This window comes from Drosophila novamexicana, unplaced genomic scaffold, assembly GCF_003285875.2.
Source record: "Drosophila novamexicana strain 15010-1031.04,08,12 unplaced genomic scaffold, DnovRS2.1 tig00000008-arrow-pilon, whole genome shotgun sequence".
Lineage (NCBI taxonomy): Eukaryota > Metazoa > Arthropoda > Insecta > Diptera > Drosophilidae > Drosophila > Drosophila novamexicana.
The window spans coordinates 626,893-873,283 of record NW_020824765.1 but is presented as its reverse complement, the minus strand read 5'-3'; the positions used below and the strand labels follow the sequence as shown (position 1 = coordinate 873,283).

The 246,391-nt window shown below is 40.3% G+C and overlaps 22 protein-coding genes across 28 annotated transcripts; 10 read left to right on the top strand and 12 right to left on the bottom strand.

The window, feature by feature from the left end:
- Nucleotides 1-6,028: 6,028 nt before the first annotated feature.
- Nucleotides 6,029-79,422, top strand: LOC115769593 (exostosin-1). The gene is made up of 10 exons (XM_030714519.1): nucleotides 6,029-7,482; nucleotides 36,511-36,663; nucleotides 52,401-52,475; nucleotides 52,596-52,722; nucleotides 54,373-54,492; nucleotides 76,920-77,023; nucleotides 77,138-77,288; nucleotides 77,584-77,913; nucleotides 77,983-78,299; nucleotides 78,823-79,422. The coding sequence occupies exons 1-10, from the start codon at nucleotides 6,695-6,697 to the stop codon at nucleotides 78,929-78,931; spliced, it is 2,274 nt and encodes a 757-aa protein (XP_030570379.1). The 5' UTR covers nucleotides 6,029-6,694; the 3' UTR covers nucleotides 78,932-79,422.
- LOC115762037 (pinin) lies at nucleotides 27,237-28,613 on the bottom strand. The gene is made up of 2 exons (XM_030704107.1): nucleotides 27,835-28,613; nucleotides 27,237-27,777 (listed from the first exon to the last, which is right to left on the bottom strand). The coding sequence occupies exons 1-2, from the start codon at nucleotides 28,611-28,613 to the stop codon at nucleotides 27,237-27,239; spliced, it is 1,320 nt and encodes a 439-aa protein (XP_030559967.1).
- On the bottom strand, nucleotides 62,844-67,669 carry LOC115769678 (lamin-C). 2 transcript variants are annotated; one of them, XM_030714633.1, is made up of 4 exons: nucleotides 67,110-67,669; nucleotides 64,277-64,871; nucleotides 63,491-64,213; nucleotides 62,844-63,338 (listed from the first exon to the last, which is right to left on the bottom strand). In XM_030714633.1, exons 1-4 carry the CDS (start codon nucleotides 67,511-67,513, stop codon nucleotides 63,192-63,194), a joined length of 1,869 nt encoding a protein of 622 aa, XP_030570493.1. In that variant the 5' UTR covers nucleotides 67,514-67,669; the 3' UTR covers nucleotides 62,844-63,191. The 2 variants fall into 2 exon arrangements, with proteins under 2 accessions (XP_030570493.1, XP_030570570.1); XM_030714710.1 differs by having other exon boundaries at nucleotides 63,218-63,338; nucleotides 63,408-64,213.
- Nucleotides 79,423-82,862: 3,440 nt separating the features above from the next.
- LOC115760209 (carboxylesterase 1C) lies at nucleotides 82,863-103,257 on the top strand. 2 transcript variants are annotated; one of them, XM_030701459.1, is made up of 4 exons: nucleotides 82,863-83,146; nucleotides 100,377-100,598; nucleotides 100,659-100,751; nucleotides 101,368-103,257. In XM_030701459.1, exons 2-4 carry the CDS (start codon nucleotides 100,488-100,490, stop codon nucleotides 103,240-103,242), a joined length of 2,079 nt encoding a protein of 692 aa, XP_030557319.1. In that variant the 5' UTR covers nucleotides 82,863-83,146; nucleotides 100,377-100,487; the 3' UTR covers nucleotides 103,243-103,257. The 2 variants fall into 2 exon arrangements, with proteins under 2 accessions (XP_030557319.1, XP_030557309.1); XM_030701449.1 differs by lacking the exon at nucleotides 82,863-83,146 and adding an exon at nucleotides 85,140-85,289.
- On the bottom strand, nucleotides 85,283-95,942 carry LOC115762436. The gene is made up of 2 exons (XM_030704637.1): nucleotides 94,917-95,942; nucleotides 85,283-86,469 (listed from the first exon to the last, which is right to left on the bottom strand). The coding sequence occupies exons 1-2, from the start codon at nucleotides 95,940-95,942 to the stop codon at nucleotides 85,450-85,452; spliced, it is 2,046 nt and encodes a 681-aa protein (XP_030560497.1). The 3' UTR covers nucleotides 85,283-85,449.
- Nucleotides 103,258-103,849: 592 nt separating the features above from the next.
- On the top strand, nucleotides 103,850-109,411 carry LOC115764167 (DNA-directed RNA polymerase I subunit RPA1). The gene is made up of 10 exons (XM_030707055.1): nucleotides 103,850-104,244; nucleotides 104,299-104,665; nucleotides 104,728-106,093; nucleotides 106,154-106,647; nucleotides 106,705-106,990; nucleotides 107,056-107,983; nucleotides 108,043-108,247; nucleotides 108,304-108,430; nucleotides 108,492-108,591; nucleotides 108,652-109,411. Exons 1-10 carry the CDS (start codon nucleotides 103,902-103,904, stop codon nucleotides 109,377-109,379), a joined length of 4,944 nt encoding a protein of 1,647 aa, XP_030562915.1. The 5' UTR covers nucleotides 103,850-103,901; the 3' UTR covers nucleotides 109,380-109,411.
- A 102-nt stretch (nucleotides 109,412-109,513) lies between these two features.
- On the top strand, nucleotides 109,514-110,209 carry LOC115764227 (biogenesis of lysosome-related organelles complex 1 subunit 1). Its single transcript, XM_030707145.1, has 2 exons — nucleotides 109,514-109,693; nucleotides 109,751-110,209. The coding sequence occupies exons 1-2, from the start codon at nucleotides 109,560-109,562 to the stop codon at nucleotides 110,061-110,063; spliced, it is 447 nt and encodes a 148-aa protein (XP_030563005.1). The 5' UTR covers nucleotides 109,514-109,559; the 3' UTR covers nucleotides 110,064-110,209.
- Nucleotides 110,210-110,289: 80 nt separating this feature from the next.
- LOC115764187 (transformer-2 sex-determining protein) lies at nucleotides 110,290-112,652 on the bottom strand. Of its 3 annotated transcripts, none has more exons than XM_030707077.1 (8): nucleotides 112,566-112,652; nucleotides 112,412-112,488; nucleotides 112,287-112,349; nucleotides 111,739-111,895; nucleotides 111,545-111,673; nucleotides 110,982-111,157; nucleotides 110,732-110,925; nucleotides 110,290-110,671 (listed from the first exon to the last, which is right to left on the bottom strand). In XM_030707077.1, the coding sequence occupies exons 1-8, from the start codon at nucleotides 112,566-112,568 to the stop codon at nucleotides 110,646-110,648; spliced, it is 825 nt and encodes a 274-aa protein (XP_030562937.1). In that variant the 5' UTR covers nucleotides 112,569-112,652; the 3' UTR covers nucleotides 110,290-110,645. The 3 variants fall into 3 exon arrangements, with proteins under 3 accessions (XP_030562937.1, XP_030562945.1, XP_030562954.1); XM_030707085.1 differs by having other exon boundaries at nucleotides 111,545-111,661; XM_030707094.1 differs by lacking the exons at nucleotides 112,287-112,349; nucleotides 112,412-112,488; nucleotides 112,566-112,652 and adding an exon at nucleotides 112,118-112,205.
- A 2,136-nt stretch (nucleotides 112,653-114,788) lies between these two features.
- On the bottom strand, nucleotides 114,789-115,662 carry LOC115764219. The gene is made up of 2 exons (XM_030707134.1): nucleotides 115,477-115,662; nucleotides 114,789-115,417 (listed from the first exon to the last, which is right to left on the bottom strand). Exons 1-2 carry the CDS (start codon nucleotides 115,487-115,489, stop codon nucleotides 114,948-114,950), a joined length of 483 nt encoding a protein of 160 aa, XP_030562994.1. The 5' UTR covers nucleotides 115,490-115,662; the 3' UTR covers nucleotides 114,789-114,947.
- Nucleotides 115,663-115,956: 294 nt separating this feature from the next.
- Nucleotides 115,957-116,516, top strand: LOC115764213 (39S ribosomal protein L41, mitochondrial). Its single transcript, XM_030707121.1, has one exon. The coding sequence runs from the start codon at nucleotides 116,001-116,003 to the stop codon at nucleotides 116,499-116,501; it is 501 nt and encodes a 166-aa protein (XP_030562981.1). The 5' UTR covers nucleotides 115,957-116,000; the 3' UTR covers nucleotides 116,502-116,516.
- A 23-nt stretch (nucleotides 116,517-116,539) lies between these two features.
- Nucleotides 116,540-117,349, bottom strand: LOC115764212 (splicing regulatory glutamine/lysine-rich protein 1). Its single transcript, XM_030707106.1, has 2 exons — nucleotides 116,697-117,349; nucleotides 116,540-116,632 (listed from the first exon to the last, which is right to left on the bottom strand). Exons 1-2 carry the CDS (start codon nucleotides 117,312-117,314, stop codon nucleotides 116,552-116,554), a joined length of 699 nt encoding a protein of 232 aa, XP_030562966.1. The 5' UTR covers nucleotides 117,315-117,349; the 3' UTR covers nucleotides 116,540-116,551.
- A 623-nt stretch (nucleotides 117,350-117,972) lies between these two features.
- LOC115764176 (lipase 3) lies at nucleotides 117,973-119,296 on the top strand. Its single transcript, XM_030707066.1, has 2 exons — nucleotides 117,973-118,091; nucleotides 118,165-119,296. The coding sequence occupies exons 1-2, from the start codon at nucleotides 117,984-117,986 to the stop codon at nucleotides 119,266-119,268; spliced, it is 1,212 nt and encodes a 403-aa protein (XP_030562926.1). The 5' UTR covers nucleotides 117,973-117,983; the 3' UTR covers nucleotides 119,269-119,296.
- A 748-nt stretch (nucleotides 119,297-120,044) lies between these two features.
- On the top strand, nucleotides 120,045-125,174 carry LOC115764528. The gene is made up of 8 exons (XM_030707630.1): nucleotides 120,045-121,067; nucleotides 121,207-121,511; nucleotides 121,572-121,730; nucleotides 121,798-122,163; nucleotides 122,228-122,318; nucleotides 122,965-123,797; nucleotides 123,857-124,224; nucleotides 124,288-125,174. The coding sequence occupies exons 1-8, from the start codon at nucleotides 120,155-120,157 to the stop codon at nucleotides 125,156-125,158; spliced, it is 3,906 nt and encodes a 1,301-aa protein (XP_030563490.1). The 5' UTR covers nucleotides 120,045-120,154; the 3' UTR covers nucleotides 125,159-125,174.
- Nucleotides 125,168-128,582, bottom strand: LOC115764534 (nischarin). The gene is made up of 5 exons (XM_030707645.1): nucleotides 128,259-128,582; nucleotides 128,078-128,194; nucleotides 127,780-128,013; nucleotides 125,945-126,794; nucleotides 125,168-125,885 (listed from the first exon to the last, which is right to left on the bottom strand). The coding sequence occupies exons 1-5, from the start codon at nucleotides 128,352-128,354 to the stop codon at nucleotides 125,740-125,742; spliced, it is 1,443 nt and encodes a 480-aa protein (XP_030563505.1). The 5' UTR covers nucleotides 128,355-128,582; the 3' UTR covers nucleotides 125,168-125,739.
- On the bottom strand, nucleotides 126,728-127,699 carry LOC115764548 (ankyrin repeat and LEM domain-containing protein 1). The gene is made up of 2 exons (XM_030707670.1): nucleotides 126,877-127,699; nucleotides 126,728-126,794 (listed from the first exon to the last, which is right to left on the bottom strand). Exon 1 carries the CDS (start codon nucleotides 127,639-127,641, stop codon nucleotides 126,889-126,891), a length of 753 nt encoding a protein of 250 aa, XP_030563530.1. The 5' UTR covers nucleotides 127,642-127,699; the 3' UTR covers nucleotides 126,728-126,794; nucleotides 126,877-126,888.
- Nucleotides 128,583-128,706: 124 nt separating the features above from the next.
- On the top strand, nucleotides 128,707-131,978 carry LOC115764541 (Golgi pH regulator). The gene is made up of 7 exons (XM_030707657.1): nucleotides 128,707-128,999; nucleotides 129,062-129,332; nucleotides 129,393-129,618; nucleotides 129,684-129,868; nucleotides 129,927-130,108; nucleotides 130,167-130,352; nucleotides 130,411-131,978. The coding sequence occupies exons 1-7, from the start codon at nucleotides 128,958-128,960 to the stop codon at nucleotides 130,684-130,686; spliced, it is 1,368 nt and encodes a 455-aa protein (XP_030563517.1). The 5' UTR covers nucleotides 128,707-128,957; the 3' UTR covers nucleotides 130,687-131,978.
- A 4,555-nt stretch (nucleotides 131,979-136,533) lies between these two features.
- LOC115760363 lies at nucleotides 136,534-137,303 on the bottom strand. The gene has a single exon (XM_030701655.1). The coding sequence runs from the start codon at nucleotides 137,207-137,209 to the stop codon at nucleotides 136,583-136,585; it is 627 nt and encodes a 208-aa protein (XP_030557515.1). The 5' UTR covers nucleotides 137,210-137,303; the 3' UTR covers nucleotides 136,534-136,582.
- A 2,269-nt stretch (nucleotides 137,304-139,572) lies between these two features.
- LOC115760368 lies at nucleotides 139,573-140,219 on the top strand. Its single transcript, XM_030701665.1, has 2 exons — nucleotides 139,573-139,675; nucleotides 139,743-140,219. Exons 1-2 carry the CDS (start codon nucleotides 139,588-139,590, stop codon nucleotides 140,144-140,146), a joined length of 492 nt encoding a protein of 163 aa, XP_030557525.1. The 5' UTR covers nucleotides 139,573-139,587; the 3' UTR covers nucleotides 140,147-140,219.
- Nucleotides 140,220-144,625: 4,406 nt separating this feature from the next.
- Nucleotides 144,626-190,242, bottom strand: LOC115764079. Of its 3 annotated transcripts, none has more exons than XM_030706932.1 (3): nucleotides 189,663-190,197; nucleotides 156,300-156,497; nucleotides 144,626-145,982 (listed from the first exon to the last, which is right to left on the bottom strand). In XM_030706932.1, exons 1-3 carry the CDS (start codon nucleotides 189,955-189,957, stop codon nucleotides 145,756-145,758), a joined length of 720 nt encoding a protein of 239 aa, XP_030562792.1. In that variant the 5' UTR covers nucleotides 189,958-190,197; the 3' UTR covers nucleotides 144,626-145,755. The 3 variants fall into 3 exon arrangements, with proteins under 3 accessions (XP_030562792.1, XP_030562807.1, XP_030562800.1); XM_030706947.1 differs by lacking the exon at nucleotides 189,663-190,197 and adding an exon at nucleotides 177,589-177,712; XM_030706940.1 differs by lacking the exons at nucleotides 144,626-145,982; nucleotides 156,300-156,497 and adding an exon at nucleotides 178,845-179,005 and having other exon boundaries at nucleotides 189,663-190,242.
- A 7,874-nt stretch (nucleotides 190,243-198,116) lies between these two features.
- On the bottom strand, nucleotides 198,117-200,026 carry LOC115758812 (U6 small nuclear RNA (adenine-(43)-N(6))-methyltransferase). Its single transcript, XM_030699593.1, has 4 exons — nucleotides 199,872-200,026; nucleotides 199,606-199,816; nucleotides 199,134-199,551; nucleotides 198,117-199,077 (listed from the first exon to the last, which is right to left on the bottom strand). Exons 1-4 carry the CDS (start codon nucleotides 199,986-199,988, stop codon nucleotides 198,879-198,881), a joined length of 945 nt encoding a protein of 314 aa, XP_030555453.1. The 5' UTR covers nucleotides 199,989-200,026; the 3' UTR covers nucleotides 198,117-198,878.
- A 143-nt stretch (nucleotides 200,027-200,169) lies between these two features.
- LOC115759093 (DNA-directed RNA polymerases I, II, and III subunit RPABC4) lies at nucleotides 200,170-201,370 on the top strand. Its single transcript, XM_030699930.1, has 3 exons — nucleotides 200,170-200,298; nucleotides 200,432-200,524; nucleotides 200,604-201,370. The coding sequence occupies exons 1-3, from the start codon at nucleotides 200,241-200,243 to the stop codon at nucleotides 200,624-200,626; spliced, it is 174 nt and encodes a 57-aa protein (XP_030555790.1). The 5' UTR covers nucleotides 200,170-200,240; the 3' UTR covers nucleotides 200,627-201,370.
- Nucleotides 201,371-202,151: 781 nt separating this feature from the next.
- LOC115762853 (protein charlatan) lies at nucleotides 202,152-225,419 on the bottom strand. The gene is made up of 7 exons (XM_030705232.1): nucleotides 225,199-225,419; nucleotides 209,574-209,887; nucleotides 208,287-208,810; nucleotides 207,209-208,216; nucleotides 206,155-206,352; nucleotides 205,646-205,975; nucleotides 202,152-204,882 (listed from the first exon to the last, which is right to left on the bottom strand). The coding sequence occupies exons 2-7, from the start codon at nucleotides 209,790-209,792 to the stop codon at nucleotides 203,016-203,018; spliced, it is 4,146 nt and encodes a 1,381-aa protein (XP_030561092.1). The 5' UTR covers nucleotides 209,793-209,887; nucleotides 225,199-225,419; the 3' UTR covers nucleotides 202,152-203,015.
- Between the last annotated feature and the right edge of the window lie 20,972 nt (nucleotides 225,420-246,391).

The window sequence follows — 246,391 nt, the reverse complement described above, 5'->3', positions numbered from 1 at the left end:
GCGTTCGTATCTGGCAATATGCCAGCGTCACCTATACCCCGCACACATCCACCCCTTCATCCATTTCCACCCATAACAAACATTTGCTGTAGCAACAGAGGAAAAATTTCGCCTGGAGGCTAAAAACTTCTCCCTGTCGCGAATGTTGCCTTAGCCAGATTCTGTGTGTGTGTGCGAGTGCGAGTGTGCGTGTATATGGAAAGAATATTAAATTTTATTTGCGTAGCATTCGAGAGCTGCGTCTTTGTTGCTGCTGCATAAGCAAAAAAAAAAAGGGCGAACTTAAAGCGAGTATCCAAAATCATAAAACCAATGGCAAATTGCAAATTGAATATCCTGTTGATTTTCCACAGGACTTCCAGTTGCGGTTGATATTGTTCTAGTTGCATGCTGAAGGCCACACACAGATTACTTTGTGTCGTAGTAGAAAATTATGCTAAAATCATTCAGCTTAAAGATAACAACTGCTCAAACAGGAAATGTCGAATTGCAATCGGGGGCGTGGCTGCTGCAAAAAAGAAAATATATAAAAACAAGTAAGAACGCTGTAGTCGAGTGTACTCGGCCTAAGAATCCCCTGTACCTCTCAGCCAGCATAATATGTTGATTTTTAGCAGCATTATATTAGCCCAATAAGAATTCTGGAATGTTTAGGCAGTTACTAGATGTTATACTAATACTAATTACTTAACCTTTAGAAATTTAATGTTGAATAACTTCTTTGCTTATTCATGATATTGTCCATATATTATATTAATATGGCATTTATTTTATTATTTAAGGTCTCTAGCATTTGTAGTTTCCGACATGGACGCGTTCAAGCAAATCGACTCTGCTCGACGTCCTGATAAAGCATATATATACCTTATGGGGTTGGTTATGCCTGCTTCTGCCTGTTAGTAACATTTTCACAAAACCATTACACCCCTTTATACATTTTCAATAGGTACAGGGTATGAAAACCTTGACGAAATTTGTCTTGAAACCATATTGCACACAGGATAACATATTTTCCGGCTGGGCAAACAGTAGCAAAAGTCGGGCTTCAAAGATTATGCGTAAAATTTAAGCGCAAACTGAATTTTGTGTTATTTTATATTCGTTTTTTGTTTTATTGGAGTTGTTTTATGTTTCTTATTATGCGTTTGGTTTGGCGCACAAATTGAATTCCGCGCACTCACGCACACATGCACACATTAAACACATGCTTGGAATCTGAGTATTTGTTGGCCGTGCCACGTGCCTTATGCGAACTTTTAGGAGTCAGCTTAGTATGGATATCCTGTATACAAAAAAGCAGGCTCACGCATAGTATGGCAAAACATGTGTATCAGATAAAAGGCATTCGAACTGCAAAATCTTCAACAGATTTTTATTTTTATCCTTGGTCAACATAAAGAAAACTTATAGAAACAATTTCAAATGAAATACAGGGTATTCTTTGCTCTTATATACTCTCTTTTTTCGTTTGTTTGCTGTTGCGTGCTTCAAGTGTCTGTTTTCTTGTCGCTTTGATGTTTGCAAATCGAATTTGGCTCAGTGTAAGAATCAGGAGCAAGGCTTCCGCTCAGCCTCCTGCAGCCGCATGCAAAGTTTTCGCCCCATCAAGTATACGCAGCGTTGATTGGATTTCACGCTGTCCACTGACCGCCTGCATATAATAATCATTTGTATTTAAAGCAGCAGCAGCAGCAGAAGCTGTCACGCGCCAGCCCCGGACCCATTCCTCCTTCCATTCCCCTATCCCCCAGCGCCTCTCGAGGCAAAGTTTTGTGTGACACTCTATGCTTGGCGTTATCCTTGGCACGTCTGCGCGGCGCCTGTCATGCAAGGCAAACCTGACAAGCTGTGGCAGCTGACAGTAGATGTGTGCACGGTTATGGGTAAATGCATATAAGAAGAGATTGTGCATGACGTTCTTTTAACACCTTGGCTGCAACACCCCGCTCCTATTGCCACCATCAGCCACCAGTTCCCCCCATTGCAGCCATAATCGTTCACATCCAGGTCATAAAAGACAAAATCAGAACATAGCACAACAGTTCCATGTTCCCCAAAGAGAGTGTTGTGTATGGCGTGACCATGTGGCCCGCATAAAACCACAGGAGTGGCCGAAGGATTTGTGGGTTGGTGGCGGCGGCGGCGGCATGTGGGTAAAACACAAAAGGCTATCGAGTAACCGCGAAATGGATGAGGAAATCGTCAATACCTCATTTGGTGGATGCAATTTGAAATATAAACTTAATTTGCCAAACTATAATATATAATTTTTAACTCTTGATTTCTGCTCTATGGCTAGATCAGGACTTTTCTTTCGCTGCGTCAATGTGAATTTATCTTTATTTTGATTCCGAGGGGAATTTAATTGCAGCCAAAAGCAGGGTATAATTCATCTCTTACCTTTGCGTAATGGATGCCCGAGAGGTCGCAGGAGACCTGCCGGCGTGTACCATATACCTCCGCCCCTCTCTTTCCCCACGCGGAGCAGAGCATTTTTCTAAGTGCAAAACAAGGAATAAGTTGAATACTCCAATCTGCCAGAGCATTCCGGCGTTCTTCTGCTTCTCTACTTCTTCGGGTATCCACGAGTGTGCCATGAAATAAAGTCGTCCAACCAACTAAAAGTGACGTCATAAATTTTGTAGCTATTTAACGAAGGGAAAAGGGGAAGTGGGCGGAGTAGTAAGTGCACAAGGAGCTAACTCAGAGTTCTGGGCTGCTCCTTTGCCGCAATCCGTTGTCTAGCAACTAATGAATTTATGTTGTTGTTGCCACTGCTGCTGCTGCCACCGATGCTGCCACCGATGCTGCCACTGATGCTGCAAACTTTAAGCAACAGCCATGATTGTTATGTGGTCTGTTTGAGCGCCCTGCGCCGTTGAGTAATGGGGCGGGGTGGACAGCTTAGAGCACGCTGCTCTCACGCTGCGCATTATGCTGCGTCCTTATGCCAAAGAGCAGCCACAAAGTTGCCGAAAACAGATTTACGTGGGCGTGGCCCGGAATAAATCGAATTCCTTCATTAGCATGCAGCGCTACAGCGCACAATTCATCAAAGTTTTGCCCATAGTACGCGAATTCGCAGCAACAGCAGCAGCAGCCGCACCAGCTGCAAAACACCTAAAAGTATGCTGTGATTATATAAAAAAGTCCAGCGTGTGCATGATTGATTAACTTTCGTGGGCGTTTTCCTGTAATTTAGCATGAAACGAACAAATGCACAAGAACTAAACTCAGCAACTAACTTGAATTAAGAATCCAAACGACGAGATGTTACCTCGTCCACCAGACAGTCCATAAAATTAAGACTTGATTTGTGAGGTCATCTTAAAACATGTATCTATATATTTTAAAAATTATATATTTTTTTTCTTTTTTGACCAGGTTTGTTTTAAGATTTTAAATAACTTTTATACTTTATGTTTCAAGCTCAACAATTTGAGATCGGCTTACCTAAAGTAAGCTAGAGTTAAAAGTGGAATTTACATAAAATTTTCTAACAACCAAGAACAGCTTATAAAAAACTAACCATAAACTATTATCCCAACCCTTCCTACCATTCATATGCCGGATTTTAGTTAACAGGATTTGAGCAGAAGAGATTATATTTTCTACTCAAAAGCTAGGTGCACAGCTTTGTTATACCCTGTCTGTTAAGTCTTTTTTGTTATACACACAGGGTATTAAAAAATGCAAAAGGGAAACGCAAGCAGCAGCAGGCGACGTGGACGATGACGACCAGGAAGTCTGACACTTAATTAGAACTGCCGGAAACGGAAACGAACTGCATGACCATGGCGCAGGAGGCGGCTTGTCGCATGCAACTCCTGCTGGAGATGGAAAAAATGGCCGAACTAAATGAGAAATGAAAATAAAATTTAATTCGGCTTATTTTGTTTTTAGACATGACAGAGAATTCTTTTTATTGACAACGGATTTTGTTTTTGTTCAATTTATAATATAAATAAATGATTGTGAAAGAAATTAAAATTTTGCTTTGAGAAAAGCTAAAATTAATTGGACTAACTTCTATTTCTTTTTATACAATTTTAAACTAGAAATATTTATGAAAGAAAGATAAAATATAAAAAAGCTAACTGAAATAACAAAAAATTTAGTGATGTGACATACACAAAAATGGAGCCTCGACATAGTCATATTTCTTCCAGAAATTATAATTGGTCTGAGGCTATATATATATTGACCCAAATAAAATTTACTAAATGGAAATTATGATTAATATTCTAAATGACATATTCTAATGTGTTTTTGTAAATAAATGTATCTCTGAGAAATTGTAATTTTTCGAAAAAATTAATTCAAAAGGAATAAATTACGGCATGAATTTTTAATGTTTTAAATGTAATTGTGAAATAATATTCAAAACCATCAAACTAAGATATTAAGTCAAGGCAAGCTTAGAGTATTATGAATGATATTTATAACCGACGGACAAGGCACATCTCTAGAAGCAGCTGTTGCTGTTCCACTCTCACACACTGACACACACACGTACACGCACACGCACACACACTGACACGTAGCTGCTCTCTAACAACAACAAATGCAAGTGCAGCATGCAGGCTGTGACGACAAAATTAAATTCTACACACAAAAGTTGAGTGCGGCTGCTGGGAACTGCAATTTGTTTTGAGTTGGCAGCCGTCTAGTCTGAGTTCTTTATATGATGAGAGGATGCTTCAAGTGCTCGTGCTGCAGAATCTATTTTTTATTAGCCCTTCGCTGATTTCATTTGCATGGAAGTCAACCCGAACAGGGCAACTTATAAAGCCATAAAGACAGAGGGAGACGGAGAGCGAGAGCGGCAGAGGCAGCAGCAGAAGCCGTGACGGAACAGCTGCCTGGCATATTTTGTTAAGGTGGGGTTGTTGCTTTGTGGGGCCACATCATAATTGCGGGCGGTGGTAGGATGCGGGGGCGCATGGACATGGGCGGCATTCCTGTGCATAATTGAAATTCCAGCCTAAACGCGTTTGTAACGGGAAATTGCGCGGTCCAAAAGGGCGACCGGAGCTCGAGCCGGAGACGGATGCGGATGCGCCAGGCAATGTCCAAAAATTTTTGGGTTTTTTGGTGGTCTCTGCAGCGGGCAGCGTGTTTGTATTTGCTTATGTACATAATTACTTTCGTGCGTTCAACACACATAAAATAATGTTGAGCAAATAAACAAAAATGCTCTCCAGAGTGTAATTAAACATATGTATGTATGTTTGTATGTATGTATGTATGTATGCATGTTTGTGTATGCATGCGCATGGATGTGTATTCAGTTTAAATCATGCATTTGTTAATGCAATCAATTTGACCAAACAATTAATATTGTGCAGATGCATTTATGTACTTGTATAATTACATTTGACAAATATCCGCCGCTCGAGGGAAAACATTTTGCGCCTTCCATTGCCTACATGCCCACATGCACATGCACACACACAGTCAGCCAAATGCACATGCATGCTACAAACACTAAACACCGTGAATTGTTGAATCAGACAAACAGCTGATCATATGTCTGCATGGCGTTGCCACCTAATTGCGCGCACAATGTTGCGTGCGTTGTGCGCATGTCTTCGCCTTCCAGGAGCTAAAATAATGGATTTCCAAGCAAGGCTCGTTGGCCAAAGACACTAACATGTCAATGGCAGTACACGCCGAGCCTTCAAAACGCATCCAAGTGGAGCGCGCATAAGACAGTGCGGCAAAAATTGTTATATTCTTTGGCCGTGCAATACGCGCAGCGCTGAGCGCTATAGAGCGTGTTGAAAACTTAGCTAAAATGCGAGAATAGTGCACCAAAAATATTGGCATTAAGCAGCTAATAAAACAGCATTTGCGTATTTCAATAATATTCTTAATGGTTGAATATATTTTGTTTAAAAGTTAACGTCTGGCCTGGCTCTGGCAGCGCTTGGCAACTCTGTCAATGTTTTGACAGTTGGTTAACGCTCTCACACACGCTCTCTCAGTCAGTGGCTCTCCGCTGCTGAAAATGATTCGTGTTGCGTTGTGTCGCGTTCGCATTGTTTATAAAACAAATTAATTATATTTATTATTAGTTTAAGTGGTAAAGTGGTTGAAATTGTGCAATGCAGCTGCACGCGCCGCGCAAATGCGTAAGAGCATGAGATATGCTAGCTGCCAAGTCGTCGTCGTGGTCGTCGCTGCCGCTGTCGACGCCGAACTCGTCGCGCCAGCTAATGAAAAATATACGTAGAGAAAAATGCTTAAATATATTATAAAAAATTGAATCAAAATAACCAAAAAGTGGCGTCAAACGTTTAATATATGTATATGTGTGCTCAGTTCAGGCAAGTGAAATGTGTATGGAAAAGTTGCGCGCAAAGACGTCGCAGCCAACAGCAACAACAACAACAACAACAGCAACAACAACAATACCAGAGAAAGAGAGAAAGAGAGAGAGAGACGCGAGAGAGGGGCTGCTGCGGCGACCGTAACAAACCCAACAATAACAAATAAAAAGAAGCAGAGCAAAATGCGTTTAGACTAAGGAAGAGATAATATAGAAGCATCACTTGCTTAAACGCCTGCACCCCTCCCACCCGTAAGCAATCGACTTACCAAATTAACTTCTAGTGGATCCAGCACCAAAACATCACAAAACCCAGCAGCAAACGCAGCACCCAGTCGGCACCCCAGCTGGACTCTTGTTATCATGCAGGCTAAAAAGCGTTACATACTGGTCTTTGTCTCGTGCGCATTTCTGGCATATTGCTATTTTGGCGGCTACAGGCTGAAAGGGGCGCCGCATCGACCACGGCGCGCCCAGCACGAATCGGCCAAGGATGGGGGCGTTCAACCGTACGCACAACTGCCTAGCTTTATGGGCTATGAGCAGCGCCAGCCGCTGTCCAATGAGTCGACGGCCGTTGCTGTCGCTGCCAAAAGGAAGCCGCCAGCGGCTGTTTGTCGCATGGAGACGTGCTTCGATTTTACCAAATGCTACGATCAGTTTCTGGTCTACGTTTACCCGCCGGAGCCGCTGAACTCGCTGGGCGCCGCACCGCCCAGCTCGGCCAACTATCAGAAGATACTCACTGCCATACAGGAGTCGCGGTATCATACCAGCGATCCCGCCGCCGCCTGCCTCTTTGTGCTGGGCATCGATACGCTGGACCGCGACTCGCTCTCTGAGGATTATGTGCGCAATGTGCCATCGCGTCTGGCGCGCCTGCCGCATTGGAATAATGGACGCAATCACATCATCTTCAATCTGTATTCGGGCACCTGGCCGGATTATGCCGAGCACTCGCTTGGCTTTGATGCCGGCGAAGCCATTCTGGCCAAGGCCAGCATGAGTGTTCTTCAAATGCGTCACGGCTTCGACGTTAGCATTCCGCTCTTCCACAAACAGTTTCCCTTGCGCGCCGGCGCCACCGGCTCTGTGCAGTCCAACAATTTTCCCGCCAACAAAAAGTATTTGCTGGCATTTAAGGGCAAGCGGTAAGCCAAACGAGAACAATTTAATCTACATTTAAGTGTTTAAGCCTCATTCCAAGTGCTTAGTATTTGTATGATGAAACAATCGTACATTCGAAAAATTTGAAATATGGCATATTTTGAGGATAGTGGAATGAGGCTATTATTCTCAAGTTAAAATAGTTTTCAACTACAGAAAACCTTATTCAATTCTGTCATCATCAGACATTACCATCGACTCCAGGCTGACACATTGTCAGTCCTTGTAAGCTTAAACTCGTTGCGAACTTTAACGCCCCAAGCGACGAAAAATAGCAAGGCGACCAAAACCGTCTTTTTGTTGCATGTAATACATATTTCAGAGTCGACTTGACTGCACTACTACATAAATTATAGACTTGGGTATATCAAAAACTTTGTATACCCTAACCCATTTAACATGACAATAAAGGGTATGATGGTTTTGTGTAAATGTATGTTCAAAATAGAGGTTATTATCTCCGACCTCATGAATTGTGTAAATTCTTATTCAGCACCAAAAGTCGAGTTGATCTGGCTTTAAAATGCATTTATATTTATGCTAGAAAGTATATCCCTTAACTTATTTAATAGGCTAAAAAGGTTTAAAGCTTCGATGCATTTTCTGGGTCTTATAGCTTAGGGTATTCCCTACTCGGGCATTCTTGTTTTATTCAGGCATTTATGACCGACGCTATGTTTCTACATGAATAAGTTAAATAACAACCATATCAATCAGTAATGTCACGCTTGTCTGCAAATACATTTTATCCTCAACAATAGGAAGATACTTTTCTTCCATGTTTTAATGTTTAAATGCATTTGTAATATATGAGTACTTCCTTTAGTTAAACTAGTTACTATGCGATTGTCATATTGATAGATGAGTTTGTTTTTAAAACAACTAACAAGAATCTACTCAGACTCGGACTCCTTAAAATGTTGTTTTTCATTCAAAATAACAAATCAGTTCCTCGAAGTAGTTACTCACTTTGTAGTAGTCCTTCTAAAGTAATGTGACTTTGCTATGCACTTGCAGTTTGTGCGTTTATCGAGGAGTGTGTGTTTTTTTTCGGATACAATTTTGGACCAAGCACTGACCCTAAAAACTTCATTTCATTCCATTTTGTTTGTTGATTTTTTTTGTCCTCGTTAGGCTCAGTCAGGCGGCAAATTGCAGGTTGCAGCGATCGATTGCAATGCCAGAGAACTGGTCATTCCCAACTTTTGGTGCCATCCAAATTGAAAAATTGTCTAGCAACGCGTCCCATTCATCATGTCCCGTGGCTCGTCCTCGTGTTCGCCTTTCTCCTTGTTGCCAGCCCAGCTTTTGTTGCGCTTTTGTTTGTCTTCGCTTTATTGTTGTTTACTCGCTTGTAGCGCCCACTTTTGCCACAGGCGCTTCTTTTGACATGTAACTCGATTCAATAACAGTGCCTCAGGCAGCAAGACCAATGGACTGGGCGCCGGGCGGCAGGACAAGGGGAGCCGAGTACACTGCGAAAAAAAAAACTAAGAAATCATTATTTAACTCGTGGCTGAAAATCGTTTCGAGAAACCTTAATGCTTTTTTTCTTAGTTAGCTCTTTTTCACTTAAAGTAAGCTTGACTTGAAATATAAATGAAAAATAGTTTGCTTGAAAACTCACGAAAAAGTAAATTAAAATTCTTACATAATTCAGATTTATTGTGTCTAAATTAAGACAAAAATATTTGTCTCTAATTGCCATACAGTTTTTCAAATTGAATCCCATTTGACTCTTACTTAAAATTCATGAACAGCGTTGCAAGAATTAAGTAATCCAAACTTAATTTATGCTTTCCATTTTTTTTCCCGTGTATGACCTCTGGCTTATTGTTTGTCGCTGCTGTTGCCGTCATGTGGGAGTCACCACCTGCGCCTGACGACGTTGAAACTGGTCAGCCGTGGACCCCGTGTCCTAGGTCCTTCCGCATACATGAGCTCATTGCGCTGTAATTTAAAAATTGATTTTTGCTGTGCAGGACAACTTTCTGGCAAAGTTTATAATATGTTTTGCTGGCAACTGGAGACTCCCCATGCTTAAAGGACGTTATTAATTGAAGTGGCGCAACGCACACAATTAACACAGCGAGTGGTAGCAATTAATACATTTATGTACATAAGGACAATGGAAATACGTCGTCAACGTACTTTCTGCTTTTTCTGATAATTCAGAACGTTTAAAATGAAGCTATCATCATGCAGAAATGTGTGTGCGCGTATGCTGTGTGTGTATGTGTGTGTGCCTGGCTGGCACTTAAGTTAACTGCGGCTTGTGGGTGGCAGCCACTGGGACGACACGGGCGACATTTGCCATAAGATTAACACAAGCAGCCAACAACAACAAGCACAACAACCATGGCAAACAGCAGCTGGAACACGTTGGAGGGCACACCAAAGTGATGTTAAAGTTGTTAATAACACTCGCACACATCGTACAGATACACACACATACACTCACGGAATCGTGAATGACTCCTGCGCGCGCGTTGGAGCTGGACACATGGACAATTAAAAGCGAAAGCAACATTACATGCGGAGCCACTTTACAATTTTGTTAACCTAATGACAAACCCAACAAAGCTACACGGCCAAGAGTTACACTATATATATATATATGTAGATTACGAGCACTCGCCAGGTTTTCAGTTTGTCTCAGTTTTCCGTCCTTTTTCCAACGGTGCGCGTTGATTTTCTCAATTATCATAGCTCGTTTTGCCATGCAGAGCCTTTATAATTATGGCCCACAATGTGTGGCATGTGCTGCGCTCTCAGTCTGCTGCAACTACGGAAGCTGTGTATCCAGCTTTAAACACACTCCGCATAAGAGACATAAAGTCCCCAACACACACATACACACACACACATATATATATTTACGTAAACGACGGGTGGGGGTGGCCTTTGCGACTTTGCTTTTCTACGCAACGATGAAAAGTTTTTCTTTTCGCATTTAATTGCTCGCCATTGCTGCTACTCACAAATATCTCTATCTCTCTCTCCCTTCTCCAGTCTCCTTTTCTCGCAGCCGCTTGCTCTCTCTCTCTCTCTCTTTTCTATCTTCAAGTGAAATTTGTGTGGCAGCTTGCTGTGAGCTAATCTGCGGTTGGGAAGCTGCATTTGCCACTTGGCAGCTTTGCATGGGCGTACCCTCAATATGATGATCCCACAAGCTTACTTCCCTGATAATCAAGCTGGAAATGACTCGCTATCAGCTAACTGCTCGTGTTTAGACATTTCATTAGCGAAAGTAGCTGCTTATTCAGCTGACTCACATACAACAGTTTATTGATAACATGTTGCTGGTGTAATAAAAGTTTTAATAGCTCAAACAAGTCGTGTTTTTTTTTGCTCTTGCAATTGGTATGAGTTGTCGAAATGTGAATAGTTTTGTATGGTTATTATAGAATTTCTCTTTCTCTCTCATTTTATAGCATACATATTTGCCTTATCGAGTTCCATAAGAACATCGTACAGCTATCGAAAATTGCACTACTCACCGAATTCAAGAATTATGCACAAGTTCGATTATGTTTTTAACCAGACTAGTATTTCTTATGTGCAGGGTTCGCTTAGTCGTAGGAGAAAACTTTTTGCATTTCACAGTTCTTATAAACAAACTCAAATGATATGATACGTTATCTTCGTAGAACTACTTTTCAATTTGACTGTTATCGATATACTATTGCCAGACAGTTCATGAGTTTGTTATTAAATTTAGTCACTTTAAGTTGAACAGAAGGCTTACAAATTCTCTCTGATTTTGTAACCTACTCGTCTTACACACTTATTTACTTACTTACTTCATTTACCCACGACACCATTGCCTTAAATCTTCAACTCTTCATCATTAGCTTTTGTTACACATTGATGGCATTGACATATGTTCCCTGTTATTTTATGACATGGCGAGTGACTTACAGTAAATGGAAATCAATTTAGCAACATTTTGTATTTTATTCCCCAGACATTTGAATTCACTTTTATCCCCGACATACGGTGAGAGAGTAAACTAAACTTTCACACCTTAAGCCAAACTGTGTGGCACGACTTGAAAGTGAATGCTTGCCACAGTTGCCCCAATGCTTCCTGTCACGTTCCTGGATTCTTATTAACTTTTTATATCTGAGTTCATGATGTGTGAATTTCATATGCTCGATAAATACAAACATATTACAGCAGCTATTTCCACCCTTCGCCAACCTTTTGTCGCAGTCTCTGTCGTATACACAAACCCCAACACTAAATAAAGGAAAATAAAAAAATAAAAGCAGCGACAACTTGCAACCAAGCTTTTGAATTGGTTCAGTTATTTTGCAGTTGTTTTTTGCAATTAGTTATTTGATTGCCGGATTTTTTTTGCCTTCTTGCAATCAGGGATGACTTTTTAGTTGCGCTTCTTTCCAATATTTCTGAAAAGCTATTGCTGAATTGTTCACATTCAATAGTTCATTATTCATTGAGCATTTTGCAGGCAACAAAAACAAAAAGATTAGAAACAATCGATAATTGCGACTGTGAAATTCCCAGAATTGGATATAGAAGTATTCTCATTTAAGCCTTAGACCATAATAGTTCAATAAACTATTAAAAATTCTAATTTAAGATTATTTATTTATCCTCTCTAATTTACCCTAGACTGTAAACGTTATTGCGGGGTATGTTTTTCGTAAAAGCATACCCCTTTACAATTTTCCTCTGCATTATTACGGCTGCTTTCAGTAAAATTCTTGCTGCTCATTAAAAGCAACTTCGCTGGAATAGAAATTCATTACCTTTTATTCACAACAAAGCAAGTCGCTGACGAACGGGCAAAGGGCGGGAATTTCGAATTCGTTGAGCGATTTGATTGACTGGAGGCAGCCAAAAAATGTTTGCCAGCGGTCGCAGAATTTCTACAATATACTTGAACATTTGCTGGCTGCGAGCTGAATATTGCTTTTGGGCTTTCTGGCATTTCGCATGCAGCTCATGTCGATGGCTCCTATCAGAGAGGGTGCTGGTTAAATGGACCGTTGGGTGGTTGGGTTTGTACGGGGGCCTTCAATGCCAATTGCATTTTGTAGAGCACATTCTTGCGCTCAAATTGCTCAAATCAATTCGATGCGGTTGCATTTCGTTGTAGTTTCTAAAATCAGCTTTGGATGCCGACACCACCCCTCATTGGCCATTTCACATTCCGGCTATTGACTTAATTTATTTTTAGCAAATCCGTTGTAAGGGGGCGTGCCGGTTGCCAAATATTTGCCAGTATCTTTTACTTTTCGAGCGTGAAATAGAAGCAATAAAAATGTGCAGTAGAAAATATAATTTCGTTCTGAAAATCTATTAAAATGGTTTATGAGAAATGCGCTTAAATCTGAAATTGCTCAAAATAAAATAAACTTTTATGTTTACAACAGTTGGAAATGAAACAAAAATGAACCGGTTTGCAAAACCAAACTAGTTCTTTACAACTTCAGCACTACAAAAATAACTTTTAACTTAACTTTTAGCATTTAACAAAGAAAATAAAAGTATATTCCTAATAGGCCAACTCAAGCTATAAATATGTCTCCCCGCTCCTGGCAATTATTGGCCGTAATTTCATTTGCTGCCTTGAACTGTCATCAATCGCTTTTCGGTCTAATAAACTTTTAGATATTCCTTATCCATTTATTGCCGAAATGCTTTTAAAGTTAATTTGCCGCTGTCTGTGAAACACATAGAACATAAAAGATTATTTATTTATGCTCTTTAAGTTGGTAAAGCAAACGGGACGCATTCCCACTCCCCGGCTATGCCGAAAGTTGTCACTTAAGGCGGCAAATCTGCATAAGAATACACAGAGCTTGAAGAAAAATGTGAGTTAATGTCATTCAGACAATGGCCCCGACGACAGCAGCTGAAATTTGAGACAATTTAGCAAGAGTTTTAAATTGCTGGCGGCTGTCCAGTTCGCTGGCTGCTTCAATGTCCATCAAATGGGACGTTGTATCGTTAGATAAACCCACATTCTAGACAGAATGAAATGCTGGGCGCGTAATGAGTTTTTTTTTGTTTGCTCCGATTTTGGCGAGGGGTGCGATAGATCGCAATATTTCACACGCTTCGAAGAGAAAGGGAGCAAGAGAGAGAAAGGCCTTGCACTGAAACGCTTTAAACTGTGGCTCAGTTTCTAGTGGTTTCTGGTGGTTGCAGGCATCGGCACGTGCCGCCAATAAGGAAATAAATCGCATAAACTGTTTGAGCCGCTTACACGTCATAAGTAAAAGTGCCAACTCGGCAGTTGTTGTGCTTGTTGTGCTTGTGCCTCCTATTGGGGCGGGTTGGCAGCTTGCCCCGAGTTGCTCGGGGCAGATAAGGTTACGACCAGCTACTTCTCTGGTTATTGGCATCCAAACACTCAATGTGTAGCCCACAATCAATTTCAGGCATTGGCATATCTTAAAGCGTAAAACGCCTTGTCTTTGCCAATAAAAGTATCGGGTTGTATGTGTTGTTGTGCCCCAGCAGAGATGGCCACAGGACTCACATATAATCCATGGAAATTGCTTTAAGGGCAGCATTTTCTGTTCGCATTAAGAAAATGCTCGAAATATGTGAAATTTGAAACTTTTTTATTGCCTCAAAAATTGTTTCATGCTCCATTAAGTGCTTAAAAATTATATGCCTACATTCAAATGTTATGATATGTGTGCCTTTTTTACAGACAGATAGATGGAATCACTATTTTATTTAGCAGCCATTAGTGTTTATTATGGCTCAGTTAGGTTTCCCAAGTGTATCAAAATCCAACTGTTATATTATATACCTTCCCTAGCATAGATCAGAGCAAATAAATTTGAATTATATACGCACACACACTAGTTAGTTATTATAACTTGCCTTTACACAAGCTAGTCCATATTAAGTAGTGTGTTGCCTTAGTTACAAATGTCCTTTACAATATCTATTTGCCATAAAAGTAGCATACATTTCTACGAACTCCTCATGCAGCCATTTATTTTATTAGCAAGTTATCGAAGCTAATTAACATTCCTTTATATAACAGAATTTCGCCAGCCAAAAAGTTTATCCACCTAGTTTTGGGCCCTCAACTAGTTTTGGTTCTTAGAATGCAACAACAAACGAATTATAATTCAATTGCGTTTAATTGAGTGGTGCGGCTAGTCCAGAGAAACCACCACAACCACTAGGCCACAACCATCTAGAAATAATTCGCATTTCATTATGTGATTATGTTTCCACATAATGCTTGGCCGCAGATTGGACCAACTCCAGCTGGGGGAGGCGAAAGGAAGCGATGTAATAAAATAAAATAAATTTAATTGTAATTTAATTTTATATTGCGGGCGGGCGGGCAGCTGGGGAGGGATCTGTCCATTTTGCCGCACATATTTGGCCTAAATACGAGGCGATTCTTCAAGTGCCATACCAAGCCACCCAAAATCCCACAGAGATTCCAGCTGCTGCTTGTATTTGTTTATGTAATGCCAGAGTAAAAATATTTTTTTAATTATGCCTATATATATTTATATATATGTGTGTATGGGAGTTGCTTGTGTGTTGGCTTTTTCACTTGGCTGCCAACTGCTGCTCCTGTGTCCCCGTCCGCGCACTTTCATTTTTCAGCTGCTTTCATCTGCTGTTGCGGTCTGTGTCCGTGCTAAATGCGCATATGGCGCGAAATGAATTTTGCACGGAAAAAGAACAACAATTTACACACAAATACACACACACACACACATACACAGCTGAAGTAATAATATGTCATGTGTGCACTTTTGAACCTGCCCGCCAACCCACTCGCATTTGTACCTTCAGCTGCTGTTATGCATTAATTTTTGTTTTTATACTCTGAATTCGACAAGGTATATGTGCGAATCATGGCAGCTTAGGCAACAGTTAAGCAAAACACGATATATAAATATTTTACATTTGTCGGATGTCTTAAAGGTACATTTTATTTATTTTGAAAAGACCTCAAACTAATCTACCCTTACAGAAAATGTCTATGCCTAGATTAGGCAATATAAGCAGTATTTTCCAAATGTTATACTCTTTCACACACAACGTAAAGCCGTAACACAAAAATATTGCCTACTTTTTGGGGCGCTTGTTTTAAATTTATGCGCCTGAAAGTCCATGAACATAAACTATAGATGCTCTTGGCGTGTTAATATAATTATGATAAAATGCGTCACCGCAACGAGTTGAGTGGCCAAAAGCCAAAATGAAAGCTAACATTTCCTCTCGTTGTGTTGCCTGTCCCCTGCGCGCTGCCCGCTTCGGCGTTTGTTGCGCCTCTTGTTGGCCAATTTGTTGCCAGAAACACGCAGCAACACTTGAGTACACGCGTAGAAAACAATAAATTTATAAACGCTTTGCCTCCGAGTTGCCAACAATAATGGCGCAAAATATTGCCACTGGACAGCGAAGGGGGCGCATGGCCCGGCGGGGGAGCCTGACAAATGCGCGTGTCAGAAAGGTGGAGCGGGGGCGACTGTGTGTGCGTGAGTAAGGGGTTTAGGTGTGTACGTGCGCAGCAGCGCAGTTTGTAAAGTATTTCGTTGCGACTTTTGCGTATGGGTTAAAATGCCTCATAATACCCTTTTAGTAGGGTGTCTTAGCTGCGACACGAGTTCATAATGCCTAAGAACTATATGCTATAATAACAATGTTATTGTTTTTTAATGTATCAGCCTTTAATTAACATTAGATATTAATTATAATTTTTTTTAAAGTGATGTAATATTGATATCGATTGTTTGGATAAACGATATACTATCGACACACCATACTATCGGGGAATATTTAATTAGTAAAAATCATTGGCTGTAAAAATCTTAATTAAATAGCGTATAGATATTTAAAATAGTTCCTTAATTAAATAAGCTTAAGCTTGGTAGTATCAAGAGTTTCTAAAAGTACATTTCTAGTAAAATCTAAACTATCGATGGTTGCAAAAAAATCGATATACACAATCTATCGACAGTTTTAAAGAGTAGTTAAGTAAAAAAAGGAAAAAAAACAGGAAACGACAGAATTATTGTCAGTTTAACTTGCATTTAATAACTAAAAACAATTATTAAATATTTATATTATTATCTTGGCTCTGATAAAAATTGTTATGGTAAATCAGAGTCTAAATCAATGGGCGGCACTGTCATATTTATGCAAGTAATGCTTAGGAAAACTATCATAAAGAGAGTATGCCGGTGACAACATATCAACAAAGCTGCCCGGACTTCATTTTCAAAAATAATACAGTGCAAAGTGAGTTACAAAATGGTTTCGCAGGATGTGTGCAAAGGAACCGCGTCATGTGTGTGTGTGTGTGTGTGTGTGTGTGTGTGTGAGGGTGCGATTGCCGTTGCCAAACAATGAAACTTTACTCGCTGATCTCGTTTTTTATTTAAGGGTGTGTGTACACGTGCTGTTATTGTTGTTATTGTATTTTCATTGTTTGTTATTTACTTTGACACTTTGGCATTGTCACATTTTTAGTTTAGCCGGCGTTATTTATGGGCTAAAACGTCTCGTGCCGCCGCACGTTTCAAATAAATTGATTAAATTTCATGACAATTCATCATGCCACAAAAGGCAGCAGCAGGAACAGCAACAACAACAACAACAACAACAACAACAACAACAACAACAACAACAACAACGGCAACAACCACAATAACCACAATTTGTGAGCTGCTTCAAGTGGTTTTTAAGCAACAACTTTGCTCATAAAACATGGCACAACTTTGCCACTATCCTTGTCTAACTCAACACTCCTCTACGCTAGGCCATCTGCCTCTCTTTCGCTCTATCCACATCTCTAACTGAGCTCTTGTGGCACTTGCGACAACTGCTGTGGCATTTGGCAAGTTTTATTCCTGTTTGGGCTCCTTGATATGATTATTATTATGCATACAAAACTCATAAAAGCCGCACACCGCTCACAAGACAAAAAACCGCAGCTGATTTTTGTGCGCCAATTAACAGCACCCACTTTAAGAAAAACAAGAACAACATTAGATCTGACATAATGAATATTTGAGAAGCGCTTTTTAATTGAATTTTCTCTTTGTGTGCTTCAATCTCATTAACATTTCTTTTTGTGTGCTAAGGATGAAATGGAAGCAACAACAACAGCTACAAATGCAAAAAAAAAATAAATAAATCAAAATAAAAAACGTATGCCAAAGGATTCCGTAATCAAATTAAAAACCAACTCAAGGCACATTTTTTTTAAGCACATAAATAATTACATAAATAAGTACTTTTATGTTATGCAAATACGGAGCAGACATGCGAAAGCCGATTTAATTAAATTTTCCCTCTATTTGCTTTTGTTGGACTGCGCGCTTAGCAAATGAACTGTAAGAAGCGAATAAAAAGGCAACAAGCAAAAGGCATAAAAAATTTGAAATTATATATCTCTGTCAATATGGCAGAGAAGCAACCTAAAAAACCATAAAAAAGCTTTGGCTTTTTCTCTTATTTACTTTATTGTTGTTCGAATTTCAAACTTTTGCGGCGTTGCAAGCAGCGTATTTACTGATCAGAAGGGCAGAAAGATTAAAGAGGGTGAGCGTTAAAAAGGCATTACTGCTATTTTTCTGCAGCGTATTTATATAAAGACCACAAATAGCCCCAACTCAAATAAGAATATAGTCAAATTTGACTTTGTTAAATATTTATGCAAAAATCCAGAGAGATTTCAGTTGGAAATTTTAAAAAGCAAAGAAAGGGCACTGAAAGAAAAAAGTTTAATTTTGGCAGGCCGTAGATTAAATATCAGTGCTAACGTATTATTATTATTGTTTTGCGGATATATGAAGAAAATTGTAAAGCTTGCCATTGCTGAGTTTGATGAATATATCTTTAAAACGCAAACTTTTCCCATACAGAAACTCATCTTTCGACAGACTTATTCAATATAGTAATTTATGTTGATCAGATTTATCCCACATGTGTAGAATTTGTCAATGCCAATTTGGGTTAAGATATCTTAAAAAACTAAATGTTTTTTATACAACAGCTTAGCTCTTAAACGTCTCCATGCCAGCTTTATGATATTTCTGTCTGATGCTGATAAGTTAGAGATTATACTGCATAAACACAGACAGAAAGAAACAACCGAGGAGTCTGGCAAAAGTATAAATAATTAATATAAAACTTCTGAACAATAAATTGTTAAAATAGTATTCAAAAGTTATTTCTTACATTAACATATAGAGTAAAACTTATTGCCAGCGCCATTCATATAAACTTTGAAGCAAACTTAGTTGTGCAAATAATTGTTTTTAATGTTAACGCAATGGCAAATAGTTTCGCATCAAATAAATGCGTCGGTTTGTTTTAAGGAATTCAAAAATGAAATAAAATTCTGTTCTCGCGCTGCAATTCGAGACTCTAGCGGAAAAATCTATAGCACATTTTAAATACAAGAGTTTGCAGTCTTTGCCTTTACTTTAGTTTACATTTTGCGCTGCTTTTACTTTTTGCATTACCTACTGAAAGTTGGTGTCTTTTTTTTCACTTTGTGGCACCTGGTAAACATTTATAATGCATTTTTGCTTTTATTATGTTAAGTCCTTTATTTCATACGCGTCCCTGTCATTTTATAAACAAAGCAATAATGAAAAACAACAGCACGAATTTTTCTATTGTATGTTCTACATAGCAGAAATAATCTATCGTTGCCTGAGTTAAATAAATTTTCCTAAAAATCTATTTGTAGCGATATAATATAATATAATATATAAAAACACCGCTCCATTGATTAATCCGAGTCAACGCATTAACGATACTCCGCGCCATCTGTTAATTGTCAAATATTTACAAATAAACTTGTAAACATCAAAACTGTCAAGTCTACTGAGATTTAGCGCCGGTTCTTAAAGGTAACATTTCCGTGTTTCGGCCAATAGCACAAGCCAAGCAATTACTTGACACGAAACTTCTTACTGCTCTCGATACTCATATTAATTTTCCTTTATATATGCCCCGGGAAATACATTAAAAATGTATATTGCAAAATATTTAGTAAACGTATATTGCCTTCTGTTAATTGTTGTTGAATTTGAACCTGCGCTTTTGCGCGTATAAGTCCAACGCTCAGTCACCAAAGCCTGACAGGCTTAAGCACGTTTGCTCTTAGCGATTTTCATACAAACTTTGACCCAATTGCAAGTCTAATTTTCCGCACTTTCGACCCAAAAGAAGGTTTCAATAAAAATTTCAGCTTCATAGCTTTTAAGGTTTGGGCTTCGCGTTCGTTCAGTCAGGAGAAACTCAACGTATATAAATAGATTTGATTTCATTTGTTGTCATCTCTGCTTTATAGGGGGTCGAATCTTTTGGCGTCTGATGCAAGGAATTTGTGCTTTTTTTGCAAAGGACTTTTCATGCGGATAATTAAACAGAATACCAACGCCAAAAGGGGCGAACTTCTGGTGTAAAGAGAAACACGCTCAATCACAATTCTTTTCATAATATTCTTTCCATTTTGTTTAATATACCCAAAGCAGTCAATATTCGGTTGAGCGTGAATGAAAAGAACAAGTTGAGCTCGCGCTTAGTTAGTTAAAAAAAAAAAAACGAGCAGAAACATTGATGTTTGGCATTTGAGGTTTTTTTTTTTATTTTTTTTAAAGCAAAAACGACTTTAACAACATTTTGGCAGAGGCACATCCGCTTGGCCAGGATATGGACTGGCTGCAATCGACAGAATGTGCTTCAATGGTTTTCTAATGGACTCCATCCGCTATTTAATGCATCCCACACACATGCACATACACACTCACGCACACACACACACATGTGGAATAAACTGAAGTACGCAGCATCGTGGCAGGGCAATGTTCGTGCAGCGGCAATTTAAGTCCGAAAAAGGCGCACACATTGGCAGCTTGTAAAGATTAATGATCAGCACAGCCGTTGGCCCAGACCAGTGCAACATGATGCGATAATATGCGATTTTCTGGCCGGGCGTATCTATAAAAATCGCTTGGCTGCTGCTGCTATTGACAGAGCAATTGCTGCAGGACGAGTCGACCAGGTCGTCCTTGTCGAGCAGCTCAAGTGCTCGTGTGTATTTGCTGCTGCTGCTTCTGCTGCTGCCATTGCTGTTGCAGCAGCGACCTAAACATTTGAAATGCATGAAGTTATTCAATAAAATAAAAATTGAATAGCTTCTTGCAAAAAATTCTTTCTATTTGAGTTTGCGACCATGGTTGGCCAAAAGGAAGATGCTGCAGGCGAAACGCTTTTATAAACCACTTACTGTACGTACATATAAGAAATCCGACTCATTTTCACACATGGCGCAAACTTAATCAAACAGCGAAAAACAGCTAACAAAATGGGATTTAATGGGTTAAGCAAAACGTGCGCAAATGAAATTAAGAATCATATTTTTTGGTGAAAAAAACCTTGTTAATAAATCCATAATATCTGTCGATTTGTATAAATTTTAATTGAGGCACCATATAGGTATATAATGCATATTCATTGTGTGAAGTATTTATTTTGAGATATTCTGGTTTTTACTTCAAATTGATATTGATTATCTACAAGGTGGCCACACTTAGTTATATCCATAATGTTGAATAATAATATAGGCTGTTTTTGGCATGATTTACTTCAGTTTAACTTCGTTATATAGCACACTTATTATCTCAATCCATCCAATCCTTCGACTGCGGTATCTGGTCTGCCAACTAGTTTTAGTGTTTAGTAAAGACCGCCTCTCTCTCTCTCCCTCTGTTCCTCTCCCCGCTTTTAAGCGCTACTCGCCAAACTCAAATTCAATTTAGAAGCGTTAAGCATTATATTCATTAAAATGATGTTGCCCGACTCTCCTGTACAAGTGCATCAAAGTCAACAGCAGCCGCAGCTGCAACCGCCGAGGCTGCGACAGCGGCCCAGTGCCGCAATCCACTGATGATGCAGTGCAGCTGAGCTGTTGGTGTAGCTGTTGCTGATTCTGGTGCAGCTGCTGCGTTTAGCATTTTCAAAATCCGCTCAGTGCTGCAAATTGCGCTGCGTTTTGCCAACTTTTATGCTTACACACTCACTGACACACACACACACTCACATACACTCACACGATGCGCAGACATGGCGCAGCCCAAGTGCAAACTACAAACTGTGAGTACTCCATGCATATGCTGCAGTAATTGCCGCCGTGCCGCTGATTACACTTCAACAGCCGCCACACAGAGACGCAGATGAACGACCAACAACTTGTGCCGTGTTCAAAGCAACAAACACCTACACAGTCGCAGACACACACACACACACACACACACACAGACACACATTTACATCCTTAGCTTTGGTTTCAGACATGGATTCCGTTTTGGCATCAGATCTGGCTATGGCTTTGGCACTGGCTTATGCGGCCGCTCTCGGCACTCGGGCAATAGGACCGCTGGGCTTTTAACTGTTCTAGATTCAGCAACACCCGCGAATACGTGCACACACAGAAATATACACACATACCTATACCTATGCTTGTGATACACAGCCAGCCGACAAATGTTGCGATACACGATATAAATGAAGATTATATATTGAAGAGTATGAATATAGCTGTGTGCATTTAAGAAATATGTTCCATGTAGTCATTCATCACATTGAAAAATTTTTACTTTTATCAAAGAAGCGACCATGTGCATGCCCTTAATCATACTTTTGACTACATTAAGTTTATACAGAAACAGAGAAATTTTTAATATTGAGTTGAATGAAATTCCTTGCATAAACAAAAGATCTTTCCATACAAATTCCACTGAGCTTGAGTAAACATATATTTTGGGCAACAAACTCAAATTGAGTCAAGTATTTAAAGATCAGGCCAATTGCAACTGACATAAATTAAATAAACAGGAGCAAAATTATGAATTAACTGCGAATATTTTAAATCACAATAACATAGCATTTATTTGGATTTATCAAATTGTTTAGAGCTCATCAACTGTTACTTTGTATTTTGCATTGTTTAGCACAAGCATTGATCGTTAAATATAGCCTTTTATTATATAAATATTTAATTTTTGTCGCCTGTGCCGCTTGGCATATGCATTCCATAAATTTCTATGAGTTTCTCTTCAGTTCGAGTGCTTCGGCTGGCTCTTTCTCCATAAAGCATTGCCCCCGTCTATCCTTAGCTCTCTTCCTTGCCTCCTGTGGCTGATGCTGTATTTGAATATTTAATTTTTTAGCATGCAGCGCACATTTCGCACTTCTAAACTGACGCTAAACGCTGCCGTTGCCTGCCTGCATATCCGCCTTCTCTACCCCATGCTCCAAGGTGTAGCACAGGATTGCCGTAACTTTGTGTGTAGGTGTGTGTGTGTGTGTGTGTATGTGTATGTGTGTGTGTATGTGTGTATGTGTGTGTGTTTTATAAAACAAACAAAATGTTTTCTAAGCTAAATGGGCAGCTGCATCCCCTTTCAGCTTACTCGTTGATTGCGGGTTCAATGCGCGCCACAAGCTCTTAACAGCATAGAAAACTCCAAATTGGCTTTTCCGATGTGTCATCTTTGCTATTTGGTTTTTTTATTTCGCTTGTCGCGTCGCGAGTCCTAATTAATATCATTTTTGGCACAACGTGGGTTGACATGTCACGCCTCTGGCCCTGCCTCCGCCCAACTGCGAGCAGACGCAATTTTTTAACTATCCTTTGGCAGGCTGCCGTTTGTAATTAAATGAATTTCACTTTCGTAAAATTCACATTGACAGCGGCATGCAAAAGACGTCCGGCATTTATCACGCAACAATTACCTGCCTTTAAATATTTAATTGAGTCGCCATTGAGCAGCTTACCTTAGACCCAAATATTCCCGCCTTACACAACATAGCCATTCGCTTAGCGACGTCAACATTCCGTGTTGTGCATTTAAATTGCATTTTTATACTCTAGCCGGGCGGCTCCATCAGCTTAGTCAGTAGTAGAACAAGCACTTAACTTTGGGAAAAGCCTTTCCATTAGCTTTTAATAAAATAGATCCCGAGTAACAAATTGCTTACTATTAAAATACTTTTCTTGATCATAACTACCCAGAGTTTGCTTTCAGCTGTAAGAAAATAACTTTATTAAAAAGACTGCACAATCTTTTATTTTTTAACTTAATTTAATAAGTTGATAGCTTATTTTAATATGCAATATGTTTTAAGCTATGTCTAGGGCACTTTCGATGATTCGCGCTTAACTTTCTTGTATTTGTTTTTCATGTTCTCAAACGCACTTTAAAGAAATTTTTTATGCGAAATTCCATTATCCCTTTGACATTTTGCAGTCGAGTTAGCGACCCAGTTTGTTATACAGTGTAAATATCTCCAAACTTTTTTTTTGTGCAAAATAAACTGAAAGAGCGCAAAAGAAGAAGAAACTAGTTGAAAAAATTGCTGGAAAAGTACGCGCCAAACTGCATGACATTATTGCCAGTCAGTTGCTGTTGTTGTTGTTGTTATTGTTGCTGTCCAACGCGAGGTACTTGCAATGTCACCCACTTACACACACACAACCACACACACACACATAGACTGTCTCTCCCACACACACACACACACACACACTTCCGCTGTGGCTGCATTGTTCATTTAAATTCTAATTTGTATTTGCCGCACTCGACAATGAGAGTCGAGGACAGGAGAACCTGGGGATATGGTGAACACGCTTCCTGCCAGTGGGCATTTGGACAGGTACTATGTAGGGTTGCTTTAGCTCTAGCCCCAGATCAAGCCACGTGCCCAATAATGTCCTTGAAAGTTTTAGGGCGTGTCCCTGCGATTTGTTATTGCTGCCATAGTTAGGTGCTGCAATCCTAATCGCGTTTTTGGTGACGCTTCGCATAGCCAAGTGCTTGCTACAGTCAATTCGTGCTTTTAATGACTCCAGTTAAAGAGGAGAAGTTCTCGACGTGCAAATGGGGCCATTGAACAAAGTTAGGGCAAGGCCGCAGGACCTAAGTAGATTCCCATTACGACATTACTAAAGAAACAATTAGAAATCATTTGTAGGAATCAATCAATTTTGCAGATTTGGCGGTGAATACCCTGTAACAGATGGGTTATGTATAACAAAAAAATGTATAAAGAACGATTTTAGTTTATGGAAGTGCATTATTTGACTTAGGAAAAACTTTCAAACTTTGCTTGCCTCTGCTCTTCGTCCTAATTTAGGACAGTCGGAGATGCTTCCATCCGGCTGTTATTGCATTGCAAAAATTTAAGTTCGTTAAATTTAAATTAGCTTAAAATAACTGCAAACTTAATATGGCTTATAATTTAAAATATGTATGTGTATGCCAAAAGGTTGACGCGAGCTTTTCCTTTATTTCGTTTGACATCGGGAAATTTGTCGCTTTTAATTAAAATGTTTAAGAAAAAGTGGATGAATTTATTGCAAATGTAAAAGCAAACAAATTAATGTTTGGAAATATGTGCAATCACTGTCTCTGCAGAGTCAGACCCACTTGATGCTTTTTCTGCCTTGCGCAATTTTAATGTTTTTTTGGTTTACGCATAAACAGAGAACCTGTTATTTATAACCTGAAAAGAAAAATAAGAATATTGGTTCAATACGTGCTATGCGTATAATTTTATTCATGAAAAATGCATTCTTGCTGCCCCTCAATGAGCGCGTCCTTGAACAGCTGTCCCGCGATCAATCTATATTTCTCGGTTAATATGTTTTCCTTTTATCGATTGGCTATATAAGCGTCGCATTTTTAGTTCTCATTAGTTCGAACTGCGGAAAGATTTTCGACTACACATAAGATGAAATTCCCTTTGGTCCTCGCCTGTCTGTTGGTCTACGTGGGCCACGCCCAATCCCACAGACATTCTATACAGCTTCGATAACCACAATTCGTGATGTATATAAATATTACGTATATTATTATATAAATATTACTTTCTTAACCGAAACTTAAAAACGATTAACCGATGCTTTAAAAAAAAAAACAATATTTTGAAATATACTATGTGCACTATTGAATCCTTAATACTGGTTTCATTATGATCTATTAACATTCACTGATGATTTGTCTCTCATTTTTAATGATTAAATCTTATTTAATAACTTTTCTGCCTTGCCTGAAAAAAAGTAGGTTTGGACTTGTTTTTAAGTGCATCGAAAATATGCCATCCTTTAGCAACTTAATTTGTTCTCGCTGAATTTTTTCATTTATTTGCTGACTATACTTGCATTTTCTATTGCCACTCTGTTGTCCAGTTTGGCTTTTAATTCAGTTGTTGTCGCCGTTGCTTTGGGTACTTAATTAAAAACCGCATTTGTTGCATTTCTTTCTTGCCATTTTTTGTTTACGAACGGAGGAAGCGCCCTTGTGGCTGTCTCTGCGAATGTTAAAGCTTACAATGTCTTATGGCTGTCTTTTGTTCTGGTTTGTCACTGGAATTTATAGCAGGTTTAACCCACTTTTGTTGCTGTTGATACCCTGCAACAATTGAAAACGGCTAGAACAGGGTATATTGGCTTGGTACAAGTGCATGTAACGTGCAGAAATAGGCGTTGCCAAACCCATCGCTCGAGACTTCGTTTTCAGAGCTGGGACTATAAATTTGGTATGTACCTCATATGGTACAGTAATAATAATAGTAAAGCACGCCCTCGCTCAGCGAGGTAAGAGCGATGCGTTAATAAAGAAAAACTAATACGTTTATAGTTGGAACAACAATTCAATTTTATTCATTTCTTTCTTTTAAAAATAGGTAGTTTTGCTAGGCACTTTGCTACAACTTATATTTTTTGCAGAGAAATTTCGCGAAGTATCGCGGGCTGGTTGAGTGAAGGCGTATTATAATAATAATATGTAGGAAAACTCACAAAAGAGACAGGCGACTGTGATTGTGATAATGTGCCCATTGTATGTGCGCAAGACTTGCTCGATTTTCCGAATGAAATGGAGCAGTCTGAAGAAGCTTTGATCTGAGCTGGAGAGGCCAGATGCTTCCTCCTATGTCAAGATATAGCTGGTTGTTCACAAATACTTTTCATAGTTGTTTTGCTTGCCTGCAGGTAGAGCCTACATTGGGCGTCAGGCGCATTTGGTAGAGATATTTCAGAGTGCTTTTTTTCTCTCTCTAGTTCTATAGGTTATCGAGGAATCGATAAGCTACTAGTCTCTTTGGTGTCCCTCGCTAGATCACCCGAGGATTTCTCGTGTAGTAAAATAGAAGAATATCAAGAATATCGAATTTTTAAATTCACTCCACACCACATAAAGTACATGTGATTTTGTTAATACAGTTGTTGAAGAAGAAAATTGGAATGATTGTAGTCGCAGCTCTGCGTCCGTGCAGGGTGTCTCTTGGCTGGGCTCTCCCGACGAGTGCACTTTAACACTTTTTTTTTGCGTAGTTTTTTTTGGGTCAGCTTGAAGGCAGTTCAAAGTTTTAAATTGGTTGTCAAATGCAATGAGCAAATGTGATAAGTGCCAACGACTTGAGAAACACATTTTGCAATAATTAAAATGCATTCGCCATAACGAAGACAATGATGAAGTAGCATTGCGTGCAGGCAGTGCAATGACTTAGAGCTCCCCCTTCAGTAAATGGAATTGCAAATGGAAATATTTCTTCGAAAATGAATAAAGTATGTATGGAAAGTGTTCAACTCTTGCTTTTACTTAGGCTTTTAAAACTATGTTAACAACTAGGCAATTAAAACGCTTAACTGACGCTTTGGCTATGCTTTGGTTACTGCTCAGATTCGTGCCGGCCTGGGCTACACCTCCTCGCTAAGATTATCGCTAAACTTGATGGATCCGCGCTGCCGCACATTTGCCCGCTGCCGTTTGTACTCCGTGCGGGGCAGCTTCATCGGCTGATCGAAGGCAACAGCGCTGGGTCCAATGGGACTGGTCAGATAGCTGCCGCTGTGCTGCACCTCCGCTGGCCATTTGCCTCCTTGCATCGCTTCCACCAGGGCCGCCTCCATTTCTGCGTCGCGCTCCTCCTGCTTGGTTTGACGCTGTTGCTCCTGGAGGCGTGCGCGTAGGCTGCTCATTGCAAAGCTGACATTGGAGTGTTGGCTGTTCTCTGTGAAGATCTGCTCCTTGTGCTGCTTGGGTCTGGATTTGTTGTGGGCTTTTGCACTGGCTGCGGCTTCCCGTTCGCGATACTTTTTGAGATAGGCGGGCGGATAGTTGGGCGCCTCAGTTGTCGTTGTGGTACTGCTTGGGCTGCTGCCGCTGCTGCTGCTCATTCCATGACTGCGAGGACGCTGTGCTTGACTGCTGCTGCTGCCGCTGCTGCTGCTGCCGCTGCTGCTGCTGCTGCTACTGCTGCTGATGTAATGGCTGCTGGGATGGCTGTGGTAGAGCTTGGAGGGCACGAAGCCGCCTTCCATGGGCGCCAAGGATTGCACCTCGCCGCTTGCCTCGCCCGTGTGCTCAGTCACTTCATATTGATGTCCTGTCTGTTTAGACAGCTCATTTTCATCTTCGACTTGTTCGAAATCATCCTCCTCCTCCTCCAGCTCAGGACGATGACCCACCAGCTTCTCTGGTTTGGGCAGCAGCTCGGGAATGCCGTGAATATTGTGATTGTCGTGACTGGAAGTAATATGCGTGTGCAGCTGCGTTAGGGCCTGGGGACGCAGCGTGACATACGAGGTTGGCTGCTCATTGGACTTGTAGACGGGCTTCCAGCTCTGGTATTCCATAATCTTGCCAGAGACAATCTCATTGCTGCTGGGTCGGGCTCTGGGATTGAAATATTTATCCATGAGCGCCTCATCGCTGCTTGTGGGCGCTTTGCCCTCCACAATTAGCTCCTGCTCTTTCTCCAGCTGACGCATTCGATTCTCGTACTGCAGCTTACTGGGCTCTGTCGCGACAGGCTTTGGCAGTGGCCTTATCAGCTTCACTACCTTCTTCTGTGAGCCGCGCATCTTGATTATCTTGACGGGCTTGTTTGTGTGCGGATCTCTGATGATGTACTTAACGCGCGTCGTTTCTGTGGGCATAAAGTCGATCATGCTCTTGCCATAGTTCGCTGTGCTGTGCACATAATCACCGAACATGGACCTCATCGCCCGACCCCCACCGAACATTCGACCTATAAGTCCACCCATTAGCGAGTTGTCCATTTGCTGCCACATAAAACGGCGCTGAATTCTATAAATATATGAGAGAATTTGCTCTTAGCTTTCGATGCGAACTCAATAAGTTTGTTTGTATTAGTTCAACTCAGCAATCAAAAGTTTGATTAAGTAATCATTCAGATTAACTCTTAGTTAATCACTAATCATTTAATTTGATCACTTGAAAGACGATTATTCAAATATTTATATCGTTTTCTTAATATGATATGTTAATAATGATATATTAAGAGTAGGCACAAATAAAAGTAAATCGAGCACTAAACAAATGATATTCAGCTGGAACAGACACTTCTCTGTCGATATACGGAATGTCATTAGCTGGCATCGATTCAAATTGTTAACTGAATCCGTTTTTCACTTACCTGTGATCCTCCGCCTGTTGCTCGCCACTCGCTAGCTGCAGCAGGAGCAACAAACTTGCCACAATAAGCGGCCAAAAGCAGCTGCCAGAGATCTGTGTAGCAGAGCCGTGTTTATGTGGCATTTGCATTGAATTGATTTCTGGCTTTCTTACGTAATGCTTCCTCATGTTGGCTAGTGTGATATGTTGTTATATGCTGTGCTCAGGTATTCCCAGATGGAGCTGTCCGCAGCCTTTGGCTTGTAACTAGCCGTCGGTTGCTTGTCGATTGCCACTTTTGACTGCCGGCGCCTGCGCGCCAAGCACATGATTTTATACACTTCGCACGTTCGGAGCTGGGAATGTGGCTGAGCAGCTGAGCAGCACAGCAGCTGGCTGCAGTTGCTCCAATTACTGAGCGCAGTTGCGGCATTTCGCTTGCGCTTGCGCTTGGCATTGGCATTTCACTTTCGGCTGAACAATGGTTACTCTTTTCCCCCCCTCTGAAAATTGCCGCCCCTTATACATATTTATGTGGCCGCCTTTCGTCGAACAATTAGTTCCATTAGTTTCTGGCTGGTTTTGTGGCTATGGATAGTTTTTTTCTTGTACATAGTTTTTTTTGTGTTATTGCCTTTTCCTTCCTCTAGTTTGTTGTTTCCGTATATATTTTAGTTTCTTGCTGGCTGATTTTTGCAGCCCGCCCTGGCGTGCACGTCTTAAATATTGTTAAAATTTTTATTAAATTTTGTTAAATCATTGCGCCGTGCATTCAGCACAGAAGCCATCGCCGCAACGTTTTCAATACCGATTCGTGCTCAATTATGAGTTAATATTTATTAATGAGAGGCTTTTTATTTTATATACATATCTTTTATTTTTGGTTGCATTTTATTAATTAACGGCTCATCGGCAATTGTTTCATAAAATTGATGGGCAGCGCCATCTGGCGAGCCAAACGTGCACTGGCCATCCAGGGAATGAGCTGTCTGGTCCAGGGGCTTTGTACAAATGACTTTATGGCGTGCGTTTGTAGATAGCAATCAGTTGATGATAATGACGATGATGATGATGACGTTCGTAATGATCATGATGCCAATGACGATTGCGATGATTATGTGCTCAAGCTTTTTGTTTGCACATTGTGCATCCTCTTGACAACTGTTTGAATTGCAAATGCGATAGGTGGCGCCACTTAACAATTGCGTTAGAATGGCTCGTTAAGAACGTGTGTCATTGACATCTGGACACCATAATGGGGGCTTACTGTGTCATGAGTATTAATATGATATGGACTCCAAATAGAGCTTTGATTAAAACTGAATTGGCTTACCATTAAGTAGGATTTACACATCGAAATCAATTTGGTTTATTTAAACATCATTCATTGTTTTAATCTGTAAGTATTTACTATTTGCTGAGACTTGCTTTATTGTTTGCATTTTTTATACGTAACAATACAGTCTGATTTTTATGATTACAATTGGAAGATGCTTGTGACTGGCATTTGCGACTTTTAAATTAAGGGTCCCGTGCTAGCAATAAAACAATAACATTAATTCATACCACTAGGCATAACACATCTTGGCCCTAATTAAAAATGTTAATGTATTCGTACTCCGTTAGACGTAATGAGCGTTGTGGAATTTCAGCAATAGGTAAATAACATTTGAAATGTATTTATATATAAATATTGTAATTTTAATTTCAAGGCGATCGACAGAAATCTTAATAATCTTATGAATGGTAAGCAGTGCTAAGTTCTTAACTAATCGACTCAAAACTTATCTTGATAAACCCATGTACAATTTCATTAATATAACATATCCGGAAAACCCGGCCACATGCTTTCAAGGATCATATAATGATTCAAGGTAGTAAATTTGAATTTTCTATAGACAAGTTATAGCTTGATTCAGAGTATATGATTTAGCCACCATTTTGTCCGATTAATATTTTAAAATACATACATATGCATAGATGCATGTATGGAGATATTTAGCAAGGATTTCGTAGGAAACTTTCCTTGAAGCACCGATTAAACAGCGTTTAAGTAGAGCACAATGAAAACTCATTTGCACGCAAATGCACTTAAATCCAAGAGAACTCGTGTTTGTGTGTGCGTATTTGCCGAGAGCATCGAACAACAAGTATCGCAATTGTGTGAGGATACAAATATTGCGCATACGCCGTGTGGTTGCAGTCAATTCCGCTGTGTTGTCAATATAATGTATTTAAAATGCCATTTGTGTAAATGGATTATGTAATCGATGCATTTGCCATTGGATTTGCTCTTATGTGCGGCGTGCCTGTGTGCGTGTGTGTGTGCGCATGTGTGTGTATATACCAAATGCATATTTGTATTATTGCTGCCAAGCATGGCTTGTTGATAACGATACGCAACTGTTGTTGCTTCAACATTGGCATTCAGCTCGGCACTGAGAGCCGTCGCGCTCGATATGTATATAAGTAAAAGCAAATTGATGCCTTAAGCCAAATATAAACACAATAAAACCAAACAAGCCGCAACAACAATGAGCTACAGCACACAGTCAGAGGGCGCCAAGTTACAAGTTGCTTGCAGAAAAGCACTCCCCCAGTGATGGACCCTGCAGGGAGCCAAGCCAGAGGTAGAGACAGACTCTCAGAGTGAGTCCGATGCCGATGCGAGGGCACAGGCACAGTACTCAGGCCCAGGCTCAGGCGCAGGCATTCAAGTCAGGCAGTTAGTCAAGCGTAAGGCGGCAGTCGGCTGTTGGCTGTTGGCTGCTGGCTGGAAGCAGGCGGCCAACTGCAAATTGTATGAACTGAAATTTGCCTCTAAGCCGGGAGCCAAGTAGACGTCGACCCAAAGCAGCAACAATAGGGACAACAACTCTTGCAGAGCAGCAGCAGCCGCAACGGAGCGCTGCAAATTGTATCTAAAACGTTGATAACATCGCATTTCTGGCTTACATTCTGCCCCACTAGCTCTATTGCCAATCACAGCACACAAAGGCACACAGGCTAAGCATTAGATACAATAACATTGACAACATTGGCAGCCAACATGCGCCCAGATTGATGCGACCGGATCCATTAGGGACTGCGAATGGGCATATGATATGGGCTCTGAGAGGCAGTGCATCAACTGTTGACCATTCGACTATCGCAACAGACACGATAACTGCATTTTAGGTTTCTGTTTAACCCTGCACCCTCTCACAGCACGAGGGCTGTTAAATAGTTTTGTCCAGTGCCGCTTAGTTGAAATATAAATCAATATGTTTCCCATTTCAGGGGACAATTTGTACTTGTTAAACGAGATTTTATGAGATTCAAAAAAATTTCGCTTTAGTTGATTATTTATGAAGTTAAGTCAACAGTTTCTATAATAAAATAAAATCATAGGAATATGAGATTCACAAGTTATTAAAAGTCAGTAAAAAGATTTTCACAAATGAAAATTCTGACAGGATATCAATGTGATGTGTACTTCTCTGTTAAATACTCTTGCAGAGGATATTGTAATTTGATTTCAGAACGCATGCAAAAAGACGGTAAAATATTGTTATTAATGATCAAATGCTGCTTGCATAAGAAACTTTAATGAATGCCATTCAAGATATAAGAATATAACTTCTCGTTTGTGCCATATATTTGCATGTGTATTCAATCAATGGCATCCCGAAAGTTACTGCTTTTCCTTGTCTTTGTTTGTATTAAATATTTTGTATACCCTGTATTCATTTCAAATTGTGTCAAATGCGCATATTGCAGTCGTGAAGTTGTGTGCCTTACAAGCAGGGGGCGACATCCTTGAACCCATAAAGTATTGAAAATATCCAAATTTCATATATATACATTATATATCCTTGTTCAACCTTGAACAGTTGGAATGCATATTACGGCTGTTCTGAGCTTGGGTGCAGAGTATCTTTTAGTTCAGCCACCGTCAAGAAGAGCAATTTTACCTGGATTTATTTGCACAGCTTACGGACCATTTTGTTGCTTCTGTTGCTTTTGTTATGCTGCACTTAAAATATATTTACTTATGTATATATTGTAAGGTAAAAGGACTACCTGTTTTACAGCGTATCTGCGAAACTGATGCTAGTGTTTTTGCTGTTGTTGTTGTCCTTACTGATTTAAAGCCTGAAGCGCTGCTGTAGCTGTTGCATTGTGCGACCGTTGACGACACAATTTTTGCTTTATACTCTACACACACACACACAAACGCACTCACGTACACAGAGATATAAAGACAAAGATATTGCGCATACGCCGCGTTGCAGCTTTATGTCCATGTCTGTCATGTTGGCGCCATCACAAAAGCTTTGAAGTTGCATAGATAAGCTGCCCGGAGTTGTTGTATCGTTGTTGCCACGCTGTTGCCGCTGCAGTTGCCGCATAACTTGGGGCTAATGGCCGCCCACTGGACAATGCGCGCCGCGTAAAGGCATTGCAAGTAGCGGCCCATAAACTTGTGTCATAAGAATCCAAGACGCCAAGATGCTGTGAAGCAGCAGCAACATCTATGTGGCATGTGCTGGCTCCCTGACAGGGTTGCATTACATGCTTGAAAGCAAAATAATAATAATAAATAAAATCTATTTGCCAGTGTCAATGTAATAAAAAAAAGAATTTTCTTCATTTAGTTGCAGACGAATGATAAATTCATTCAGTACTTTAATTTTTAATACTATTTTATTATGAAAGTTTGTGCCATGTTAACTTTCAAAAAATGTTTGCTTTTTACTTTTTAAAAAACTGCTCAAAAAAGAATCTTAGACCTCTTGCCAAAATACTCTTACTATCAAAATATCGTAACACTATCGGGGCAGTCAGAAAGTTCACCAAACTTTGTTTAACAGTTGCGTCCGTATTATTAGACTTGGTATTGACCAGGTTCTATTGAGAACCTGTGGAAATGAGTCGTTACCTTTACTTATTTGTATCGTTAGTTAAACATAAATATAATATTAGCTGCGACATCAAGATATTGCTTCAATCAAAATGCAATTTCGAGGCTTGAACTGTTTTGTGGCCCATTTGCCCTATCTCTAGTTTCAGTTCGTGTTATCCCTGCACTATACTATACTACGCTCTTATTATAGTTTAAACGGTTTTATTATTTAAAGGAAAAATAGTAAATGGAATGCTAAATTAAACGCTTCCTCTGGGTTTTAAAAGTAGAATTAAAATGTCTGACAGCTCTGGTGCGAAGGATGCTCAATTCGCAAACGGATACCCTAAAACTATGTTTTACTAGGGGCACACACACACGCACATATACATATATCTATATAGATACAAGCGCACTCACGCACACATTTAAGCGCATTTAATGCGCGCATAAATTATTCAGAGTGGCGCTGAAAAAGCGCCGCACAGTCATCCCGGCAAGGCTCCTCGCTGGGCAATACTCAATTATTTTAGATTATGTTTGGTCAGCGAGTGTAGCTGAGTACGCTTGTGGATAGGAGCCAAATGTTGGTTCAATGTACGCCTGGTTATTGCACTTTATACGCTCGCTGAACAATGGCGAGGACAGTTCTGGCTTTTAGTTTTTTATTTCAATTGTTGGGGCGAACGACGGTGGTTCAATCAATGTTTAATTGACCCATTTAGTGGGGAGTTGGGGCATAAATAACATTCAAGCAGGCCATGCTCGTTTCTTGTCGCTGCTAAAAGCATTTGTTATTTATCCACATTGTGTCCGGATGAAGTCCTTGTAATGTCAGCCTATGCGTTTAATTTATATTAATGTTGTCATCGTCAGGGCCCCGCCCCTATTCCCATGCCCTGTTGCGACTGCAGCTGTGCTCCCTTCTCATCTGCGCTGTTTGCTGGTGTGGCCCAAATTAATTTACACTGCGCGAAATCCCAGATGCCCTATAAATTGTTATGCCATTTAATTGGGGCTTACAGAGCCAACCAGCAGCCCATTGAGAATGATTATGATGAGCTGTTGAGCCTCTGTTTTACGAGCATTCAATCAGTTTGTTTATGCAAATGAACTGACAGTATAAATTGACATTGTGATTGTGTTATTGCAACCGCTTTTATTTATTTTTATCTACCGTAAAGCATTGACAATTATGCGTACTCTGTTTCAATTCAATTCCTAATCTCACTTATTAATTTTTAATTAATACAAATCTCTGTGACACATTTACAAGCTATTAAACGCAGGCTTAGTGGCCACAGTATCCAAGCATTAGAGGTTAGCTTTTTATCTGCTCGCCCATTGAAAATTTGTTCTCCTCTATTTTATTCATAGCGCATTACAATTCATTTCAACTTACTACACATCTCTGTCACAAAATACATTATTTATTGCAGCTAAAATATACTAAAGTTGGTTGCATGTTATATTTCGCATTCAAAACAATTTTAAGGCTTGCTGCAACTGGAATTTATTACATTTAATGCTCCATTCGATTATTACTACTTCATTATTCCAGATAACTACAAATCTCGTGTGATACATTTTGCTAGAAATCAAAAGTTTTGCTGAAGCCGCACTAACCGAAAATGCTTGGCTTTTGTTTAGCATTCGCCTGACTTTAAGCAAACATGTTCATTCGAAGCCCATAGCTAACCACAGAACTGTGCTATAATAATGCCAAACGAAGGAGTTCGCCTCGAGAATGGAATGCCAGCCGCATGCTCTTCTACCTTCGGGTATTTCTATAAGTAAAGCACATTTGTATCATTTCAAATCCATAGCTAACCTCAATGACACGCTGATTAAATCAAATAACTGATGGCTTTGGCTCACTAAAAGCCCCAAAAGGAAGCAGTCAGCAAACTAAACTGAACTCTATCTCTGTGTTACTGCTACTGCCGCTGCTGCTACTACTGCTACTACTGCTGCGCTACTGTTGCTACTGGTCAGCAGTCAGAGCCGGAAATCAGCGTTGCCCAATCTGTGGCCTGTTCGTTGCTGCTGTGGCGCGTACTTCATTGTCTATGAAATTTGCTCAACTGCAAGCCAAGCAGAAGGAAATTGCTCACACGTACACACACATACATGCGAATATATGTATTTGTATACGTGTGTGCTAGTATTTCTAAGGCGACTGACGTTGCCTTAGCATTTTTTCTGCTCGACTGCTGCTGCTGCGACTGTTGTTGTTCTTGTTGTTGTTTAGTTTCTCGAGCAGCTGCCATTTTGTTTTGGCCCATACACACGACTACGTTAGATGTGCATGTATATGTATGTTTGTATGTGAAAGTGTGTGCGTTTGTCCATTGTTGTAAGCATCTTTTGTTTCAATTGCTTTGCTTGCGGCCCAGCGCAGATTTGAGCTCGACTCTCGTCCCCGTCGCCAGTTTTGCTGTTGCTGCTCCCTGTGGACCCTCTTCTGGGCCCTCCCCATTTGAAGCTGCTTTATTGCAATTGATTTTGACACCGCTTTTTATGTGTTCCGCAATCTGCCAGCTTAATATGACCTAAGCATCGTGTACATGTGCCGCATCGATAACTTTAAGAAATACTTTTATTTATATATATTTTCTCTTTCTCTGTCAAGCTGTTAAATTTCTTCTTGAACTTTTATCCCATTGCAGCTACGTTCATGGCATTGGCTCCGAAACGCGCAACTCGCTCTTCCATTTGCATAATGGACGTGATATGGTTATGGTGACCACATGCCGGCACGGCAAGAGCTGGCGCGAGCTGCAGGATAATCGCTGCGACGAGGATAACCGCGAGTATGATAGGTAAGTGGGGTCAACATTTAATGGCCATCAAAATAATTAGCTTTAAAACGATGATGACGTCGGGAGAAAAACCAAAAATTGTTTCTAGCTGTCATTAAGTCCAAATGTCATTTGTTTATCCGTTTCGTGCTAATAGCAACTGCCACGCCTGCCCAAGCCCATCGACCGCCATTAACCACATTTGGAGTCTCTTTCTCTGTCCTTCTGCTGTGTCATGTGATTAATGTTCTAAAATCCAACTTGACAAGCTCATTTAAATGGCACGACACTTCAGTCGAGACATTTGGAGAGCCAACGATTGCCTTTTAGCATCTGTCCACTTTCTTTAACTTTTGGCGCTGCGCAAACTGAGAAATTTTCAATCGCTGTGTTCGCCCTTAGGGGATTCGAAAAATAATAATAGAATAAATAATGACAAACTTAAAGTGTACAAATAGAACGATTGAAGTTCAAATTTAAACTCAATCTAATCTAGAGTTGCGCTTATCAAATAAACAAGCTGTATTCGAAATTTCATCAAGTTAAATGGGTCTTGATATATGGTTCAGTGTTTAAAACAGCTGAAATGACGCGAAACGGAACGTTTTTCAGCATTGCCACTTGACTCCGCCGTTATAAATCAAATCGATTCGTGATACCGATGTAAAATATACATTGTGTGTTTCCAACCATCCGTAGCTTATTACATTTATTTCGCGTTTTCACTACGTTACACTTCACTTTCATCGCTTTAACTGAATTGCATTGTAATTCCTACTGGTTAAAGCAATTGCAAAAAAAAGATATGGGCGCGCATGTATCGAAAAACCTGGTACACAAAATAGGCGAAAGAGGCAGTTAGTGTACTTCGAATGTGTATATATAACATCGAGAAAATAAAGGTATTTTCGGCACGCAGAAGATTAAATACCCTTGTAGATATTGCCTTTACGGATGTGTGAGCATAGTGCTCGTAAATATTGAGTTTAATGTTAATATCCAGGAAAACAGAACATTTTAACAAACAAGAATATACTGGAGAGGATTATGCATTAATATTTTATGCATTGAAATAATTGCCGAATTAGGTCAAGAGATCTTGATAAACAATAACAATCGCACAATAACATAACTTTCGACCGATCGTTCCTTTATGAAATGGAAGTCCGATCCAACTGATTTCGACATATATACTGCGTGCAACATAATGACGGACTTATGTAAAGTTTCAAGAACTTAGGGGCTAGTTCACATACAAACAGACAGACGGGCATATTGAATCATCTGTTAATGCTGATCTAGAATATAGATAGGCTCGGCTGTGTCTCCATCTTTGCGTTACACATATTACAAAACAATACCCTTTTATTTTATACCCAAATTAAATTTAGAGCAATATATTCTTGATCGGCGTCTATTGCTTTTAATTTTTTAAAGTATAAAGTTTTTTGGTTAGTTCTTGTTAAGTTACAAATACAAATTTGTCTAGGAGAAGGTTACGAGATCCTTCGTATATTTACGATAATACATAAATAAATATCCACCCCTACTGCAAAATAGAGAATCCAGAGTTCTTCTTTTACTTGTTCTCTTGATGAATATATACTTGGCCATTGCAAACTCTCGCAGATCAAGTAAAAATATGATGCCAATGTGTGTTCAGGTATATATATTTACATAAATAGTATTTTAGTCCTGCACTTTCGACTTGATTTTCATCAGTTTATTGCTTATGCTCGAAGTTCAGAAAATGTCAACGAAACATTTACCTTATACCTTTAATTGAATGTAATTTTTCATTCATTTTTCAGCATTGCTCTTGCAGCTTACTGAAGTGCCACCTATTACATTTCGTGCCCCTTGCCCCCAGCTGTCTGATGCTCGTAATTTGACATGACTTATGCGACAGATCAGCTTTGGCGTCAAGCGTCAGCGATTTATGCAGCCCATCCTTACTTTCATTTGGCCCCATTCCGCCTGCTCCCATGGTTCGGCTCACTCGAGTCGAGGCACACACTCTGAACTCAACTGAGGGGGGGCGTGGCTGCCGCTACGCCAACCCGTCCGTCAACTGTTCTACATAATCAAGCAAATTGCTTTCCTACTCACATCATTTTTTATCTGTTCGCCCCCTGTCTGGGGCCGTGTCTGAAACTTCGTTAATGCACCTGTCAAATATGGCGCATATTTATAAATGTCGAGAAAATTGCATAATACCTTAGCTGCCTGCAAAGATTTTTCGCATATTTTACGATGCTCCCGACTCTGATGCTGAGCTGCTGTTGCTTCTGATTTTTGATGACTTTGCACATTAATATGCAAAACTATGCATAGTTAGCTCTCCACCCTTCTAAAAACTTTGATGTTATGGATGAGCCGAAAAAGTAAAGCCCCTTATTGTAACAATGACATAAAAGTGCATAATGTTCTTGGCCAACGGTTCAATCGACAGGATCAGGCAACGGCAAAAAATTGCCAAGGTGCGAATGATTGACCAGCAGCGCATTTGGGTATTATGATATGATTTATTCCTTTACCATGCAGGAATCATGATTATATTATAGTATAAAAGGATTCGTTGTTTGCCAAAAAAGGGCATGAAGTCAAAATTATAATAAATTTACTGATTTCTTTATTAATTTTCATTTCATATTTATTTGAATTACCAGCAAATATTGATGTTACAGCGACAGCAAAACGGGCAGATAGCATTCATCAGAAAATGATAAATAAAATAAGTTAAATATGCATTTCAGTTCATTTCCATTAAAAATATATTGCCAAGCTCGGCAGAATAATATTGACACAAAAAATATGGCATTTATTTAGAATATTTTATTGACAAAAGTTTCAATTAAAAATTGAACTGTAAAATTTCTTTACTTCTTCTAAAACGTTTATTTCCTAGCTTATTAAAAATTTAAACAGAAAACTACAAAAACTCTTAAAAATAAAATCAAATTTAAGTGCATTTAAACTTCGTTAAAGCTTTTAACAATTTTCAAGTTTCGGTTTTCTATATTATCGTAAAATCCATTAAAAAGTTTTGTCGCTGCCAACGTGGAAAAAAAACCATAATAAAAAAATAAACGAAAAACTTTGACGACTGCATTCACAAACCTTGAGCTGCTTTTAATGAAATTTTCAATTTTCTTTTTATGTCGCGTCGCAGTATTGGCCTTTGTTGCTATAATGAGCCTAAGGCGTCAATGGTAAACGCTGCTCGGGTTGCCGGGCAACATATGCAACACATAAGGCCAGCAAAAGTCAGGCAACCGCAAAACAAACTGCAACAATCCCATGCATTTACCTGAGGCAGCAGCGGCACAAAAGTGTGGCATGCTTTTAGGAGCCCTTGCCACCGCTGTGTTTGGTATCTGCTGTTGGGCTTGGGCTTGGGATTGGATTGCTGTTTTGATTAGTTTGCCTGAATGCTGTTATTACTGCTGCTGATGGCGAGAACAACGTATCAGCGACAGCAGCAGCAACAGAGGTGGAAGTAATGTTATTTTGTGATTTTGTGGCAACTAATATGTGATAGGCGTGTGCCATTTGAAACGGGGCATGGCTGACATCAGGCACGGCTCAGCCGTGCACATCCAGATGCGAGTTTTGGCGAGTGTCTCAGCTTGCTATCTTGGTTGGCCGTTAAAGGAAATATGAAAAATAATGAGACACTACGAAATGTCCTTGACAAAAGTTGAGTTCTACTCATGCTCTTTTGCCTCATTTTATTTTTGCACACAATTTGACAACAGGCGCGGTGCAGCAGGGCGCGATGCGATGCGATGCGACGTAGAAACGTTTCCGCAGCCATTACGTATACGACATGTTGCCACTGCCACAGTTGCATGTCAAGCAGAAGGCAACGACTGTGCTGGCAACGTGTTGCAGCACGTAAGACGTGTAAGTGTAAGTGTGTTGTGTGTGTGTGTGTGTGTGTGTGTGTGTATGTATATACCCTGCCAGAGCCGCTAAACACAGAGCTTGCGACAAGGTCATACACAGAAAGTTTTCCATTTTTTGTGCGAGTCTTTAATTTGGACCAACAATTTGCCAAGTTTTTAATTTGCAGATTTTAAGACGGCTTTCAACTTTCTTTTACGCTGCAGGTTCTTATACCTTGTACCCATTGTTGTCTATTAGTAAACACGGCGAAGCCACATTTTAGTTTAATTTGAAAAAAAAAATTAAATCTCCCATATGATATTTTCCGTAAATTCGTTACTCTGACAAAGCTTGTGGCAGATAATTTTGACATGAAAAATGCACTTAATATGAAGATTTTTCCAGCAACAAATTTAATGCTTATAAATATAAATCATTAAAATATCTGTACGGCTAAAACCATTAATCAAGCCAATAAATAACTTAACGCCTTAGGCTTAGAGACTCTAACTATGCCTGGGACTATTCCCAGGTTTATACCTAGATGCAAATTGTTCAGAGGTGACTTCATTCCGTGCTTACCCTCGCAGCACTGTTTATTTGAATTTTATTTCAAAGCATTCTACACTAACATATTTTATATTTTTAATTTAAAAATTCCTAAAAAAAAGTCACATAAATTATTATTTGCTGTTTGACAGCGGGCAAGTTTATTATTTGATTTATGCCAAACGTTAAAATTGCTAAAAGCCCAAAGCACTTGATATTAATTTAATTTAATTTAAATATGGGCATTTTACATAATTACAACTGCCAGCCCGGGCTGCGTCTCTGGTATTTTATGCATTTTTCATAATGCAATTTCCAGAGTAATAAATTTTTGTACGCAACACTATCATCATTATCAACAGAGAGCAGACCTGCGGCCAGGCCTGGCAAAGTTTGGCTCCAGTTGCCTTTGCATCTGCGCCTTAACTTCCAGCCGCACCATACTCCTTCCCCCACCAACATTTTACACGTTAATCTTAGATTTCCACATAAATCACTTTAAAGGCGACACACTTGCGCCGGCCAGGCAGCCCAGGCAGTAGCCCAGGTAGAGCCAAGCTGCTGGCCCACTGCAATTTCTTTGAGTGGCAATTCCATCTTTTTTTTACAGTCTCCGTTTTGCCGCTGCTTTCGCTCTGAACTTTGTGTACCGAGCTACCTTTGGGTGTCGCGTAGTTGTGTTTGTATCCAGCCATAAAATGTTACTGGCCATGATGTTCAAGTGTCCAGTTTTGACAATGGAGCGACTTAACGTTGAAGGCATTTCGTGGAATTCGTTAAGTCTTAACTAAATTTAGAAATAACAATGTTAAATATAGTTGTAAAAGAAAAAACAAAATGTTTTGTGTTAGAAATAATTCATGAACTAAATTGTTATGGCTTGTGCGATTGCATACCCTATACCCTTTAAAGATGAGCGGAAAAAAGGGTATAATAAGATGTTGAAATTTATTTAAATGCCACTTTAATATATATTTTTAAAACGCGTCATTTATTTAATACATAAACCTTTTAAAAAGATATTTATTGATTGTATAATCTTCTTAGGCTTATAAAGGGCTTAACAGAAGAAAAACAATAAGAAATCATATACTTATTGTTCTTGGCAAATTGAATATTTTAGATATTTGAATGTATATTATAGATTAAAAATGGCTTTTCTAATACTTAAAACATTTCCATAAATGCCATTGTGTATACCTAATATACAAATATATCTGAATATATGAATATATACTGGGTGTGTCCAGGTCTAAGATTTTTTTGGAATGTATTTTGCTTATTTAAGCTTTGCGGACAGTGCTCATACGCACTGTGGGCTGAATTTTAATGGCCTGACTTCGTCTTCAGTTTTAGTTTCAGATGGCAGTTGCTCCAAAAAACGTCTTAGTGCGGTCTGCTGTATTCATTATGAACCATTATCACTAGCTGGCGCCAAGAGAGGGCGGTGGGGGGCCACGGAGTTGGGCAGAGAAAGAGCTGCCTCTATGCGCTTTGCACTTGTAACAAATGCGCCATATTCAATGGCAGCGCTTGTCCTGCTGCTGATTCTGCTGCTCCTTGCACAAACAATGGCATTGGCAACTTTTACAGCTGCTTTTTGCTGCGGCACCCTCTAAGAGACTATGTTCTCAGCGTCATTGTGTTTGCGTTTTTGTCTGGTCTGTTTGTTTTTACCAAGCATCCAAGCAACCAGGCAGCCGAGCACCCAATGTGCGACAAAACTGTCTTTATTTCAAATGGTGTTTAAAAAAAAAAAAACGCAATTTTCATTGAAATTCATCGCAATTTCCTTGCGCTCGATTGTCCTTCTCGCAGCTTCTTGCCACTCACTTAATTTTCATCGCTTAAAGCGAGCCCAACTTTTGACTGTCGGCTCTCGAGTTTCACTGAACTCAAGTTTAGTATTGAGTTTTGTTTAGGGTTTTGCTTGACATGTTTTTGGGTTTTTAATTAAATTCGCATTCGTTGCTGGCAGCTGGGCTGCTGCATTTGACAGGCAATCGGCCTAAGGCTGGAGCAGCAACTACGAAGCTCGCGTTGCAATTAACAAATTGCTAGGCAAACGCAGGCGTATACGCAATATGTCCCGCCCGACAAGCAATTTGTGTGTCAGGAAGCACAAAGCCAAGCGATGACAAAGCAATGTGCTATACACGTTTACCCCTAGTAGTTGCACGCAGGCACATTGAACCAAAAACAAAAAAAAACCCATCATAGTTGTTTGCGTAAGTGGTGCCAATGTTTGACAAATGCTTGACACAAATACATTTGAACGGTTCTTTAATAAGTTTACTTAGAAATGCTCATAATAATTATTTTTTTTTTGAATAATAAAAACATCAACTTTATTTGACAGGCCGTGACACATTTATTCAATTGTATTATCTATGATATTCGATATTAACTAATTATGTTTTTTTGTAATTTTGGTTTGTATACCCTGTACCCGGTACCCAAAATTAGTGAAACGAGGTTTAATACAATACAATGTGTCGACCTCGAAAACTGCAAAAAGTAGAGACTTGAAATTTTAAATATATCTTTATTTTTCTATACTATACGCAACACGAATTTATCAATTATTTTCAAACTTGACTTTTTAGATCAACTCAAAAACAACAAATCTCGTATAGAATAAACAGAATATTTTAACTTTTTTTCAATCCATTATTATAAAAATATCTTCTTAAATCTAGAGTTTTATCAGTGGTAATTGAAGCTCAACATTTGTGTCAGCGAAAGTTGCAATTCCTTCTACAAGCTTATCTAAAAACTCCATATTAGAATATGTATGGAAACCAATAAGCTTAGATAAATTTTGTAATATTTGTTATATGAAATATCTATGAATAATATATCTAACAACTTGCGGGTCATAATACTGCGTACATTAAAACCATGAGAAATATTTATTACATAGTAAAACGATTTATATTGAAATTATAATACCATACATTCTTAATATCTGTGTAGTGCAACTGGTAGTCTATAATATTAAGTATTTTGCTTTGCTTGTTTGGTTTTTCGCTTCTCTTTTGTTTTTTTTTTTTTTTTGACAGTAAGAATCTAACGGCGCAGCTGTCAAAGAGCAAGGGTCTTGCCCTCTTTGCAGTCCTAAAATCAGAACGTCAGATTACCCGGCAGTTAGTCAGTCACCGGGTGCAGGTCGTGTTGTCAGTCAATGAGCTTGGGTTCGCTTTAGCCAAGCAAAAAACAAACATAAGAGAACGAAATAGCAGAAAATTATCAAACCTGGCGCTGACTAGAGCCACCTTTGACAGCTGGGAACCACTCAAATTATGTGCCCGCTGTGCAGCTGTCAGAACAAACTGGACTAACAACTCGGAGAGCTGCTGTTGCTGCTTCTTCGTCTGCTCCCTGCCACTCGTTATGTTAATTTTGTTGGCCTTGACAGGAGCCAAGTAAAGCAATTGACATGAAGTGACTAAGCTCCCAAGTCGAGAAATACCTGTATGTATTATGCGATGTGTGTGAGTATTTTGTGCGCAGCGTGTGTTCGGGGCCTGCCTTCAAAATATGACTCGATATGCTATGCAGTGTTGGCAAATTAATTAGATGTGCGTGTGAGCCAGTGTGCATATATATGATAGCGTCCGGGCCAGTGTTGGGCAACAGGTGCGCTGCTTTGATTTTGCTCCAACCAAGAGAGTAGAATTATAGATTTTTATAGAACTCTCTCTATATATATATACGAGTGATAAAATATATTTAATTTCAACATACGAAAACACAACAAGGTTCTAGTCGAGAGCTCTCGACTAGGGGATACCCTGAACCCTCTTCTTCCAACATCAAATGCATCTATCTATTTTAGAAGCTATGTGTCAAGTTTGGCGACTCTAGTTTTTATTATTTACCAAAATTGCCCAAAAAACAGGATATCGATATCGATTTTTATCGATTGCTTGGAAACGGAGTAAGTTATTGATTATCGGAAACAAACTCGATCTGCGCGGGAACTAGGAGCATCTACATCTAATTTCAAGTTTCTAGCTCTTATAGGTTCTGAGATCCTTGCGTTCATACATACCGACGGACGGACGGGCAAACAGACGGGCATGGCTAGATCGACTCAACTATTTATGATGATCAAATATATATATTCTTTATGGGGTCGGACTTGCTTCCTTCTGCCTGTTACATACATTTGGCTTTCGCACAAATACAATATACCCTTATACCCATTTTTAATGGGTTCAGGGTATAAAAAGCCAAACTTCGTGAAAATCGGATGAGATTTGGCCGAGATATTGGGGTGGTAATTTTTGACCCATGTCTATATACGAATCTTGGGGTAAGATATGGACATGAATTTCGACTAAAAAATCGGTGTCGAGATTTGAATGCCAGATTAATCTAGAGGGAAAACTATGAAGAAAAAGCCAAACTTCGTGAAAATCAAATGAGATTTGGCCAAGATATGGGGTGGTCATTTTTGACCCATGTCTACATACGAATCTTGGGGTAAGATTTGGACATGAATTTCGACTAAAAAATCGGTGTCGAGATTTGAATGCCAGATTAATCTAGAGGGAAAACCATGAAGAAAAATCCAAACTTCGTGGAAATCTGATGAGATTTGACCGAGTTATGGGGGTGGTCATTTTTGACCCATGTCTATATACGAATCTTGGGGTAAGATTTGGACATGAATTTCGACTAAAAAATCGGTGTCGAGATTTGAATGCCAGATTAATCTAGAGGGAAAACCATGAAGGAAAATCCAAACTTCGTGAAAATCGGATGAGATTTGGCCGAGATATGGGGGTGGTAATTTTTGACCCATGTCTACATACGAATCTTGGGGTAAGATTTGGACGTGAATTTCGACTAAAAAATCGGTGTCGAGATTTGAATGCCAGATTAATCTAGAGGGAAAACCATGAAGAAAAATCCAAACTTCGTGGAAATCTGATGAGATTTGACCGAGTTATGGGGGTTGGTAATTTTTGACCCATGTCTATATACGAATCTTGGGGTTTGATTTGGACTTGAATTTCGACCAAAAAATCGGTGTTCAGATTTGAATGCCAGATTAATCTAGAGGGAAAACTATGAAGAAAAAGCCAAACTTCGTGAAAATCAAATGAGATTTGGCCAAGATATGGGGTGGTCATTTTTGACCCATGTCTACATACGAATCTTGGGGTAAGATTTGGACATGAATTTCGACTAAAAAATCGGTGTCGAGATTTGAATGCCAGATTAATCTAGAGGGAAAACCATGAAGAAAAATCCAAACTTCGTGGAAATCTGATGAGATTTGACCGAGTTATGGGGGTGGTCATTTTTGACCCATGTCTATATACGAATCTTGGGGTAAGATTTGGACATGAATTTCGACTAAAAAATCGGTGTCGAGATTTGAATGCCAGATTAATCTAGAGGGAAAACCATGAAGAAAAATCCAAACTTCGTGGAAATCTGATGAGATTTGACCGAGTTATGGGGGTTGGTAATTTTTGACCCATGTCTATATACGAATCTTGGGGTTTGATTTGGACTTGAATTTCGACCAAAAAATCGGTGTTCAGATTTGAATGCCAGATTAATCTAGAGGGAAAACTATGAAGAAAAAGCCAAACTTCGTGAAAATCAAATGAGATTTGGCCAAGATATGGGGTGGTCATTTTTGACCCATGTCTACATACGAATCTTGGGGTAAGATTTGGACATGAATTTCGACTAAAAAATCGGTGTCGAGATTTGAATGCCAGATTAATCTAGAGGGAAAACCATGAAGAAAAATCCAAACTTCGTGGAAATCTGATGAGATTTGACCGAGTTATGGGGGTGGTCATTTTTGACCCATGTCTATATACGAATCTTGGGGTAAGATTTGGACATGAATTTCGACTAAAAAATCGGTGTCGAGATTTGAATGCCAGATTAATCTAGAGGGAAAACCATGAAGGAAAATCCAAACTTCGTGAAAATCGGATGAGATTTGGCCGAGATATGGGGGTGGTAATTTTTGACCCATGTCTACATACGAATCTTGGGGTAAGATTTGGACATAAATTTCGACTAAAAAATCGGTGTTCAGATTTGAATGCCAGATTAATCTAGAGGGAAAACCATGAAGAAAAAGCCAAACTTCGTGGAAATCTGATGAGATTTGACCGAGTTATGGGGGTGGTCATTTTTGACCCATGTCTATATACGAATTTGGGGTAAGATTTGGCCATGAATTTCGACTAAAAAATCGGTGTTCATATTTGAATGCCAGATTAATCTAGAGGGAAAACCATGAAGAAAAATCCAAACTTCGTGGAAATCTGATGAGATTTGACCGAGTTATGGGGGTGGTCATTTTTGACCCATGTCTATATACGAATCTTGGGGTAAGATTTGGACATGAATTTCGACTAAAAAATCGGTGTCGAGATTTGAATGCCAGATTAATCTAGAGGGAAAACCATGAAGAAAAATCCAAACTTCGTGGAAATCTGATGAGATTTGACCGAGTTATGGGGGTGGTAATTTTTGACCCATGTCTATATACGAATCGTGGGTTAAGATTTGGACATGAATTTCGACCAAAAAATCGGTGTCGAGATTTGAATGCCAGATTAATCTAGAGGGAAAACCATGAAGAAAAATCCAAACTTCGTGGAAATCTGATGAGATTTGACCGAGTTATGGGGGTTGGTAATTTTTGACCCATGTCTATATACGAATCTTGGGGTTTGATTTGGACTTGAATTTCGACCAAAAAATCGGTGTTCAGATTTGAATGCCAGATTAATCTAGAGGGAAAACTATGAAGAAAAAGCCAAACTTCGTGAAAATCAAATGAGATTTGGCCGAGATATTGGGGTGGTCATTTTTGATCCATTTCTATATACGAATCTTGGGGTAAGATTTGGACATGAATTTCGACTAAAAAATCGGTGTCGAGATTTGAATGTCAGATTAATCTAGAGGGAAAACCATGAAGAAAAATCCAAACTTCGTGGAAATCTGATGAGATTTGACCGAGTTATGGGGGTGGTAATTTTTGACCCATGTCTATATACGAATCGTGGGTTAAGATTTGGACATGAATTTCGACCAAAAAATCGGTGTCGAGATTTGAATGCCAGATTAATCTAGAGGGAAAACCATGAAGAAAAATCCAAACTTCGTGGAAATCTGATGAGATTTGACCGAGTTATGGGGGTGGTAATTTTTGACCCATGTCTATATACGAATCGTGGGTTAAGATTTGGACATGAATTTCGACCAAAAAATCGGTGTCGAGATTTGAATGCCAGATTAATCTAGAGGGAAAACCATGAAGAAAAATCCAAACTTCGTGGAAATCTGATGAGATTTGGCCGAGATATTGGGGTGGTCATTTTTGATCCATTTCTATATACGAATCTTGGGGTAAGATTTGGACATGAATTTCGACTAAAAAATCGGTGTCGAGATTTGAATGTCAGATTAATCTAGAGGGAAAACCATGAAGAAATCCAAACTTCGTGGAAATTTGATGAGATTTGACCGAGTTATGGGGGTGGTCATTGCTGGGTATAAGAAAAATGTACTCAAGCGTACGCTCTTGCTCATCATCATCAACTGCATCTTAAAGAACTGAAGCGAATTTAGTTTCGAACACAATTCTTTATGGACACCATGGCGCCTCGATGGCTAATGAAGTGGCCGCCACGTTGGGGCCGACCAAACGGGCAGCGAACTTTACCCCACAACAGCAAAGCGTGTAAATAGCAAAAGTTTTGCTCGTATGGTGTCCGACATGGAGAGAATTGAACTAAACTATTCACTCAACTTGGCAAAGCTAAAAATCATTTAATTAAAGTTCAGCACGGCGAGCAACAACAAAAACAGCACCGTCAACAACAACAGGAGCAAGAGAGGGTGATCTTTTCGGAAAAGTCCGACTATAAGATACCCTAAATACAATGCCAGGCTAGCTGCTGTTAGAGGCTTTTAAGTATGGTTATATTCGATGCTTATAGTCCGATAGGTATAGAAGTGTCACTGCTTAACTATGGGTTACGTGTGTGTGTATATACTAAATCACGAGACCTGTAAAATGAATTGGTGTCAAAATTGATGGCATTGTGGAAAGGTATTCAGAAGTGCATTATTTTTAATCTTTTTATCTATACGAGAACCTTCCGCCCAGGTTTGATGAATCTCTGTAAAAACACTTTTATTGATAGTATAGTAATGGAAGGAGATACCGATTAAAAAAAATACACCCGTCTTTCGAAGGGTGTAGGAGAATATATATTTCAGATTAAACGCCCCTTGCTTTTGTTGTTTCTGTTATCAGACCTACGGACATGACATAAAGATAAGAACATATTGCCTTATATGCATTTGAAAAAAATCATTATCCCTTTTTTCTCATGTTCAAAGGGTTAAGGGTGTACAAATATCAGATTTCAACAACACAACATGATGCTGTGTAAGCGGCTCCTAATTGCTTTAACAAGTAGCTAACAAGTGCACAGCTAAACGGGATAAGCAGGATATGGGGGTGCAGAGGGGTGGTTAGCGGGCGCAGTGACCTGTGCTACCCGCTAAATGCAATATAGACAAAGGCGGGCAGCTATGTATCACTCACTAATTAGCGAGGCAGGCCAGGGCGTGGCCAATAGCAACACACAGCCCACCCAAACTTGCTGAATGCCAAGTGTTTGAATAATTTAATTTATTGGCATAAAGGAAATTTGAACGCAGCGCGTGCATTCTGTTTTAAATATTTTGTAATTTAACAAAGCCAACGCAGCCAGATGAAATATGTTGTTCAAAAAATAAAGCTCAAGAAAATGCTAGAGGAATTATTTATATAGGAGCTTTATACTCTAACAGTTGGCAAGTTAATGAAGCTAAGCATTAAGTATGCTTCACAAATATTTCCAAAGCAGAATTCTTATTTAATTTGCGCATTAAAATACTAGAAACGAAACCTGAAAGGAATCTTAGTATTTTCAAAAATGGCTTGGTACTTATAAATTTAATATACAAAATAAATTATCCTATATAATTTCCTATAGTTAATTTGAAGAACTGCCTATAAATAACTTCCAAGTTTAGATAATGAGTTCACTGAGGTTTATACAAAAAGCTTTTCAACCAAAATATTTTCCTCTTGCGACGCGTCCTTATAAATTCTTCGTTTTGCAGCTCGCGTAAGTTTTGTATTTCTTAATAAATGCGTAGACAAGGGCATTTTATCTTCGCTATTCCCTGGTTGGCTTTTCACTCCTGTTGCTGTAGCCAATGTCTGTTGCTTACAAATGACTTTTGGCCACTGAACGGCTAGCGGCTGGTGGCTGCCTGCCTATGCATTGGACTATGTAATTTTTCAGTGGAAAAACACAGCCAACATGCAATTTATGTTGTTTACTTAAGATTATTCATAAACCGAGCCCGGTTCGCAGACCTTGTCTCATGCCGCCAAGCACGAACCCTGCTGATTGCCACCCCGCCGTGCCCCTCATGCTGGCCGTTGTCAATGCAATACGAATGCGCTGCGCCTGCAGTTTTCTAAATAAATTTTCTGCTGAATTTGCTTTAAAATGGCAGCAACAGCAGGAGCAATGGCAAAGCTCAAATTGCTGACCAGTTCCGACTCCTTTGAAACGTTGGCCAGTGGACCACAGTGGGCGTGGCAACATGCCTCACTACATGTAATTTTACGCGCAACTTAACTTGTTAACAGGCAATGGAGCGAGGGGATGAGGGAGCGCGTGCGCACCCACATACATACCTGCCGCACTGGGTACAAATGTTTAAGCTACATGGCGTATGCGTAATATGCAGCTTTACTGCTTTGATTTGGAATTAAAGCTTAAATCAGCAGCAAGCACCAATTGTGGCATTGTGCACTTGAATTTGATTATTGTGTGTGTGTTCGTCTGTGTGCGAGTGTGTGGGTGTGTGTGTATCTGTATGTCTGTGATACGAGCATGACTTATACGAGCAAATGTTAAGCATACGCCCCGTCGTTCATCGGGTTGAGAGATTGCTGTTTGCTGCTGGCTATTAAGATGGAATTACATCATTAGCATAATATAAAAGTGAACAATCAGTGTGAGGGGAGCTTATTCAAATGATAAATAAATACAAGTGCAGTGAAAGGGGACTCAAAATGCGCTTAATATGTATTTATATTGTTGAACTAAATCACTTCGTATGTCAGATATTATTGCTCTTTATTGATGTTCGTCCGTGCGGTCAGGTTGGGCTAACAACGACAAACAATGAGCCGTGATATATCAATGGCTAAAGCTTCCTTAATGTGCTTTTAATTGGATTTTAATATTGCATTTACATTAAACAGCGTAATTGGCAACTACAAAGCAAATATATGTACATGTATTTATGCAAATTAATTCTAGAAATTCACAAGTAGCTTAAGCATAAAGTAGTAAAGACTTAAAAGATGAAGTTCTTTGTTAAAATCAAATTAATTGATGTACGCATATATTATATGCACACTTGATAAACACACAAATAAATACTTTTTAATTAAGTTAAAGGTCTGAAAGTTTTGATTTCAATTAAAATTGGACTCGTATGATTTGTTAAATTTTATTAAGGAAACATAAGAGATGTTCTTGTTGTAAGTAGTTGACAATGAGCATTAGTTTTTGTGTTATGCAATTTTACATTCCTCAGTTTTTATAAATTAATACTTAATCTGGAATCTAAGCATATGTCATTTAATGTGTCATCCTTAGATTAATATATGCCCTGCTATCAATTCGCAGAAATATGATTGATGTAATAGTTATTCATAAGTTAATCAGCGGCAAAATCGACTTCTCTGATTTATGTGTTCTAACTAGAATAATTCATACCTAGTAAATACCTTCGAATCTTAAATGTTGCTCAACTAATATATGACAAAAAGTATGCTGTAAAAAGTAAGTGTTGCTTAGCTTATACAGCTCACAAAAATCTTATCAAAGTGTAGTCCCTCTTTCAAAAATGTAATTAAAAATAATACTATACGGAATTAGTTCCATTTAATAAGGAGACTTTCCAGACTAAAGCTCTTCTGTCCATTTGTAAGATGTGCTCTTAAAAGTGCGCTGCAAACTCACTTGACTATTTAAATGGTTGAAGCACTTGCCAACTGGACCCCAGCCACAAGGCCCCGACTGTCAATTCGCATCACAAGCAACCAACAACGACGAGCCCATTGTTCAATTAATTGCTGCACAATGCCATTATATAACGCCATGTCTCTTGCTAATATACATCGCCCCCTGGCCGTTTGTCGCCCTTTCAGTCCATTTCTTACTGACCCTTTTCTCGTCCTTTTTTCACTTCAGATACGACTACGAGACGCTGCTCCAGAATTCAACGTTTTGTTTGGTGCCGCGCGGACGTCGCTTGGGCTCCTTCAGGTAAAAAACAATTTTCATTTTACAGCTCATGCCCATTTCATTTTCCCCCATACAAACATACATACATATATATATATCTTGTGCTTTTTTATCCTGATTGTTTTTCATTAATTTTTGTAGATTTCTCGAAGCATTGCAGGCGGGTTGCATTCCGGTGCTTTTGTCCAACGCCTGGGTATTGCCATTTGAATCGAAAATCGATTGGAAACAGGCCGCCATTTGGGCCGACGAACGGCTCCTGCTGCAGGTGAGTTGTCCAAAAGCGTTAAATATATATAGATATATGTGTATATACCTTACTTTTGTATAGATTGGCACATAAGTTTTTTGTGTGCTGTCATAAAATATGAAAACGCGTTGCGAGTTTTTCAAATGTGACCTGTTTTGTCTGTCTGACAGTTTTGTTATTTTTCCGACTAACCTACATCCGCAATGGGGATCCTGTGCGCTGTCCTGCCCAGTTCTGTCCCTGTTCTGTGTTATCTGCTTCTGCCAGCGGTACCCTATGGTGAACTGCTGTCAGCTGAACATCGTCATTTATTGACGATTTAATGTCCATGAAAGCTGCACAAAAACTGTTGCATAATAATATTTTTCATCAGGTTCTGCTAGGAAAACTACCGCAGGTTCTTCTCTGGAAATATTGATATTCACGTATTGTTGTTTTTTCTCATATATTTTACAAACGAAACTAGCGGATTTTAGTGGAATAGAGTAAACATCTTCGAAGAGCTATCTTACTAACATTGTGGACTTTACTAAATTTTCAGTAGTCCCTTGCTTATTATTTCAAATTCATTTTATTTTCATATGCCTAAAGTATAGTAAAGCTAGTAGAATTAGATAGAATCAGATTCAGATTCAGAATAGGGTTTCGTATATTCTTGCTATCGGTTTCTGTTGATTTGAGAGAGGATGCTTCATTTATAAGCCTTGGAAACTTTTTTTACTCACTCAAAATGTACAAACTTACAATTTATATAAAACAGAAACATGTCTATTAGAGTGCATAACAATTATAGAAAAGTTACAAAATTGTCAAAAGGAGCAATGGGAGCAATATTGGTGCTTGTGACAATTCGATCCTGGGCATTGGTCACAAAAATTGCCTGCCATTTGCAAGTGATGGACGAGAAATGAATCGTTTGCGCGCAGCATATCCTGCTGGTGCGCCATGTCCTTGCCAGATAGATGCTCACCTGGCTTCAAAAACATAAAACACTTTATGTCCGCCCGTCTGTCCACCTGGCTGCCTTTCTGCCTGTCTCTGTGTGTTTTTGTATCCTGTCCTCGCTCTTTGGCATTTGTTTGCACGCACTGTCCTTCTGCTGCAATTTCTATTGCTCCAGCTTCATCTAGTGCTCCTGCTGCTGTTCCTCGCTCCTGTTCGTCTTGATTCGCGACAAAGTCTTGTCGCATTGTTTGCCAATTGCATTGTCTCCCCAACCCGCTCCTTGCCACGCAGCGTCGACCGTCCTTCGACTTCATCGTTGGCATGTTTGCTTTTGTAGTTTATTGGCAGGAAATGCAATTAATTAAGTTAACTTGAGCAGGAAACTTGAGCACTAGAAGCACTCGTGCTGAACTCTTTAAATTGTTTCAATTTGCTGCTGCTGCTGCCGCATTTATTGAATTCTACTTGTGTGTGCGCTGCCTTTCATAATTATGATGTATATCCTGTGGGCCAATTCCCTAACTAATTACCAGCACACTGCCAGCCACACGGCTGCTGCATCAGCTGGCAGCCACGTTGTTTTTGGGCCGTTGTAATTAATGCATTGTGCCTGGGTTTTGCTGCTGCTGCTGCTGCAGCAGTCGTTAAGCTGATATTCCACATACGCACAGTTGGCAGGCAAATGTATTACATCCATCTCTTTCTCCATCTCTTTCATTGCAGGTGCCCGACATCGTTCGCTCCATTTCAGCGGAACGCATCTTTGCTCTGCGCCAACAGACTCAGGTCCTGTGGGAGCGCTACTTTGGCTCCATAGAGAAAATCGTCTTCACAACATTCGAGGTGAGTTTCCAGACTTTCTTTTATTTTTGCATCTTGTGTACTGCTTATTCCATAAGCTGACACGCCCACACACGCACAGCCTAGACTTTCTCCACACTTTACGCCAAGAAATAAGACATCAGCAAGAGGACAACAAAAAAAAAAAAGCAGAAAACAGAAAAACCATCTCCAAACTCTTTTACAAAAAATATCCTGTGCACATGTTGGATTGTTCGAAAGTGTACTCTGTGCAATACTTAAGTAGGTAGCCCAAGTTTGTCGCGAATATTGCGTAACTTTTTGCAAACGTCAGCTGCACAATTCTATAAATATGTGGAGTTTTCGTAGCTAAATGACAGCACCATTGTCCTTTTCAAGCATGTCGAAGAGCACACGTTTCTTGTGAATAAAATTTGCCGCTCATAAGGTTTATGGCTCGAACCAACTCATAGCGGCTTGCAATCAGCCATGAACTGAGGTCTTGGCTTAAGCCTAGCTTTGTCGTATATTTATAAATTAAAGTAATGAAATAATTGAATTTTATATTAATTATTCCCCATTTTTTTTGAAAATGTGCAAGTCTTATTTTCTTATTTCCACATACAAGATGATCGATAATTTACTTTAGTAAACTCTTTAGTATAAATACTTATGTTAGGCAGGTCAACTTGGGATCAATGTTATTTTCTTGTGTACAAATGTAATTATCAACAAAAAACGAGGTCTAATCACGAAAAATAAGCTGATTATCTGCGAGTTCTATCATAAGGAGAATTTGATATAGGCTTTCGAAGCATTAATCAGATGCAAATTGCAAAATTATATTAAATACAGCTAGCTAATTGTTCGATATTGGTTAGATACGGCTGTTTCTTGGTTGACTTAACCAGCAATGAAATTACGTCTATGCTCTCCGCCTCTTGTGGCCCTAATGTAAACAGTATGTCGATAATTAGCAGACACCTGCTAGAGTTCAAAGCACTTAACAGCATGTTAATTTAACAACATGTCAACTCGTTTTTCGCTATCTCATTCTCCAGTCAACGAACTTATGGTATATCTGCGTCTTCCCATTGACAAGATGACAGGCCGGAGTTCAAAGTAGCCAAATTCATGTTTAGCCAGCAATATTCTTTTTTTTTTTGTCCACAAACATTTTGCTGTTCCTATCAAATCTGGGAATGGCGACCTGACATTAACTTTCAACAAAATGGATTTTGAAAACTTTTTAAGTTACCTGTCAATAATGACATGCAACGCATGCAAGCAATTGGTTTTAACTATACGTGTTTTGCGTTTCCATTTAAAAAATTATAGTAAATATGAACCCTAAGGATTTCAGTGTATATGGAGAATCGAAATTTTTAAAACAAATTTCAATTCGTTTTCTGATATTTATATTACGGAGCTCCTTTAAAATTGAAATAGAATTTGTATAGCTGACTTTGCACAAAACTGCAGGCGACAACTTTAGTCGCATGTTTATCGTTGCGTGTGTTTTGGTCTATCTGCGCCGGGGCAAAGCAAATGTATCTGTTAGCTATTTTCTAAGTAGCATCAGTTGTCGGCTATTGAATTTGAATGTGGCACGTTAGGCAAAGCGATGGCTACACCCGATGCGCGACGTCGACAAAGGAGGAATTTAGAGGGCTTTGGGTGGATACAACGGCGCTGCAGGCAACAGAAAAACCAAACAGACGATGACGGTGACGATCAGACTGAGGATACAGACGACGACGACAACGATGAAGCGTTTGTGTATAAATAATACATACGCATTGTACACACATACCACACACACACACACACAAGTTGTTTATATACAATGAAATGGCAAGCAGCAAACGCGACATGCGACGACGTTGATGATGAAGCCGAGAAGCAAACGAAACCCAGCCAAACCGCCGACACTGGAGACCACTTTTCAACACTCAAATTGACACACACACACACACACACACACGCACACTCAACATTTACAGCCAATGCATGTGTATAGAGCATTCAATTCTGTGTAATCATCATGCCCGGAACACAGAAACTGAAACTCTAGCTACAGAGAGATGAAGAGAAGAGGGGGGGGGGGGGGGGGGGGGGCAGAGAGGAGAGCGGGACGATGTTGGGCAATGTACGTAGGTCGCGATGTGGCGAATCTTTTTGCGTTGACAGACACATTAACAGACGACGACATGGTTGGATGTGGTTGTTGGTTGCCAACGTTACCCAAAACTTCTGCTGCTCGCTCGTAAACCGCACCGGAGTGAGAGATTGAATGATGCAAGTGTGCGTTTTGTAGCTTCTGTGGTTTTGACTGCTACATTCCTTCTATTCTCCCCCCTCTCTATCTCTCTCTCTCTCTGTCTTTGTCTAGCAATAATCAATTTACAGTTACACGTGTGTGCATGTGTTAACCAAATGAAAAGCAAATATTTGCCATGCAACGTGACCATCTTGTAGTTGGGTAGCCGCAACAACGATTGGATAATCCCCAAAAACTGGCCAAAACACGCACCACATGCGACAGAGCGTTTTGTTAATATCCCAGCCCCATAAGAGCAGCTGCTTCTGATCCTGCTGCCAGGTCAGGTCAGGTCTCTAATTGGCCGCTGACAGCACGCACTTGCAGGTGGCCTGAACTCTGATTTATGGCCAGCTAATTTTCACTCCATTATTTTTATTGCTTGGCCTTTTATCAACTCTGCGTTAATTGGCTTCTGCTGAAGTACTTTGATTGGGGCTTAAATTGCAATCAGTGCTTCAAATATGGCTAAAATTTGACAAGAAAGCCAAAGAATTTAATCGTATTGTCGTTTTCGCTTTGACTTGACCTATTTAAATAGGTAAACAATATATTTTCTACTAAGTTTTCCTACAAATATTTGCCAACAAAAGCATACATCTCCACAGCTGTATGAAACAAAAACAAGAAAGCCAGCCAAACAAATATTTATACCTTGCAAAGGTCGCCAACATTATCATTTAAACAATAAATAAACTAAAATGATTTTGCGGGTTTTTACGGTTGCCAGTTTAAAAGAAAGGCAAAAATAATACATTTACTGAAGCCTTTATTTATAAAATATTTTATTTCAAACAATAAAAGTATTTAAAGGATTAAGAACGCACAGAATTTAAGTTTTTGATGAACTTAACTCAAAGCAGGCTTAAATAAATCGACATTTGGCTAGAATTTACAAATTATTGTAATACTCGTTCACAGACCAGTAACAGCTTATAGCAGGCTACCAAATTTATTTAGATATATCTTAGCTGAATCTTTAAATGAGCTGATGAGTGTCTAGCATCCAAATTTGCCCATTTTTTACTCCCTTAACTGTGGAAGATACATTTGTTTTCGATTTGCCAAAAATCTGATCTAAGACAACAGCTCACACATAGAAAAGAAAGCGCAAATTAACCTTTTATAGTTTGCTAGACAATATGAAAAACTTTCAGGTATTCTTCGCATTTGCCAAGTTAACACTTATATACTAAAAATATTTGGTCCGTGGGATGAACTTACCAAATTGGCTGATATGCGTATTGTTTACAATTTTATTTAACAGATTTGCTTGCATTTAATCGACATCTACGTCCTTGTGTTTCGTATTTCGAAGTACTACATTTGTTTGTACATTTTCTTAATTGTACTCAATTGATGTTTTGCTTGGCTTTTTTGAGAAACTTTTTTACAGTATTAATAAGTTTATCTCTCAATTGAAATGGAAGTCACTTATAGAATTTTATTTTAAGCTAATTTCTATACAACATATTCATTTTTTAACTAAAGTGAAATATTCCTCAGTCTCAGCCGGAATTGCATTACATAAATTTAATAAGCTTTTTATGCATTGTATTTTCTCTCTCTGCTCTAAGTTTGGTGTGGATATTATCTCATACAATGCAACTGCAGCACCTACAGCTAATGCAACTCGCCTGGAAGCATGCAACACTTTTTGTTTGCGCTGCTGTGGCAGCTACTGCAACAGACCCTTTACCCTTGCACCTTTGATTTATGCATCGCGATTAAAAAATGAATTGTGGCATTTTCGACAAGCGAAATGGCCACGCCCCGCCCATCATTTTGTTGTTGCATGTGGGTTGTGTGTCTGCGTGGCACGTGCGGCACGTAATGCTCAGCCCTCTTTTGCATATGGCAAAAATGCAGCCTGTGTCAGCTTATGGTCAGGTTCGCTTACACCCACGTTGCCTTTGTGACTTTAATATGAAAAAAGTTTTGTGCATATTTGTTGAAAAATAGTTGACGTGTGCTGCCTGCTGCCTGCTGTCTGCTCTTTGCTGTCTGATGCCTGTGGCTTGGCAGCCTGCCCGGAGTAAACTACAGGCGAGAGTCACGTCGGAGCCGAGCATCGCACATCGAACCCCTCGGCGGCGTCACCCAAATGAACATAAACTCAATTCATGCATAGGGCCGGGCTGTACGGGCTAAAATTATAGTCGGATGCCTGGCAATTTGTTTTATTAATAAAACGCATATCAAAGTGCAAAATCCACTCCGCAACTTTGCGCCCCTCGAGGCGTGTCCTTTTTGACGCGCTGCTCGCAACTCTCATCTCGCATCGTTTTCCTGCCCGCCGCATTTGACAGGCAAATCACGTCGACAGGCAGCAGACAGGCGGCCCCGCCTAATAACCTTTTAGTCTAATAGCTTAACCCAAAACACACACTGTCTGGGGGATTAGAATAGAGAGTGTGACCGGCTTTGGATTCCACGCAAAATCCTTCACGCTCAAGACTCATTCATGCAACAAATTGATTTAGGCATAAACGAGCTGTGAGCCCAAATATATGTGAGTGGCAAATAATTTTTGCCGCCTGAATTTGATATTTTTGTTATTTAGCCCTTTCCCAATCGGAATTCGAATTCATATCCAAATCCAAGAGTTCAACTCTTTTGTGGGCGTTGAACCGCAGCTGGCGGCCTCTTTGGTGTCTGTTTGGGACTGGGGCCATCTCTTTCTCTCTCCCTATCGCTCTCTCTCTCGCTCTTATTTGAGTCAACAAACTAACAACAGCAAGTGCAAAAACAACAAGAGCTGATGCTGTTGGCTATGCAAACAACAACAACAATAAACGGAATGGAAATATGGTCAGAAAGGGTCGCAGAACGTTTGGGTCGCTTTAAGTGGGTGCCCAACATCTGGACGAAAAACAAATTAAGCAGTTATTTGGGGTTTTAGCCGCACACACAGGCACAAATTTATGGGGCTGCACACCCTTTGCCCGGTTAGCCTTGTCATTTCGTTTTTGGAAATGAAGGCGTCCTTCAATAAAGGCCCACTGATAATAGCGAATTAGTTAGCGTATTTTATATGAGTTTTCTTTAAGGCATAAAACTAGCGATAATTAAGTTATTTTCTTAATTGTTTTTCAAATAGGATTTAAGTAAGCTTACGGCTAAGCTTACTCGAGACTTTAACAAAGCTTTTGAGCAAGTAGAGTTAATAACTAAACAGATTGAAAACCATTTCATGACACCAAGTATCGATATCAAAAGGCCATTTTCGATAGTATTTTAGCATGTCCTGGAAATAAATTATTGGCATTTACATAGATAATTTGACTAAAAAGATTTTAATAAATTTTATTTTCAATTATTTTATGCGAAGAGAAAAATAGTTGCACTAATAATCGACGAAACTATCGATAATATCGATTGACAAGTTGACCATTGAAATAATCGAGTCGAACCATATTCGATAGTCTTGCTGACATTACAACCATATAAAAATAATATGGAAAGCTGGTCAGTTATTGTTATAATTTACTTTAATTAAGTATTTATTATATTCAATTCAATTATGGCGTAATAACCTAAACGTAAACCTAAACAAAATGTAAATACATTTCTATTCAATTATTTTATACGAGGAGTTAAATATCCTTACTAATACTTAACTTACGAAACTATGGATAGATTCATCTATAACGTAAGAAACTAAACCAACTCAGTAGCTATTATGAAAGCATATTATAGTTCAGTTTATTTGCATAGTTATTTCAGCTATGCTTTTACTCCGTTCAATTCGATTTATAGTTAACATAACTTATCGAAAAGTGCGACAAATGTGTTAGATGGTTAAGAAACCGCAACGAAAGTTTTGTGGAAAAGCCTGGAAAATGGGGTTCGTTCGTTTGGTTCCGTGCTGATCTGTAGATTTGCATAATTTTATTGTGTGTTGAACTGTGGTCGTAGCAAAAGCTGAATACGCAATAACCTTACATACACACAGTCACACCGTACAAAGGCACCCGCACACACTCACACACACACACATATACACATTTATAGAACCCACAATGTTGCCCAGTTGTAGCCACCACAAAGAGGTCACTCAAAGTCCACTTACCAACTTAGTTAGCCTGGCGCCCGCTCTTCGTGCCCAAAATCTTTGCCTAAGCCTAAAAGTCGCTATTGGGTTGGAGTGTGTGCCAGTGTGTTAGTGTGTGTGTGTGCTTGCGGCTGTTTGTGTCGGTGCTGTAGTGTGTGGATGTGACCGATAAGCGTGTGGTGTGCACTTAAGTTGCACAGTCACCAGGCCAGTGGGACGCTGCCAAATGTTAAAGTTCGAAACTGGCCAGAAAACCACAATAAGCCAAAGATTACTCCCCACTTCAAGCATCTCCAGATACGAGCGCTTGACTGGAACCGTTCTTGTTGTTTTTGTTGTTGTTGTTATTGCTTTGGCTATTTGCTTTAGAGTAGTTGCTGCTATTTTGTTTTTGGCCAACGCCCAGTGCATGGTCCAGCTGCGGGTTCAGTTAGCTAGCACAAAAATATGTTGCATACTTGTAGGCGGCTGTCGAAAAAGTTCATGCACGGGGTGTTGTATATCGCCTCTGCCCAACATGCTCAACTTTTGTGTGTCACCGAGATTTGCATTTCAAAGCATCGTGTACGCTGTCACGCCCACCTGCAAGAGTATATATATATATATATATATATATATATATATATATGTATTCGGCAGCACCTGCACAGTGGCAACAACTTATTAGTTTGACTAATCCTATTATGCGCATGCAAACGTGCGACAAGCTAGAACTTTTCCTGCAACTACTTTGAAGTTGAACGCCTCAGTGGCTGTCACTATCCACCTACTTTTATTCTAGCCCCCCACCTGCTTCTCCGTTTGTTTGTCCACCTGTCTGTCCATAGTTTCTATTGAATCGTGCGCTCACTCAAGCGCCACTAAGTTGTCTTAGTAGTTGCCGCTGCTGCTGCTACACTGAAAAAAAGGTGTGAGACGCATGACGCGCTAGCCCCAAGTTCGGGCTGAAACTAATATAGTTAATGCGCTTAAATAATACAATTAAATTGCGCCAAAATAATGCAACAGCACATAAGCACGTAAATATCTTTTGAAAAATGACATTATAATAAATTTATGACCCATTTGATAAATAATTAAGAGAAATAATTGAGAGAAACGATATTTATTTATGCTTTAATGTAAATATAATTTTATTTTTGTGTGTGCTTTTGAATCAATTAAATTATTTTTAATTTGATTATGCAATGAATTTACAAAGCAATCATTTTTTTTTGATTTGTTATATCAAACTAAATTAATACAATTACCATTAATAGAAGGCAAACTTAAAATTTTAATAATGATTGATATTGAGCAAAGGCATTTGGTACAGTTTTTTGTGAAATTTATTTGCTGAAAAACAAAATTAAACGAGAATATATTATAGAACATATTATCAGACGTCGCTAGTGTCTGAATACATATATGTATATATATTTAGACAGTCAAAAATATATTATTTAAATTTAAAAAAAGAGAAGAAAAAACTGGCAAAATATCAAAATAAATTTGCTATTCAATTTGAGAGTTGGGAATAGTTAGTATAATTTTCCTGAAAACTAAATTCAAATATAATTTTAATCAATGTCACCGCACATATATTCCATATAGATTTCGCTATTGGCCCTTTATATTAATAGCTTCTCGTAGTATACGAGCAATAATATTTATTTTAAGCTTCTTGACCCAATTCCTTGAACGCATTTCGCACGGTGCAATCGCCTTGGCCGGAATCTCTCCCTGCTGCTCCCCTTGCTGCTTGCTGTAGTTAATTTCACCTGCTTACTGTCCATTTTTTGCCTGCGACGACTGGTGGAGTGGGATAAATGCCGCGACAGGAGCCGAGCTGAAGAAGTTTCTGCAAATCTTGGCAAGCGCGCGTTAAGCTGATTTTCTGGGGCGCTGGCTAAGTTTGCTGGCAAACTTGGCAATTCCTTTGGCCAAATGCAGGCTGAGCCATTAATTGAATTCTGGACATGTCCCGGCGTAAGGCGTATTTATTTTAAGTGAGTTTGGCTTACATATTTTTTTCTTACACTTTTTAACGTGTGCGTTGTTTATTTTTACCAAATGCATGTTTGCCATTTATAAATTACAAAAAACGTTTTGAACATCTCTTAAGCATATTAAACATATATAGAGCCAGCCAATACAATATTGTGGTTGTTGTACATTAAATAACTTGCAGTTTTAAGTTTGATATGCATCAAAAATCAGTTTTGATGTGTGAATGTTGCACGTGTTCCAGTTCTCTCCAGATGCTGCTCCATCTTCTTATCCTCCATCTTTTTGTGAGTCTCTATGAGTGGGTGAATCTTCTATGCTGTGTGTGTGTGTGTGTGTGTATTTGTGTGTGTTTGTTGAGTTGAGTTGTGTGGTTTCTGTTTAGAAGAGCAGCGAGAAGAGGCTTCTTACGCCAGTGGAGCCAGCTCCGGAACCGAGGGTAAAACCGGTGCTGGGCGTGCCGCTGCTGCGATGCCGCGAGACGTGGCTGGAAACGTTAGCACGGACACGGTCGTAGCTGGCAACATCCTGTAAGGAAGGGGTAGAGACAATATAGATTAATCAGTTTGGCGGCATTATTCGGTTGTTATTGCGTACTGGTCAAGCACAAACTCGAGATGCTTGCAGTGGCGGCAGATGTCACAAGTGCCGCATGTGTTGTATATCGACAAGACTCTCACCTCTTTGTCGGCATTGGCCAGCACCGAGCGCATTGAATTGGCCACCGGCCACTTCTTCTTCATGACCAAATTGTTTGGCGGATCATGGGCAGCGCCCGCATCCACCGACCAAATGGTCACACTTGCGCCACCCAACACCTTTGAGCCGCGCGAGAATTTAAAGGCGAGCTCCTCATCGCCCGCAATGCGTGTCAATTGCCAGCCGGTCAAGTTGATCTCCTCGGTGCCCTTGTTGTGCAGCTTAATGAAGCGACCCTCTGTGTCTGCCTCAATAATTTCCAGATCGCCCTTGGCGGCCGCATTCACCGAGTACTCGGACAGGGTGCGGTCCTCGCTCTCATCGATAACCGTGCGGCGGCGTTTCACGGCACTCGAGCCGGATATGCCCGGTGTAGCGGAACGGCGCCCGCTGGGCGTAACACGGCCTGAACGAGAGCCACCGCTGGCACTCAAATGGGTGCCATTGCTGGAGATGCCAGAATCGGTGCCGGGACGGCCGGGTGAGGTAATGTTTAGGCGACGCTCCTCGCCGCACAGCAACTTGTCGTAGGCTGCCAACTCCAGATCCAGCGACACCTTGATATCCATCAGATCCTGGTACTCCTGCAGCTGCTGCGCCATCTCATCGCGCATACGCTGCAGATCTGCCTCCAGTGAGGCAATGTACTGATTATGACGTTGACGCTCCGTGTCCAAGAGATTTTCCAGCTCACGTATGCGTGCCTAGTAATTGAAAGAACGAAGAATTAATTACGAATCCTAGATTATCGAGTGCCTGGCACTTACATTTAATCCGGCATTGGTGTTCTCCAGCTCCTGCAGTTTGCTGTGGAGGCCATCGATCTTGGTACGCATAAGACGCACCTCCTCGGTGGCGTGCATCGAGCCTTGAGCGGCACGGGCGGCGGCTGCCTTCAGATTCTGTATCTCATTGTCGTAGAGCAGCTCGATCTCCTCACGATTTACGCGCATCTGTGCCTCATACTGATCGCGCAGCTCCTGCAGCGATTGCTGCAGCTTCGCCTCATATTGGCGCGCCAGGCGTCCATCGATCTCGCTGATTTCGATCTGGCGACGCGAACGCGTCTCGGTCAGCTCCTGTGAGTGCACCTGATCCTTGAAGGCCAGCTCCTCGCGCAGACTCTGGTTCTGGTTCTCCAGATCGACGCGTGCCAAAGTCTCGGCCTCCAGCTGCTTGCGCAGATCATCCAGTTGCCGGCGCAGACGCTCATTCTCCGCCGCCAAATCCTTAGCCTGATCCTCGGCCTTCTTGCGATCGGCCAAGGCCTGATTGTATTTGCCATTCACTTCGGTGTAACGAGATTCATAGAGGCGTGCATTGTTCTCGGCCACGGTAGCCTCTTTAGTTTTCTTGTCGAGTCTGTGAATGAAATGTGGACGTGTGGGATGTTGTAAGGCGTTACTAATTCACCAAGTGCTTATCACTAGACATGTGCACACCAGCTAATGACGTCATAAACAGTCAACACGCGGCTGTACAACTGATTCACACTCGATCACTCCCTCTCTCTTTCCCTGTCTGTCTCTCTTTTGGAATATCTCATGCATATCGAGCTTTGCTCTCCAGCTCTCTTTTCTGTCTAATTTATTATTCATCGCTTGCGTTTCTTTTGGTGGCTGCCTTGAAATCTTCAGATGCCATTAGCATAAAGTAGCCAAGCTATTTTCTACCCAGCATATCTACATGCTCTACCGCCCTCTCTGTTGCTCACACTCTCCCTCTCTCTATCTCTCTTACGCACGCACCTAATTTATGTGCATAGCTACTTCAAACGTTTTATTTTAAATGTGGCTAAAAACAAACTTGTTTATTTGCCTAACAAAAATTCCGCAATCTTTTCAAAAAATGTCGTCAACGACTCTCGTGGCCTGCACGTTTTTTTCCCAGCTAAATTTGGAAACTATTTAAATATAAAGAAGAATAAAACCGAATTCTTATAATTAAGCATTTGCAATCAGAATCTCAATTAAATCAAAAAATAATTATTTGCATATAATTATCATGCTGCTTGACCATAAAAGTTGCCGGCAGCTTCTAAGGCAACTTTTTCTATAGTTTATAAGCCCCCCTCCTCGTTTTCATAATGCTAATTACCTCAAGCCTATTGTAACTTGTATATTTTTGGCGCTTTTTTATTGCGTTCCATTACAAAATAAACAAAGTAAACAAACAATTTTTGTAGCTAATCAAGACGGAATCCTCAAGGTTGTTTCAGTTCTAAGGCATGCGTGTCAGTCCGCAACTGCCCACACGCTATGCCCCTCGGGTATTTCGGGCATTTCTTGCGATCCCATGACAGGGAAACATAAATAAAAATGCTACCAAGCGACCTAATTTGTTATAGTGAATATTGTTTGTTGTAATGTGAAGGCAAGTGTGGGTTAATTGTTGAAAGAACTTTTTGTATTGGCCTAGTAAAAAAAAACCTAAGGAAATTGCGCCCGAAAGAAACATATCATTATCAGTGCTTTTCTATAATTAGTGGAAAGGTTGCTGGCCTTTAATGAGCCAAAATATTCTATGAAACTCAGTTATGAAATATATGCGTATTGAAATGACTCACAAATGTAACTCGAATCTGAAAACCGTTAGACATTTACCCCGATCACATTATCAAACATCATCAAACTCCAAATAATAATAATATAAAATAGTAAATAATAAAATCATATCAACTTGTGGTCAATTGAGCCCGGGCTTGCCCGAGGCACGACTGTACAAACAAATACACCCCCATACTTTAGTTAATACCCTAAGCACAATGAATGCCCCAAAATAAATATTGCCTTTGATGATAACGGGAACGCAATATTCGAATACGCAATATTCCGAATTTGTTGACATCATAGGGAAGTGGGAGGGTGGGCAGCCACAGCCACAGCCATAGCCATAGCCACAGCGACAGCTCCTAACTCCAAAACTGGTATTACATGTTGAGCTCCTCGCTGCCTATTGGCGGCATTACAAGTGAATACATAAAAACAAAAAAGCAACAACAAATCGTTATGCGTTATTTTTGGTTTGGAATGACATCATATATATGTACACTCGTATGTATACAAAAAATGTACCCGAATCTACATATATTCGCTTTTGTTTTCATTGCAACCTTGGAAGGGTTTAGGCATTACGTATACGAACTTCGCATGGCGCTCAGCTCTAAGAGTTTAGCGACATTTGCTTTGACTATTAGCGTAAAGCGCGTATGCGAGAATTGTATTAGATTTGAAAAATGTGCTCCCATGTTTGATTTTTCTTTTTTTGTGTCTTTGTTGTTGCTTTTGATGTTTTTTCGGTTTCGCTTTGGAGATTTCTCGAAACGCAAATGCAAAAAATAAACAAAAACACGCCAAGCAGCCGCATGAGAGACTGAGACTGAGCGTCTGTGAGTGTGAGTGTGCGTTCGCGAGAGAGCGACCCTGCCATGTGCGCTGCCAACTGCGGCATGACATCAGCAAACCAATACAAACAAACTTGCAGGCCTCTCTCACTCTCGCACATATACATGACATCACTGCGAGAGCTGATTAGTGAGCTTTGAGTTTGTTTTTCTGTTTCTGTTTCTGTTGTTGTTGTCGTTGTCGTTGTCAATTTTACCTTTGCTTCAAATCATCATTTTCCTCCCACAAACGCTTAATATCGATCTCGAGCTTGGCCTTCTCCTTGGCCGTCTCATCGAGCAGCTTGCGTGCTGCGGCCAACTCCTTCTCGTAGACCGCTTTCAGGTTGGAGGTCTCGCGATTGACGGTATCCTGTGCCAGGTGCAACTCCTGTGTGAGGCGTCCGTTCTCGTTTTCCAGATGGCGCATGCGATCGATGTAGCAGGCGAGACGGTCATTCAGATGCTGCAACTCCTCCTTCTCCTGCAGGCGTGTGGTACGCGTGGGGCTGGTGGGGCTTGTGGCACCACCCAAGCGCCCCGAGGTCGAGGCTCCGCCAACTGGCGTCGACGTGGAGGCGCGCGAGACGCGTGTGTTTACTGTAACGCGGCGTGCGGACATTTTTGCTTATTTAATTAGCTTCTTTTTCGAAATATTTTCCAAAAAATGAATTGAGGAACGCTTTAAGTACGCAACTATTTTTGCTTATGCTTAAAATTCGGTTATGTCTAGTTGTTGTATTTTGTATTTTCTAGTTTGCTGCCTAGGCACGTCCGACTGCTTTGACTGTTGAAAAATTACTGTAAGTTGCGGCGTGTTTAGCGCTCGCACGAAAGCGCCACACGTCATCATCATCGACGAAATTAGTAGTCGCCGTCGGCGTCTCTGTCGGCGTCCATAAAATAACAAAAACAACACCATGCAAGTTTGAGAACCAGCGCTTGGCTCTCTCACGCTCACACTTGCACCGAGTGGTTATTCCGCTCACATGTCCAAATGGCGGCCAGCGCTCACTGTCTCACTGCTTGCCTGCTGTCTGCTGCCTGCTGCCTGGTTAGCGGTTGTTGTTGCTGCTTTCTTTTTCGTTGTTTGTTTGAATTGCTCAGAACGGCGTTGTATTTGTTGTGCAGCTGCTTGTTATTGTTATTTGAGAGCGAGAGCCCCAAATAGAAAACACAAAGCAAATCCAACGCAATCAATGCCAAAGCGTAAAACTCGTTCAACAAACATTCATATATATGCATATATACATTCTATTTAAAAGCTTTCGCCTTGGAGTTTGGGTGAATGTACGCACTCGAAAGGTGTGCAAGGAAGAAAATGCAAATTACATAAAGTGGGACAAACAGATAATCGATACAATTACAATGCATTGGACTGTTGCTGCTCTGTTTACACCCATTAGTATTAACCATTACCCATCCCTGTCATTACGCTCGATTATTGACTTGAGCGGAAGGTCAATTAGTTGTCGAAGTTATGATATAGACAACCGCATGGCAAACTCTGTCAATTGACCGACCTCCCACTGGGAGAGCCCTTTAGACCGAAACTGCTTAGTGCGATGTCAACTTGTCATAAATGAAATATTTATTGACATGCTTAGCTGGCGTTGTTTTTGGTTAGGGCTTAGACTTCCTTGCTTACCCACCCATTGGCTTTCCTAGGGAATGCCAGAGCAATAACAATAAATAACAGCAAGAACAACAATAACAGTTATAGCATGCTTTGAAGGAGAACTTTCCATCTCTCTGTTTCCACCTCTTTTTCTCTCTCGCTCTCTCTCTCTCTCTTTCTGAGTCGTATCTCTTGTTTTTAGCGGCCGCAAATATTTTTATAGCCGGCAAACTTTTTTGCACACAATCTACATGCACACAAGCACACCTGCGATATACATATACAAATACCGACATACATATGTATATGGACATGTAGAATAGAGCATGCCGCCTCTCTCACGCTCTTGGCATTCACAATTTGGCTTTGCCATTGTGATGCTTGTTCTCTCTCTATTGTTGTTCTTTTGTGTTGCAAACAGTTAAAGCCAGCTGTTAGTTTGAGTGCAACAGAAGGGCTTATCAGTTATGTGCAGGCTTGTGACGTCATCAGCTTAAAGCCAAAGCAAAAGCAGCAGCAGCAACTGACCTCCAATTGAAATATGACGCGAACGTCGGTACTGTGGGACGCTTTGCCGCTTGTCTCGCTCGCACGTATGGATGTTCGATGTGACGTCATCAAATTATTTTTAATTATGGCGTCGACGTTGTCTCGGCTCTGAGCACTTCGAAAATTTTAACATATTTTATGTTTCGTCTTGCCAAATTATAATTCTGTTCAAGTGTGCTTAATGCGGGTACAGTTCAGCTAATTAGGTTTAATTAACGTTAAGCAAAACCGGTGTTAAATTGTTGTTGGTATATAATTTATACTTGTTTTGCTGCTTTACTTAACGTGCTCTTGTTTATTTTGCTTTGTGCTTATCATTTGTTTGCAGCTTTTGCTTTGTTGTCTCGTCCAAGCTTTTATTCGAAGTGTAACGAGTGCGACGTCAATTTGTCGCTTTGCTTGATTAATTGTAAGCATTAGGGCCATAAATTGATAAGAGTTTTGTTGTTAGCTTTGGCATTGCAAATGTGTTCATTAACGCTAAGTATGGCCTGGAAGCCACAGGTCTTTCAATAGCCGAATCCCATCAATACTGAATCGAGGGTGACATTTGATATACACTTTTCTCTTTGATCAACAATCTTAGAATTTTTATCATTTTAATTGCATAGGTTGAAGGTTATATTTGCATTACATATTACATTACTCATTGAAACTCCCAATAACAGTAATAAAAATGTAAAAAATTGTTAACATTTCTATTCTGGGACATCAATTATGAAAAACCCATTAAGTAAAGACACTATGAAACATAATTTTGGATTAGCCCATTCTCGCGAACCATTAGAGATTAGAATTGAAACATATTTCAAAATTATATAGGTTTGATGCTGGGTACTTTTATATTTAAGATTGATTTTGATGAATGTTCCTGACATTCTTTACATTAGATAGTTTAGATATAGGGTATTTCCCAGTCTGGTACCCTCGATTTGTTGTACATTTATAAAAGTAAACAAATATATTTTTCGTCATATTTTACTATTTCAAATTAAATTTAACATATTCCCAAAATGCTGTCGCTTGACTTATGTAATTTAGTCTGTTTTACGAAATCCATTCAGTACAGTTTTCGAAAATTGTATGCATAAATTTGCATAAATTTTCCTCTGTCATGCTAATGATTTATGCATATTGACATTTGTATCAACAGCTAATATTAAATTTTGTGTCCAACTTGAAAAATGCGTATTTAAATAAATTTCCGGCGCTCGTTTTGATTCACATTCTCTCAATCTGGCAGTTTGTCAGTTTGTTAGTTTGTCAGTTTTGTATCTGAAAACTTGTTTGTCGTCTTTAAACGAATTTGTCGAAGCAGCTTCCATAACTTCAGTTGTTATTGTTGAAGCCAACAGCAGCGAAGTTTGCCGGGCGCGACTTTCGGCCAACAATAATGACATCATCGCAAGCTCAAACTTTTGAAGTCATGGCAAATGACGTTTACTTTATAAGCCAGAACGAAGTGAATGGCAGTAGAAAAACGTTGGAAAACAATACGTTTAAAGCTCAACTGCAAATTGGCAACTATCGATTGAATTGGCCAATGAAAACGCATTTACACGTCGTTATGCAGATAAAGCTGGAACAAACATTCTGCGAGTCTCACTTAATTAACGTTGCATCCAAATCGATAAATATTTATATAAAACTTCTAAACTAAAAATGAAGCAAATATGACAAAAAAAGAGCTCTAGCGAACCGTTGGCTTAATACCCTCACCTTATTTCATGTAATTTAAGCAAAGTTTTACAATTTACATTGGTTTTCTTTAATACTTCTTTTTTTTTTGGTTTCTTTCTTAATCATTTTGTTTGGCCAATGCATATTTATACTTCATCAGAATTTCATCAATACTTTATGTAGTTAATGATATATTTGATGGCCCGCAGCAAGGGTATAAAATGCAAAGCAATAAACAATATAAAAGCAATTGTGTTCGAATTGCGTTTGACATTTTGGTTTGTAATATTTTTTCCATTTATTTTATTTTTGAATTTTATTTTTTTTGTATAAATGTTTCTGTCACATACCGAAAACCGCGATGCAAATAAATAATCAAAAAGCAAGCGTGCTGAGCTACAAAATGTTTGACTATGTGATACTCTGTAATCAGAAATCCATAAAAAATGTATAATATAATATATAATCATTTACAAAATGTAGACAATAATGAAAATAATAATTAGTTAAAACATTTAAAAATGAACTGTAATTTTGTCATCGTGTATGAGTTACACGTTTTGATAGGGAAAGGCACAGATTGGCTTTATCGGAGACGAATTAAATATATCTGTCATATTAACCAGTTACTAATCTTAAATCTCTGTAAAAAGTACTCCCTTTTATTGCTTTCAAATGTATTTAGCTATTATAAAACATAACTTCTGCTCAACTCTATGTACATTTTATTGGCACAGGGTATAAATGTGCTATTGAAAATCACTTGGAACGTGTTAATATTGCTCGTAGAATATTTGTTATGCAGTCAGCACACACACACACACGCACGTGTATTTGAAATATTTACTATTCGTATTTATTCAGTTGGCTATTTATTTAATAATTAAAATTATTTACTGGGCGAATTTTTGCTGCATTCATCCTGTTTGGATTGTGTATGCAAATTGCCTAAAGGGCAGCTTATTACGCATACGCCATGTTGTCGACATTAACTTTTGTTAATTTTGCAGCAAAGCAACTGCAGCTGCAGCTGCAGCTGCAAGTTTTATACAGTTTTGCTCTAGTTTGTGCCACGGCAACTGCATCGGCAGCTGGCAAAAGTTGACAGCATTTACATTTTTTCTACGTTCTTCAAGCTACTCAGCATAAGTTAATTTAGTGTTTGTCTTCTGCTGAGATCTTGTTGTGTATGTGTGTGCGTGTGTGTGTGTGTGTGTGGGAGACAACTGAAAAGACAGCAGCAAACGGGGCAACATCAGCGAGTTGTGCAACTTCAGCATTGGGCTGGTTGTTTGGTGTCGTTGACTGCAACTTTTGCCACTGCAAATGCGAATTTTATGTATGCTGCATGCACATTTTACATTTTATATATGCAGCTGACGACGCTTTGAACTTTGCGCCCCAGAAACTGTGCTGCAAAACATCAGTAAATACGCTTTTTGTGCTTGTTTATGTGAATTGAAATGCGAACGCGAGCGCGAGCGCGAATGTGAATGCGATTTGCGTTTATGCGTGCCACTTAAAGCACGATGACAGCACGAGATGCCAAAAGATGTTCCACAAATAAGGAATTAGACAATAAAGAAATCCCTACAAAGGAAGGTTGTCCTTCCCAAATCGAAATACAAGAGTGTTCTAGTAGCTGTGAGATATCACATTACCTTTTCCAAGTTCCTTGCTTTACATTTTAGACAACATTTTCCGCCCGCTCTCAGATCTACTCATTCTTGCATCTCAGATATTAGTTTACATAGATATTTGAAAATAAGTTGGAAGTTCGAAGGATACAAAACAAAAAGTTGCATATAAAGTTTTCCGTACACTCCGTAGGGTGGATAGTTAAAACAAAAACTCTTTCTTTTATGATACCGAGCTTTGAAAGTGAGTCGAAATTCAACTTTCAGTCAATCAAGCCTTCATTCACATTCTCCTCCCAGGACGTGTGCATTTCCGTTACACGTCTCATTTTAATTTTCAGATCGATTTTTAAAATTGATTTAGAAGCCAATCGGATGGCACACAAAAAGTTGCGTGGAAACGTCAAAACCTCTTCAAGTTATATCAGAAGGGAAATGATTAAAATGTATACACAGGTAAATAGGTGGGAATGTTTAAAAAGAATACGCTATATTCTAGTTGATTCGTGTATAAACTATTCTATATAGAGGGTTCAAGGGTTCTTCTTTCTGTTATACAATTTCGCACAAGTCTAGTATACCCGGTCTATACATTAGTATAGTTACAGGGTATCCACTCTGCAAGCTGCTTAAATAATTGCAATTAAAATGTTATTTGCTCGACTTAAATCAGCGCATAAACGACCAAAATGTAAAATGTGAAATCGCAAAGAACTTGTTGGCCAAAGAGCTTCAGCTATGAATGCAATTAATTTGAGTAAGTTCTCGCTTAGCACTGCGTACAGGCAGTGTAATTTGTATAGCCAGCTCTGGGGCGGGCCCAAATGAAATCTACCCGGCTAAAAGGTTGGGAGCCAGTTGTGGCAACTGCTACTTAAAGCCAGCCTAATATGAGTGCGGATGTTGTGCATGTGTATTCGTATTCGCATTCGCATGCGAGTGTGCATTTGCATAAGCAGCTGCCACGCCTACACACAGACGCGCACGCCCATCGCCGCGCCCATGCCAAAAATGCACTCACCTGTTTTATTTGCACACATCATGCGCTCTATTGAGTTTTTGCGCCCAGGCTACAGCTGCAGCTCTTGCCCAATTCCCGCAGCCACTCTCCATTTCCCACCTGCGCCGGCTTAATCAGTCCGACGACGGAGTGGGGGTGGCACAGTCTGTTGGCCAAACTGTCGCTCAGTAGCTTAAGTATTTTCAGCGAAAAACTCCTGAAAAATTGAATCCAACTCGCTGCCACTTGAGCAAACGTTGCCAACTTGTAAAGCGGCAGGCGGGAGCAGGTCGGCTGACAAGTCGGATAAGGAGCGAACTCTGATATGAGGTGCGGGAGGAAACTGTAAAACTGGTTTCCAATTGTTGTTGGAAAAAATTGGTTGAGCCACCCATAAGTCGGCGAACTTAAAGCCAATTAAAGCACTTTGTTAGCCAATTAAAATGGCATGCCAACATTTGCTAGGCCCTTCGACCCGGCCCTAAACCAGCGCATATTTGCACGTTGCATAATTGAATCATAGACAAAACGAGTCGAGTCGAGTTGAGTTGAGTCGAGCCGAGTTAAGCACTCGCTGGCAGGCTCCCTCGCTCTTTGTTACCTGTTTGCTCTCAATTATGCTGCAACGTCAACAGCGGCTAGATTGACTTAATTATGTCAGCCGTATACACACACACACACACACACACACACGTACACACACACTCGACTTGAAAAGGTAAACAAACACGCGTCTGGCAGACTTTTAGGCGACCTGCTCGTGCTGCGCCTTGATTATGCCAAGCAACGAGACAAAACTTTAACAAAACAAACAGAAAATGTGGGTGATAAAGAAAAAAAAAATGCAAGAATAGTGCAGAAATTATAATTACTAAATAAGGCGGGCACTTGAGACGCGTGCAGACGAGTAGCAGGAGCAGGAGAGGAACAGGAGCGGGAGCGGGAGCAGGAGCCGTCCAGACAGGACCAACGACAGTCGCCGGCTCGCAACTTCAATGAACAGTTGGCACATGAGAGAAGTCAGCTGGAAACCCGGCCTAATGAGCAGACTAAGCTGCAACGACAAGCAAAAAGTTCACAAAACTGAAGTTGAAGTCCTTTGGCGAGGACATACGTTACGTCGGGCGTAGAGGAAGAGCCAATGTGGCACATGAAGCGGAAATTTATAATTACAATAACAGCTAATTGGTACTGAAAATCGAATCGACAGAATTGCCATAAAGCACAGAGTTCAATTTTCATTTACATTTTCTCATGAAATTATCTTCTCGAATTGAACATTCACTTCGAAGGGCAAAGCCTAGTTTCCTCGTCAACCTCGTCAACCGCATTTCGACACTTGCCTTTTCATTTTCACAGTTAGCCCATTTTGCAAGAACAAATTAAAAACAAACAACTAAAAACGTTGTAGTCGATCCCTCAATCAACTGTTTTAAATTGGTTAAGATTTCAGGTTTTATAGTCTCATGCAGGTTATTTCAAACTTTGACTTGGAAGAGGAGGCGGAGGAGGTATAGATCTTTGTAATTTGCTGTGACGGCTATGGGCGTGGCTGGCTTGATTTTTAACCAACATCAACAAGAGTTTGCTTAACAAAATTTAATAATATATAACATACAGTTGTGACGAAAAGTGTCGCGCAAGAAGACATCTTCGATCCCGCATGCAAAAGTAATTCCACGGTTACCTAAAATGACTTCAGAAATGCTCTTATTTCTTTGAAGACACGAATTGTATTCGACTGAAGAACTTTTCCCTAGATTCGGACTGTAAACCTTTAGAGGTTATTATTAATGTAGAGAGTACGAACAAGCTCACTTTTTTGTGTCTATGATAAGCCCAGGCAATTATCTAAGTAGAGCTAGACTCTCAGGTTTAATGAAAACTGACACACGTCAATCCTTTTTTTCGGCAGGCGGAGTCTGTGTCAATTATCGATCGACTCTGTCAATAGTTGAGAATTGAAAGCCACTCCACTCGCAAAATGAGTTTTTACTAACCTGGTTTGAAGCCAGAATGCAATTATTTTATTTACCATGTAATCTTACAACGGAATTGTAAGCTAAAAAACCGCCGAGCCTATGTTTGTTTGGGTTCAACTTGTAAATATTATTAAAAATGTCATATAAACAAAATTATGTCTTGTAATGAATCAAATTATTCTATGAAAATGGTAGCCTACGTTCTCGAGCGTTTTCTGAAGCTATTTAAAATGAGTGAAAGGAATGTAATTTAGTTGTTTTCAATACAATTTGTTTTATTATGCGCTTGAATCGATCAGTACGCTTTCATCTCCAGCGAAATACTATGATATAAGGATATAGTTACAATGTCTGTAGCTTATATGCTATTTACTTCGAGGGGTATTCAACATGATGGGATATTTATAATTAAGGGTATTGAGGTAGGTCGCAAGGGTATAGAGGTGCACTCAGAACCCTGGCTAAGACTTAGGCTCACAGATGCGGAATAGATGTTCATGAGCCGAACCTTCGGGCAAGGATCTAGTCTAACTTTTACTTAGTTCTTCACGTTAACTTAACCAAACTCAGCATTATATTACCTTAGCTGCTTAAAACGCGTGTACTCATATTTTATTTATTAATATGTAAGCCCTTTTTTTTGAATGTTCACGTTTAATCTATGCCAGTGCTGGTTATAGTTCTATTGCATCACAGATGCCCAGCATTTAAGTGCAGCATTTCTTTCGTTAAACTGTTTAATCCGCGTTTTCCGGGAGCGCACACAAAAGAGCGTGCCAGAAAAACGCGATTTTCCAACTGCATTTCCTGTTGCCTTCTGCGGCAGCTCGTCATGGAGGGCACGTCGCACTCGTAACTCGATGTTAGTCCAGGTCAGGACCAGCAATTATAATGGCGTGTGCCCAACCTGACTAAACATAGAGTTCGGGCAGGATTTCGCAACTTTTCCTCATTCTCCCTACAGCTCTCTCAACCTCTCCCGCTTTCTCTTCTGATGCGTATGACTAATTTTGTATGGCATACTTTTAGGCGTTATATACATAATTTTCACTTTGAGCGACAAATTAATGGGCGTTAATGCTGCCAGGGCTCACACACACACACACACAGCCAATACCCAGCTGCTTTGTCTAGCACTTGTGTGTTGACGAGAAAGGGTTGAGGGTGGGGGGCAACTTCCTGTGCTGCTTTCGCTGCGCAGCGGAAGCTGCGGCCAGCGGTTCCACTGGGAGGTGGTTGCCTCCCAGCTGCCAGCTGCGTCAAGCGGAAAATTAGGCAACAGCTTGGCGGCCTTTGAATTAATGCACACAAAATCCCACTGAAGGACTGATATTGCGACTGACATGCCGGACAGACTGACAGACTGACAGACTGACTGACAGACTGACAGCTTAAGCGGCTGGCGTCGAGTGCCATTGAAAACGCAATTTGGCGGCCAATTGAGGCGCAGAGCCGTTCATTAAGCAATCAATTGGCAATCGGCAATCGGCTTGCCACTTGAGTTCTTTTGGCCATTAAACAGCCGTTTGATTTTCTCGCTTTATTTTCCGTGTACTTTGCAGATCATTCGCGAACGACTTCCCGATTATCCGGTGCGCAGCAGCCTCGTCTGGAACTCAGCGCCGGGCGCCCTTCTCACACTGCCCACATTTGCCGATAGTTCAAGGTAAGATTCCATTTTGGCAGGCAGCAAGCGCGCCTAATTAAATTTACATTCCACAGCCATTTTGGGGCGCATTGAAGTGTTTTGCCATTAACCTAATTGCCTTGCCCATTTCAGATTTATGCCCTTTCTGCTCAATGCGATGGGTGTGGAGCCGCGTCACAACTACACGGCCGTTATCTATGTCCAAATTGGCGCCGCCCTCGGCCCCAATGCGGCGCTCTACAAACTAGTCAGGACCATTACGAAGAGCCAATTTGTGGATAGAGTAAGTATCGACATTGGTCTTGTCCAAGTAGCATGCAATATGATAGATAACTTTAAGCGAAATATATAGAGATGGTTAAACTGCAAAAGTTAACATTTGGGTACGATCTCTCATATCTATTCAAAGGGATATGAATGCCTAAAGATATTCCCAATTATGAGATATAGCTTTAAGAGAAACTAAAGTGAAATTCATAGAATTTATTGTAAATTCAGTAAAAGAAATCAGAATGCGTTTAGATGTTTGCTAATATAATTTCCTTTCCTAATTTGCCTTTCCTTATTTTCTCATGCAGATACTTGTCCTGTGGGCCGCCGATCGACCGCTGCCACTTAAAAAACGCTGGCCGCCCACCTATCATATACCCCTGCATGTTATTGCCCTGGGGGGCAGCAGTCGAGGGGCGGCAGCGTCGCCCACTGCGCAAACAGGCCAGGAGGCAAGACCCAGCATATCACAGCGATTCCTGCCCTACGAGGAGATACAGACAGACGCTGTGCTCTCGCTCGACGAGGATGCCATACTCAATACGGATGAGCTAGACTTTGCCTACACGGTCTGGCGAGACTTTCCGGAACGCATTGTGGGCTATCCGGCGCGAGCCCATTTCTGGGATGACTCCAAGGTGAGCGAGGGACACGAAAGGACTCACAATATACGAACTGCGGCTGATGCAGTTATTATTTTTTTTCAGAATGCATGGGGCTATACGTCCAAGTGGACGAACTACTACTCGATCGTACTGACAGGGGCGGCGTTTTACCATCGCTACTACAACTACTTGTACACCAATTGGCTGTCGTTGCTGTTATTAAAGACTGTACAGCAGTCCTCCAACTGCGAGGATATCCTAATGAACCTGCTGGTCTCGCACGTGACCAGAAAACCGCCGATCAAGGTGACGCAGCGCAAGGGTTACAAGGATCGGGAGACGGGTCACTCCCCATGGAATGATCCCGATCACTTTATACAGCGACAGAGTTGCCTCAATACATTCGCAGCTGTATTTGGGTAAGTACATTAGCTTCTTGGACTCATCCTGTTGATTGTTTATATAGACAGAAAGAGGCTTTTCCGATCTCATTATATAATTTGTTTTCCCAAATATCAGATCTATTTGTCCATTCGTCGAAACAGAGACTTTGAATTTGAAACTTATGTTCTCTTGTAACGTAGCCAGATCCAGTTTGTTTTAAGTTATCGTTTTTGATACGGAGTTCATTGATCAGGAACATTTAATTTTTTGTACACCTTATTTTAATAACTAAAGCTACAGACAGCAAAAGAAGAAGACATCTCGTTTGGGATTTCAAAAGACGCATATGATATAGTTCTTCGATTCAATTCAGTTTCACAGACATGTCAGAAGCATAGTAAAGCTCGTGATTGTTAAGATTGCTCAAGATATCTTCAAAAAAACGAAAATCTTTCATTCTACATCAGATTAAAGTTCCATTTGCTTTATAAATTGTTTATCTTTCTCCTTTGCTCATAAATTTAAAAACTTCCAATTGATTTGTTTCTATATTAACAGCTACATGCCGCTCATACGTTCCAACTTGCGCATGGATCCCATGTTGTATCGCGATCCGGTCTCCAATCTGCGCAAAAAGTATCGCCAGATCGAGTTGGTTGGCAGCTAGCGATATGTGCAAATTGGCAATAGCTACAAGCGTTAAGAGTACTGAGATTCCCTACCCGCACACACACACACACACACGCACACATACACCCACAGACATCTATACCACATGCAGACAGCAGTCCACACACACGCACGCACACACACACAGACACACACACACATACGACGGACTTTATAAACTGCTGTTCATTGACGCTGCGAAGCGCCGCAAACTATGTTAATTATTATTAGTAGCAAAAATTAGTTAGGATTTATGAAGCGTATATATGTATATGTATGTAACTAAATAGCATTCAGCGTTGCAATTATATATAAATTTAGTTATATATTTACAATGCATATTTTACACACACCGACACACACACGCAGACACGCGAACACACAGCAGATTTGTGTATGTATATAGATGAACTCTGATAAGGCCTAGTTAAGTTAAACTCCCTCCGTGGGAGAACTGAGCAAGCGGAATGCCATTTTTTGCTAATTTCAAATTAGCGCTGCAAGTTTTTGATATATATACGATAAATATATATATATATATAAATATACATATTTGCATATACATACCATATAACATATATATATATATATATATGTGTGCATAAGTAGCCGATTTTGTACTGTGTAAAAGCGACGCGTTTGATTTTTGTATGTGTAAATGTTTTGTATGTATGTCTGCCGTATTGTAACTATAATTGTTGTAACTCAATGATATGATATTGAATCGATATGAAATATAAGCGTATATGTATATGTATATGTATTTGTATAGTTAGTTAGTGTTATTATCGATGTGTGTCTGTAGCCATTCTTACGTTGAAATAAATAATGGCAGATGATTAGGCTTAAGCTTGCAAAGATATTCCTTAACGATAATTATTAAAAAAACAAAAACTGTGGCCATTATATCGCAATAACAATAATAATCAAAGAAGAAGAAGAAGAAATGAAGAAGCTACAAGTGAACGAACTCAACAGCCATGGTACAATGTGCACAAACAAACCGGAGAGAACATTCATGTATTTTCGGTATACCGAATATTTAATACCCTTGCAGATATATCAGCTCAATTGGGTCTGCGTCATGGAAATTTATATATCGGTCTATTAAGGCCCAATTAAACTCATAATAAATAAACTTCCAACCAAATAAATGATTTAGTGAGCCAAGTCAAGGCCTTATCGACGACTCTGCAAGGCTATCAAAGTAACTTAATTATATAATAAATGTCTTCGTTTCATTCGTATTTTGTGTATTCCTAATTATTTCTTAACTAAGCTATTTCTAGACTATTATATTGAATGTGCAATTTCCATTTTACAGTTCAAGAAGAATGTGTTTCATGAATATTTTGAAAAGTCTTACTCGGCTATAGCTTTAGCTTAATGCGGCCATTTAATATACGTATGTATATTGTAGCAATCGATTATCAATTATATAAATAATATGAATACGCAAATCCTTAAGCTATACGCTCGCATATCAAGTGCATACATATGACAGTTTTCTTACTTTTTTACATTTAATATAATTTACAATAGATGTGTACAAAAGAAAAAGAAGTTGAAAAAAAAAGCAAGTGTAACACATACATAAATAAACATATTTTTACAAAAGTATACATGAAACATAAACAAATATTTTGTTCTATTTTCTAAGAAATTAAGTTAGTTTTTCATTTAGTTCTGTTTTATTTTTTGAATATTTTCGTTTTTGGTACAAACCAAGTGCATAGGGCAATAAGAGTAGAAGACACGAAACTACATAGAATGTAAAATGTAGCAAAATGCAATAATGTTTAGCCGGAACATATCATAAGAGTTTGCTGGCAACGTTGCTGCCTTGGAAGTCAAGAAAGTCGAGCAAGACTTGGAACACTTGGTAGCTGTGCATCTGCGTGGAACGTTGCCTCAACTGTGGACTGCCGCCGAGCAAATTGTTTAGCATTTATCATTGGAAATGCTTATCTGCAATACATATACAAATAGAAATACAAACTCGAATGCAATATGCTAAATTTGTATGTAAATTGCAAATGTCTGACAGGGGCACAGAGAGACGGACAGGCACGAATGCAATGAATGCGCCCTATCAGGCATCAGCATGCACATAAATCAAATATTTGAAATATTTTCTGCGTTTACGACTAAATAATAATCAAAAATTCCAGGCTGAGGACATGCATACACACACACAGACACTCACACACACACACATACACGCACACTCACTGAATTCATAGGAATAGAAGTAAAACTGGAACAAGAATACATAGAAAATAACATAGCTCTATTCAGAAACGAAACAAGAACATTTTTGTACAGTGCGTTTACTTTTTTATCTGTGTGTAAACTATTTGTATTATACTCGTATTTTGTGCATTTGTATTTGACACAAACCAGAAACAGACTATGTCACTTTTTATACATATTTAACTAACAAAATATAATGTTTAAAAACAAAACAAAAACTAAAGACAAACAATTGACCAACAAAAAACCAAATCTACAATCCTACAACATATACACAACACCAGAAAATACACACAAAATTATTAAATTCATATGGAGAAGCCAAAAATATGAAAGCTAAACTATGAACAAAACACATTTGTGTCCCTCAACAAATAATTAATAATAATAAAAGAATATTACATACGCAGCTAAAAAAAAAACAGCTAAAAACGTTAATCAACAATATTGCATACCATTACCAAAAAAAAAAAAACTAAACTAAATGCGAAATTTTAAATGTTGTGATACGATTGACATAGTAAAAACTTATTACCAGCATCAAAAAATAGCATATAGCATACTCGTCGCATGCGTTCGTGGAGTGTACGTGCTTTCAGTTTTTATCCAGTTTGAGCTTTTTCAATTTATTGCATTTGCATTTTAAAGATAATTGAGCATAATCAATTATTTTGCCACATTTAACAGATGAGGAAAACGCGACGGCAAAAAGCATTTCAATTTTTTATTACTTTCGTTGTTTTTCTTTTTTTCTCTCGCTTCTTTGCGCTCTGCATATGCAGATTTAAATTGAATCAACGCCTGCGTTTAAAGAAATCTGTGAATAAAATACATTTTTGTTTTCAATAAATGCTTATACGTTTATATACATGTGAATAGGTTCACTCGAGGTGTGATTTTAAAACAAGTTTATCAAAACTTATGGATATTAAAGAAATCAGTTCTGAAATTGTACTCTGTTTATTTAAGATCTGTACTGAATATTATTTAACTTCTATATTTAGTTTATAGATGTAGAGAGAGAAAGAGAGGGAGAGAGAATGAGAGAGAGTCTTAATAGCAGACAATAACTTGGACAGGCATAGAATTCTATGTCTTAAGTCGTTTTCAATCTATTAAGTTATAAAAGAACATATTGAAAAAAAAAACTTAAATTAAAGCAAATCTTATATATATTTGATAAAATCACAGTTGAACCTATTCACTTGGCCATTAATTGTATTTCGAATGAAATTTTGTACACACAACAAGTGTGTGTCATTTCAAAGAATTTTTTTAATTACATATTTTTTTGTAATTTAAATTGACGTTAACGCAATTGCAATTTGAGGTTTTAAAGCCCGATAGAAAAATGCGCCCTTAAGCATGCAACACTTTTTTGCCTTACGTTTCTCTATGTATCTTTTGTACATACACATACACAAATACTTGTAATATGTGCAGCTGCTACAAAATGGTAATTAAAGTGAATGTGCTTAAACTATTGCATAGTTAAAGTTGTTAACGCTTAAGGCAAAACGAGGAGAAACATGAATAAGCAGTCCATACTATCAAAACACAGAAACATAAACACAATGTAAATTACATAAATGAAAACTCCAATCTAGTAAGCATAACATATAAATATAACATAATAGTTATTATATTATTGAACAGCAGCTCGCGCCGAAACAGCAAAACAAAAAAAAACAAAAAACAACAAATGTGATTTTTGAATAAAAATTAAAAGAAATGAAACTCGATGCCTATCATTCAATCAACCGCATGCTTGTGCTGCTGCAGCAGTCCCTCCCATTAGAGAGCTAATGTAGTTTCTATTAACAAGCTAAGAACAACTACAACAACAACTCGCCGACACACTCAACACCTTGCCGAAAGTTTGCGAAACGAATTAGCAAAGTTTTTAGCAAGGAACACGAAACATGTCGCTGTCCTCTCCGGAAAATAGTTTTTCAAGCAGGTGAGTTGCCGACATATCTTTGGAAGTACACATGTATACGAGTGTTATGCACACACACACACACACATACATACACATATACGTAAATAAACATCTGAAACTTTTACCCAAAAATTTCTGCACCTGCAAATTAATAAATTGCATTGCTCCGGCTACGGCTCCGGCTTCGGCTGCGACTCTTGGCAAAATTCGCCGCCTAAAAGCATGGAATGAAATTTCGCGGTTTTTGCACACTTTTCCATGCAAGTAGTTATGATAAGGAGGGCAGAGTCCGACGAAGTGTAATGGTAGATATATGCACACCTTTAATAATAACCAAATTTTACTCTCAGTGAGAACTGTTTGCAAAGAAGCGTTGCAATCAGTGCAATAGACGTACGCATACGAATGCGATTTATAAGCCTAACAACTTTGAGCCGGGCTGGGATCCCAGGCAAGTGTATGTATGTATGTCCATACACCCTAATGCTATCTTAAAAGGGAACGTGGGTAGATATTAAATAATAAATAAAATAAATTGTAAGGCTTTTTAAACAAAAATTGGCTAAACTTAAGCAAAAAACTTATCAATATTTATATTTAAGTTTTATTGTTTTTAAAGCACAATGCTTTTTATAAGAATACAAGCTGCCGACACGGACTTCGCTTTTATGTTGTTGTCCTCAAATTGTTCGGTGTGCCAAAATTGGACTGAACACCGACAGGATCATTACTCAACAGGCATAAGAAGAAGAAAGAGCCAAAGTAATGACATTGGCTGAATATTCAAATTGGGTATATGACATCCGGAAATAACAAATTGTGCCGAAAATCGAAAATGCAGTATTTTTGTTTAAATGAGTGTATATTTGTATATGTACGCATGTATGTATGTATATAAGCATGCATGTATAGAAGTATGTATGTATAAGAAAGTATGTATATACGTGTGCAGGTATGAGCTTATGGTTTTTGGTGTGTATGAAAAAAAGAGTTTGATGTGCAGCCATTAAAGTTTGCGTGTATTTGGATGTGTCTGTGCGTATATGTCTGTATGTATGTATAGCACAAATATGTAAACACATGTATGTAAGTATATGTGTATGTTTGTTTGTAATATTGTCTGTAAGTACACAAGTATTTTGTACGAAGGCATACAAGTTTATATATGTGCGTGTGTGTGTTTGTTTGTGTGTGCGTATGTATTTGTGTGTGTGTGTGGGCGTGCGTGTGTTAGTGTCTGCATGCATGTACGTATATATGCATGCATGTTTGTTTTTTAATACCAAACGCAGAACAACCTTATTAATCGCTGTGCTACAAATTTAAATTAAACGAACTTTTATGAAGTGCTCTACTCCTCGATTCTCAAGAATTCTAGTAGGCTCTGCAGTTTTTCATGCCCAGCTAGTAGTTACTGCTGTTTTCTTTTTTTTTTTGTGCGTTTTTTAGTGATTTTTTTTTTGGTATTTTCTGGTATTATTTGTCAATTGATTTTTAGTATTTTTGTTGTTTTTTTTTGGTATTTTTCCTTTTTAGTATTTTTATTTTTTTAGTATTTTTATTTTTTTTTAGTATTTTTTATTTTTGTGTCTTTGATTTTTTTTTTGTTTAGTGTTTGTATGTACATATATGTATGAGTGTATGTACATATCTGTGTATACATGTATATATGCATTTATGCATATATGTATATATGTATATATGTATATATGTATATATGTATATATGTATATATGTATATATGTATATATGTATATATGTATATACATATGTATATATAAACAGCTTTCATACAAACGTTTACCACTGTTGCGGGTGGAATTTCCCATATCGTTAAAACACGTATTCATTAAGTTTTTATGATTGAAACTCCAAGTCAGTCAGTCAGGATAAACACTTGATGTGATTTGTATTTGTATTCAGTTTATAATGTTTTTTAATGTCAATTGAATACAATCAAAAGGGAACTTTGGCTATTGGTTTTGATCAAATATAAAAACTAATATGGAAATTGAATATGTAACATATAAAGGCATAGCACGAAAAAAATTACGATCCATAGTTAATAGAAAGTGGTTCTTAAAAATGTTACGATTACACGAGAATAAAAGCTATATAATTCTGGATGAGTCGGAACAAATGATAGCACAGCAGAAGCCGGGTAAGAACAAGAAGAACAAAGTGGCTATACATATGTAAGGAGCATGGTGAAGTTCATAAAGTTTTTAAGTTTTTCTCTAATATTTTTTTTATTGATTATTATTTACTGTAAGAAATATTTAAAAGATAAAAACAAATGTTGTCATAATGGAGAAAAGCGTCTAGTAAAGCGCCGGATAGTAAGCCCTGTTGGCAATGCCGCAAAGATTTTGCTTGTTGCGTGCCAGTCTCATGTAGCCCTTCTCTCCCCAAGTAGAGCCCAATGAGGTCTTGATAATCCAATAGTCGCCGAAGCTCTTGCAAGTGCCAAAGCCCACAATAAGCACAGCAAAATCTGGACTCTGGCCACAATGGGGATTGTGGAACACGCCGCTCTTGTAGTTAACAATTGCAGCCTGGGAAATGACGGCAGCAACCGGGCCCTTGGCCACGTTGAAGGCCAATATGTTTTCATTGCCAGGCCGAACTTGGAAAATCTTTTTGACTTTGGCTCCAACAAGCTTCCGTTGGAATTGACACTTTCCTGTGATGCCGCGGTACGGATAAGAAGCCTCAGTGTCAATGCCTCGCATCCTCTTGATGCAAATCAGAGCGCTCGCCGTCAGTTTGTTATGTCTGCGGCAGCAGTCAATGAGATTCTGTTTAGAAAGGGCAACCAATCTTCCAGATTTAATGAACTGACGACTCTCCACAACACCAGCCGCAGCGAAGGCCCACGAGTTGTTGAAATGTCCCTGGTTCATAACAGGAGTGACGGCCCCCAATTGAGTCCAGTTGACTTTTACGGGCATGTCGAGATCAAGGTCCCCAACCTCGTTCAAATAGTCATAGGGCGCGGGCTCCAGGTCAGCAATAGGAAGCCCGTCATCGTTGTTTGTAAAACCCTTGCTGATCTCCGAGGGCAACATATCGGTGAACTGATTCACACCCATCTCGTAGCTCTCCTCGCCTGCGGCCCAGCGCTCGTTGTGTGCGTCAATGATTTTCTTATTATCCTGAAAGATCAGCATGCGCAGCTGCTCCTCCGACTCGTCGTCATAGATCTTATCAAACTGGAATTTAAAGTCGTCCCACTCCCTATTCGGTTGCTCGGAGTAGGTTGCCCCGCCCTGTGTGCAGGCAGCAACTCCCAGAAGAGCTACGATCACAAACGCTGCCTTCATTTTGATTTCACTGCACTTCTATAGATTAACGACGACTGATGCCTGCTGCCGAACTGCATCCACTTTTATACCCAGCACTGACCGCATATTGGCAAATGATTCAGTCTTTATATATTCCTTAATAACCTCAGCTTATATACGTTGCCTAATGCGGGCTGCGGGTCGCGCACTAAAATATACCACAATATCAATTTTTAAGATATAATATATATTGCAAATATAAAGCAAACACATTTGTTAAAACAAAAAATTGGGACTAACCAAGGTTCAAAATCGTGGATGTGGTAGCAGATGCTCGAGAACCGAATCCCTAGTACATGTCGTGAACTGAACCAGAAAAATTACCACCCCCATAACTCGGTCAAATCTCATCCAATTTTCACGGGGTTTGGCGTTTTCTTCATGGTTTTCCCTCTAGATTAATCTGGCATTCACTCTCGACACCGATTTTTTGGTCGAAATTCATGTCCAAATCTTACCCCAAGATTCGTATCTAGACAAGGGTCAAAAATTACCACCCCAATATCTCGGTCAAATCTCATCCGATTTTCACGAAGTTTGGATTTTTCTTCATGGTTTCCCCTCTAGATTAATCTGGCATTCAAATCTCTCCACCGATTTTTTAGTCGAAATTCATGTCCAAATCTTACCCCAAGATTCGTATGTAGACATGGGTCAAAATTTACCACCCCCATATCTCGGCCAAATCTCATCCGAACTTCACGAAGTTTGGATTTTTCTTCATGGTTTTCCCTCTAGATTAATCTGGCATTTAAATATGAACAGCGATTTCTTAGTCGAAATTCATGTTCAAATCTTACCCCAAGATTCGTATCTAGACATGGGTCAAAAATTACCACCCCCATAACTCAGTCAAATCTCATCCGATTTTCACGAAGTTTGGCTTTTTCTTCATGGTTTTCCCTCTAGATTAATCTGGCATTCAAATCTCGACACCGATTTTTTGGTCGAAATTCATGTCCAAATCTTACCCCAAGATTCGTATCTAGACATGGGTCAAAAAGTACCACCCCCATATCTCGGCCAAATCTCATCCGATTTTCACGAAGTTTGGATTTTTCTTCATGGTTTTCCCTCTAGATTTATCTGGCATTTAAATCTGAACATCGATTTTTTGGTCGAAATTCATGTCCAAATCTTACCCCAAGATTCGTATGTAGACATGGGTCAAAATTTACCACCCCCATATCTCGGCCAAATCTCATCCGATCTTCACGAAGTTTGGATTTTTCTTCATGGTTTTCCCTCTAGATTAATTTGTCATTTAAATATGAACATCGATTTCTTAGTCGAAATTCATGTCCAAATCTTACCCCAAGATTCGTATGTAGACATGGGTCAAAAATTACCACCCCCATAACTCAGTCAAATCTCATCCGATTTTCACGAAGTTTGGCTTTTTCTTCATGGTTTTCCCTCTAGATTAATCTGGCATTCAAATCTCGACACCGATTTTTTGGTCGAAATTCATGTCCAAATCTTACCCCAAGATTCGTATGTAGACATGTGTCAAAATTTACCACCCCCATATCTCGGCCAAATCTCATCCGATTTTCACGAAGTTTGGATTTTTCTTCATGGTTTTCCCTCTAGATTTATCTGGCATTTAAATCTGAACATCGATTTTTTGGTCGAAATTCATGTCCAAATCTTACCCCAAGATTCGTATGTAGACATGGGTCAAAATTTACCACCCCCATATCTCGGCCAAATCTCATCCGATTTTCACGAAGTTTGGCTTTTTCTTCATGGTTTTCCCTCTAGATTAATCTGGCATTCAAATCTCGACACCGATTTTTTAGTCGAAATTCATGTCCAAATCTTACCCCAAGATTCGTATGTAGACATGTGTCAAAATTTACCACCCCCATATCTCGGCCAAATCTCATCCGAACTTCACGAAGTTTGGATTTTTCTTCATGGTTTTCCCTCTAGATTAATCTGGCATTTAAATATGAACAGCGATTTCTTAGTCGAAATTCATGTTCAAATCTTACCCCAAGATTCGTATATAGACATGGGTCAAAAATGACATCCCCATATCTCGGTCAAATCTCATCCGATTTTCACGAAGTTTGCCTTTTTCTTCATGGTTTTCCCTCTAGATTAATGTGGCATTCAAATCTCGACACCGATTTTTTGGTCGAAATTCATGTCCAAATCTTACCCCAAGATTCGTATCTAGACATGGGTCAAAAATTACCACCCCCATATCTCGGCCAAATCTCATCCGATTTTCACGAAGTTTGGCTTTTTCTTCATGGTTTTCCCTCTAGATTTATCTGGCATTCAAATCTGAACATCGATTTTTTGGTCGAAATTCATGTCCAAATCTTACCACAAGATTCGTATGTAGACATGGGTCAAAATTTACCACCCCCATATCTCGGCCAAATCTCATCCGATTTTCACGAAGTTTGGCTTTTTCTTCATGGTTTTCCCTCTAGATTAATCTGGCATTTAAATATGAACAGCGATTTCTTAGTCGAAATTCATGTCCGAATCTTACCCCAAGATTCGTATGTAGACATGGGTCAAAATTTACCACCCCCATATCTCGGCCAAATCTCATCCGATCTTCACGAAGTTTGGATTTTTCTTCATGGTTTTCCCTCTAGATTAATCTGGCATTTAAATATGAACAGCGATTTCCTAGTCGAAATTCATGTCCAAATCTTACCCCAAGATTCGTATCTAGACATGGGTCAAAAATTACCACCCCCATAACTCAGTCAAATCTCATCCGATTTTCACGAAGTTTGGCTTTTTCTTCATGGTTTTCCCTCTAGATTTATATGGCATTCAAATCTCGACACCGATTTTTTGGTCGAAATTCATGTCCAAATCTTACCCCAAGATTCGTATGTAGACATGGGTCAAAATTTACCACCCCCATATCTCGGCCAAATCTCATCCGATCTTCACGAAGTTTGGATTTTTCTTCATGGCTTTCCCTCTAGATTTATCTGGCATTCAAATCTCGACACCGATTTTTTAGTCGAAATTCATGTCCAAATCTTACCCCAAGATTCGTATATAGACATGGGTCAAAAATGACATCCCCATATCTCGGTCAAATCTCATCCGATTTTCACGAAGTTTGCCTTTTTCTTCATGGTTTTCCCTCTAGATTAATGTGGCATTCAAATCTCGACACCGATTTTTTGGTCGAAATTCATGTCCAAATCTTACCCCAAGATTCGTATGTAGACATGTGTCAAAATTTACCACCCCCATATCTCGGCCAAATCTCATCCGATTTTCGCGAAGTTTGGATTTTTCTTCATGGTTTTCCCTCTAGATTTATCTGGCATTCAAATCTGAACATCGATTTTTTGGTCGAAATTCATGTCCAAATCTTACCCCAAGATTCGTATGTAGACATGGGTCAAAATTTACCACCCCCATATCTCGGTCAAATCTCATCCGATTTTCACGAAGTTTGCCTTTTTCTTCATGGTTTTCCCTCTAGATTAATGTGGCATTCAAATCTCGACACCGATTTTTTGGTCGAAATTCATGTCCAAATCTTACCCCAAGATTCGTATGTAGACATGTGTCAAAATTTACCACCCCCATATCTCGGCCAAATCTCATCCGATTTTCGCGAAGTTTGGATTTTTCTTCATGGTTTTCCCTCTAGATTTATCTGGCATTCAAATCTGAACATCGATTTTTTGGTCGAAATTCATGTCCAAATCTTACCCCAAGATTCGTATGTAGACATGGGTCAAAATTTACCACCCCCATATCTCGGCCAAATCTCATCCGATTTTCACGAAGTTTGGCTTTTTCTTCATGGTTTTCCCTCTAGATTAATCTGGCATTTAAATATGAACAGCGATTTCTTAGTCGAAATTCATGTCCAAATCTTACCCCAAGATTCGTATGTAGACATGGGTCAAAATTTACCACCCCCATATCTCGGCCAAATCTCATCCGATTTTCACGAAGTTTGGCTTTTTCTTCATGGTTTTCCCTCTAGATTAATCTGGCATTTAAATATGAACAGCGATTTCTTAGTCGAAATTCATGTCCAAATCTTACCCCAAGATTCGTATCTAGACATGGGTCAAAAATTACCACCCCCATAACTCAGTCAAATCTCATCCGATTTTCACTAAGTTTGGCTTTTTCTTCATGGTTTTCCCTCTAGATTAATCTGGCATTCAAATCTCGACACCGATTTTTTGGTCGAAATTCATGTCCAAATCTTACCCCAAGATTCGTATCTAGACATGGGTCAAAAATTACCACCCCCATATCCCGGCCAAATCTCATCCGATTTTCACGAAGTTTGGATTTTTCTTCATGGTTTTCCCTCTAGATTTATCTGGCATTTAAATCTGAACATCGATTTTTTGGTCGAAATTCATGTCCAAATCTTACCCCAAGATTCGTATGTAGACATGGGTCAAAATTTACCACCCCCATATCTCGGCCAAATTTCATCCGATTTTCACGAAGTTTGGCTTTTTCTTCATGGTTTTCCCTCTAGATTAATCTGGCATTCAAATCTCGACACCGATTTTTTAGTCGAAATTCATGTCCAAATCTTACCCCAAGATTCGTATATAGACATGGGTCAAAAATTACGTCCCCATATCTCGGTCAAATCTCATCCGATTTTCACGAAGTTTGCCTTTTTCTTCATGGTTTTCCCTCTAGATTAATGTGGCATTCAAATCTCGACACCGATTTTTTGGTCGAAATTCATGTCCAAATCTTACCCCAAGATTCGTATATAGACATGGGTCAAAAATTACCACTCCCATATCTCGGCCAAATCTCATCCGATTTTCACGAAGTTTGGCTTTTTCTTCATGGTTTTCCCTCTAGATTAATCTGGCATTTAAATATGAACAGCGATTTCTTAGTCGAAATTCATGTCCAAATCTTACCCCAAGATTCGTATGTAGACATGGGTCAAAATTTACCACCCCCATATCTCGGCCAAATCTCATCCGATTTTCACGAAGTTTGGCTTTTTCTTCATGGTTTTCCCTCTAGATTAATCTGGCATTTAAATATGAACAGCGATTTCTTAGTCGAAATTCATGTCCAAATCTTACCCCAAGATTCGTATCTAGACATGGGTCAAAAATTACCACCCCCATAACTCAGTCAAATCTCATCCGATTTTCACTAAGTTTGGCTTTTTCTTCATGGTTTTCCCTCTAGATTAATCTGGCATTCAAATCTCGACACCGATTTTTTGGTCGAAATTCATGTCCAAATCTTACCCCAAGATTCGTATCTAGACATGGGTCAAAAATTACCACCCCCATATCCCGGCCAAATCTCATCCGATTTTCACGAAGTTTGGATTTTTCTTCATGGTTTTCCCTCTAGATTTATCTGGCATTTAAATCTGAACATCGATTTTTTGGTCGAAATTCATGTCCAAATCTTACCCCAAGATTCGTATGTAGACATGGGTCAAAATTTACCACCCCCATATCTCGGCCAAATTTCATCCGATTTTCACGAAGTTTGGCTTTTTCTTCATGGTTTTCCCTCTAGATTAATCTGGCATTCAAATCTCGACACCGATTTTTTAGTCGAAATTCATGTCCAAATCTTACCCCAAGATTCGTATATAGACATGGGTCAAAAATTACGTCCCCATATCTCGGTCAAATCTCATCCGATTTTCACGAAGTTTGCCTTTTTCTTCATGGTTTTCCCTCTAGATTAATGTGGCATTCAAATCTCGACACCGATTTTTTGGTCGAAATTCATGTCCAAATCTTACCCCAAGATTCGTATATAGACATGGGTCAAAAATTACCACTCCCATATCTCGGTCAAATCTCATCCGATTTTCACGAAGTTTGGCTTTTTCTTCATGGTTTTCCCTCTAGATTAATGTGGCATTCAAATCTCGACACCGATTTTTTGGTCGAAATTCATGTGCAAATCTTACCCCAAGATTTGTATATAGACATGGGTCAAAAATGACGTCCCCATATCTCGGTCAAATCTCATCCGATTTTCACGAAGTTTGGATTTTTCTTCATGGTTTTCCCTCTAGATTAATCTGGCATTTAAATATGAACAGCGATTTCTTAGTCGAAATTCATGTCCAAATCTTACCCCAAGATTCGTATCTAGACATGGGTCAAAAATTACCACCCCCATAACTCAGTCAAATCTCATCCGATTTTCACGAAGTTTGGCTTTTTCTTCATGGTTTTCCCTCTAGATTTATCTGGCATTCAAATCTCGACACCGATTTTTTGGTCGAAATTCATGTCCAAATCTTACCCCAAGATTCGTATCTAGACATGGGTCAAAAATTACCACCCCCATATCTCGGCCAAATCTCATCCGATTTTCACGAAGTTTGGATTTTTCTTCATGGTTTTCCCTCTAGATTTATCTGGCATTTAAATCTGAACATCGATTTTTTGGTCGAAATTCATGTCCAAATCTTACCCCAAGATTCGTATGTAGACATGGGTCAAAATTTACCACCCCCATATCTCGGCCAAATCTCATCCGATTTTCACGAAGTTTGGCTTTTTCTTCATGGTTTTCCCTCTAGATTAATCTGGCATTCAAATCTCGACACCGATTTTTTAGTCGAAATTCATGTCCAAATCTTACCCCAAGATTCGTATCTAGACATGGGTCAAAAATTACCACCCCCATAACTCAGTCAAATCTCATCCGATTTTCACGAAGTTTGGCTTTTTCTTCATGGTTTTCCCTCTAGATTAATGTGGCATTCAAATCTCGACACCGATTTTTTGGTCGAAATTCATGTCCAAATCTTACCCCAAGATTCGTATCTAGACATGGGTCAAAAATTACCACCTCCATATCTCGGCCAAATCTCATCCGATTTTCACGAAGTTTGGCTTTTTCTTCATGGTTTTCCCTCTAGATTAATCTGGCATTCAAATCTCGACACCGATTTTTTAGTCGAAATTCATGTCCAAATCTTACCCCAAGATTCGTATATAGACATGGGTCAAAAATTACCACTCCCATATCTCGGTCAAATCTCATCCGATTTTCACGAAGTTTGGCTTTTTCTTCATGGTTTTCCCTCTAGATTAATCTGGCATTCAAATCTCGACACCGATTTTTTGGTCGAAATTCATGTCCAAATCTTACCCCAAGATTCGTATATAGACATGGGTCAAAAATTACCACTCCCATATCTCGGTCAAATCTCATCCGATTTTCACGAAGTTTGCCTTTTTCTTCATGGTTTTCCCTCTAGATTAATGTGGCATTCAAATCTCGACACCGATTTTTTGGTCGAAATTCATGTGCAAATCTTACCCCAAGACATGACATATATAGACATGGGTCAAAAATGACGTCCCCATATCTCGGTCAAATCTCATCCGATTTTCACGAAGTTTGGATTTTTCTTCATGGTTTTCCCTCTAGATTAATCTGGCATTTAAATATGAACAGCGATTTCTTAGTCGAAATTCATGTCCAAATCTTACCCCAAGATTTGTATCTAGACATGGGTCAAAAATTACCACCCCCATAACTCGGTCTAATCTCATCCGATTTTCACAAAGTTTGGCTTTTTCTTCATGGTTTTCCCTCTAGATTTATCTGGCATTTAAATCTGAACATCGATTTTTTGGTCGAAATTAATGTCCAAATCTTACCCCAAGATTCGTATGTAGACATGGGTCAAAATTTACCACCCCCATATCTCGGCCAAATCTCATCCGATTTTCACGAAGTTTGGCTTTTTATACCCTGAACCCATTAAAAATGAGTATAAGGGTATATTGTATTTGTGCCAAATGTATGTAACAGGCAGAAGGAAGCAACTCCGACCCCATGAAGTATATATATTCTTGATCAGCATAAAAAGCTGAGTCGATCTAGCCATGTCCGTCTGTCTGTGCGTCCGTCCGTCCGTCCGTCCGAATGTATGAACGCAAGGATCTCAGAACCTATAAGAGCTTTTAGATGTAGATGCTCCTAGCTCCCGCGCAGATCGAGTTTGTTTCCGATAATCGATAACTTACTCCGTTTCCAAGCAATCAATTAAAATCGTAATCGATATCCTGTTTTTTGGGCAATTTTGGTAAATAATAAGAACTATAGTCACTAAACTTAACATATAGTTCTAAAATAGAATATATATATGCATTTGATGTTGGAAGAAGAGGGTTCAGGGTATCCCCTAGTCGGAAGCTCCCGACTAGAACCTCTTACTTGTTTATAAAATAAGACTACAAAATATTTGTTCCCATTTTTTATACAATTTTTAAGTTGATTTTCATAAGAAGTGCTGGTGTTCGTTACAGGCCCGCCCCAATAAAAACTATGGACTTATTTATATATTAAGTATAGAATCATTTATTTGTCCAAAGCATTCATTTATTATTATAAACATTTTTTTTAAATATAAGAAAATATATCAAATCATAGAAGCTCTAGTTAGATGCATCCTCTTATATAACTGGATAATAAGCCCTGCTTGCAATTCCGCACATATTGTGCCGATTGCGCGCCAGCCTCAGATAGCCCTGTTCTCCCCAAGTAGCGCCCAGTGAGGTTTTTAGTAGCCAATAGTCTCCATAATTTTCGCAATGCCCATAACCGACAATGAGCACAGCATAGTCTGGGGCCTTGCTGCAGCTCGTGTTGTGGAAAACGCCGCTCTTATAGAACCGTAACGCATCCCAAGAAATCACAGCGGCAACCGGACCGGCGGCTACATTGTGGGCCAGGGCCAACTCATTGCCCGGAGAGCTCTGCAGGTGCTTGCGAATTTTCGCACCGACGAGCTTCTTTTTGAAAAGGCAACGGCCAGTCGGGCCTCGGTAGGGATAAGATGCCTCCGTATCAATGCCACGCTTCCTCTTAATGCACTTTAGCGCATTCAATGTGCGCTTGTGCTTGGTGCGGCAGCAGTCGACCAGGTTCTGCTTCGACAATTTCACCAATCTTCCAGTTGCCACAAACTTTCTGCTTTCCACGGCTCCGGCTGCCGCAAAAGCCCACGAGTTGTTAAAGTGGCCCTGGTGCTGCACAGGAGTAACTGCGCCCAATGTCCGCCAGTCGACGTCATATGGGTGCGGCTCGGAGTCGAATTCGGCAACATTGACATCGGAGGTGTCTTCGTCCGCATCCTTATCATCGAGGCTGCCGTCGTTGCCAGTAATTAGCTCGTCAAACTCTTTTTCCAGCAAATCAGTAAAGTGATTGACCCCCATCTCGTAGCTCTCCTCGCCTGCGGCCCAGCGTTCATTGTGTGCGTCAATAATCCGCTTGTTAGCCTGGAATACCTGCATACGAAGACGATCCTCCGACTCGTCTACGTAATTCTTGTTGAATTCCAATTTGAAAGAGTCCCACTCTGCTGCCCGCACATCAGCGAGAGTTATCCCTGCCAAGGCGTAGCCCATCATCCCAAGTAGGGCCACAAGCACAAGCGACGCCTTCATTATGCTCTGACTGTTGCCCGATTCATCGCTTACTTCCATTTATATACCTAGCCCAGTATGCGATATTACGCACTCGATAAACCATGATTCAGCTTCGATAATGTTATAAACTAATTGCAGCCTAGCCCGCATGTCCTTGAAATGATCCAGAGTTTTGTATTGCTTATAAGTATTATTACCGCAAACTACTCTCAAATACATATCAGACGAATTATATATTATATATATTAAACATCGATCAATTGCCTCATGAAGTAAGTCTTCTAAATTATATAAGCGATCCTAGATCTACCATTTTCTATATTAAATTCTACAGCTTTGTTGGATGTAAATAATCCCTATGATGAATTGCGCAGCCTTTATAAACTTTATAATCATTAGTTTCACAAGCTTTGGTCAAGCGTAGGGGAACATTCATTATTATTAACAAGTATGAGGCTCTAGTCGGAAGTTCCCGACTAGGGGACACCCAGGCTTCAGGGCATAAAAAGCCGGTTATTTCTTAATATCAAAAATCTAAAATTTGTTTAATTAAATTAAACAAAAAACTATTTCTAATTAATGGTGGTATTTATCCTACGCTCTACCATGAATTCATTGTCTGGTTTTTAAAAAGTATTATTACTTAATTTCTTATACAAATACAGTTTTTTTTTTTTTAGGTTTCTGTGTGCTTTTGTTGAGGACTAAAGCTTTAACATTTTCGTCGCAGAGCGACCTCTGGCGGTCACTTCTGTGCGCCTGGTTGCGTGCTGTTGGCATTGTCAAGGGCGCGCAGCAGCTGTTGTGCATATGTTAGGTTTTTGTTAGTTTATTTCGTTCGTTGCTGGGGGAGGGGGAAGGGGACAGGTTCACAGAAGCACTTCCCCTCCGCTTGCCGACCGCACTGGGTGCTTAGCTAAAAGTGGGCAATGCGTCGCTTATGTTTTCAGTTCTTTTTCAACTGCAATTTTTGCATTAATTAGAAAGAGTGCGTGTAAAACATGCACAGCTACATAGCCCCACCCCCCCTCCCTCCTCCCCTGCCCTGCCCTCAACCCCTCGCTGTACGGCAAATGGTTGAGTGCAAGTCCTGTGGTTAGCTGCATAAACAAAATGTCTGCCACATTGTTTGTCTACAGCGCCGTTAAATTAGGCTTAAGGCAGCAACAACAACAAAAACAACTAAAACTTTGCACACTGTTTTGTTAAATATTTTTGCACAAATTGCTGGCACTGTTGTTGTTCTGGCTAATTACATAATTATATTATGCGCCGAACTTTGTTGTATTCAGACTTTTGTTATTTCTATTATTGCAGCTGCAAATGTGTTTGGCATATTCAAATGGAAATAAATATAATTAAATTTGGTTAAATATTAAAAAATCAACTAATTATTTTGCTACTTTTTTTCGCCAATTTTTTTTAATGGAGCTTTAGTATTAAAAAGCAATAATAATTGAACAATTTCGAAATTAAAAAATGTACTCATTTAACAGTGGTCCCTGAATAGAGGAGAAGCTTAGAAAGCATTCCACAGATACATTGGCCGAGTGTCAAGAATGGGAGAACTATCGTCTATTATTGCCAAATTCTGATGTACGTATCTACATGAAGACACACTCTTGCACATTTGTATGTGCATCTACTCGGGACAGGGCACGCCCATGGCTTGTCGCATTGAATTTGAAACTTTCAGGAACGGCAGCCACAACTTAAATTGTTTCGAAGTGTTGACAAATTGTTGGCAAAACCAAAAATAAGAATATGCCTGTGCAGGATCTAAAGCTGCACAAAATATTTTCACTTTAGTGCGTTTCAAGTGTGCATAGTAGAAAAAACAATATAAAAAAAATATAAATAAATAAAACGAACTAAAAACACAAGCACAAAAATGAATTCCAAGCATTGTTGAAATATATAAATCAAAATTGAATTACGAGTGTACAAGAGCTCAGTCATCCAAGCAACCATGCAGCCCCCCTTTCCCCCCTGTACCCCTTTACCCCCTTTGCCCGTTGCCACCCATGGAAAGGCAAATACAGCTTTTGCAAGGGCAAACACAAGCATTTCATAGTCAGAGCGCATAATCGAAATATCAACTATGTCTACTACAGAAATAATAACAGCCGGCAATTGGCTTTTATTGAACTGAAATATTATAAAGAAGTTTTCAATATGCTCCGGCAGCACTTAAACAGCAAACTCTATCAAAAATCATGGACATTTTCATAAGCCAAAAGTTTCTGGAGCGCCTGACCCCGAACAGCAAAAACATTGGAATACATTTCAGCCTCTCGAGTGTTTATTTCAGTTGTCATTTTCGTCATGTTTGTTATTATTCTGCCAAATTTGTTCAATTGTAGCCTTATATATTTGCATTGGGTTTTGGCCGGCCTTTTAGTTTTCTAGTTGCAGCAAGTGCCTCTTAAGTGTTTTGGCCAACTTTGTGTCAAACGTTTTTGTGACGAATTTATTGAAAATGTTGCGGGTCCAAAAGCCAAATGTCAAAACTGTGTGCAACAACGCACAACAGCTTTGGCCGACAACTAAATTGGCCAACAACGAAATGAACAAACTGACAGCTTAATTTGTTTTGGCTTCCTCGCAATTCGAACCATTTTGACAATTCTGCAAATCGTTATGCAAACTATTTAGATTAAAGATTAAGTGATACTTATATGTGTTTAAATCGAAATATTCTAGATTGTTATTCCATAAGTCAACAGCGTTCAAGGCCTGAGCCATAGTCAGATGGCAAACATATTTTGAAAAGCCTTCAATTTGTTTACTCACACACACATACACACACATACAGAGATTGACCCATTCACCAAACTAGGCCGCAACTGCAATTCACAATAATCGAAGTCCAGCGCCGAGCCTACGCCTACATTTAACAGGCATAAATTGATTAAGTCAGAGAGGGAGAGAGAGAAAAGCAGAGTGCGGGGCGAGAGTTAGACAGTGACAGGGACAGGCATAGTGAAGAAATTTAAATGTATATTTTGTGGCCCCATAATTAACGCAAAATATTGCATCGCCTCCCGCCTTCCGCCTCCCGCCTCCTGACTGCCGGCTCTTGGTTTGGCAATTTTCACGCAGCATCTGCCGCGCCAGAAAATTACTCTTAAAACTAATTAAAATAAATGTGCGTAAGCCAATAATAGCACAAGTCTCTATGACAACATAGTTGTTAATTATGAGCACTGCTCACAGCCGCGCCGCTGCCAGCGCTGATCTCCAACTCCGAATCGCCGGCAGCGTGCGCTGACCGGAACTGCGCTTCGTCTAACAGTGCCAGCAAAAACAACCACCAGAGCCAGCTGCTGGCCACATTGGCCGGGAATTAAACCAACATTATGGTACATTATCTGCTGCAAGCCAAAAGCTGCGATTCCTCCATTTAACTGACCGCGGTGTAGGTGTACAGCCGACTGACTGTCTGTCGCAGGCTGTGAAGCGTAGGAATATTTACATTCTGCACATAATACAACAAATATCAAATAACAAGAACGAAGGCAACATCAAGAGTTTCTCGTTGCAATTCCAGAATCGCTTTGGTTAATTAATAAACCAAAAATTATAGGTAAATAAAATGTTAGCTTATTTAATTTGCACTACGAAGAGACCACGTATCCAGGCTGGAGTATAGAGTGATAGGTGCTATTACCCGGCTTTGCCCGGCCAAGGTTTGTCTTCTACTTGTTCGGTAGTGTGCACATCTCATCACATAGACATTTGTGTGATAAAATCGATTTTTACCTTGAATGTAGAACATTGAAGCTTGAAGCGATCAGGAAAAAATTGTCTTTCGCCTGAATATCGGTATATTTTCGAGGATTGGATTTTCCGAGATCTGCGAAAACAAGTCTTAAATGTATTATTAAAAAGTAATGGTCAATGAATTAAAAAAAAAAAGAAGATATATACATAATGATTTATTGACAGTATCGATCAATATTTGAATTTCATTAGAGTATTATTAATATTATTTCATTATAAGACTTAGGTTGGCACTCGCTTGTCGATCATTAATGAATTAATAACAAATTAATAAGTAATACAATAAAAAGCTTAAGCATAAGAACAATCAGCTCTTAATATATATATATATTTAATCATCTTCACGAATTTATTCAACAATTGTCAAACACTTTGAGCAACCTTCGGCCATAGATTTAGTATAGCATACTCCAGAGTGAACGCGTCTAACAATTGACGCTGTTTTGGGTTCAAAGTTATAGGTTCAGGTCCAGTTTGCTGCGTTGCCATGAGTAAAGCATATAAACAACAATCAGCCCTGTTAACAACCAACCTGTTGTTTGGTGTTTTGGTGTTGCTGTCGTTTTGATCTCATGAATGCATGAATGATTCCTGCGCGCACACAACACAAACAACATTAACAATAATGACACCAGAAAACAATTGAAATAATTCTAGCAGAAACTTTTAGTCGACTTTTTCATGAACGGGCAAATATTTTTATTTTAGTTTTCGTACCAGCGTCAAGGAGTCTATGTGGAAAATTGCAGCGGAAAAAGGGAAAACAACCAGAAATAAATGCAGCCTATTATGTGCTAGAAAGTGAGAGGCTTTCGAAAGATGCAAATGTTTAGAATTTTTATCTGCCTGATTTTGAATGTTTGGCTCAGCGTCCATGTCTGTTGGGCCCAACAGACGCATATTAAACTGGAGCAGGGCGATCTAATTGGTGTAAATATGAACGAACTCGTGAAAAGATTACAACAAATTAAATTTGTACTTCGGTTCCAGCTTAAGGTCTTTCCGGATGGAGCTCGCAGTGCGGTCTACGCCTTCCTGGGAATACCCTATGCACAGCCACCTTTGGGCTCACTGCGATTTGCCGTAAGTTAACCATGTTCCGATTAGGACACCCAACATTTATTTGTATACCCTAAGGGGTAACAGGTTTATAAGGTTCTGTGCAAACATCTTAAAATGTTATTTTTTGTCTGTCTGTTTCATGATCTCGGAAACTACGAAAACTAGACTTTTGAAATTGTTATATATATTCTTATGATATATCAAACGCAAAGCGAACTTATCATTTTTCCAGATATCTTCTCCCATTATCATAATATCGATTTTGAGATTCGTCTTTTGAGGAATACCTCGATAAATATATGACCTAGATATGGTATACACAGACCTATATGTATTCATATTTCGTATTCCAAAATTTTAATGAACGCATTACCCAAATAAGAGAGTCACGCTTTGGTAAACACGCTTGACTTTCATATTTATGGTCTGAACATTTCAGAAGGATCGGACTATAACACATGCATTTCGCATAGAGTAGAGTAAAAGGAAGAAAAAGCACAGTCAAGCACTTCCGACTATAGAAATTTTATTTGTTGCAGATATTCTTTGATATCGCTGCTTGTTCGACTTAGTAGCTTAAGGCCTTGTGAAGTGTAAGATTTTATCTAACACTTCTCTAATCTTGCTCTTCCCTAAGCCTGCCAAGCCCCACAACGGCTGGAACCGCACGCTGCAGGCCACGGCAATGCAGCCCATTTGCCCGCAGCTGTCGAATACAATCTATGACGAGAGCGCCGACGGCAGCATATCACGTGCTGCTCCCAACAATGAGGATTGCCTCTATCTGAACATCTGGACACCCGAGACGGGCTTGCGCTACGGCCAACTGCCTATGCTGGTCATTATTAGCGGTGAGGATTTCGCCTACGACTGGTCGCGTAATCGCATCAACGGCCTGGACTTTGCCGCTGCCGAGAGCGTGGTTGTGGTCAGCGTGCAATATCGCAGCAACATCTATGGCTGGCTGGGACTGGGCCAAGATCACCGCCAGCTGCCGGGCAACTATGGCCTAAGTGATATTCAACTGGCGCTGCGTTGGCTCCAGCGCTATGCACAGAGTTTCGGTGGCAATCCCGATCAGTTGACGCTGCTCGGTCATGGAAGTGGTGCCATTTTGGCGCTGGCTGCCGCCCTGCAACCGTCTGATGGCGCTTCGCTGTTCAAGCAGCTGATACTGATGTCTCCGGGCCCGGTGCTATACGCCTTGGGTGCTGGCCATCAGCAACGCATTGTGGCAACTGGACGTGTACTCGTGCATAAACTCGGCTGCCAGTTTGAGGAGGCACAACACCGCCAGCTGTTGAGTTGCCTGCGCCGCAAGAGCGCCGAGGATTTGCTGCGCGCCTATGAAAGTGTCTACAATCACGGCAATGCCAGCATGCAGCTGGGCGTGCAGCTAAGCTACCCTGGCGACCTGGAACAGCACCTGGCTAATGTGTCACTGCCCCCGCTGCTGCTGGGCATTGGCTCCAATGAGGGTGCCTTCATGCAGGATTATTGGCTGGACGTGGCGCGTGACGGTCACCCAGCCCTGCACGGCTATATCAACAGCACCCTGTTGCCGAATGTGCTTCGCTCCATGCAGCTGGAGGCGAGTGCCAGCGAGGCTCAATTGGCGGCCATACGTTGGCGCTACTTTAACGACGAGGCTTCGGCTTCGGCCAGTCAATTGCTGTGGGGCATGCAGCGTCTGCTGTCCGAGTCGCTGTACGAGACGCCCTTTCTACGCCTGCTGCAGCTACTCAATGACAGCAGCAGCCCTAGCTATGCCTATGTCTTTGATCAGTCGCATGCTCATGCGATGGACATGCGTGGCAGACAGAATCTGTTTGGCGGCGCCTCACATAGTGCGGATTTGCCGCTGCTGCTCGGTCCTAGTCTGTTTCAACAGATTGCACGGCGCCGTTTCAGCGCCGAGGAGGAGCAGCTGTGCCGCAAGCTACGCGGCTCGTTTGCCAACTTTGTGAAAAGCGGCAATCCAACGCCGGGACGCATTTATGATGCCTGGCAGTCGTACACGCCACAGCGTACCTTTATCTACGCATTGGGTGAGCTGTCCAAGAGCTTGGAGCTGCCAGCTGGCGTTGATGAGGCGCTCATTGAACAACTGCTAAGTGGCAAACAGCAGACGGATATCGGCTCAGATCGCAGCTTGTCCAGAACTAACCGACATGACAACTATCGACAGGGAAACAGCAATTCGTATGTGGCCAACAACCAGCTGGATTCCGGTTATGGCAATCACTTGCGACGCGTTTACGGCTTCTGGCAGGTGCTGCTGCCCACAGCACAGGACGCAGAGCTGCGAGATGGCCGTGGTGGTGCCTTGAGGCAGCGTGTTAGGCTTTTGGAGGCTAATGCTGATGCTGCACGCTATCGGCAAGGTTTTTATGCTATGCTCGGCCTTGTGTGCCTGCTGCTGGCGTGTCTGGGCTTGTGTGTCTATCTGTTGCGTCGCGAGCTGCCCCACAGCAGACGCATCTCATCAACGGAGCCGTCTTATGGCTTATGACAAAAGTGGTTTCGTTGGACGACCATCTTTGGACGCAACGCCAAGTTTGAGGCCGACACAAGCGTGGCCAATGTCGAGTCCTGGCGCAAAGGTGGTCGAACAGCGAAACGAGAACAGGAGCCAGCACCAAGCAGTCGCACGCGACGTCCAAGACAACTGCAGCCGTACGATGAGCAGCCAAAGGGCAACAAGGCTGCAAACACTGCCCGAGGAACCGGAGCTAGAGCTGGAGCAAGAGATGGCTGCGGCGACGGAGCAACCGCAGTTGGAGATGAGGCAACTGTTGCGGAACTCCTGGACACTGTCCGCAACCAATACGAGCAAAATATGGCTTTTAAGAACTGGCAATACCAGTTGACGTGTGATAAGTTCTAAGCATAACCAAAGAATCCATTTGAAGTTGTACATTACGTATATACGTATTTACCTTTCTCTTTGTTTAATTAAAAACATCAACATATTTATTTTCAAAATTGAACAATTCGCGCATTTTGTTGTGTGAAACAGCCCTGTTCGCTGCATCGTGGTATCGATATATCGCATATTGTCGATACTTTCGTTACTCTTATCGATAACTCTGCTGTTTTTAAAACACGTGCAACGCATAGCTGCTTCACGGCACCTTATTTTATTGAAAATTTCAACATAATCGCATTAAAATGGGCTCGAGAAGGCCCCCGGACGTGCACATGTTTCCCTCGGACCTGGAGTTCGCCGTGTTTACACCCGAGGAGATACGAAAACTAAGTGTGGTAAAAGTCATAACCGGCCTCACATTTGATGCCCTGGGACACCCAATACCTGGCGGTCTTTATGACATACGATTGGGATCCTACGGCCGATGCACGGATCCCTGCGGCACATGCCTAAAAATGCAAGATTGTCCCGGCCATATGGGCCATATTGAGCTGGGCTCACTGGTCTACAACCCGTTTTTCATCAAACTGGTGCAACGTTTACTCTGCATATTTTGTCTACACTGTTACAAGCTTCAAATGAAGGGTTAGTGGTACACAAAGTAGTTTAAATCACTTCAATAACATTAAAAATCAACAGATCATGAGAGCGAAATTGTAATGCTGCAGCTGCGGCTTATTGACGCCGGCTACATTATTGAAGCACAAGAACTGGAGCTGTTTAAATCAGAAATTGCCTGCCAGAACACAGAGGAGCTGATTAAGCTGGATAACGGCGACGCCGTACATCCGCACATTGCTGCAGTCAACGAGCTGCTGGCAAAGAATACGAGCAATGCCAGCAATGTGACCAAGACAAGCTGTTCCTTGCGCACAGCCATTACGCACGCGGCTTTGCAGCGAGCCTCCAGTAAGAAGTGCAGGCACTGCAACAAGTCTATGCGCTTCGTGCGCTATTTGCATCGCCGCCTTGTCTATTATGTGACCATTGCCGATTTAAAGGAGCGGTGAGTATGTGGCTGTAGCCTCCATTGATATGTTTGATTTTCGATTTCCCTTGATTTTCTAGGTTGGGTGATGTGCCCGAAAACAGTGGCCAGAACAAGGTCATATTTGCGGATGAATGCCGTCGCTATCTGCGAAAGATATACGAAAATTATCCGCAGCTGCTAAAGCTGTTGGTGCCTGTCTTGAACATAAACAGTGAGGCAAGCGTCACCGGCGACTGCTCGCCAGTGGATATCTTCTTTATGGACACGATACCAGTTACGCCCCCGCGTGCGCGTCCCATGAATGTTATTAACGACATGATGAAGGGCAATCCGCAGACGGACATCTATGTGAACATTATCGAGAATAATCATGTGCTAAATGTAGTACTAAAGTTTATGAAGGGCCAGCAGGAGAAACTTAGCGAGCAGGCAAAAGCTGCCTACCAAAACATGCGCGGTGCCAACAGCCACGAGAAGCTCTACAATGCGTGGCTGGCGCTGCAGAGCTCCGTAGATGTGTTGCTTGATGTAAACATGTCGCGAGACATCAAATCCGCCGAGGGCCTTAAGCAGGTGCTCGAGAAGAAGGAGGGTCTCATACGCAAGCACATGATGGGCAAACGCGTTAATTACGCAGCACGTACTGTCATCACGCCCGATCCCAACATCGATGTAGATGAGATTGGCATACCGGACATATTTGCGCGCAAACTCTCTTATCCGGTACCCGTGACTGAATGGAATGTCATCGAGTTGCGCAAAATGGTCATGAATGGGCCAGAAGTGCACCCGGGCGCCAATTACATACAGGACAGCAAGGGGTTAACCACTTTTATACCTGCCGACAATGCGGCCAAACGAGCCAGCATGGCTAAGCTGTTGCTGTCCAATCCCAAGGACGGCGTCAAGATTGTGCATCGCCATGTTCTGAATGGTGATGTACTGCTGCTCAATCGTCAGCCTTCGCTGCACAAGCCATCCATAATGGCGCATAAGGCGCGCATATTGTACGGCGAGAAAACGTTTCGCCTCCACTACTCCAATTGCAAGGCGTACAATGCCGATTTCGATGGTGACGAGATGAATGCGCACTATCCACAGAGCGAGGTGGCACGTTCCGAGGCCTATAATCTTGTCAATGTGGCCAGCAATTATCTTGTGCCCAAGGACGGTACTCCACTTGGTGGCCTTATACAGGATCAGGTTATTTCGGGCGTCAAGCTGTCCATACGCGGTCGCTTCTTCAACCGCGAGGACTATCAGCAGTTGGTTTTCCAAGGTCTGTCGCATCTTAAAGGCGATGTCAAGTTGCTGCCACCGGCTATACAAAAGCCCGCAACGTTGTGGTCTGGCAAGCAAGTACTCTCGACCATAATCATTAATCTGATACCCGATGGCTATGAGCACATCAACTTAGATTCCTTTGCCAAAATAGGCGGCAAGGTAAGTAAAGACATCTCAGAGTCACCTGTGAACCATTACTAACCCAGTAACGCGTTGCAGAATTGGAATGTGGCTAAACCGCGTACACCGCTGTGTGGCTCGAATCCGCTGGAGCAGGAGCTCAGTGAGAGTCAAGTACAAATACGTAAGGGCGAGCTTCTGGTGGGTGTTCTGGACAAGCAGCAGTATGGCGCCACCACTTTTGGCCTCATTCACTGCATGTACGAGCTGTATGGCGGCGACGTGTCCACGCGCCTGCTAACCGCCTTCACCAAGGTGTTTACATTTTTCCTGCAGCTTGAGGGCTTTACGTTGGGTGTCAAGGACATTTTGGTCACCGACGAAGCGGATCGCAGGCGTCAAAAAATCATTCGCGAGTGTCGTGATGTGGGCAACAGCGCCGTTGCCGCTGCTTTGGAGCTGGAGGATGTGCCACCGCACGATATATTGGCCGAACAAATGGAGGCCGCCTATGTTAAGGACTCCAAGTTTCGAGTTCTGCTCGATCGCAAATACAAATCGCTACTGGACGGCTACACAAATGACATTAATAAGTTAGTAGCATAACTAACCAAAATGTATTTAGCTACAGGTGTTTCTTTTTTTTATAGAACTTGCTTGCCAGGCGGTCTGATCACGAAGTTTCCATCAAACAATCTGCAGTTAATGGTCTTGTCTGGCGCCAAAGGCTCTATGGTTAACACCATGCAAATCTCCTGCCTGCTTGGGCAAATTGAGCTGGAAGGCAAGCGACCGCCGTTGATGATATCTGGAAAATCGCTACCCAGTTTTACCTCTTTTGAGACATCGCCAAAGTCGGGCGGCTTTATTGATGGGCGCTTTATGACAGGCATACAGCCGCAGGACTTTTTCTTTCACTGCATGGCTGGTCGTGAAGTAAGCCTTAAATATGGACATAAAAGATTAGATTAGGATTAACAACTCATTATACTTCACAACAGGGTCTCATCGATACTGCTGTAAAGACATCCCGTTCCGGTTATCTACAGCGCTGTCTTATCAAGCACTTGGAGGGGTTGAGTGTTCACTATGATCTGACTGTGCGCGACAGTGACAACAGTGTGGTCCAGTTTCTGTACGGCGAGGACGGCTTGGACATACTTAAGTCCAAGTTTTTTAACGGAAAATTCTGCGCAGATTTTCTGGCACAAAACGCAAAGGCCGTTCTGCGGCCCAGCCAACTGCAGCTGATGAAGGACGAGGAGTGCCTCGCCAAGGTACTGCGCCATGAGAAACACATACGTAGCTGGCAGAAGAAACAGCCTGCCAAACTGCATGCAGCTTTCACTCACTTTTCGGAGGAGCTTCGAAACGAAGTGGAAGTTAAGCGACCAAATGAGATAAATGTCAAGACGGGACGCCGGCGCTTCGACGAGGGCCTGCTCAAACTGTGGAAGAAGGCCGATGCCGAGGACAAAGCACTGTACCGGAAGAAATATGCACGCTGTCCTGATCCCACCGTAGCCGTATACAAGCAAGACAATTATTATGGTGCGGTTTCTGAGCGCACGCGTCAATTGATCGATGACTATGCGCTCAAGCACCCGTCACAGAAGCAAATCATAGCAGATATAATGCACATGAAGAGCATCAAGGCGTTGGCCTCCCCCGGCGAACCGGTTGGTCTGATTGCAGCTCAGTCGATTGGTGAACCGTCCACCCAGATGACATTGAATACCTTCCATTTCGCTGGTCGTGGTGAAATGAACGTTACTCTGGGTATACCTCGCTTAAGGGAAATTCTAATGCTGGCGTCCTCGAATATCAAGACCCCTTCAATGGACATACCCATCAAGCCGGGACAGCAGCATAATGCGGAGAAGTTGCGCATTTCCCTCAACTGTGTGACCTTGGCCAGTCTGCTGGAATGTAAGTTATATATTTATACCGAACTAGCTTTATATTTATTCTGGCCTATCACCATCTAGCCGTGCATATCAACACAAGCTTGACGATGGAACCGGAACGCGCGTATGTCTATGACTTGCACTTCCAGTTCCTACCACGTGAGAACTACAAGGAGGATTACAGCGTGAGGCCCAAGCGTATTATCAAATACATGCATCAGACATACTTCAAACAGCTCATTCGCGCTATTATAAAGGTGTCTAACGCCAAGAAGACTTCCAAAATGTAAATATACAATTGATATGCTCCAAGGTGAATACTTAGCTTAATTTCTTCTACAGCGTCGTGGTAGATGAGAAAAAGGAGTCTGGCAACAAGCACGACGAGGACAATGATCTAGAGTTGGATGCTGATGACGTGGGCATACAAAAGGCTCAAGACAATGATGACGACTCCTCAGATGACGGCGTAAGTCAAATATTCCGTTGCAAATACAAGAATATTTTGGATTCAAATTTGTCTGCAATAGGGTGACGACGACGCGACTGGCATTAAACTCAAGCAGCGCAAAACCGACGAAAAGGACTATGACGATCCGGATGATGTTGAGGAAATAATTGATGCCAATGGTAAACGGATTTTAATCATCTTAATTTAATTGACTAACTCCTAAAACTTGGGGCTTTTAGACGATGAAGAGGAGCCCGATGAAGAGGACGCATACGGCAATGAACCGGCAAACGACGAAAATGCTGAGGTGGACGATAAGTCGGTGGAAAAGTTGCTTAGCAACCAAATGGTTCAAGATTACACCTACGACAAGGAGCATCATCTTTGGTGCAGAGTTAAACTCAATCTGAGCGTTCGCTACCAAAAGCCCGATCTGACATCCATCATACGCGAACTGGCCGCCAAAAGCATTGTACATCAGGTGCCGCACATTAAGCGCGCCATTATCTACAAGGGAAATGACGATGAGCAGTTGCTGAAAACAGATGGCATCAATATTGGTGAAATGTTCCAACACAACAAAATCTTGGACCTGAATCGATTGTACTCCAATGACATACATGCTATAGCACGGACATATGGCATCGAAGCTGCGAACCAGGTCATTGTCAAGGAAGTGAGCAATGTGTTTAAGGTCTATGGAATTACCGTGGATCGACGCCATTTATCACTGATTGCCGACTACATGACCTTTGACGGCACCTTCCAGCCGCTTTCACGCAAAGGCATGGAGCACTCCTCTTCGCCGTTGCAGCAAATGTCCTTTGAATCCAGTTTGCAGTTTCTGCGCAACGCGGCTGGCTTTGGACGTCCCGACGAGCTGAATTCACCATCAAGTCGCTTGATGGTAGGCCTGCCTGTTCGAAATGGCACAGGCGCTTTTGAGTTGTTAACGAAAATTTGCTAATTACCACAATTTTGTTTAAATAAATACGCGCTCCTTTTTAAAGCCAAGTATCGATATTCCTGACTGCGGAGCATTATCAATCGATTAATTAAGCAACAGCTGATGCGATATGCTCATTTTGGCCACCTCTAACTGTCAGCTGGGCTCCACCATTAGTTTGTTTGTGGTAGCAAAATAAAAATGTTGACTTCAATGGTTAAGGAACATCATGCTAAGCAATCGAAGCGTAAGCAAGAACAGGAAGTGCGTCGCAAAGAAGCCATTGAAGCCTCCAACGAGCTTACACAATCGCTAGTTGATCACTTGAATGTGGGGTAAGTTAAACTTGCAGTACCTATATTGATATGCAGACTACACAATCTACAAAATAGTGTGGCACAAGCTTATTTAAATCAAAAGCGATTGGATGTAGAGGCCAAACAGTTGCATGTGGGTGCCACAAACTTTGCGAAACAGACGCATCAATGGCTACAATTGATTGACAACTTCAGCAGCGCATTGAAGGAACTTGGGGATGTTGAAAACTGGGCTCGCAGTATAGAAGGCGACATGCAAGTTGTACAGCAGACCCTGGAGCTTGCCTACAAGACTTCGCGGGCAACGCAGGTGACAACAGGTGCCTCAACATCTGCAGCAGGAATCCCCTCAAACTCCTCAGCAGCAGCAGCAGCTAATCCAAATTGAAGACAATTTAGTCATGTGTAAAATGCCCCGCTGAATTAGGTCAACATGAGCTGATTTGTTTAAAGTAGTTTATTTTATTGTACAATTACTATATAAAATACAAACGCAGTGCAGGTAAAATGTACATTTTACTAATTCGGTCGCGTTGGCCCATAACTGCATTGAAATACATATTACACGTTAAGCACATTTAAGATGTTACTTATTTTATACTAGAACGTAAAACTGGGTTAGTTTAGTTAGTTTATTGTTATCAATTTACGCTGTTGCTTTTAAAATACATATCACAAAGTGTGTTACGCGGGTTGAAGGAGAGAGAGGATGAGACGCGTAATATACACGGATGCTCTCTTTGTGGCTACAATACAGTTTACAAAACGTACGAGGATGCAACATCAAATAATTATCAAATAATTATGGTTAGGCGTGATGAAAACTATATAATGATGATTATACAGGCGCTGCCGAACAGTATATGGGATATGGGCAGGGATTTTATAACAAAACAATTCAGTCTATATCCTCGTGCTGAGCCTTTGCATTTGTTGTGCAGTTGGCACCCCCACACAGAATTGTGGCACACTAGTAACGCGATTGAACCCGGGCAGCTGAGAAAGAATAAGGACAATAATCAGTATCATTTTCAAAAACTATGTCTGCCTACTTACGCTTGCGTGGTGAGCGTGAACGGGAATAGCTGCGAGTGCGACTGCGGCTACGGTCGTAGCGATGACGGCTGCGATATTTGCGACGATTGGAATCGTAGGGTGATACTGACGACGACTCTTCACGGTGGCGGCGACGCGAACGAGAGGTGTCTCGAGTGCTATAGTCACGCTCACGAGAGCGTCTACCCAAGGGACTGTAACATATTCACCTTAAGAACAAGCATTCATTCTAAAGCAATCTACAACAAACCGTGATGGGCGTCCCATGTACACACCAGGTGTGGGCGTGTGCGCGCGTTGCGTTATTGAGTAATCGACACGTATACGGCGACCATCCACCTCCATTCCAGTGCAGGCATCCTTAGCTACCCGTGCATCACCGAGATTCTCAAAGTATATGAAGCAAAAGCCCCGAGAGCGATGGGTCTGCAAGAATTATTGTTGGATAATTCACAGTAATCTTACAGAGTCGTACGTTGCAGTCGAGTGTAACCGACCGATAGATTAAGTCTTAAATTATTTAAAGCACTGTCTGTCACAGCAATATTCCTGAGTATATATTGTGACAGACTTTGTGACCATAGTATATATAAAAATGTAACTCAAAATAATCGACATTTTCCTCTTAATATATAGATGTTGCAGCAAGCCTTTAGTGGGTTGTGCTAGTAACTTGCATAGCAGGCACTCTTTATTGCTGCATTTAAGTATGCTATTGCCAAAAGTCAGTACGCAACTAGCACAACCTAATGTCCAAGATACGAGCTGACCAATTGATGGCTATCGATTGCAAATTGATTCTATGGCACTTACATGAGCATCTATGACCATTTGAATACGTTCGATGGGTCCAAATTTGTTAAACAATTCGCGCACCTTCTGTTGGGTGGTGTTGGTATTCAGGCCGAAAACTCCAATACATCGGCTAGCCTGTGGATGATCCTGCGTCAGGACATTGTAATGACTGCCTTGTATAAGACATTTGCTGTGAATTTGGCGCTACTTACGCGTGCCTGACGCATGCGTTGGCGATCCCGAGATGTGCGGCCTGAATAATGACGAACTTGCGGCGATTCTGACCCGGAGCGCGAACGTCGACGATGCTGCGAGCTGGACTTGGAGTTGTAATTGTGGTGACGGCTGCCATAGACTTCTCCGTCCGACCTTGAATGGGAATAGGATAGATTTTCAATTGGTTTGCTGGCTGTGCATCTTGATTGTAAAAATGTGTGGTTCGGATTTTGACACTTGAGTATTCGAATTGAACTGCTATATTTGTGTTGGATTCACATTGCATTTCAGAAACAAACTTGCTTGCTCTTCAATTACTGTGCACTGTGTACGTTCTGATCTGAAAGGTAAACCATTTGTTTCAGTTTTTCTTACATTTTTTAGTATAATATTTTTGGCAAAACTAGAGAACAGAACCTGCTCGCTTGAAAAACTAAGCCAAATGAAGTATTCCTGATGACAGTTTAAAGACAACCGAAATATTTCGCCTGCTTAGATGCCTGTCAATCTTTACTCGATACCCAATTTCTCATTCGATACTCACCGACGCGGACGGGTACGAGAACTCTCCGAGGATGCCGCAGACGAAGGGGACGATGTGGCAGAGCTGTAAAAGGTGCGAACCGTTTGATTGTATACAGGTTGATTATAATAGTTGTTTCAATATACCTGTGACTACATTTGTGCTTATCAATGCGATGTAAATGTAAATATTCCTTTTCCCTCGCGTTAACGAGCCCTGTGGACTACATACATATGTCAGCGTCACGTTATAAACGTTTTCAATTGCGATTAAATAGCAGCGGTTTGAGTCATTACTTACCATGTTATGAGGCGTTAAATACAATTGATAAAAGCCCAATTTAATGAATTTTTATAATACTCCTCTGCTCCAAAATTACTGTCGGAAGGGAAAACATGCAGAAGCTATCAGGGCTACAATGTTATCGCAATCGGTGTTTTTAGAACTTGTTAGTTCATAATCGAAGCAAAGATTATCAGGGCTGCAAAGTCATCGCCATCGAAATTCTTACAACTTAACGTGCGTCAAATTAGCGGCGGCGACTTAGCGTCGAATTTTGGTACTTGTTATCGGAAAACTATCGGTCACTTTCAAATGCATTTATTTATGTTTTTAAGCACGAAACCAAATAAATTTAAATGCAGAATTGCGATTTTCTTGATGTAAAAAGCAAAATGATTGATAATTCGCGATCTATATGTTAAACTACCGTGCATTTGGGGCCATTATCGGAGAAATAGAATAATAAAGGTTGAAATATCGTCGTCATTTTGATAAATGAATATGTTAAGTTTGTAATGTTGCCAGATAGTTTTTTTTGCATAACAGGGGATATAATAAGAAAAATAGTAAAATGTGAATTTCTCTAAAACTGGCTGGACGATTTTCTTGATGTAAAAAGCAAAATGATTGATAATTCGCGATCTATATGTTAAAATACCGTGCATTTGGGGCCATAATCGGAGAAATAGAATAATAAAGGTTGAAATATCGTCGCCATTTTGATAAATGAATATGTTAAGTATGTAATGTTGCCAGCTAGTTTTTTTTGCATAACAGAGGGTATAATAAGAAAAATAGTAAAATGCGAATTTCTCTAAAACTGGCTGGACGATTTTCTTGATGTAAAAAGCAAAATGATTGATAATTCGCGATCTATATGTTAAACTACCGTGCATTTGGGGCCATTATCGGAGAAATATAATAATATAGGTTGAAATATTGCCACCTTTTCGTTATTATGCGTGCATAAATACTTAAATGCATAGGTGTCGTCTTTTGCAGCAGTCTATTTTACCAAAGATAATGTTTTATTGTAAAATGACAATTATTTTATATATTACTGCATTTCTCTTTCATATACAAGTATTTTGAATTAATTTGTTCCCGCTCAATACTTTATAATATTGTTCAACACTGATTCCGAGCAGTGGTTCGGTTCCCGTTGGAGATAGTAGTTCGATAGGCCTTTTGAATGAACAACATGAGATGTGTTTACATTTTGCTATTTTTCTAAAAAACTGGAGAACCGATTTGTTTAGAATTAATGCATAAAGCTTTCTTAAACATGTATCTTCAAGTTGATATACCGTGCATTGAGGGCCATTATCCCTGAGAAAAGTTATTAGGGTTCAAGTGCAAGGGTGATTTTTTACGGTCATTTTGTATGGGGCTAGCAACGAGGTTGCTGCACTGTAGTACAAATATCTTAAAAACGTGCTGATCGATTTTTATAATTTTTTCACTATTGGATAGGTGAAACTATAGACTTCAATCGTGTATATGCGGTTTTCGGGGCCATTATCCCTGAAGTAAGATATTTAAAGAATGGCGAAAACCTAACTTTTCAACCCCTTTGTTTACCCATATTAAAAATTAAAATTCAAAAATAAATGAATGTAGATAGTAAATAATTTAATTTTTGGCAATTCTGCATTTAAATTTATTTGGTTTCGTGCTTAAAAACATAAATAAATGCATTTGAAAGTGACCGATAGTTTTCCGATAACAAGTACCAAAATTCGACGCTAAGTCACCGCCGCTAATTTGACGCACGTGCCACAATAATATCGTATATCGACATATAGTTTTAAAATGTATTTTTGTCGACAATTTTGAACAATATTGACCTGATGATGAGCCAAATGTGAACAACAACGGCTAGAAAAACTGTTATCTAGCGAGCGAATTCTAAAATGCCTAACAAAACCAAATGAACACTCTAAATAACTAGTAAACACACACTGAAAAGACAATAAATTTATATAATTAATCAAATTTAATGTCTTAGATCTTAGAATAACCACTTTAAACGGTACCCACAGAAAATCAGTCTTTTGTATTGTTAAGAAACCCATAAGGCATTCCCAATCCTATATATACCCGGAGTACCTTATAGTCGAGCACTCTTCGGCAAATCATTACAACCAGTTAATTAATGTGATGAAATGCTTAAGAGTTTCGGAGCTTTTAAGCATAATTAGTAGAATACTTCACCTAACACAACACTTTTACAAATATAGAGTTAGATTTTAAAGCTTCAAAGCTTACACTTTTATTTACCAATATATACGGACATACAGTCATTGATCAGAATATCGGAAGATACACCTTGTTACTTTAATTATACCTACATATATGCATCACAGTTTGTAAATATAAAAATACTAAATAGACGACTATTTATCTGTAGTACCTACTGAACGCATCGTGTTTCATAATAATGAAAGAATAAAGCATTTTCCGCTCCTCATTATACAGGTCTGTTATGCTTCTGACCATTCGATCGTTATTGTAGGGACTCCTTGGCGGAGCCTCCAGCAGATTGCCTTTAACATGCCATTTCTTTTCGGAAAAAAATGTTTTCACTCTGGCACGCAAGCCAACGCCACTGAATGTGGGTTTCCGAAATATTTCACACATATTCTTTTTGCCGTACTTGTGGAAAATACGGTTCAAGGTATCATCTACTTCTGGCAGCTTAGAATAATAAATATACCATAATTTGCGATCAGGTGCCCGCATATCAGTTAGACTTAGGACTCCAAAACATTCCACAATGGAGGGATCACATTTAGTTGTTTCTTCAGTTGGCTTTATGTAGAACATGCGATGTAAATATGTCTCAAATTCATCATTAAAACTTTTGTCGACTGCAATAGAATTAGTTATTGTATTTCTCTAAATGATTTCGTGTTCTCCTATAAATTACCTTCTGACGCCATTTTTTTTGTATGAGAGCGTTACACTGTTTTCTTGGCTGTTGTGCGAATTATACTTAACCAAAAGTGCCGTTAGCTTGTGGTTAAATAGCCAATTTTGTCATTTCAATTTATATGAAATATGCAAAAAGCTCTGACTTTAATATTTATTTCGCAAATATGCTCGGTCAAAAGCTGCTTTTGTGAAGGTATCGATACTCCGTTTTGCGCTGCCAGACTGTTTTAATTTAGATCAGATAAAAATAAATGCAGATGTATTTCTCAGGGGTAAAGGATTCTTTAATTATTCAACGTACACCATTTTATTTTGTTAATTAAATTTATTGTTAATTAGTATTAAAACTAGTTATTAAATACCCATCAATCATAGCAATTTGTGAGGAGTTATCGTTTTCCAGTAGTAAAGCGCTGCCAGTATTTTGAAAGATTTGCAAGTAGGTTGGCAGTTCTTGAACCCACAGCTGCTGCTGCTTGATAAATTTGTTATTCAACCAGCCCACTTTAACAAAAAACAATGCAAAATTGTATTAAACTTTTGCCGCTGGCACTAAAGTGCAATCAGCGAGCTATTAGCACAACTGCACCAATGGCTGGAAAGCGCAACTTTCGTAAATTTAATGTGTATGGCAAGCGTGGAACACGTGTGGTAAAAGAAGCACAGCGGACGCTAGCAAATCCGGCGGTAGCCATACACAAACGAGGAGTTCGTGATACAGGCATTACAGTTAATGGCCAATATGTGGAAATACCAGAGAAAATACCCGACATTATAGTGCCAGATCTAACCGGCTGCAAATTGAAGCCATATGTGTCCTACAAAGCGCCCGAAGTAATACAATCGGAATTTACCAGTTTGGATCTCTTCAACGCCGTCTATTCCCAAAAGATTATAGAGGACTTCAAGGCTGGCAAACTGGAGGCCGATGGCAGCGCGACGGAACCTTCACCCAACGAACAGCTAACGCCAGAGTTAGCTCTGCAGCGTGCGCGTAAAACGGGCAGTGATATTTTTTAGACATGCACACATGCTTTTAGAGTTTATTATATGTTAAATATGTTGGGTTTCTATTGCTGTATGTACTTTTGACGATAATTGAAGAGTTTGCGGAGCCATTTGTCGGCCTTTAGGTCAGAATCGGCTAAAAACTGCAAGCGGTAAAACAAATATGTTAAATAAAAAGTACGTAAATAAGAACAAGGTTAAACTCACGTTTGGATGAAATATATCGTCATCTTTTGATTGAACAACTTCGATAGGCTTGGGTATGGTAACCGTTTCCTTATTTAAATCAATTATTACCTTGTCATCTTGCGCTTCACGGTCCCGTGTGCTGAAGAATGCAGACGGCTTAAAGGCATCCTCATCAATGGTTTCCAGAGCCTTTTGCACTTTTGCGTCCAGCAGGTCAATGGCTTTGATGGGCGGGACTGTGGATGTGCTGGCCTGGCGCGAAGTGCTCTCGGAACTGGGCGCTCTTGTTGTGCGTTGTGATACGGACCGGGATTTCGATTTTCGAGAATCGACGTCCCTGCTTTTGCTCTGTCGGCTTCTTGAGCTGCTTCGGGAACTGTGTGGTGTTGTGCTACGAGATGAGCTTCGGCTACTGCTGCGGCTACGTCGGTAATACTTTTTGGATTTCTTAGACTTCTTTTTCTTTGACTTTGATCTGTTCCTGCTGCTACGTGAGGGAGATTTGGATTTGGAACGGTACCGTTCCCGTTCCCTATCCCGTTCTCGATCTCTATCACGGTTTCTATCTCGCTCCCGATCCCGATCCCGGTCGCGATCTCTCTCCCGCTCTCGTTCTCGTTCGCGTCTTTCACGCATTATTTTTTTTTCTTAGCGTCGGCAAAGGCTTGCTGCCATAAAAGTAAAATACTTAACACTAATGTTATTCAACTTAACAGCGGCACATTCTTGACTGTTATTAACAGTGGAAAATAGCAGCTTTAAAATCTGCCGAAATTCATGTTCGCATATGCCAAGCTAATAATAAAATGCATATAATCAAAAGTGGGTTATTGAATCTCGAGGTAACAAAGTTAAATTTGAATAAAAAATATGTATTGGAGGAGTAACTTCGTTACATGAGGAGTAATTCTGGCAAGTAAAAATTACCCTCATGATTAGGGATATTTGAGGAAAGGTGTTAGTTAGAAGGGAAATTTGAAAGCGCAAAGTTTTGAAATTCTTTCGAAGAGGTAATCAAACAAAAAAGTTCAAATTTAAGCGCAAAGAACGTTATCAAACGTGACATACAATTTCTATTCATAGATCCATCAGGCTGAATTAGTTTTTCCAGCAAATATATCAAATCTGAATGCAATAAATCAAATGTCCTAATCGTCAACCGGTTATCAAATATAATGTTATAATAATATATGATTGAAGCTTTAACGTTATATATTGGCTGATTAAACAGCCTTGGGGGTATATAAATGCTTGCCGAACTTCATTTGCTCGCAATCAAATTGCAGCGGTCAATATAATTAGTTAATGGTGTTGAAAATGTGGCTGTTCCGATTCCTGTTAGCTCAGCTAATTCTGGCCTTCATTGTCACAGCCTTGCCCGCCGATGTCGGCCGAAGTAGCTCAACAACAACGGTAAATTCGATATATTTATTCTTAAATTTAAACTCTCATTGCATATAATATTTTATTGTATACCAAATATTAGGTGTCTCTTGTAAAAAAATATGGCTATCCCATTGAGGAACATGAAGTACAAACGTCCGATGGGTATCTCCTAACCATGCATCGCATACCCTACTCCAAGAACACAGGCGACACAGGTCGTCGTCCGGTTATGTTCCTGATGCACGGTTTGCTCTGCTCCTCATCGGACTGGGTCTTAAGCGGTCCGTCCAATGGTTTGGCATTCATCCTGTCTGATGCTGGCTACGATGTTTGGATGGGCAATGCTCGCGGCAATACTTACTCGAGAAAACATGCTAGCAAGTCACCTCTGCTCCAGCCTTTCTGGAACTTTGAATGGCATGACATTGGTATCTATGATTTGCCCGCAATGATGGATTACGTCTTATACCATACGGGCGAGGAACAACTGCAGTATGTCGGTCACTCTCAGGGCACAACAGCATTCTTTGTGCTGAACTCAATGATTAAGAGATTCAAGAGTCGCATTCGATCAGCACATTTGTTGGCACCGGTTGCCTGGATGGAACATATGGAAAGTCCGCTGGCCAAGGTTGCAGCACCTTTGCTTGGACAGCCCAATGCCTTTGTCGAGCTATTCGGCAGCGCCGAATTCTTGCCCAACTCCAAGGCTATGGATCTAATGGGCGCGTTGCTATGCCACGACGAGGCAATATCCCAAGCGATCTGCTCAAATACGCTTTTCCTCCTAGGAGGATGGAACTCGCCTTATTTGAACGCCACAATGATTCCGGAAATTATGGCCACAACTCCAGCTGGCAGCTCAATCAACCAAATCTTCCATTACCTGCAAGAATACAATTCGGGATATTTCCGTCAGTTCGATTATGGCTCGACCAGAAACAAAAAGGACTATGGCAGCAAGACTCCACCTGAATACGACGTTGAGGGCATTGACGTCCCAACCTATCTCTATTACAGCGACAATGACTATTTCGCTAGTATAATAGATGTCGATAAACTTCGTTACACAATGAATCCTGATTCCCTAAAACGCGCGTATCGTTTGCCTGAGACGAAGTGGAATCATTTGGACTTTCTATGGGGCTTGAATGTCAAGGAAATACTTTATGATACGGTTCTTGACGACATCGTAAATGCGTAATTCGCAACAATAAAGCCAAAACCTCCTATACATTAGTGTTTTATTAGGGTACGTTTATCAATCTTTGCGGGCTTACCGTTTAAAAATACATACTTGCAGCTGTTTTTGCTCATAAATAAATTAAGTGTGTAATCTGATAAGAAAAGAAGGTACCATGAATGTAAACTTGTGGGTCAAATATAGCTGAATATATTATATATAAAACATAAGAATTTAACAGACTTTGTATGTAATTAACAATAAAATTATTAACCTTAACTTTCAAACTTGTATAATACCATTTCCTCTTCCTGTTTACAATAAAATAGAATAATCAAATATTTGTGTTGCATGCACATATCATAGCTGTGTAAGCTGCTTAATCAACTTTCCTTTTAGCGTTAATAAAGCACCAAGTATACAGTGTTTAATTCCAATTGCATACGGTCATAAAGTCAGCAAACAGTTTATTTGACTTAATGATTGTTCTTCAATATAAAGAATATACAAATTCAGCTGTGTTGTAATTAAGGGTCTGTACAACAGCAACATCAGGGGTATACGCCAAGTTAATGAGTTCTGAGTGTCTATCGTATTTTAGAGACCATTGCTAATATTTCCTACAACTACTATTAGTTACCGCTGCCATTGTTAAACGAAAAATTATTTTCAAAATTAATCTGCAGATAAACATAACTACGAAATTTGGTCACTCAATTATGTTCAAAGCAAGCCTGCGGTTTCTACAGTGCTTTTCAGGATTTTCTGCTTTCGCTCATCTGGTCACACTAAGCTTGCAGGTATATTCACGGTACAGCCTCGGCGAAAAAAGTGTATTGTCCATTTAATTTCAAGCATAGTTTTGACTAAATAACGCCGTAGAACGTAGCCCAGTGCGTTGGGAAAGATGACGCGCATAACAAGAAGTGATATCTCACTTGATATGGAGTGCTGGGTGGAGGAGTTGTCGCCAGCGCAGTTGGCCTACTATGAAAAAATCACGAACGAACACAACGCTGTAAAAAACGCTCTGAAAACCGCCGTCAGCGCTAATGAGGGAAAGGAGCTGTTTAATGGACAGGTGTTTCAGGCATACTCGTTCAAAGGCAAAGTGCTACAGGAACTGAAGGAAGCCACGTTGCCAAAGAAGCCACCGAAGGCAGCAGATCTGGCAACCCCGCCGCCTGCTTCCGGCGGTGGTGGTAGTGGAACGGGGCGTGGGCGTGGCCGACCACGGCTTGCCTCAAACATTGCTTACTTGGAGTCATCGGACGAGGGTGATGACGATGTGCCGCTGGCCAAACGCTTGGCCCTATCAGTGGGCAAAAAGGGTGTCGCTGCAGCGGCTCCAGCTTCAACCACACCGAAATCGGGTAAAAAATCTGGCTCTGCAGCAGCTGCTTCATCTCCCACTGGCAAGTCGTCGCCTCAGCCTAAGGGTAAGGGATCCGCATCCGGATCCAGTGGCAAAGCGTCAGGTATCGGCGAAGCGCCGCCTAAAAACTTCCGTCCTGCTGAGGTCAACTCTGTGGGTGGTCTGGTTGTGGGTAGCAACGATGACAGTAGCGGTAAGGATGGTAAGGATTCTAAGGATGGCAAGGATACCAAAATGCAGGGCAAAACATATCCGTCGTTGGTCGTACTGGCCAAGCCATTCCTGAAGGTTAAAGACATGGCGGCCACGCGTAGCAAACTGGACTCCAAGGTCAAGCTGGTACTAATGCTGACTCCCAACAAGTTCTGCGAGTGGCTGCTGCAAGAAGGCTTGCTGCGAGCCCAACAGCACTGCATCAATCATCGCAATAACGAACTCAAGTTGGGTAAGCATCAATAAAACTGCTAAAGACCTTTTGCGAATGCGATTATCAACAGCTACTAAAACTTTAAATTAATGGCAAAATAGATCGTCCAACTTATTGATTAATAACATCTAATTTACGAACATTGTGCTTTTCCTAGGCGTTTACTCTGACATCAGCAAGTTTCCGTACACCGGTGGCTATGTGTGGATCAGCGAGTGCTGTCCGTATCGGTTCGTTTCAGTGTTTAACAATTCGATATTCGAAGGGGCTCAGCATCCGCCAACGTTTCTCCTGAAACTAATATATCATTGGGCTTGCCAGACCAGCATCCAGAATGTGGTGCAGTGGGTAAAGGTGGACAGCGTGTACATCAAAGGTATTTACACGTGGCTACGTGCTATTTGCACCTTAGCGGTGCATCAAAAGTGCAAAAAGCTGGGCGGTCCTGGAAAGTTCGTGGAGGTGCGTTTTATCCAGTTATTATCAGGAGTATTATTTATTCAGTTTTATTTGTTGTTATAGGTTGGTGTCATCTCGTTGGGCACCACGTCGCAGGATGGCGCACAGCGTCAGGTAAAAGTGGAGGTCCTTGGCGTCTACGACTATGCAGATAAATCTATACGGTTGCGTGCCGTAGAACCGATTACCGATGGCGATCGCAATTATAAAAAGCGTTTTCAGGTAGAAAATTAGCTAATTGATCACGAATTTAACTAAGTTTTAAAATAATATACCCTTCTATTTGCAGGCCATTTTAGAGCCACTGTCCCGGTGGGTGCACAAAGACAGCACTATTTGCATAGACTTGACCGTAGACAAGATAACACTCTTTAGCATGGGTTTCAAGAACATTGTACAAGCTGCAGCCACTGATAATGCGGCGAAGCACAACAATTCGGCGGTCATGGAATACTTGCGCCGCATTGTACCACGCATGTTCCAGAATACCCTCTCGTTGCTCTCGCGCCAGATGATACAACAGTTCCTTGATGAGCTGGTCTGGCGCGAATCCTTTGGTACGTATGCGCTGCAAGCGTTCAACAATATCATCATACATATTGCCGAGCAGACACGCGTGACCACCAATGAGACCATTACACAACGCCTTTATCAGGTGGGTATCAGTTAATTAAGCCTCAATAAGTATCCAATTTTATTAATATAAATCGGTTTTGCAGGTCGCAACGAATCCGTTTAAGGACTGGAGCGTGCTGCCTCCCAATTACAAGGAGACACCGGCTAATGCTACGCCTAAACGCCTCAAGAAACGTTAGTAAATCATCGCTAGTTAGTATGTAGGCCGTGCTTAGTCTTAATAGTCTAATTTAGACATAGGGCAGCTGTAGCTGCGAGAAATGCCAAACCCGAATTATATTGTAATGCCTTTGCGTTTTTTCACTCCAAAGCGAATGTAATGTTCAATGTCCACTATGCCCATCAATAATTTAAATGTTTCAAGATTTTCAATCTATTGACATCGAATGTTCATGAAAGCTTCTTTTATTTTTTTTACTATGTGCATGTAAATTGAATTATATTCGTGATATTTTTTAATGAGTCAGCATTTAAAATCTGATTTACATATAATTTTACTTTTGGCATTCTTAAAATGTGTTAACTTGTTCTAAAAACCACAACAACAGAAATAAAACAAAAAGCTAAAACTGAAACTGTATAAAAACTATGTAAAACTGGTACTTTTTATTTGCATTGATTATGATTTTTGGAGTGATATAACGTTTAAAGGCATAAACTTGATATTAACATGCAACTGTGATGCTGATGTTTTCTTCTCAAAACATTTTCTAGCAAATAGAATAGTCCCTGAATCTTAAGCCTTAATCAGCATGCAATGCAAACCTTCGTTCTATTTGGATATTTTTAACAAAATCGACAATATCTTCTCGTTTTGTAGCTATTAACGATTCAGACTATGTTCATGCTAGTAAGGAATTTTCTGGCAAAGTAAAGAAAGAAAAGGAACGTGAGAAGGAAAAGGATGTTTTACCCACGGGAACCAAACGTCGTGGCACAGTCAGCACGCCGCCGCCGGTCGCAGTCCCCAAAGGAGTTGGCAGGCCACCTGGCTCTAAAATGACTGTAAAATCAGGACCGTCTAAGACAAGCACGTCCGCTGTACCGGTGACTAAGACTCCGATCAAAAAGCCGAAAGAGGCAAAGGAGGAGAAAGAGAAGGTGGTCGTGGTTATTAAAAAAGAAGAAGACGAGCTCAAGGGCCTTGAGGAGCTGTACTATGGAATTAGCGATGGTACTGAAGAGTTTTATGAGCATTTCCCCTACAGCTCGCCTCGAGCCAATCCAGCGGAGCTTACCAGAACAGTGGAGTGTCCAATTTGCTTAAACGGCGATACCTACGACTCCAATGAAAAGCTACAAACGCATCTGGTATCGCATATCTCACCTGAGGGCAAACAACATCAATTCCAATGCCTGTTCTGCTTGGAAAAGCATGCAACCGAATCGGTTCTCGCCAAGCACAACCAAATCATGCATCCCACCGAAACCAAGACGGATGGCTCTCCATCGTATCATTGTTTGATTTGTCAGCAGCGACATAATTCTCTGCACTTGCTTACCGCTCATCTTCAGAAAGTGCACAGCACACTTGAATTACCATACTGGTGTCAATCTTGCGGATATCGCTCCTCCTCGCATCGCGATCTGGTGCGGCATTTTTATGACGATCACAAGAATCAAAACTTTCTACAGTGCCCCTATTGCCTCGATGTAAGTGTAATTATAATATCCTGTTGATTCAACTTATGCTCTTTTGCTGCTTTTTGCAGATCTTTTACTTCACCCACAAGGGCAAGGTCAATCAGCTGCGTGTTGAGCATTACTTTATGCATCTTGACGAGCACGTGAACAAGCGGGATCCAACATTGCGTTGTCAGAAGTGTTCTCTGAGCTTCTTGGAGAAGGGCGACTTAAAGCAGCACACGGTTCTCCATCATGTCAGCATGACCAAGACGAATAAACCAGTGCGTCTGCTGTTGAACAACTCCCTTTTGATTCCGCCTCCCAAGGTGCGCACCCATCATCGCGAACAGCCGCCATTTTCGACCTACAAACGGCCCGTTTTCTTTGCCTTCCTGGAGGGCAAGACCTGCGCTGAGTGCAATACAGATTTCGCCAGTGAGGAGACGCACTACACGTAAGAGCAACTGCACTAAAATAATTGATGTGAAACTAAGCATACTTTCTTAATCTTCCACAGAGGTTGGCTGCACTGTGTTAAATGCAATTACCAGACATGTTGCGAACGTGCCCAGTTCCGTCACGGCGTCGACTGTAATGGAAACTTTGTGGATGCCATGGAAGTAAATATGCTGCAGGAAATGCACTGCATCTGCGGCTTTGCCACCAGCAATGGCAACAAAATGGCTCAGCATTTGGCTAACTGTGCCCTGAGCACCTGCTACCCCAGCCTCGAGGCGGCCAATGAGAATGCCGTCAAGCGTAATATGCTGGATATGCTGGGGCTGGTTCGCCGTGATGGTGAAACATCTGGAGAAGGCGCAGAAATGGGCGATGCAGTGGATGACGCCATGGATGACAATAACGATCTATTACCGGCGGCGGAAGATGACCAGCAGCAACAAGATGATCAGCAGGCACACATGCAGCATCGTCCGGAGCCGCCACAGGTCCCGCAAGTTGATATGCAAACGGATGTACAGCAGCAGCAGAGTTATATTGAGCCACAGCCCGAGCCTCAGCCGATACCCCATTTAGCCGAGCAGCAGGCGACGCCCATACAATTCGGAGAAATGGAAGCAGCGCCTGTTATGTTAGATCCGCAAGTTCAAGCAGCCGCCGACTATGCTCAGGTTTCTGTCGTGCAACAGCAGCAGCAGCAGCACCAACAACAGCAGCCATATGGAATGGCTGCATACGGCCAAAGCGCGCTCTCAACGGACATTGACATGCCGTTGATTGGTGAGCTGGCCGAACCTAATGCGCCGCCAACGCCCCAGTTTCTCGGTGAGGTGCACACGCCAATGTTCGATGCAGTGGCCGCTGCCGAGCAGCAACATTATCACGCCCAGCAGCAACAGCAGCATCATCATCATCACCATCCCCAATGATACAAAGCTATGGGTAAGCTAAAACCACGCGATTACACGCTGCCTTGGCAGAACTACTAGAAATAACTTCACCGATTTACAAACGCATTCATGTATATCATGAGTATTAATTGTATTAAATTACATACACTACAATTTTGTAGATGAGCATCGAAATATTGCACAGTAAATATTAATGAAAATTTATAAAACATTATTAAACATACAACTGTAATTGTCCACTTGCAATACACATAAAACATAAAATAAAAATATAATGGTAATCACAGTTTGCGTCTATTAATGCAAACAATTATTGTATTAATTTCTAAAGACCGTTTACAGAAGAATTGTAGTTCTCTTTGTTTAGACACCCCATAACAAATTGTAATTTCTTATCAAGGCCTAAATTTCGAAAATGTACAATTTACATACTGATAAGCTAGGCAAATATAAAATGAATATTTGTTGCAGAACCTCAATAGACTCGCCCTGTGACTAAACCAACTGTACATAAACTCTTGACATCTGTCGAATACTTTTGTTACTGAGAGATTTTTAGAATATTGGAACTGTCTGATTGTGGCTACTGTGCTTCTTGGTCATTTTTGTTGTTGTCGCTGCTTGGATTTTAGAAGCGCTGACAGTACAAGCGCTGTGTCCAGCTCCTGTTGCGTGCCTGGTTCGTTGTCCAGCGAGATTTCAGCAGCACGCTCATGGAAACGCGCCAAAACACGTGGACGATAGTCTGAAAAACGACACTATTAAAGGCGTCAAATAAAGGAATCTATCTGAGTGCACACTTACCGACACTGCCTGCCAGGGGATTACCAGTGAGTCTGAGCGTCTCCAGGAGTGGCAGATTGGCAACAAAATCAACTTCATCTAGCTGCTCGATAAGATTGCAGCTCAAATCCAAATTGACCAGTGAGAGCAGCTTACGCAGTCCGCTTAACGCCTTGATCTTGTTCTGTGCCAGATTTAAGGTCACTAGGTTACCCATGCTCAGGTGCCAGTCAACACACTCAGCTATCAAATTGCCCGACAGCGAAAGTAGCTGCAGGTGGGGCAGCTCTGCCAGATTCTGTACGGTACGAATGCGATTCTGTTCCAGGACAAGGCGACGCAGCTTGGGTGCAGTTCGTACGCTGCCATCAATTTGGGTAAGCAGATTGCCCGTCAGATCCAGTTCGCTCAGCTCGCTCCACGCATTTGTGCTAAGCACCATATCGTCGCTATTGGCTGTTGTCCCCGGCAGAAGGCTGGGCACATTGCAGTCCTTGTGCACATTGTCGCAGAGCAGGACCTGATTGATGTGCGTAATCGTGGTATTATGCACACAAATTGTTTGCAGCGTCGGCTTTAAGAGCTCTATATCCACAATATTCTCTGTAGAGAGCGCTGAAAACTTAAGAGTTTTAAGATTTCGGAATGCATTCAAGTTGAAGCTCAGGCGGTTCGGAATGATATTGCTGCGTCCAATCGGCACATCTACCGTGTTGTAGTCCTGAGCAAAGCTGGCATTATCTTTAACAGGCGTCACCACCAGGGCTGCGAGCTGTGTGCTAAAGTCCAGCACATGCGAAAAGTCAAATTTTCCCCCTTGCTCACTGCTGGGCGGACAGGGTAGGGCGAGACGCTCACTGATGGCATATACCTGAAAATTAAAGCAACAATTATGAATGTAAATTTAATTTGACTAACAAAAATAATTGATTTTCTTTAAATTAATGACTTTCTTTTAATTCTCCTTATGAAGTTAAATTGTTAGATATATTCGCAGGTTGTAGCTCACGCTCATCGTACTTCAGATATATCAATAGCAGCCTATAGAGCAATACTACGCCCAGGAGCCTACGCTGCTCCGTTGTAAATTTGCTGCGGGCCACACCAAAGTAGACACCCACTCGTCTGTTTGTCAAATGATTCAGGCCCAAGGCGTCAATCATTGCTGCCTCACGGGTGTGCGCATCATTTGATGAGATACCTTTAAAGCCGCGCAGCAGTAAGACACCACGTTGATGCTTCCATAGGTGCACAATAAGTGCTAGCTTCGGATCTTTGGCCAACACAACCGGATTGGCCGATCGCAGTACCTTGTGGGCCTGCCGCAAGTGCACGTATGGACGTGTAGACTTTCCCTTGCCTACATAGAAAATAGCGCGCAAGAAAGTGAGCCAAACGTCGAGCTGGTGCATGCTCTTAGCACGATTCTTCAGTCCATTGGTAATACGCGGGTCTAACAGCAAGTAATTAAAAAACAGGCGCTTGCTCTGATCGTGGTGCCAGTGCCATTTGCTATGTTGTTTGACAAGATTAGAATGCTTTTTAATGCTCGCAAAGTTACGTTCCGACTGGAGCGTATGTTGCAGCTCAGCAGAGAAGTTGGTCGAGGGCATGTGGATGACCCCTAAGGAGTACTTGATGCCCCGTCTTTGGGACAACTGGTATAGCAGTGGACGGCCGATGACTGTAGACAGTACGACTACCAACAATTTAGACATGGTTCACGATAGCAAAGCCAAATACGCGCTTAAATGTGTGTATAAATTAATAAAAAAATAAACTATTCAATTGAATTTCTAACATTAAATATAAAATAAAATTCTCCGACAAAACTGAGTTTTTGTCATGGAACTTACCTCCAGTGCCGATAAACTGTACTCCTTCTTGGCACTCAGTAGGGCATCGCCGCTTTCGTAGAACAGCTCAGCAAGATCTTGCAGCAGATATATAATGTCATACTTGTTGAATTCCAAGAATTCGGCAAGCAAACGTGGCAGCTCGTTTCGAAAATAGATGAGTAGCTCTTGCAAATACGTTTCCAATTGTTCGCGACGCTGTTCTAAAAATGCGGGCTGCTTGTTGCCCACAAGCTGCAACAAAAAAATATATAAGTTAAACTCTAAAGTTATTGTCGCTTTATTTCAGTGGGCGTACCTTCTTTGGTGGCAACAGCTTTTTGCTGATCGATACTTCCTCTACGAGCTTTTCGTGGAGCTGAGCAAAATCGCGATAGCGTCGCTCTACAAACCATTCCACGGTTCCAATGCGAACCTTTTTTACGAACAGTTATAATTGTATAGTATGTGAAACTTGTTTTCATAAGTTTAATTAATACCTTGATGTCATAATAAGTGATCCCTGCTGAGCTTTCCACAACATATTTTGGAATTGTCACCGTTGTGTTTTCATGTTGACGATAATAACACGACATTGTTACCTGTGTGTTTTTGGACTTGACAAGTATTTTTTACTTTAGCGCTCAACTAAATGATTAACATAATTGTGACATTTGATTAAATTGAGCTCTTAAAATAACAGCTTTTACTGAATCTAAATCTACTGATGTTTTTGTTGTACAGCTGATTTGTGCGGTTATTAGAGATGGAACAATGTCACAGGTTGGGAGCAATCACTTTGCAAAAACCTAACTGTACAAAGTGCAAGCAAATGCATATGTAAAAATAAGTTGATTTACTGTTCTCTTTCAAGCTTTTCTTATTATTTCATAATTTGTTTTCGTTAAATTGGTCGATTCAAACATATTTTTAATTGTGGTTATTAGTTGTGTATTTTAGCTCGGGAGAGCGTGGCTTCGTCGATAGTTATCGATAAATGATTGACCGTCCAGCGTGCATTCTGGCAACGCTGCTGTGGCCATATCGGCGTTTTTGTTTATATTGTTTGTTGGCAATTTCCATTCAACGAACGCTGACGAACAGGACACACGCGATCTTTAACTAAGCAATGTCACTGCCCACGGAATTAAGCATAGCAACATTCACAACCAAAATATAAAAAATAGTGACTGCTTAAAATGGCGTTTCTGGCCGACTGTGTAATCGTGTTCGTCTCGCAGGCAAGCGGCTCAGTTTATACTACATTGACTATTATTACAAATTGGTATTTTCTCTGTTATAGATGCTTTTCTTTGCCGGCGGCTGGCTGTTCTTTAATAAGCAACTATTCAAGCACTATGAGATTCGTCACATATCCGTGCAGTTGATTTTCTCCTCAACATTTGCGCTGTCCATAACAATGTTTGAGCTCATTATATTTGAGATTATTGGCGTACTGGAATCAAGTTCTCGATATTTCCATTGGCGTCTGGGTCTGACGCTTCTGCTGTTCATGGTGACTGCAGTGATACCCGTATACATTTGTTACTCTGTGATACACAGCATTTCCTTCTGTACGTCAAAGATTTACTCTCAATAACGCTCTTTAAGATTTATTTACTTTCTTACCGCAGTTTCCGACAGATGGGTGCGCATTTTGACAACTCTCTGTTGGTTCGTCTTCCTCTACGGCCTTTGGCGCATTGGTGAGCCCTTTCCGCTGCTCAGCGCCTCACATGGCATTTTCACCATCGAACAGGGAGTGTCACGCATTAGCGTTATTGGTGTGACTGTTATGGCCATACTATCCGGCTTTGGTGCTGTCAATTATCCATACACCAGCATGACCTATTTTATCAAGTAGTCACCATCGCCCATACACAGCTGTGTTCTTATCAGCGTTAACGTTTATGTATTAATTGCAGGCCCGTTTCACGCAATGACATCATATGCTTCGAGCGGCGTCTGGCTCTCACTGTCGATATGTTGACGGCCAAGAAACGCCGCATTGCCATGGCCGTCTACAATCACAATAAACAGCATCCCACAAAACCAAGAATTTGGGATATGCTGACGTCAGCAGTGCATCGCACAACTAGCTCTGGAGAGGGTATAAAAAAAAACCATTGCTTTACATTGCGCTTTTAACAAAGTGTTATTTTTTGTAGACATTAATCAGCTTAAGCAGGAAGTTTACGGGCTGGAAGAGCTACAACGATCCGTCTTTCTCGAGCTGAGCTCACTAAAAAACATGGAGGAGCGTCAACGTTGGTCGCAAACACTGCAAGGAAAATACTTTAATGTTTTGGGGCATTTCTTCAGTGTCTATTGCGTCTATAAAATATTCATGGTTTGTAATCTGTTGTAGGAAAACTGTTGCAATATCTGAATTCCCTTCTCATTTTTAGTGCTGTATAAACATAATATTCGACCGCGTTGGCCGCAAGGATCCAGTGACGCGCGGCTTAGAAATCGCAGTGCACTGGTGTGGCTTTGATATAGATTTGGCTTTCTGGAATCAACATGTTTCCTTTCTTCTGGTTGGCTGTATTGTGGTTACATCCATACGTGGTCTGCTGCTAACACTAACAAAGGTAGGCATCGTATCGTATCGTGAATTCAAGAAATTTGTTAAATGTGTGTTTCTTGCAGTTCTTCTATCGCATTTCATCCAGCAAGTCAAGCAACATAATTGTGCTGATTTTGGGTCAAATTATGGGCATGTATTTTTGCTCCTCAGTTCTGCTGATGCGCATGAATATGCCAGCTGAGTATCGTGTGATTATCACTGAAGTGCTTGGCAATTTGCACTTCAACTTTTATCATCGTTGGTTCGATGTCATATTTCTGGTCAGCGCCCTGACCACCATAATTGTATTGTATTTGTCCCGCAAACCTGTCCGCGTTGACGATACTGATTTGCACTAAACCAAAAGTGGGGAGATCATGACAAGGTATGATAAGCTAGGCACAATTGATTGAGAATCAGTTAAGTACCATATTTAATGCAAGCTTTAAGTTATAAAGTTACATACATATATATAAATCCAAGTATACGCCAGTGTGTATACGTATGTTTGACTAAGTATCTTAAGAATACATAGCGCAAAAATCAAAGTTATATCAACTTAAGTAAATTGAAGCAATGAGCTGTTTTAATATTTAAAATAATTATTTTGTATTAAGGTTATGTTCCACGATAAAAGCTTCCAAACAGCATACCCAGTATTTTCAAAACGCATGCGCCTAAAGCATGCAGCCAAAAGCTAACAATAAGGCAGGACAAAAGCTCAAAATGGTTTGGGTTGTCATGTTACAAGTGTCCTGTTTGGGCTCAAGGTTGGCTCAAAGCTGAGTTTCTTTCAGCCATTTTATCTCAAATGTTCCATTTGCAATGTTTCATGTTATTTTCATAGATTTAAAATAGCTATGTAATTGTTTAAGGTAAACTGTTTAGAAATATTGGGTAACTTGGTGAATCCGTAAGAGTAAGGTAGTCTGCTATTAGGAGCTAGGGCAGTTCTAGATTTGCTTTTTGTACTTACAAAATGGTTTTACCAGAATTATTTCAATATAGACATTTAGTTTTTCAATTTTTTTGGTTTGTAATAAAAAATGCATAGTTTTTGAGATTAGAGATTCTGTTAAGAAATCCTCCCAAATTATATCACGTAGAGATTTAACTACTTGGCTAACTCTTGAAATCATTTGGAGGACAGTCGCAAATATTGAGAAACTCAATGAAGGCTGTTGCGAATTTTAGAAATGCACAATGCGTGTCAATCCACTTTACCGACGGGCTATTGGGCCAATCGAAGATAAAACGTCATGAAATCATTGCGGCAGCAAAATACTCAGCCAAAAGCATTTAAGTGCCAGAGTGAATAAATAATGGAACAAAAATGATTGAAGGGTGTCCAAAATGTCACCGTTTTAGCTGCAGCCCCCTACAAATGTTGAGCACAAGCGCAGCCCACTGGCAACTAACGCGATTTAATCAGCTGTAAATCCGATTAGCTGTTTACAAAACATGAGACTAAAACCATCGTCCGAAGAAGAAAAGCTGGAGATGTACATCCTAGAGAAGTTTATGTCTTAAGTCATCTATAAAGTACGAGAATCAATATGTCAAAATTTACATGTGATTATCATAATTTAGTGGTAAATTTTTTAAATTTTCATCTATAAAGTACGGGAATGAATATGTCAAAATTTACATATGATTATCATATTTTAGTAGTTACTTTTCTAAGAGGATAAGCTTAATGTTACTCAATAATGTGGCTTTAAACCGTTTCAGTTGCCGTCACGCTCCCATCGCTAGGCGGTGCGGCGCAGTCATGCAACGTTTGTGGCATGTATCGCAGACGGTTTACCTTATCGATTTCATCGATTAGTGATTGATAATGTGTTTGGCCTGCTTTTAGGCTGCTATTGTTGTTGTTGTTGCAGCTAACCTCATAGGCCATTATGCTAATTTGTTACCCAATTGATTTGAATTTCGTTTACGTTGCGTATACGCGCCATATGCTGTGCCATAATTAATTCCTTGTGCCCCAGCCGGCTAATTAGCATAAACTTAATTAATTTCCTTGTTGGGCCTTGGGACTTTGTCGCTCAGCTGATTGACAATTGCAAGTTCATGCCACAATTCAGGCTGACGCGGCGGCAACTAAGCCGCAAATCGTAGTCAATTGCAAAGTGCCTCCCTCCGCCCTCCCCTATGAATTCGCCTTGACACTCAGAGATCTCGGCACGGGCACATTGCTGGCGCGCGTATTTAGCATATCTTCAGTGTCACATTCGACCTTTGTTGTGCATTCATGGAGCACACATGTGCGCGTCAGATTCGCACCTGACTTAAGGCCATGGCAGCAACAACAGCACCAAAAACAAAATCTCCAGCAACCTTCAATCGTGTGCTGTTCCTGTCATTGTCACCGCTGGCTCCGGGACATGGCAACGATATTAGCATATAAGAAATCCGCTTCGATTCCCGGAGATATTGTGACACTCCTTGAGCCAATTATGCGGTACATTTCCCCGAATCCTATGTGACATAGATGAATTGGATAGGAAGCTGATATGTAAGATAAGATAGAGAGGAGTAGCATATTAAAGATAAACAAAATATTCTAAGAAGCATGTGAAAATTATACTTATTGTAGGAAATGTATCAGAAAAAAACTGTAAAAAAGTGAGGGCTGTTTTTGGCACACCGAAGTCTAAATAACCTTGGGGACATTTGGTTTAGAACTGCTTTTGCACAAATGCTTTATTTTTAATCAATTGTTAAGGAGCTAAGAATGTTTAATACAATATATGATATCGAGCAACTTTTATTCGACACGTCACTTTTCGTAAAAAGTTTAAATTCTCTCAATAAGGGCGTTTGGTCATACACGATATTTGTAAATATTTTGAAGTAGTAATATATTCTGAAATTTAACCGACTGTTGACATCAGTTTCATTAACAGATAATGTTAAGCTTACGCAAACGATCTTTATGCAATTTAATACATACACATGCACGAAGTGTCGCTCTTTCCGAATTCTGTTAATGCCAAGACCTTTTAATCTTACGTTATGTTAATGACACAATCAGAGATAAGGAAAGCGCTTCGATGCAAGAAAGGGTATATAGACCTTTACTCACCAGCAAAACTTTACGCTAAACAATAAATAAGTAATCTTAAATATGGGAATTTCAATGTTTAACAAAAAATATTTTGTAATCTTACCTTACTTATTCTAATTAAAGTCTTAAATAGCTCAATACCCTGTTAAATTTACTTTATATTCTATGTTTTCAACACATGACTTCTGATTAGCTAATGGATGTCGTTTGGCATTCCAGAATTAACCACTTTCCTAGCTGCTCTAATGAACACCGTTTGCTATCCATTAACCTTTAGCTTGCATTTTAGCCTCATTATAGTAAACCTCATCGATTGGTATGTACGGTCCGTTTCTAATTAAGTTCTTTCTGCTCCCCTGGGCAGCAGCAGGTGCGCACGTCTCATTAGCGTGGCCTGCACATAATTAACGCCACAGAGGCAAAATACAACGCAAATGCAACATCTGAGCAATCAGAGCATTTGAAATTATGACATTGATTACGAGATGAAAGCCATAAGTGCCCCATAGCCGTAGGAACAGTGCAAATAAATATAGATTCCCAGTTCGTGGTCAATACACAAAGGAAATGAAAACGCCTAAAAGCGCGCTTCATTAGGCTCGATGTGATGGCGATAAGGGGAGAGAAAAATATTGACCCGTAGAGTTCCAATCAGGTAAAAATAATATGAGCCGACATTTGTTGTCCTTCAGTCTTTAATTTAACATGGGCCATGGCTATCACAGACTATTATTCTTGACCAAATTTCAGACGATATATTTGCCAACTCAGTACGAATGCTGACGCAGCATGACGGTTTAAGCTTCAGCATAACAAATATATCTTTATAAATATATCTGTTTGTATATGGACATGTGCATTTTCTATGTAGATTGCCAATCAAATTATTTGAAATATAAAATATTTAAATGCGCTGCAGCCACTCTGGGCAGTCGGTTTTGGCTAGTACAGGGTGTTTCGTTAAATGAAGGGCCACTTTGCGTGATTGTTGCTCAAGTGACCACCCTGTATGACCCTGTCTCTGCTCGTGTATGTAGAGATTTTACCTTTTTTGTAGCTTCCACTTAAATATATGAGCATCCATATACAATTCTATGCATGTGCGGAGCATGTGCAGCTTCCCAGCTGGACCCAGCTGTACCGAATCATGGTTGTTAATAATGCTGATGATGAGCCTGCTGCTGTTGTTGCTGCTGCTGTTGGGTAGGCGTTGCCTGTTGTCCGTGTATTGATGAGAACTCAATAATTCAATGCAGCTGCTTGGGCAGTCATTAAAGGCAGTGGGCAAAGGGAATGTTCGACTGGTAGAAAAACGACTCGAGTGGCATGCTCGGATATGCGAATAACTACATCGAAAGGTCGCTTATAATATGGTTATGCATGCTTTTAGGCGCACAAGGCCATGCCCCTAGCGAGTGCCAGTGTGGCCAGTTAAAATGCTGCTTCTCGTATGCTCTGCTATTAAATTTATCGCTGCACAGCAACAGCTGTACTGCGACACGCCCACAAAAGGGCAACTTCAGTTGTTTATTATGCATGCATGTGGTGCCACACACACACATACATACAGAGACCACAGTGCACAGCATCCTCGCTTTTAAACTGTGCCAAGATTATTGCTCTATTTTGCGCTTCAATGATTTTGTGCGCCCCTTCACAGCTTGGCAAAGTCTAATACATTTGAATCGATGTGAAGGTATTTGTATGTGTGTGAGTGTGAAAAAGCGTCATAAAAGTGTCATAAATGTTGATAAGACATGTTTGTCAGGCGCCTTTCCAGCACCTGCTCACCTGATTGTTCAAAGACTTGCGGGCATAGGGAACCTGCTGTCGTTTGCCAATTTGCTTGGGCTGATGATAAATGCATAGCCTGGCATTATACAGATTGTTTTATTAGTTATAAGCGAAAGCTTGCATAAAATAGCATGCTTGCTAGTTTAGTGCGCATAAAATTGTGTGGATTTGTGATTTACTCAACAATTGTTAAGCCTATTACAGCCAGCCGTATTTCTCAGCTCTAATCGAGCATGACTTGGTAGCTATGCAAGAGTATTTACTACAGCGAACGATTATTTAAGTTAATAATAATAACAACAATAAAAATGCAAAAGCGCTTCGTTACCTTTGCTTAAGCCGCTAACAGCTACTGTCTGAGCTCATTTATATCAAATTGTGACAGCCATTTGCAGCAGGGCCAACACGCATGATTGCACTGGTCAGTGGCCATTTGTTACCAGCAGAAGGCCGCATCTGCCACTGTCACTGATGGCCTCAATCAAAGCTCTCATATGCAGTGATGTGGCCTGTCAACGCCACGCAATGGACAAGCTGATGAACCCCCCCGCAGGACTTCCGCTACATTGTGTCCACCTCCTCAGCAGGCAGCCAACTCTTTTGTCTTTCAGGCGGAATGTGCCGCGGTGCCATCGACAGCTATGAGTGCGCAAATTATGGAAATGAAATTGGCTTTTGGCCTTACAGTCGAGTCGAATCGAGCTCATGACCATTCGGTGGTGTTCAAGCAATCAAAAATATAGCCAACTTATGATTATGTAAAGATGGGCATGATATGAAAATATGAAACTATTAAAGACAGTTAAACAAATAAAGAAAAGAGAGCTTTTTATGAACGTGACCGACTGGGAGATACCATTTACCATTCAAAATCAATATAAGCTGTTTAGCTAATTTAATTCAATTAAATACTTAAATCTTTGGCTTAAAAGGAAGCGTCCGTAGTCTTGATAAATAATATTGTTACTTTATAAAAGAGCTCTCTCTTCCAAACAGTCCACCTTGTATTGGATACAGGGTAACATGAGGTCTAGCACGCTAAAACATTTTGAATACATAAAGAAGTGTGGCAACGAAGTTGTATGAAAGTAAGTGAAGACATTTAGAATGGGCTATAATATAAATTGCGATAATAACGAGACAAATTGGATTATATTATGTTAAGCAATTGGTGTAACAAGCCAAAAGCTGTGGTAGGTCAACTAAACTTTTACAAGGGAACGTTGACATGTCGGTCACAGCTGAAAATGTTCAACAAAAACTCTTGTCAGCACGGCGTATGCATGATATGCGGTTGTCCAACTTTCAGATGAAAATGCAAGCACATAAACAACTTTGCATAGAAAACGTTTTTAATTTTTACACAACTCTGACCCAAAGGTAATACAAAATTAGTTAAGAAAGAACAAATTTAAATGCTCGCCTAGGTTGTGAACATTGCGAAGCTCCTCGTCGGGCTCATCGGCGAACAGGTGGAGAATGACACCGCAGCGTACACATCGGACTAGCACGTTGGCCAATACCAGCATCTTGAAGAAGACGGCCATGCCTATCTTGCTGTACATGCAATCGGTATGTATCTCGTCGTTCAGTATAATCCGCATCAGATCCAGTCCTATGGAGTACATGCTTGCCAGCCAGCAGAAGCTGAAGAGCAGCAGGTAGGGGCCAAAGTATAGCAACATGCGCTTATTGTAGGGTATCTTGCCGCCGTCCCGTATGTTATCCCGCGTGTTGCAGAAGTTGCAGCGACTGCACTGGTAGAGCCGGAACAGCACCATGAGCATCACCAGAACTACGTAGCATTGCGTCTGGGCATCAAATGTGAGGATCGATGCGTAGGTTATCCAAAATTTGAGATGCTGCACCCAAAAGAACCACTTCGAATGCTCGTTCACCACCGGCACCACAGCCGCCGCATGAAGCATTATCCACAGATACGACAATGACAGAAAGCAGCGCAGCAAACACATCATGAATCGCGTGTACTTCCAGCTTTTGTACAGCTGATGTGGCATCCTTGCAGAATAATAACTGCTTCAACAACCAACTTTATATTTAAAAACAAACCTATTCTTCGTTTCGTTGGTATACTAGACACAAATACAGATATAAATACAAAGGCCTACTATCGATAGTTTTGAATGATTATTTTCTTGGGTATACTACATACATAGCCAGAAAAAATCATCACAACTGATAAATGGCATAGAATTCCAGTTGTCCGTTAAGCATATGCAACATTTTCTGGAAGTTAGATGGAATTGTGCAGAGTTTAAGCAACAAATGCGGTGTTATTGATCCGTGTATATAAGCTCAAACCTACATTTATATATATGCATGTACATAGAGAAACACATTGCGTATACGCGATGTGTACAGGTGTTCATTATTGCTTATATTTGTTTCTTCATGATTTTTTTTGTGGGTCAAATGAATTCCTTTTCTATTCTATGCTGCAGGTGCTTGGTAAAAATAAAAACACAGTCTGTGGTATTTTTTTGTTATGTGTGAAATCAAAGCGACCGCATTTATTGAGTTATGAGCAATTTGTTTGCTTCAGGGCCTTTTGATGTTAAATGGCTTAAAACGAAAAACAGTTAACATTATTTGATACAGGACACACTAAAATTAAATATTAAACAAACCCTGACAAATCAATATATTTTTTATATATTGCAGCGAATATACGATTATATATGTGAAGCATTATATGCATGAATATTTGGTTCAGTTCGAAAGTAAAAATGAAACTATATTATTTGGCCTTGGTCATCGTTATAATCATCGCACACCGTGGGGCCAAGTGTCCCAATGGTAAGGAGTGGAATAACATATCAAAAAAATGTATAAAATATTATTTGGGCACATAATCACGTAGTGGCCACATTTCGCCTCGAAATGATAATAAAATGTAATAAACACAAGAAACGCATTTATAACTGAATACAAAAAGGTGCGAGTCGACTATTAAGCGGAATGACAACTAATTTTTGGGTTAATCCACACAACAAAGCAACAGAGCACAACTCTCATTTATAACATTTAAAGACAAAAAGCATAAACACATAAAAAGGGCCACAAAATAGAATGAACAACATGAAAAATTAAACGCCATTTTGTGATGCCCGGAAAGTGCCAACGGGTTTTCCTTTTTTTTTGTTTTTTTATAATATTACAGACGATGTCCTTGATAGTGTATGAAGCAACCTAACGGTATAAATGTTGCCAACTTGTCACAGCGCAGCGCATTCTACGGCTTTGTCCTTACGATTAATCCTTTGTCAGAGACGATAAAGTGTTCAATACGCCGTCCTCGGCCGATTCTTATAAATACAAATGGTGCGTTATTAGGACCCTCAGTTGTCTCTCCATCAAAAGTTATATGAACTTCGAGCGGACAGCAAATGGAGGAAGAAAAAAGCAAAAGGTTCACTTCTTTTTTGGCCAAGACTCACTGGAATTTCTCATCGGAATCTTGATTACCGACAGTATAAATTGTGTGTCGCCGGCACGACTTTAAGTTTTCTTCATAAACGAAAACCACCACAAAATAGGACTTTCTTGTGGAATGTTCAAGAGTGTTTCGCTGTGGGCTGCTGCACTGCGACACGCAATGTCAAATCCTTATGAAATTCAATCAAAACCTCAAGTTCTGAAGGTGTAGTATCCTTATTAAATTGGTCGAAATCGCGTTAAAATCCATTTTAGGAATCGATTTACTTCACTCCACTGGCATTTATTGTTGCATAAAAAATAGACATTAATAAAAATAAATGTATGTAAACAACAAAAATAAACGTCCCGTCTGTCAAAATATGCAGCAATAAAATTGTACAACATCACGTATACACAATCAATTGTAAATGGCCGACGCAGACATTGGCGCAACAAATTCAAATTTATTCATTTTAGTTTTATTATTATTATTATTTGAATACTTCCGCCATGCTTCAGCCATGCGCAAATTAAACAATAGACCGCGGCAAGCTGTGGCTAGGTGAGAGTAACGATAATTACTGCCATGTGGCACTACCAACTGGCCAGCCCATTGATCTCGTGCATATTTAAGAAAAAAACTGAAAAAATCAGCAAACTTAATTAAATAACATTCATTATAACTATGCGGTTGTAATGGTTGTTATTCGAAGCAATTCACAAGGAGGCAGGAAGTTGGAACGGAAGGTCAGTTTGTCGTAGTTGTCTGCAAACTCCACCTAACACTTTTAGGCCGAAAGGCCAACAGCTTATATGTCTCTCTTCAATTATTTCTCGGTTTTAGAAAATTGCCAAAGCAAATTGTGCAATTAACCCGTAGCTATATCGAATGAGGCAAAATAATTTATGTTATAGTTCAACATTTTGCATAAGGCACTTAGTTCTAAAAGCAATCAAAATGAAGCAACTTCTTCAAGTTATCAATTTATTCCTACTGCTCGTCCTGGTAACGAGCCAAAAGGAAGACGAGCCCAAAAAATGTCCACGTCAGTAGAAAATATTTAATTTTATTTAATTAATCAAACAACTTTTTGCTTGCCGTTCTCTAAATAGCTGGCCAGGAGCTGTTAGGTAAGAGTTGCGTAAAATTTCGCATTCTTGTATCTGGTAACAAGGAGTCTTTGACCAAGGTAAATGGAGAAAATAAGCATGTCTGCTTAGAGGGTTTCATTTGGCTAGAAAGTAAAAACGCTTGCGCAAACAAACCTAGAGTTTGTACAGATGAGCTCTGTAAATCGAATACAAGCTCCGCAGTTCCAAAGGAATGTCCACCGACCCGCCGGTGGAACAAAGAGCTCCAAAAGTGTGTACCCAAGAAATTAGTAACGGCCTTTGGGAACACAACTGCAAAAGCGAATGCCAATAAAACAACATCAGGGACCAAAAAGAAAGAAGTAGTGGCACGTGCACGTCATGTGGGCCAGTTGCTGGAGCAACCGATAGTTACTAATATGTGAAAAATATATTTTGTATCAAGCACGAATTAAACTATAAAATAGGGTATAATAAAAAGTTAACTGCAATACCGAAGAACATTGGTCATTAATTTGGTTTACGTGATAAACCACAGCCTGGCCTTAATATTCGGTCTCTGCAGCTGCTTTCTATATCTATCAATGCCGGATAATTGGTTCATCTTGTTTTGTGAATTTGTAAATAATTTATTTATACATTTTAGAACTTTGCCTATTCAGAATATTGTTTTGTCAGCAACTGAAAACAAATTTTGCAAAAACATTTAAAAATATTCAAAAAAAGTTGATGAACTATTGTGACAAGTTTTGGTATGTTTTTTTAAGGCTCATGATGTGATGTCGGGCTTGGTAGAAAGCAGAAGTAGGCTTTCAAAACTGTACCGATTTTTGGCATTGAACTTAAATGATTTCATATTAACGTATTGGACTTAAGCTATTGTTTTTTTATAATTCAGCTAAGAATGTGATTTACTTAAAGTTTGGTTGTAATAAAATATCACCAAAAGAAATAAATAAACTTGTAATTGGCCTTGGATGTCAGCTTAAGCCTTGCATCAACTGCTACAAGAAATGTGCAAAGAAGAAATGTCAGGATTAAAACTTAACTGAAAGAAAAAAATAACAAGACACGAAAAAATAGTTATCTTGGGGGCTGCCTAAGATTGTATATACTTGCAGATTTGTATATATTTATATATTATATATTTGTGTATCCAGCAAAACAAAAGCTAAATCATTTGCCAAGTAAATTAATCATAAATGGTCAGATTTCTGTTAGATATCTTACCATTAAGCTCGTATTTAAGAATGAAAGTAGAGTTGTAATTTTGTGAATTTGATTCGTTGGTTAAGATAACTTGTCCTCTGTCGCACACATATTTAGTATACCCTTCTTATCCAAGCCAATGGGTATAGCATATATATAAGCTAAATCAAAAAGTTCAAAATACTCATGCTTATATAAAATGTAGCCGCGGGCACTGCTGACGGGTGGGCAACATAATGAACGAACGTGGGGCAAATTGTTTGCGAGGCAAAGTGTCATGGCAGTTGGCCAACAAATTTCGTATACGCCACGCTCGCCGCTAGCAAGCCAGTGTCAACTGAACTGCGACAAGCGGGACGCTCAAAAAGACAGCCAAAGGACAGCTGTCGTCCATGGTGCGGCCAAAACAAATGAAGTTGAATTGCGCAATTGCAGCGAGTGCCCGAATTGCAATTGTCGCTAGCCTACAATAATCACTCGAGCGCGTTCCACAAAATACTTTCTACCGAAATACGCCCACATTTCGGGGAATGGTTGTCAATAATGAATGAGTGCCCTTTGTTGGTTTCGGTCTCAGTTACCAGTGAGAGCTTCCAGGAACCCGTAATCAATAAGGACAACTTGCATTTGCCATTTTAATGCGCTCAAGTGCGCCGTTTACAGTTAAACGGATCGCAGCCCCCTTCCCCCTCCCACCACTCTTCAAAAATGGTGTCCTTGTAAGCTTACGAGTGTGTGTGTTTGTCTGTGCATGCGTCTGTGTCGGCGCACTCGTTGGCATATTTTGCGGTTAAAATCCACACAAAAGGTGTGAAAAGCAGCAGCCGGCGTGCGGCTCTTTTGATTGGATGCTGTTGCTTATTTGGCACGGATTTCATTTGCCTTCCGTTCGCCCCACCCAGCATCAGCTGAAAAGTGGTTTTTAGAAATTGAAAGTTGATGTGTGTTGCAACTGCAAATGTGCGATAAATGTAGAGTGCAGCTGCCATTGAGAGCTACGAAACAGGTAAATGACAGCGTGAATATCCCACATACACACGGCCATTTAAAGGTCTAAATAGCTGTTAAAATGGAATATTTAAAAATAATTGAATAATGGTAAATTTATATGTGTATAGGGTATGTAAAGGGTGTTTTTAATATCACCGCCCTATTGTGCTAGAAATTCCTGGAAACTACAGAAACTAATCGAACCTCTTAGACTTAAGGCTCGTTTAAAGGGAAGACTGCCGTTTTCTGTAAGAAACCTGTCAAAGCTATCCTTGAGTTAAGTAGCACGTTTGTGTCACATTTTTGTTAACTGGGTCGTGCCAATTGCCCCAACATTTTCTGGCATATATGATAATATATATAGGGAAATTAATGTTATTGTATACGAAGTCTAATGTTAATATCTTACTCTTATCTCTTATCTGTACAACAACAGCTTCCACGAAAATAGAATTAAATATGCCCAAAGCACAAATATTTGTCAGAGCTGATCGCATATGAGGGGACGCATTGCTCACTTAGACACCGCTCTTTTGTGTATTCTATGAGCACCCCTACAACGTTTTGTTTTTAGGGCCTCATAAATTGCGCATACGCCAAGCTGCACACAGGCAAGCCAGACACAGGCAGATAGCTTACATTTTTTTTGTTGCTGCTTCTTCTTTTGTTTTTCGCGTGGAGACGGAAGCGCATAAATTTACCGTTGAAATATTTGTGAGCCGTGAAAAAGTCAGTGAAAAAATACAAAAAGTTTACTGAATGCCAAACGTGCACCGCCGTAGCACTTTGGCCTGTCCTCTGGTGGATAAAGAGGAGTGCTGGGAGCTCAAATTGACATGCAATTGCAATGGCATGCAAATTGCCGCTGCCTCGTGCCATTCTCCGTTCTGCTTCTTTTGACTGTGGCAAGTTCAATTTGGTAGTCACACCTACGTCATGTGGCACTTGTCCAATTTTGATACGTCCCCGCGGTCCTGTGCATTTTATGCACTTTTTGGTTTACTATATCCTGATGTAGGGTATTTTCATTGTGTCACCAAATGTGTAACTAATGAGTCGATACTCACTACAAAGAGTCGAAATAAGCTCTCTGTTTCTACTTAAACTAGTTTGTACGGATTCGGCCGGGTGGAATCTCCGTATCATATAGCTGCTATAGGCATGATAGCTCAAATATGAAGTTCTTGCTTAAGATATATTTACTCAATTCTTAACAAGTTTTTACAGGTAAGAAATAGGTAAGAAAAATCGCTTGACAAACGATTTCTGTGTGAAAAGCGGATCTTTCTTTCAGCATATCTTGACCAAAGTAAGCAGTTAACAACTTCGTTATTCTTGTAACATATCTGCAAGTCCGTATCGGATCGGATCGGATCGGACAATAGGAAAAGCCCGTCTGAAATAAAGATTTGTATAAGTTCACGTCCAAGCAAGGGAATTTGATCTTCGGCTTGCGAATGATATTCGTTATTTCTTAATCTTTTTTGGATTTTGCTTTTGCCGCCAGCCTTGTCCCTGGTGCCGCTTTGTTCGCTCACAACTTAAATATTTGAAAAATTGTCATTTATTGCCAAAATGCTGAGCAGTTTCTTAAAGCACTTTAACTTGGACGTCTGAGTGGCTTGTCTTGCCACAGTTTACATCTACAAAATGTTCACAGATGCCAGTGTTTTGTAGGTCAAGCACTGGCATTGCTGTCAGCCTCATTATGCTGCTTCACATTTTACCTTTCATCCCCCCAACATCATCATCATCATCATCGTCAGCCTCAGCATTTGGTTGTGCCATTGTCATAAAGGATCTAGTGGTAACAGTGGCCGTGAAGTTGGCGTCCCCACCTGGTTTTCTATCTCTGCCCATCCTTCACTCCCACACGAATGGCTTGTGTGGAGAGCACTACCTGTTCCCCGGCCCAGACAATTTGCAGATGCTGCTGTTGCTTCTGGCAGTGTTGCAACCCACTTAGCAGTGTCAAGTTGTGTCTTTTGTGCCATCAATAAAATTACGAATGATGCAGCTGCCATCAGCTATTCGGAACATGCAATGCGCTGGACCAACTTTTGCATATTTATAGCACTTGACTGCAAGTTGAGAAATTTTTCAGAGGGTTTTGTTAATATTCTTATTTATAAACCACAGCGTTGCTTTCAATTCAAATGTCAAATACAAAAGACCTTGGGTTGTGCACTGTAGTCGTAAGCGAGGAACCTGACGCCACTTCTTGGTCCACTGGGCAGGAGAAGCAGATACAAAATCGTTAAATGTTGGCCACGTGCATGAGAAGACGGATAATGTTAATTGACTCTAAATAAAAACAATTTTTGTTTGCATTTTCAGAAGTTTTATTTAGTTTTATTACTCAATTAAAATTTAGTTGGGACATTTGTTGATGTTTTTGTTTTTTAGCAGTTTTTTGGATGTATGTATATGCCTTCAGTGTTTTCTCAAATATTTTCATTAATATGTTTCTCTTATGCCTATTTACTTTGGTTTAATGTAGTTGGTATGCAGTTTAGTAGAATTTTACTTTGATCTCTAATATAATTATAATGCTCTTTATTTATTTAGTAGTAATTAATTTGAATTTAAACATTTATTTGTAGTTGCTTTTGTAACAATTTTTCTTTGCTGCAAATTTGCCAGCATTTAAATTAGGTTTTAGTTTTGTTTAAATTGTATTTTTATGTTTTACTTACGTTTTTTTTTTTCAATTTTCTATAATACTCGTACGTATGTATATAAATATTTTTTTGATAATATATTTTCAAGTTGACAAACTTGTAGTACACTTGGTAGAAAAACAAAAAATTGTGCCACCAGATTAGTTAAGAGTTCTTGTTTATCAGTTTAAGTAGCTCGCTGAAAAATTTGTTGACGTTTAGTAGCTGTTGTCGCTTGAGTACCCCTAATGTGCCTTGCGGGCTTATTCAATTTATAAACATTGAGTCAGTTACAAATTATGTTCTTTATTTTTATTATTTTTTTTAATATATTTTTTTATGTTTCCTTGTGTAGGTACAACAATACACTGCATTTGGTTTTGGCTTTGGCCAGACAAACCGACTAAGTTTCAAAAAATGTTTCAGCATTTTCCTTGGGTTTGTCTTCATTGTTTTGCCCTACAATAAATTTGGAACATCGTGCCATTTTAACATGCTTTGCAAATTGATTTTTAACACTGATTCGCCTTTAGTTTTGGGTTTTTTGTGTTATTAAGTTATGATTTACTTTATTAAATTTAAAATAAAATACAATATCTGCAACTGTAAATGAATTGAATCTTATTTTATGCAAATAAGGGCAAAGAAGCAAAAGAATTTGTTTTTTTTTTTATTATTATTTAATATTGATTAAAAATTATGAAACAGAGTAGGATGCATTTAAGACTACAGATTTTAGCTAATAATTGGCTCGGGTCGACTTCTGAGTGGAATTATATATATATAACTTGCAAATCATTCCATCTAGCAAATCCAACGGTAGCGCCAAAGCTGACTGCATATTAAGAAATTGATTTACTCTTTAACGGATCCCGAATTTATTTTAAAAGTACGCGAACGTAGCACAACTTAAGGGTCCGGCATAATAATTTCCTTTTAGACAATTGAAATATTGCTTATAAAATAATGAATTAATAATATGGTTACATAAATATCATTTTCATTTAATTAACATATTTACTAAAAAGTTTACAAGAGTGCAGGCTTTTTCGTAAGCTCTACACAGTTACATTTTACCAATTTTTTGTTTGTTTATTTAATACATTTTTTATTTTTGTTGACTGCTCTGCTGACAGCCGACACCAACAAATTCAAAAGCCTGCGCATTGCTCAGCTTATTCGGGATTGGTTTCCTTGCGTATCTTATGGCCACGGAAGGAGGCTTGGATTTTGGTGGCAGCCTTGTTTAGCTCCGGATCGGTCAGATCGATGTCCAGCTCCTCGGCCACCTTCTTGGTTATCTCCTGGATGTCTTCATCTTCGGGCACTTCCTTGTTGACCAGCTTGCGAGCCAAATGGCCCCGGAAAGTGGATTGAATCTTCAGCGCAGCATGGCACAACTCTGAATGTGAAAAAGATAAAAAAAAACGAATGCTGGGTTAGTTTTTGTTGTGCCATTTTTGGCCAATTGGCCAACGCCGCAAAAAAGGGGCAATGTTTAATTGAAAAGTTTGGCGCCTTTGCCTCTATTATACATAAGTGCTTTCTCTTGACCCTTTTAAGTGCAATATTAGTGCTTTTTCTTGTTCTTCCCAATTGAAACTTTGCCCTAAACTAAAACAATTTCAACTAGTTTTAATTAACTGCTGTTCATGTGGCGCCAAACAAGCACTACTAACTTTTCATTTCCATGCACATACATATACAGACATCAGTTGACCGTCACGTTAATATAAGTTTCTCTATTATAATTAAATTTATAATTAAATAATCAGCCAGGCTGTGACAGTTGAGTAGAAAAAACAAGCCGAAGATTGTTTGTAAATAGATAGTTAAAGCGGACAGACGTATATGGCTATATCGACTCGGCTGTTGATACTGTTCGATGCCGAACAGTCGTTTTGCAGAGTTTGTAATAACAAAACATTCCGCGGATTCGATATCCCTCCCGAGACTATTTACAAGCTCTGCCAACGAATTCTGTGATCTAGATTGTGTGTGTAAATTTGCGATGCGCATAAATTTTCCATACGCTTAAATAAAAGAGCGCAATCAGGACAAACAGCTCCCTATGCGCTCTTCAAAACTAGGCAGAGCCTGTTTAGATGCTGCTGCGACAGCTTCAACAGCGGTCAGGCTAATCACATTACGTATACGCACTGTGTCCGCTGGGGTTAACCAAAAGGAAACGAAAAGTGAAAGTCGTGCACTTGGGCGCATGTTGATTGCATATTTAATGCGCACCCAGTGCACAAGGGAGCCGCAACAAGGCGGAAACAGAATTAAACTTCATTTGTTATGCTCAGTTGCGGATGCATCTGAATGTGGTCACTATTTGGTCAGTCATGTTTTTCGTGCTGCACAACTTTGTAGCTTTGTAATTAGTTGAAGAACATGCAGAAGACCACAAATGAGCTTATTCTTTGCAGCCAATAAATTGTGTAAACGCAGCCGAGCAGCCGCCGCATATGAATTGCAACGCTTCAATTGCAGTTCAGTATGAAGTTAAGGTTTTGCATGTTACGTTCATATACAACAATTTGTCATTAAAAAGTAATTCGTTTAAAAGCGATTTTCTTAGAATTGGAGCTATGTTGGTTCTGCCCCAACAACATGTGGTATATGTCTCTTATATAATTTAAACCATAACCAGATCTAACTTATCCACAGCTTTTTACTAAATTTGGACAAAACTTGGCCTTAAATGGTCGAATGAAAATTGATTAGTAATACGTTATGTTCTATTTGATAACGAATTATATATCATTAATTAAGTACTTACTTATGTTTAAAAAAAATGTGTATATGTATCTTCTAAGGTCCTCAGCTCTAATAAGTTAATTAACACAACAAATTTATGGGAATTATTTGTGTTGATCCTTTGTGGATCTAACTGCATTTGTCAACTGTCAACTGCATTTAACCTATTTATTCATTTTATTTAGCGAGCAGACCAATAATTCAAGAGCAGACATTCGTGTCTCATTTGTGCATTCATTTCGTGTCTTATAAAATTCTTCTTGTCTAACGAAATGATTATAATCATTTTGTTGCTCAACTCAACTGTGAGCAAGGTTCTGTTGCTTCCTGCCAAGGTCTATAACTGCCGTTGCCTGCAATCTTTTGCTTATTTAAGTTTTTTTTTATATTTCGTAGCTTTTTTCGTTTATGCAAATGTTACAAAATTCTCATTTAAAATTTTCTGATTACATTTCAGCTGCTGTCGCTGCAGCAGTTGCTGCTTGTTGGAATTTCGTATTATGCTAAAAAAAGTGCATATATTTAGAAGGTTCTTCGGCTTCCAGGTCCTCAAGAGTTCGCACATGACAACGTTAAACGCAATTAGGCAGAAGTAAAAAGTAAATTGGCTACTTTGGCAATGTTAGTTTTGTATTTCTTGTTGCGTTAATGCGCTGAGCTGCTGCTCGCGACTAATTGTGGTCGGGTCCTGGCTGCTCGGCCAGTAAATGTTGTAAAATAGCACATACGCAGCAGCTGCAACGTGACTGGGGCTTGGGTCACGTGCCGCGTCGGCTGCGCTGCGCTTCTGTTTATTTATAAAATATTTAAAATAAGTACAAGACGTGCGAATAGCTCGTAATGCCAGCGGCCCTCCAACTGTGACATTTATAGGCCATCTGCAGGAGACGCACAGCGGGCGGCCCCACGTCTGTTGATGATCCACGTGTACGTGTGTGTGCTCTGTGAATATGCATGACATAAGCCCACGCATGTTTCTCGGAGTTATCTTAGTTTTATTTAAATAATCTTTTTTGCAGCTCAAGTTAGCTTTTAATTTATTGCTATGCAGATCAGTTGATGCTGCATAAAGTTTTTAGCGTAACTAGATTTACTCACATATTTCGTTTCGGTTGTCGTAATTGAGGCGAAACAGTTTTCGATAACAACCTGGAAGTAGCGTTTTCGTGCCTGTCATGCTTCGCTTAAGGATTTGACTATGGGCTTCTCTGCGCGGCTGTAACACATGTTCTGTATTTGCGCACGTACAGAGCGTGTCCTGTCACAGGACATGGCCAAAGCCAGCCAGCACTGCCAAAAATCTGTGCATGCACAAGTTGTGTCCTGCCGCCTCTCTTGTTGCTGCATATAAATTGAGTTTGCATTTGCCAGGCTACTGGATTTAGCACCTATCGCCTCTGCCTGTGACCAGAGACACGAAGCTTCTAGCTTGATGTTTGGCAAGAGATTTGCATGAGAAACGCCAGAACGGCCAATCGCTGTCTTAGACTGATTGACTGGCTACCTGCAAAGCTGAACGCTTTGCATGCTTATGCTTCTGGGCTGAAGTTGTTGTTAGTCGTGTTCGGCACTTGTCAGTGGTATTTTCTTTCAAATATTAATTACAACCAAGCAAAGGCCTGATATTGAAACACAACCGGCACGTAATCCATTCTCTGCCACTAAATCGATTTGGATTTGGAGAAATTGGGCATACAGGTAATTTTCCTTTGAGGAATTCTTGATAAGATTTATCTTTTTCATTTCTTGCTATCCATCATCACTCACTGTGAATCGTTCCTTGAAATACTATTTGACCATTTCATCTTCGTTTGGTCTCTGACTTGTCGATAGCAGGTCAGATAGCCAACATTACTTTCCTGACCTTGCCAACAATTTCTCTTTGAGATTCCATCAATGACTGCCCAATGCACAAAAGTAATCAATCATACGACGTGTATGTCTGAGTGTGCTGCGATTTGCACTCAATTTTTCAGCTGGAAGCTGACCTTCGCTGTGATGATTATTGGCATTATTGAGAGTGCTTACTGCTTACTGGCCAAGAGTACTGCAACATTAACAACAATACCAGCTTTTGGCCATGTGTTGTGTGGCATTCAACGCTCTTGACCCACATTCGCCAGCACAACAACAAACAATGCAAATTTATATTTTAAATATAACAATGCAAATGTGTGAAAGGCGCACACAAGAAGTTCGCAACGATATGTGTGTGTGTGTGTGTGTGAGTATGTGTGAGTGTGTATGTGGAAGTGTAGAAATGTCGCTGTGGATGCCATTAGTAAAAGTGAAAATCTGTGACGTGTTCAAAGTAATTGTGTCATATAAACAACAAGTACAGGCCCAGACACGTGCATAATGAGCAAATAATGAAGAGGGGAACATTTTGCATACCCGAACAACGAAGTACATATACACTTCTTTTGACAAACAGCACAAATAATATTTATTTAATATTTAAGTATTCAAGTTTCCATTTAAAACTTTTAGGCCGAGCTCTAATGACCTGTCGTATGCCCAAATAAATAATTATGCTTCATTGCAAGCCAGATCACAGAACGGCTATGCCCTTCCGCCAGAGTAAGTGTCCCGCATAATGACAAGCTAAGTGGCTGTGTAGCTGTCCTTCTCAGTCGTGTAGCACTTAATAATCGTCATCTGCGTCTCTGCGTGGCTCTGTCTGTCATTCTCAGGCAGCTGACATAATAACTTTGTTAAGTCTTTGTCATAAATCTGAATTTTAATTACTTTTGCCACACGTGCCCAAAAGCAACAACTACACGCACACACATCCGAGACTTGTAAACGAGTCCATTTGGAGCAGCTGCACTCCATAAAATGGCCTGGTTGACAGTTCCTTGACAGTGGCCAAAAACAATGAAACTCCATTATTTCAGGTGAAGAATTTCTAGAATATTCTAAAATATTTTAGCAATTTACAATGCATTTTTAAATAAATTCTAATTTTTAATTGAATAATAAAGTACGGAACTTTACCTTTTATCCATTTCCAATTTAAAGTTCAACAAAATGAAAACATATTTGAAATGGTTTTTTAATAAATCGACGACCGCATCAACATAGAACATCCATTAACGCGTGCAATATAAATCTTAATTGATTGATGGATACCATACACAGCACTCTATTTAATTGGAGTTTTGTACAATTGTAATAAAATATAGCTTTCGTGCCTACTGTGCACTCTTAAATAAAGGGGAAATGAGCGATGATAATAAGCTTGCCAAAAGACGCTGAAAAAACAAATTGTTTGCTAAAGTTTTTGTAACCTAACTCGTGAAACACAGAATGCTGCGTACCGTGACCTTTTTTTTACTTTGTCTAAGCCTTGCGGTGGCTCGCAGTTGGCAGTCTTTGGGCCAGCACAAGAACTAAGCCCGTTTTTCAATTTCCGTTGACTAAGTCTTGTGGTTAACCGAAGAGGATTCATTTCCATTACAAGTGCAGCCCGAAGTTTTGTATTGCTGCTGGGCCGAGCACAAAAACCTTTTTGGGCCATTGAGGTAAACAACGACAATTACGTATACGCACTGTGGCAAAGCAATTGAAATGGTACTGTTGGACAATTTTCATGATTTACATTAATGATTTGGCGTCTGGGGATGCAATCCCTCGGCCAGATTAAGTGTTAATTTGCACGTAAATGCCTGTCACATATATTTAAAAATGTTGCTAATTAAACTTCAAACACGTATAAATTCTCTTGCGGTAATCACATTTAAGCCAACCGACTAATATAGGCCCAAAGTCCCATTGGAAATGGAACCGAACCGGCTGCCGCTTGCCCCTTGCCGCTCGCCCACAAATACTCGAACAAAACCATATGGGTGTGGCCACGGATAATCAAACAAAAAACTTTAATTAATATAAAGCCCGGCAGGAAAGCAGCTTATGGCTTTTTGTGCAATTTGGAATGGGTAGCAGTAGGTTGGGGTCTGAAAACTAACTAATTAAAAGTCATTGGTGCTTTAATTTAATCCCCGGCATAATTTACTACCGGCTTAAAAATTAACTGATATTTATGACAAGGTGTCTAGTAGATTAACAAGATTATTATACGAAAAAAACCAACCCAAACAAACAAATAATGCATACATTGGTTTTTGAAAATATTAACAATATAGCTCGATAATCTGTCGATAAGCCAATTGCATAATTAATTTGGAAAAGGTGTTTGGTTAACACTTAAAATCCTTTTGAGAGCTTAAACCAATCTCGAGTTTAACGGACTATAAAATGACTTGAGGCTAACTTTGTCTGTCCAAAAATAACACGGCACATAAACACACCCAGCTCTCATTTAGCCAGTAACTAAATAAATAATAGCACTAAGTATTGAAGCCGCAGTTAAATATTTACAAAGTAGAATTTGAAAGCAACAATAAACTTGTTTATCTATATGGGCCGTAGGTGCTCCCGCCTGCATCCTTACCAGGAACACGGCCAGAAAGACACAACAACAACCAAGAGGAAGAAGGTGCCAACTTGCTGAAATATTTAAAATGCGGTCTCCGAGCAGGCGACAGACCCAAGAACTTTTGCAAAACGTTTAGTGTCTGCTAAATAAATACACGACCAGCTGTCTTGCAGTTTTACTCTAAACACGCCCGGAACAGACACACACACACACACACACTTGGGTCACCTATGGCTGTTTTTTTGGCCACTGTGCATTGTAAATTTGGGGAACGACAGCAAAATGTTGTCGTCGTTTTATTTTCGGTTCCGCTGGCATTTACTTTTGTATTGCGGCGCACCTGAGCCCAGGCCCAGCGGCGATGGACACGTGTGTGTGTGTGGTTGTGTTTGTGTGTGTGGGTGAGCGGCAAAAAAGCGTCAATTCAGCGTCCAAAATGTTTTTCGTTCATGCCGCTTATTGCGTGTTCCATGTCGTTTATGTTGTTGTTCCTTTTGTGCTTTCCTGTTGTTATTCTCTTGCGGGTATAATTCTTTTGTCATGAAATTCGCAACCTCCTAATTTATATACATTCTTAATCAGTATCTACATATGATACGATCGATTCATTCATTTCTCTTATTGAGAACATTTCGGTATGGTATAGTTTCGTTCTGCTCCTTAAACTTAGTACAAATATTGGTCTACAAAACATAGAGCTCTATAGAAAAAACTTGGCATTCACTATTCATTTAAAAGATCTTCAAATCACTATCAATTCGGGCTAAAATATCAAATTGTTCCATTAGGAAAGGTTGGCAAAAAATAAGACAAGGGTATTTATCGGCCTGCCAATGAAGGCCGTGCTCTCTGTTGCTCTTGTCTTTATACGCCGCATTACGGCGCGTGTTTTCCGGATCCGGCTTTTGTTTGTGCTGCTTGTGGCCCAGCTGTGAATAAGCAACAAGACTAACAACAACACACTTAACATTGTACTTAAATGTCTCGCCCTGCGGCGGTGTTGTTGTGGTGCGAATGAAATTACGGCCGCGCTTAAAGCCGAAAATCCAATTAGAAAAAGCGCTGCGCCGTTTTAATCACAGATGTTTTTTTCCCCTTTTGTTTACTGCCAACATCCGGCTAACACGCACCAACACAAATGCAATTGTGAAGGCTCATAAAACCTACTAGTTATCGTCTCTTTAATGCGATTCTTAACATTTAAGCATACTTCACACTCATTTAAAAATACATTGTAAGTTGTTTCATAAAGAAGAAGGGCTTTAAGTTAGCAGCGGCTTACCAAAATTTAAATATTTTCTTTTGGTTTTTAAATCATGCTTTTCAATATAATTCGTGATTAATAAATTTATTGATATACTTACAAAAATATTATTTATTAAAACAAAAAGCTTCAGCTCTGGACAGGTCTGCTTGAAAATCTAATGCAACTTATCGCTACGCATATGTTTATACAATTTTCTGTTAAGCTGTTTCAAAAGCATCTAAATATATGATAAAGAAATAATCTTCTTTGTAATGTATAATAAATACTGAAATCGTAAACCCAAGATTACCGTTGGCAGCATCAATTACTGTTTATATTTTGCAGTATTTTAACATTAAACTCAAAGACCTAAGCATATTTACATACTAATGTCTCCCGTAATGAGCAGCTTAATATTTACTTGATATAATAACAGACAATTTCGAGTTATTGTCAAAGTTAACCATACGCAACGTTAGCCGAATCATAAGCTCAAAAGGCATTCAACATGACAAAGCTTTGCCTGCAGTAAACAAAAATTAGTGAGCAATGATTATGCAAGTGAAATGAGGCCAAAATTGCAATTGGCCTGGCAGTAAAACAAATTGCGACCTCAAGGGCATTAGGCCAAATGCTCACTGCGTTTGTCCTAAGTGCTTTGTATCTATGTTTGTGTGTGTATGTGTGTGTGTGCGTTTGTATTGTGGTAAATGAGTGTGTTTTATGCACAAAGCAAATGCTCAAATTGCCAGAAAGGAAAACAAGCCAAAGCCGCAGCATTTTGGCAAATGCGAATACGACAAGAAAATATCCTTTTAAACCCCATCGGCTTTCGATTTTCGTCCTGTTTGTGTGTGTGTGTGTGGGCTCTACATGTGTGCGTGATATTTGTGCTGATTTGCATATGCTATGCCAAAAAGCGATGTTGCACTCGCTTAAGCTAAACACTGGCTATATAATTTGCTTCGACCCGAAATTGTTGTTGTTTTTGGTTGTTTGTTATCGTTGTTAAAATTGTGCAATATGTTGGCTGCACATTTTTAAACTAGGCCAACACCAGCCAACTGCTCGTCCATTGCTGTTGCCGTTGTGAATGCCAACTTTGAATAATGATGAAGTTCTAACTGTCGGTATGCTCGGTGCGGTTGCATGTGGCCAGGTGTGAAATTGTAGTCAAATATAATCGGAAGGTTGTTGTTTAAAAACGTAAAGAAAATGTTGTCGGAAGTTATGTGTTGTAACAAGCAGCAGTCAAACGAGGACGCATTAAATTATAGTAAATAAGTTTTGAGATAAGTTATATACGATTTCGCAAAATATCATGCTAAAAACTCAAAGTAATCACTTAATTAAAAACAGTTTGCAGCCACATTAGGATTTTAGTGTATATAAAAAAGCCACAAAAAAGATTCTACCAACTAGATAGTATTGGACAACGTATGTTTTCGAGAAATGCATTAGTCGCTATCCAAGATAATTGCATATAGTATACAAGATAGTTGCATATGAAGTAGTATGTACTTTGACACCCATTTATTTATGAGAAATTCAGAGTAACATCAAGGACATCACGGTGACAGTGTACCACATCAGAGTGGAAGTTGAAAAGTAGACCACACATACAGTTCGGAGTGACCTTCTCAGTAGCGTGTTCATTCCGGTTTTCTTGGACAACAACACGTCAACTGGCTTTTCATGCGATTTCGCAAGCTTTGACTTGTGAACCGCGTCTAATTAGCCTTTGCCGCCCATTGTTGAGTGCACAGGAAAAGGCATGTGAGACACTATGCTTGTGAGACACGCCCTTTACCGTGTTGTCGAGCACCATAATTAAGCTCAACGGCAATTTCCCACGAAAGCATCAGAGGTGTCGGCGGCGGCGGAGGCCGTCTGGTTGGTTTTGAATTCAGGAGATGGTGGGTTTGTCCTCGTTGAATATGCGTCCTGATGACAGCCTCTAAGTTTTTAATGAGCAGCCTGCCAGTTCTGCCAGCGTGGGAGTCTTCCTGCACGCCTAGCAAACGATGGCTAAAAATTCTCAGTGGCTGTTACGACTTAATAGGGTTACACGTGCTAACAGCAGATCCTCAGACCCAGTCTGCCCGTCTCCTGGGGCTGAATGCCGCCTGTATCGCTCGAAGCTTGTGCGTTATTTATGAGCGTTGCGGATCTATCAGACCCACGATTAAATACCCGGTGGGCGTACTCTGGAGGCGGGGCTATAAACTTTACATAGCCATGCGGGCCTGCCATCATTCGCAGGCAACTTTAAGCTAACACCACGTAACTTTGTGTGTGTGTGTGTGTTGTGCGTTGCCAAGTGACATATTTTTTCTTACACTGGAAAATATATTGCGTAACGGTAACGCGAAAGTTTTCATTACGCCCGGGAAGTTGTGCAAACTGTAATTCCAGCATGTAGTTTGGTTTGGGTGTAAAGTTGTTGATTCGCCGACAACGTGCGAGGTCGAGCCCCGAGGATGCAGGGTGCCAGGCGTGAGAAGGAGGAGCTGACGCCAACTGTCAAGTGTTGTGCATGAGAATTTCGGCAAGTGTAGCCATGATTAATGAGCTTGCGATGTGTAAGCAGGTTAACAAGATAGCACTTAGTCAAACGACTCACAACTGTGTCACGGCTTGGGCTAATAATGACCAAGTAGGATAACATATGATGTTCTGAAGTTCTTCTCTCGAGAGCGTCTGACTGTGCATAATTGAGAAACTAAGATGTAGTTTTTATGTGACGCATTTCCTGAAATTAAATTGAGTGCAACGAAGTAGAGAACGTCGCGTGTCGGATTTATATACACCACTACACGAACAATTGTACCTTAGAATATATATAGATATTGATACCTATGCTATCGATGTGATAATATAGTACAATTAGTATGTGTGAGGGTTTGCCATTGAAAGAAGCGCAGTAAAAATATACTACATGATCTCTCATGAAATGATTAAAAAATAAAAATATAATTATATGATTTCTATAAAATTTAAAACTTTGCCATGCTTATGCTAGGTCACGAAATAATATACAACACGCGCTTCACGCTTCATAAAAGTTGCATTGTTCTTCCTTTTATTTCTAATTTTCTTAAGATGCTGTCTTCCATGTCACCCTCAGTACTATACTATAGTTCAAGCTTTATGTCCTTTGTACCCTGCGACTCTTTGACTTGGTCAAACTAAATATTTGCTAACCAAACTAATGTCATCGTTGGCTTCAAATAGTCAGTTTACAGTTTAAAAGCTTTAAGTCAGCATTCACGTACCTTTGTCGTTCGGATCGAATTCAGCCTCGAGCTCTGCTTTGGTGGGCTCCGCAGAGGAGGAGGCTGCCTCGGCGGCGGCATTGGCGGCGGCGGAGATGGCGCTGCCATTGTTGGTTGTAGTTTTGGTTTCCGATTTTTTCATGGTTTCTCTCACTTTGTGGCCTCGAAATACGGCTTGAATTTTTGTTGCGGCTTTTGCTGTAATAAAATGTACAAAATCACAAAGAAATTATAGCAAAGTGTCATTCATTATGGACAAGCTTAAGTAAAAAGTTTTGATTTTTAATAAAAAGTGGCACAAGTTAATGTGAAATCTCTGTGACAGCTTTTTTTGGCACTTGACGTATTTCTTATATTTATTTTTTGCTTTGTAATAACTTTCGCTCTTTCAAGTTCTGCAAAGCAATTAACTTTCTACCAGCGGAAAGCTCACAGAAAAATCGATCGATTTCGCATTGAACCCGCAAAATGTTGGAACATTTTGGGCTCCTTGCCAGCAGCGCAGCTCAGCACAAGAGCTTTGCTAATATTCTTGAAGCGTAACTTCTGTGCGTGTCAGAGTTTTGGGCGGGGAAAATTCTATTCCAGCGGTTGTTGCACAATAAAATACCCTGTAAAGGAGCTGTGCGTAAAAAGTGGAGCTTACAATTTGGCATTTCAGCCTAAAAATTTGATCAAAATGTAAATTCAATGAGAAATTTGTCAGTATGCAGCAGTCTGTACGTTCTGTTTGCGCTATATAAGCCACATAACATTGCTTAGACATTGGGTACAAAATTTTTGTGGACGGGTAGACGAAGCCGCTTTTGGCCGGGTCAGCATTCATTTTTATGGCATTTTTCACGCAGATACCAAAATGGTTGGCCTTGAATAAGTTATAATAAATTGACACGTAAGGCCTTTTGGCCAGCACTATCAGTGAGAGCAGAAACAGTTTTGTGGCTTGAAAAATGGTGTTGTATTGTGCATTTTTGCAAGGCTGCTTCGTTGAGCTGTGGCCGCAGTGTTGCCCAACTCAGGTGCTCAGGTGGGCGGTGGTCGGTGGGCAAGGTGTGGCAGGTGAAACAGCCTGGCCACATTTTGCTGATGGTTTTGCCGGTGTCAAGTGGCGAGCCATACAGCTGCCCAAAGTGCTCGGGCCAAGGCATTAAATCATTCAGTGGCATTGGATTCAAGTTTTTGTTGCATACTCTGGGGCTGAAGTTTGTGCCTGGCAGTTAATCAATAAACAATTAAAATAATCTAGTTTTTAAAGCAACTTTTTTGGGCTGTTTATATTTATAAATATTTTGGCCATTTAATTAAATGGTGTCGAATCTTTAATTTATGTGCAATCAGCTTCCCACGTTGAAGAATTTGCATTAATTTGGGATTTTTGCCGCATTTATAATTTTTGATTATTATATTTTATTCAACAATTTTGTGAGCTACTAATTGGATTTGCAGTTTGCTCTAGCTTGCAATTAAAATAAAATAGTTGCGAACATGGGGACCACACATGGCATTCATTATTTATGCATATTGGCATATTTAACACTAAATTTATGGGAATGTCAAAAATGCTTCGATGCCAAAAGCCTGACGCTCTGTATGAGTCGCATTTAAGTTTGCTGCCATTGTTTCATTTAATAGCCCCGCTTTTAGTGCAGTCATAAAACTGACTTATGCAAGGTTATTAAATAAATTTTGCATGCGGCTCATTAAACCTGACAAACCAAAATGGGCCGAAACCAAATGGCAAAAACGTTGTGCACTCGAGTGTTAAATAAAATTAATTATCACACCGCGATGCACAGGTAACACATTCACACCGGCGTGAGCAGGCTAAAGCCAGAATGCCAAGAGCCGCAAATATTAAGAACCGTAGAATGGCATATTAAGTTTGCATGCCATCCAATAAAATAATTTTTTGGCACGCCGTATGACGGGGCGTATGTGCGAATTGTCGGCCGTAGCAAAAAAGCTCATCAACGTCAAACATATTTGATACTTAATTAATGCATTATACGGCTGTCAGCTATTGCCAGACTCTGCCAAGTGGTCTTTGGGGCTAACGAAAATCATTTCCGTTTCCTGCCGCCACAAAGCAGCTGTTTCTGATAGAATTTGTTAAGTTTTACTTGAGCGTGATGGCGTGAGCTTCTTGGGCTTATTGTTGTTGTTGTTGGGTTTCCCATCCTCATTTCTGGACGTTGTTTTTTAGCTGGGGCAAACGGCCCGTAATTGTCCAAGCCAACTTATTTACGTAATTAAAATTCATTAGCTAACGTTTTCCGTGGCGTCTTTCTGCTGGTGGTATTCTTGTCGGGCCAACTGGGGAATGTCTATGGCAGCAGCCTCTTATAGTTTGTTTTCTTCTCCTTACCAAAGATTTTGCTTTCATTAGTGCATTCGAGCAATGTGCGCGGGCGTTTTAATACCTAATTATATAAGCGGAGTATTCTGCTTTGCTATGAAATAAAAACGAAATGATTTAAAATGCAGTTTCTAAATGAGATTCTATGTCTGCTATGGGTACACAAATCAAGGTGATTAATGCAAACCCGGTCGTAGGAAATTATCCGCAGGAGCATATTTATTTAAGAATAATACAGCTCTTGCAGCTGGAACAAACTTCCGTCTAATTAGCTGGATATCTTCTTAAGAGTATCTTACATAGTTAAATTTTACTAGTTTCTTTAATTCGATTAATCTATATATTCTTCTCCAGAATAAACATGTACTATTTTAGTCATTTGACATCTGATGAATTTCTCAAACCCTGTTTTATATTTAAGACATATTCTTGATATGAGCTGAGCTTAGGCTAAAAATAAAATGCATTTGAATATAGATATGATATTTATAGTCCACATTGATTCTTAAAGTTTGTTGCCTTTGTCACATACGACCTTATCTGTGCACTGTTTGTTGCCCTTTGACAATTCTAATCCTGTTCCCGAGCCTGCAATCGTTGCTAAGGCTCCTTACGTTGGCATTTTACGGGCAATTTCAGAGAACACATTTCGCTTAAGCTCATCCTCGGGGCACAGGTTACACAAATGACGTGCAATTTATTACTTTAATTAAACTGTAGACGTTGGGGCTCGCGTTGCATTTTTATTGTGATTTTACTTTAAAATAAAATTATTTACCCAGACGTTGCTTACAGCCCGCTGTGCTGCTTTGCTTAAAGTTCTATCCATTCTGCGCCCTGCCCGGTGTCAGGCTGCCTCAAAGGTACCTGGAGAATATGAGAACGAATGAGTTATGCAGGAGACAGGCGCAGGGCCAGCTGTTTCCTGCTGCTGTTCGTGTTTCTCGCCGTTCGCAGTCCGTGGCCTTAGACCATAAACTGTAAGCTCGGTCGTGCATGCACCTTAATGACAGTTTTAAATAAATAAGCAGCCGCAGAAGCTGGCGCCCTTAGTCCCCAGCCCAACTGGCCAAGTTAGAGTCCACTCCCAAGAAGGCTGCACTTACACGACAAGTTACGTGGCAATGCCAATTGGCAAATGTTGAACATAATGTTTCCATACTTAATAATATCGCATATCGCATGCAAAGTTCATATTACATTTTTTTTAAGAGTTGCAATTGCAATACATATTTGCTATGTGCATATTTTATCAGTGAACAAAAGTAACTCAAATGCTCGCTCTCATGTTTTGGTCTGATTCAACTTCCACAAGCGAATGCATAGCTTGTTAAGCTTTTGTTATAAGTGCAGACTCTATTTGTTAGCGCACACAACATAAATATAAACAAAATAAAGACACGAGCGCGTGTTGAGCATGAACATATGAATATGAATCACGTGACGATAAACACGATTTTATCACAATTTGGTAGCGTGTTAATGTTTTTATGGTGCTGTTCTGCTGAACACGAACACTCACGAAATTCGATTATAACGACACGCGCCCAGCTCTGCTCAAAGCCCACGGACAAATATTGGCTCAACTGTAACAATGGCAAAACCAACAGAAGCAACCAAGTAATAACAAACTGCTGATTCCGCAACTATTGATTGCATTCGTGCCCGAAGGTTGATGAAGAAGCCACGCCTGCCGAGGTGCGAACAGGGAACGGGGTGAGGAACAACATTCCGACCCAGCGACATTTTCGCAAACTAAATCCAAAAATCCAGCCCATAAATTAGACAAATTCCTGGTGGCTGGTAGGTAGTTTGCCAAAGTATGACAAGTTGGCCTCATAAATATATGGCTCGGTTATTCATTTTGATAAAATTATCGCATTAATATGACATTCCCGTTAATGAAAGTGCATTAAAGCCAACGAGGTGTCATAAACCTTCGTGCCACAAGAAAATACACAAAACTCTTGTCCCTGATTCGAGCTACTCGAGATGCCCTTAAGTGAAACTTAATGGCATAAAGTTTTGCTCTCACTTTTCTTTGGCTTAGGTAATAGAGCACTGGGAGCTCAAATAGCTCTGAAGGGATCATATCAGGTATGTGACCTACTGATGGGAAGTGGTCACATAATAATACATACAGAGCTTCTTAAGAGATGTTGTATTGTCTTCTATCTTCATCATATTCGCTGAGACTTAAATATATGGTATATTAGCTATAAGGGCAAGCCTTTTTAAATTGCGGTTGTAAATTAAATGTTCAAACAAACTGTTTACTTTCCGTTTTTGTACACCAGCATCTGCATCAAATTATAGCTATTGTATAATAGACGAATAAATAACTGAATTTATTTCCAGAGGACACAATTAAGCAGCTTATCATCCATGACAAATAAAAGGCGGAACTCTGTGGGTGCGCCAAAGGCAAAGTGGCAATTAATAGAATTTATGTGGAGTAATTTGTATAGCCAGGCTCATTTTATTGCTCAGCTGGGTCAGCTCAAATTAAATGTACTCATTTAATGGATGGGGCGTAAATACACACACGACCAAAAGCCAAATGTGGCAAATATTAGATAACCCTCTTATATGGCCATAAGCATCAAAACCGCAACATCTCATAATATGCAAGATTTGCATAATTAAGTCCGACACGGTATTCAAAAGCCTTTAGTTGCATGCGGGCTCAAAATGCAAGATAAATGCTTATTTGTGGCCTGGCTTTGAAAATTGTTATTTTTAGCAGAACAATTAATCATTGGTTTATGTTGTTTTTTTGCATATACATTTATTTAGCACGTTGCCCATATAAATAATTTGTGATAAAACAGACCTTTGTTTATTTTTCCTTGTAAGAGCATGCATAGACAAACTTCAGATGTAAATAAAGTGAAAAGAGCTAATTTTTATATAGTGTACCAATCAATAAATATACCAAAGCAGTTTGAACTACAGTTAACCTGGACCAAATTTAATTTTGAATAGGGCTTTGTATTTGAAATCAAGAGTGAAGGATGCACATCTAGGCATTATAGAGAAGTAAGAACAATTTAAAAAAATGTAATTTATTAGTTTGTAACTGGACTGAGATCTACAAGCTCATATATACTTGTATTTAATCTTTAATCTTTTTCTTTTATGTACACACTTGCCGTACATTTGCTGCATGTTACCCTTTTTGCTCCAATTGTTCTTCGTACAGGGTATAAAAACATGCAAATTGTGCACACAATCAATTTCAATTAGGCAGCAAGTTGAGCGCTTAATTCGACAGTCAACACTCGATCGATGCGCTGATTGACAGGCTGTGTAAACTTTCGACAGCTCTGCGAAACTAGTTGCCTGTTGGCATTTAAACGCGCATACGCTCCGTATGCCACCAGGCCTGTCAGCCAGCCAGTCAGTCCGTCAGTCAGACACAGAAGTTTCGAAAAGCAAACAAAGGCGAAACTATTTGATATGCAGTGCGCATGGCTTGGGAAATTATGAAGATGCCTTTGCGTACAAGTAGCTGCGAGCCTATTGAGCCAGGATCACGTTGGTCACGTGTCGGCCAAAATAAATCCATTTGTTGACAATTTGATTACGTGCTGTGTTGCTAGGCTCTTGAAATTTGCTTGGCAGATTGTCCAGTGAAGCGAAGAAATCTTGTGAAAACTTTTAATTTGGCCGATTTGTTTTATTTGTCTGAAAATGTTAATTTACAGACTTTAATTATTTGGGACAGCTGGAACATGCTTGATATTTATTGCACACAGTTTCTATTCCTTGGTGGATTTTTCAATATACTCTATAATATTAAAGTGAGTCGCACCTTACTTTAAAAAGTTGGCCGTTTGCAAAGCTTTTGACCACAGACCCGAAAGTAACTTCTTCCACTTCCTTGACCGTCCATTACAACATTTCCGGTCTATTTATGAACTCGAAAAAACAAATCCTGCTCCGTTTGCAGCTCGCACTTATTTATTATTAAAATGTTTTGCTCAAACCTCGCACAGACAAAGTTTGAAACAGAATTAAAAATGCCCACAAGCAACGGGCGCTAGCGCAGCACAAAAGTTGCCCAAATATAATATTTCTAGAATTTATTTTCATTTTGTTTCTTCTTTTTTAACAACACGCGGGCGAGCTCTGGCAAACTATGTGGCTAAAAGCGCTCTTAGACTATTGGGCAAAAGGAAATAAAACGTAACAGGCAATAGCGCATATTTGAGTGCATACACAGCAAAGTTGAGTAATGTTTATATATTTTATTTTTTATTTATAATTGTACATACTTTAATGGCCATCAGCAATTGACTTATATGTTCTGATGAAGGCTGCAAACTAGTTTTAAGCGAACCGAACCCTAAAACAAACAAATTGGCCCAAAAACAACTTGTTGGTGGTTTGATTCAAAATCGAATAAGTGTGATGCAAACCTATCCAAGGCATTTACAATTTATTTTTAAAGTGGAAAATGAATTGTTTTTTTATATTACTGAAAATGTATAACAAAGAAGTGTTTAAGTCTAAAATTTCGGTTGTTTTGTATTACCTAAGCACACCTTGGCATAACCGTGCCTTTTTTGATTACAGGGTACAAAAGACACCGTCAAATAAAAACCCTGTTGCTGTTGTTATTTGTAAAGTATATGCTCAAATGCAAGGAGGGAAGTGGTTATGGTTATGGCTGCTGCTGCTGTTGCTGGAGCAAGTGCCATTTGCTACCGACTCTTCCTTTGTGCATGTGCTGTTGTCCTTTTGTTGCTGGCGTGTTAAGGACAATTGAAATTGAAACCTATTACGACGATGACACCAGTAGGGCCGCATAAAAAGAAAGTGCCTTAAGTCGGTTCTGTGGCATGCGGCAGCAAAAGGCCAAAGATCAAGTGAGGTAAATGCGCGACAAGCATGCCAAAATGCAATTTGCTGGCCGGCTCTCATATTTCGCAATGTTTACGGAATTGCGCGAGAAAATTGCAATTGTAGGCTTTGGGCGGCATATTAACGGGAACAAAGCCTTGCGTTCCAGATATCACATTTAGCGCTATATCACCAAGTTTTAAAAATGATGGCTTCTGTTTGACTATACAAATTCTCTAAGCTCTAACAGCAATGCGTTCAAGAATATTTTTTCTATACATTTTACAGTTATTGCCAGCCTTTGCTACACTGATATTAAAGATATACCTATCGATGCTTACCCTAACTTGATATAATTAAAGAAACGTGGCAAAATTGATTTGAGTGACTTCAACAAAGCTTTAAGTACCCACAGGTAATCCCATCCAGCTTATCAATCATTTTTCATTGCGATATTCCATTAGGAATACCAATGATTCATTATAAAATGGCGAAAAGTATCGGCTGAAAAGGTTTATAGAATTTGCACCTGTTGATGTTTGTTTCAGTTTGAAGCTTTTCTCATTACGCAATGAGCGAAAATATAAAATTAATTCAACGCTGACATGCGAAAATTTAATTTTCACATTGTATGAAACTTACGGCACGTCACGCTTGCATTGAATATTTTTCACTTCTTCTTCTTGCTCGTTGCTTTTTCGCTTTTCATTTTCATTGCACGTCGTACAACTGTTTCCGGTTGCCTTTTGTTTTGAGGCCATTTCAGGAAAGGCGCTTGTGCGTAAGTACTTTGTTGTACTTTTTATTGTTGTTGCTCTTGTAGTTGGCATTATTGTTGCCCGATGACTGAGTTTATATTTATTGTGGTAATTCATAACTAAACTTGCGCCATGTGCACAGTATACCTTTGCATTGCTTCATATCGCCATTTTGTTTATTTATACACGCTTGTCAGTGGAATGTGATGTTGTGTGTGAAATTGTATAATTTCAAATATACGTATACTTAATTAAATGTCAGTCTCAATTAAGCCAAATGACATTTCAAAATGGGTTGCAAGACTTCATGACTTCTAAGCGGCGGTCATTAAATCAAAGTTGAATAAGAAAAACAGCTAAGTGAGAGTAATGGAAAGTAATTAGCCAAAAGTTTCAGTTTCGGTTAACGGGTGGCTTAACAAGCCGGAGGTGGTTTAAGAACAGTATTGAAAACCTCCAGCAGAATACTTCTGCTGTATACACAGAAAGTTGTTCCTAAACGAGGACTCGGCTCTTTAATAAAATAAACTAGAACACACCCACACGAACCTCTATGCGCTAATGGGCATGTGTACATTCCCGACCCGGACTCTAAGCTTGCCCAAGGCTAGTTAAATGAAGCCCTAATTAAGTTTAAGTTTTGTTCGAAAGTGCAACTAAATAAGCTGCAAATAAAACTAAGCCAAGTTCACTTTTTGTTTGGTATGCTAATTGAAATGGTTGCCAAATAAGATTATCTAGTTCTCTCTAGAAAATGGTGCACTAAGCCAAATGCCCAACAAGAGGCCAGTTAAGTATATTTGCACCGTGGGTTGATCTTCAGTCCAACTAATTCCCAATCTTCCATTATTCTGCTACATTTCAATTTTAGTTCCTCTTATATATGGCTTGACCAGCCACTCAATTAAGCAAGAACACAGAATTAAATTAACTCGACGCTGTCTTCTATGCCCAAAAGAGTCGTATCAGAGTGCCAGCCATTCCTCAACAGCGGGCGGGTTGGGGGATTGTTTTGTGGGACAAAGCAAACATTCAAATGTACACAAACATAGGCATGTAGTAAAGTGTGGAACTGGTCTCAAGTCTCGTTTGTTGGGGCATGCCACAACAATGGAAATGAAAGAACAACAGCTCATCAATAGCCCAAGACAAGTACAACAGAAACAACTAAGAGCGCCTTAGTCGGGAGTGGACGATTAGAAGATGCCCTGTACTCAAAGACGAGATGCCGTAACACCCATTTATTCTTCTTTCTAAATGGCAAAAATTATGCCCAAAAGCCAAAATATTCCTGAACTGTTCTTACTATAAGAGAACCTACATATAAAATTCCGTTTGCAGCTCTTATGTGCTCTTATGAGAAAGAATATTTACACTATATGGACTTTGAGAAACACTCTTTTGCAGATTACATACTTTTGCAACAAACCATTATACCCTCTATGCCCATTTTAACTAGGTAAAAAGCATACCAAACTGAGCCAGCCAGCGTAGTGTTTATGTTAAAAGTGCTTGACTAACAGATACTCAAGAATTAAAGTGTGATACATGTACTAGATAATCTATGAAACAAGTAAGAGTGCTCTAGCAGGGAGCTCACGACTTGGAGAGTTCCTAGTCATCTTAAGTTTAGAATGCACCTCTTTCCTTTCCTTTCTTTAGCCCCACACTATGGGAAATGCTGTCGTGATTTTGTCTTTATTGTTTTAAGACACAAATATAGCATCAAAATGTGTTGAAATACCAAAGTACAAGATTTAAGGTGTAGATGGAAAATGAATAGACCGATTCGGCTATGGATGACCACTAAGAATATATTTATATGCTTTAATGGGCCGGATATGCTACAGGATATAACAAAAAGTGCCTTGCCTGTTTGCTGAGACAAACCTAAATGCCCTCTTCTGATGTAAGGCGCAGGGTATAACAATAAAACCAAACGACTCACTAGACGGACGTCAAGCGGCAACGCATTATCATCACCAACGGGTATTGAAGTGGAGTACAGGGGCAGGTGCAGCGGCAGGGGCAGGGCATTATATTTTGACGACTAAAAAATGCGCAAATGCGGAAACGCTTGACGGCGCCGTCAACTAATTTCCGCGGAACGCCACAAAGTGGGCAACAGAAAATGGCGGGCACTAAAATTTGCAGCTTTTTGATTGCGAGCTGTGCAGAGTGCAAACTAATCTCACACTTATTTGTATTTTTGTGTATATTTTTGTTTATAATGTATATGTATGTGTACACTAGTGTGGGCGTTGCTGCTGCTCTTAGTCAATGTCAACACTCGGCGAGTTGGCCAGCTCAGCTCCAGAGCGCGGAGGCAACTAACAAATTTGTGTGTCACTCAAAATGTTTGCCAACTCTTTCTCGTCGCCAGCCATATTTTGTGCAAATATTTGTAAATACGCGGAGCACACAATTTTCAAATTCAATTTTCAACTTAACTTCATTTTCTACTGTATCACATTGGGGGCATTTCTAGAGTGCCATAAGCTAAGGGATTTTCACATATGTATTAATTGGCAGCAGAGTGCTCCAGACGCAAAGTGGCAAACTGAGAATGAGTTTATTTTTATTTGTTACAGTTTTTAATTAATTGGGATTTCGACTTCGCTGCCCTCCATTTTATTTAGTTGAAGCTACTAAGTAGAAACCTCCGTTTTTTTTAGTTCCAATGAGCAACTTTTTGCCCAGAGCTAAGCTTTAATATTTGAGGCTTGTATTATATTTAAGAATATGCCTAAGGGAGCTCTGCGTTTTGTGTACTTTGGGATTATTTGCTCGCAAAAGTTTGATGTATAAGATAAAATGCATTATTTATAAGCGTTTTAAGTCGCAGCTAATTGCACTTTCTGATTGCCTGCCGTGCGACTGCTGTATGCTCTAGAGTTTTGAGTTGCATTGAAAATGTTACCAAATTGATTTCATGTGTAAAATTGCAGTCTCCATTTTATTTGCATTCAATGTTTGCGCAATTAAATATTAAAATCAATTAAAGCCCCTGAGCTATTCCTGGGCTCCTGCTGTTTTTCTCAGCATCTGTTTACACAGTAACATTTTTTGAGCAACGCCCCGTGGGCCATTTGCGTTCAGGTTTGCTTGCCGTATAATGAGAAATTGCAGCTTGCAGCTGTGTTTCAAATTTAAATGCAAAAGCAAACAAACAAAAAACAACAAATTTGTATGCACAGCAGTTTGAAGCATTTGCGAGTCTTGATGGTCTTAAAGTTTATGAGCGAAGGCTCTGTCGCAAATAAATCCCAGATTATGCAAGCCCAAAATGGAATAAATCAAATTTAAGCTGTGCTGGAGATGTTTAAAGCTAACCTTTTGGGTATTCGTTAAGCAATATTTCTCATAAATGGTCGTATTTCCACTCCTAATTATTCATATTGCTTAACTTTATTGCTTAATCACAATCTTACAGTTGTAAGTTTCATTTTATGTGAAAGCTATATCCTCCTTGTGAGAGTAGTCATATTAAAGAGTAAATGTATTTCATTGAGATATCTTCATATTTTGTACTTCCAAGCAATTTGTTCAATTAATTTAATAGCTTCATAAACTTATGTAGCAATAGGACTTTTCTATTTTGGGAGTATTTTGTCAACAAATTCCACAAAATTCCACCAAATTCTGTCCAATTAAACTGTTTTATCTGATTCCGAAATCCTCTTTCCCAATCCGTGCCATAAATCAGTGTCTAAGTGCGCCCATAACCATAACCATCCTGGCAGTCCTGTGTGTGATCTTCCCCTGCAGCCCAGCACTTTGTAGTTCCTGTTTGTATTTTTATGAGTTGTTGAGCTCTTCTTGCCGTTTCTTGCCATAAGAGTTTTTAGTTACAAAAGTCAAGCTGACACACAAAATAATAAACAAACTAGCTTACACTGTGCCGAGTTGCCCGGGCTCAGCGTTCAAGTTTATGGATAGCAGCATGCGCCAAATTTGTGGCCTCAGTCATTTGGAAGGACTGGGAAGATAAAGGCGAAAATATCAACAAACATGTAAGAATGCTATACAACATGTATGAACTTTAAGATATCCTGTATATCCTGTATAATTATACCATACTTGCTGACACTTATACATTTTATTTAAGGTCAAAAAAAAGTCACTTAGCTACAAAATATCACGTTTCATTGTAGATAAAGTTACATATAATATAAAGTTGTGTTTTATCATAGTTTAGATGGAAATCAGTCTTAAATTTGGTCGTTTAAAGTTAATTTTAAGAATATATTTTTGATTTAAGAAATACATGTATTTAATTCCGAACTTAGGCATGTTTTAACTCTTTACTAACGATGAAATGTGTGATTTCAAATGTTTATTTATGACATAACTCTTCGTTTTTTATTGCAACAACAACGAGAATTTGTAAGAGCTGAAGGCACCCATTTGCTTATTTTGATTGAGAGCATAAAAAATACGCCAAATATGTGCAAGGAATTTGCTCTACACTTGGTTCTATCGCCCGCCCCAAGGAGCCTGCATATTTTAAGAGCGAAGAATAAAAACGGATTTGCAGTTATGAACGCAAACATGCCGTAAAGCAAATAAATGGGAAAAGGAAAAATCAAGAAAAATTTCCTAGAACGTGGCCACAGAACTGGAAAATAGTTGCCGCATATTTCATCCAGGGGCAGCATGAGAAGCCCAAGGCCCAGCACCATAGCAACCCCCCAACCAGGTGTATTTATGTAGGTGCGTGACCCTGACAAATAGGAACGACAATTCGAATCCAATTAAAGTAAAAGCAATTTGCTCCCCACATGAAAACTGCAGCCCTAAGATTTCGGTTGGTTAGTGCGATTAGGAAATAAGAACGCCTCGAAAGCTCTATTTAATTAGACACTTAACGGCCAGCAGGACAACAGAACAGGATAACAGAATAAAGTTGTCGAGGGTGCAGTTGACAAAGGCCAAACGAGAGCGCATTGTCGCATTGACGCATTGTCTCAGTGAAGAGGCCGTGGACGGCAGGCTGCATTGTCAGGGCATGCAACAATGGCGACTTTGACTGATGGGAGTGTGGATACGGATACGATGGGGTTTGAAAATGACACAGTCTATTCGCTCTCCAAGCGGAATCAGACAATGCAACATTGTCTTTACGTTTGCCAACATAATTAAATTCCATTTATACAAAGCTTTTTAAAATTAACAAAACATAGACACTCGCTCTAATTATACTCAAACTCGCCACTTTGCACATTTCGGTTTAATGAAAAGAGTATTTCGTATTCGGCGTGCGCCAATTATTTTTGCCTTCGTTTTATTCAGTTTATTTGAATTGGCGCCTTATCGAAATGGGGCCGTTCGGCATTATCAACGCTTGCATCTACGTCAGTGCACATTAAAATTGCAAGCGACATGGTCGAGAAGGCACGTGGGTGGGGGTATGGCGTAGGGGTGTGGTGTGTGGGGCGTGGGGCTAGGGTCCTTCAGTGTGACACACGCCGACAAGGGCCACATAAGTACGTAAGACTTTCAATCAGAGTGCATTGAAACGGAAATTCTGCGCTGCAGCGCAGAAGGAAGGAAATACATGCTCGAGGGAACGCCTGAATGACTGACTGACTGCCTGACTGCCTGACTGCTGGCTTGATGGACGAGTTGATGGACTAGACAAGCAGTCGCCTTGCAAGTAAACTAACTGTATCAAATAACATTCAATGCAATGCCTCAAGAGCTCCTTTAAGGCATTTTACAGCTGCCACCTTCTTTGGGTAGTCACGCCGTAGTTATACCCTATACTTATGCAAATCAAATGATTATGTGGGAATGTTTGCATTAAATAATAATTAAAACTTATTGAAAATGACATAAAATGATTGTGCTGATAGCCATTTCAAATAATTATTGAAGTAAGTGCTATCGAAAGTTTGCGCTGCATAAACTGTCTTTGTAGTAGAATAAATGCAAATACATGCGTACATGCATGCAAGCACGCATGCAAACACATATTCAAGGCCATTTGTTCAGCAGTTCGTTTCGTTTTACTATTTCTTCTTTGCGCTTATACTTGTACGTGAATACTACTTGTCTCGCTTACACATATGGAAACTGTTATTTCTCTGTTATTTCGTATCTGTATGTTAGCATAAAACGAATGCAGAGTCCGTCGCGATCGAACATCAGAATAAAAAAGACGCATCAGAATGTTCGTGCTTCAATTTGCCAGCGGCCTTTGTCTTCTATACATGTGCAATCATTCACAGCGACAGAGAAACTTATTACAGGGTATCGCATTATCGAACACTCCCAAGGCAACCACTCTCTCCAGCATATGTGCTATTCGTGCTGTTGTTGCCCAGTCCAAGAAACTGTTGATGCAATGTTCATTACAAGGTTTCTGCTGGCATGGACTCTGTTTCCGACTTTGCATACTTTGAACTTTTCCAATATATTGTATTAAAGTTGGGCCATTGTGTGCGCAGTTTTATTGTTGTGCTCAATGTAGTTTACGTTGCAGGCAGAACTTCAAGGAAAGCACATTATTATGAAATATCAGCAAAATCAACGATGTTAGCAAAGCGGATTTCAATGGAAGCAAGTAGCATCCAAATATGGTTTCAATGGAGTTCGTTGAGGCTTAAAAAATGCAATTGAGTGAAAAGATTAGCAAGTTGTTGAACTAGACCCCAATTAAGTAGAGCTTAATCCGCTAGATTACCTCAGTTCTGTTAACTTCTCGCACAGTTGAGCGCCTATCTAAAGTTAAAAATTAAGATACATAATGCCGCATGAAGATAAATCCCAAAACCAAAACAAATAATTTACGCGTCGATAAATTTGCATTTTCGATTTCAATTTCCTGGCTGACTGAATTAAAGCTGCGTTGTCGTTGCGCCTCAATATCAAAGCTCACGGCTCTCCGGGCCATTTGCCTGTCCGCAAGGAATCCATTTAGACGCTCGAGTAATGACCGAAAATCCGTAACTGAAATAAATTTGATTTTATTGACAGTGAGTCAGCGGCAACGCCAGACAATGGGCCAGCTAAGGAAATTACATTTAGGCCTCCATTGTTCTGGCTCAGCACGGCATGAATTATGATGTGTCCAAAAAGGGTTGTCCCCTCCCCCTAGTCCAGGTCCCGGGCAGTGGCCGGAACACCTGCGTGATGCGTTAGGCCCGTTTGTCGACGGAGCGCGTATAAATCTTGGGACCTCGATTAGGACTCGTTAAAGGTTTTCATGTTCCGTGCTGTGACCCAGTCCATTGTTTATTAAATATTAAGGTAATTTGTAGATTTACACGATTTCCGTTCAATTCGGGTCATATTTATGTGCGTGGCTGAAAACAAGTCCACACCAAACTCTGTATTCGTGCTCTCGAGCATTCGTGTAATTTATTAGCCTCGTGTTTCAATATATAATTGAATACGCTGTCGCAGCATAGATAGATGACCGCCGTCGACGCATTGCGTCCTGCTTCAAGAGCGTGTGGCATTAAATTGTCGAGCACTTTGAGGCCAGCAGCGGCACAGCCAGCTGGACAGCAGGACAGTCAACCCATGACATTTGTTGTTTAATTAATAGCCGTACGCAATTAAGTAAACAACCAGATTGTGATCTTATAAAAACAAACTATGTGGTCGAACCTTAACATAAATAAAGAACATAACGAAATTGTATAAAAATGAGGTTTTGGAAGCTCAATTTTGTTGAGGTAATTCCTGTTACAACAAGCTTATAGAGCAATCCAGTAACAAATTATTCTAACAATTTTCTTACAGTTGTAGAATTAACGCTAAATTTGGCTCAAGGAGAATGCTTGTTTTCACAGATAGTTAAAGGAAATCCATATTTTATTATCAGCAGAGTTTTAGCCTTACAGGCAGGAAAAATAGTCTACTCTCTATGTGGATAACATTTATAATTTTCTTTTCTTTCTATTAAAAAAATCGAAAACCTTTAAAAAAAAAGTGGGAAATCCAAGCTTGTAGAGCTTACCCTGAACTTTCCCAAGATCGTTCGTAACATAATAATGAGTTTTATATTTAACACATAATTGCACCCAAATGCAACAATTAAAATTTGAATCGCTTCCGCAAAGTCAGCAAATGTCTTGCCACTTTTTCGTAGCTTTAACTTGTTGAGAATTGTAAAGAGTCTAGCGATGAAAAGACTAAAGTACTTGGGAAACGGAAGTGAATTTACCTTCGAGAAATAAATAAATGTACTGCTCAACTAACGAGTTACTTAACTACAATGACCTCCAACTCGTTTCATAAGGACTTTAAGAGACTATAATGCACACCAGACACACAGACATACACACACTTTGGCAGCCTTTCATAAAGTTTGCTTAGCTTGCGCCTCAGCAAGCAGCCAACTTGGTTGGGCACTTTGATGTGGAACCGCGAGCCATGACAAGGCCAAGTACGGGCAGGGTAGACGTGGGACGACACTCGAAAGCCGCAGCTCTGCACTTGCACATTTGCATGTGTGTATGTGTATAGGTGCTTGTGTGTGTGCCAGGGACTGGCAACTAACCATTAGATATGCAAAGTCAAACACACCTATGCAAACGGCCAGAGGCGCTTTTTGCTCGACACAACTCTGGCGTTGGGCCCAACTTGTTGGCATACGCGGCGTATGCGCAACGTGCGTATTGCAGGTCGTGGGTGTGGGGGCATAATAGGTCCTGCTGCCAGGAGCTGAGCTGTGGCAATTTTCGCGTTGATTGACTAAACGAATGGACACAGGGCAAGGGTAGCACAGAGTGCGCAGTAACTATTTACACTCGCATTAATTATGACTGTGTAATGACCTGTGCGCGGTGTGAGTGCTTGAACACAAAATGCGCCATCGCGACATCTGTGTGGCATTAGCGTTTGACAACATCCAACATGATTTGACAGGCTTGTTTGGTTTGTTCTTGTGTTTTTTTTTTTTCGTTTTTTATTGATTTGAAAAGTCATTTGTTTGCATGTATTTGTGTGACAGACAAGCCACAAGCATGATATGCCCAAAAGTATGCTATGTATGTTATTGATCAATGTGCGCTTTTTGTGGGAATTATATGTTGCCAATTGAATTATATCGAAATGAATACGCAGCAAGAGTCAGAGCTGGAGTCAGAAGCAAAGCTTTAGTGCGAGTCATTGAATAGGGCAGACACGTAACAAACTTGTTATCTGTCTCTGTGTGCCACGGCCCAATGTGTGTATATGTGTGTGTGTGTATCTGTGTGAGCCAATTTAAAGGCTTCTCCCACGCTTGACATTTGTATACATATAGAGAAACAAACACTCGCACACACTCACAGCGACACACACAATATGGCATACAGTCAGGACAGTGTCAGGACAATGACGGTGTGTTTTTGCTTTTTGTGTGCCTGAACGATTTCCTTTGTACAATTGATAACTCCATGTGCTTCTGAGTGGGCTGTGTGTGTATCTGAATGTACAAAAATTTAAAATTCCTTCGCTCTGGCTCTGGCTTTAGCTTTGGCTTTGACGTTGCCAACGTTATGCCCTTCAAGCGTTGGGGATTTTTAACAAATTAAAGTCCTGTACAGCTGCAGGGCCAACAGAAAGTTGTCAGCGACTTTTTGTAAATATTATCAGCACATATACATATAAGTGTAAGTATGTATATATGCGTATATATTGAGCAGTCGTGTGGCAAGATAAGTCAGCGACATTTGGCAACTGTATAAGTGTCAAAGGCCACTTCACTGGATTATCTCAATACGTTTGCTGTGTCACTCTAGGCTAAATTAAAATCAAAAAGCCAATTGGCAACATTTCTATCAAACTGAAAAAAAAAATCAAATTTGTACTTTCTTTCAAGTTGACAACATATTTGTGAATTTTGCAAAAATAAATTCTAGCATGAACTGCTCCTCTTTTCTTCTTTTGTATTCCAGACACAATCCCAGCCTAGAGTTTATACATATATAAGATTTTCTGATGTTTCATTAGGCTAAAAATGAAATCGAATTTGTAGTATCTATCCAATTGGCACATCCGCATTTCTCATTTCATTCATTTATCTCGACTTAGTCAATTTCTGTGGCTGGCACTCGAGTACATTAGCACATACCCAAGTCTACGTCTTATGGCATTTTAAGTACTCACTTAGCGAGCACATTAAAAACTAAAACTTGCTGCAGCAGCAATGCCCACGCCCCCAAATAGCAGCAGCTGGGGCGGGGGGAGCCGCACGCAATAACAAAGGCAATTTAGAGCGAGGACTATAAACATTTTTGGCCAACCGCAAATGCAACGCCCCCAAAGCACAGACGCAGGTCAGCAGCAGCCAGTGGGAGGGATTCCTCGCCACGTGCGGATCATTAAGTGCGTCTACTCTTCACAGGACAAGCCAAATATTTGCGGCTTACTTGCTAGCCACAACTTAGTTTACACCCTGCAAGTACATTGAAAATGTGTATAACAGGCAGAAGGTGACTCCTGACTATATATTCTAGTGGTCAGTGTCAATAGGATAACTCAATCTACATATCTTTCAGTCTGTTGGTATATAATTTAAATGCTTCGATCTGTGATACTCCTAGAGTTAGATAAACTTGGAATCAGTTGCTCTTATTGTTCGAGGGTCTGAAGTTTATTTGACGCCTTCGATAAGTCGCCCCGTTTCTTCAAAGTCAATATATATCGATTATCAGATGAGGTTTTTAGAGCATATCTCAGGGCTTATAAGAGCTAAATTTGCTTTGAGCGTTAAAATTCTTAAATTTTCGATACCTCATACCATATCATCGTCTACAAGAGCTAGAGACACCAAATTTGGTCTGTGGGTTAAAGTATTTTAATAAAGAGCCAACTATAAATACCGAAGTTGTTTAGGAATGTATTTCAAATAGAGCGAGCTGTAGAAAGGCAGAATGTTTGTAACGTCAGCTCTGCACTGTCTTCAGGGCATTTGTGGGTCGGACTCTCCCAACTACAACTATTTTTTTGTTTTTTACGCGCTTTCAAACAATTTCGATTGGCATCTGGCTGCGAATCCCTGTTGGATGGCATTCCCTGCACATTCCTATGAAATGTACAGACACAAATATTTGTAAATTAAATGCGTTGCCATCGCATCCATCATTTATTGCATTTATTTATGTTTTTATTTTTCGGATTTAAAATATGATTTTAAATGTTGTGTATTACTCATAAAAGTTTTTCATATTGTATTTTTTTTCCGCAAATTATGCGCTAAATTGTGGTTGGCAATGATTGATGGGCCAGGCAAAGGAAATGTTATTCCCTCTTACAGCTGCCCCCCCTCCGCTGCATTCCGAATGTTGGCATGTTTACTTTGGGCCGAGCGCGCGTAAAGCAAGTCATAAAAATATTTCAACGAAAGAATAAAAAGCGAGCGGAAAAAGAACTAACAAAACGTTGTAGGTCATGTGTCATTTTCAGAGTTCCCAGTTCCGTTCGGTCCCCACCCCTGATCCTCCCGCCACTCAGCCCATGGCATGTTACTTATTTGTTTGCACTTTGTTGGGGCAACCAAAACTTTAACAAACAGTTTGCAGCAAACATTTTTGTTGGCGTGGCAGCCAGCGGCTGAAATTGAATATTTAATTTTTGCTTTGCCTGTTTTGGCATTTTTTTTTTTTGGCAAAAGGTGGGGAAAATTTGCAGGTATCGTCGAAAATTGTTAATGAGTTTTAGCGACTGATGGAAACATTGCGGGCTGTGCGGAAAATATTTGAGCCATCTTAAGCGCAGCTCAAGCAGATAACTGTGCAAACAAAGTATGCAAATTTTACAAAGCAAGGCAAAGTCTTGAAACAATGTAGGACATAAAGCTGTAGACAATTAGTATTAATTTCTTGCCCATAATTATTCACCGTTTTGTGTAGGCCCTTAAACATGCTTACACAATTTTATTTTAATGAAAACTAAATGAGATGCTGCGCTTGGAAAATATGAAATACAATATTCTTTATAATTCAGAAATTCTTCTTGCAGCAAGACATCTGAATAAGCGAATACGTTGAATGTATGTCAACTCGAAAACCTTGTTAACTTTTATGGTTTTATTTGCATACCCTGAGTAACTCTCATTCTGCACTGAACCAATTTAACTATATCAATATTAATATACTGTACTTGTGCATATTATATCAAGTTTTTTATAAAAATATTTTGTTAAATAAAAACGAATCGTCGAATTGTGCAGCTATAAGTTCGTCTATATGAAAGCCAATCCCTAAATTCGGCATTTCGAATATTTGTTTTAACTTGCAAAACAAAGTGAATCTTAGCATAAAACAAAAATTGTTGTTGCCTTCTCTTCTCTTTTTATTAATACAATTTTTTATAATTTTCTTCCTGGATAATACTTTTTCTAATATAATTAATTATTATTGTCTAACAGAATTTTTTATAATTTTGACTCATTTTATTAATAAAAAATTGTAATGCTTCAGCCCAACTGGAATTTATTTTAAGTACATAATTAGGGGACACAATGAAATGAAAATTTCTTTAACGCTTCCGACCCTTTTGGCTAAAACAAATCCTTTTCTGTTTATACAGCCTGCCCATTCAGTCTCAAAGCCTGACGACCATTTCAACGCCACTTAATTAAACTACGCGCTCCATCACTTGCTCCACAAGACCGTCGTGCGCTAAAAATCCATAACAAAATGTCAACACTCATTCATTAAGAGGCCAACATAGGAGTTGACTGACTCAAAAAGTGCTGCATGGAAATAGGTCAGCCAAGCACACAAATATGGGCCGGATAAAGTAACAAAAAATAGAACTTGTAATTGCCATCGCATATCGATACAGCATATACAAGCAAATAAAGTCAAATATGCGAGCCTGTTAACGGTCGAAAGCACCGTTCGAAGCTGATTAGATGCAAATTGCGGTGATAAAGAGTCAAGCGGAAACCAAACTAAAGTCACAGCCCGTACAAACCACCACAGCCAAGTACCAATTGAAAGTCGGCAAAGAAAAATTATTTGAAAACCCGAACCAGATTTTATGTTATTTTTATGTTGAAAAGAGAGACAGGGAAACGGGGGAAATATATGCGGGAACACACACACACACAATATTTATTTATTCATGGGCAACACAGACTCTTGTGCGTCAGAGCTACCCAGAAATGTAGCTTACAGATCACAACTGGGCCTACAATTTATTACAAATAAAAACTATGCATATGTATCATATAGGTTACTGTGTATATTTGGAATGGAATTTTTGGATATTTTAAGTTTTGGCCACATACCTGCAGCTTGTAAAAGTTTAAGCGAAAAAGTGTATAAAACTAAAAATAAACAGGTATAAAACAATTTCTAAAAACTAAAAACTTAAACATAGCTCGTACCTCGACCAATGGGTTGCCTTGGTTTAATTGGTTTCAGCACAAAGGTATGCTACACTTTTGAATTTCAAAATATACTTGAGTCGCGCGCACTTTCGCTTTTTAGCTGCTGAACTGAACCTATCGAACCGAACACCTCGCTTGATTTGTGAAACTGGCCTCGTTTGTTCCCTAGGTTTGGTTAAAAAGCGTCTCTGTTCGCTCTGCCCAACATTCGGGTGCCCGAAACGAGTGATGTTTTGGCCACTGTTAACTGCCGTTGACTTGAAACGTTGTGGAATTGAAACACATCGCAGCCCGTGTGTGTGGGCCACGCCAAAAAGTAGGTCTAATACGGCAGGCAAATTGAGTGAAAACCTATGTGGAAGCGAAATCTCTCGATTCCTAACCCTCCGCACTGTGGGTCAAGTTGTGTACTTAAAATAACTCAAAAGCTTAGTTGAGAGCTTTTGAAATACTGGGTTTTTTTTCCAAATGTTACCAGTATTCTTTGTTAAGGACAAACGAAGGTACATTTTAAGCTCTAAATACCTGTTGTTTTAAATAAGCAGAAATTTACAATTTTCTTACAGTGCCAATATTTACCTGGAAATAAAGAAATAAAATATAAATTAGTATAAAAACTGAAAAGCGATTTAAACTAAACGAAATCTATTCCGAACTGAAATACACACACTTAAACACAGAAACAACAACAGTTATGATATACATATAGATTTAAAAGGGAAATTTGAAGAGCGTACAACAACTGTGGTTAAGACAGTACCAAGAGAAAAATATAGAGAGAAAGTGACAAAGAGCTTAAAAGCTTTTAAGCTCCTTTGAGCTTTCTGATAGTGTTACCAGCTGTACGTGTTTTAATGTTAGTATTATGTTCTTTTTGGGAGTTAGTTGAAAAATTCCGTTAGGAAAACATGCCAATTAAATATTGAGGAAAAAGTATTTTATTGAAAAGTATTAGCAAAATAACCAAATGCTAGATACATAAAAGAAACGTGCACATTTTGTGTAGCAACTTTAAGACTACTTAATTTATAAACAGATTAACAACACTGTTCAACACTTTACAACACTTATGCAGCTAATTAATATTTAAGTACAGCATCAACAGCACAACACGAACAAAATAACACGTGCTCTCTAGGCAATATATAGTGTATATATATACATATATAAGTTGCTAGGCTTTGTTTGTTGTTTTTGTTTAGAAAACAAGAGCAACAACAAATTGCCAGGCTATTAAACACACACACACCAGATGATGTTATTGTTGTTGTTGTTACATTTAGTGCTGGCTAAAAGGAATTAACATCGAATTTAAAATCGAGATCCAAATTTTTCAACGGATTTCGATGGAATTTCTTGCTGCCATGATGATGATGGTGATGTGGTATTAGTATCTCCACCTCCGGTTCTTCATCTGCAGTATTATCGTTATTTTCGGATTGGTTTAACAATTTTAATTGAATTGTTCGTGTCGATTGTTTATATAAAAAACCAAAAGACAAATACAGAGAAAAGAGCCATTAAAACAAAATTGTTTTTAAGTTTTCGATAAGCAATTGATTGATTTGGGTGAAGTGCATGAGCCATGTAACAAGCGTAACGAGTACAATATTAAAGCGGTTATGATATTTATGAGCAAAATGAATCGAACAAGGTGAAAGTCAAGACAAAATTGTACACAAACACACACACACGCAAACCATAGATATACTTTCACTCGCTTAACATGTAATACAGTGCGTATGCGTTATATTCGCGCATATGCGACACAATTTCCTGTTAACACGCAGCTGCTTATTAGCATTGATTAGAACCACGCAAGTTTATGGCATGTGCTGATGGTTTTCGCACACACGTGTAAAGTGCGATCCATTCATGCTCCACCCTCTCACAGAAGGTAAGCCCAAAATTTCCACATACCGAAATAATTTCCGCAAGTTTTCGCGGCAGACCAGTCCTTAATCATATAAATACCTATAAAAGAAGCTATTCACGAAATAAAGGAGAGACTAGTTAAGACATTTAGTCAATACGAATGAGCTTGAATATACCCTGTAAATTAGTTTAAACAGCATTAGCACAGGCAATTTCCGAAGAATAGACAAATGGGTTAATGGGGACCAGCTAGAATCGGTTTTTAATGCTGATCAGGAATTGATTTATTTTGTATTAAAGTGCATATTTTCCGTCAGTCTGTTACATTAATTTGCACAATTGCAATATGCCCTATTCATGAGTACAGGGTATTTACTGTGAAGTATGGCAAAGAACTTGGGTAAATTTACATACGCAACGAAAACTTTCTGAGTACGCAAAAAAAAAAACAAATAATAATAATAATAATAGGATCGACATAATAAAATGAAACTACCGAACTGTTGAAGTCGATGTTGAGGGCTGGCCCTCGAAAAGTTATACAATACTCGCAGTTATGGCCGTTGTTGCAGTGCAGTTGGTAGTTGGTGGAGTCATTGCTCAAGTTTGGCTGAAGTGGCTGCATTTGCCTGCTACCTGAATGCAAGGATATGTTGACGAAGGACTTTAAGTAAGATAACAAGCTTTTATTGCGCCTCCATAGACATCATGCATTGTATCTTAATGCAGTTTACACAAAAATAGCACAACTATGAATTTTCTATGTAACTCTTGAGCGTAGTTTATATTAAAAATTGAAAAAGTGAAGCACTTTTGCAATAAAAATATTGCCATAAAAACTTGAAGAAGCACAAAAAACATTATATGAAAAGAATATATATTTTTTAGGGCTTCGTGTCGGGCCGGACGAGCTTCCAACTTTTATGGGCTGAAATAGCAGACTGAAGCTCTTAATGACTAAAATGCTTAAGTCATATCAAGGGGTACAGTCCTCGGCCATTGTGGCTGGCGAGCAAGGATGTTTCGAATTCCATGGCAATAGTTAAAATGTTAGCTCAATAGCTTGTAACTATTTCCTATACTATAATAATAATAACAATGAACATATTCAGGCTAATTAGTAATTTATATGACAACACTCACAGCTGAGCTTGTTAAATTTCAAAAGCCTCATTGGCATGCAGCGCCAGTCTAAGAGCATCAAAAACTTGGCAGTTGTGGTAGCTCAATTCATTCCAAGTCGTATAGAATAGCTGGTAATGACAAGGCACATGTACACACACACAAACACACACACCAACACACATGCACGTACAAAAGCAAAGTCTGGCAAAGTTAGACGTCTGTCAGACGTCGCTTTGCCTGCCTCAACTTGTTTGCGAGGCTTTTGGCAGCGAGTTGCCGCCTGGCTGGCTAAACTTTTAATCAGCCTGAAAAAGTTACGTCCTGGGCGCGCAATTATTGCCGAATTTCAGCGCCAACAAAAACATAATCAAGTTAATTGCATAAGGAATGTTATGCAAAGGCTTTCAAGAGCAGCAACAACAACAAGCGAGCATAACAAAACAAAGGCAAAATATTGAACGGGAAGAAAAAGCGGCGCCAAGTTTATTGTCCTGGCGTCGCGAGTACAACGAAATATACCTATACATGCACACTTATATGTGTGTGTGTGTGTTAGTGCTTTATGCTGCCAACTAATATTGCCTTTTGTTGCTGTTTTTGTTGCTGGTGTTGCTCTCCTTGTTGTAATACAATCAATTTCCGCTTTTGTTTGTCAAGAAAAGTTGCCAACGAGAAAATGTTGTGTTTCGACTTTTTCTGCGGCACTTTATGTTGTTTTCATATTATTTCTGTTTTTTTTTTTTTCTCATCTTTTTTGATGTTGTTTTTTATTGTCCGTTTTATTTTTATGAAGCGGAAGCAACAGCTCAGCTGCCAATGCTGTTCAAACATGACGTATACGTAATATGCTGCTCCGCACCAAACAATTTATTGATTGCCTGCCATCGCTGCGGATGTTGGCTTTATAAGGATGTTGGTGTTAGAATGTTAAGTACACAATTTTTAATTAAATTTTCTCCTTATGGTATCCATTATCATCTCTGTGTATAACAATGAATGCCAGTTTACTGGTTGCCTGTCTTATGGCTGCGCCACATTTCAGAGAGGGGAGCTGTTTTGTTTGGGAGATGTGGCATTGGCTTTGTGCAATTAGCTTTTGTGTTATGTGTGCTTGATTAAGGCATATCTGTGACACGCACACACAGCTCAAAAATATGCTCTGCGTAACAGACAACTCGTCACACCCATACACGCACACACATTCAAGTAGGTCGCCTACAACTTGGTAGTATTCCAGACTTTCCCATTGCCTGCTGCGTGTTTTCTTGCGTAGCCAAAAAAAGTTTGTTGAAATAAATTATACATTTATCTTTATTAGAAAGAAAAGCACTTCCTGCACTATTAATAATACTTTATTTTTAGAAGTTGCCTCGAAAGCTAAAAGAGGAAAAGTCACCACCAACATTTTTATATAAATTTATTATGAAAAGTCCAGAGAGTCAATTAAAGGGATTTTAGCTTTTTAGTCTGCTGGACTGGATCTCGCTGATGATTAATGCCTGGGTATTTTATTTTCCTAACTTTGTGACGTAAAACAAATCTGTGTGAGTCAGCTGAAAAACTTGGTTTCAGCCCAATGAGTCGACAAGAAAGTAGATAGCACAAAAACATATATGCAAAATATTAAAATTTTATTGTCAGCATTTTGCAGCAGATGCAAATGCTTTAACAACAATTTTTGATTGCGATATACCAAAATTCATAAGCCATTAAGCACCATCACAACACTCTGGTATGCTGTGTGCCACCGATAATAAATAATCTCTGGCAATTACTCACACAGTTTGGCGAGCGCATGTCAGATTTTCAAAATAAGGATATGCCCGATATCGACGTGCAAGGACATTACGGATGTTAACAAATACATGCGCAAGTGACAAATGCTAAAATGCCAGACGAACCCGGCAGCAATACAAGAAAAATACTTTGACCCAGATGATTGACATCATAAATAATACTGGGCATATCATATCAGCTACATAATAAATTCATAACCAGCAGTTGGCAATTGGCAGACATTTTTATTGATGTGGCATTTTTCTTCTCTTTTTCGACCCTATACAAAGGGGATAAGGAAAATTATAAGAGAAATGTTGTATTTGTATCTTAAGAAAATGTTGGGAAAACTTTCTATCATTTAAATTGCACCATATACTGTGAAACTAACCGTTCCGGGTCCTCTGTGATGATTACAACAAGCATTACACACACTCTGCTCGGAGTCTTCTCTTCCTCGTATAAAGTCATCTATTTTAAACTATTTTGCAAGTAGTTAATCTTAGCCAAGTTTCGTAGCTTGTATTCGCTTTTGTACTTCGCTACTTGTCTCGTAAGTTACACGACTGCGCCCCTCTGCCGGATGGGCGGTAGGTGGGATCCAGCATATGGTGCGCGAAAACAAATCCTATAGAGCATACTTCATCTGTCCAACCCACGCAAGCAACTCAATCTTGACTTAAGGCTTTATTTTCTTATATGAGGAGTCGTTCTACTACTCCTTGGTAAACCACTTATTGGGCAGTTCAAAGCTTGACAATATATCATTCCTCTTCGTAGAAAGATGGCTAATATTTGGGTTGGAAAATTGAGCGCTTAAATTGGATGGGTACCATTCCAGCCGGACATAACATACTAGTATATGTGTACAGGACATAAAATGTAGTCCCTTATTTGTTTTTTTGACTGTCTTCAATAAATCAGCTTCGACTAGCGAAATCGCAGAAGTGTAACTTATTTATTCACCAGCAGCTGCCTTTTCTATAAAAAGTATTCATATTCTTTTTTGCTTAAAGAAGTTAAAGCGTTTTTTTAAACTGTAATAATAACAACTCTTTCTTAATGCATACTTAAGGATCCTTATTATTTATAATTCCTCGCTAATGGCCTCTTTTGTTATGCTTATTTGCTAAACAGTCGGGATCCTTTCCAATTAGATTGCACAGTCAATACGGAAATGCGAAAAGAAACCGAGAAGCAAGCAATGACAGAAGCGTAAATAAGACAGAAAATGGTAAACGGCAATGGAGCAATGGAAATCTTACCGAACATACCCAAGAAATGTCAATTTATCATTTCCGTTTGTTAACGCGTCGCAAATTGTGCGCTTGGCAAATGCTTTGCGCGCTTTCAAAAGCCATTTGCGAGGCGGCAGCAATGGACACAGTCGTCGGCCACACCCCAACTGCTGACTGCGCCCACAGCTGACGTTTATGTGTAGACAAAGATATGCATAATTTGTGCGTGGCGCCAGTTTTTCTCAATTTGAGCACGAGTGTCACGGACAAAAATATCAAATAACATTCTGGCACGCATTTCTGGTATTTGTCCGGCGCTTTAATGCGACTCTAGTGTCCAATTTGGCCGGGCTTAGTATTTTCATTGTTTATGCATTTCTTTCGTGTAAATATGCAGCATTTAGCCACATAACGACTTTCCGCAACCCCATCGGCTGGCTCATCGCGCAGCTTTTATAATTTTGGGCAAGGCCGTTCTTGCCTATTTTTGGCCAGACGGACGCACCTTTTACGGCAAATTAAAATAAATGCCGACACACGGGCTCGCCATGGCGTATACATAATATACCCCTCCTGTCTGTTCGGTTCCAGCTACGACCAAACGAGCTGTGAACAGTCCCATGTGGAGACGCTAAATTTGTGTTTCAATACATGCATATATAGCATACATATTTTTTGGTTGCCTCTAAAAATTTATGGCCAGCAATTTGTGGCTTTCAATGTGGCAACAGAGCATTTGTAAAAGTTAGATGAAAATAATGTTTCACTAACTGAACACGGGAGCGTGTGGGTGTTTACTGATTTATGCTCTTACAATATTATATGTCCTTAAATATTTAGAGTCCTTGATGTGTACAGTAGAGTTTTTTCCACCAAAAACAAAACTATGCTTCAAGTATTAACTGAAATGGAGCAGCTAAATTGTATGCCTAACTATCGGTAACTGTCACATTCGATAGCAAACAATCGTTAGTTTATCATATGTGTATACTAATTTAAATGAGGATGTTTAAGACCAACAAAAAGCTGTTTATTTTACCTATTTTTCCTAATAACAAGTCTGAATAATAAACCACTCAAATGCAAAAGCAACAAATTGAAAGACATATCGATAGCATATATGTTCCACGTCCTGGCTTATTTGTATATATGTCAATTTTCAATATACACGAATTTCCCAGTCGCCGAATAGGAGCGCTCACACCTTGAAAAGTGCCTTAATTAACTAGGTAACAACCATGCAAATCAACGGAGCAAGCTGCGAAGCCATAAAACACGTCAGCACAATAGCACAAGGCGTTGGTAATGGAAGGGCAGACGGCCGGCCACACCTGAATGCGAGGCTCAGAGCAAACAGAATATCAAATGGCAATCATTAGCCGCCAATAAATCGTGCTGCTGACGCGAGCAAGCAAAACGCCTTATTTATTCTCAATTAGGCGTACATTAGCCAAAGTCGCACAGACTTTCACATTGTCACATTGAGCTGAAAACCGAAACATAATTAACAAGCTGTATACAAGACGCAAAGGGCAGCCGGAAAAGGAAACGGGCAAGCCTAGCAGCCATTTTCGTGGTCGAGTGTCTATCTGTCTATGTGTGTATCTATGTGTGTGTGTGTTTGTGTTCAAGCGAACTAATTGAAATCGCTTGTAGCTCAAAAGCTTTGTACCAAACTCAAAGCGCAGCCATTTTAATTAAAATTATGCAAAGCTCTGCCTCAAATATGAAGCATACGCCCGAGTATCGATCTGACAGAACCATTAGACAACAATTATTATGCGTGCTCTGGCTTATTCAATTTTGATGCTCTGCAGCCAAAGAGTATGTTTAATATTTCGATTATTAAGTCTGCTAATCGAATGCCTTGCAGCCAAATTGATGTTTAATAAGCTTAAAGTAGAGCATTCCGATTAACAATGCCTGATATATAAAATATTTATTCGCAACTACATGAACATTATTATAGAAGCATAAAGTTAAAAGTATTTGAGACATACCAGTAGCTATTTTAAGCCTCCATAGATGAGTTGTCTAGCTAGAGGACACTAAGTTTCAAGCCCTAGAGTATGAAATATGTATTGCAATATTTTGGCTGTGAGTAACTTGTGTGTGTAACTTAAAGCATTCAACTTGATAGTACAATCAAGTCGGCGTTATGCGTTCGTGTCTGATATAATCTTCCGCTGCCTACAAATGGCTTAATTGCTCGTGTACAACAACCGTCAAGTGACGGCGACTACAACAATAACAACAACAATAACAACAACAATAACAACAATAGTTACAATGGGAGAGTACCTCTCAGGCGTTTATTTGGATTAGACATTAGTAGAAAAGCAGCTCACAGATACTTTACAAGCAGCTTAGCACTAGGCAAAGTGTTTTATTGTACGGGCTGGCAGCTCCGCTTTCCGTTTTGGGCTGTTTTTGTATTTGTTTAGGATTTGCAGCGCACATTTTTGTGTGTGTTGCGCAGATTTACGCATGAGTCGTCAACTTTATTGCTAATTTATGTGCAGCGTTGTGTAATTCTGGCCATTGCCACGCCTCTGGGCAGCTAATGTTACAGTTTCGGGTCTACGTAATGCCATGCTAGTTTAGGTGTGGCCCGCCACAAAGATAAGCCTTCTGCACGTGCCCGACCTCTCTCGTCATCGGCGCTTATTAATTAGTTGATAATGCGTCAAAGGCAGACATTTCCAACATTTCATTTCGACACTCGCGGGTTGAATGCACTTCACTTGAGGCTGGGAAAGCTTGCAGCTTTCTGTTGCTGGCATCGCATTTTCTTCTTTTCTTAATTTTTTTTTTTCTTTTTTTTTTTTTTTTTGATTTTCAGCCAAGAGAAAAACGCAAACAGACTCGGAATGTGTTGAGCCTGGCTACGTGTTTATAATATGAAGTTTTTCTTGGCACAGCTCGAAAAAAGCAGAAAGGCATAAAGCGACTACGACTTAAAAGGCATTTGTATGGCTGGTTTGCTTTACTGTAGTTTTATTTTATGCCTTTTGCAGTTGCCTTTATTTATGTCGCTGGCGGCATTTCAAGAAAAAAAGGAACCGAACAAACAAATTCTACAGAAGAGCCCAAAAATAACAATTTAAAACTTAACGAGCGACTGTAAACATTTTTGAAGTAATAAGTTTTGGTAGAAAATAAAATATCTAGCAAGAAACAGATTACACACATTTTCCCTTGAGCATATCTTGTTTTTTTGTTTTCATAAATTTTACATAAAAAAGTTTATTATTATTACTTTAAAGCCCAAGCCTTTTTTGATGTTACTAAAATAGTGTTCCTTACGACTTGCATTAGATTATTCTAAACATATTTTACATTCTAAGGTTAACCTCTGTGAGAATATTAAAAGTTCTATAAAATTGTGAACATTTATGAAAGAAACAGAAGAACCTATTGATAATACCTATTAATTAAAAACAAATTAAGTTAATTTGATATACTGATTAAATCAAGTATTTGTAAGTCTGTAAGTATATTTTTAGTCTCACAGTTTATTCTATGTTAAACGCTTTCACAGATTGACTCTGCTTAACACTAATGGTTAACAGAATCTTTAACATACTAGGGACCAGCTGCCAGAGTGACCGTTCATACTTCTGTGAAAAGAAGCCATGGATAATGTGACGTCTCTATCCTACTACAAATATTGATTCAGGTAACTTGACTGTATCAATGCCCTGAACATGTAACAGGCAGAAGACAGCATCCCCGACCCCATAAAGTGTATATATTCTTGATCAGCATCAATAGCCGAGTCGCTCTAGCTATATTTGTCTATCTGTCCGTCCGTCTGATCTTAAGTATGAACGCAAGGATCTCACAACAAGTCTATCTGACATTTAAGTTCTTCACTTCCTATATGAATATAAATAACATTCCTCATTAGCAGTCAGGCAAGACATTATCATCACCCTGTCCTCAAATGGACACTTCTTGAACATTGTGCGCCCATCTCAAAAACTAGAAATATGAAATTTAGTTGGCAAGGCTTTTGTATAACACATGCAAATCATATTCAGTATAAATTATAATTCCACCTTCTATTGAATTACATTTTATTTTAATTTATATTGAATAGCAGTTCGTTTGCCAGCCCAGTTAAAGGAACATGAAAGGATTTATCAAGCACTAATTAGCTCAACCAGCCGAGTTTCGCCCGTTTGTGTTATTTTTCATGGAAATTTCTTGAATGGCAGGCGCGCCCTTTCAAGGGCAACGAGAAATTAAAATCTGCCAACGCATGCATGAAAATATTTTGCAAATTGAAGGCAACCACGGCGACGGGCACATTAACAACAACGCCGTTACTAAACAATAATCATAATTTGTGGTATTAACGGGACACCAGGATGGTAGGGTCCTTTTATCGTCGTCCTTGCCAGCGCTTTACGAGCGCTGATAAAGTGTCGCCGTGCAATTTATCTGAGCTGCGCGGGAGCTGGTTGCCCGAATAGCTCGGGGACCCAATCCAAACACAGAGCCAGAGCGACTCCACCTGTCACGGGGGAAAACACGTTCTGGTAATTTATGAGTCATACATTTGAGTTCTGCACTTTTATTTGGCCTCCGGTACGTTGGCACAACTCACGCGCGAATTTTATTTCCATTATTTGAACCAAACAAACCGCAAAAGTTTTTCGGTTGTGAATTTCTAAAAATAACACTGCGCTGCAGTTATGGGCATACCCCTAAAGGGAAAGGGGCGAGGGGAGACGATCAAGTTTTCATACAAAAGTTTGGCGTTCATGTGCTTTACAAATGTTTTGGCCAAATTATGTAGTTTATTCCCAATTGTTAAAGGGCAGGCAAACTTAATGCAAGGAACAGACATGATCGCAAAAAAGTGACCATGAATTAAACCAAATATAAGTAAAACATTCATCGCGATTAAAATTCGGCGTGGCGATACTCAGCAATAGATTTGATAAAGATATAATCTTATATTAATATTATTATTATTTTTATAAATCATTTTGTTATTCAGTATGATCCTATTATTTGAATTTAATATTTATGTACAATTTGGTTATTTTCTTAGTTAAAAAGCTTTCTTATCAAGGAAAGGATAATGGCAGAGATGGGAAAGTTTAAGACTATTTGTTTTTCAGAAGTGTTCACTTTTGAGAAATGTTAGCGATATTTACTAATATTCTAAGCTTCTTTAGCAATGAGTAGTGTTTACTGCCAAAAACTTAATATTTGCAAATTGGATAGTTTAGCTGATTCCTAGAGCTGCTGTTAAGATGCATATTATTATTTGTTTTCCCCTTGATATTATTTATAAAGCATCTCAAGATCTGAATAAACATCACACGGCCCCGAAAAGTAGGCAATGAATCTGTGCCCCTTTTTAATGATATATTTATGTTATGCTCTTAGCGCTGTCATAAAAGTATATTTATGCGGCGCTTATTAGATAACATAAACAGTGAAACATGGACTGTAACAATGCCCATTAGAGTAAAGATTGAGTTTTGAGTCAGCGCAATGTCGGCAACATTGCGGCTACTTAGCCAAGTTAAGTTCTGCACAAATTTGCCGAAGGACACAACAATTTGCAAGGCACTCGCACATAAGTGTACGCTGGCACAGAAGTCGTTAAAGGACATGTATAAAAATGCCCACATGTTTAGCGGAGTGTAATGTAGTGCAGTGTAGTGCGCATTTAAAAGTCATCTATTCCCAATACATGTATACATACATATAAATGTGAGGCAATATATATTTGCGAGACCATTAAACGCATTATTGGATTAGAATGCGAAGCAAAAATAGACAGAGAGAGAGGGAGGGGAGGGCAAGAGAGAGGGAAAGGCGACTGCGATAAGGATTTGCCACGAAGCACACAGTTGATAAATACAAAATAAAATAAATAATAATAAAGGTAGCAGAACGCAATACACAAAGAAACTCAGTCACACACAGTCATACACTCACACACGCACACACTCACACACACTGAAGAGCTTTGTAATATGAATGTATTTTCTTTTTGGGTATTTGTTGTATGTATTTGATATGTTTGGCTCTTACCTTCCTCCTCGACATCATCGTTGAGTTCTGTGATATCCGCCTTATCGCAGGAACGGTCGACGCCATTTGTTGCTGCGCTGCCTCCTTTGGAGTTCGCTGCCGACTTGGCATCGCCATTTGAGATAATTGAATTTGATTTTGCGTGATTTGTATGATTGTTTGAGGATTTCGCTGAACAGGAGCCACCTTCCGACAGCTCCATTTGTGGTGCACTCGGCTCCGGGTCCCCATTGCTGACGGCATCGATGGCGGCGCCGTCCTTTGTCTTCAGTTCCTGACTGGTGTTGCAGCCCATTATGTATTGGCTGAGACTCTGTTGCTCGGTCTCTGTGCTTTCAGTTGGCCTAGGTAACCAGGACCAGAACCAGGCAATCGCTGTTGTTTAATCAATTGCAGTAGCAACAACAAGAGTTAAATACCCACTCACACACACACACACACAAACACACTCACACACTCGCACACACACGACAGCACTTTTTTACGCAGACACACAGGGGCCTTAACTTTTTATGAACTTTGTTAGAGTTTGTTATGTGCACTTTGACTTTTGTTGGGCGAAACCTTTTTGTAAAAAAATCAGTTAGCAAAATATTTAGTTTTTTTTTTTTTTTTTTTTGGTAATTATTGATTTATTTTCCGTATTCAAAAGAACTACAAAAAGGTTCACAACCACGAAATTATCAGCCAGTTTCTCTTAAATTTGATGTATTTTTCAGTTAGCAGTTTTGAAAAGGAATAACGGAACTTGAAAAACTCTGAAGCTGACGCTAAATTTAACTGACTGACACTGGCACAGGCTCAGGCACAACTGACAAACGCAAGCGACGCGTCCACACTAAGACTGAATTGCGGCTATTATCCTGCAGGAGCAAGGCTCAACAGTCGACAACAGGAGTTTCGGCAGAGACACAGGCAGCGACGGCGGCAGCAGCAGCGACAGAAGCAGCGACGTCAATGTCTCCGTCAGCCGGCAGTCAACAACTAGCCAGAAGGAGACCCAGAAATCGAGCGGGTGAGCAAGGCAACGAGAACAAAAACCCAGCGAGCCAATGCGAGAGCACATTTCTTCTCATTTTATTGTCTGCACAGTGAAGCAGGGCTTCCAACAAATTTACTAATACCAAAACATTAAGTTTTAAACTATCAAACTGTATGAATTCCGAATTCTTTTTAATCCCCTAGATAGATAGAAGATATTTTAATTACTTTCAAAATAAAATTGCTTTAAGCATTAAGCATATACTACAAACTACAAACTAATTTCAAAAGAAACCAATCAAAATGATACCAGTGTGACAGTTAGGCAACCATCAAAAATGAGGAGAGAGAACAGCAACGAGAGAATGAGAGAGATTAAGAGTGAGAGAGAATATGCAAACTGAGAGCCATGACAATACAACAGCTGATGTGTGCTGGCGCTGCCGAGTTTTATTTCGCAAATAAACAAAGCGACTGGCCAGGCCGACAGACACACACACACACGCACACAAATGCACACACACACATGCAGAACAGGACCACAAAGCCGCACGAACAGCAGCAGAACCAGAAGAGCAGAAAAGGCAACAGCAGCCATTGCTGTGAAGTTGCCAAGGCAATGGCATCATCATCCACCGGTACGTTTGCACGCACCAAGTGGAATATATTTACACACACACACACACACACACACACACACGTACAATTCGGCGTACCTTTTGCCGTGTAGCGAGGCGTAAAGAGCTGCACAGTTGTATAAACCAAAAGCCAAATACAAAATTTGACCATAAAAATATCATTGAAAAATTCTTTTGCTATCTTGGCTTTCGGTTTGCCCTTAGCATATCTCATGTGCGTAAGCAGCTAACTAGTTTTGTTTTGTGCTTCTGTTATGTTTCTGCTTCTTTTTTGTTGGCGCTTCAAACAGGAAAATGGCTAAAAGTGGGTAGAATGGCTGACATATTAGACCCTAAGAAGTACTACAATCTTGATCTATCTATCCGTCTCTTCATTCGCGTGTCAGTCATAGGAACTATACAATCACAGATAACCACGTTTTTCTGAAATTGATAATTATAGCTTGTGTTTTGGGCATATTTTGGAAAGCATGTATGCTAGAGGTTCTAATGACAGCCAATTGTTTACATAGCTCAAACATATCACGAATATACATATATATTTTTAGATGCTGCCCGAAATTGTCCATAATTAAAGGAAACTGTAGCTTGGTCAATTTGTGCTAATAAAAGCTGAATAATGAATCTATGAATAATGTATTTATTATCTTTATTTTTTCATTAGAATAACAGTGCTGAAAAATATCGGACAATAAACACGCAAAACATTGTTGATTAGCAACGTTGGGAATAGAACAACTCGAATACGGGCTTGTTACCCGGGCTATGATAGGATAAATGCGGCTGTACATACATGCAGCTACAAGTACATAGTCAAGGGCAAATGGCCAGCAGTCCCCTTTATCGCACACACATACACACATACAAGCATAAAACAAACGCAGAGTCAGTCATGATAATAATATTTATGAAGGCATTTTGTTCCGTCGAAGGAGTACTCGGTATCCAAACTGTGTGCGTTTTGTGTAGGGTATTCTCTAATCGGGCACTCTCGATAAGAGCACTCTTGTTTTCTATTATACGTTTTCGACGCCTTTTTTTGTTTGGGTCCCATTTGGGAGTTTGTTTTGCGTGTGTGCGCGCATATATGTGTGTTTGTGTGTGTGTGTGTGTGTGTGTGAGTCACTCAGAAATGAATTGGTCTGCTCTTATTGCGTCCCACCCTCTCGCTCTCTGCCATTCCATTGCCAGCCACGGGACACAGGGTGTCGTTATCGTAAAGTCAAATGTTGGGCAAATGTGACTGCATATGTAAATGGTAAATTTGCCACTTCGAGTGACATTTGACTTCCGGCAGGACGAAACGTGTTGGCCTCCCTTTGTGGCGCACTTTTAGGCGTCAGCTGGCAAGGATCTAATCAAAACTGATAGCGCAAAGAACCTTCCCTTCCCGCATAAGCACAGAAATACACATATGCAAATGGGCCTACATATGCAATGTGTCTTCATATACATAGAAGACGGCGAATGGCCACAAATAACCCGGCCAAATCACCCTGTATGCCGGGGTAAATATTTAACAATTATGCAAAAATATTTCAGAGCTTGCAAAATGCCCGACACGCAAAAAAATTGTTACTAAATGCATTTCGGAATAGTCAATTTAAAATATTAAATGGGGCACATCATTTTTATTTTAATGGAAGAATTTTAAGCCCGTTGAGCATATTGCACGCTTTGCCAATGGAAGGCTTATCACAATGAAGCAGCATGTTTTAACTTTGGCCAGTTCAAAGTTTCTCTCTTATACAGCAAAATTTAAAGCTGATATTTTTAACTGAAGCTGCAAATTTAGATGGGGTTATAGAAAATTCTTCCGCAGTCGTGCAAAAATCGCGGAAAATGGTTACGTGAAACTTATTTTATTTACCATCCAATTCAGATTCTTGCCTACAGTTTTTATTCTCGGACAATCTAGTTATCCTTCCCGGAAATGCGGGTGCACAAATTTCCAGGACTCCGCATGAAAACTCATTTCAAATATATACTTTTATCAATGGCAGGAAATGGATGAATGCAAGTAACTTGGACCGGACAAAGCCGCGGAATATCAGCTAGATAATGTATACAAACATTTCAGCAAAACGCAAAGAGTTAAATATATCATTATGATTTCTACATTTGTGGCAAATTCTAGGTAAAAGGAACCCAAATCTTTCTATTTATTTTTTTTTTGTAACTTTTCTTCTTAAGACATTAGAAAACATTGCGCAAAAGCCTTTACTTATTCAACTTAATTATAATTGAGACGAGCTCTAATATGCTTCCAGTTTAACTCCTTTAGCAAAGTTGCTTCGCCCAAAACTATGCAACACAAAAGAGTTAAGTCTTAATTTAAGTCTCGGGTGACAACTGAAGCTCTTATCTGCTGTCGTAGTTGCATTTTGCCAGTCAGCAGCTGCAAGACAAGTAAGAAATATATTGGTGGATATGCTGTGCGACAAGATACCCTGTATTTCAAAGTTGAATAGAACTAAAGGTAACACGAATATAACTGATTTTTACTATTTCGTCAGAGCTCTTCAAAAATGTTGCTTACTTAAAAAAGTTACGTCATGCTAAAGTACAGAAATAGTAGAAGTTAAGAGCCATCGACTGCACTCGAGAGTCAGCCGAAAGGACATGCTTGTGCCGCGTGAACGGAAACGAATGCGTGAATTTGTACATTTCACTGCTCCCGCAGCACTTGTCTCCGTCCAAAGCCCAAGAAGCAAAGAGCACACCAACAGATTGCGGCGCTGATGTCGAGACACATTTAGGACTTAAGATAGCGACAAACATTTTGCCAGAGCTGCGCAGCCCTTGGGCGTGCGAAAATGCATGGCAAGTTTTCGCAAGGAATTTTCCCCCCACTTATTCACCGCTTCGTGCAGACAACGATTTTGGCATTCTCTCATTGTTGTGGAGAAAGACACGGGACATATGACAAATGCGCTGGCGACACATAAGCCCCTGCTGAGGTTGATAAAGTAACAGACAACGAGTTGCTGCCCCAAGAGCTACAGCTCACAGCCATAATTGGCGAAGAGGGGCTGCTTTAAATTTGCGCACCATTTGCCCGCCGAAATGCAAAGTCATTATTTCCTGGCAAAGGATAAAAATATACTCGATGCTTTGTTTCGGTCCCGGCATCCGATTTGAGCACATTTCGATTCTCTGCCTGCCGTTCGAAAGGAAGCGCCAGCACACAAAACGTGCCTGGCCAAATTACGTATACGCCGTGTTGCGAACTCTCGGCCTATGAACTGGCCCCCTCATTTGTATACGTTTGTGTGAGAGTGTGCCTGTGTGTGTGTGTGTGTGTGTGTGTGTGTGTGTGTGTGTGTGCGTGTGTTCTGCCGTCTCCCGGGACATTTGCCAAGTGGAAAGTTTTCGCGTCCTTTTTGTCTGAAGTTCAACGGTGCGCAACAACTTTTTGGGGGCTGCACAAATTGACAGCAGAGAGCAACAAATTCAACGTGCAAATTTATGTTTTAAAGCTCTCGCTTAAAGCGTTGTCGGAAGCCAAAACCCAGCTCCGCCAGGTTATTGCATGGGCAAACAAAGTCCACGCCCGAAGTCAGTTTGTGTTTGCTCAATCAAATCAAATTTTGGCCTTAAAACTTTCGTCAGCTCGGCAAACACTGAAGCGCAGTTTCTCTCAAGATTAATTTTGGCTTTATTCTGGAAACATTCTAGAACTGTTTTAACTACGGTTAGCCGGCAATAAAACAAAACTGCGACATTTCTTCTGACAGCCAAGTTCACAGACCCCGCCCCGTCACATTCTGTGCTTGATTTGTGTTGCCTTCGTTTGGCTACAGCGAAATTCGCTCCGAATAATTGAATTAACGCTGACATGATAAATGATCCATCTGTGAATAGTTTACCAAAACATGGCGCTTAGTATATTAGCGAATATTTTTTATCTGATCCAACTGGTCTCCTTTAGTTTAATAAATGAACCTTTTCGACCACTTCGCTTGTGGCATGGAAAAGGGAATGTGGATTGCCTTTTCATTTAAAGTATTTATATGCCCTTGTAGAGGGTATTATAAGTATTTATAGTATTGTTTGAACAGTCGAGTCGATAGAGATATGTCCAACTGCCTAGTCTTTAGTCTCTCATTTAAAAGCCGAGTCCGCTGCAGACAGTAAATATGTCAGAGCTAGCCAGATCGGTCCACTATATCATATAGTTTCCGATCAAAAGTTAGTTCTTTTAAGAAACCCTTCTTCGCAAAATGATATCTCCTGCATTGAGATTTGACCGAGTGATGGGGGTGAGAAATTTTGATCCATGTCTAAGCAGGGTATTTGCGGGTACCATTTGTACATGATTTTAGACCAAGAATAATGTTCCCAGATTTAGATGCCCAATTAATCTAGAGGCCAAACCATGAACAAAGAGCCAAGTCTCGTGAAAATCTGATGAGATTTCAGCGAGTTGTGGGTGTGAAAAATTTTGACTCAATGTCTATATGGGAAATTTGAAGAATATATTTACTCAACCCCTTAAATGGAAATAAAGTGTAGTTCACTTTCAAGCTGGAAAATGTTGTTGCCCGTGACAAATGTATATCTGATTTTTATCTATTTAATATAAAACTCATATGCTGCTTGTGGCAATATTTTAATTGACTTATTTAATATCTTTGATCTCTTTGATAACGTGGAGAATACATTTTTGTAAGCTTGCTTTTATTGTGGGCAACGTTTTGCTCATGTGGTTGTTGCCTCGTTGATGAGCACTCTCACATGTGTGCTTTTGGTAATTTTCTAGCTATTAGCTTAATTTAGGAGGCAGGCACACACCTGCACACACCTGCACACACCTACACACATGCACACACCCATAACTCGCACGTGTCCCGGAGTTGGCGTAATTGTTAATTAAAAAAGCGCTGAGGGCCCAACTTGTTTACACAACGACCACTCGGAGTTGGGGTCGGCCATGAAGCCCGTGACCAGGGCCAGTTGAAGGTGTTGAATAATAACATCAAGCTCCAAACTCGGACCTGGAAATATATTTGTGAGCGCCCCAATTTGAGCGGGCTTAGAGTCCGTCTCGTTGAAGGGAGTGCGGAGCCCGGCTTTTTTATTGGCATCGTAAAATTGTTTGGAAAATAAGTTTACGACATATATATAACTGGAATATTTTGCTGCTCCAATACATTTTTAATGCCCGCTGGGCGGGGGAATTCGGCGTCGAGCAGCTAAGTAATTGAGTGGCAAGGCCAGCGAAATGTGTAACAGTTTTTGATTGGATTGCAACATAAACACAGTCGAATCAGGACTCGAAGGGGAATATAAAAGGACACATATATATGGTATATGTGGGCGACGAAATGATATATGACAGAGGCGCAGAACTTGAATGTGTTATTCTTGGATTCGTTCAAACTTTGCGCAAGCTCTTGCGTTTTTCGGGTTAATTTAGATGACATTTCATATGCCAGCAAAAACGTCTGCACAAATCTCTGTCAACCTTGACCATTGCTCAAGAACGACGGCCATCAATCACATGGCTTCAAGGCACAAGCATCCATCAAAGCAGCTGTGCGAGCATCTTGGTGTAAGGAAACTAGCCGGAAAAGCGTGGCGCCCCAAAAAGTAGACTCGAAATGGCGTCCGTCTGGGCTGAACAGTCAACATGCCAGACATGTCAGCCAAATTGAAAAATCCCATTTAAATGCAAGTCGTTGCTCCACAAAGCTGATAGAAAAGAGTTCTGCCTGGGCTGGGAATGGGCACCTGCGTGACTGCACGTAACCAGGAGCTCGAGAGCTGGCAACTGGGAGCTGGGAACTGGGAGCTGGCAGCTGAGAGCTGGCGGCAACTGTTAGAGTTGCAATTGTCTGGCTGGCTGGCAGTTCGTGCGCCTAAATGTATGCTATTGTCAGGGCACATGGCAATACAAGTACATTCACTTAGTGCAATGAGCAAAACCAACCAAAAACCAGGCATATGACAGGCAAATGACACAAGCACACACACACACACACACGGACACACATGGATACATACAGGCACAAGCACGTAATGCAAATAGTCCGTGCTGCCGGCTGTGGCGTGTGTCTCGCTCAGGTAACCCCTTTCAATAGCCATGTGTGAGGTGAGCCTGGCTGCAGTCGAGTAATTGAACGGGCGTGTGTGCATGTGTGTGTGTGTGTGTGTGTGCAACTCTTAAATGTGATTTTAAAGTCAACATTGAGCCCTTTTGACATACGAACTGCCAGTTTTGGTTTGCCGCTTGTCTCGGGTTAGCTCCGTGTCCATGTCCATGTCCGTGTCCGTGTCCGTGTCAGTGTCCGTATCCGGCTGTGATAATGGTCATGTGTGTACAATATGATATGATGCCACCCATTTGCCGTTAAACCCTTAACCATCTATTGTTATGATCTGCTCACATTGCTGGTTAATATTGTTGGCTTGGCATGCAGCCAGAGCCAGGCGCCAGCCATCGACAGGCGGACATGTTCTATAGCCCAGGATGTGGACGGGAATGAGTATTAGCATTGGATATGACTGCAGGCAATGAGAGTCATTCCAAAAGGGCACGAACTCCAACTTGGAGTGCTTTTAGTCTTTCAAAGCATTGAGAAAATTAATATTCTATTATAAGCCAAAAACTTGAGCATAGAACAAAGCTTGCATTTAATAGTTGATAGAATATTTTAATTTACATTTTCAACCTAACAAAGTTCAATTAAGTCAAAAAGAGCTGAAATCAATCTCAGCTGGAGACTTTTTTCAACATTTACTTTGTCGCTTTCAAGAGAAGAAAATATAATTTGTAAAGGTTTTTTGATTATTGTAAAATTTGTATAAATTTAAAAGCTGCACAAAGGGATTTTAAGTAAACATACATTTTATTTTTAGGGTTGGGCTATATAACCATATAACTTTCATAAATTTCAACCAACTGGCTTAAATTAGAATCTTCTAGTGGAAGTCAAGGACTCCACTTTTAATTACGTTGTTTTTCACACCTAAACGGGTGAAAGTGCTATAGGAAAACGCTATGGAAGAAGGCAGAAACTAATGGTGGACACAACCAAGAGCTTCTCTCTTAACACTTAACAAAAAAACTTCAAATAACTCATCTCAATAGATCTTAAATGATATATACAAAACTCCGCTGGAAGTTATACAAAAAAAAGTATGAAGTTTTCCTAACATCGAAACTGGTGACGCATTTGCCCAGGTGTGGGAAGCTACTCAGTTAAGGCTAGAAATTGCCATGCTTTTGCTATTTGCGAGTATGTTTGCACTTTGGAGCGATGGGCAACTGTGCGCTGGTCAATGATATAAACGAAACGATAATTTCCGTTCGTTTTGGTGTTGGTTTCCTCGCTTTCGTTTGGCTGCGGCAGCAAAGTGCCCACTGACATGCAAATTTCCATTTAGTGGAAAAGCTTTTTGGCCGCACGAATATGACATGGGCGGGCAACAGTTGAAAGTGCTGCTGCAGATGGGTAAATAGGAACCCTTACATTTGTGCTAGTTTTCAAAACGTGCCACAACAGTTAATTGAGCAGCAACTGCTTAACAACGTATTCCATCTTTTACTACTTTAGCTTAAAGTTCTACTTATCTATATACAAGCTATGTTTACCTATGTACAATATAGATCTGAACTAGAAGGGGCTGCATCTACTGTTAAGGTTAGCTGTTGAAAGGTCCAGGCAACTGCCCAGCGTGTGGTATGTCCCTGATGAAACTCCGTGGTGGACACATTGCTTATTTGGCGTTGATGTAAATAGTCCAATATCTTTGGCACGTTGGCCTTTACGCCCAGCATGCTGGTAAAAATGCTGCAAAAGGGAAAGCGTATTATAGATGTTTTTTTATAGGGTGCAGTTGCACTTACAGCACGCGCTCCTTGTGCAACTCGCTCTCCTCGACAATGCGCTGCACGAATTGCACCTCGCCGCCAGCACAGGTTAGCTCTTCGGCACTGCCGGTGCGCACATTGTTGGGCGCCGGACGACGCTGCGGATTGCGTGTGTTGCCGCCAAACGGATTCTCTGCATTCGAGTCGAAGAACGGCGGATTGCAGAGGCAGAAGTGAAAGCCCTCCTTGGGCAACATGCTGGCGGTCTCGAAATAGCTCTTGAAAATGTTATCCTTGTCCGGCTGGGCATAGACCTCCACCAGCTGCTCCAGATTATTGCGCTTCACATTCTCGCGGGCATACTCAATGTTGGTTTGCTTCGACTCCAGGGCCAGCATGTGCCATTGATTCTTTTTGGCTGCCAGCAGCGAGTAAATGCACGAGGAGCCGCAGCCTGCAACGAATACAGTTCAGTAACAAGCCTCTTGAATGTAGGGCAGCAACTTGCCAATGTCGATGCCACGCACTGCGTCCAATTTGAGAGGCGCCAGCAAATCCTCTAGCCATAAAATGTAGTTCAGGCGCAGCGCCAAAGTGGGCACCAGGCTGCCCGGCGCGAAGTCCACGTGTAGACCAAAATATTCAAGCAGCAGCATTTTGGTTAACTCACGCAGTGTTCGTTCATTGCGGAAGTTAAGCGATACCCTGCCATTGAGCTCCTGCAAGGGATAATAGAATATAATCGTAATAATAATTGTGAAGTTCACAACTCACCAACTCGCACACTTGTCGAAAGTCCTTGTGCTTGATGGCCAATTTCGTGTAGTCCGGCGCAGTGCGCAGCACATTGCGCGGATGCATAACAGACTTTTTATTGTTATTCTTAACCATTTTATTTAACAAAACAAGAATATGTACAATAAAACTTTTGAATTGAATTTAATGCAATTAGTGTGACCGTTTCTTAGCCGGCGAACGAGCACCTCAAAAAATACTGACCAAAAAGTACTGTAGTTGGGCACACTGTTGATAGTGTCGCTGTTAATTAACATCGATCTGTTATAGAAAAGTTATCGAATTGCAATAACAATATTTCACAAGCCGCAGTCGTTTGCAAGTTTTTATTAATTTAATTGAGCAAAAATGTCGGAAACCAGTTCCAAGGAAAACGTCAAGACCGCAATGACATACATTTGTGGCGGTAAGTAAACAAACGAGCCCAAGTTCAGCTAAGAGAAGCATCAGCACGCTGCCGCATCGACGCGCACATGGCTGCGCCTTTAACAAACATTTACGTTTATTAATGCAGAATTCGCAATACTCTATTTAAACAGAATGCCATCACGAGAACGAGATGCGTCCGCGTGATCCCATACGTTGCCGCGAGTGTGGCTACCGTATCATGTACAAGAAGCGCACCAAGCGTCGTAAGTACCGAATCTCTGGGATGCCAGTGCTTCCCAAACTGTATGCGCCGCTTAACATTTCGATTTTTGTTGCTTGCAGTTGTCGTTTTTGATGCACGTTAAAGTTATCTGGACCGCAATTAACCGGGATTAAGAACTATTTCTGGAGTTTAGCTTGTAATTGAAGAATATATTTTAATAAATCTAAGAGACTAGAGAAGATTGGAGAATTCGATTTGATATAAACTAAGATAAAAATATGATTGTAAGCTTTCAGAGTCTATCAGGATATGCTCCTTTTGGGCAACTCCAGGCAGACTTTTTAATATGAAGAAATATCTTAAAACGTTTTCCCATAGTTTGATATTTTGATCGAAGTCATTTGATAAGAAATCAAGGCCCCAAATGTCACGGGTCTTACATTAATTAACTACTTTTAGTTTAGGTTAATTGTCTCCGCGTACTTTTCTTTGCGAATATGTTCTTCATATATTGCTCGGGATATGGATTATACTTATTTCGAAACTTATATGTATATAGCTCCGAAGTGATAGACCCAGTGTTTATATTGTCTTTGGTTTGATTCACTGTCTAAATCAACTTCCTGTTTGAGGGTTCGGTTCGTAAAGTTGGTTTTCAACATTCTTTCCAGGCTTTGGTTCAAACTCTAATTCTTATAATGCCTAGAACAATATTAAATTAATAAATTATGCTTGCAATATTGCATATTTTATATTGGAACTGGATCTTTATCCGAAACTGGAACCAAACTTTGAGACTGGGTCTTTCTCAAAAATTGTTAAGCTTATATCAAATTCATTTTTGTGGACCTAGAATCTCGACTTTATCTATCAAGAATATATAATATATATATATATATATATACATATATATATAGTTCGCAAAAATAAAACAATTTAATTTCTATTTTTTAAACTAATTTACTTTTATTTGAATGTTTTTGGAAATATAATTTGTAAACTAAAAACACTTATATTTGTCTTTTTTTTTCATTTTTTTATTACTCATTTATTTTTTATTTTTTTTTTTTTTTGCAACTGGTGCTTAAATAAAATGTAAAGTAATTTGTTCTTTTGTTTTGTTTTTTGTTTTTGTTTTTACTCATAAATGTCTTTTTTCGTCTCAAAAATTTTGTCTAAATGGCTTTTGTCATCCAAAAATTTACTTTACTTAAGAATTCTTGTTGGTTTCTATATTTGTATTTATTTTGTTTTTGTTTTTAGTTTATCGTTTGGTGTAATTAATTTACGTTTAAGTTAACCACATTTAGCAAAAACACACATTTTACACTAGAAATTGTTTATAGCATTTATTTGTTTTATTTATTTGTATCTTTCTTAATATTTCCCCGACACTTTTCAGTCAAATATTTTCTTGTTCAGTGTGTGGTAAAAAGTTAATACATATTCCGTATATATGTATATATATATATATATATGTATATATATATCGTATTTTCTTTGAGTATTTTGTATTGTTCTTTTGTTTGTTTTCATTGATAAAATCATAAATACAACTACACGTACGTTAATATTGTTGTTTTGTTGTTTTTTTTTTGTTTTTTTATCAGTTGCATTATTTATATAAACTATTTGCCATATGCAGAACGCTTGTGAGTGTGTGGGCGTTGTGGGCATTGTGGGCGTGGCTGTTGCTCAAAACTAAAACTAGAACTAAATAAATGTACACAATATGCAATGTTCATGTTGTTTAAAGCTTAATTTAAAAAATAAGGCAAAAGGGTATTTGAGGTTTGCATTCATGTTGTATAAATTAAATATATATATATGTATATGTATGTGTATGTGTATGTGTGTGTGTGTGTGTAGAGAATACAACTTAAACAACTAGAAAATAACATTCGCGCTATGTTGAAAATGGCAAAAATTATACTCGTATTAAGTAACTAAATGCTGATGTTTTTTAATGGCAAATTAAAGCTATTTTGCTTCACAAATGATTTTGCAACGAAACTCAAGACATTTGATAAATGCTCATCGAATATCTCTGCCTAGATTCTATTAAGTGTGTGCTTTATAAATATTTAAGTTTAAGGGTTTTTTTTGTCGTTTTTTAACACTAGAACGTGAGTGTGCCTGTGTATGTGTGTGTGTGTCTTTTACATAACCTCAATTATACAATTAATATAATGGGAAATTTATCGAAATGTGGGCGCTGCTTTCTACATTATTGTTTATGAATGATTTTCGTTCTTTTATCTTTGTTTTTTCTTATTTTTCTTTTTTGTTTTCTTTTCATTTTTTGTTTTTTGTTTTTTTTTTTTTGTAAAGAGAAATCATATTTCAGGTACATCACAACTTAAAATTTAACAAATAAATGCAAATTTTTAATGAATTTTCAATGTTACGCCTAATGCATAATAAATGTATATGGCAAGCAAAACATTTGCTAAAATAAATGAGAGAGTGTGTTTTCTCAACGAGAGAGAGAGAGATTGAGAGTGAGAGAGAGCTTAAAGTTTGTGTACGCTTTACAGTTTGGCATGCCTAAGCCGGCGATGCAGCTGTAAACTGTAGCGCCGCTCAAACCGTGCGCTGCACTGCCTACAATCGCGCGACGCGACCTTCAAAGCTCGATGCTTCCAAAACCGATGCAGCGCCAGAGAGCCTAGCGTGTGGTAGTTGAAGCTTATGCCGCCGCCATTGCGCCGACGGTTGGCCGTGCAGCTGGCGCAGCCCAATCTCTGATGCACCAGCTTATTGAGATGCTTGTCCCGCAGCATGGCTACGACCACCTCGGGGGCGAGACGTATTTTCTTTGGCTGCGACTGTTTACGTGAGCTGCGCGCCGTCTCTGCCTCTGACTTTTTGCTGAAGTCCAGCGGTGCCGTTAAATATTCTTGCTTGCTAGCTGCATCGGCCAGCAGGGGCAGCAGCGTTGCCAGCTGATTCAAGGACTTGCGCGAGGCGTTAGCAGCGCTGCTGCTGGCGTTGCTGTTGCTATTGATGTTGTTGGTAATGCTACTGTTGTTGAGGGCATGTTGATTTACTGCTGGTACTTTCTTGGGACTTTTGCGCGGTGCTGCCAGATCCAGCTGACGTTTGAGCAGCGACTGCGGCTGTGAAGCCGGCGCTGCTGTTGACTTTAACGGCGCACTGTTACTGCTGCTGCCGCTGCTGCTGTTAGGCACCTTGGGCGTTATGGTCAGCGTGATGTCCTCCTTGTTGCGCAGATACTCTATGTACTCCTCGGTCTCGCTCAGCAGGCGTCGCCGCTTGCTGGGCGACAACGTTTGCTCACGTTCACGCTCTCGCTCCCGCTGCTGACCTGTTGTCGTCGCTGTAGGCAGCGCTGCTGCGGCAGCAGCCAGCATTAGGGGCGTCTCAGCTGCATAGTATTTGTTAATAATATCCTTAACATAATTCTGAAATTGTGTTCCAATGCGATTGAGATTCTGATATTCCATTTGTGTGAGAAAGGGTGTGTTGTTATTATTGTTGTTGTTGCTGCTGCTGTTTGGTGTTACTGTTACTGCAGCCACTGCCGCAGCAGCAACAGCAGTTGCTGCCGCCGTCGCTGCTGCGGCTGCCGCTGCTGTTGCCTCAGTGCTGCTGGTGTTGTTCTCTTTATCATCTTGACGATGAAGCACGGCATTTCTGTAAGATTTCTCTTTGAAATAGCTGTTGTTGCTGCTGTTGTTATTATTATTATTATTGTTATGGTTGTTGTTGTTTAGTTTATACGCGGGAGACGATTTAATAAGCTGCACTCGCTGCTGCTGCTGCTGTTGTTGTTGTTGTTGTTGATTCTCTTGATCTTCGTCATACTCAATTTTGAGCTTTCGCTTGCTGGCGAGCAGCTCGATGGCCGTTTGCTCGTAGGCTGCTGCCTCCAGAAATGCCGTTGCCATCAACGCCTTGTTGTTCTGCTCTTTGTGCTCGCTCTCATCAGAAGCTCGCAGGCTTTTACCGTTGCTGTTGGCATGACGTGACAGTTTCATTGGTGAGGTTGCGCCCGACATGTTGTACTCATCGCCCGAGTACGAGGATGACGATGCCGACGAGGGCGTATTCTCATCATCCTCTCCCGTCGAGTGTTGCCTGGCACGCATCACGCCAAACTTTTGACGCTGTGCAATATTGCCGCCGCTGCCGGCGCCGCTGCTGCTGCTGTTGATGTTGCTGCTGCTGTTGGTGTTGCCGCTGTGATGGCCGCCCATGCTGCTCAGGCTGTGCAGTAGCGCAGCAGCCTCTCGTGTCGTCCATTGCGAAGGCAGTTTATTATTGAACAGGAGTTGATGATTAGCTGGTATTTTCAACTCGTGCACGCCTCCCGCTTTATGAAAATCCTGAGCGACCGAAGCTGTGTTGCGACTAATGGCGTCCATTTTTAGCAGACTGTAAGGGTGACAAAAAAAGACACACATGTGATCAGATTGGGTCTTATTATAAGAGAATGGTAAAACAAAAGATAATGAGTAAAAATGTGAACCATAATAAACACAAAGTTTTACACTGGTGGCCATCAAATTTGAACGCAACAAAACAAACCGAAAACAATTATGAATTTTGGCAACAGCGCATGATAAAGCTAAATTTAAATATAAATCCAACCTTTAGCTTTACGATACATTTCAATATATGTATAACGACAGAAGCATTGGAATAAATGATGAAGTTTGGCAACAACGCATAAAGAAGAGCAAACATCAAGTTTGCAATTATAATTTAATTTTATGAAATTATAAAATGTAAATCATAAGAACAGCACAAATCAAAAAAAAAACAGAATGATGAAATTTGACAACAACGCAGGGGAATATAAAATTCGCTCTTATTTCAAAAACATTTAGTGGAATAGGAATTACGGAGATGGAAGCAATATATACTTGTAAAATTAATATATATCGAAAAAAAAAAACCAAAAATGATTTCATTCAATCAATAAATATTTGTGTAAAATAATTCAAATAAATAGTTAAACGGTGAACTTTGGCAACAATGTAATTGTAAAAATACCAGCAAATGCAACAAAGTTTCAACAAAAATGTGAAAACTGTCAACAATGCACAGGACAATACAAATGAAAAAGTGAACAAAAGCAAAGGACAACACCAAGTTAACATTGACGACAACTGATGACAACTGTGTTGGCAAATACCGCGCATAGTCCTCCGGATCGCTGCCCTCGGCTTCGAGGTATTGAAATAAACGCTCCGAGCCGCGTTTCTGTGTGGCCGCATTCGGCAGGCTGCCGGTAAGCAGATCATGCGGCGGTATCAGAGACCCATTGGCACTGAGACGCCAGCCCACCATCGACGTGGGATTCACAATGATCTCCTGCAAGGGGCCGCCCGTGATGTTGCCGCCGCCGCCACCGCCGCTGCCGCCGCCGCCTCCAGTCACACCCTCATTGGTGGTGGTGGTATAGATGGTAACGGCGCCACTGCCGCTCACATTGCCAACGGTTTGGCCACCGCCGCCCGACGAGCTGCAGCACGTTAAGTGTAGATCGTTGAGGTGGGGGGCGCGGAGCGGTAAGTGTGGTAAGCGTGGATCATAGTGGGGGCGAGAACGAGTTGAGAGAACAAGAACGAGGGTAGTAACAAGAGTTAGGAGCATTCTGCGCGCTTGCAGTGGGGGTAGGGGAAGGCGGTCTGAGAACGTTACCCAAAAGCATTGCCGGCATTGTGGAACGTGTTCAGCTGATTGTTGGCCACCAGCGTGTTGCCAATCGTTCGCAAGACATTCAAGTTCTGGCTATGTGTTGCATTGTTGCTGCCATTGTTGTTGCCGTTGTTGTTGCTGTTGCCGCCGCCGCTGTTGTTGTTGCTGCTGCTGCTGCGCGCCGGACGATTATCGTGCGGACTGCGTAAGGTTCAAACAGAAACAAGTCGGAGTTCAGCAAAGAGACGAGAGATTAACGATTTGTTGAATTATGAATCAAAGAGGACATATTATCTATCTCTAAGCTTTATCGAAAATCTATCAGATGATGTGATATCTTAATGTGTTCCATTTGGAATGTTTCCGACTTCGACCTAACCTTTTAAGTCCACTATACCATTCTATAATCAATAGATCGCATTTACAGATACACATGCTATCGTATCCTAATTTCGATTTAGTTTGTGTAACTATTTCTGTTAGTTAATTTACAATTCAATTTTATACGTCTTAAATAATCCTATCATATGATATCTTAATTTTATAGAGATTGCATATGATAGAAATATTTCAGATGTATAAATAATAGAATATTTATCTTAATATACTAGATACTGAAGTACTACAAACAAAGCTGTATCTAATTATTGTAAAAGCTTCAAAAGGATACTTGGATCGACCTGAATCAAATATCTTTCGTCACAATTCCTAATTGGGATTGGGTTACAGATTAACTTTTAACTTTTACTATTTGGTTCTCTAGTCCGCAGTTCTAATTTCTGTCATATCTTCTTTATCCGGATCCGGATCAGTATCGGCACCTACATTTCGATTTCCTTTACAACTCTTTTATAAAGATAAAGAGGCAAGAATGGAACTAAGTATTATCGCACTAAATCACACTCTTCATAAGAAAGTGCTTCATCTCTTCTAAGGAAACATTTTCTTAGGCACATTTGTCATTCCATCATATCATATGATGATAAAGACTTGACTATTGGAATTTCTTCCAGGATTCAAGAGAGAGAGAAAGGGAGAAGGAGAGATCGTTACTTACTGCACATCACTCATGTGGGCCTGGAACTCCTCCTGCGTGTCAGCCAGATAGGAGCACTTGCTGCAGGCTCGCTTGTTGTGCACCTTGAGCACGTGGGTGGCGAGGCGCTCCGAGCGCGCCGCCTTGTAGTCGCAGAGCAGGCAGACGAATGGCTTTGTGTGGGTGTTGAGATGACGCTTGAGACCCCACTTGTCGGCGCCCGACCAGGGGCAATAGCAGCAGGTGAAGCGCTTCTCGCGCTTGGGCTTCAGCAGGCCAGAGCCGGCGGCGCTGCTGCTGCCGGAGCCGGAACTGGAGCTGGCCACCGGCTGCTGGGCGCTGTTCATGACGGCGCCCACATGCAGCGGCAGCACAGAGCCATCGTCCAGTTTCTCCTGCTTGAGCTGGGCCAGCGGCATGTCGGCGGCGGATGCCACCGCCTCGATGGTCTCCACAATGCTCATGCTGGTCGAGGTGGGATGTCGCTGTGCCTCCAGGAACGCATTGTCAATGTTAACGCCCGTTGCATTGATCGTCACATTGCCGCGTCCGCCGGCATGATGCGCACTGCCGCCGGATCCGCCGCCGGAGCCACTGCCGGCGGGCACATGGCGTCGCGTCTTGTTGATGTCGTACTGCAGCTCGCGATGCATGCGCAGAAAGTGCTTCTTGACGTGATCGGCGCGATTGAACTGCTTGAGGCAGGCATAGCACTGAAAGGGCTTCTCGTCCTTATGGATGTTCTCGTGCCGTGTATACAGATCCCGGCGATCCGTTGAGTACGGGCAATGGGTGCACGCATAGCGCTTGACTATGTGCACACCATTGGCAGCTGCCGCGGCGGCGGCTGCCTGTGCTTGGGAGGATTTCTTGCGGCTGCCGCCGGACGAGTTGCTGCCGCCGCCGCTGCTGCTGCTCGAATTGGTGGGCGCTGAGGTGGGCGTGGACTGGGCCAAGTTCTGTGCCGCATTGGCCGATGTCGAGGGGCTGGCATAAATCAGCTCTGCCGCGTGCTCCTGACGATGTTTTCTATTGCAAAACCAAACATTTTTTTTATATTTCGAATTCTATTCATATATGCCATTCGATAGCTACTCACTTGGACTTGGGCGTGCTCTGATGCTGCTGCTGTTGCTGCTGCTGCTGTTGTTGTTGCTGCTGCTGTTGCTGCTGCTGCTGACTGACGTGCGCATAGCTCTGCAGCTTGCCGCCCGTGGTCCACTGGACCAGCTGCGGCTGCTGCTGCTCGGCTGCGGCGGTTTCCTGCGCCCAGCGCTGCTGCTGCTCGCCGGCCTTCAGCAGGCCCGCCTGGCCGGCTGCAAAGCCGTTCTGCATGAGCGCTGCCAGGCCGAAGGCTGTGCTCAGATGATCCTCGGACTTGAAGCTGCCCACGGCGGCGACGCTGGGCGCCGGCACCACAGAGGAGCCGCTGCCGCTCGCGCTGACCACCACAGAGTTGCCCGACTCTGATTGTTGTTGCTGCTGCTGCTGTTGCTGTTGTTGTTGTTGTTGTTGTTGGATTACATTGGCCTGGGTTGTGGCCACGTTGTTGCCGCTGCCACCGCCCGCAGCACCACTTGCTTCGTATTCAATGCTGGGCGCTGCGGTGCGATCGATTTGTTGCTGTGCAAATAATCGATCAAAAAGTAAATAAATATGTTGCATTTGTTGTATGTGTTTGCAAGCTGATATTTATCGGATAACATTTATTTCGGGTCTTAAAACCAATTGTTGAGTAGTTCTTTGAACAACTTTGCAATCCATTCGAAGGAAATTCGAATATTTATTGATATCGTTCGATTTTTGTATAGATTATGATTATGATTTAAAGCATAATATCTTTACAAACTTATTGGTGAACGCAAACATTTATATATAATATTAATATTTAAAATATTCTTCATTTTTATATTTATATGATATTCATACTTAAAACAATTTATCTAATTAAAAACTCATTATTTAAATTCAAGAGAAACATGACTTTGTTTTACTTATATTATTATTTATTTTGAATCAATTTGATAAATTTTTGTAAAATCACAGCTAAATAATAATCAACTCACTTTTAATCGCTTTGAACCACTGTAAGCCACTTGAATTGATATCTGTATAGATATGCATTAACTAATTGCTGATAATAAACTAAAATGTATTCATTCGAAGCAATATGACGATTTAACTATTAAGTATTTAATCGCAATTTAATAAATGTATTCGAATAGGTTTCACTCAAAAGTGAATCACTGTCAACTATTCAACTACTCAAAATTGATTCATTGATTATTCCGAAATAATACAAAATTGTTTTCAGCTTGATTTTAGGAGCTAGGTTGCCTAATGAGTTTATCATTCGCTCATTCGTTCAATTTATTGATGGACTTACCAAATTCGTAAACGAGCGCTGCTCGCCCTCGGGCACCGCAGTGGGTCCGCTGGTGGCCACCTGAGCCACCGGAGTGCCGAGCGTGTGCAAACCGTTGCCGGTCTCCTCGCCGTATAGTTTGCGTGTGATTTCCTTGAACATATCTTCATATGTGGCCTCAACATGTGAGGACTGTGCGCTCGCTGAGTTGCATCCTGCCGCTGGGATTAGTGTTGCCATTGCTGCGAATGTTTGGCCTTGGCTTGCGGGCGCGTTGCTCCAAAATTGCAGCGACTGCTTCTCTCGCTGATGCCTCCACGTATGCGCTTCGAAAACTGCAATCGAAACGGACAGAATGTGTCAGAGTGAGCGAGATAGAGAGAGAGAAAGAGAGAGAGAGAGAGAGAGCGAGAGAGAGTGTATTCTAAGTTAGCCAGTGTGTCTAAGCTAGACGCACATTCACATCCGGCACACAAAATACCCAAATCGACGTCAGTTCTGGGAATTGGCTGTTGACACACCGCGAACCTGCCTGCCTTGGGCCCAGCGCTAGCAATGGGGGAAGGACGAGCGGGGGTTTTCGACTGCGGCCGCTGCTGACGTCTTTTGCGCAGCATCAGCTGAGTCAGCGCAGGCGCAAGCAGCGTTGTTTACGACTTTTTTATTCACCACTTGTTTGACTGGCGACAAGCGTGTCGAAAATGGTTTTATATATGAGTGCAATTTTGTAAATGCGATAAATTGGGATAAATCATAAAAATATTAGATATTTCATAAAAATGATTGTAATGTACATATAAGCTTTTTGTTTTCTGCTGCTTATCAAAAACGTTTTCGACACTTTTGTAGCCTGCCAATTCAGCTTGAGCACGAATCGTGTGTGTTGTGCTGCATGCATTAATAAAATTACGACGACAACAACTTCAGAAGCAACAACAACAACATGCCAGATACAAAATACCCCATTGAGAAGGCAACGCGCCCAAAATCTTTGCAACCTGGACGACTCCTAAGCGCATCTCATAAAAATGCAATACAAATTGCCAGCAACAACACAAACTGTTGGCGGTTGTAATTTTGGCGGCACTTTTGTTGTTTTTGGTGAGTGGTTTCTTGTTGCTGTTGTAGTTGTTGTTGTTGCTGTTGTTGGCCCACATGTTGCTGGTGGCTGCGCCTCATTTTTCAAGTAAGATGCTGACACACAACAACAACAACAGCAACCACACGCAAAACATTTGTGGGGCGACAAAATTGTTGTTGTTGTTGTTGTTGTTGTTGGTTTTCGTTATGGGCATGGGACATGGGCACGTTTCGATGGCCCAGAGCCAACACAGACGGAGCCACCCACCCACGCCTAGGCCCAGGCCCATGCCGAACATGGGCGAGGGGCCGACCCGTTGGGGAGTGGTGTGTGTGTGTGTCTGTGTATGTGTATGTAAGGAATGGAAGAATTGTTGGCGTTTGTATATGTGACCGTACCGAAGCGTGTTTTCTTTCGTTTCTTTTGGGCTCATATTTCGTATGGGTATTTTTGTTGTTGACTTTTTTTTTGCATATTTGATTTTATGCTTCGTGTGCTTTTTACAGTTGTTGCCCACACTTTGCGCCATTGGGGGCGTTTGTGTCTTCTTCTTCTTCTTTTTGCTTATTTCATTCGTTTCTTTGCTTTGCTTTGCTTTTGCTTTTGGCGGCTGCGACTTTAGTTTGTTGGGCATGTCCGCGCCTGCGGATCTCAGCGCCCTACCCCTCCCCACCCACTCTCTTTGATTGACTCGCTGCGTGTGGTTTTTCAAGCCAAGGGCATTGTTATTGTTGTTGTTGTTGTTGTTGTTATTGTTGGGTGGGACTTGACTTTGTCTCAGCTCAAGATCAACGTAACTAAAACGACGCACATACCAACATATGTGCATGAGTGTGTATATATGCATGTGTGTACATGCATACACACATACATACATACATATGTATGTATGTACATCATAAGCGATTGAACTCTATTCATTTTAAGGATACTCTTGCCTACATTTATATAACTGTATTATCGTTTTTGCCTTATAAACTCTTTAAATTGCAAGTTTTCAAATTGCTTGCAAACTATATACATATATTTTTAAAAGTTCCCGAAAGCTCAGTCCGATAAGGAAGGGCCAATGATGGGGTCAACTTTTGTGGGCGAGCGATAGACTCACAACAACAACAAAAAAATGTCATGCGTTGCCAGCAACAACAACAACAACAGCAACAACAGCAACAACAACGTGTGTGGGTGCTTGGTTGGGGCCAGGCACAGCAACAACAACAACATCCGCTTTGCTAATAGCAGGCAGCAAAAAAAACAAAAAACAGAAAAAACCCAGAGACAGAAAACGACGCCGTCGAACGGGCGCGTCAGCGAGTGGGCTGAAAATGGGCGCAACAGTCGTCGCCGCTAGCAGCAGCAGCAGCAACAACAACAAAATCAATTTACAACAACTCTAACACGCGCACCATCAAGAACGAATACAACGATCCGTCGCCGTCAGCGTCGCCGCCTATGGTGGGTGTGCAAAAACCGACATCAGCTTTGGCAGCCACAGCAGCAGCAGCAGCGCTGCCGCCGCCGCAATGACAGCGCGATTTGGGGGAGTCAACGAGAGTGAAAGAGCGGGCGAGAGCCCCAGAGAGCACAAACCGGTTGGCAGCTGAACATAAAAATGCCGGTTGGAGAGCTTTTGCTTTAGAAATAATTGAGTGAGAGCAAAACAGCGCAAAGAGAGTAAAAGCATGACAGGGCGCACGTCTTCCGATCGTCGCTCTTTTTGTCCAGCTGTCGGCTGGTGTCTTTCGTTTTGCAGATGCCGCCGGACGATTGACTGTTAACGGTAAACGCATTATTGGGTGGCTTCTCTTCAAATATGGCAGCAGCTCCAATTGCTGTTGCTGTTTGTTGTTTTTTTCCTTCTTTTTTCGCTGATAATATTCGTCAGAATTGCGTTGCGTGTGCTACATACATATGTATGTGTTGTATGTGTATTTGTATGCTACCCGTTAGGGGGCGGGCGTCAAAGCGCTAAATTGCCATGTGGAGAAGCAAAGTCATAGTTTTGACTGTGTGTCTGCGTGCGCAGTTAAATATATGTATGTATTAAAGTACATATATATATACATAGACATTTTAACACCCGTGGGCCGAGCCGACCCGATGGCAGCTCAGGGTGAGCCACAACATTACTAAAAGCTGTTGTTGTTGCGGTGAACGGTGAAAGGCCGAGACACGAGACGAGGGGAGTGGAGTGGGATGGAGATGAGAGGGGGGCGGCAACAGAGAACGAGCAATGGGCAATGGACAACGGGCTGCACACGGCTCACAGGCACCACAGCAGCTAATGACATGTTAACGCCAAGCAGCAGCCGTCTGTCGTTTCCAAAGCCACACGCAGTTATTAAAAAGCGCTTTTGCTTGATGGTGTGCACAGTGGGGCCAGCTAATTGTTAGGGCGGCGCCTTGCCAAATGTAACTAATCGACTAAATTGAAAAGCACATGCAATGTGTGCAAGCTAAACATATTTAATAACATATTAAACATTTGACTAAAAATGTTTCAGTGAAGAACAAGTAGCATTATTGTTAAAATCGGGAAACAGGTGGAAATGTATGCAATTTGCAACTTGGCAAAAGGGAAAGTCGGCCAATGCTCGATTATAACATAATAACATATGCATTTACAAGATTTGAATGAGCCAACACTAAATGAAGTTCATTATTTAAAGTTCTTCAGATTTGCAGCATCTTGTACCACTGTGTCGCGACTCTAGCTGGCATTAGCAGCGTGATATGTCGATACACACTAGCATCACAGACAACAACCACAACAGCATGTTAGTAAAGTGGGTGGGTGTCTAACAGCTGTTGTGTCCAGCAAAACTCAACGATCGCTCGAACGACAGCTAAATAAAATCTTCAGTTTTATATGCGCGCGAGCAGCAACAACAGCACAATCAGCAGTCGGGAACCTAACGATAAATGATTTTCTTGGCAGCGCTTCGCTGCTTCACACGCCTACGCAGCAGCAGCAGCGACAGCAGCAGCAGCGACATCAGCGACAGTTATAGCAGCAGCGCATGCGTGTGGGCTGTCGATTGCATTGGTGTTGTTGCGTGGGTCCATTTCGGAGGGAGCGGGAGAGTGGGGTTGGCACAACAAATTTGACAAAAATAAAATATATACAAAATAGCAAAACAAACACACATACATATATATATATATATATATATGTGTGCAGCTAATATGTAAGCGCTGCGTTTACGATTTTTTTTTACATTTTTGCACTTTTGGCAGCTGCGCAGCAGACATCCGCCAGCGTTGCTTTGGGCAGCAGCTCTGCGGGCGCTGCCTGTGTGTGTGTGTGTGTGAGGCGCAGAGGGCAGCAGCAGCAGTAACAGCAGCTTTATATGGGCGGCAGGTGGTAATTTTTGTGGCCAGTCGAAGACAACAACAACAACAACAGAAAACGATGCGACGGCAGCTGCTGCTGCTGCTACTTTTTTTTTGGCGTCTTCTTTTTGAGCTGAGCTTTGGGCAAGACGTAGGACAGACAACAAAGCAATGAGCGCAGCGCTTTAAAGCTGGTTTCTGTGTGTGTGTGTGTGTGTGTGTGTGTGTGTGTGTGTGTGTGTGTGTGTGTGTGTGTGTGTGTGTGTGTATGTGTGTGTGTGTATACGTATGTATGGCTGTCTGTTTGTTGCTTTTGGGTGGTGCTGGTGGCATTGCCTTGTGGGCGTTTGCAGCAGCAACAACAACAGCAATAACAGCAACAACAACAGCAACAACAACAGCAATAACATTCACCGGAGCAACATTCACAGCAGCAACATCTTCAAGGGCAGCCATCAGTTAAGTTCAGTTGGGTTCGATTCGGGCCAAGTCATATAGCATTTAGTCGTCTCTCTGACTTCAGCTTTTGGCTATGCTTATTATTATTGCTGTTGCTGTTGTTGTTATTGTTGCTGTTGCTGTTGTCGCTTTGCTGGCAGCTGTTGGCAGGTGCGCGCCCTCATAAAACGTTGTCGAACGACCCAAAATGCAGGCGCTGCCACTCTTGCGGCTGCTGCTGCTGCACAGCAAGAAAAAATGGCGACGTTTGCGTCTGGCGTCCCTCTTTCAAGTGTCAGTTGCACCCTACTTCTCCTCCTCCGCCTTGTCCTCCTCCTCTCCGGGCCTGCGTTTTCTTATGAAATCTTTGCCTTTTACTTAAAATGCTGCCCAAGCAACATGTGCAGCGATCCTGAGCTCTGACTGCCTGTCTTTCGATCTCTGCCCCTCTGGGGCAGGGTAGAAATTAATGCAGTTGCTTTTTATTTTAGGGGTGGTTTTTCTGTCGTGCAGCCTGTCGGCTCTAGGGTTGCCGAGCAGGTTGCAGCTGCCGCCAGAGGGAGACTCCTTTCCAGCCTGTTGCTCGACTCTTAGGGGTTGAGCATTACCAGCTGACAAGTGGATAAGCCAGGCTAGAAGGGATGACCAATTATGCCATATACATATATATATACATATATATATATATATATATTAATGAAATACATCTGGGATTTGTTACACCTGACGCAGACCCTCTGCACTTCATTTAGTATATATATTCCTATTTAATGCTTTTAGGATGATTCTAGGCCACAAATTTCGACAGGAATTAGTTGTGGAGGATTGCTTCTGGAAGATTCTTTCTGGAAGATTGTTTCTTTTATTTAAGAATTGTGTCGTTTTCAAATATTATCTAAAACTTTTATACAAAAATTAATAATCCAACTTAAGCGACAGCTGCCTATTGTTTTTCATTATTATTTATAATTTTGCAACAACGAAAAAGTGAATGTTACTTAAATAACCAATAGTTGGTTTGCTCTCTTAACATTTGTCTTTAAATATTGTTTAAGGTACTTTATTTCGGAGTATGGGACATTTATCAGGCAGTAAAAATGACACAGATGCCTAATGAAATTAGATGAGCTGTCTAATGCATTAATATGTTTAGTTTCAAATTCCGATCATGGTTGTAGTTTTATAACATTGTGCTCTAGGTTCCATTGGGATACATCGAGTGGACTCTGATCTAGGGTTGTCCAGCAATGCGTTTGACTACACACATACATACATACATGCATACATGCATACATGTGTGTATGTTTATTTATCCGTTTGTATGTATGTATCAGTATGTGCTCTAAGCCCAACCCAAAAATACGACGTTGAGTTGTTGACGCTGGACGCCTCTTAAAATAACAACAACAACAACAACAACAGCAGCAGCAGAAGACGCAGCAGCAGGCAGTCACACACATACGCACACGCACACACACATGCGCACGCTCGTCACACAGACTCCGACAGAAAAAGACCCAATAATGAAATTTCACAACAACCTTCGTCGACGTTTCGTGTGAGTGTGTGTGTGTGTGTGTTTTTTTTTTGTTTTTGGTTTTTGGGCCGTTCCAACGTTGAATATTGAAAAACGGTTGAGGTTTTAGGCAAATTGTAGTAGGAGGAGGCGATGGCGATGCGCCGGCAGCATTGCGAGGCCCCGACCCCTCAGCCGCAGTCGCAGTCGCAGCCGCAGCCCCATAGAATGAGGCAGCGAAACGCAGATAATGATGATCACAAAGCACAAAGCACAAAGCAGCGACGGCGACTGAAGACGAGTTTCTCGTTTTCGGGCCACGCCAGCGAAGAGACAGGCCCGATAAAACGAGCAAACCCAACCAAACCAAAATATAATCAAGCCAAGAGCTGCTAACCTCCCCCTCCCCCATACACACAGAGGGACTGAGCCCAGGGCCCAGTTCCAGGCCCAGGCCCAACCCAAGTTTGAAAGCGGCGAATGGTCCACAAATGAAATGAAATGAAATCCTACGCAATGGGGTGGCTGCTGGTTGCTGGCTGGAAAGGGGACGCGTCTCGGAGACGCCACAGGTAAAAAGTAGAAACCTTGAAAGCCGCAAAACAAACAGCTGCTGTTGCTGCTGCTACGGAACAGGTAAACTCTCTTTCGGGTAGGTAACCTGCATGGGTCAGGACGGGTCGGGGGAGGCGAGCACGCTGTAACAGGAAATTCCTATGTGATTTTTGGTGAGATTGTTGCTGGGGTCGCTCGGTCGGTCGGTCGACTGGTCGATTTGTCGGTCGGTGCAACGAGCAACCCTCTTGGCAGGCAGGTAACCGATTGTCGATTGCCGATCGTCCCGTTGTCTTTCCGCATGCCACCCTCCCCTAAAGATCGCCGGCCATGCCCCGACGGGAAGTGCGTAATTTAGTTTGTGAAGTTTGCGCTGGCTGCGTTTTGGGGTCGCGCCTTTGTTCATGGGAACTTGAACTTAACTGAGCCGCGAGGGGGAGAGATTGCGGGTGTGTGTGTGTGTATGTGTGTGTGTGGGTTGGTCGTTTTAGATGGGGTGTGTCGCTATAGAGAGAGGGAGATACCGTACGACAGGCAATTGTCTAATTGGCAAGCAGTACGACAAGAAAGTCGGTCATTGTGTAGATCCTAAGGGATCCGTAAAGCATGTAAGAGATTGCCAGTACATTCTTTAAAAGGGCAATATACTCTTAAATCTACAAACTTCCCACTTAGAAAAAGCTCAGCCTATGAAACTTGGCTGTTCGCCTGCTAAACTAACAATAGGACATTGAATTCTGAATTTCCCATTAGCAAAAGGGAATCGTTGAAGATAAGCTCGGTCCTAATCTAAGAGCAAAAATGCCCGCGGCAAAGCTCAGAACTGAACCGTTTTAAGACGAGTCTTATTTAAGAGACGCGAATTTGACTCTGTAATTAAGCTTACATAAATCTGTGTATATGTATATATGTATGTATGTGTAACCAAACCCGATCGCCGCATTGACAACTCCTTGCTTGAAATGATGAAAGCACAGCAAAAACTGTTAAAGTAAACGAAGAGGAGACGACGCTGCACAAACAACAAAATGTGAGCAACAACAACAAATTATAGAGGGCCGAATTGTGTGCGGGCGGCGCAACGTAGGCAGCAGCCAAGCAAAGCAAAAACCGAAGCAAACGAACGCGAAGAGGGCGAGGTGAAGAGCACATAATGCAAAAGTCGTCGTTGGGTGGGTGTAAGAAATTCGTCAGAAGTTGCAGTTAAGAGGCGGCAGGCGGCAGGCGGAGGCGAAACTGCAGGCAGCAAACGGCAGTGGGCAAGCAAAGAATTTGTGTGATAAACTAACAGAAGGGTGTGAAGGCAAAAAATAAAATAAAATAAAACTGAAAACGAGGGCCGAGGGCAGAGGGCCGCTGTTTAGGCAGTGGACGCCAAAATAAAAACCTAAAAAAATCAACATACGAAACAGCAGGCGGTAGAGGCAGACGACGGGCGACGGTCAGTCGCGTCGCCAGCCGAGCGAGAGAGAGAGAGAGAGCGCACCGAAAGTCGGGAGTTGAGCCAAGCGAGGCGGCAATTAAAGAGCGCAACGGCTACGCGACAAAGCAAAAGAATAAATAGGGCTGAGGTAGGCGTCGCGTCGCGTCGCGTCGTTTGCCCCGGGGGAAACGGGCAGGCAAGATTTTAAAACATCACCCACTCACACAAGTCTGTGCGTGCGTGTGTGTGTTTGAGTTGAATGCGTTGCGCATTTGCTAAAGAGAAACACGAGAGCAGTCAGCGGCTGAAAAGAAAGTAGGATAATGTAGGCGCAGGGTTGCCAGGCCACATTAAAAACCGAAGCTACAAGTGTGCGTGTGCGTGTGAGACGGAAAGAGGGCGGTAGGCAGACAGACAGTCAGTGTGGGAGAGGGAGAAAGAGTGTAGGCAACACACGCAAGCTGTCAAGGATGTTGTTGCTGCTGCTGCCACTGCCGCTGCTAGTGGTGGTGGTGGGTTTCACATCATTCATTATCGTTGCCCCTTGCAGCGCGGCGTCGCGACTGCGCCAAGCGAGGGAGGGCCAACTGCGATGGCGACTGCGGCTCGGTTTTCATGGTATTTGGGTACGTGTGTGTGTGTGTGTGTGTGTGCTGGCATCTCTTTTGTGATTGCCACAGGCGGGCCCCGACCCAAGACACGAAAGGGGTGCCCACTCTTCGCGGGCATTCTTTGTTTTTTTTTTTTTTGGGAGTGTTGTGTGAGTGTTGGTGCGTTTTTTGGGCGTTGGAGTGGCTGTTTTTTTTTTTTTAGTCTGTGTATAATTGGAAATTGGGTAACCGGTTTGTGAGCCGCCAGCTACCTGTGGGTTGTGGTTGTTAGCTGTGGCCTTCGGAATGATTTTTGTCGATGAGCCTATGTAATGTATGCAAGTGTGTGCGTCGGTGCCTATGTGTGTGTGTGTGTGTGTGTCTGTTAGCCACATGGGTTCTGAGCGGTAACATGTGTCCCATTCGAGGGGGGTGGGCAGACAAACAAACCTTAGCAGCGATAATTACTAAAAAGATGAAATATTACAATTTTAACTTAGTGGCATCCTTGCAAAAAGTACGACCCTACAATAAATCAAACCCAATAACCATAACTATATTTCTAAATATGAATGCATCTATCTAAGATATGCCCAGATATAACTTAATCAGATTAACGGTATAGTCCATTCTGCCCAACAGTCGAAATTATGTTTTGATTTATGCCCACTTTAATGCACTTTTATTTTCGTTCGCATTTCGAAAAGTCTGGCAACGTCCTTAAATAAATCTGCGCCCTTGAAATTTGAGCGTATTTTAATTGCTATCAAAAACACAAACACACACATTCGGATAATCGAATTATTTGCATACATTTACTCCCAAATTAACTCTAAATCCGCGCTTTACTATATATATGCATATGTACCTTTTACTGTTCGCAATTAGTCTCTGTATTCTTCGGCCCTTAAGCCATTTCCATTTGTTGTACAGCGTCCTTTTGTTGTTGTTGTTTTAGCACTTGTTGTGCGCACTATTTGTTCTCTTGTTTGAGAGTATGCAATCAATTGCATTTAGGCACAATTAATTGTGCACTTTAATTAATCAAACACTAGCCAAAAATCGTAGAAAACACGCGCCGCCGGCCGATATAAAAATTGTTTGTTGTTGCTGCTGATGCATGCGATGCGAGCAAACGAACCGAACGCCACGAAAAATTCCAACAGACTGCGAGAGCGTCACCGACACCAGGCAAAATGTGGGAGAGAAGCATGGAACGATGACGCAGCCAGCTGCTGCTGAAACGACCGCGCGCTCGACAGTGTCAGTGGCGTCGCACAGTGGGCTAAGTCAACAATATGAAAATTAATTTCCTTGATCTAAAATTGATAGGGTAGTCCGCAGAAAATATTGCAGCGCTATTTGGGGTAATTAAAAGATTTTGTCGGTTATTTCAAACTTAGGGTAATCGGTATTATATGAATCGAAAGTTTCAATAAATTTAAACATTTTTGATATCAAGTAGACATTTCAAAAATTGCTTTCAGTCCACTGTGCACAGCCGCCAGGGGGCCCAAGCAGCCACCTTATACAGCGAATGATCGAATAAAAGAGAAATTGCAACAAACAATCGACGAAGTCGCCGGCGTCTCTGTCTCTGTTGGCGTCAGCAGCAGGCATGGCACGGCAAGGCAAGCCACCCGCTCATTCACGTTTTTGCTGTTGTTGTGTGGGCCACAGTGAGAGCGCCAGAGAGCGAGAGTGGGAGCGCGGTTGAGTTAACGTTGTTGTTGTTTTTTGCGTAGGGTGGGTTGGCTTGTAGAATTTCTGGACAGCGTTGTTGTTGGTGCTGCTGCCGCTGCCACTGCCGATATAGCGACAGCGCTGTCGCGCAGAAGCAGGTCAGTTTGTGTGGCGTCCGCTGCGCAACTTGATTTTTGTTGCTGTGTTTTTATGCGCGGCCGTCGGCGTCGGCGGGTTGACTGTTGGTAATGATCTTCGTGCATGTGGGTTGCTGCTTGTGGCTGTTTTTGTTGCTGTTACTGTTGGCGGCGTCGTCTACGGGGGACGGATTGACTGTTGCGTTCATTAGCGTGGCCGCTGCTTTTTTTGGGCTCGTTTCCGAGGAGGTGCTGATACATAGTCCAGGTAGACACAATACATGCTTGTCTGCGTGTGGATATGTACATAAGGTTGGGCAGGTAGTTGGCAGCTGGGTGGCGCTGGCTGCAGCGTGGGCAGCAGCGCTCGAATTGAGGTTAGGTTGAAGTAAGCCAATGAACAAAACTCAGCTTTAACATTCTGTCAATGCTATGCAAATTGCATGACTCACATGGGAAATACCCCAATAGTGCAATGTTGCACTGGACAGCAACTACAACGAAATCGCGAGCAGCGCGGCAAGCCAATGAAATTGAAAGTTTAACGCAATCTGAATGGCTGCAAAAAAAGATGCTGCAAATAATGCAGCGCTGCGACTGCGCTAGTGCGCAGCGCACAAGATGCGCTGTTGTCTCTTGTAGCGCAAAGTTACGGTTCTTCTTTATTATTGTTGCTTTTATCAGAAAGGAGCGATGTGAGTGCATCAATGATTGAGTACTATGGGCTAAAATGCATACGGATGAGAGCGAAACTAGAACAGTTAAATGAACTTAAGAGTGCCCTACACAAAATTGATACTATGCTTGTTATGCTAATAATATTAATACTAATATTAATACTAATATAGATAGTAATATATACATATATAAATAGCTAAATAAATTGTTATGAGAACAAGAAGAAGAAAACAACATTTAATGAATTTGAATACTTTCCAGACTTAAATCTTAAATTCGTATACTACAAAAATCCTCTGCATTAATTAATTATTATTTCATTTTTTTTTTTGAATTCCAAGGCTTAGAACAAATTATATAATTCGAATTAGGTCTTATTAGGAAACTTATAAAACAATAAATAGTAATACCGTTAAGGAAAATAAAGTTAATCGAAAATAAAGCGAGCTTTCCATTTCGTTTACAATTCGATCAAATTGAATATATCCTTAATTCCCTTTATGTTATCTATCTGTTCAACTGGTCGTACGAATCGGAAATGCCTTCAGTGCAGCGCATTGCGCCAGATTGCAGATCAGAGGCAAAACAAAACAGGTTGCCCAGTGAAATGGAGCACCCTACTTTTAAGCTTCATTGCCACGCAAGTGGCGAGCGGATGACGCGACCGTTGCAAAGGAGCAGCCAGCGAACCGGTTTGCAGCAGCCCTAACGAGACCGCTTCAAACATGTGGCCCACTGGCCAAGGCGAGCGCACAGCCAACACAGCCGGTCGAAATCGAACAAACGAACCTCTGCGCGCATTGAAGGGCGATATCGCAGCTGTTGCACTTGTCGGGTGCACCGTGCGTCCTTTTGCTCGTACGCATTTGTGATATAACGAAAGCTGCGTAATGAGCAAAGGCAATTACAAAACGCCAGAGCAACACATGGCTTCGACCTCCGAGGGAACCTGTTGCCTCGCCGAGAAGCCCTTCTCCTTCTCTGGGAGAAAGTGTCGCCGAATAGGGCTTCACTTGTAAAGGCGCCAGCTAAGACCACGAAATCCCTGAGCATGGAGTGACTCGATTCTTTCCCGATTGTCACGATTTGCCTGCACTTTGTCACGTCTCATTTAACAATATATATAAAAAAAAAAGAAATATAAAAAGTGATGGAGTGACATTCAAGAGGGGCCAAACCTGACCCTCTCGCCAAGGCAACAGCAACAACAACAATGGGCAGACAATAGCCAGAGGGTGGGTTGCGATCGTCGCTCGCTCAGCGCTCTCACATATTCAATATGGCGTAGCGTGGGTCGGGAACGGGTCCGGGTGCGGGTGCGGGTGCGGGTGCGGGTATGGGTAGGGTAACGCATGCGCAATTTGCCGACTACAAAAACTTGGAAACGTGGGCGTGGGTGGGCCGACCATCTATTCATGTTCGTCTGTCTGTCTGCCTATCTGTGTGTCTGTGTGCGTGTGTGTGTGTGTGTGCGAGGTGGTTGGATACAGTGCCCGCTTTTGCGGTTGTGAGTCACGGCTTTCTGGGCTATGTGTGCTTTCTTGTTTTTGTTAGTGGGTAACTCTGGTGCCAGGTCAAACTGGAATTTGATCAACAGGAAATGGTCGGTAGTTTAGATGCCCCCCTAGAACATATTTCGAAATGAAGCAATTTGAGGCATATTTGTTTTTTAACAAATTTCCCAGAAAAATAATGCGCATACTTCAATAAAATCATATATACATATAAGGAAGGATAACTTAGGCACGCCGAAGAAATAGACATTTGCTCTACAATATCTGGGAGACCAGAATAGTTCGTATGGCAGCTATATGAAAATCCGATGTGGATAAGATTTGGCATATACATCTAGGGAGCATTGCGAATCTTATAAGTAACGAGCTGATAGAAGAAGTAACTTTCGACCGATCGTTGCTATGACAGCTATATGATATAGTAGTCCGACTTTGATCAGATTTGGCACATACATATATGAGGAGACAGACAGTTGCGCGGATATGTTTTTATCAACTCGCCTGTTGAGGCTGATTTAGAATATACATATATTCTTGACAAACTTATAATACCCTCTTAAAGGGTATTTAGCATTAATCTTCTGATACTCTGGTATGGAATAGACATACAATCTAAAATATACAAAAATACCTCTAAATTCTAGAGGAGTAAATTGGTTAAGGAAATTGCTTCGATAAAGTAACTGAAGGAAATCTGTATGAAAGCTTGATAAATAGTAGGGAAATATAGAAGAGATAATATCTTATGTGTTTATTAGTCTAAGCTTATGCAATTTGCAGAACTTGCACACGATGATATAACGAATGTGGAATGTAGAGGAATTTACGTGTAAGTATTGGTGCCTTTATGCTTAAATTAGTTTAGACATACAAACTAACATTTCAGACCCAATCGGCTGCAAAAGTGCATTAGAAATGTTTATTGGAAAGGTACAAAAATATTGAATCCTTTATAAATTTGGTTAGTTCTTTGATATGAAACAGAAGGCGACGCTCAGAATGTAATTAAATTTTCGGCATTTTAAGAGCAGAATATATAAAGTCATAGACAGACTTTAGTTGCATTTGAAATGCACACAAATTACACACAATTTCCCAAACCAATAACTTGTATGTACGCATGCACATATAGAAAAAGTTTCTCGATATATATTTTAATATATATAGTAGACATATGGAAATGCATACATGTATATTCATAATCCCTTGCATGCAATACATATGCACAAAGCTTTGCATTTTATATAAGGTATAAATCATGTACATATGTAATGCACTAATAAAAGCCCGCACGCCCCCCCCCCCCCCCCCCCCTCCCTCGTCCCACTCGACGTTTGTTTGCATTGCCTGGCAACAACATGCAAAATAAAATCCAGAAAGAAATTTAGTTTTACAAAATGCAGGAGCATAAATAACAAAATACAAATTATATAATGAAAACACGCACACAACTGTCGATTCGCACACACATGCATATGAACATGCACATGCACATGCACACATGTGCATGCATATGCCGCATATGTTGCATAAAAAGCAAAAGCACAAAAACCATATGCAGCGAACGCCCAACTACGCCCACAAAAGTCAAAGAGTCTGTGCGAGCGAGAGAGAGAGAGAGACAGAGAGAGAGAGAGCGAGTGGGAGAAAAAGACAGAGCAATGCAATTGCATTTGAGAACGCAGCTGAGCTGTCAGAGGAGAGGAGGGGAGTGGAGGGGAGTGAAGAGCGAATTGAAACTATGTGACACTATGCGCGCAAAGAGAGAACGGGCAGTCGAAAATACAAAGCTCTCGCACTCTCTTTCCCTCTCTTTTTCTTTCGCTCTCTGCCTCTCTCTCACTCTCTGTTGGCTGGAGTCTGATTTGAAAACTGCAACAATTCCTTTGCAGTTTTTTGATGCGATGGCGTAGCTTCCGGGGGCTGGGGAGAGTTGGCTGAACCAAAAATTGTTATAGACACAAAATTTATGATATGCGCCGCCCGGTGGTAGGAAAAACCACCACCCAACCCAGTGCGAAAAGTCGCTCGCTTGTAGTTTTCAAATGCCAAAGCAGCCGAAGCCTCAATTTCGTTGTGTGCGTGTCTGTGTGCGTGCGTGCGTGTATGTGTGTGTGTGGGTGGGTGTGAGTGTGAGTGTTTGCATTGTTTTGGGGGTTGGTATTTTTGCTGCATAGAGCGCCTGCTCCAATACCAGTACCAATGACAAAAACATAGCAATTGTTTCCATGTGGAGAAAGTATTGATGATGGAAAAATAGAAGTTGGCGCTTTTTAGTTGTGGGGGTTGTTTGGAGCCCGACAATAGTTTGCTGCTGTTGCTCTTCGGGATGGTGCTGGCGGCGGTGGGGTGTTTCTCTGGAAAAAGTGCATACCGAAAAATATACGCACACAGACAGGCCATACGCTCGCACTCACACGCACACACACTCGCATACACACACACACAAACGCAGTGCGGAAAAATCAATAAATCATTTGTTGGAAAATTTTTTAATTGCCCCCAGGAATAGATTTTTACATAAGGCTCCATTAAACGCCTTTTTATTAATTAGCAACTCTGTTTAAAATACATATGGTTAATGTTTAGGAATCCTTTTGAATTCCTTAGCATATGCAATTCTCATGTAACGGAATTCGCACACAATTAACAGGGAAGATTTAAAAACTATTGCATACTTTCATGCGCTGCAACTTACCAACATGTTCGCAGTGATTTTCGCGGCCAGCTCAAAAGTATGCAACACAATTTTACGTCAACGAGCGCCCACAGCGCGCACAGCCAAGCTCTTGGGGAATCCTTTACACTATGTTCTTCCTTTATTTCTAGTTGTTCTTTGACTTGGTTACGCACTGCACTTTGAACATTTTACCGTTTGATTGCTTAGCACTTTTTGACGTTTGGCGACACAATGGGCTTTTACAACTAACCTCATCAACACTCACACACTGAATGAATTGTTGTAACTGAATGAATGGGAGTGGAAGCTATATAGCTGCTCCTAGAATGCAAAGTGGCGACTGACGAGCGACTTTTGTGCCAGCCCTGGCGTCGGTGCCGACGTTGAAGGCAGCGCACAGTCGACAATTTAACCGTTATTTGCTTTGTAATCGTTAGTCTGTGTTTTGTTTTTGCGGCTGCAGCGTTTTTGCTGTTGTTGCCGCGCCGATTGCCAGTCGCGCAATAATTGCGCTCCGAGCTGTGCAATCGTATAGAAAGCTTCCTGTTTATAACGCACCGTGTTGTTGCTCTTGTTGTTGTTGCCCTCACAAAAAAGCGCGCGCATTCCAGAGCTCTCCCACACGCATGAAAAGCGAGTGATTTCGTTTTATCTCTCTCTCACTCTCTCTCTCTCTCTTTCGTTTTCGTTCGCTTGGCTCTCTGACTGGCCCACCCCATGGCCGCCATGTTTATTTACAAAAAGTTTACCGTTATTTGTGAGCTGTTATCAAGGATATTTGAGAGTTATTGATGACTTTGTTGAATTTTAAAAATTAGTTATATATTAAATGCCACGTATACATTAGTAAACCATTGTCAAACGAGTCATTCAAGTGCAGCAAAAGTCGAGAATCTAGGCTCGAGTATCAACATAATTTAGCTGCAAGTCATTGTAGTTGGACACATTTGCGAGCTTGAAAAATGTATTATTTAACTTAAAACGAATCAGTATTAAGAATTATTCAACAGTTTTATTGTGGCTTAAAAACGGTTTAATTTGAAATTGCGCGCCTTTTAAGCCAAGTGTGGCAGCCCTGCAGATTCATTATGGAGCGTTGCCACACTGCTAGCCAAGACAGCCACCAGTTCCCTATCGTTAGTATGCTGCCTGCTATGACATTATGGAGCGTTGCCACACTAATAGCCAAGACAGCCACCAGTTGCATATCGTTAGTATGCTGCTTGCTATGACATTATGGAGCGTTGCCACACTAATAGCCAAGGCAGCCACCAGTTGCATATCGTTAGTATGCTGCTTGCTCTGGCACTCAAGCTGTTTATTAGACGTTATAAATTTGAAAATATTTGCGCATAAAAATAAATATAAAGAGAATGTAGAATATTGCAGAACAAATTAAAGCTTTTCTAGCTTGTTTAAAGTTGGGTACATGTATAGGTGTTCATATATAGCATGCATATATGTGTCATACACCCAAGCTCGAACAACTTTCAATTGTTCTACATCAAATATAAATATATATATATATGGAGCAGAGAAAGTTGCAGAGAGAATTAGAGTTGGAACACCGAAGATGAGATGCCCTTTGTAGCATATGGAAAACCAGATATAATCCGAAAAAGTGAAGACCGAGCACACATAAGCTTATAATACAAATTGGTAGAGGAATTTAATCAAGGAATTGTTTATAATATATATTTTAACTCGTCTGCAACTAAATCCAAGGTATCTGCCACCGAGCACTTGCAACTAGGAGTTGACTTTCTTTTTTGTTTTTATTTTGGGATATAAAGTTTTAATCAAATTGCATATGTGACTATAAACACATACATACACACACACACACACACACACACACACACACACACACACACACACACACAACCGTACAGACCACCCCCCACCTCGCGGCGCCCCGCTACTAACCTAATTTTGCAGCCTGTTGGGGGTTATTTTATTCTTCTTCTTCTTTATGCTCATTTTTGTTTCTTTATTTTTGGAGTATTTTCTGCAACGTCAACTGTCTCGAAAAGTTTTTAATCATTGTCACCAGGCGGCAAATTTGAGTTGTTTTTTTTCCAGCCTTTTTTTCCATTTTTTTTTTTGGTACTTAAGATTTCCATATACAATCAAGTGCTGGTTTAATTTTCTTGTTGTCTTTGTTGCGACTGTTTTTCTTTTTTTTTTTTTGTTGCCATTTTTGTTGTTGTTGTTGCTGCTGGCCCCGATTTTTGGTTTCACAAGCGTTGCAACATAATTTGTTTTTTTTTTTTTGCTGCCAACAAATTCAATGCAATTAAAAACAATTCATAATACGCTGCGGTTGCTTTTGTTGTTGTTGTTGTTTTTGCTGGCCGCTTTTCCATATGCTGCGCCGTTTTCCACAGCCCATCAGCTTTCGCCCGTGTAATTTGTCTCTCATTGCAGAGAAGTTGGCGCCGCCTTCCCTCCCTCCCTACCTCTCTCCCTCCCTGCGTCCACACTTGTAAATGTAACACTTTGTTTTACAAAAATGATTTTTAATATAACTTTTAACGGGCTTTTGGTTTATGCATTTAATTAAAGAAGCGCCCACAGCTAAAGCCAAATGAAAATGCAATAAAATCTAAATAAATAAATCGACCAGAGCGAGAGAGCATGCGAGAGGGAGAGGGAGAGAGAGAGAGAGCGAGTGGGAAAAACACAAACTGGCTGGTTAAAATATGCAAACAAGAAACGGAAAAACTTATTTAGACGCCGCAGCTACACTACACAAAAAAGCGCAACTACAACAACAACAACAACAACAACGAGAGCAACAACAACAACAACAACAACAACAACAACAACAACAACAACAACAACGAAAGCAACAACAACAACAACAGCATATACAACAGAATATACAACGGGGCCAGAGACAAAATGTTGCCCCGGCTGCTTATGAAAATGGCGTCACAAACGGAAAAACTCAAACGCACACACACACACACACACACACACACACACACACACGAACACACACACATACACACACACACACGCACACACACTCGGGCGCAACACTCACCGAGTGCAGCGCAACTCCCACGCGTGCTTAACTCTGCCCCGAAACGTTGCACGATGGGCGGCTAGCATTGAAAAGACAACAGAACACAACCAATTCCCGAAATGCATAAGTAAAAACATAAATATTAGAACTAATCCTAAAATGAAAATTGAAATATTTAATAATTTAGTTGTTGGATTTGTCCATTTTTCAATGCACAGCTGTTAAATAAATAAAATCATGGCAAATAAAAGACATTGGGCAAGCAAATGTGTTAAGTTATACAAACATTTTAAGGCCGAATTAAAAGAAATAATGACAGCAACAAAAATGTAAAAAAAAAAACTAACAAAACAAGCTTTTAGAGGAAGCAAAGATTTAAAAGGCAAAAAAGCTTTTGCAGCCTAGAGCTTTAATTTGAAAATAGCTTAAAAAGTAATTAAATACATGCCAAAATATCTACATCGAGGTTTGATATAATGTACATAAAAAAGCTTTCACGGCGAGCTTTTGGTCAGTTTAATTTCATGACCTTGATGAGCCTTGCAAAGTTTTTGCAAGATGAGCTTTTGACAGTTTTGACATATTTCCTAATGTGCTTTGCGAGCTTTTGATTATTTGATATAAAATCTACAAAGAAAGCTTGCATGGCTTTTCATCACAGTGCTGTACAAAGCCTTTCAGCTCAAGCTATTTTCAAGGCCAGCTTTTAATTAGTTGAATTTTTTATAATATGAATAACTTTTTAATGTGCTTTACAGAGCGTTACAACGCGAGCCATTTGAGTGTCAAGCTTTTAATATGCTTAATTACTTTATGAAGCTTCAAACGAGATTTTAGCAAACGATCTTTTGGCCAGGTTAGTTTGATAAAATGTATTAAGATTTTTTTACTTTAACCCTGAAATTTGACATTATGGTAATTGAAAAGATAATGAAAAATTATAATAAATTAAGTTGTCTAGGATTTAATTTAAATTAAGATTAAACAACTCAATGACATTCAATTCTTTAGCCAAATTCAGAAGAGATAAACCTTAAAATTAATTACTTTTGTTAACAGCTTTGACAAGTCAAATTGAGCTGAAAACAATGGAAAAAGAGACCAGACTAGCTAAGAGCTTTTTCTTTAAGCCGAAGCTTTAATGCGCACTTAAAGCTTTAACTCAAATGAAAGCTCAGGTGTTGCGAATAGTTTTCAGGAAACAGTTTGTCCACTGTGCGTCACTCAGTCGACCTGCTGTTGCATGTGGCAAAAGACTTTGGAACCCCCCCCCAAAAAAAAAAAAAAGCGCCCATTTGATTGTTGTGTTAGCAATGGAAAAGCATTCAAAAATTCTCTCACCATTGTTGGACGCGTGGGAAGCGTTTCAATGTTTTGTTTGTTTGAAAATGTTGCCGCTGCTTTTGTTGCTGTGCAGTGCATAAATTTTGCCCAGCCCCCGGATCCGCAGCCAAGAGACAGACCTCCTGCTCCCCTTTCCACCAATCCGCGACACAACCAGCCCGTCCTCAATCACAGTTTAGTCAAAAGCCACTTGCCATCAGCTGCTTCTCCGTTCTAGCATTGTTTTTGGCCAAGAAATTATTAATACATAATTCATGTTTAATTGTCTGTTGGTTTTTAATTATTTGCCGCAAACTTGGCAACACTGGCGACGGGTTCGAGGGGACGCGGGGACGAGGAGCCATCGTGGAGCTGTGGAGGGGCCGCAGCTACATCTCCAAATGGCTGCCAAAGTTGAAGGAAACTTTCGCTGATTGAGTTGCATTTAGTTTTTGCGATCAATCCGCGTTGACAGACATTTCAATTAGCTCGTGTGGCCCGATGATTCGATTGGGTTCAACTTGCCGCTTGCCGGGACCGAGGCAAGGCACGGCCGGAGTTGTCTGTTGCGAACATTTTGGGCCCTGCGGCTTGAATGAAATTTAGATGAGCAGTTGACGAGTTGAACGCTGCACGTTTTAATGCACACACACACACTAGGACTAGATCTGAGGGTTAGAGGTGAGCGTATAAGGGCTCGGCTAGCTCGGGGCGAGTGGCGTCAAGACTGAAACGAGGGCGATTCGAAGCTTGTCGTTTTGAGATATCTTTGTACACGTCAATTGGCGTAAAGATAATTAGCTAGCTGCTTTGAACAGTTTTGTCTATGCAAAGTTCTAGCGCAGTTTTCCGCCTAATTTCCATCAGCTGAGGTGGAATTTCAGAAATGGATGAAAGACGTTCACAGTCTGTATATTGAAATAGAAAATAAAGTCAAATTACTTTAAAGCTGTTCAATTTTCTAATTTTATAAGATTTTTCAAATAAGTTGGTTCATAATAAATTAAATTTTTCCTTGGCTCATAGATCTATAAAATCATATTTTAGAGCTGAACCTAAGCCCAAAGAAGAAAAACGTTTGTTGGGTGTTCAGCCTCGATTCCTAGAACGTCCAGGGGAGCAGGGAACTGAAGAGGACCTAAAATAAATGAAGGAATGAATAAAGGAAGACAAAAGGATTGGATAACGACGGCAGATTACGAAAAAGAAGCTTTACCTAAGATAAACATAGGCTTAAAGTATTCAGCATATTTAGTTTAAAATTATTTGGGGATAATTGAAATAGACTTATTTTCAAAGACAATTATTAAGCTAATTCCAAAAGTGGTTTGTATTAAAGCCTTTCAGTTAACGGAGCGAGTTGTTGCTGCCAAATGAGCTGGCCAACAGGTTGAAATGGCTAAAGATTCTGTCAGAATCTAATACTACCATGAAACAACAGCAATGAGATCTTCGAATACAATTGCAAAAAAGAATTAGCTGAGCTGCTGGCCATAACTCCAGCTCAGTCAAAATAAAGTTTCCTCATTCAATTTCCTAATGATTCGTTTTATGCTAGACTTCAGGATGTTGTCAACCGTATGAATCTAGCTTCAGCTTGCCATCCAGTTAAGCAGCTGCGACGACAGTTAAACGATTAAGGATATCACACAAAAGAGAATCGCACAAAACGTTGAACATTCCTCGTAGCAAAGTGTAAAATGTTGCTGTGTCAAATACATACATCAAGTTCTAATTGCCAAACTCTCCTCGTCAAGTAACTTTTATTGACGCGCTGCGGGTTAAAAAAGTTGCGGGTGGTCACGGCGTTCAAATCGGAAGCAAAGCCAGCAGCTGTACCTCTCGCACTCACACTCACACACTCTCTAACTCATTCTCGTGTCCAATTCAGTTTTCGGTTTATTTAGAAACTGGGCTCGAGGGGCGCAGCAAACGCTCTGCGGGCAGGTTGAAAATTTCAAGTGCAACAAAAAAATGCAACAGCTATCGGATAGCTATCCAGTAAACCGTGCTGCGTGTCGAGCGTAGCTATTGCCCCCGGCTCTGGTCTGGCCAGCCCCTGTTTATGTTTGCCTTTGGCATTATTCTATTATTCTGATTCTGAGTTTGATTCCGTGTGGTTGAAAACTTCTAGTCTATGCTACGCTTCGCGGCGCGTGTGTGTGTGTGTGCGGGTGTGTGTGTGTGTGTGGACGCTGCGGGTGATTAATTTGCTGGAAAAAAATTGTGCGCCATAGAAAATTATGGTTGGTTTTTCATATGTGCAAACGAAGGTAATCAGTTTGTGATTGGGCTGAGACTCTCCCGCAAGGGTGGGAATAATGTGTTGATGGCAATTGCCAAAAAAAACAAGGAAAATTAAAAATCAAGCCAAAACAAACACAAATTGTTAGCTTAAAGGGAAAAGCTGCCATAGAGTATAGAAACTATTAACATTTTATAAATATAATTTTGTTTTAATGATGAAATGGCAAATCTAAAGAGCTCTGAAGTGCTCCATCAATTAATTAGCCTATTAAATGCATTTAGTGAAAGCCTCTAAGTTTATTATGTGGTAAATGTTGCGGTTCCTTTTAATTTAGAGGGAAAAAAACACATTTCACAAACAAACGCTTTAAGCTAGTCTTAGCCTGGGGCCACGTGTTGCAGCAAAGATACATAAATATATATATATATATATATCTTAATCTTTTATTAGCCTTGTCATCAGTTGGTTTTGTAATGGATAGATGACACGTGGAAATATTTGTATACCAAATAATAGGGTTACATTTTTATAGCTTGGTCGTAATTCAATTGTTATTTTTGGCATACAAAAGCCTACAAACATATTTAATCTAATGCTTATACAGAAATTAATGACAGTTGTAGTTTACTTATCCCTCGCTTTTTATTTATTTTAGATGTTTTTTAGATAAAATGAAATGATTCCCTCTCTCCCTCTCCCTCCCTCACTCTCTCTCCTTACTTCACTTTCTTTCTTTCTTGTGGCCAAGCAATTACAAAGTTTCATTTATTTTAACGCAGTAAAATTTGTATATTTCTTAAATAAACAATTTGGTTTTTAAGTCAAACAGTTTGATTGGACAACGTTTACATACAACAGGTTGTGGGTTCGATTGCAGTTCGACGCGCGACATGTCTGCGGTTGCATATGAAGTGCTTGTCCTTGCTGGAACGAGTCAAACAATGTGTTTTCTTATACGTGGTATGTTGCTTGGCATTGAATTAACGGTCGATTCATGCTTTACTGATATTTATTCTATAACATAAAATTGCCTAAAAATATTTTGAATTTAAAATAATTTTGTCAATACACACGTAAGACCAGAAACTATAATTAAGTCGAAAAGAAGATAAGATCAAATATTATATCAAAGTATACTTATACGCCTAATTATAAGGGTTTTGAATAAACAAGAAGTTGCAAGTAGAAAGGAACGAATCCGACATGTATATTTTTTAACCCAACCATTATAAGTATCAACGCAAGAAAACATCGCATTCAACTTGTTACGTATAAGTTGTATAATCAGCGGCCAAAACTGTTATACTTAACGTATGCGTAGGCTGACTTATACACGCACCACGTATTTTTCGGTTCAAGTACAAGTATAATATGCGTATAAGTTGTAGAAGACAGAATAGAAGACAGTCTTAACTATATAAGAACAGCTTATACTATTATAAGATTCGTTTATATTCAACTCTGCTAAGCATAAACGTGTCTACTAATTCGAGCTTAATCAATTTCGAATGGTTCTTATATGCGACAATGCTCTTATATGCTGTGTATAAGTCAACTTACCCAAGACAACAACCTACTATGCAACATCAAGCATGCAGTCAGTCAAACAGAAAACGAACTTACAACCTGTTGTGACCCAAGAGTGAAATTATAATGCAATTTACAATAATTATTAATAACAAGTGTTAATAAAATATTTAAATCCTATTAATTTTCGCACAGGGTCTTGAATAAACCAAACTGGACGGTTCACAATAACTGGAGATCGAAGACGCGTTTGACTGCTAGTCGCATGCAACTTGGTGCAATGCAATGCAACTCCTCCCTCCCTCCCTACATCCCTCCCTCGAAGACAGCTGTAAAGCCTTCGCGCGACTTTTGACTTTAGCCCGCTGATGTTTTTAGCTGTTTTAATATTTATGAAAAAAGGCGAAAGGCGAACGACGAGCGTCGAGTGTTCAGCGCTGAGCGTCGCGCATTGCAAGCCGCATAAATATCCACTAAGTCCCATGCACGCTCACACACAGACGCCCATGTGTGTGTGTGTGTGGTGCTATGTGCCACCCTTAAGTGAAAACTGAAGAAGACCTGACAACAACAACAACAACAACAAAAACAACAACAACAATAACATCAGCTTCTATATGTAGCTTCCCCTTTGAGCTGCTCTCAGGGCTGTCAAGCGTAAATTCAATAAATATGAATATAAGATCACACACATACACAGACTCGCGCGCACACACACGCACACACAGCACTTGTTGTTACATTTTTCACTCACTTGGACTAACTTGGCTAACACCCCGTAACCATTACCCCCAGCCCCCGCTTGGCGGCCCTTCAATGCAAGCCCTGAAACTCTGGCAATGACAATGACGCTGACGTTCTGAAGTACAAACGGCTCGAGAGTTCTTCTTGTTGTTGTCATCTTATTTACTTGATATCGAAATCTTTGTTTGTGCTTATTATTTGTAGCTAGTTCATTCTTTTTTTCTCCTTGTGTGTTGCTACTGGAACTTTACGATTGACAATGATAAAGAGCGATTGACTAGCTCGAATGATACATCTGCGAGCGAGACCAGTAAAAGCCACGAGGTGGGTTCAGAAAGTGACAGAATTCTCGGATGGAAATAGATGATATTGCGCGAAAGAAAGAGGACAAGGCTTAAAGTAAGATCTGGCAAGTCGAGATGTATGTTTATATTAAATTGAAATGAATATTATTATATTAATATTATGTTATTGTAAAATATAATAGTTTTAAAAATAATTTGAAAAGAATTCCATCAATTAGTTGGTTTTTAAGTAATATTTCTTACTTGTTTATTTTTATTTATTTTTATTATTTATTGTATATATTTATGGCTCTTGGTTCTTGATCATAACATATGTGTATAATTAATTTAAGTTCATTTAATTTCATTCAATTATTTAAATTATTAAAAGTTGTATTTTTTTTTACCTTTATTTATATATTTATTTTATTTTGATAAGTATATATTTATATATATCTTTTAATTTGAATCGAATTAAATAGTTTTTTTAGCATAGCTTGAACTTTTTGTTTCTTTGACTGTCACATATTCCCATTTCTTTGATTTAAAACTGCCCTCGTAGCTGTTGCCTCACTTGAGAAAATTCGAAAATAATTCATTGCTCTACAAAACTGAAAGTGTGCAGCCGGCAGTCTGGCAATAAAGTCAATGGAGCTATCAAAAATCGTCAACGCAATGAAGCTAAAACTTGCCAAAGTGCCGCGCCGCATATGTGTGTAGAGTAGGGAACATGGCTGAGGGAGGCGGCGGGCGGGAGGCATCACCAGGGTGATGGGTGATGGGTGACGGGTGACGGAACCCGAAGGGCAGCGATCCAGAGTAGCATGAATGTGCATGTGTTTGAGTATGGAAGTTTATGCCCACGAACGGTTTGAGTTAATGCAATGGCCGATGGCTTGTAGCCAGCTTGGCTAGTAAACGGGGCTACAAGAGCTGCATTGATGGCTCCTCGGGCTATGAAATATGTAAGCCGTGAGTAACGGATATTGCCAGGCAGCGGGCCATTTGATGAAGCATCAAGCACAAGACGGATAGCTGAGCCGGGGCGGGTTGCCACGATAAGCAGGCGACCCAATATGGCTAATGGCTCAACTGCGAAAACTAGCGAGCAAAGGCAAATGAGCAAGCAGCTAAAATAAGGCTGAATCTAGCATAAAAAAAGGAAGTTGAATAAGAAGAGTAACCTGCACTTCTATAAATTACACGCGGCAACAAAATAAAACGTGGCATCAGCGAGAAGTAGCTGTTTGTTTTTTTATTCATAAAGCTACCTTTACGGATGGTCCGATTATGGTTTTTGCTGATCAGTGCATTTGAAGACGGACTTTTCGCCAGAAAGTTTGGGTTTATGGCTTATAAAGGCATATTGGATGCAAGTTTCAAAGGAAATAAAAAGCAAGAAGGGTTCGTCCCGTAAGTCCATCTTTCCTCTACGGAGCAAATTTGGCTGGCAAATAGGGCGAAAGGGCAAGAAAGGCCAAGACAAAAGGAATATGTGCGAATGGCGGACCTGCTATGGGCCAAGATAGCAGCTAGGATGGGCCAACTTGGCCAATGCATTGGGCACTTTGATGGCCAAATTAAGCGAGAGATAGGCCCAAAGTGCGAAGTAGGGACAACAAAAACCACATGTAGGTGTTTCTTAAAACGAGTAAATATTGCAAAGTATAAGTCTAAAGTAATTCCAGTTGCCAACAGGAAAGCAAACGGTCTTAGCCCGGGTTAACCGTACTCCAAAGGATTTTCAAACTTACCGAGGCCAAAAAGCTGCTGAAACTTGCTAAGAGGATGCAGCCAAGTAAGAACAACAGCAAAATGAGGTGAGAAACTGGAGCAAACTTTGCAACGACGGCAAATGAAAGAGTTGGTCTAATTCAATTGGCCAAAGCCGAAGCTTGTCTCCTTTAAGATTTGCCAAAAGCCAAAAGTGTGAAAATGTTGAAATATATTTATTTTCATTTTCAACTATTTTGTATCTGAAACTACAAGTTTGCCAGCTTGTAAGTTGCACGATATTTGAGCTTCTGCTCGAATGGATTAGTCAGAAAACATGGAAAAAATAAGAAAAAATAATCTCAAACGGATTAAATTTACATTTTATATAAAATAAAAGTTCAAACAATCTAAGAGTAAGCAATTTTTCCGCGTAAGGACTTACCTTCTAGAATTTTCCGTTGGAATATCAAAAGATTTCGAGTGATAGTATTTTTTAAAACGTGCTCATTGTTCAAGTTTTTCATCAAATTAAAGGAAATAATCTTTACACTTTAGTAGTTTGTTGGAAAGTGTAATCACAATAATTCCGCAAACTAATTTTATGCGCTTTTAGAAAGTTCTCTTTTCTTGGAACTTAATTAATAGCTTGTGTCTGTGGCAAACGTGCTTCAATTTTATTTTCAATATTTGCAGTGACTTCTTGTGACTTCTTCTTACCTTTAATTATGGAATCCTTTTGTTTTGCAGTGCACAATGCAAAGAGAAATATGTCATTTCTTAAATTTCCCTAAACCAAAGCATCGTGGTAGATGCCTTTGCAGCACTTGCCGCACTCTTTTATTTCTCCATTTATTTTGAACTGTCGGCAACATTTAAGAACATAACCAAATAACAACATTTTTCTACTTTAGCCTTGGGGTGCTTCAACTCCATAAGCTGTCATCATTTTGCCTCTAACCGTATATTCGAGCAGGCATTAACATTGGCAACAGCCAATTATAGTTCCACTCAAAGGGCGAGTAAGCCAGACACAGGGATCCAGCCCCGGCCGTCCTATTCAGGTGGACTTGGATCAAGCGTCGACCCCAAAAGAGTCTGTATGCGACAACTACGCATTAGAAGGCCCGCCCTCGCTCCTCCCACGTCAACCCTTCCTCCACGGCAACCCTTGCCTCCTCGCCACTAAGTCCACAACTAAGCTCAGTTGACGAGCAAATTTTCAGGGTTACTCGCATTCCTTTTTTTTTGTACTTTATTTTTTTTTGTATTTTTGGCTCTTTTGAGGGTGCGGATGGGGCTAGACGTGGGGGCACTGCTGCTGACATGCACTTGAAGGGTCGGAGTTGGCCAAAAGCAGAGAAACCAGGCGGACGCACGTCAAACCCAAATGGGGGAAACTGGGAACTGGTCTTTAAAATAGCACGACAATTTCTTGTTACCAAATAGAAATCTGTAAATCTGGTAAACAAAGTAAACAATTGCACAAGGGCTGGCAAAAAAATTGCATATGTATATGTTTATATATATTTATAGAGTACACGAGAGTTGCTGGCTGTAAATAGAAATGCAGGGCACGGAAGTTGTCAGTTGTTGTTGCCTTTGTCCGCTCGATGGGGCTGGCAGCTTGTCGGCTGTGCAACAAAGCAATAATATAACAACATGCTCGGCCAGAAATGCGAGATTCAATTTAATGCGTCAGTTTCTTTTCTATTTATAATACTTTTTATTATTAGTTTCTTTTATTTATTTTTAACTTTTGTTAAGGCTGCGCTCGGGCTTGCCTAATATATGACGCGCGCCCTTCTAAGCCCATGTTCTATGAAAGAAATGTAAATATTTTATTACACACATTTATGACGCACTTTGGCGCAGCGCTGGCGCAAAACTTTTGGGACGCAAAACTGCCAAGTGGAACTATTAAAGCTGTAAAAAAGTTTACCAACAGACAAACACACACACACACACACAGGCCAACTAGAGAGCCCCCAGGCACATGGCGAAAGTAAGAAAGAGAGCGAGTGTATGACAGATAGCGGGAGCGAGGGGCACGCAAACATGCGGCTGGCGTTGTCAGCAGTCGCGTCGTCGTCGTCATTTTGACCGGAAATGCGCAGTTTTTAGTGAAGTGCATGCCATTTTGAATTGCCAGCACACACACACAAACACACACAGGCACACATAGATATATCCGCATATACGCACACACATGCTTCGCGTTTGTCAACACAGTTCGCGCGCTCTTTGGCTAAAAACAAAAACGAGTGGGCAGCCCCCCACAAAAAGCCCGAGTCATCCTTCGCCCCTCCACTCGCCCCCTCGCCCCCTCGCCACATCACCAACTGCAAATGCTTGTTCACTGCATTCTACACTCAGTTGGTCAATATGGCGGTTTTTTTTGGGCTCGGACGCGGTTCTTGTCGAGCTAACTTGTTGTTTCTAGAGATGTGCGCGTGACAATTGTGAATAAAAATCTGCACTTTATTGAAGAAAACTACTTTGCAAGTTTTACTTAAGCTATAAGACTCTGGTTATCAGTTATCAAAAGAAACGAACGAAGCCAAGTGTGTCAATGTGTTCTCAAAAGTATTTGTATCAATGTACGGACTTATATAAAGTCCCATGACCAACAAATTAAAAAGAAAAACCTTGCCTACGACAAATTTTTCCTGCGTTTTTCCTCTGCGTTATTTGGAGACTAAAATCGACTAGCAAATACGGGATTCAAAAAAATAGTTTATGTGCAATTGCATAGTGTAATGAACAATTAGTTGGCATCTTTGAGGCCCAGAAATTAGTTATAAGAAATGATTATGAAATATATCGCTATATGATTGTAAGGGATTGGAATTTTCGAATAACTTTTCTTTTCTGTTTATTTTCCATCAAATCAAAGCTCAAGAAAAGTATATATTAAAATATGTATCGCAATTATCTTTACCTAAGCTATCACGCAGTTGAAGGTCGTGTCACGCGAACACGCTGCCATCGCTGGCCGTGTGGTCAGTGAACCTTTGGTCATATGTTTAAACTGTATAAACTGGAAAACTGTGCGACTGTGTCGTCTCCCGTTTGCTGATGCCTGGCTCTGTAGTCGCAATGCTTATATCGACATTTCCGTTTAGGATTCATTCTGTTGGGCAGCCGTTAGTTGTTGTTTTTTTTTTTTCAGGCCACGTTCGGGCTGCGTGTGTGTTTATTGCATTTTGACCCAGGGATAATTTTCAGCAGTGTGGCCCTTTTTCACTTTGCGCTTTATTTTGTTTTCATTTGGTTTTCTTTCTCGTTTTGGAAACTGCAAATCTTCTGGTTACAGCAAATGCTTTTTTCTGTTGCCATCACTTTTGAAAGCCAGAAAGCAAAACAAGCCCAGTTAGCAGCTGCTGTTGTTGTTATCCTTGCTGCTGTTTGCTCTGGCGGGTAAATGCGAGCCCGTATTAATTACAATAAATAAAAGAATACGAGCAGAGTGCACAATTAAATTATTTACAGCGCAGCAGCAAAACAAAGAGAACATGTTTTATTAAATATTGAAAAAATAGGTAAGGAATTTATTAAATTATTTATGACGATAATAATATATTTTAGCCAGCAACTATTTGCATTTTAAAGTGGAAAATAAATTTTTTTTTAGTGTGTAACATTTAAATGGCTATGACTCAAAAACTAAAAAGCAGTTGATTATGAATGCTCAGCGTTTTTCTGGAATTCAGTTGTATTTTCCATTTAAAAGTCACACAAATAAACAAAACAATATTTATGAGTAAATAATTGCCGATGGAGACCTATAAAAAAACTGCTATAAATTGTCAAAATGTCTATTAAATTTTTTAAAGCAAAATAAAAACAAATGGGAAGGCCTTGTAGAGAGTTTTCGGTTAGGAGATACCTTGCAAACGGGTAGAAAAATTACCATCAAATATATATCAATTTATATAATGCAGAGCATTGTTTGTACGAACTAGGTATAAAGAGCTTGATTTAAGCTAATGTTTATTAAAAAACAGATGTGTCCAATACATATTTACAAATTCTTTTATATAGATTTTCCACACAAATGGTTGAATAGGGATATGCTTAAATGTACTTTATGTTAAAATGTAATTTTGACAATTTTATAAAATTTATTTTGATCAATTTCCATGGGAATACAGGTACAACAATAAAAAGGGTTGAAAATGTTGTAAAATACAAGAGAATTAGAATTCAGATAAAAGACCACAGATTTTAAATTCGAATCATTCAGTTTGGCTAGCTAAAGTAAAATAAAAATAGGAAGGGAAAATATACGTTAAGCTGAAACAACAAATCAAAATCCGCTTATTGCATTTCAGCGCATCAATTAGATATTTTCGCAATAAGGTGAAAAATCGAAGCAACAAAAATTGGCTAAAAAATCAACAGCGTGTCCCGCCAATCTCTCTCAGCGAAACTCTCGCTGGCAAGCGGAAAAATCAACAAAAGCAAGCGATGGCCAGACCAAAGTCAACGCCAACGGATTGGACTCTCCTAGCTATGAGGCGGTCGCTGGTGGGGGCGGGGCCGGGGGGGGTTGGGGTACTTCACTGTGGCAGGTTGGCGCAGCTGAGAGGCAGCCGTTTGGCAGCTTATTAAAAACTACTTGTTAAGTTTGTTGTTTTCGCTGTTTTTCTATTTTTTGTGCGAGTTTGTTTGTTTGTTTGGCTTTTTTTCGGCCAAATTGGCGGTGGAAATAGGAAACGCATAAAGCGAAATGCGGGAAGCGGGAACGGGCGGGCCTGGAGGTGGTTTTGCACAAAATTGTAGCATAATTGTTGCAATAGCTGTTTTCTTTCTTTTTTGTTGTTGATGTTTTTGAAATTATTGCCAAACGAAAAGTTTATTGTTGTTATTATTCCTGTTACTCATAAACGTAGGGTTCTTACTCGGGAGGGGAGTCACGAGGGCTGAGGTGGTCAGTGATATGTGCAGGTTTTGATCAACTTTTAATTGGAAGTAAATGAAGACAGTGCCCGCTGCTTCGGTTAAGTGATCCGGCAATCAGCCATTTCAACTATGTTGCAGATGACTAGATAAACATTTATTGAAAATAATTAGCCAGGCATAGTTAATAACGCGTGGCTGAGACGAGAGTTTTTGCAATCGAAGCAATTGTACGTGTTACAAAATGTTTATATAAATAATAGCGGGCTTTCCCCGTCCTTGTGGCAAGTTTTGTGCTTACAATTTTAGACATACATACATACGTTTTTTACCCAGCTCTATTTAAATCTACACATACTATATTGCGATCTATCTCTGATTAAAATTATGTTTTAAGTCTAGCGAATAAAGAATCAAAGGTTGGAATCAACGCTTTCCGCTTATGTTAGTCAAGTGATCTTAGAAAATATGTTTAAGGCCAATTTACCACAGTTGCGGGTGGAATTTTTAAAATAGCTGAAATTCGTATACATTAAGTTCCTAAGTAAGGTCGAATTTGAAGCTGATCGGATAACCTTTGACCCGCACTTTCCTTGAAGAAAGCCGGCATTTTGCTAAGAGTTAAGGCTAAACAGTTTTATATAGAGAGATAAATCTGTCTGATAGATTTTACCAAATTCTTACCCCAAAGCTGAAACTGATTGAATGAAATTTGTTGTATATCTACGATCGGATTCAAATCAGACTTCTGGGAATATTTGCTGAAGACGTGAACACAAAGTTCAACTGTGCATCTTTTATGAAATATATAAAGTATAGCTATGTTAAGCCCGTTAATTGTTATTTTCAATTTTAAATAAAAATCCAATAAATAAAAATTCTTTATATTCACTTTAAAAGCTTTTGTATTGTGGATGCCTTTAAAGATCACACCCATCCTATTGTGCAAAATAAATTAATAAAACAGTTTTCCACCCTCTTTTTCCACTGTTGTGGTTGGAACTTTTAAGAAGCTCATTTTTGTGGTCCTTCACGTCGTTCCAGCGAACTGGAGAGGCAGGGCTTCCCAGCTAATTTCTTTGAATATATAGAGTTCTATAAGTTTTCTTTACTACTTATTACAAATGCTTTCTTAACGAACTGCTCTCTGCATAATATTTGCCCAATCACTTGCCTGTCACACACTACAAAATAATGTGTCACACAGCCTCTGTGTATGGGTATTAGGTTGTTTTTCCCAGGTGTATTAGCATTGATGGGGGCACCCGAAAACGTACGACTGCAACACAATAATCATGGTAATTAACATGCAAACGAAATTATGAACGAGAGCAATAGGTAAACATACGAGGGAGGATTGAATGAAAAATCATTGTGGAAAACCCGCAAGCGGCTGAGGCAATGTTTAAATAAACAGGGCACACACAACGTGGCCCAAAATGGGATGCCTTCGATGTCTGAGAACCAAAAGGCCGAGACGTGATGCGACAGATGCGAAGCGGTGCGGTGCGGTGCGGTCTCTATTGGCATTGTCATCTCTGTCGTGGGGGGCAATGATTGGCAAAGAGTCAAAGTCCCGACTAGGCGACCTTTGTGCGTGTCTGTGTGAACGCGTTAATTAAGCAAAGTGAGCGAGACACACGTAGCCCACGAAGGGAAATGGGAAATGCAACTGTGAGGCATTCAAATGAAATGCACAGACGCATAAACGCACAGGACAAGGTTAAGCAGCGCACACAAAGGACGAACCCAATGACGAAGTCGTGCTCTCTGACGGGGGTTGTCTACCTGTAGCCCAGTCAGTCAGTCAGGCAGCCAGGCAGGCAGGCAGGCGGGCAGGCTAAGAATTAAAAAGAATATATAGAACGTAGCAAAGATGCATTGAAGCGTAAGGCAGTGATAATCTCAGCAAGGCGACGCCTCAACACGTAACGTCAAATGCCACGACACGAGCAAGACAGGAGCAGTCAGCAGCCGGCAGCCGGCAGCCGGTAAACAGGAGCGGGCGTCATCTATTGTCATTGCCAGCCAGCGAAATTGCACGATAATCACAGCAACTTGAGCTCTCAAGTGTAGTCAGTGTGTGGGGCAGGGGGCTGTTTGGGGGCAACAGTCTCCAGTATCCAGTATCCAGCTTTCAGTCTTGAGTCTTGAGTCTGTTTATGCGTGGTAAGCCAATTTGGATATGGAAACGCTAACCAAAAATTCAAAAAAAGAGCCAAGGGCGTTGCCATTGTCAAAGTGCATGCCAAGTCATCTGAGCACCCAAATGAGGACGAGACGGCTGGCTGCAGGCTGAGGCCAAGACTGAGACTGAGGCAAATGATGTCGGCGACAGAGTAATGACATTCTGGTCTATTGTTGGTGTTGCCGTCAGAGTCTGTTTTGAAAGCGAAAATCGTTGACTTTTAATTGTTTTGTTTTGTTGTTTGTTGGCACTGCGCCTTTGAGTCCAGGCCAATATAGAAATTCATATTTAAGTCCTTTAACTACAATGTACTGCAAATCTTGTTTGACTGAGCCAGAGAATTCTATCTAAGCCGGGCACACAAAATATGCCAACTCAACGGAAAATGCAATTGGGAAATATTCAGTATTTTTGTTTCTCCTTTTTTGGATTCACAACATGTAAGAAAATCGATGCAGAACTTGTATCAAATATTTTTGAGCTGATATTGCAATTAATTTGCTGACCTGGCAACATTCATACAGCTTTATAATTCACAATTTCTTGAGTGGCAGAATTTGTGCAAAAAAGTGAAAATAAAATGGGAGACTTTTAATCCTAAATTGCAATATGCACATTTCAAATAAATTTGGATGTCCATTTGCCGGTTGAGCAAAAAAGTGCAATCAGTGCCAGGATGAAAATGGCTTTCGAAATCTAAAATGTCTTCTTCTGAAACTGACAGCTGACCATCAAATTAATTGTGGCTAGGTATTATAATATGAGTTACGATTTAATATTGCAAGAAATATCAGTAATAATTACCAACTGCTCTTGTTATGGACACATACCATTGTTATGTGAACATCAATTGAAATACAATCCAACTTATAGGCCTAATTGGCAACATGCCATGAAGGAGCATCACTGAACAAATTCAAGTTTCTTGCCACAAAATCATGTCAAGCTGATTTGACCCACATCATCCGCTTAGCATGCTTAGGACCTACCTCAAAAGCAGACCACATTAAATGGGCCAGCCAAGACACACTCCGCTAGAGTGATGGAGAGAGAGAGAGAGAGGGACACTGGGCGAGAGAGTTAGAGACTGCGACACAGCCGCACACAGGACGCGTATCTATGACAAGTTCAATATTATAATTTGTTTACGAACTTTCGGCTGCATTAAAAATAAACGATAACAAGAAATGCCGCGCCTCTTGAGAGATAAGGAGCAACAGAAAGGACAATACACGGAGCAGAACATGGGCCCAACAAAATATGCGCAAGCCCGCAAACGAAACTCAATTTTCGTGAAATAAAATCAAATTTAAATAATACAATAGGGGGAAACCCTAAACGCCAGCGAAACCAGCAAAGAAACAGCGGCAAGGACAACAGCAACAACAATGACAACAACAAAGACAACAACTCGAAGGCAGCCGTGAGCGCGACAAGAGCAACAAGGACATCATCAAGTATATCGTTGCTTATTTATCTTTATCGCAATTCGTTGCGATACCCCACTCCATTCCATCCCCTCCTGCCCGGCCCATACCTTCATTCAACTGGCAATCCACAGCCTTTTCGTCTATCGTTTTCATGCTGCGGGCATCCTTTTATATTGCAGCAGCTCTGCGGGCGTTGTGGGCGAAGGAGCAAGAGCAGGAGCAGGCTATGTGACTGAGTCAAAGACGACATCAATATTATTGCCATAAGTTTCATATTTGCAGGCTTTAGATGCCGTTTAAAATTTCGCTGGCAACGTCTTCGTCCTTGTGTTCATCTTCGTCCTAGCTCCTCTTCGTTCCCATGCTCGCTGCACGTCATCATCAGTCTAGAATCCTGGAGGACAAAAGTGGCGGGCAGTTTGTTTTTCATTTCGCTGTGGCTTCGGATTCGTTTACTTTTGCCTTTGCCTTCGACTTTGCCCCGATTTCTGTACATTATAATTTTTTATTGATTTATTTTTGCCCTTACTTCTACCCTTCACCCTCTATTCCCTGCCCCAAAAATGTAATGGAAAAATGTTTGCTGAATTATGTGGGCCTCTATGTGTGTGTGTGTCTGCACATGTGTGTGTGTGAGTGTGTAATGCAGGCAAAATCAAACGTAGACAAGTGAAAATTTGAAACGATTTACGCGCAATTTACGGAAATTGCAGTGGGGCATATCAAATTGACAGCGGTGCGGAGAGCGGATGCTTCTCCAAAAGATGCCGGAGCGGGGGGACAGGCAAGAAATATGCCACAAAAAAAATAATAATGTTGAAGTAAAACTAATAGCAAATAAATGAATGAATGAATGTACACAAATGACAGCGAATGACAGGCAGCAGTGGAATGAGAGGAGAGAGCTCGTGATGAAAATGCTGACAAAAATTGCGATATTGACAATATTCAACATTTACATGTAATTACGCAGCATATTTCAATGCGTATTTATGCATTGGTAATTGCATAAATTACAAATAGATAAAGCACATTGAATATTCCAAAAATTTAAATGTAATGAATGGCACAGAAAAGATGGCCTCAGGCTTACTTTGATTAGAATGAGTCGAATAACTTGGATGGCTAGTTATACCCTGCCATAGAACGAACGACGAAAAGTATATTTTTGAATGAATAACTTTGTGCTTATCAAGATATCTAACACGGCATTCATTAGTTTCATTATGCTCCTAACATATTTGCAATATCTTATCTTAATCCAAATGTTATTTTTATCAATAAAAGCATTTACGAGCTTTAAATCAAAAGGCAAATGTCTACAAGGGTAGTTAATCTTCGGCGTGCCGAGGATATCTGTGCTGTCTCCTTTTAATTAATCCTATTTTAATTTTAATATATGTAGTTACATGCTATGTGTGTATAAATATGTATGAACTTGGCCTTTGGGCTTCTGCATGAAAATTTAAAACCTTTATTTGGGCAAAAGAAGCTAGATTTAAATTTCATTATTAAAACAGTTAATTATATTATTCATATTTGTGGCAACGGCATAGCCTACTATAAATTAAATAAATTGAAAGCTCTTCAATATAAGTATTACATTTATTTTCGTTAAAATCTAAGTGATCTAAGCAAAGTGTAACTTAAGATTAGCTGATTAATGTTTTGCTGAAACGTTAAACAGGAATATGGTCAAATCGAAGCTTGACTGTTTTGGCCAACTGATTAATCGCAGTAACATGCTAAATAAGGGATCAAGGTTGAGCATTGACCAATCTAATCTGACCTTTTATTTTTGAAACCTTAAATCCATCCCCA

Bases quoted from the DNA above. Each gene is read 5' to 3' on its own strand.
- LOC115764541 (XM_030707657.1), top strand. From the start codon at position 128,958: ATGGCGTTTCTGGCCGACTGTGTAATCGTGTTCGTCTCGCAG. The intron at 130,109-130,166 runs GTTTGTAATCTG...TCTCATTTTTAG, and splicing joins GCGTCTATAAAATATTCATG to TGCTGTATAAACATAATATT. The intron at 130,353-130,410 runs GTAGGCATCGTA...TGTTTCTTGCAG, and splicing joins TGCTGCTAACACTAACAAAG to TTCTTCTATCGCATTTCATC.
- LOC115758812 (XM_030699593.1), bottom strand. From the start codon at position 199,988: ATGGTTAAGAATAACAATAAAAAGTCTGTTATGCATCCGCGCAATGTG. The intron at 199,552-199,605 runs GCAAGTTGCTGC...TATTCGTTGCAG, and splicing joins AGTGCGTGGCATCGACATTG to GCTGCGGCTCCTCGTGCATT. The intron at 199,078-199,133 runs GTAAGTGCAACT...TCCCTTTTGCAG, and splicing joins TTGCACAAGGAGCGCGTGCT to CATTTTTACCAGCATGCTGG.
- LOC115764079 (XM_030706932.1), bottom strand. From the start codon at position 189,957: ATGGGCTGCAACACCAGTCAGGAACTGAAGACAAAGGACGGCGCCGCC. The intron at 156,498-189,662 runs GTAAGAGCCAAA...ATTTTATTACAG, and splicing joins CGATGATGTCGAGGAGGAAG to CAAAAGCCGCAACAAAAATT. The intron at 145,983-156,299 runs GTACGTGAATGC...TTTCACATTCAG, and splicing joins ATTCGATCCGAACGACAAAG to AGTTGTGCCATGCTGCGCTG.
- LOC115764167 (XM_030707055.1), top strand. From the start codon at position 103,902: ATGGGCTCGAGAAGGCCCCCGGACGTGCACATGTTTCCCTCGGACCTG. The intron at 104,666-104,727 runs GTGAGTATGTGG...TTGATTTTCTAG, and splicing joins ATTGCCGATTTAAAGGAGCG to GTTGGGTGATGTGCCCGAAA. The intron at 108,431-108,491 runs GTAAGTCAAATA...TGTCTGCAATAG, and splicing joins ACGACTCCTCAGATGACGGC to GGTGACGACGACGCGACTGG.
- LOC115762436 (XM_030704637.1), bottom strand. From the start codon at position 95,942: ATGGAAGTAAGCGATGAATCGGGCAACAGTCAGAGCATAATGAAGGCG. The intron at 86,470-94,916 runs GTTATATAAGAG...GTTAATCTATAG, and splicing joins CAAGCAGGGCTTATTATCCA to AAGTGCAGTGAAATCAAAAT.
- LOC115762853 (XM_030705232.1), bottom strand. From the start codon at position 209,792: ATGGCAACACTAATCCCAGCGGCAGGATGCAACTCAGCGAGCGCACAG. The intron at 208,811-209,573 runs GTAAGTCCATCA...TTATTTGCACAG, and splicing joins AGCGCTCGTTTACGAATTTG to CAACAAATCGATCGCACCGC. The intron at 208,217-208,286 runs GTGAGTAGCTAT...GTTTTGCAATAG, and splicing joins CAGAGCACGCCCAAGTCCAA to AAAACATCGTCAGGAGCACG.
- LOC115759093 (XM_030699930.1), top strand. From the start codon at position 200,241: ATGTCGGAAACCAGTTCCAAGGAAAACGTCAAGACCGCAATGACATAC. The intron at 200,299-200,431 runs GTAAGTAAACAA...CTATTTAAACAG, and splicing joins AATGACATACATTTGTGGCG to AATGCCATCACGAGAACGAG. The intron at 200,525-200,603 runs GTAAGTACCGAA...TGTTGCTTGCAG, and splicing joins CAAGAAGCGCACCAAGCGTC to TTGTCGTTTTTGATGCACGT.
- LOC115762037 (XM_030704107.1), bottom strand. From the start codon at position 28,613: ATGTGGCAGCAAATGGACAACTCGCTAATGGGTGGACTTATAGGTCGA. The intron at 27,778-27,834 runs GCTCTACCACAG...CAGCAGCAGCAG, and splicing joins GGCGGCTTCGTGCCCTCCAA to CAGCGGCAGCAGCAGCAGCG.
- LOC115764213 (XM_030707121.1), top strand. From the start codon at position 116,001: ATGCAAAATTGTATTAAACTTTTGCCGCTGGCACTAAAGTGCAATCAG.
- LOC115760368 (XM_030701665.1), top strand. From the start codon at position 139,588: ATGAAGCAACTTCTTCAAGTTATCAATTTATTCCTACTGCTCGTCCTG. The intron at 139,676-139,742 runs GTCAGTAGAAAA...TTCTCTAAATAG, and splicing joins CGAGCCCAAAAAATGTCCAC to CTGGCCAGGAGCTGTTAGGT.
- LOC115764176 (XM_030707066.1), top strand. From the start codon at position 117,984: ATGGTGTTGAAAATGTGGCTGTTCCGATTCCTGTTAGCTCAGCTAATT. The intron at 118,092-118,164 runs GTAAATTCGATA...ACCAAATATTAG, and splicing joins GAAGTAGCTCAACAACAACG to GTGTCTCTTGTAAAAAAATA.
- LOC115764548 (XM_030707670.1), bottom strand. From the start codon at position 127,641: ATGTCTAAATTGTTGGTAGTCGTACTGTCTACAGTCATCGGCCGTCCA.
- LOC115760209 (XM_030701459.1), top strand. From the start codon at position 100,488: ATGCAAATGTTTAGAATTTTTATCTGCCTGATTTTGAATGTTTGGCTC. The intron at 100,599-100,658 runs GTAAATATGAAC...CTTCGGTTCCAG, and splicing joins AGCAGGGCGATCTAATTGGT to CTTAAGGTCTTTCCGGATGG. The intron at 100,752-101,367 runs GTAAGTTAACCA...CTCTTCCCTAAG, and splicing joins TGGGCTCACTGCGATTTGCC to CCTGCCAAGCCCCACAACGG.
- LOC115769678 (XM_030714710.1), bottom strand. From the start codon at position 67,513: ATGTCCGCACGCCGCGTTACAGTAAACACACGCGTCTCGCGCGCCTCC. The intron at 64,872-67,109 runs GTAAAATTGACA...TTTCATTCACAG, and splicing joins AATGATGATTTGAAGCAAAG to ACTCGACAAGAAAACTAAAG. The intron at 64,214-64,276 runs GTAAGTGCCAGG...TTCAATTACTAG, and splicing joins ACACCAATGCCGGATTAAAT to GCACGCATACGTGAGCTGGA.
- LOC115760363 (XM_030701655.1), bottom strand. From the start codon at position 137,209: ATGCCACATCAGCTGTACAAAAGCTGGAAGTACACGCGATTCATGATG.
- LOC115764528 (XM_030707630.1), top strand. From the start codon at position 120,155: ATGACGCGCATAACAAGAAGTGATATCTCACTTGATATGGAGTGCTGG. The intron at 121,068-121,206 runs GTAAGCATCAAT...TGCTTTTCCTAG, and splicing joins CAATAACGAACTCAAGTTGG to GCGTTTACTCTGACATCAGC. The intron at 122,319-122,964 runs GTTAGTAAATCA...CTCGTTTTGTAG, and splicing joins GCCTAAACGCCTCAAGAAAC to CTATTAACGATTCAGACTAT.
- LOC115764187 (XM_030707077.1), bottom strand. The intron at 111,896-112,286 runs GTGAGTATCGAA...TTCCCATTCAAG, and splicing joins TCTCGTACCCGTCCGCGTCG to GTCGGACGGAGAAGTCTATG. The intron at 111,158-111,544 runs GTAAGTGCCATA...TAATTCTTGCAG, and splicing joins AAATGGTCATAGATGCTCAT to ACCCATCGCTCTCGGGGCTT.
- LOC115764212 (XM_030707106.1), bottom strand. From the start codon at position 117,314: ATGCGTGAAAGACGCGAACGAGAACGAGAGCGGGAGAGAGATCGCGAC. The intron at 116,633-116,696 runs GTGAGTTTAACC...TACCGCTTGCAG, and splicing joins ACGATATATTTCATCCAAAC to TTTTTAGCCGATTCTGACCT.
- LOC115764534 (XM_030707645.1), bottom strand. From the start codon at position 128,354: ATGTCGTGTTATTATCGTCAACATGAAAACACAACGGTGACAATTCCA. The intron at 126,795-127,779 runs GTAAGTTCCATG...TTTAATTTTCAG, and splicing joins ACAGTTTATCGGCACTGGAG to GTATATGCCATCAGTGAGCG. The intron at 125,886-125,944 runs GTAAGTGTGCAC...GTCGTTTTTCAG, and splicing joins TCCCCTGGCAGGCAGTGTCG to ACTATCGTCCACGTGTTTTG.
- LOC115764227 (XM_030707145.1), top strand. From the start codon at position 109,560: ATGTTGACTTCAATGGTTAAGGAACATCATGCTAAGCAATCGAAGCGT. The intron at 109,694-109,750 runs GTAAGTTAAACT...TCTACAAAATAG, and splicing joins GTTGATCACTTGAATGTGGG to TGTGGCACAAGCTTATTTAA.
- LOC115769593 (XM_030714519.1), top strand. From the start codon at position 6,695: ATGCAGGCTAAAAAGCGTTACATACTGGTCTTTGTCTCGTGCGCATTT. The intron at 52,723-54,372 runs GTGAGTTGTCCA...CTTTCATTGCAG, and splicing joins ACGAACGGCTCCTGCTGCAG to GTGCCCGACATCGTTCGCTC. The intron at 54,493-76,919 runs GTGAGTTTCCAG...TGTACTTTGCAG, and splicing joins TCGTCTTCACAACATTCGAG to ATCATTCGCGAACGACTTCC.